Source organism: Camelus ferus, chromosome 13 (genome assembly GCF_009834535.1).
Source record: "Camelus ferus isolate YT-003-E chromosome 13, BCGSAC_Cfer_1.0, whole genome shotgun sequence".
In the NCBI taxonomy this organism is placed as follows: domain Eukaryota; kingdom Metazoa; phylum Chordata; class Mammalia; order Artiodactyla; family Camelidae; genus Camelus; species Camelus ferus.
Window position 1 is genome coordinate 38505779 of NC_045708.1, and position 243793 is coordinate 38749571.

The window sequence follows — 243793 nt, forward strand, 5'->3', positions numbered from 1 at the left end:
AGGCCCGCAGAGGTTAGCATCCTGCTCTTAGTCACACTGTCTATAAGTGGCAGAGCTGGGATCAAATCCGAGTTCCACTTGAGCCCAGAGCTAAGTTCCCAATCACATTTTCCTCTCCTGCTTCTCAGCAAGGGGGTCTTGTGAGTCTTGGGGAAGTCGTGGGCCCCCGGGACCTGCTGTTCAATTGCAGTCCCCCCAGCCCAGCTGTTTTCAAGGCATGTGGACAGGCTGAATACAAAGAGCTCCCTAGCTCAAGTCTTACACAAGGAAGAAAATCCTTAAACAAAATTCAAACCCTTTAATTTCATTTTGAAAATGAACAAAGAAGTATGCAGTCGTTTTTTTTTAAAAATGAGTACTAATAGTATATTAGAATTTAAATATACTATTTAAAAGGTAGACAGGAAAGTTATTAACAGTCGTGGTTTTAATTCAAATGTAATCTAGGAAACAGTTTTGATTTTAACTGGGATGATTTTCTTCATGCTCATTTCTTTCTTTTCATTTCTTTTTTCCCCCTCATTTCTTCATATTTTTGGTTTTGTTTTTAAATAAGTAATTAATTACGAATATAAGTAATACATGAAAATGCTAAACAATTTAAAAGTTTAAACCAGAAGCAAGTATTTTTTTCTCTACTTCTGTTAGCCATTCTCGTTTCTTTCTTCAGAGATGTCCCCTCTTTTTTCTGTCTCCTTCCAGAGGTGATTTGTACAAGCTTTTTTTTTTTTTTGGTTTAACTAAACTTTAATTTTGAGGTAATTATAGACTCACATGTAGTTGTAAGAAATAACCCAGAGAAATCTCACGTACCCTTTACCAGTTTCCCCCAATGATGCAATATTGCAACTAGAATAACTTTGTAACTTTGCTACAGTCCACTCAATTTATTCAGATTCAGTGTTACATTTACATTTGAGTTAATTTTTGTATAAGGTGTGATGATGAGGTTCACTTTTCTTTTGCCTATGGATGTCCAGTTGCTCCAGCACCATGTGTTGAAAAGGCTATCTTTCCTCCATCAAATTGTCTTTATACCTTTGTCAGAAATCAGCTGAGCCTATTTGTGTGAATCTAAGTTCTCTAATCTGCTCCATTGACCTGTTTTCTTTATTTTAAACACACAAACGATAGCATACAATCCACACTATTCTTCCACAGTTCTCTTTTCATTAACATCAGGTCAGGCCCAGCCTCCGAGCCTTTTTTGAGCCATAGTCCCCTTTGTCAGTCTGGCAAAGCCTGTGATCCCCTCTCAGAGCAGGGCTTTAAATGGATAAAATAAAACACCTAAGGTTACAGAGGAACCCGGTTATGTTTAATATACTTGTCAGAATAGAGAAATAACACTTGTGGTTTAGTAAGACACCTATTTCGTCACTAACACATTAAATAACAAAGTCTATCGGTGGATCGAGTCACTGTTAACAGTTTCTAAGCAGTGATATAACTGATATTTTGAGATACTTGCCACCACTGTAAAGTGATACGAGAAAATCTGTGATTTTTATCAGTGATCAAGTCACTGCTAATTCTGCTAGGGTTTACGGCCTGAACTCATATGGAAGGAAACGCTGAATGATAGTTAGGGGTTAGTGGAAATGAAGATGTGGTTCCCCCGCCCCCAGGGTTCTCAGAGCCCGTAATTCTCTTCAGGACTCCGGTGATGAACTTCTGCATCAGAGCTTGGAGCGCCCCCTGGCGGCATGCTCATGAAGTACTTCATTGCGCGGAGGCACCTCCGATTATGTGACCAGTGCTCTGCCACGAGACTTTTAGGTTGTTTCCAATCATTTGCTATTACTATTACTGCAACTTAATTTTTAAACGGTTTCTTCCGCTAAGGTTTTCTTTCCTTCTTCTCTTCACAGGGCCACCAAGCTGACCCCTTTGCATTCAGAGAGACCCTTTGCTGGTCACACAGACACAGCCAGTCTGCAGAGGGCATCTTAGCAGGCTCCAGCCCTCCTCTCCCTCCTTCTGGGCCCGTCCACCCTCCACACCATCAAGTCCTTTGCCCCTGCCCCTAAGCCCAGGCTGGGGATTCCACTCCAGCCCCAGTGAGCCAGCGGGGAAGGTGGGAAGGGGAGGGTTCCCCAAGCCACGCAGCATCCTGTGAGCAGATGTCCAGCTCCTCTGTGCCTTTGTGCTACGTTTAATTAACAGCAGATCGCAAGATGCTAACATTCTATCATGTCAGCTCTTGAATTTGAGCTAGCACAGGCATTGGCCTGTCAGTAATTAGCTGTTGGGTGGTGTCTTTTCTTCATCTTTTTTCTTTTTTTAATTGGAATCAGAACATCTTTCTTTCTTTCTTTCTTTCTTTCTTTCTTTCTTTCTTTCTTTCTTTCTTTCTTTCTTTCTTTCTTTCTTTCTTTCTTTCTTTCTTTCTTTCTTCCTTCCTTCCTTCCTTCCTTCCTTCCTTCCTTCCTTCCTTCCTTCCTTCCTTTTTTTTCGTGGTAGTAGATGCAGTCCATGGAACACTCTGTGGAATTGGCTGTTTTTCCACATTCATGGACAATTAATTTCCAGCTATAATCCAGTTACCCAGCAAACACTGATTTACCTGCCGACATTGTCAGCCATTTGCTGAAACGATTCCTCCTCCCACCCCCACCACTTGGGAAAACAAGAAATAATAACACGTCGTTCTGAAATGTGTGAAACATATCCAGTTTTAAAATCCTGGCCATTTCACTGTTGGCCTTTTATTAAGTCAGTGTTTTTGAACATCTGGCTTTGGATTTTTTTCGATTTACAGTGAATTCTTTTGCTAACACAGTATATTAATGTCAGTCATAGGGTGATGCCAACCACCATTTTAACATCAGCAATGGTCCGCGTTCTGTCCACAGAGCCAATAAGCATCTATTGGGTGCCTACGATGATCCAGGCCTTGTGCTGGACTCCTAGGATAAGATGGCTGTTCCCTCCCACATCCTGGCCCTAGCATCCTTATAACCTGATCTGAGCACTCACCCACATAAAACTCTTCTCTGGCTCCCCCACTGCTTAAAGGTCCAGCTCCCCAGGCTGGCCTACAGGCCGTTCACAACCCACAGTCCAGCTGACCATTCCAGAGTCTTCTATGCTTCTTTGTCCCCTTTGCACTAGAAATTTCACCAAACGCCTTGCTCACGCAACTTCTGCCTGGGCCACCCGTCCCCAGGGCCTCATCAGCGCCTCCATGGAACCTGCTCCGAGCCTCCCCAGGAAGCCTGGCCTTGTTTTCCTTTGATGCCAGGTGTGCCCTGCACTTCTCCCTCCAAGACTTTACTACAGTCACTTGCCTCTTCTGTGGGCTCATCGCCGGTAAGAATGACATCTGATTCACCCATCGAAGTCACCAGTGACAGCCTCGTGGCCAAATCCATTGATCAGTTCTCTGTCTTCTGCTCCCTTGACCTCCTGACACATTTCACACACATTTCTCTAGACTTCCGGGATGCTGATCTCCCCCGCCTGCCGCCTGCTCCCTCATCGATTGCTGCTCTCCCCCCTTCCCTGCCTACTTCCTCAGGCAGGTCCCGGACCCTCCTCTCTCCTCGTCAGTGCTCTTTCTCTGGAGTTGCTTGTCCAGCTCCACATCCTCATGCTCCATCTAGTGGCCCAGGCTCTGGCCACATGTCAGCTCTGACTACACAGCCTCTCTCCCTGCATGTCTAAAAGGTGTCCTGGCAGGAAACCGAAGTCAACCTGGAAGGTTCAAGATCAGATTAGAAAACAGTGTTCCCAGAGCGAGCGGGAGCCTGTGGAGATGAGTCTGCCATGTAGAGGCTGTGGTCAGGAAGGGATACAACTGCGGCAAAAAAAAGCCCAGGCCATAGAGGGAATTGGGTAGAAACAGCCCTACCTCACTCTCCTCCCACCCTCTGATCTCCTCTGGTACTCCCATTGGCCAAACCCAACCAGGTGCCGGAAGGCAAAGGGGCCAGGGGGTTGCCATTCACAAGGCTCTGGCTCGGCCCCTTGGGCACAGAATAGGGCAAGAGGGCAGAGAACTGGGGGGGACAGGCAGACAGAGAGTCACTATCACAGTCCACAGTTTCCCACCAACTGTCTTCAGAGGATATGCAGACATCCCTCCCCAACCTCAGTGGCTCTCCAGGTTCCAGGCACAGTTTTCTTTGCCCTGTTGTGCAGCAGAGCCCAGGTGACCCGTGGTAACAGGATCACCACTCAGGCCAGCACGGCCGTTCTTTGCCTATTGGTTCAGTAACAAGAGTGGCTCAAAGGGGCCAAAATGAAGCCCATGGCTGCATTTCCTAGTGGAAGCCCTTGAGAAATAGCACCCCTAAACCTGCTGTGCCCCAAGGCTGCTGTCGTAGTTTGGGTTTCTCAAAAATAGACCCCAAGGTGAGGGTAAGTGTAGAAGTGATTATGAAGGAGGAGCTCTTGGGGGAGACCATTTAGGGAGGGGGGACCAGAACGGGAAAGGGGCTGAAACCAGGGAGGATGCCATTCAGGTGAGCTCTCAGCCTCAGCCCGGGAGCTCTGGAGGGCACATCCTGCCTCAAAGTTATCTGGATGTGAGGCCAGACAACTGGGGTCTCACACTCCTTCATCCTCAGTCACTGGTTACAGGCTTCCCCGAGGGTGATGTAAATGCCCAGGCACCTCCAGCTGCCTGAGCCTGTGGGCCAGGCAGGCTCTGGAAGCCCAAGGGATGTTCTCTGAAAAGGACTCTGATGCGCCGGTTGGCAGCAAAAACATGCTGAACCCAGGAGGGGCCCAAACATGGAAAAAAGGAATCTGAGGGAATCTGGGCAGAGCTCCAGCGTGATCTGTTATGTTGCAGAGACGGGAAGCAAAAATTCCGTCACGTAGGTTATGGAGGTGTAACTGTGAGTGGGCTGTGGTGATGGTTGCACAACTGTGAGTATACTGAAAACCGTTGAATGGTAGGTACACTTTCAACAGGTGAGTGGTATGGCATGTGAATTATGTACAATAAAGCTGTTATTAAAAACAGGTGAGTGGGGATGCTCCTGCTGGGAGACAGCACCGTTCACTGGTCACTGATTAAGGCCCACGCCGCATCCTATGAGGCAGATCCCCTGTGTCCCAGGGTGCTAGCTCCCAGCCGGTGCTCTGACCGAGCCTTCAGCAGGCCAGTCTGCCACCCCCCCAGGCCAGCTGCTGGGGGCAAGCCCAGTGCCACATCCCTCTCCCTATTAACTGCATCTCTGGGTTGGAGGCAACATAGTGTGACACACCATGGCAACGGACAAAGCATTCTGTATGGCCACAGATGGTGGTGCTGGCAGAAGTATCCAGCAGAAAAGGCAAATCTATTTCCAGATTCCATGAAGATTAATTGATGCAGTCCTCATGATGGAAGGTAATCAACTTGCCAACATCGTGGTTTCATGAGGAGTGGTGCCATTTAGGCAGCATTGGCTAATGTGGTTGGCAGACTGGGCACTCAATGTGGGAGCAGCCAGATCAGCTTTGGTAAGGGGAAGTCCATATCGTTGAGCCTATGAAAAGCCTTCAGCCCTGCTGTTACGAGTGTTTGTGTCTTCCCCACATTCATACGTTGAAGCTCTCACCTCCAGTGTGGCTGTATTTGGATATGAGACTATTAAGGAAGTAATTAAGGTTAAATGAGGTCATAAGGGTGGGATCCTGATCCGATAGGAATAGTATTTATAAGAAGAGACGCCAGAGAGCTCCCTCTCTCTCTCTCCATGCATGCAGAGAGGTCATGTGAGCACACTGCAAGACGGCGCTGCCCACAGGCCAGGAGAAGAGACCCCAGAATGAAACCTACCTTGATGGCACCTTGGTCTTGGGCACCCCAGCCTCCAGAGCTGTGAGTGGTAGATTTTTGTTGTTTAAGCCAGCTAGTCTGTTACGGCAGCCCGAGAGACAAGACGAGATCTGCTCTCACCCTCACTTTGTTCATAAGCCCATCGAGCTGAGGAAAGAGACTACCTGACATCTGCAGAATGAGTCCTCTTGTTCCACTGGTTATTGGGGGCCTCCCCTGCAGGGGTTCCCCTCTGGTGCACATTTGCCTAGGAGGTGACTGTCTTCACACATGCCTATCTTGAGAGGTCCAGCCACATACCTACCTCCTGGTCACCAGTTTTCCAATCTTGTTCCTTCCAAAACCCTGAGCAGCCAGCTAACGCATAAACCTCTGCCCGTGGATCAGTGTAGATCCACACCTCGGGCTATCCCTCCTTTCTCTGAAGTGGGCAGCGGGTGCTGGTTGAGTCCTGCCCTTAGGAGCAGCTCCTTTCACCACTGTCTCTCAGGGCGCCGCTGAAGGGGGTTGTAATGCAGTCTCCATCCACTCTGGCTGGTAGTGACACACCACGCACAGCCATTTGTAAGTCAGGCTTCTAGTGGCTCCTCTTCTGCTAACTGGCCACAGATTCCCCAAAGGAGACGGCAGAGCCTGGCAGCAGGTTCCATGGGCATCTAAGTCAAATGTTGGCGTGATTTACTGTCGCCTCTGAACCTGCTGCAGCCCAGTGTCTTGTATGCATTTGTGCTAAATGTGGACATGCTGCTCACACTCAACTTTACGGTTAGGAGGAGCAGATAAAATCCAGTATGTTCATTTTCTATGATGGCATAACAAATCACTCCAAACTCAGTGGCTTAAAATAGCACCTGTTCATTATCTTGCAGTTTCTGGAGGTCAGAAGCTGGGTAACTGCATAATGGGCTCTCTGCTCAGGGTCTCACCAGGCTGAAATCAAGGTGTGGCCAAGCTGCAATGTCATCTGAGGCTCAGGGTTCTCTTCCAAGCTCATTCAGGTTGTTGGCAGAATTTGATTCCCTGGAGGTATAGGACTGGGGCCCCCGTCTTCTTGCTGGCTGTTGGTTGGAATCACTCTCAGCTCCTAGAGGCCACCCTCTGGTCCTAGGAATGCGGCAGCCTACCTCCTCAAAGCCAACGGGAGACTCTCTCTGCAGTCTGCTATGAGAGGGTATATGTAACGTAATCACAGGAGTAACTTCCCATCATATTTAGGCTCAAGGGGAGGGGATTCTACAGGACATGTATACCCAGTGGTGGGGCTCTTCGGCTCATTTTAGAATTCTGCCTTCACACCTGTCATACCGGGTCCCAGCAGGAAACAGCATGCTCAAATTAATATATTTTAAGGGGGCTCAATAAGGGAATTAACAAAAAGTTTTGGCAAAGAGTAGGAAACCACAAGGACAGTGCAGTCCCCAGAGAGCTCAGTTAGCACCCCTGGGGTGGCAGAGGGGTGAGGGGACAGAGCAGCTAGTGGGGCGTGCAAGGAAAGAGTCATGCAGAGAAGTCTGCTGTGATAGAGCAAGGACCTCTCTCAGGGACACCCCCCAGGAAGGGTGCTGGGAGAATAAATGCTCTGACCCCCCTCCCCTCTCCCCTCCAACCTTCTGCTGGGACTCCTCAGTGCTAAGCCCAGTCAGAAGTCAGAGGGCAAGGGAGCCTGTTGGTACATTCAGTCCACACAGGTCAGCCTCCAGGGCGCAGAGCAGGGGAGAAGACAGGGGTGGCGAGGGGGAGGCATCAGGAGGACATCCAGCCAGCACCTCAGGCCACATGGCCCTTTGGTGTCCCATGGCCGTGGGGTCCGGTCTCTCCCAGAGCCAGTAGCCAGACTGAGCTTCTTTTCTAATGCAACAGAGCTGTCAGTAGAGGAGAGCAAACTGGGCTCCCAAACCTCAGTGGTCTGCGCTGTGATTCTGTGGGGGCCATGCCAGGGACCCCACCCCACCCCAGTCTGCCCCAGTAACTCCAAGTCCTGTTGGATCTGCTGGGTCATAAGGCTGGGGCAGCAGGACGGCTTGTTCCATAGTCTGGACCAAATGCAGAGCCTGCTCTTACTTCAAGTCCATTCAAAACTGGCAGCTGTACCAGTTTCCCAGTAAACGAGTCAGAACTGCACCCCCAGGCGTTGTGTACACAACCTCCAAAACCCAAAGAGGCCCCTTCAGTGCCATGCCTGTTATAGCCATGTATTTCCTCATTCTAGAGGAAATAGCCCAGGTTCTATCTCCTCCCGCCCTCTGGTCTCCTAATGGAAGCCAGAGAGCAAAGGAGTCCAGAGAAGCTGTCCACAGAGGTCAGCCCCTCTGGACACAGAGCAGTGTGAGAAGGAATCTGTGAGTGTGAGATGCAAAGGGAGAGTAACCGGCCCCACATCTCAAACCGAACATGGAAAAACAGAGCTCTCAGCTTCATCAGCCACCGCTGACCCCAGCCCCTACATCACCTCCTGCCTGGTGGATGGCATTGGCCTCCTAACTGGGAGCCTTGCCTCCCCTCTCCTCCCCAGCTCTGACTCCATTTTCCTTAAACAACTAGAGTGATCCTTATAAAATATGGATTGAATCAGGTCGCTCCTCACCCCAAACCCTGCAGTGGCTCCCTTGTTCTTCCATTAAAACACCAACCCCTTGGCCTGGTTTCTGAGGCTCTGAATCAAATGGCCTTACCCGGGCTGGTACATGAGATACACTCATCGTTAGTTCATGCACAGCCCACTTTCATTTGCTTCCTTGTTTTTGTTTGTTTTTAACAATGTGATAAGCACCTGTGAATCCATTGCTCCAGACAAAAGCCAAGCTCTTGACAGTCTCCATCCAGCCATCTGGTCCCCAATTCTACTGTCACCTCCCCGACCCAGTGTAACCAGCCTCCCAGTGCCTCATTCACTAGCTTTCCTTTTTTTTTTTTTTTCTTTTTCATTTCATCACATCCATATGTTTTCTTAATTTTTTAAAGTTATTTTAGGGTGTAGTTTTGGGGGCTAACTTTTTTCACTGAATTTTATATTGCTCACACTTATCCACGTTGTTGTGGGCTGCAGCCCATTTGTTTTACCTGATATGTGATATTGTTGTGTGGCAGCCCAGGTTTCTCACACTGTCCCTCTTGCCGGCACTTGGTGTATGGGTTTGGCTGTGGGGAGCAGTGCTGCTGCAAACATCAATGCCCAGGCCCCTGCTGGTCTACCTGCTACCACTCTTCTCCTCACCCACTCTGGCCTCTTTGTACATACTCTGAGCTCACCCCTGCCCCAGGGCCTTTGCACCTGCTGTTTCCTCTTCCTGGAATGCTTTTGCTAGTCTGGCTCTTCTTCATCATTCCTATTTCAGTGTCATGTCACTGTCTCAGATGCCTGTCCTGGCCCGCCTGGGTCTGCAGCCCTCCCCTCCCAGGAACTATGCCCATGAGACCAAAATCTTCCTGGGGGACTCAAGAAGGGGCTGCTTTGGGTGTGGCTGGAGCACAGGGGTACAGGGGTAGGGTGAGAGATGGATCAGAGAAGTGGTTTGAGAGCAGATGTGGGAAGACCTCCAAAGTGTGTTAGGATCGGTGCCCCAGAAGAGGCCTAGTGCATCCTGGGTGCTTCCCGAGGTCTCTCAGGAGGGGCAGCTACCATATATGCTTGAATATAAGGAAAGTGGGTATTCTCCCAAATTTATCCCTCAGAAAAGAGAGGTTGCCTCATATTTGAGCCTTTCCACATTTTATGGGGCACTTGTACAATTACTTTATTTTGAAAAACCAAGTTCTGGTTAGGGAATGCACGTTAGACTGAAACAACCTCTGTGTTTTGGACACGTCTGAGGGTTACCTGTAAAACTGGTAGGCAAGAGACACGGAGAGTCTTATCACTGGCAGAGTCAGCATTCAGGGCTGTGACCGGACAACTGTGAGGGCTGCCTGGGGCCACACAGCCATGCTGTTTCCTTGGAAGGGTGGGGGGCTGCAGAGCTCAGTGGGCCCACCACCTTGTTCTTCAGAAGGGGAAACTGAGGCCTGAGGAGGTGAGTGGCTTCCCAAAGTGCAGAGCCAGGCCTAGAATGCAACGTCCCTGCTGCCTAGAGTGTTAGGCTTTTTTAGAACATTGTGCGTGGAGGACAACGTGTCAGGTACCAGGGACACAAACCTTTCTGCTTTCTTGACCTTGAAGGCAGGGATGATGTTGCTGGGGGAGCACCAGCTTTGGAGCCAGGAAATCTGAGTCCTAATTCCTGGCTTCGCCACTAACCAGCTGTGTGACCTTGGGTAAGGCTCCTCCCCTCTCTGAACCTCAGTTTCCTCCTTTGCTGAGTGGAGATGATAGCAGCAGCCTCTCCTAGGATGTTGTGAGGCTCTGGCTGCTGCAGAGTGGGGAGGAGGTTGTTCCCTGGAATGGGGGGGCCGTGATATGAAGGGGACGCTGGCAGGGGTGGGTGGAGGTCAAGGATCTGCGGAAATGAAGCTGTCGCCTCTCTCTCCAGTGGTACGAGGGCAGCGGGGTGTGAGCCTGCCTGAGGGTGTCTGCAGCGTGCAGACGAGCAGGGGCAGGAGGAGCAGGGCTGGCTGGCTGGGCCAGCTGCACTCACAGCCCTCTGCCCAGCAGGTCCAATGACTCTCACCATGGGAACATGTGTTTGCCACCACAGGCCTTGAATGCCTTATAAAACTCACAATTTGTTCAAAAGAATAAACAGCATGAAAGGGGATGCAGGAGCCTTCATCCAGGGCTGGCTGGGGGGAGGTGGGGTGGGTGGGTTGGGTCGGGGGGGGAGCTGCTCAGAGGCTGGTTTCCATTTAAACCAGATTTGGAGGCATCGGTTCTCAGCTCTGGGTCTGGGAAGTTCTGCCTCATGCTGACTGTGCTTGGCTCTGGCCTTGGCTGAAGGACACAGGGCCTCACTTTCTCCACCTGTGAAACAGGGACAACAGCAGGATTATTCCATACAGTATAGGATTAATATATGCAAATGCTTAGAACAGGGCCCAGGAATGATGAGCCATGATTCTCAGACATACGCATTCCGTGACATCCAGCAGGATCAGCACTGTGACAGAGGAAGCCTGGGGCCTTGGATAACTGGGGAGGCCTCTGAAGAGGCAGAGAGAGTTTCCCGGAGGAGGAGACACCAGTTTTCCAGATACAAATTGGGGACAGGTAGACAAATATGGGTCCTGGCAGAAAAGCAGCACATATAAAGGTTCTGAGGAACGAAAAAGGTTTTCATATTTGAGAAACTAAAAGAAATTCCCTGGTGCTGAGAGGGCCAGGGGCCAGGTCCCATGGGCTACCTTTAAAAAATGTGCCAAACCAGCCTGGGGCATCAGAGAAGGCCTCTTTAAGGGAGTGACACTCAGGCTTGAGGTTGAGGAATAAGAAGGAATTAGCATTGAGAGGAAAGGAGGGAACGGTGTTCCAGGCAGGGGGAACAGCATATGCAAAGACCTGGACACCCAAGAAAGCAAACTTGGTGGGTGGACCCGGATCAGCTGGGTGAGCAGAATGGACCAAGAGTGGACCAAAATGTGCCAAATGGATTTAAGAACAAGAGGGCATTAGAGTAAGTGTGAGGCAGGAAGGGAGAGAGACAAGTGAGTGTAAACTGGTCTTTTGAAAACTGGGCTCTGAAGGGGAGGACAGAAATAGAAAGTAGTTGGTGAGGGCATGGGGTCTCTGGGTGTGTGTGTTAAAATAAGCTGAGAACTTCTTTAAGTGCTGATGAGAAAAGAGCAGAAGAAAGAGGCTGCGGAGGGAGGAGGCAGAGGATAGGGGGTCGTTGGTAGGTTTAGGGGTCAGCTGTCACAAGAAGGCCATCTGATGGTCACAGAGAGCCATCAGTACTCCCTACTCTGGGAGTAGAAGGGGGCCTGTGTCTGGGGGTCCAGGAGGGCGGAGACAAAGGAGGTTTGCTGTGGGCTCCAGAAGAGTCTGTCACCAGCACCCAGACAGGACTGGCCTGTGGGGTCCTCAGTGTGAGCTTTGAACAGGTGGAGGGTGTGGAGCTGGGAGGGGCCCCGGGGGCAAGGAGGGGGCAGCACTGAGGCTGGATGTGAACTCCAGCTTGCCCTCAAGCTGCCCAGTGACCATCCTGGCAGTGTTGGGGGTCTGGGGCAAGAGGAGCAGCCAGGACTCAGGCTGTGGGGAGGGAGGACAGTGGAGACAGTGAGGGGAGAGGGAAGTAGCTGGGCCCTGGGCTGGGGGGTGAGAGTCGGGAACCAGCCAGTGCATGATGATGCGCCTTCCCCAGCACCTCCATGTCCGCTCCTTGGGCACGTAACACACCTTCTTGGCATCTCTAGTCCCCCTTGCTCTCCTGTGAGATGAGTGGGGGCGGTTAGTAGTCTCCAGGGTCCCTTCTGCTCTGATCTCCCCTGACAATTTGGTTTGGTTGTGTTCAGGAGCTTGTCCAAGGTTTTGCGGTGAATCCAAGGGGCATCCGGGCCTCTGGCTCTTTCCTGCACCCGGGATCACCCCCTGCAGCTGGTCAGGACCCCTGGGTCTCCTCCCACCAGCAATTCAGGCAGCAGGACTGCAAAATGCAGGTGGGGAAAAATGAGGGAGCGGCCACGAGAGGGCGCCAGGACTCAAGCCAACCAGCTGCTCCAGCACAGAGGGCTCCGTCTACCTGTATTTCGAAGGAGCTACGAGCTGCAATGAGAATTTGAAAGTTTGTCATGGGGTAGGGCTTCTCCTGTCCTGGAGAGGAGGCAGGAGCCCCGGCTCAATTCCCAGCTTTGCCAGAGACTTCAGGTATGTCCCTGCCAGTGCTCCCTGGGCCTGTTTTCCATTGGTCAGTGGTGGTGCCTTCTTCACTTGGGTGGGTGTGAGAAGTGGAGGGAGGTGGGCCCAACGGGAGCGGGCCCATCAACGCCTGTGCCTCCCCACACCCCCCTGCAGTGACTTGCGCCCTGCCCCACCCACCCACTGCCCCCGGAGGCCTCTGTTGGCGTTCTTGGTCTCGAGGCTGCCTCCTGGCTCTGTAGGGCTGGGACGTTTGCTGAGACGTTTCCACACTGGCCCGACTCTCCCAGCCCTCTGGGAAGGCAGGGCAGGAGTCCTGCCTCTGCTGGTATGGAAACTGAGGCACAAGGAATGGAATGCTTTCTAGGCCACCTGCCCAAAATGCCCACAGCAGGTGTGGCTGGGCCTTGGGCTCTGTTTCTTTCCTGCTCTTTGAGTAGCCAGGAGGCAGAAACCCCTGGGACCAGGGTTGGGGGCCACAAATAGACTCAGCAGCCCAGTAGAAGGCTGCCATGCTGGAGGAAGGGTACTGAGCCCTGGGACACAGGCTGCAAAGCTTAAAAGGCCTGAGAGGGGGCTCGGGAATCTACATTGTACCAGTGGCCCCAAGTGGCTCTGAACCAGGGGCCTGCAGATAACCTTATGGGACAGCACTCTGCAGGCGAGGGTAGCTTATCTGGGCACTGGGTTAGGTGCACCTCTGATCTCAGCAGTCACATATTCATTCCTGTCCTCGTCTGTTCAGCATTAACTGCCTCCCAGCCCAGGCAAGACACTGTGCCCAGGGCGCTCAGAGAGCCACCACACTGGGCCAGCTCCTGAGAGGCTCACAGCCTAGACGGGTGGATGCTTACCTACAGCAGACAGTGTCATGCAGCGTGACCAGTGCTGGGACCCGGAGAGCTCAAAGGAAGAGTGTTCCAGAGTGTATCAGACAGAGGAAACAGCATGACAGAGGCCTGGAAGCAAGAGGCAGTACTGAAAAGAATGAAGTCTGGCAGGAGAGGAGGGTGTGGCGGGAGGAGGACTGGGGCTCTGACACCAACGGGCCTGAGGCCTCATCAAGACCTTTGAACCTCTCACAGCCGGTCTATAGCTGTCCTTTTGCTCAAAAGCCTCCCACTGACCTGGGGGCTCCCGCTGCTGACTAACCGTGAGCCCAACCCTGGCAGCGACCCCTGCACTCCCAGAACCCCACACCTTACAGCTGAGCTGCCCCCATCTGGGAGGGCGGCTAGTGGGAGCTGAGGCTGCAAAAGTGGGGGGTGGGGATGGGGTGGAGCGGGGTGGGCGGTGGGGAGGGGTAGGCGGGGAGCATCTGATTTGTTTTAGAGCAAGAAGCTCTGGGCTGCTTTCTCAACTGCAGCATCAAAGGCTGCTTGGAAACGTGGACAGAATAAGGTAGAATATTATGGAAATTGTCTCCTCTGCTTTGTGCCCTGGGAATTTACGGTCATTGAGAAGAATTTCCCCTGGTCCCATATTTCCCCCTCTTTGAAAGTAAAGCTTTTGGATCAAATAAATACGAATTATGGTCATACGTTTCTTCTGAACTCAACTGGCTTCACCAGCCATAACATAAATGGACTGAACTTTTTACAAACTGTCCTTCCAGTGTTCGAGGGTTGAGCAGAGTTGCCTCTTGAGATTCCATGTGGTAATGTTCCAGTTTTCATCTTTCCCGTGACCATGGCTGGCAGTCATGGGTGCCCGAGAGCTGCCTGGCAGGGGGGACCCAACTCCTGTCCTATCTTGGCCATGCTAGAATCTTGGGCACCCGCTTAGACTTAGGGAGCATCAGTATCTTCACCTACCAAGAGGATTGATTATACCTACTGCTCATTCATTTTAATTTCTCTCAAAGTAATATAAACACATTTTTTCAAAAAATCAAAATAGTATCATTTGGGCTGAGAACAAAAATTGACAGTCCCCAAATTATCCCAGTCACAAAAAGCTTCAGTCCCAGTTCCACTTTCCAGAGGCAGCTACACTGAAATCCTGAAGCTCTTCCCTCTATATTCACTTCCATAGCAGTATAGTATTTTAGCTGCTGTTTCTCAACTCTTCACTGGGAGATACTTTCTGTTGGCTTCCTGGGGAGGGCGGTGATGACCTGGTTTTCTCCTGATGCTCCCACCACTTCCCTCTTCCCCAAACTCCCAGGAGTTATAGCACATAAATTTTCATTAAATAGATATTCGGGATTTTTGTTATTGTGACCATGTAAATATTTACTAATCCAAGTACTGTACTCTGACTAGTTTCTTTTTCTCATTCGTCTACTGTTTTCTGGAATTAATAATTACCTTGTTCCCTCACTTGTCTAGTTGTCTATGTTCCTATGGCTAACTCTTCCCAAATGCTCTGACAGCCACGTACACCACCTCTCTGGAGCACCGTCCCACTGCGAAGTGCATCAGAGCCTCCGGTCCATCCTCTGCGCCCTCCAGCCCTGCTGCGCAGCTGTCCGCCTGGCCTTGGCCCTGACCTCTCCTGCACTGGCTTCCTTGTTTGCAGGATCCCACGTCTTCCTCGTTCTTGGTTATTCCCTTAGTTTGGCGGAGCTTGTCCTCCAGGAACTTTTTGAAAAACAGTGGGTAGAAAATACTTTTTCCTGTAGTTCACGCCTGAAAATATCTTTATTTGACACTCATCCTTGATTATTAGTTTAGCTGGGCATAGAATTCTAGGTTGGAAATTATTTTCCTCCAGAATTTTTAAGACATGGCTCTACAGTTGCCCGTCCTCCAGTCTTGCTCTGAGGACTTTGATGACTCTCTGATTCCATCTCTTTGTATGGGGCTTTCTCGCTCTTTTTATCCTCCACTTCCTCGTTCTCTTTTTAGGATCCCTCCTTTGTCCTTCATCTTCAGAAGTTTTCAAATGACATGGTGGTGTCATTTGTGGTGAGGCTCTGTTTTCCGACTGCTGTACTGGGCTCTCTGTGAGCCATTTGGGAAATTTTTCTCATAATGCTTCTTTGATAACTTCCTTTCCTTCATTTTCTCTTTTCTCTCTTTCTGGAACTTTTATTAGTCAGATGTTGACTCCTGGGATTGATCTTCAAGCCTTCTCATTTATTTTTTCCTGCTGTCTATTTCTATATCTTTTTGCCTGCTCTCTGAGCGATTTCCTTAATGTTACCTTTCCACTTTTCTGTCCAGGGTTTCATTTCAGTTGTCTTGTTTCTTCCTTGTTTGAGTTTTGCTCTACTGGCTGGTTGTCTATTTCCTCCAGGTGTTTTTTGTCCCTGTTTATTCCTGGTGATCTTACAGGCACTAAAAAAAACGATGGGAAGCCATGTACCTGATTTCAGGATGGAGGGGCTGGGGACACAACTTGTTGGCTGTGGGCTTAATTGGGGTGATCTGGTAGCAAGTCACCTTTTTGGAGGAAGATTCTAGACCAATCACTCTATCTTCCTGTCCTGTGGGGGGCCCAGCTGCTTGGGTGTTTCTGGGTCAGGATCCTCCCTGGGTCTGTATCTCTGAAGAATGAACCTTCATCTCCTGGTCTCCTGGGAGAGGAAGGAAGTGGTAGGGGGAGGACTAGTTGCCTGGCTGTAGGGCTGGGAAGGGGGTACCAGGAAGTCCAACAGCTTCCGCACTGGCTTTCCACCAGCCCCCTTCTTTTTCGTCCACCCCTCGCCCCGACCTTCCTCAGCATCTGGTGCCTCTGAGTCCTGAGCGTTTCTGGGGCTCCGTGGGAGAACTTGTTCACGTCTGGCAGTGCCCCCTCTACGGACTTCTGCCCGGCTGTTTCAGTCTCCATGGCCCCTTCAGCCCTGTCTTCCACTGGCTCCTCTCCTGTTCCCACAGCCTTTCTTATTTCTGTCCTGTCCCCTTAATGGAGTTTTAGGAGGAGATGAGAGCTTATCAAAGCTCCCTCTTTCTCCCGTTTCACGCAGACCTTCCCTGAGTCAGGCAATCTGGGGAAGCCAGAGAAACATCATCCCATTGTAACGGTGAGTGTTTACTCCGTGCTTGCTCGGTTCCAAGAGCCCTCTCAATCCCATCATAATGTATTATCTCATGGGACTCTTGCTACCACCCTCTGAGGGCATTTGCAGATGTGCAGCTGGCCTCAGAGATGTCAGTGACTTGCCCAAGGTCACCCATTGAGACCACCCAGATTCCTCAGCCAGAGTCGGAGCCCTGGGTGGTCCTGGTGCACTGACCTCTCCAATCTCCCTCCCTCCCCACCCTACTCAGTGCTCTGCTCGGCTCACCCCTTGGTCTCTCTCCCACTTCCACACCTTTGCACAGGCTGTTCCTCTGGAGAAGGAACAAAAGGTGCTGGGAAAAATCTTGCTTGTAAGAGCAAAGACTACCCAGGCTCCCAGGGCAGCTGTAGAAGCCCCCAACTCAGCCCATCAGCCCTGGTGTCTGTAAGAGCGTGTTTCTTTGTGGTTTCTCTAGATTTTCAACCCTTTCCTTTAACCATTTTGGTTTGTATTAGAGGTTTGCTACAGCATGCACCTGGGATGTGCAATCTTCCCTGCAATTCCTTTTTTCATTCGAGGAGGGTTTTTTGTTTTGTTTTGTTTGCTTGTTTTATAATTAGTACCTAACCTGTGAGTTTTCTCTGAGGTGAGACAGCTGACCAAGCAAGGGACAGGATTCCATACTGATGAGAAATGCAGAGAAAGTGGGAAAAATAATAGATTAGTCATTTAGTGCTGCTGCCAAGACAGTCACTTAATTAGACTGCATGGATTCTGCCACCATTAAGAGGTTTATAAGGACAAATTCCACACACAGATGCTCTTTTTTTCAAAAATAATGGCCTTATTGAGATATGATTTACATACTATACAAGTCACCCATTTAAAGTGTACAATTCAATATTTTTTAGCATATTCACAGAATTGTGCAACCCTCATTATACAATTTTAGAACATTTTGATCACCCCCCACCAAAGAACCCCATACCTATTAGCAGTGACTCCCCAGAGCCCCTCAAGCTCTCATTCCAGGATGAGTACTCATCTATTTTCCATCTCTATGAATTTGCCCATTCTAGATATTTCATATAAATGGAATCATACACGTGTGGTATTTTGTGACTGGATTTCTTCACTTTTTCAAGGCTCACCCATGTTGCAGCAGTATTAATACTTTCTTTCTTTTTATGGCTGAATAATATTCCATTGCACTGATACACCACATTTTGTTTATCCATTCATCAGTTGATGGACATTCATCAGGTCGTTTCCTTTTTTTTTTTTTTGGCTGTTATGAAGAATGCTGCTATAAACATACAAGATTCACAGGATTCTGTGTGGACATGTTTTAATTTCTCCTGGGTTTTTACTCTATCTAAGAGTAGAATGACTAGATCATACGGTAACTCTGCCAAATGTTTTCCACAGCAGCTACACTATTACATTCCCACCAGCAGATATGAGGGGTCTTCTTTGTCCATATCCTCACTAATACGTGTTATTATCTGACTTTCTGATGACAGCCATCCTAGGGGGTGTGCAGTGGTATTCCGTTGTGGTTTTGATTTGCATTTCCCTGATGCCAATGATGTTGAGCACTTTTTCATGTACTTTTTGCCCATTTGTGGGTCTTCTTTGAAGCAATGTTGATTCAGATCTTTTGCCCATTTTAAAAATAGGTTATTTGTCTTTTTATTATTGAGCTGTAAAAGTTCTTTATGTATTCTAAAGTGTCTTATCCAATATATGATTTGCAAATATTTTCTCCCATTCTGTGGATTGTCTTTTCCCTTTTTTGATGATATCCTTTGAAGCACAAAATTTTTCATCTTAGTGGGGTGGGTTTCAGTTGTTATTATTGCTGTTTGTGCTTTTAAGGCCATATTTAAGAAACTATTGCCTAATCCAAGGTCATGAAGATTTATTCCTTTTTTTCCCTTGGTTTTATGGTCTTTAACTCTTTCATTTAGGTCTTTGATTTATTTTAAGTTAATTTTTTTATTTGATGTGAGGTAGGGGTCCAGCTTCATTCATTCGCATGTGGATATTCAGTTGTTTCAGCACCGTTTGTTGAAGAAACAATTCTTTGCCCATTTAATTGTTTTGGCATCCTTGTTGAAAATCAATTGATCAGAGATGTGATGCTCTCTTTTTGAGCCCTCAATTCTATTCCATTGATCTATACTCTATCATTTTGCCAGTACCGCACTGTCTTAATTACTAAAGCTTTGTAGTGAGTTTTGGAATTGGCAAGCGTGAGTCCTCCTGCTTTATTCTTCTTTCTCAGTAGTGTTTTGACAGTTCTGGGTTCCTTGAATTTCCATACGAATGTTATGAACAGACTGTCAGTTTCTGCAAAGAACCCAAGTGGATTCTGATAGGGATTGTGCTGAATCTGTAGATCGACTTGGGATGTATTGCTAGCTTGACAATATTAAGTCTCCTGACCAATGAACGTAGGCTGTCTTTCCATTTATGTAGGTCTTCTTTCATTTCTTTCTGAGTGTTTTGTAGTTTTCAGAGTGTAAGTTTTGTACTTTTATTACATTTGTTACTAAGTGTTTTATTCTTTTTATTGCTATTGTAAACATAATTTCCCCCCATAATTTCATTTTGGATTATTTATTGCAGATGCATAGAAATTCAATTCGTTTTCGTGTATTGATCTTGTATCCTGCAGCCTTGCTGGACTCATTTATTAGAATAGTTTTAGTATGGATTTCTTATGATTTTCTGTATACAAGATCATGTCATCTGCAAATAGAGATAGTTCTTTTCCAAATTGGATGCCTTTGATTTAATTTCTTTGCCCAGTTGCCCTGGCTAAAACCTCTAGCATTCTGTAGATGTTGGTTAGGTTTAATGGCTCATATTATTGTTCAAGTCTTCTGTTTCCTTGTTGATCTTCTGCCTAGTTAGTTGTTCCACGCATATGCGAAAAGGGGGCATTAAAGTCCCCAGCTATTATTGTTGAATTATCTATTTCTCCCACCAGTTCTCTCAGGTTTTGCTTCATGTATTTCGGGCTCTGCTGTTAGGAGCAATATATGTTCATAATTGTTTTAATTTCTTGATAGATTAACTTTTCATCACTATAAAATGAAACTTTTCATCACTCTTTCTCTCTATTGACATTAAAAAATTTTTATAACCTATTTTGGATAGACTTTTTTAGAAATCTTGGGGAGGGTAATAGCTTAGTGGTAGAGAGCACGTTCAGCATTCACAAGGTCCAGGGTTCAATCCCCAGTATTTCCATTTAAAAAAATAATAAAATTTTTTTAAAAAAGAAAATAAAAAAAACTTCATGACAACAACGCCTCCCACGGGCTCCTGCCAGTTCCAGAAAAGGAGAATGTCTCAGGAGCTACGTCTCGGGCTTTGTCTGCAGGTCGCTGTCTTTTCCTCTTCCCCCAGCAGGAGTTCCCAGACTCTACTTCCCTGTAAAATGAGTGGATTGGGATTCACAGCTGCTGAGATTTCTTTAGTCCTCTTTGGGTTTAAGCATTCTGTAACTAGTATTTATAATAAATATCATTTATTAAATGCTTACTGTGTATCTAGGACTTTATGTGTCTTATCTAATTTACACAACTACCAGTAAGGTACAGATCTTTGTCCTTATTTTCCAGATTAGGCAACAAAGGCTGACAAGGGCTGGAGAAAATTTAGAAACTAAGCAAGCAGAAGCAATAAACGTCACCACTGACCCCATCTCCCCAAAATAAACAGCTCTTAGCATTTGGAGGTACATCCTCCTAACTTTCTTCTAGACAGGGATATATTTTTAGAAAATTATTTTCACACCACATACACTTCCTTATTTCATGGCATCATGTTTCCAGAATATTGAGGGAAGAGTTTTCTCAAAGAGCTGAACAAAGACGAAAGAGGCTGCCTTGGCGGTGGCGAGCGCCTTGTCAGTGGGGGCTATGAGCACAGCACTGTTCACGCAGCGTGACCAGGGCTCTAGCGGGGGCTGTTTCTGAGCCCCACTGCCCCCTACCCCCACCCCGGACTGTGATGTTGTCCAGGGCTGGGACGGGCTGAGTCATCTCACTCCCCTGTGCCCAGCTCAGAGAGGACCTGGAGACGGTTTGATGAATTGATCAGCATGAGCCAAGGGACAGGAGGGAAATGAGAAACAGCTGAGTCTAAAATCTCTTTGGGCTGGATCTCTTGAGGGAAAGGAATTGTGACATAAGAAATCAAACCTATGTCCTGGCCTGGGTTCTACCCTCAGTGGCGAGTTCCTGCCTTTCCCTATGTGTAAAATGGGGGTTGAACTGATTTCCTTTCAAGCCCTTCTGAGATGGCCTTTGTGAAACTCTGGGCCTTGTTGACAGAAAGACCTGAGGACTTGGGATTCAAGACTTGTGGCCACCTCCCAAGGTGGGGCCTGACAGACATGCAGGGGTCACCAGCCAACCTGTGGGCACCCATGCAGTGGGTGGAAGGAAGACTTGAATGATGTGGCCTTTAGGGACTCCCTGTCATTGGGAGCTGAGCTGTCCCAAGAAAAACGGTCATGAAAAGAGTGACCAGCTTGGAGGGGCTGTGGGTATCCTGGAGTCCTGGCTGGGAGTTAGCCAACCTGTGAGTCCAGCATCCGCTTCTCTCCCACTGTCTAAGTGACCTGTGCTGGCCCCACTTCCCTCTGTCTTCCTTAGCTCTGAGCCCGAGGCCCCGTGTGCTCATCCAGAGCCTTTGCAGGCTGTCAACGTGTCTGTTGAGCATTCTCTATGCTCTAGTGCCGGGAGCTGCACTACTGAACAAGATGGCAAAGGCCAACTTGGAGAAAGTGGGACTCAGAGAAGAAGAGTGATCTACCTGGTCTGGCGCCTTGAGCTGGGGTACTTCTCTCTAGGTTGTTTGAAAAGTGAAGGAGTTAACATATGCCCAGGGGTTGACACACAGAAGGGGCTCAAAAAACTCCTGTTGTCATGAGCAAGGCCTTAAAGTTGAGGAGATGAAGGCAGACTCTTTCTTGGCCAATGAGAGGGAGGAGGTGGAATGGAGTGTAGATGTCTTGATCTTGGAGTGATGATCTTGCCATTGGACAGCCAGGCCCATCAGGTGGCAAGGTCACAATCTACCTCTGTTTCTGGCAACAGCAGGATTTTCTCTCCCTAATTAACAACATACTCAGGGAGATGCTAAAAGCAGTGCCTGTTCCTGGGTGTATGTCCAGTGGCCATCAAGAAGGCTACATGGAGGAAAGTCTATTTCAAGAGGACATTAAATGCATGGAGAGAAATTGAGAGAAGAGAGATTTGCAAGTGATGGGGTGCTGGGGATCTGAAACACCTTTACTGAAGCTACCTTGGATGGCTGTAAGAACGGTTGAAGCAGTTTCAAACTCTTTTTAGAAGAAAGTGATGTGTAATGAATTATTCAGTTGCTGCTCCCCTCCCCTCACCACTGTGGCTTTTCACTGTCATGCAGTACTACCATGTCTGATTCCTTATGTCTTCCTCAGCATGACCTTATGTGTAATCATAGTTTTTCATTTTTCGTTGAGGACCCTGAGGCTCAGAGAGAGCATGTGACTTGTCTAAGGCTGCACAGCCAGAATTTGAATGGAGGTCCCAGGCTCTGGGTAGACAGGCTGAGGTGTTCTGACCAGTATGGCTTCTGCACAAGACAGTCTGAAGTGATGAGAGCACTGCCCTGGAGCCCTGAGACCAGATCTACCACCAAGTAGTCATGTGTCCCCAGCCAAGTCAGGCCAGTTCCTGGGCCTCAGTTTCCCTACTTGTATCATGACTCTTAGTTTATTTATTTATTTTTATTATTTAAAAACATTTAGGGGGAGGGTAATTAGGTTTATTTATTTATTTAACGGAGGTACTGGGGATTGAACCCAGGACCCCATGCCTGCTACGTGCTCTACCACTGAGCTATGCCCTCCCCCATGACACTTAGTTTAGAGTTATGCTGAGAATGTGCAGGGCGTTTGTCTAGATGGGCAGTCTTCAAATGGAAAAAAGTAGTTACATTTATTGAGATCCTATTATGTGACTATCACCCCATTTAATCCACCCAGTAAGGGGGAGCCATCATGCCATTTTACAGAGTAGAACCCCACTCAGTGAGGTGACTTGCCCAGCACCCTAGTCTGAGCAGATCTGAGGACACCAGAATCCTGCTGTCAACGCTGCAGGCCTCACCATCTTTAGGGAGCCACAAACTTCCCAAACCTCAGTTTCTCCATCAATAAAAGTAGAATAGTGGTGCCAGTCGCCTTCCAGGCCTCTCTGGGAGCATGGAGGCACCTTGTAAAGCCAGACTCCATGGAGACGGCTGCACAACACGCAGCGCCTGCTAGGGAGGGACCGCGTCCAGGCCCCGGGGAGCCTGTGCTCCTGGCAGCCCGCCCTGCGCAGGACTGATGACTTCACCCAGCTCCCCCAGCACCGCTTTGCTTTCTAGCAGGAGACACCCACCCATGTCTCCTCTGGGGCTCAGGCCCCACCCCGCCCCTGGGCGCTGTCTCGGGTTGCCCACCATTTGGTGGTGGAGGCACGACTGACCCCAGCGAAAGCCTGGGTGAGGGCAAAGTGCCAAACTCCTGTGAAAGTGCCAGCTCGCCCAGGCACAGACCTTCCCAGACTGCATAGCAGGTCTCTTGTTCCCTTAGAGCTCTTGACTCTCCAGGAAACAGGAGAGCTGGGAGTGTTGTTCCCATTCTACAGATGAGAAAATGGAGGACCCCAGTGTGGGTCAGTGGCAGAGGCAGGCTGTAAACTGGAGTTGACTCTCAGCCTTGGGCTTTCATATCAACTGGGAATGTGCCCCTCACCCCAGGAGTTTGGGGACAGCAAAGTGCTGGGGCTCGGAGGTGGGCTGAGGGTGAGGGCTTTGCTGTCAGAAGGGCATGAGTCCAAAACCTGGTTTCTCCGTGTGTGATCCTGGGCCTTCATCTCTCTGGCCTTCAGTTTTCTCATCTGTGACATGGGGATAATAGAACCTTCTCTGCAGGGCTTGGAGATTAAACAGTTAATACGGGTAAAGAACTGATGGTGCCTGGCCTGTGGCAAGTGTAACCTCAGGACCAGCGTCCCCAGCCCCCGTGGGGCACCTGGGCTTCCTGAGGAGCTTTTCACATGTGGAAGGCCAGCTGCCCTCAGCTGATTCCACTGCTCAGAGGTGAGGTCAGCAAGTGAAGCTGTTGGAGGCTCTCAGATGGTCCTAATGTGCAGTCAACAGAGGAGACTGCTCTGCATCGAGCGTCGTGCAGACAGGTAAACTGAGTCTCTGAGCAGCAGAGTGACCCACGGGTCCTCTGGGCCCCTGTTCCTGCTGCTCTAAGACTCAGCTGCCCTCAGACAGCTCATTCCTGAGGGAGCCGCTGGGTGCACAGGCTGGTGGGGCTCTGGGCTCACTGCTGGGGACTTGCTGTGCTGTTTCAGACACAGCCTCTCCTTCTCTGGGACTTAATTTCTCCTCTTGTAAGTTACACCTATCCCTCACCTCCACACTTCAGGAGCAGAGATGGTGACTCTGTTGGGGCCAGTCTGACCTCAGAGCCTCAGTTTCCCTGTCTGGGAGGTGAGGGCATTGGTAGGGTGCTGCCCCGCCTGGAGCCTGGCTGCCCCCAGGCCTCCAAAGGCTGACAGAAGCTCAGTGCGCGGCCTGCAGCCCTGGGGCCAACATCGCCCTTTCCCCGCAGCCTCCAGACCAGGTTTAGTGTCCCGATGCATGGTCGCCTTGCTGGGGAATGTGAGGAAGTGGAGAGCAGAGGCCCCATCCTGCCTGCCCCTTCCTCATGTCCTGGGCGGGCAGCCCTGAACCTCTGAGAAAATATTTAGGCAGTGACCCAAGCCTTGGCCACCTGCTTTCCCTGCAAATGCGCAGTTAATCACCTGGACGTGCTCTGCCCTATGTCAGTCTCGGGAACAACGATGCTAGTCGCCGGCCCTGATGCTGCCTGTGTGGGTGTGAGACGGCAGCTGTCAGAGTCCTGAGTGGGCCTGAAAGGCCTTTAGAGGTTGTGCTTTTAACCACAGAAGAAAATAAATACTGAAGCACAGGACTGGGAGATTCCACTTCCGACAGAGGGGTGATCTGAGCTGATACCACACCCCTCCACCATCCGCACTCCAAACACATATAAACGCTGCATAAAATATTCCTGGGGAAAACTCCAACGAGCCACTGCCCCAGGCTTCTCCCACCAACACTCTTCTAGGCCCCCTCTCAGTCTTCCTCTGCTTCTTGGCCCCTGGACCACAGAGAATTAGGTGAGAGTGAGGGAGGAGGGATCACACACAGGAGAGTAAGGAGAGAGAGGAGAAAGCCTCCTTACCTGGAATCAGACCTTGCAGTTTAAAGAGAAAAGGAAAACCAATGATAAATGCTACAGAGGGTGTGGAGAAAAGGGAACCCTCCTACACTGTTGGTGGGAATGTAATTTGGTGCAGCCACTATGGAAAACAGTATGGAGATCCCTCAAAAGACTAAAAATAGACTTACCCTACGATCCAGCAATCCCACTCCTAGATATATATCCAGAGAAAATTCTAATTCAAAAAGGTACATGCATCCGTGTTCATAGCAGCACTGTATACAATAGCCAAGACATGGAAGCAAACTAATGTCCATCAACAGATGACTGTATAAAGGAGATATGGTGTGTCTATATAGAGAGAGACACACACAATGGAATACTACTCAGCCATAAAAGAGTGAAATAATGCCATTCGCAGTAACATGGATGGACCTAGAGATTATCACTCTAAGTGAAGTCAGGCAGAGAAAAAAATTATAATATCACTTAAATGTGGAACCAAAAAAAATGATACAAATAAACTTATTTACAAAACAGAAAGGGACTCACAGACATAGAAAACAAACTTATGGTTACCAAAGGGGAGAAAGAAGAGAGGGATAAATTGGGAATTTGGGATTAACAGATACAAGCTACTATATATAAAATAGATAAACAACAAGGTCCTACCATATAGCCAGCCCCTAGCAGGCCCACTACATTCAATATCTTGTAATAATTATAATGAAAAAGAATACGAAAAAGAATACACATATGTATAGCTGAATCACTGTGCTGTACACCAGAAACTAACACAACATTGTCAATCGACCATGTTTTAATTAATTAAATAAATAGTTAGTTAAAGAGAAAATGGAGGAAAAAGAGAAACAAAGGGAATGAACTGGGAGGAGTAGATAAAGGGAGGAAAGAGAATTGGCGGAGGAAGGAGGGAGAAAGGGGCACTGCAGAGGAATGGTGACACAGGGAGAAGGAAACGGGAGGGAGGAGAGATGAAGGCCAGAGGGACAGGGAGACGGAGGACAGAGGGCCCCGGATGGAGACACAGACCAGGCAGCTGGGGAATCCAGCCAAACTCAGCTTGGCCTGGGTAAAGGCTGGGGCTGTGGTGGCTGTCCAGAGAGGCTGGGCTGGAAGGACAGCATGGTTCCTGTCTCTGCAGGCCTGAGTGGCAGGCCTGAGCACTGTCCCTGCACCCTGGGTGCCCCCGGGCTGACTCAGCCTCATCCTCACCTGGAGGGTCTCCTCAGATGAGAAACAGCACTCCCTCCACCCGACCCTCAGCCCTCCCTGTGAGAGGGTGGGCAGCATTCATGCCTCCTGCAGCTCGGGGCAGGAATCACCGTGTGCTCTGGGATGGCGCAGACTCCTGTGGCAGAGTCGCTGGCACGTGGTCAGGGCTCAGGAGGGGCCGCAGGTCTCGGGGTTTTCTAAGCAAGGGATGAAGACAGCACTAGCTGGGAAGGGGCTCAGGTCCAGCCCCTAGCAGGCCCTGCCCAGGGGCCCCACCAGCTGCTGCACTCACCTTGGACCAGGAAGGTCCCTGCAGGCTCGGGGCATCAGGGCTGAGGGTCCCTGGAGGGTGCCGAGGAGAAGCGGAGGCTCTGAGGGGACCCCAGCAGGGGAGGGGAGTAATCATGTTGACAGCTCATGGTCGCTCAGGAAAGCTACGATTTGCCGGGCTGTACTGTGGGCCAGCTCTGGGCACCCACCTGGTCTCCAGCTCACTTGTCTGTCTTTTCTCTCTCTCTCTCCTTTGTTCCTTTTGCCTTTGTCTCCTTTTCTCCCTCTCTCTTTCTGAAACTAAATGGGATCCAACTGCCAGCTCCCTGTGTGTTCTCCTGCTCAAGACTCAGCCCTTTTCATTATTAATAGAAATATGTCCTCATTGTACAGCTTCATTCTGCTTATCTGGAGTGGATTAAGTGCTCACAATGACATGCAGTATTGATTCCTGAGCATCCCTGTTAAAGGAATTTTGCCATGTCCTAATTAGTTCCATAAAGCCAGTGGGGGATGGAACTGGGAGCAAGGGGACCCTGGGTGGGAGTCAGGCACCTTCGGTCCCCATCCCATATGCTGATGTGCTGAGTGACTTTGGGCCTGTTTCTCCCTGCTGGGGGCTTGGACTGGCCTTCCCTGGGAGGCTGGGGCTGGCAGAGGAGGTGGGAGCCAGGTCACTCTGAGTCTTCCACGGGTCAGAGGTGCGGTGGGTGAGAGCATGTGCTCTGGAGCCCGAGGCCCGGGTTTGGATCTTGGCCCTACCATCTGTGGGCTGTGCCGCGAGGGCAAGTGACTTAACATCACCGGCCCTCAGTCTCTGCGTCTGTAAGATGGGAGCTGTCAATCTGGCTCTGGCAGGAAACAGATGGTCCTCTCAGTCTGGGGCAGCTGAGGAGGGTTTAATGAAGGGACTCCATGCAAGGGTGTCAGCAGGATGTCAGGCAGACAAGGGACAATGCAGTGTCCTGACTTTCCTAAGAGTGTGAGCAATTCCAGGGCCAGTCCCTGCTTGAAAGAGAAGGATGGAGCCGTGTGAGAGGCCCTTGACCTTCAGTGGAAGACACAGCCTGCCAGGGACCCTCCCACTCTCCCTCCTGCCACGCTGGGGTCCTCACTGGCTGGAGCCAGCCAGGAGACAGTGAGAAGGGAGCACCGGAGATAGTCCCCACAGGTTGGCCCTGGACACAGAGCAGGTCAGGGAAGCACCTGGGGGTGAACAGGCATTGGTGAACTGAACTGGGAAGCACACGCAGGCCTGGTGCAGAGGGGCACTCACATGGTTACGCACCACCCCATCCTCCCTAGACTCTGGGGAGGGACCAGGCATACATCACAGGTTCTGTCCCCACCTGGCTGAGTGGCCTCTCTGAATCCCAGTCCCCTCTCTACAAAGAAGGAGTTGACTAGCGCTTTCCATCTAGCTTTGCCCAGCCAACCTGGCCACGTGGTACAAAGGGGTCTCCCTTTGACCTGGGTTTGAATCCTGGCTACTCCGCTCACCTAGAGGGGGATAAAAAGACCCTCCACAGGGCTGCTTCCAGAGTGGTGGTGGTGGTGGTGGGGAGGGCCCAGTATATAGGAGGTGTGTGGTAAACGTGACCTCTCTGGCTTTGTTTCACTTCAGCAGTGACACAGCGGGAATTCTCCTTGAGGATTTTTCTTTACCAGGTGACTTTCAAGGTGATATGGTGAGACTTGACACTGCCCACAGGCCTGGGTGGTGAGAAGGGATGCAGGCAGGGGAGGGGGGCAACCCCGTGGGAGGTGGGAGCCTTGGTGCCCTCAGAACTGGTCTCCTCGCCCCTCCCTTCTGGACCACTCAGGGTGGGTGGGGCTCTATGTACAAAGGATGCTCTCTGCAGCCCCGCCCGCCTGCAGGGACCCTGCCTCTGCCCCTTGCCTCCTGGAGGCTGTTCAGGCTCTGTCCTTGGAAGGCCTGCCCTGCCCTCCCCTGGCCTTCCCTGTTTACCCAAAGCCAGTGCCAGAATTGAAGCATATTTTTCCACCAGCTGAGGAGTCAGTGCAGAGAGCAAAGGTCTGGGTCATACTGGGATTCCAATTTCAGTCCCAGTCTTGGTCTGCTCGCCTGCCAATGGGGATGAGCCTGCCTTTCAGTGAGGTCCTGGGACCGGTGCCGGTGTCTGTTAGCACGTGGTGGGGGCCACGTGATGCCCCCACCCCCGCTGAAGGAATCGGAGGACGGAGCTGGTTTCCACACCCTGGCTCTGCTACGCACTCCTCTACCACTCTCCTGCTCTTGGCCTCTAGACTGAATTACAAAGCAGAACCAGGCCCCCAAGTCTCATTTCCAGTTTTTAATGTTTTTCTTGTAAAACCAAAAATATAAAACTGGCAGGGGAATGGAAAACAAATTCTGTACATTTTATATACACGAGGTCTGTGATTTCAAAACCATTGGGTAGAGAAAAGGAAGACACAGTCAAGGGATGTCACAGGTCACGGATCCTGACGGGCACCTCTGAGCGCCCAGCTGGGGCTCAGACGATCACTCCCGGTGAGCGCTGGACCCGCCGCAGAGCCGGCTGCTCAGGCTGGGTGCCCGGAGGCTGGGGACAGACAGTGGGTGGGCAAGGTAGCGTCCGTGGTGGAGGGCAGGCAGGTGTGGGCGGCATTCCTTCAGGTGTCTGTGTAGATGGAGGGGATGTGACTCAGGCAGTGGTCAAAGGCCCCATTGGGGAAGAAGCCACAGTCCTCGGGGCCACTGGACACGACGTCTTCAGATGGCTGCTGCGGCAGCGCTGCGGGGCACGGGGCCTCGGCCAGGGCCTCGTAGCCTGTGGGTGTCGGGGGGACAGGGTCCAGGCTGGAAAACTCAGGGGCTGTTTCTTGTCATCTTTCCCCAGCTCCCAGACCCCGCCCTCCCGCCTGGGGTCCCGCCTGGGGTCCCTCCTCACAGCGTCCCCTCAGCAGGGCCTGCGCCGAGCCCTCTGCTCCTCCAGCTAGGGGAGCTGGTAGGCGGGTGGGCAGGAAAGGGGCTTGGAAGGAGGCTCCCCTAGGCCTTGCAGCCCCAAGGCCTAGGGAGGCAGTTGAGGAGACAGGAAGCGGACAGTCCATCACCCAGTGCTGGACTGTGGGACAGAATGTGGCGGGGAGGAGAGGTCAGGGTGCAGACATCACAGCTTTTGCCCTCAGGAGCTGGCCCCCTCCTGGCAGAAGGACCCCAGCCCACCCCCACCCTTTCAGGTTTCTTTGCCTCAGTAAATATAAAATATCCAAAGAAGGGCACCAGCACTCCACTGGGCATTTACCAAAGGCTCATTTAAACTGTATCTCACTTAAGCTTCACAACAATCCTAGGAGGTGGGATTCATTATCCCATTTTACAGCTGAGAAGACAAGCTCAGAGAGGGCAAGACACTTGCCCCAGGTCACAGTAAGTGGGAGAACTGGGATCTGAACCCAGATCCATCTGGCTCTGAGACACCCGATTCTTCCATTGGACACACTGTCTCTGGGGTGGGGGCCCAAAACCTAGGATGGACCTGGTGAGGTCATTTTACCCAGTCTCAGCCCTAAGGGCTGCTGTCATGAATTCGTGTAGCCTGAGAGGTGGGTCTCGGTCCTCCTGTCTGTGTAGTGGGATCAGACCAAACTCCTCCTCAGGCCCCACGGCCCCACCTGGTTGGTCTGGATTCAGTCCTGTGAGTCTGTTCTCAGCTTGGCAGAGGAGGTGTGAGCAAAGGCGCTGGACGCTGGGCTGCCACTCAGACAGCAGAAGAGAGGGGGGGTCAAAAGAACCTCCTAACCCGGTGTACAGGCAAGGAAGCTGCCTCTCGCCTCTCCTCAGAGCTACTTATTTCAGGCCTTGCTGCCGAACCAAGAAATCCCATCTAGGGCTGGGTGGGGCCGGGAGGACGCGATGGCGAGAACCAGCAGTGCTGGGGACAGTGGCAGGTGCCTACTCGTGCACTGTGTGAGCAAACATGGAACATGCCCACCATCCCCGCACACCTGCGATCAGGCACACATCTGCCTCTGGCGCGTGTGTGTGACGTGTCCACTCACAGAGTATGTACACTGTACCCAAACACACAGCCACACACCTGCACACAAGCACGCTCATCTGAATTGGCCCAAACATGCTAATACACAACCATGCACACACACGTGTGCACACAAAGAGGGGGTCACGGGACGAGGACACACGAGTGCACAGACGGCATGAACACCAGCACAAGCACAATGTGAGCACACATGCAGACGTGAGCCCACGTGGCTGGTGAGCTCCTTACGCGCTTACAGGCTCACACTGCCTGGAGCCCACCGTGCTGGTCCTACATGCACGTGCGCACACAGACGTGCCCCGCAAACACATGCAGAAAGAAGACACGTGCAGACCCGGGAGTGTGTGTGTGAGCAGGAGCACATGGGCCCACACAGATGACCACAGGTTTGTGTGTGCCGGCTGTGGTGCGGCCTCATTGCTTGTCCCCGGTCCTTATCTCTCCCCACAGCTGCACACATCCAGAGCTACCCAAGCGGCCTCTGGGGCAGGGTCTGAGGCTCCCTGTTGTCTGGTACCCCACCATCCTGCCTGGGCCTTGTAGCTTCAGCTAGATCTGGGCCCTGAGGTGTAGGGTGGGCTTGGCTTGGGGAATTCTTTAATTAATTAATAGTTTGCTTTTTATTGAAGTAATAAACCATAATGGCTTGGGGAATTCTGGTACCACCCATCTGGTGCCTCCGCTCTGACCAGACCTGGCCCTGTGGCCTGAGCCTGATTTCACTCGGGTCGTGCACAGGCCTCCCCTCTCACTGGACTTCTCCACCTCATCCGGGGGCATTACCTGCGGAAGGCCCAGGGCCCTGAAGGGTTCATAGATGCAGCCTAAGGAACAAGCACAACCTCTAGACTCTGTCCCTTCCTAGCAGTGTGGCCTCTGTGGGCCTCGGTTTCCTCATCTGTTAAATGGGGATCAGTATTTGTCTCATTCCCCACTGTATCCCCAGGGTCTACAACTGGGCCTGGCACACAGTAGTTGCTCAATAAGTATTTAAAGGGAAACATCAGCTAGACTGGGAGCTCCTAGTCTGGTTCTCCTCTGTGAGTGTGGAAGGAACACCGACGCTGGGGTCAGGCGGGCTGCAAATCCTAACTCTGCAGGGTCCTGAGCCTTTAGCCCCTCCTCTGTAAAGTGGGGACGACCCTACCTCATCAGACTGTCCTAAGGCTGCGGGACAATATGTACAAAGCACATATTGGCCTTGGTGGGCACTCAGGGAGAGGAGGCATGCAGGTGGGCTTACCTGTGGCAGCTAAAGGGGCACTGAGGCTGTGGTAGCCATTGGGCCGCAGGGGGTTGAAACCATGGGCCTCCCCGGCTAGTCCATCCCCGCAGGCTGCCTGCTCGGCCGATCGGTAGCAGTCACCATAGGGGAAGCAGTTCTGGATGGAGTGGAAGCTGCCCTGGTAGCCTGCAGAGGGAGGCGGCAAGAGCTGCATTCAGAGCGGGAACGTGCCGGGGGCAGGGAGGGGACCGTCCCGGCTGTGCCGCTCAGTTCCCTCCACTGGGCCGTTGGCATGGTGGGGTGCATGAGAGAAGAGAGCCCCAGGGTGGAGAAGGTGCTGAGAGCCTAGTCCCCTTTCCCAGCTGTGCCCTGTCCTGGAGGAGGTTGGGCGAGGTGGTCTCACGTGGTCGACAGTGCTTGGAGGGAAGGGACCGTGGGCCCTCAACCCTCCTCCACTCAAGATACCCCATCACTCACTGTTCCTCCAAGTGGCAGGCCATTCCCACCCTAGCCCCGCCCGACGCTGTTCCCTTTGACGCCTTGTGATGGAACAAACTCTTCCTTACTCCTCAGGACTAATTTCCTCCAGGAAGTGCCCCCCACTAGGCATGTTAGGTCACCCGTCTCTCAGCTTCTCCCAGTGCCCACCATCATTCCAAGTGGAGACCAGGAGAGCAGGGCAGGGTCCCCTTACTCTTGGGAAGCCTGAGTGGGGGTCAGCAGGTGTATGTAGAGAGGGCCCCTCGGCGAGAGCTTACCTTGTGGGCTGGGCAGCGGCTGGGGTGGAGGGCTCTGGAAGGGCGGGTAGGGCGGCTTGCTGGGGAGGGTGGGGAAGGCCTGGCCCCCAGGAGAATGGCTCTGGGAGGAAGGTGGCAGTGGCGGTGGCCCAAGCCCCTTCAGTGGGCTGACCATGGGCGGGAGGAGGCCTGGTCCCAACCTGGAGAGAGCAGGGATGGCCATCAGCAGGAGGGGCCAGAGGTGTGACTGCCACTGCTTGTTCCCCTCCAGCAACAGAAAGCTCACTAGCTGACCTGCTCTAACGTACAACAACGCAGTTAGAAGACAAAGCTTTTATTTCTGATTAAGTTCAAACAGTAATTAAAATTTTAAGTCCTATAAGCTTTAGAGTCCAGAGGAACCCAGTAAAGAAAAACTTCTATCCCATATTTAGGACTGACAGTCAGCAAGGACCACTGGTTATAAGCACGACCTTTGGAGTCAACAGAACTGTGTTTAAAACCCCATCTGCTCTCACTGGCCATGTCACTTTGGGCAAAATGCTAAGGTCTCCGAGCCTTGGTTTCCTCACAGGGTTGCTGTGTTCTCCACGTGGCAACGCTACTGCAACTCTTACCCAGGCCCAAATACCAGCTACCCCCGCTGGGTCTGTGCACCCTAAGTGTGTGTGCCGCCCCCACCATCTGCAGGATGAGCCCAGGAACGGCCCCACTGAAAGCCGGGGGAGCTCCCTAGGAGAACACCCCACAGCACTAACCGCCACCGTTCACTCACGGAGTCTCTGTCTTGCCCCAGGCCCCATGAGAGATGTTCACAGATCAGAGACGTTGCCCAGGTTAGTCCCAGCCATACTGCACTGACCTCATGGGCTATGGTGAGAGTAAAATTAAGTAAAGCAATGTGGACAAAGCACCCAATATGATGTCAGATGCATTCTTAGCTACTAAGAGAATCATCATCATCATTATCAAGAAGGGAAGGAAAACTAGCAGTTAGGTCTGATGTCTAAGTTGGCCTTTATTCCCCTGCACAGTGTGCTTTTAGGGACCTTCTGTCTCCATCTCTTGCCATCTCTCCTCCACTTGCACACATCCTGTGATGGGGGACTCACCACCTCCCTTCATACAAGCCTGAAGGGGCACAGCCTGGAGCCCGTGCTCCCTGGAAGCTCATGTTCTGAAACGAGCCTGCAGCACTGCGAGCCGTGCAGTCACCCTGGACCAGGCTGAGCCAGAGTGGGCCATCTAACCAGACTGCACGTCACTGGACACCAAGTTCCTTCCTCATGATGCCTTCCTGAGCCTCTGAGGTCTATTCACAGAAACAAAAATAACCCTGGGGTCAGGGAGACATGGGGGCTTTTGGGATGGGGCTGAAGGCTCACGTCTGTGACGCATTTATGTGCATTAAAGAGAGAGGGAGAGTGAGGGCTCAGAGTCTTTCTTTTCTTGTTTGTATCAATGGATATGTTGGACCATCCATGTTAGGATACCCTACAAACTCAACGTCACAGCTACCGGTGGCCTTTTCAGGCTGGGCTTACTACCCTCACCACCCCTCTAAGACACGAGGAGGTGTTCAAGACACAACAGCGCCTCTCTCTGAGGGAAGCAGGACTGTCTCAAAATGGGGAAAGGAGACTTGGGGAGAGGTTGGAGGGCTTCACGTCTGCAGCTCTGCAGGGTCCCCATCCGGTCCCTCTAACCTGGGCGTCCTGTTGTCACTGCCCCTGTGATGACACCGCACTGTCATCAGTCCTACGTCTGGGACCCCCGCCACTGTGAGTGCGCTGAAGACAGCAGGAGGGGCTCTCTGTGCCAGGTCCTTGGTCCCTGCCAGCATCTACAATACACTGGAGGTACACGCCAGCCTTCTTAAGTTAATGAACTGAATCCCATCAAGGGTCCACGAATTATCATTATCATCACTGTTAATATTTTTAGAGACCTGTCTCACTGGGCCATCAGGTGGGTCTACAACTATGCTCTATAAACTGTGGAGGGCTGTGCACAAGCCATGTGTCCTCATAACCCGTTCTCCTGGCTGAGGCTGGGCCCAGGCATGGCCAGAGGGTGGGCCCTCCTCCTTCGAGCCTGCTGCATGGTCCCTGCCGGTCTTATGGCCACCCCATCCTGGCACCCACACCCCAGCTCTTCCCTGACTTCCTATCCGTCCCTCCCCTGGGAGCCCCTGCAGGGCAGGGCCTGGCCCCACCCTCTCAGTCACTCCATGCTCAGCACCAGGCCTGGCACACCGCAGACAGCTGATAAATACTAACAAATGGGTTTCTGAATCACTCAGCTACAAAACCCAGAGATTAACAGCACTGCAGACTTAAGGAGAACCAGATCTGATGGGGAAAAAACATGCATTTTCAAAGTTTGTTTTTCCTGTCTCTAACCTGCCATAAATTCACATTTGCCACCTTCACAGCCAGTGAAATTAAACAGAACACGACTCTCCACAGCAGACGTGAAGGCTGAGATTCTGCTGCTCTACCTGACGCTTTAAAAGGAGAAAAGCTCATCTGGAGCTCCTCTTCTGAGTCATGCAAATGATCCCTAAATCAAATATTTTTGCTTCAATTGGAACCTATAAAAATTAATATAAAACCTCACTGGCCTGGCAGACTAGGGCTTCATACCTTGCACAGGGCCAGGGAGAAAAAAAACCACCCTTTTGGGAGTCTTCTCTGAGCCAGGGTAAATAAATTTGGTCATGAAGTCAGGCCCTCTTAGCATATTTTTGAGTGAATCAGATAATCCTGTCAAGCTATTTAACGTCCCAGCAAACCACCGGGGAGCCGCGAGTGGCCTTCCCTGTTGACTTTGGCAGGAAGGGGAGGCTGAAGGCCTCCCCCCACCCTTCCTTGCCTCTTCTCAGCGGCTAAGAAAAGAAACCCATTCAAGCTGGGCCTGGGCCTGGTGTCAGGCATGAGAGCCCTTCTCGGGAACCCCGGGGGAGCCTGGGCGCCTGGCTGGTGGGGACGGCTCACGCCCTCGCTCCTGCAGGCGCGGGTGGCCAGTGGGGCTGGGGGTCCCGTCTTGGTCTTGTCATCACTCTGCTTCTCGCGGCAGGAATTCTTGACGGGCACTTATGTAGGCGGCAGGCAGGTGATGAATGAGGCGGAGCAGAGTGCACAGGCCTGCGTGGGGAAAGGCCTCTGTGGTTTATTTTTCTTTGGTCAGAGATGTTTTTGGGCTGGCTGGTGGGTGAGCAGGTGGCCTGAGGCGGTGGGTGCATGGGTGTGGGGGGCAGGGGGCTAGGTATACGGGACCTGTACCGGGTGACATGTACAACGTCAGGCACATGTAGCTGATCCTCACCCCTTCCTAGAGGAGGGTATTTTCATGCCCGTTTAACAGAAGAGGAAACTGAGGCCCGGGGAAGGGTTGGTTTTCCGGGTCCCACTTTGCACCTCATCAGGTGTCCTCTCTGTAGCTCTAGCTCCACTCACAACCAGTCTTCCCCGCTCCAGGAACACCCAGGGCACACCCTGCATACCCAGGGCCCGTCCAGCTTATTCATGTCACTAACGCCTTCTGGGCGTTCTTCATCCCTCCCTGCCAGCACTGGCTCAGGCTGCCAGCCACCCACCCCGGATCCTGCAGTCCAGCCCCACACTGCAGGCTGTGTATTCTCAACCCTAAACCTGACCTGCTCACCCTTCAGAGTCCTGTCACAGGTCCTGTGATCTGGCCCTGGTGACCTCTCTCCTGAGCTTGTCACCCCACATGAAGGTTCAGGTTTCCCAGAGCACACCAAGCTCTCACCATGCCTGCCTACGCTCTGGCTGCTCCTTCCACGCAATCTCTCCAATCAGCCAACTCCTACTTAACCTTGGAGGCCTGGCTTAACACCACCTCCAAGAAGCCTTCCTTGACAGCGTCCCCTAGCGCACTGGGTTCTTCTCTGAGCTTGCACATCCCCTTCCTTGAAGTGCTTCCTTCCCTGAGGGCACTTGCTCCGTGGTCAATCCCTGCAGGTCTGTCACAGTGAGCTTCATTCACCAGGGCTGAGGTCATCAGTGGTCCCAGCACTGGGCCCAGGGCCCTGCCCACATCAGGGACTCAATAATTGGACATCAAATGAATGGATGAGTGAGTAGCAGGAGGAGCCCAGTCAGGAGTCCTGGACAACAAGTTTGGTGATGAACTCAGGCTGGCAGCCCCAGGCACAGGCAGGCCAAGGCCAATGCTACTGCCCTGAGGAGGAAGGGCAGGGGGAGAGGGAAGGCGCTGGGGCCAGGCCTTGGGGGACAAGTTTGATCAAGTCCTGTTGACGGTAAGCAAAAGTGGCAGGGAGGGCAGGCGGTGGGGCTGCGAGGCCTCCCTCTGCCCGTTTGCAAGGGAAACAGACTTCCGAAGCATTAGGGCCCAGCAATTAGCACATTCGCCCTTTCCAGCCAATTAAGTGGTCACAAGGGGAACCACATGGAATGCAGGAGGAGGCCCCCCTCCCTGCAGTGATCCTGCAGCAAGGGCTCCTGGACAGCCCCAGCAGGCCGGGCAATGGTCACAGCCACAGTAGCCAGAAGTGGGGGCGAGGCCCCGGTGGGCATCTCTGGAGTGGGCAGTGGGCAGCCTGCTCACCAAATACATGGTGCAAACCAAAGAGCAGTCAGAGTGAGGCGCCCAAGGAGGCCTGGGTGTGGCAGCCCAGAATGCAGGGTCAGGTGAGGATAAAGCATCTTCCCAGGGCCGCCCGGACAGGGGAGGAGAGGGCGCAGGAGGCAAGGCATCAAGAAGCCCAGGTGCTAATATCATCCACATGGTAGGGTTACTATGAGGCACTGATGAAACTGTGCTCAGCGAGTGTTTGGTACACAGCACAGTACACTGTCAGTGCCGCATAATGTTGGCTATTTTTATTATCAGTAACAACCATTCAGTGTGTGGGGCACCTGCCCTCACCTGCCGCCCATGCAGGTGCCCACTTGCTATCCTGGAGGAGGACTGGCTTGCTGTACGTACCCATCCCTGGTGCTCTCAGCCGTGGGTAGAGGGGACAGATGGTGGTGGGAACTGGTGGTGGCATCCAGTGGGTGGTGTCTGGAAGGGACATCGTGCAGAGGGGGCAGGATGCCTGATGCCAGCCCATTATGGGGGGTGATGGAGCCAGGATACACGCCTGCAGGGAAGCAAAGAAATATCACTGGGCTTCAGCCACTCGCTAGACATGGCTGTGGATGCCCCAGGAGCTGTGTGCCTGCTTATGGAGAGAGAAAGACAAGAAGGGAAACCAGTGAGGCTGTATTCATAGGTTAGGAGTCCTAAAGGGGGAGACGATGGCCCCACTTTGCTCTGTTCATGCCGTGGCTGCTGGGCTGTGTTCAGGGCCGAGGTCTATGCAGAGAGCAGAGGTGGGCTGACGAGGGGCGTCAGAGGCCTGCAGTGGTCAGGCTGTGTGTGTGTGTGTGTGTGTGTGTGTTTACTGAGGCGAGGGTTGAATGCAGCAGGAGGGCTCAAATCCCTATTCTGGGAAAGAAGGGGCTCGCTCTGCATAGCTCCAGGAGGAGACAGAGACCTTGGGGTGAAGAGAAGCTTGAGAGAAGCAGACTCTAGCTCAGGGCTCAGAGCCGCTGCCGGGTAACAGGCTACCTTTGAGGAAATGAGCTGCCTATCCCCAGAGACATGCAAGCAGAGCCTGGATGTCCGCTGTGAGGGGTTCCAAAGAAAGGACGACTGTGCAAGCTGGCCTGGGAGACTCAGAAGGGATGCCATGGATGATCGTGTAGGCTGTACACTGCACAAGGGTCCTGACTGAGGAGAGGAGTTACCATGCTCTAGTCTTAGATTCTAAACCTCGAGAAGACACCTACAGGGTGACATCACCTTTTATCACCTTTTACTCCCAAGGGTCTTACCCTTGTTAAGAAAACAGGTGGACTAATGAGTCCAATGGGGACACTAGGTCAGTCAGATGTTGCTCCAGGGGCCCAATGGCGGGTCTGAGAGTAGTTACTGAGGTCAGTGCTTCCTTCACCAAGGAACCCCAATTAGAGGCGAGAATGAACTCCTACTCTGGGACTGGAGCCTGCGAGGGTCACAGCAAGGGTGGCAAATTTTTGATGTTCTTTATTTTATGGGGAAAAAATGAAGCCAATTTTGTATCCCCTCTTTAATCTGGCTATGTTGATTTGAATTTTAATAGAAACTCACATCATTTTCCCCGAAATCAACTCAAGTTGATGCCCTGGGAGGACTCCGTGGACCCCAGAGCCGCACCCAGAGCTGCACTGACACACTGCCCATTCTGACTGGTCAGCTGCTGTGCTCTGAGCATCACCCTAGTTATTATGAACCCAGACCCAACGCTCTTATCACCTCATAAGGACCATCTGAGAATACACCACGCTCTTTTCCTGGATGTGGTAAAGGAGGAACTTTTACCTTCTCAGGTGGTTGGGTTTCCAAGGCTAGCTCATCCTAGGCTGGCCCTTCTGGCCCAGGCTGCAATTCAGGGAGCTACTACCAGGAAATTGAGCAGGGATGGGGCAGGGATTGCAAGCTCAATGCCATAGGTGGCACAACTGGGAGTAAAATAAGTGAAATGGCAGGGGTTGCAATAGGGAGCAGTGGGGACTGTGGCACTACACAGTTTGTAGACCAAACAGTTTGCAACCCCTGGCCTAGAGTTAGAGCGACAAACATCCTATGGATGGGTTACATTAGGTGAAATTCTACTCTTACAATAACTGTGAATAATAGCTAATTAAGAATACACTATATGCCAAGCTCTTTTCCCACACTATCTAGTTTAAGCACGTCAACAACCGTCAACAGGGGGGATAAAATGATCCCATTTTAAGATGAAGAAACTAAGTCTTAAGAACTTCAATGATTCATCAAAAATCACGCAATGGGCAGCTATCAGGCCTTCCAAGTAACACCAGTGATACCAAGAGAAAATCCACTTAAAGCCAGGCCCAGGAAATGGCCAGGGGCTGCAGCTCAGGCTGTGGCCTGGATGTCTGGCTGTGGGCCTCTGCCCAGGCTTCACTGCGGGCTGGCTGTGAGACCCAGGCTCTGAATGGGCTCTTGAGAGCCCTCTGCCTCCTGCCCTAGTCCTTCCCCTTCCCTGTCTCGGGGACCTCTGCTCACATCCATCTGCTGCCTCCCTCAGCCACACACCCCTCCTGGCGTGGGCAGGGAGGCAATGGAGGGGACTTCTGTGGCGGGAGCCTGGCTCAGCACTGCTCATGGTTTGCTCCACTCACCACTCTCCATAGCACCTCCTCACCTGCCATCTTGAACCAATTTGGGGGCCTGACAGCTAGGAAGGCCTAGAATCCTGGTAAATCCTGCTCCCTCTCCCTCAGCCGTGCTGGCCTCATGCTTTTCACGTCCTCACTGCTGCCCAACATGTCACCTGGGTCAGCTGAAGGAGGCCTGCCAGATATGCTCCTGAAGAGAGCCGGTCTTTCCGGGCGAGAGACCAGCTGGCGGGAGCCTCCTCCAGTCAGATGACGAAGTTCAATGTTGTCCTCACCCCTCTGTTCTGGACTCTTCTGTCCACACTCGTTGAATCTGTCCCATTTTCTCCTGCCTTTGCCCTGCCCTGGTCCAGGTCCCTGTGTGTACAGCCCCCTAAGGATGAACACGTGGTGGGCGACTCGGTGTGCGAACCAGGCACGTTGAACACGTGAACAGATGGTGGGCGGGAACAAGGGAACCACTGCCTCTTGAGGAGCAGCGGGAGCGGGGCCGCCCTGGGGCCTGCCTGGCCTCTCCCCAGGATGCACTACTTCGGGCTGTAAATCAGCGTCATCAATCATCAGCCGTGAGCGCTTAACCTCTGGCCCTAACATCTGTTCCCAACCATGCCTCAGGCGTCTGCGGTAGGGTCTGCAGAACCTGGCAGCTGAATCCCAGGGGGACCTAGGACTCCTGGGTTTGCCTGGTGGGTCCTTCTTCTCCCCACTGCGCTGGAAGCAGCTGGAGGACAGGGACCAGCACAGAGCCTGGCACACAGCAGGTGCGCAGTACGGTGAGGTGTGGCACTGGCGGTTTGGTTAAGGACACAGCCTACAGCCAGACAGCCGGGGTTCAGACCTGCCTCTGCCATTTACTGGTTGTGGAGCCTCAGCAAAAAGTCACTTAAGTGCTCAAGGCCTCCATTTCCTCATCTGGAAAAGAGCACACTCACACGCACTTTATGAGGCTGACGAGAGGATTATGCCAGTTCACACGTACACGTGTAGTCCCTAGAACAGCTCCTGGTCAGTGAATGTTGGCTGTAGTGTTACTATGAGACAGATGAGTAAATAGTGACTCTTCTCCTTCACCATGAGCAACAATGATATGATAAAATTCCTCGTCACACCGGGTTTATACAAGTGATCACAATCACATCTGTTGTCACAGCAGGTCTGGGGTGGGGGAGAAACTGAGGCTCAAGGCAGGGGAGACACCACTCACTGTCAGAGCAGGCCTGCGCAGGCCTGGTATCGCCTGCCCCTCCCGCCCGTGACACTGCCTCAGTGACTTCATTCCTCATCTGTAGCCCGGGCTCACTGGGGATTGAATGAGATGATGTTTGTCAAGTGACTGGCCCAAACCGGTGTTCAAGAGATGGTTACTACTGGACCTGGCCCCTCTCCCCGGGACAAGCCCTGGGCTGGTATCTGGGAGATCAGGCTCCCAACCTGGATCTGTTGCTGACTTTTCGGATGGCCTTGGGTCAGTCCTTTTCCTGCCCAGACCTGAGTCCTCCAAGGATAAGAATGATGCGGCTGCAGGACCTCTGTCCCAGGGCAGCCTTTGCTCATCAGTCAAAGCCTTTCTTCCTGTTGAGCCTCAGAATCCTTCTCAACACAAGAGCTCCAGACACAAGAGCTGGGACTTGAGATGCAAACCTCATCCCTAGGCTGAGTCTCCCTAGGGTCCCTTCTCATTCTACTATTTCAGCAACTCTGATCCTGTGAGAGGCAGCCCATGGCAGAGGGGCCCCCTAGCTGGAGAGAGGTGGGTGTGGTCCCTCCTCCATGGGCCCATCCTGCTGGGATGTCCTCGCCCTTGTGAATCTGTTTGAGCACAGGCCCTAGAGAAAGGCAAGACACCTTCTCTTCCTGAGGCGGTTTAGTTAAGTGTTTTGACACAGTTTTAAATCTGCTACAGTTTTAAATCTGCTGCAGCTTTAACGTTGAGGGGAAAGAATTTTTTAAAAAACTAGAAAATAAAAAATGTTTAAAATGGTTGGAGTAATTCAAGAAATCCCGGAGGGTGGGAAGAACTTTCTGCTCTGATACTGTGGTTTCTTTGGGGGATAGGGTAGGGGCATAACACAAGTATTGTCAGCTGGAATCCACAGGACACACTACCCTTTTCTGGGCTGGATTCCCAAGCAGCCAGGAATCCCTGCTGGGGCCTGAGACCTGCTCCGTGGCCCGCGTCTGCTGGGAGGGACAGGCAGGCTGCCTCAGCTGGACCAAAGGCTCTGAGCGTCCAGATGGATGGGCTACAGGGTCCCAGGAGTTTGGGAGCAGGCGGGGGGCCCCATCTTATGATGAGCTGGAAGCAATTATGGCCAAGTTGCCCACCTTCTTGGAGTCTCAGTTTTCTCCACTGAAGCAAGGAGTCATGGTGGGGAGTACATGGGACTTTAAGTTAAGTTCCAGACTTGAACCCTGACATAGGTCATAGTGTAGGAGCTGTCTTAGTGAAGGGGAAGAGAGGGGAGGGGAGGCCGGCAAGGTGTGTACAGTGGCTTGGAGACAAGAGGGAACATGGGGTGTTCAGAGAACTGCATCCAATGTGCCAAGGTTGGGGCAGGAGGCCTGGGAGGAGAGCCTAGGCCCTGCGACGAGGTCTGGGAGATGAGGCTGAGAGGAGCTGGGGCTTCATTTCATGGCAATGGGGAGCCACAGAAGAGTGTGGAGGAATGTACACCTGGTCAGATGAGCTGCAGAGGCAATAAAGCCCCAAGTGGGGGGGTTACTTCCAGGAAGTGGTGCCCACATGGCCCCTGGTGCCCACAGAGCATGGCTGTCCTCCCACAGGGCTGGGTACCAGAAGGCACCATTCTGGGCTGGGCGCCTGGCCCTGTCCCCCCGCCTGCATACCTGGGAGCAGCTCCTGGCCCAGGGCGCGGCCACCCTTCCCGTCGCTGGCAGCCAGCTGTGTGGACGCGTGGAGCTGCTGCAGGGCCAGACACTCGGTCAGGACGTCGGCCTCGGCGTCGGGGCCTGTGTGCAGCTGGGGAGCGAGCAGAGGGAGAGAGGGTGTTAGCACAAGACCGCCTGTCCACGGGTGACCCCCAGCTGAAGGGATGGGGCAGGAAGGACAGTGGCCCCAGGACACGACCTCTCGCCTCTCTGCACCTCAATTTCCTCATCTGTAAAATGGAGCTAACTGGGTACATGGCTGAGCAGCAGATGTGAGACTGAACAGGCTGGGATTTTAATAGGGAGAGTGTGGCTATGAGAGACAGGGAGAGCTGTCAGACCGAGGGAAGGAGGTGGGGTAGGAGTTTGATGGAAGCTTCCCAGACTGAGAGTCTAGGGACCAAGAAGTCCCCAGTGAGCCAAAGTCCACTGGGAGTCAGGGGAGGGGGGTTCCCGAGTCTCCCAGGAAGGGGTCTTGCCTCACATCCCTGCCAGGCCTGCTGCTGGGTCACTGGCTGGGAGTGCCCACAGGAGGCACGGCCCCAGCACAGATGCTGAGGGGGCATCACAGTGTAGCAGCTGGGGCCTCCCAGGTGGCTGGAGGTCTGTGAGCAACATTCTCGGGGCTACCATGGGGTGACTGACACCGTGGGAGTAAGATACAGCAAGCCCGCTGTGAGTGTCTTTCCTTCCTCCCTTCCCACCAACATCTTTTTTCCTTCCTTGCACAAGGTGCAGCAGAAATAGTCCAGGGCTGGGGACAGAAGACCTGGGTTCAAATCCCACTCCACTTCTTCTTACTCCCTGTGTGACACTGGACAAAGGACCTCTCTGGCCCTCCCTTCACCTGCCTGTAATTAGCAACACTAACCAGCTCTCACACCAGACTGCTATTGAGGAGTGATAAGAGGAGGGGCATGGATGCTTGATGAAGGTGCTGTGTCAAGGGCTGGCTCACTCCTCTGGCCGAGTCCCCTAAAGTCACATGACAGCGGGCTTGCTGGGTCAATACTTGGCCTTGAGGTTGTTGGCTAAAAGCAAGCTGGGGCTGGCAAGTCTTTGATCAATAACCCTCAACTGTTTCTAAGGACAGACTTGAGTGTGACACCTCAGAACATCTTCACATCTCCAGATGGGGCCAGACTGGCATAGGGAGGGGCTGACTGGGGCCCTCGGGCACTGTGGGGGTCATTTAACTGGATGGGAAGGGCCCCTTCTCCCAGGGTAATCCCAAAGCCTGACTATCAGAGTACTAAAGATTGACTTATCCAAACCTTCATTTTATCTGGGACAAAACTGACCCAGAGAAGGCAACAGCCTTGTCCCATATCACACAGCAGCTGGGAGTCAGCCCTGAGGGTTTTTCCACCCTCCCAGGCTATCAGAGCCAACACCCAGGCTTGGGGAAGGCCTGCCCAGCCTCCCGATGGGCTCTCGGCTCCCTGACCCAGCAGCTGTTTTCCATGTAAATTAAGTTTCTGGCAAAAGAGGGCCAAGGCATGTTCTTGCAGACCGCAATGTCGATCGGATTAGGAGCAGCAGGAGAGGAGAATTAAGGAAGAAAAGCATTTCTAATTCTCTCTGAAACGCATCAGGGCTGCCAAGGAGCTGTCATAATACAAGGGTCGCTCTACGCAGAAAGATACATCATCCCCGATGGCTCTTAATGGATGCTTATTGTTGGGAAGTTTGCAGATCTGCGGCCCCAGGTCCCTGGGGCTCGGTGCGAGCCAAGCAAGGGGCCTGGGAAAACCAGGGCAGGATTCTGGTCCTTGGGCACCAGTCTGCTTGGGACAGAAGGCTCCCTGGCATGGGGCCTGGGCCATTCCCTGTCGCTGCCCAGGCCCCTCAACCTGAGAGCAGTGGAGGGAGCTCAGGCCCTGGAAGAAGATGGGTCAGGATGGGACTCTGGCTCTGTCACTCCCACCCTTTGTTAACTCTACGAGCCTCAGTTTCCACATCTCTAAAACGGGGTGAAAACTGCTCCATTCCCCATTCCTAGGGTTACAGTGAGGACTAGATGAGACATAGTCTGTGAAGCACTTCCTTCTCAGGGTGAACAGGATGTGGTGTGTTCCCTGGCGAGCTTACGGCACGCCCTCTGATCATGTTCCCTCTCTGCTCCACTGCCTCCAGTGGCTCCCACTGCCACCAGCAGCTCCCACTGCCTACACGATAAAGACCAGAGTCTTGAGCTGGGCTGTCCCCTCTCCACTGTCTTTCGCACTGAGGCCTGCTTGCCTCTCGCTCTCCATCTTTGCATACCCCCACTCCCTGGACCATAGCAGTCTGCATTCCCCAGCCTCTAGGCCTTTGTCTGCTTCATTCCCGCTGTGTCCACACTTCTTAGAATAGTGCTTGGAAAACAGTAGGTGCTCCACAAATCTTGCTGAACAAATTAATGAGCTTTTCCTCTCTGTCCTCCTCTGTCATACTGATGTCCCCAGATGGGCCCCTGGTGTTTCTCTTCCTCCTCAAACCTCCCTGGCACTCAGGCACCCCTGCTCCCATGGCCCCAATGGCCCTCGGGAGATGTGGGTTAAACCCAACAGGTAGGTTCTGCTCTCAGTTGCAGTCCCATCCCTCCTGCTGCGCTGGGTCCCTCAGCGGCTCACACGCCCCTGTCTAAGACAGTATCTGCTGCTTCCCCTGCAAACCTGCTTCTTTTTTAGATTCTCTGTCCTGCTGAAGAGGATCACCATCCATCCTGCCCCCAAAGTCTGACACTGGTGTTCCTTCTGCCAGTACCCCTGCCCAGCCGAGCAGTCATTAGACCCAGTCCCTCTCCCGCCACCTACCCTAAGTGGGGGCCCACTGTCTCTCCTGCTCCCAAGCAGTGGCCCCTCTGCCTTGAATTTTCTTCCAACCACCTCAATTCATTCACCACACAGCCCCTAGAGCTATCATTCAGGGTAACACGTCCCTCCTCTGCTTACAACCCCTTGATGATGGCACCCCCTGACGTCAGAACAGCCTCAGACTCAACAGGGGTTCAGCTGTCCTGTCACCCCGCCCTCCACTCTGTGCCTCGCTGCTCAGCCCTGAGACAGGCAGAGTGTCCACTGGTCCCCACACAGTGTTTCAAGCTTCAGTCGCTTTCTGGGGCACTGTCTTCACCTGCCCAACACTTACTCCTTCTTCAGGACTTAATGACAACATGCACCCACTTCCATTCTACACTTTGACTATGCGCCGAGTACTGTTCTAAACCCTTGACATGCATTTACTCATTTAATCCTCACGACAACAACCCTTTAAAGCGAGTCCTCTATTGCCCCCCCCGACAGAGGAACATGAACAAAGGAGTCAAGACATGTGCCCAAGGCCATGGGGCTCACTGCGGTGGGCCTGCAGTGCCCCCACCAGCCAGCCGCATGTCATTTTTCCCACCACCTTCTCATTCCCACCCTGGCAGGCTGAGCGCCTTCCCTCTGCCCAGACTATTCTCTGCATATTTCTACTGCAGTCTTTGCCATATTGTACCCAATTATCCGAACAGTAGCTTCGCCTCTTCTACCTTAAATGTGCTCAGAATACTTCTATGAGCCTACAGCTGGGCAAGATCATCTCACGCAAAGCCTGTTTCATAATGAAGTGTTGGCTAGCTCATGTAATGTACTTTATACCGTAGTGCAGGGGAGGAACAGGACAGCTGTCTGGGAACAGAATGGCTGTTAGTGTATCAGTTGTTCACCCTTGGGGCTGTTTTGTGGTCGTGCAGCTGACTCTGCCCCTACCCAGCATCACCAGGGAGGGTCTACCGCACATCGAGAGCCTGGAAAATGATCAACATTAAAAATTCGAAGTATGGATTTTGCTGAATTTGTTTTGCTTTCACACCATTGTAAAGGCGAACCATCGTAAGTCGAACCACCCACTGGGGACAGTCTTGACACTCAGGGGCTGGTGGGAGGCAGATAGAGGAGGAGAGACAGTGGCATCCTCAGGTGTGGAAGGCTGAATGCATGCAAGGGGTGTGGCTTGTACCTGTCTTGATGTTGGATGGGAGGCCAGGGGGCCAGGGGGCGTCTGCCGAGATGGGCCTGGGACAGAGCCGCTTACCTTCTTACGCACCTGCTGCTCTTTGGCTGAATGGGCCTTCACGTGCTTGCGGAGGGAGCTGGGGTCTGTGTAGCGCTTGGAGCAGCCAGGGATCTGGCAGGCGTAAGGCTTCTGTAACGTCAGAGGGCAGAGGTGGGGGTGAGTGAGGGGCCACCCGCCAGGCCCAAGCTCCCACTGTGTGGCCTGCAGTGTGGAGGACGACTGGACTGAAGGCCGGCTGCAGGCTCCTGCCCTGTCTCCCTTCCCACCCCTGACCAGGCGGGGTCTGACCCAGCCAGGCCTGCCCATGGATGAGGGGAAGGTGCCTGGTAGCGAAGGAGGGGGTTTGTGTCTCTATTCTACCCTCATGCTGGGACCTCAGGTAAGTCACAGCCCCCAGGCCCCACCAGTCTCACTTTTCTCCTCTGCAAAATGGGGCCAACTGAGTTTGAAGGATTCTCCCAGCAGTGACACTGGCCCTAAGAAAAGTACACCCTTTGTGGCCCCCAGCTGCAGAGAAGCAACAAGTGGATCAAGAGTAAAGTGAGGTGGTTGCCTCGGAGAGGAGGAGGGGAGAGGGGAAGAGAGGGAGACAGCACGAGGTGAGGGGGACACAAACATGGGGACGAGCTGGAGTAGGGCAGGGACCCAGGCTGGGAGCAACTGACCAAATCTTGCAATGGGTCCAAAGTCCCCAGACTAGTCCCCAGGCCACAAGAATCTCAGGTCCTCAAGCTGACAATCACGGGAGGCCAGAGGGGAACTGGATGTCAGACGCAGCCCCAGGGAGGCTGGGCGTCTGTGCTTTTTGTGTTCTTTCCCCTCGGGGCCCCCAATCACTCACCCAGAACATATCCTTGCCCACCGCCTCCCCTGGTTCCTGCCCGGACCACACCCCACTCTCTGTACTTCCAATCTCCCCTCATACTCATAGCCAGAGGGCCTTTTTCCCAGGCCTGGCCATGCTCGTACCTTCTAAGATACAGACTCCCTGGTGCCCTCAGATACAGGGAGTCTCTGGGTGCTGAAGGCCCTTTCTGACTTGGGCCCTGCCTGAGTCCTCAGCCCTCCTCCTGCCCCTGTGCCACCCGCCCAGGCCTCGTCACCTCCTCTCCAACTGCTCCTCGGGTCTTCTTCCCTCTGGCAGCGCTGTCCGCCTGCGCTGCTGGGTCTGTTGAGTGGTGAGTTTTTCTCAGGGGAGGGTCCCTCTGATTCATCTCAGGTCCCAGGGACTGGCCCAGGACAGGGGCTCTGTGGCTCTAACTGAATTCTGAGCACCCCGTAGATGCCTTCATAAACCTGGCTTGAAGACTCCAGCTGCTACCGGGGCTTGAAACCCCTGAGGCTCCCTTTTGGAATACATCTAGTGGTTCTGATTTCTCAGGGCCCTCTGGCCTCCAGCGACTGCAGGGGATGTGGCAGAGGGATGTCTGGAGGTGACGCGTGTGTCCCTGTCAGACACGCCCACTAGAACTGATCCCAAACCTCAAGGTGAGTCAGCCCTGCTGGACCTCGAAGAGGGCAGATGGGAAGAAAAAAGAGATGGCCATACCTTGGTGCTGCCTCGGAGAGCTGCCAGGTTAAAGAAACGGAGGAGAGCAAAAAGAGAGACAGAGCAGTGAGAGGCTGGCCTTGCTGAAAGGAAAGTGTGGGCGGGAGGGGGGAAGGCAGGCCTCAGACTTGCCCCCACACAACCACACGGAGACACAGACACACACACACACAGGACCCCTCTCTCATGCACCTGACCCCCACCAACACACACACACACGTGCACGCACACACACACACACACACACACACTTTTTCTCTCTCATGGGCCCTGCCCTGTCCTGTCCCAGTCCCTGTCCCTTGGGGACGCTGATACAAATCCGCACGCTTTTGTCAAAAAGCAAACAGAACTCCATGTGTGCAGGCGCACTTGCCTGGAAAGAGGGCATAAAGCTCATCTCTGTGTTTGTTTTTCCAGGGCCTGACGTGTGCAGAACATTCCTCCGGCCCGGCTCCCCCATGAGCCCTCAGGAAACCCTGTGGCTGTCCCAAGCAGCAGCCAAGCCTCAGGCCTAGAGTCACTGCACCGGCTCCAAAGCCTTGTTAATAGCCGGACACTCATGGCCGTGCTGTGAGGATGGAGTGCCTCACAGAGCCCTCCAGGTCCGTGCTCAAGAACAGCTCTTCACCTCCAAGCCCTCCTGATGTTCAGGCACTGTGCTCAGCACCTGCCACCCATGATCTACTTTCAGTCTCACACTCGTCTGGTGAGAAGCATCCCCACTTTGCAGATGAGGAAATTGAGGCTGATGCTTTGCCCAAGATCTCACAGTGAGGAAGAGTGTATTTGCCACTCTGTGAGGGTTCCCCCAGTCTTCTGCAGCCCTGAACCTTCCAGTGAAGTGGGCAACGGAGAGATTATCACCTCCCACCTTCCCTATAAGGAAGCTGAGGCCAGGGCAGTCTGTGGCCATCAGGACTCGAACCCCACATGGAGAGTGTGGGACACGACAGGATCTGGTCAGCATTTGGTCAGCGGTCACAGGCCAGGAAAGGAGGGACTCAAGTTTGCTGTGAAGACCCTGTGTTGGGCCCCCACCCCATCCATCGCTTCAGCTGATGCCCCCTTTCCTCTCTTGCGAGGTAGGTGTCTGAGGAAACTGAGGCCCAGAGAGGGCTGGGTGGTGCTCCTTGGACCTCGGGATCAGGTGAAGGGCTGGGCTGGAACCCAGGCTGGTTCTCTCCAGTCTGTCCCACCACTTTCGTGCCCATGGAGAGAATCCCACGTTCTCTGGTGCCAGAGGGGAGCTGAGGACACGACTGGGTCCCCTCTGCAAAACAAGGCCCAGCCTGTACGGCGCTGACCCGGTGGGCCTGAGCTCTGGGTGCTGGGAAAGCAGCCTAGCCATGCGGGGCCGCCTGTGGTGTTTCCATGGGGCTGGTGCGAGCCAGGCCTGGTCTTGGCGGCTGCACCTCCCAGGCTTCACCCGGACCTTCTGGGGAGATGCAGGCCTGAGATAACCCTATGGGCTCATTCTGGGCCTGACCTGACCCAGCCCTCAGAGTTCTGTTCACACACCAAGTGGGGGCCAGAGGCCTGTTGCTCTGGGGCTGGGTCCAGGAAATGCAATAAAAAGCAAGGAAGGGGGTAAGTCAGAGTAGGTGACCCCGAGATGCCTGGTGGGACATCCCCCAAGGCTTTGGGGAGGGTGCAGAGAGGCCTGGTGCTGTCGCAGCTGCCTAGTGGCCTCTGGGAGATGTAAACAGGGTGCTGGGGCACAAATCGTACCCCCAAGACCAGGACCCGGTGCCAAGGGCCCCGAGGGCTAGGCACGTGAGGAGGTAAGAAGTCAGAGGGATTCGTTAGCATGCCTCCTCATTTCATGTGCCCGACCCCGTGGCAGTGAAGCCTGAGAAGGGAGGGATGGGGACAGGGGGCAGGCTCAGGGTAGGGGCAGGGCTCTTCCCTCCTACTCTGTCCCCTCAGCTCTTCACTTCCCTAGGTGGCTGACACACCTGCAAGGGCACTGGACTTGGACTCGCGCAGACTGGGTTTCTGTCCCAGCTCCGCCACTTCCCGGCTGTGTGACAGTAAATGACTTCATCTCTCTGAGTCTGTTTCTGTATTTGCCCAACAGGGATAGGCTCCCACCTTGTGGTCTGTCACCAGGATTAAACTGGGGGAAGGTGTGTATGGTATTAGGGGAGAGGGGAGATGTGCAGAACCTTCTGCCCAGGGCCTGGCCTGGCCCCAAAACATGAATTCCCTGATATTTCTGCTATCCCCCTCCCTCACCTTTTTTGGGTGTTGGTTTTCCCATCTATGAAACCCCAGAGGGCCTCCAGCTCTGACCTCTGTTGTTTTTGTGGCCCTCCTGTTTCCTCATCTGTATGTCTGTGTACTAGACAGACTGGACTGGACAGATACTCAGGTCTCTCAGCACGCCCACCGCAGAGTTCCCCAAACATTTGCACAAAGAGCAGAGACACAGGCTGGGGGCCCACATGAGGATCTGGCTACAGACGAATCTCCTGTTGCACATGCAGGTTGGGGTTCTCCCAGGCTGAGTGCATCTCCTCACATAGGCGCTGTGACACTTGTGTGAGGCCCAGCTCTGAGTCAGCTCTGCCGGGTTTTCCAGCTGAGTGGGCAGTGAACCTCCCAGGACCCTGCTTTCCTCACCTGTCAAATGGGCTAGTGAGCCCCTGACTGGCAGGGTCAGTATGAGATTGTGGGAGACGATGTTGTAGGAAGCGCTCTGTTAATCGCTGAGGTCTGCATGCACAAGAGAGGACCCTTGTACTGACACTGTGACAGAGTTGTGTGTTATCACACTGTCTGACACAAACAAGGGAAAGAAGGTGGACACATAGGTATCTGGGGCCCAGGTCACTATTCCAGAGGCCAGGAGTTGGGCCCTGCTCACCTCAACTGCTCACCCACCGTCACCTTTCTCCACGGAGTGGGTGGGTGGAATGAGCAGGGAGGACCTGCTCTGGGGTGACTGACAGGCCCGGGGAGAGGATGCAGGATGGCGAGCCCACCCTCTCAGTGGGGATGTGCCTGGGCCAGCATCCCTGGGCTAAAACAGTAGTTCTCAACTAGGGGAGAGTTTAATACCTCCTCCCCAGGATTCCTGGCCATGTTGAAAGACCTTTTTGGTTGTCATAACTGGCAAGTGGGACATGGCTCCTATCTAGTGACTAGAGGCCAGGGATACTGCTAGACATCCTATAATGACAGTACTTTCCTCTCCCCACAATCATCCTGTCCAAAACGTCAACAGGGCTTGAGGATGAAGTCAGGGTTTCTGCGCGGGGCCGGCTGCCACCCTGCATTAGACAGGTGGGGGTAGTGTGCACGTCCTCCACCCACCACCCTCAGCCTCTGCCCTGGGCCCTACCGTGTCCAGGTGGGTGCGCTGGTGCTTGGCGCGGTCGCTGGAATTGCTGAAGGCCTTCTGACAGCCTGGGTGCTGGCACAGGTACGGCTTCTCGCCCGTGTGGCTCCGCAGGTGGATCTTGAGGTTCTCCAGTCGCGAGAAGGCCTTGCTGCAGCCTTCAAACTGCAGGAGAGGCCGGTGAGGGGTGCTCTGCAGCCCCTGGAAGGCCCACCACACAGCCTGGAAGTGGGCCCTAGCATCCTCTGCCCCCTCCCCCCCCGGTCCTGCCCAAGGCCTCCAGGTGTCCCCAGTTCAGCTCCCCATGAAGTGCTCAGGACCCAGACTCTATCTGGGAAGGCCTGATGTGTCCAGAACAAATGCACTCTTGACTTAGCAATCGCCCCTAGGGCTGAAGAAAAAAGTGGTCTTTTCATCTCTGGATCTGGATGGATCTGCCCCCCAGTGGCATCTGAAAATGACGTGCTGCCCTAACAGCAGCACAGCCCTGAGTGCACAAGATGCAGGGACACATCCAGTGCAGACAGCCCTGGATTTGGAACCCAAGACCTGGATCTGAGTTAGGCTCTGTCCCAGTGACGTTTGTGCAGTGCCCTTGACTTCTCTGTGCCTTGTATCCTTGCCTAGAAACTTGAGACTGTGTGGTCACCACTCAGGGCTAATATGAAGGCCCCCAAGGCGTAGGACACTGACTGTCAAAGGGCTCTGCCCACCTGGAATACAAGTATTGATGCTGACTGCTGTCAGAGCAATGACCACATTTGTAAACTCAGTGTCTTTGATTTATCATTTGGCTGTTTATCTGGGCAGTGGGCATGTGGTGGGTACAGCATAGACATGTGACTGATGCCCCTGATCCCGGCAGCCTCTGCCCAGCTCTGCCCTCTCTCCCCAGAATCCTCTAAGTTCAAACTCCCCCCTCCCTTCTCTACACAGCTACCTGAGGAGGCGCTGATGAAGGAATGGGACCGCACTGTTCCCACCTAAAGCCCTGAGGGCCTGGCTTTCAAACACCCAGCCCTCCACACCTTCCAGCCCCTCTTGACTCCCCACCAGAGATCCACAACAGCAAGGGTCTGCAAGGCAGTTTCAAGCCTTTGTTCACACAAGGCACTCAGCAAGGAATGCCCTATCTCGTACAGTCCACCCAATCCCCCTTCAGCCTCCAGAGCCCAGCCTGAATGCTGGCAGGCAGAGCATTCCCTGGTTCCGGTGTGGCTGGCTACTCCTTCCTGTTTCTCCCCGCTGTCTGGCCACCATTCCCACGGTGCTCGCCACGGGCGGGAGGAGGAACTGACACCGGCCCCACCTGCTCCGTCCGTCCTGGCGTGCTGCTGCGTGTTTCACCACACAACAACCGTGAAATGCGTGGCCTCACTGTCCCCACCTCAGAGACAGACGCTTCCTGGGGTGACCACAGGGCTGGAACAGGATGCAGACCACATCTAGCACCAAAGCCCAGGTGACTGCCATGCCTGCTGCCTTCCAGGGCAGGTGGGCAGGCGGAGGTGACCCTCGAGGAAGAAGAGATCAGAGGAGACCAGGCTCCCTCTCCTGAGCCATGGGTTCCATCCCCCAGGCCAGGGCAGACGTGATGACCCAGAGACAACACCGGTCGGGGGCAGGCTCCCTCTGCACCTCTCCCTTAAAGGCCTGGCCACAACTGCAGGCCGTGCTCTGCTGGGACTGGTCCAAGGCAAGCTGCCCACAGCTGGATTTTAGAAACTGTTCCGCTTCCTATTTCCAGATGTTGTGCCTTTTCTGTGCATTAAAACCAGAAGGAAATCCTGTTTAGGGAGTAAATAGGCCACAAGCGGCAACCCCCACCCCTTCTCCCTCCTGCATGGCTTTGTGCCAAGTTCACTAAAGTGAGGCGGAGCAGCGGCTGAAGAGCAGGCTGCCCCTGGGCCCCCAGCCAATCCCTTTGTTCCTCTCTGGCCGAGCCGCAAGGGTGGACATCTGAGGCGGGAGGCAATAACTCCTCGCGTGCTGCGTGATGTTCCTGACTTTGGGGGGCGGTCTGCCGGACTCCAGGGGTCCGTCTATCCTCTCCTCCCCACCAGGGTCTGTGCGCCTGTCTAGCCAACCCTCCGTCTCAGCGCAGTTGTTCCCACCCCCAGCCTTTGGGCTGTGCCCCTCCTGGGACACTTTCCTTTCCAACTCACTGACAATGCCATTCAGACATGTTTCAGAAGTCCAGGATCTGCAGCTTGGTGTTCACGGTCTTCCAACACGGCCCGACGCCTCTCCTGTCTGCATACACCCCACACGCTATGCCGTGTGGGAGTGATCAGCCCTAAACACGTAGGGGCCTTTCGTGCCCCCAGGCCTGCTTGCTGGGGCTGTTCCCTTGAAGGGACGCCTTTCCTTCCTTCGCTCACTAAGCAGACATCTACTCGTGGTGCTCAAGCACTACCTCCTCTGAGAAGCCTTTCCCAACACCCCCCCAGCTGCTCAGTCACACCCTGAGCTTGCAGCAAGAAGGTTTTCACTGCACATCCATTGCCCTGTCTTCATGTCTTCTTGAGAGTAGGGCTGGTATCTCATTCATGGAACAAAGGGTAGGTTAGAACTGTGATGCAATGGTGGTGAGAATAGGGGTGCTGGGGCCTAGGGGTGTACACATCTCCCTCCAATGTTCAATGAGGTACCCCATACCTGTGCAGGTGCCCTGCGCCCATCCTGCCCGCCCCCACCCCACGGGAACTTCCCTGAGCTGAGTCTCAGGCTGGGGTATAATAAGCAGCTGTCCAGGGCATCATGATGGGAGAACCGTCCCTCTAGGTAGAACCAGAGGTAGCAGCAGGTGGAGAAGGGGTGCTGCCCCATCAGGACAGGTCTGGGATGAGGATGCTGCAGGCACTCCCAGCAGAGCAATGCCCCTATCAGGGCCAGCATCCCAGACATGCCAAGGCCTTGAGGTCCCCCCCTTCACCAACCACACAGATGGGCTAACAGAGGCAGAGAGAAGAGGGCAGGGACGCTCATGGGTTCAGCTCCTGTGTGCTCACTCTGCTAGGCCTGGTACTGTCACTAGTGTGACCCAGCATCCTCTCCATGCCCTCAGGGCAAATATTCCTCCCCTGCTGTCGGGAGCTGAGGCCTGGGGGAAGCCAGCACAGTGGTTGCAGACATGGACCCTGGCGTGGGACGACCAGCTCTGTGTCTAGTCTGTTCCACTTCTGAGTGATCTGAGATGAGTCCCTTCAGCTCTTTGAGCCTCAGTCTCCTCATCTGTAAAGCTGGGTGAGTTCTACCAACCATGGGTAGGGGAGGTGGTTGCAAGGATTTCACAGTAAATGCTCAACATCGTCATTGTAGCTAGCATTTAAGATCACAGAGCGGGTAAGTAGCAGAGAGGCATTCTGCCTGGGGTGGCAAGTCCCTGGCCTGCTGCCCCTCTGCAGAGTTGGAAGAGGGTGTGTGTGCGATGTCCTACTCGGCGTGGTGGGCTCCCATGCCCCACCATGTCCCGTTTCTCCTTCTCACTCCTTAACCCCTCACCTCACTACCCATCTTCTTCCTCCAGCCTGATATCCACGCTAACCCACCCAACACACCCTGGGCTCTCCAGCCCTTGGCTCAGGCACATAAAGGAGGTGTCAGCCTGGGCATGTCTCGAAGGGCAGGTGCCTCAGCATCTCTTTTAATGGGGAGCTACCCTAGGGCTGTCCTGGCTCCACCTCTGAGGAGTAGGCACCCTGTTCAGGTCTGCTCCCCCTCCAACCCCACCACCTTTACCCTGGAGAGCCAGGACTGAGCAGGGTGGTGGACATAGAAATCCTCACCCTGGTATTCTGGCTGGTGTGACCTGGCCCCTGGCAGTGGCTTGGTGGTCTCTGCCCCCTCTAACTCTCACACCCACACTGTTGCATTTCAGCGTAAGAGTGGCCTGGGTGCAAATCCACACTTCCCAACTGGATGACCTTGGGCAAGTTCATTTAACTTCCTGGAGCCCATATTCCTTCACTGTAAATGGAGACATCACCTGGGCACATGGTGAGTGGGTGCTCCTGTGAACCACAAAGCACATGCAGCATCTGTGGCCCAGGACCCTGATGCCAACCGTGCCTACCCAGAGAATTACCAGGCACCTCTTACTCAGGATGATTTTGAAACACACCAGCTCACATAATGAAACACAACAGATTTATCTGGCCAGAAGCAAAGGCTCGCATGCCACGGGCAACAGAGAGAGTTGCTACTGTGGGTAAGGGGTACACAGGGGAGAAGGAACAGAAGGGACATCTAACAGTCTAGAAAAATGTAAGAATGGGTGTTAGGTTTTTCTTATTTACTTAGCATGGAAAAACATTAAAGTACGTACTGAGATGAAACTGGGGTGAATTCACAATGATGTAAGTGACTGGGTGACACCCTCTCAGTCACCTATTAGGGGCTGGGTGCTGTGTGTGTTTCATTTAATTATGACAGCACACTATTCTAGTGAGGCTCCATCCAAGCCCCACTCTGCAGAGGAGGAAAATGAGGCTCAGAAAGCTGACATCACAGGCTCCAGGCCACACAGCCAGTAAGGGCAGAGCTGGGATCTGATCTCAGGTCTGGCTGATGTGCAAGTCTGTCTGTATGTGTCCCTAACTGCTTTGGCCACTGCCTCAGGGACCCCTACACAAAGCACCAAAACCAGGCTATGGCACTTGGGAGCTATTACCGTGATTTCCAGCTGGGCTCACATCCTGGGTTCCTTCCCAGGCAAAGCCAGGCCCAGCCCTGGATGCAGAGCTGATGCTGGGAAAGGGAGGCGCCCTCCTCTCCCCTGGCGCCTCTGAAAGGAGATGCCACCACATAGACAGAAAAGCCGAGGCGATTCAGTGGAGAAGAGCGAGGCTGGCTGAGGCACGGAGTGCAGAGCCTTGAAAGGCCCAGTTCCCACATGTGGGGCATGTTACAGAAGAAGACTCAAATAACGGGGGAAAATACCCCGGGAACCGTGAAGCCGTAGACCATCTGGAGTTTTATAGTAACAGGCAGGGGAAAAGCAGAACCTAATTGAAAAAAGTCCACTGCAATCCATTACCGCTGCATGCAGCTCACAGAACCAAGGGCAGGAGATGAAAGATGGAGAGGAGCCGTCCCAGGAGCTGCGGAGGGGGCACCAAGCCCGAGGGCTCCTCAAACTCTGGCTGAGGGGCGGGGAGAGGGCACTGGGTCTGACGTCACAATCCAAAGGGCTGGGCTCACCTCACTCAGTAAGCTGCCCTCTCTGAGCCTTCCCTGCATGTGTGAAAGGGCTAAGTGAGGTCATTCTGGGCAGCCCCGGAATGGAGCCAGCTACTGCTGGGCACGCCTGTTCTCCTGCTCTGGGCCCTGAGGAAGGATCGGGCGCCCTGTTTTACACACGAGGTGTGGGACACTGCCACAAGCCAAAGGCCACGAAGCCAGGCAGACAGAAGTTTGTGCTGGGGCCCCACCACCAACAGCCATGTGCTCCAGCAAGTCTCGTGCCATCTCTACCTTCATCTTTCTCCTCTCTAAAATGGGGCCAGCGAAAACGGCTGCTAGAAATAAACAGGAGGACGCGCCCACCACAGGACCTGGCGCACAGCGGGTACCTAAGGAACGTCAAGTTTCCTCCCTGCAGCTGACGTGGTCCAGGGAGGAGGGAGGCCCCTTTTCTCATGCTCTGGCTAAGGATCTGGACACAAAGGGCAAGGAGGAGGTTTGGGGGAACAGGGCACATGGGCAGGGACAGGGGAGGAAATGCCTCCAGTTTTGGCATTTGACAGTGACTTGCTTCTAAACAAACACATTTCTGGTTTAAGGGTAAAATATATTGGGTTACAACAGTCTGGCAGGCCATTCGGGGATCAACTTCTCATTTTTGTACAAACTTTTACCCTACTTTACAACAATGACTTGGATGGGAGAGCTGCACGGTGCCAGATCCTTCTCTAAGATGTCAAATAATTCTGGGTTTGGCCAGCTTGAAAGGCCAGTCAGTTGGGAGCTGAGGTCCACTCCTCATCCCACACCCGGGGAAGGGGACTGTGCCCTGCAGTTACTGTTCTCTGAACCCCATGGGGTTTTCCACAGGGAAATCCTCAGAGCCTCGTGCTTCATGGGCCCCTAGGGGTAGGTGGAGGCAGGAAGGGGAGGGACAGATGTGGAGAGTCCTGGGAGGTGAGGCTGGAGGGCGCCAGCCTGGACTGTGCTCTGTGAGGCTGCGAGGGTCTGGTCCAGCTGCGGTACCCAGTGCCATCTGAGTGAATGAATGAATGGGCAGACAGGAGCAGGAGGGAGACTATGGCCATAACAGCAGCTGTCTCTCTGTGCACCGGGACTGGGCTAAACGCTCCCCAAACACCATCTCCCAGTCCCATTAGGCCAGCACAACAAGCCCCCTTGTTACAGAAGCAGAAATCGAGGCCTGGGGAGTTTATGTGAGAGAGACCCTAAGCTTAGGACTGACAGAGCCTGGGTTTGCCTCCAGCGCCCTCTGTGCCTGGGCCCTCTCCTGTCCTAGGCAGCCAGGCCCGAGAGGCACCAGGAGATCCAAAGCCAGCATGGGGATCTCTCTGCAGCTCTTGGCTCTCCAGGCCTTCACAACCATCTAGAGAAGCTGGCGGGCCAAGGGAGGGGTGGGGGCGCACAAAAGGCAGAGGGAGACTGGGCCAGGGGGCCTCCCTCCCCCTGCTCGTCAGATTGTGCCTGCCCTTGAGAGGAGATCTTCAAAGCTGGTGGGGTGGAGCTGTAGACCCCTGGTTTCTTCCTCATTAGGACTGCACTGGAGGCTCTGGGCTGGGCCCTTCTCCAGCAGGAAGTCCCCTTTCTGGGTGAAAAACGGATTCCTGTTCCTATCCAGCGAGGGCCAAAAGGGCTAGGCCATCTTTCCAGAGTTTGTGGAGCTCCCCAGAGTAGGAGTGGATGGTAGGGTTGAGTCAGCTCCCAGGGAGACAGTTGGGATGCAGGGAGCATCCTGTGCTTAGCTGTGGCACACTGTTTGAGGTGTGGAGAGAGGCTCGGCCAGGGGCCAGGGCCCAGCAAAAGGTACACTGAACAGAACGGCTGACACACACACACACCAAGCCACCAGCCACCAACCCAGAAATGTAGACACACACACACACACACACACACACACACACATACACACACACACACACATTCTGACACCTCTCCTGCCATCCGAGGCACACGTCAAAGACACAGAGCTGAGGACACCAACACACAGCACTGACACACACACACCTCCCACGCAGGGACTCGTGCCACAGACACAAAGGCCAGCACACACATACACTCACACATATACCCAAGAACACCCAAGCCCCAGACCCCACCACAGGCACAAACATACAAACTCCTCGGACTCCAGATACACTGACACGCAGCCCCACACACAGCACGAGCCAAAAGTGGCTCACATATCAGAACACAGATGGCCTCGTGGTGGTTTGTGGATGCACAGGGAGAGACACTCACCCGGAGGCAACATCCAGCAAAGGCTTCCAAGAAGTCAGTGGACAAAGACATCCTCACACCAACATCTCGACACCCATCACAGCCAGATGTACGGATGGTCATGCTCCCACAAGTCTCCACAAGGCTCCAGGCAGCCCAGGGAGCAGTGCTGAGGCTGCATGTGGGAAGAGCCGCTTAGCAACTGTACCTCCTGACTTTCCCGTGGCAGCTGGACCGGCTTGGCTTTGGGGAGGATACACATGGCCGGAGAGAACATGACAGGGCCACAGGTCACCTCTAGCCCAGTGCGCACGCCCCCTCCCAGCTCCAGCCACAGGCCTTTGCCCATGCAATGTCCTCTGCCTGTCCAGCCCTCCCTGCCCTTCCAGGCTTAGCTCAAGCCTCAGCCCTCTTCCCCGCTTATGCCAGGGCTTCCCTAATCCTCCCTGTTCCTGCCCGTCGCTGAGTGCCCGGGACCTCGTTCTGCCTGATCACCACCTTGGTGCTGAGGCCAGGACTGCCTGTCTCTCACTGCTCGCCCTCCGTGCAAGCACCGCACACTCCCAGGGCCTTTCTGGTGCCTGCCTGGCCTCTAGGAGCTCACCCCCAGGACGGGAGAGCCACTCTGTCTCCACAGCCGAATGAGAAGCAGAAGCACCTGGTCTATTTGCTGAGACGACACCTTTCTAGGTGGGTCAACATCCTTCTAGGTGGGTCAACATCTGCTCCTAAGACCTGGGGGTGAGGCAGGTGAGCGCTGCTCCAGGAGAAGGGAGAGGGGCTGTGGTGAACGAAAAGGTTCTCTCTGGCCCCAACCCTCCCCCAAATAAGCTAGTGCCTACAGCCGGGGCAGGACATCTCCCCACACCAGCACAGCCTGGGGCTCAGGTCCAATTCCTTCTCTTCCTGGCCCCTGTGAGCCTCAGTGTGCTCCCCACAAAATGGGGTGACACTTTTGGCCCCAGAAACCTATTATGGACATCAGGGTGTGGCTGTGGTACAGGGCACAGGACAGGTGCTCATAAAATGTGAGTCCTCCTTTAGGTTCCTCTCCTGAATTCCAAGAAGAAACAGCAGGGGATGGGTCTATGATGTGAAAAACATTAAAGTCTGAAGGCCCAATTCCAGCCCTGGCTCTGTCACAGGTAATGTGTGACCTTAAACCAGTCACTTTCCTTCCTTGGGCTTAACTACGCCAGGGCCACCTACCCAGGACTGGTGAGTGCACAGGTGGCAGCTGCATTAATTAATGGGCCCACTCCATTCTGGGGTTACCTGGGGAGAAAGGAGATCCAAAACAGTCCACCCACTGCCTGAAAAAAACCTCACGTGGGGTCAGCAGGACTCCTGGCACAGGTACAACATGCAAAGTTCCCGCCTGGGACTGTTGGCAGGGGGGGAGCAACCTGTCCCGTGTGCACCTGGGGCTCAGATCCTACCAGGAACGTGCCATGAGGCTCTAGGTCCTTTGGGAGGGTGGAGGGCTGGGCCAGGCCACTGGTGTGTGTCGCTCTGAGGTATCAGGGGCTCATGGAGGTCATGGCGGGGGTGTGGAGTCACGGATCCTACTGGAAAGGAGGTGAGCGATTCCCAGGTGCTCAGGAACAGAGCCAGGTGACTGCATGTTTATTGGGGCTGCTTGGAAGGTGCAAGATGGTTCCTAAATCACCTTCAGGGACATCCAACGAGTCTCAATTAGGTTGGACCTGACACCTGGGGCCCAGTGGGATAGATGGGCCAGCTGACCTGCCTCAGCATTGTCACCACTCTCCCACCCAGCTGCCCACATGGATCCACTGTGTGGCCCTGTGATGGCAACTTAGGCCCACACCCTGAACAGGGCCATGTGGCCCTACATCGCATGCTCCTACCACTGATCGAACCCAGTGCCTAGATTCACAAATAACGATGGATGGAAGGAACGGTGACAGCCCGGCTCTCATACTGCAGCTGTGAAGGAAGGTCAATTGCCATTAGGAACCAATTACACAAACAAAAAAAAACCCAAATGATATTCAAGCTATGGAAGGGATGAGAAGCTGGGAAGAGAAAGGGGCTAACCTTTCCAGTGGTCAAGTGCCTCAGTCTGTAGAACACCTCTCCTCCTTGGTCCCACCAGCATCACAGCAACCCCAAGAGAGGCAGGACCAGGGCTCGCAGGCTCACTCTGGGGCTCCTCAGCAGTTGGGAACCACTGCTGCTGTCACCCAACCCCCAACTGCCCCACTGTGTGGGGGACATCCAGCTGTAAGCTGGGCACCTGGTCAGTTCAGCCACAGAGAAGTCCCCTGGGCCAGATGTCCTAGGAAAGTCCCTTTCCCTGCTGGGCCTCAGTTCACATCTGTCAAATGGGTATGTAACACAGGCACATACCCTACCCAAGTGTCTCAGGGAGGAGATAACTTAGCAGACAGCAGAAAAGACAGGAGTGAGTTCCCGGCTTTTGGGTTTCAAAATCCCAGGCCTTGGGGCCAAACAGAAAGAACTCTGGGGACCGAGATGAGTCATGCACAGTTAATATTTCAAATGATTTTCTTCCATAAACCCATCTGAGAGTGCCCAGCACAGGGTCTGGCACACAGTGGGCTTGCGTGAATATCTGTTAATGAATGAAGGAAGGAAGCAACTAACGAGCCTTGAGGGAATCGTGGGGCAGGGCAGGAGCCCCCCAAATTAGTGGAGGCCAGGAGAGGCTTAGTGGGGAGGAAGAGCAAAGCTTCCTGTGTTCCCACCCCTGGAAGATGCTCCGGCTAGGAAAGGGACACTGGAGGGGAAGAAGGACATGGGAGGTGGCAGGGTTCCCTCAAAGTGGGGAGGCTCAGAGCTCTGCCCTTTCACTCCGGGGCCAGGCTCCAGCATGCTGCCAGCACCCATAGCTAGGCTGTGGGACCTGAGGCAGGGCTCCTCCCTGGCGGGGCCAAGGGCAGGGCTCTGGCTATCTCAGGAGGTCCCTACCCAGCATGAGGGTGGAGATGTTGAGTCCGAGCTGGCCCAGGGGCAGCCTTTCAGATGGACAGACATAGGTGGGCTCTGGTCAAAGATGGGGTGAGATGCTAGATGGCTCAGCAGGTGCCAGCATGAGAAATAACTCTGAGGATCCCTTGATTCAGTGTAAGCCCCCGGCACCTCACAACTGAGATGCAACTAAGAGAAAAGATGGGCAATGCTCTGTGAACTACCTGAGATTTGCTACCTAGCATTATGGAGGGAGTTCTACCTAGCAGAACAGGGAGGGAGTTCAAGGAAAAATTTAAGTTAAATTTTTTTCTGTTGCACTCATTTGTGAACTTTAGGTTCAGACCTGACATAGATTTGCAGATACTAACTACTGTATATAAAATAGATAAACTAGTTTCTACTGTATAGCACAGGCAACCATATTCAATATCTTGTAGTATTTATAGCGAAAAAGAATATTTGTGTGTGTGTGTGTGTATGGCGGAAACATTATGCTGTACACCAGAAATTGACGCAACATTATAAACTGACTATACTTCAATTAAAAACAAACAAAAAAATAAAATAGAGATCATTGTCTGTCCCCCTCACAGGGATGTGGAAAAGGCAGAAGGGAGGAAAACCGACCCTGAAGGGTGTACCTCCGAGTCAGCGGGGGCAGCATCCTTTCTGTGCACTGCTGTCTGTGCTCATCAGGGCACCCGGGACAGAGGGTGATCCTTCACCCTCTTTCCCAAACAGCATGGCCCAGGGCACCCAGGGAGCAGAGGCGGCAGCAGGACTGAACCCAGGGCTGTCTGGTGTCAAAGCCCTGTCCCTGTCCTCACATTGCAGTCAACAAAAAGCCGAGTGTTCTGTAGATTTATGAAACACTAGGCCATGGGGAAGAAATGACTAGAAACGAAGAATTAAATGTTTCACATCACCAGAAAATAACAATATTAGCAAGCACAGCCACCACACCACTTAAGATCCCCTGAAAATGTTTACTTCTTTAAAACTCAAATTCTCCAGCTGGAGAGACAACACAGGTTAGAAAGCTCTGGAAGGCTCTGCGCTTCCCACCACTCACCTGCACCTGGAGGGGGAGAGGAGGGGTCTGAAAGGGAAGTGTGCCTTCTGCTGGGCCAGGCAGGCATCCCACTCTCATGGGAACCTTCTGTCCCTCGAGCAAGGGAGAAATACCCTGTGGTCGCCACACGGAAGAACGAGCAAGTAAACTGAAAAAAATTACAACCATATGATAAAGCAGGAAGGGGTCCTTATGGAGGAACACGCTGCGAGGCACTTCGCTGAGAACCAAGGGGGTGGCAGGAGGGGCGTCCCAGGGAGCTGGGCCCCGCCCAGATGCCTGGCTGTGCAGTCCGGCTCAGGCGGGACACCTGGAACTCATTAGCATTATGTCAGGAATAATGTAAAATTAAAACATTTAGCTCTGGCTTCTAAAATTAAGGAGGACAAAAAGAGAAGGATGCCATTGTGCTGAGCCACTCAGCTATGACTTGGGCACCAATAATTTACAGAGAAAAAAAATCACTGCCTTGCACTTGGGCCCAGCCGGGCCCTTGAGCTGCCAGCGGGAGCTGAGGACTGAGAGCAGAGTCTGCAGCTCTGTCCTGGGGGAAGGACGTTGGGAGCCTGGGTGGGGCTGGTGCCCAGGCACAGGTGAGGCCTTCTCCCCACGGCAGTAGTGCCAGATATATGCCAGTCCTGCCACTGTCCTCACTAGCTTTCTGTCTCCATCCTGGCCAGCGCCCCCAAATCCACCATCTCCCTGTAGCCAGAAGGACTCCTAAATTGTAAGCCTGACCCCATCATTGCTCAAAACTCACTGATGGCTCCCTACTGCTTTCAGGATACAACCCAAGGCCCTCAGCCTGGCATTTTCAGCCTCCCATCATCTGCATCTGGGGGCCTTCCAGTTGTGGCTGGCTCCCCAAGCTCCCTTCTCCCTCTCTAGTCTCCACTAACACTGACTACTTGGGCTCTTGGAACGTTATACCTCTGTACTTTCGCATATGCTGTTTCCTCAGCCTGGAGTTCCCTCGGGTGCCTGGGCTCAGCTCCAATGGTGGTTCCTCTGCAGAGGCTCTGGGCTCTGGGGCAGATACTGGGCCAGACTCCTCTCTGGGTCCACCTTGGACCAGGGGTAAAAGGAAGCTGGCTGGGCTGGGCTGCGTGGGGACCTGAGATTCACACAATGTCAGGACTGGCTTGGAGGCCCCTTGGAGGCCCCCATGTTACAGGTGGGGACATTGCAACAGCCCAGAGAGGGCATGGCTGCCCTGAATCCTTAGGGCATGCTCATTCTGGACTACTCTGAAGTCATTCAGGCCCAAGTTCAAATCCTGACTCTGCTCCCACTCTGTGACGGGCGCAAACCACCTAACCTCTCTGAGGCTCAGCAACTTTGCTGTCATTGTGAGGATGGAAACGATGGGGCCGTGGAGCGTCAGCCCAGGCGCTGCTCCAACACCACCCACTGCCACCAGTGGCCCCAGTGCAGACAGAGAAACTGAGGTCCGAGGACAGGGAGTCAGTAACAGGATGGAGATGAAGGCTCCTGGCTCCAGGAGGCAATCTGGGCAGAGTTCACAAAGCCTGACTTGTCTAGGAGCAGAAGAGAGCAGACTGGCTCTTCATTCATTTCTTCACTCAGTCGTTCACTCGGCTAAGTGCACATAGCTAAGTGTCCAAAATGCACTTTGGTGAAGGAAGCAAGCTACCAAACAGCAAGTCTCGTGTGATGCCGTCCTAGTAAAGAGTATGATCATCACATACGCAGAGGGAAGTCTGAAAAAACACTCTTGACATGTTGAACAGTGGTTATTTACGAGGGCTCTAGTTAGGGGTAACTTTTCCTTTTTTCTTTATACTTTACTCTCCACTTTCTACCTGATACATTATACTCTTGCTTTATATTTTATACTACTTTGTTTTTGTTAAAGTTTTTTTTAAAGTCACAGTGGCCAGTATGGTACTTCCATAGACAGGTTAGGTTGCAGAACTAGACTTCTTTCTTAATTCTGCATGTGGCTTTGGGTGAGCTGTCCTGCACAACAGGACCTGGGGGTGCTCACACCTTCAATGTGGAGCCAGAAAAGATCTGAGTCAGGGCTGGACCTGACACTTGCTCCTGTCCTATGTGATGTGGGTGAAGGACTTCCCTCTGAACTCAGTTTCCACATAAATACAACATGATGACCTCCAGAGGGGATCTGAGGATCAAGGAAGATGTGGATGGCAACCAACTTTCAAAACAGCTGGGGACACAGCCCATGATGACAGCTGTGTGCCTGCATCAGGAGCCCAGGCCACCCCATGGGATGCACAGAGGGCTGCCTCCTCCCTGGGAGACATCGCCAAGCTGTTTCACACTTGGTGACCAGCGATGACTGAGGAGTCTCAGGAGATGGAGTGGCCGGCTCAGGTAAACAGTGGACACAAATGAGCTCACTCCTAGAGCAGAGGATACACTGGCAGGTCCAAGCCACAGGACTGCATGGGGGGCGGCAAGGCTGAATTTCACTTCCCTGCATCAGGGAGGAGTGAACGCTCCTTCAACACCCTTTTCTGCAGCCTCAGCCGAATGTCTGGGGATACGTCTTTGAGCCATCTGGATGGGCTGCGGGCTTGGGAGCAGGCAGTACTGGGTTGCTGACTGGCTCCTGCCCTCAGGCATGTTACTGAGCCTCTTTGGTCCAGAGTTGTCTTCTGGAAAACAGTTAACATTCATCCCTTGTAGGTTTATTGTAAGCGCTGAATGAGATAAGAGACTGCATGGGATCTACTATTCCTTACGCCTGCATGTGAACCAATAATTATCTTGAAATTAAAAGTTTAATGTCTAAAATCTATTAAGTTATGTAAAAAAGCCCAAGTGCTCACCAGGCGATTAATAGATAAATGATAATGGTACATCTATACAAGTGAATAGTATTCAGCCATAAAAATGGAATGAAATACTGATACATTCTACAACATGGATAAACTCAGAAAACATTATGGTGAGTGAAAGAAGCCAGACAGAAAATACCAAACACCACATGTTGTGTGATTCCATTTATATGAAACGCCCAGAATACGCAAATCCATAGAGACAGAAAGTAGATAAGTGGCTGCCAGGGGCTGGGTGGAGGCAAGGATGTCAGTGACTGCTAACAGTACAGGGTTTCCTTTCTGGGTGACGAAAACGTTCTGGAATTAGATAGTGACAATGGCTTCACAATGTTGTAAACATCTTCAACACACTGATTTGTACACTTTAAAAGGATGAATCTTATGGTGAGTTATATCTCAATAAAACTTCAAAATATTGAAAAAGAGAGAGATGGCAGGGTCTTCCTCCTCTGGGTATGGACAGCCTCCTGCACCCCCAGCACTATTGCATGCTAGGGATGGGTGTCATTCTCCACGCAGCCTGCACTGATGTGCCTCTGCTCCTGTCACCTTCTACTCAGAGTATCCTTCTCCTGCCACTTCACCAGGCAAAATCCTGCTCATCCCACAAGCTTCAACTCATATGCTACCTCTTCCAGGGAGCTTTCCTTGATTCCCTTACTATTAGGGCTAGGTTCCCCTGGGGTCCCACAGCCCTATCCTTCCCTCGTCACAGCCTCTAGGACTCAGGATTGTAACTGTCAGTCTCATGTCCCTCTCTTTTCCCACTGGGGGTGTGAGTCATACACAGGATGGTGCTGGTCCCACCAACTGGCCTCTCACCCAAGGCCCAGCAGTGGCCTGTACTCATAGCAGGGGCTTGGGGCATGTTCGCTGACTGAAACAATCTGCTCAATCTAGGTTAGCCATCTGTGTCCTATCCCACCTTTAGGTAAAGAGAGAAAGGCTCTTTTTAAAATCACAGGTCTGATTGGAAGGGGTGTTAGACTAAATCTACCCCTTTTACAGATGTGGAGACTGAGGCTGGGGAAAGAGAAGAGACTGGCTTAAGGCTGCCCAGCAAGTCAGTGGTGAAACTAAGACAGGGAGCCTGGACTGCAGACTTCCAGCCCAGTGCTCCCTGACCTTTGGCCTTGGGGCTACCCTCCTCCTCACATCCAGAAAAAAGGCAGTAGCTCCAGGCTCAACATGGGCTGGAGGTGGTAACAACAGTGGGTCCTCCTCTGAGGCCCCTCCATCTCCTGCTGCATCCACTGAGAACTAGCTCTTGGCTCCTGGGACCCGGGCTCTACTCCACCTCCACCACCTGCTCCTGCCTTTAACGGATGGAAGGTGTTGCTTATCTCTGTGGGGTCCCATTTCTCAGGCCCTGATCCCCAACCCTGGACACACCCTGCCCCCAGAACTTCACCCACAGCAGAGCCCTCCACTGGGCCCAGCAGGCCCACGCAAGCTGAGATCCTAAGGGCCCTGCTTAGAGTGTATTTGCTAACCGCATGCAGCACGATGAGTTTTCATCATCTTTGGAACGACTGTACATTCTGGAACACAAACTCGGTGAACCGGGCTCAGACTGGGTCTGACAAATTCTATTTGTCCGCCTTTCCCTTTGTGTGAGCCAAGCCGGGCTGCCAGGGATCACCAGGGCAGAATGATGGTAATTTCTCATCAGAAATGTGCTTCATAAAGTCCATTTCCATTTTCTTCAAGGAGCCAGGAGCAGCACAGAGAGCTCCGACTTGAAACTTTGTGAGGGAGCAGCAGGGAGGATTTTTTTTTTTAATAAATCTATGCTTATTGTGTTTTTCCATGTTTTCGGCAACAAGCATATAAAACTCTTACAAATAGTTATTTTTAAAAGCTCCAATCCAGGAGCATGGGATATCTTTCCTTCATCAATGGTTTATAGTTTTCCATGTATAAGTCTTTCACCTCCTTGGTTAGATTTATTCCTAGGTATTTTATTACTTTGGGTGCTATTTTAAAAGGGACTGTTCCTTTACTTTCTGTTTCTGTTAATTCGTCGTTAGTGTAAAGAAATGCAACTGATTTTTGAACATTAATCTTGTAACCTGCTACCCTGCTGAATTCTTCGATTAGTTCTAGTAGTTTTTGTGTGGACCTTTTAGGGTTTTCTATATAAAAACTCAAGGACAGAATCCTCCTGCTGGCCTGTCTCTCTCGTTGCTTCTTTGCATGGGGGTGGTTTGAGCTGAATGTGGACTGAATCTCTCCCCTCCAGCTGCTGAGCTCTAACTGGACCCTGGGCCAGCTTGTTTATCCTTCTCAACAGCTCCCCGTTTAAAGACAACTCCTGCCCAAGGCCACCGCAGAGTCCCTGGCGGACCTGAATGCAAAAATGCACTTCCCCTTTCCCAGTGTACCACCTCCCCTCTCTGGGCCTCACTCAACCATCTGTAAGATACAAGGTGGCAGGGCGGGGACTGAAGATGATGTCACAGGTCCCTCTGGCTCTGGCATGTCACACCTTGTGTGCACCTGAAGGCGGGGCTAAGGGCTGAGTCCAAGGGCCTCCCTGCTCACACAAACATTGGACTTCGACCTTTGCAACAAAAGGCCCCGTCTCTGCACATCCCTAATGGGGAAACTGGGGTCTGCGTGCAGCACTGAGTGTTTATCTGCCAGACCTTTAGTGTGCTGCCATTGGTACTGCCATGTCCATCGTGAGGGGTGTGTGTGGGGAGACTCTCATGGCAGTAAGGGGAAGGGGAGGAGGGCCACACACGACATGTGGACACCTGCTCTGGGCCACACACTTAAACCCACGACTTCCACTCAATCTGTGACAGCGTTCAACTTGTGACAACACCGTCAGGCAAATGCTATCCCAGCTCAGGCTCCCACACATGGCCACACTGCCTTTCACCGCAACCACAACTCTGGGTCTGGCTTTCGGGGACAGGCCTATAGGAGTCTGGAAGTTGCTGACCTGCTCTGGCAAGGTGAGGATTAGCCTCTGCCCTGTGAAAGCAAACCAGGAGGAATGTCGTGGGTGGGCCAGGTTTCCTGGTTAATGTGTGTCTGCTTCCTGCGGTCTTCTGTGAGCCTTTAGTAAAGTCTTTTTTTTTTTTTTTAACAGCTCTGTTAAGATGTAGTTCACATAACCATAAAATCAATCCATTTGAAGTACACAATTCAGTGGTTTTGAAGTATATTCACAGACTTGTGCAACTATTACCACAATTTTAGAACATTTTCATCACCCCAAAAAGGAACCCTATACCTATTAGCAGTCATTCCTTCCTCTCTGTAACCCCTGGCAACCACTAATCTACCTTCCATTTCTGTAGCTTTGCCTATTTTGGACATTTCATGTAAGTAGAATCACACAATATGTGGTCTTTTGTGACTGGCTTCTTTTGCTCATATAATGTTTTCATGGTTCATTCATGTCATAGCATGTGTCAGAGCTCCATTCTTTTTTGTGGCTAAGTAATATTCCCTTATATGGACGCACCACACTTATTCATCAGTTGATGGACACTGAGGTTGTTTCCACTTTTTGACTATCATGAATAATGCTGCTATGAACATCCATGTTCAAGGTTTTGTGAAGACCTATGCTTTCTTTTATTTGGGGTATATATCCAGGAGCAGATTTGTTAGATCATATGGTAATTCTACATTTAACTGTCTAAGGAACTGCCAGACTGGTTCCCAAAGCAGCTGTACCATTCTGCATTCCCATCATCAGGGTATGAGGGTTCCAATCTGTCCATGTCCTTGTCAGCACATGTTATTACCCATCTTTTTCATTAAAGCCATCCAAGTGGGTGTGAAACAGTATCTCACTATGGTTCTGATTTGCAGCTTCCTGATGGCAAATGATGCTGAGTGTCTCTTCATGTGCTTTTGGCCATCCATGTATCTTCTTTGGAGAAATGTCTATTCAAGTCCTTTGCCCATTTTTTACTCAGGTTATTTATCTTTTTTATTATTGAATTGTAGGAGTTCTTAACATATGCTGGGTGCAAGACCCTTATCAGAAACATGATTGCAAAAGTAAAGTCATTTTGGAGCTAAACAAAGAACAGCTAACATTTATTGAGGGCTTACTGTGTGCTGGGCCCTGTTGCAAGCGCTTTACATGTAGTAAGCATTTTAATTCCCGCAACAAGTCTTTATTGTTATTGTTGGTATTATCCCCATATTACAGATGAGTAAACAGAGTCACAGATCAGTATCCTACTCACGTCACCCATCAAGGAAGGGGCAAAGCGGAAGCTCTGGGGCTTTAAGGGAAGGTTATGGCCCACCCTTTGGCCATGGCACCAACTGCGAAGTGGTGCCTCACTGGACTGATATGGGGCAGAGCAGCAAGGGACCCCTAAAGGAGGACTCAACTCTGGGACAGGAGCCAGGGCCACCAGGCTGAGCCCACCTCCAAGGTTTTCTGTCTCCTTCGCCAACCTTGGGGAACCTGGGTTCAATTTAATTCAGGAAGGATTCTGTTTCCTTTAGCAGTGCCTGCTCAAATTGGGTGAAGACTGCAGACTTTGGCTCAGGAACTGACCCACTGCAAATCATGGGTGATGTTTTCAGCCATTAGCATCGGAGGGAGCCCAAGCCCAGCCCATTAACACATTAGCAAGTGAGCTTCCCTGGCTTTTCTCAGCAGTAGGCCTGGGCAGGAAAGAGGTGTTGCGGGGGTTGGGGGGGATGACACAGGGCTCAGAGGGGAGAAAGTCTTGCCCCAGGGGCTGGATGGCTAGCTGTGCCTGTGCACAGAAGAGCCAGGTTCCAGTGCCCTTTGACATCTTGGTTCTGGGTACCCACCCAGGCTGGAGATCAGACAAGCTTTATGCAAGAAGATGGTTAATGAAACATTCCTGTAACAAAATATGAATAGTGGAAGAAAAGGAACAACCTAGAGATCCAACAATAGGAGAAAAGCTGAGTAAACGACCGCAACGCTCACGATGGACTAAAGGCGCCTGTGAAAAACAGTGACAATGGTGGGCCTGGAATCACAGGAAATTGCTCAGCCAGCGTTACATTTATCAGTGCTCGTTATTGTTAAGAATCCTCTCAACAACCGCATTGGGAACCTGAGGCACAGAGATGTAAGGAAGCTCTGAGATGAGGCCCACACTGGTCCATGACTCGGACCCTGCTCACTCTAAAATCCCTGTAATGAATTTGAAATCACTCCTGTTGAGCACTTCCTACGTGCCAGACATTGTACTAAGCACCATGTCATACATGGACAGGAACAGGACCAAAGAAAACATTCCACTGTGGTGGTTTGAGTCATCTGTTCTTTTTGGTTTTGCAAAATTTCTAGCCTATGATTATGTCACACTTGCACAAAGAAATTCAAAACACCCGCCTCTCGAGGATGCAGTGAAGCCTCTGGACTTCACGAGGCAGTGCTTTGGGAACTGTGGTGATCCACCTATACTTGGCACCCTGTCCCCATGTCCCCAGGTCCCCAGGATGGAGGCTTTCACAGCTGGCGGAGAAGCCCAGGGCGGGGAGGAGGAGCCTCAGGCCTCTTTCTCCCTCCCCTCTAGTCTGGTGTCCTCATCTGTCAAACAGGGTAACAACCTCTGCCCTGCTGCCTCCCTGGGTGCTGGGAGGATGCCAGGTCAAACAGTCGCTCTACTGCAGGCGGCTCAGGGCCCTGGAGGACCGACACAAAGCCTCATGAAGGGGTGCCCTTCTCAGGGACCCTGTGAGTACCTGAGAGCACTGCTGGCAGTACTGTCCCTACTAGGGCCTCGTCCATTTGTGAGCCCTGCAGTCACGCCTGCTCCACCTCTTCTGCCCTCTACCTGCAGAATCAAGTCTCCGTTCCTTGGCCTGACACTCAAAGTCCCCGCGTCACACCCACGCCTCTCTTCCTACTGCTCTCCCTCCCCCTTCGCACTATTGCTTTCTCTGGATGCACAGGGTGATCTGTTTCCTGGTCCTTCTGCCTAGGAAGTCCGCCAGCACCAGTGCTCTCCTCACCACTCCACTCCAGGCCCTGCTCAGTCTCACTCCCAGATGCCCCCTCCAACGCCTTACATGGACCCCGACTTCAGGGGGAAGAAGTGAGGGCTACAGGCTTCTTGGGTTCAAATCCTAGCCTGGGCTGGGCCAGGAGACTCATCTCTCCCAGTCAGCGTGAGCTCTGCTTCCACACCCTACACCCAACACACACACACACACTCAATGCACATCCAACATCCCACCACACACCTAAATACACATACACAAACCCAGCGCCAACATACATTCCCTTACCTAATACACACGCACACAGCAGATTCTCAAATACACTCCTCCAAACATGTGCGCCTTGACCACACGCACACCCAACACAGTCAATGCCCAATGTAACGCCATACACCGGACACACACACACATTGCATGTACGACACACATCCACTCAACCACAGTCTCAAACCACTCCCCTCAGTGTAACCACAACCCCCAAACTCAAACTCCAACCCGTACCCCACACATACATACACACACTCACTCAGCCTAGCCACCCACACATACACGCACATCTACTGGAGGAGTGTGAGAGTGTGTTACATGTGTGTTGGGTGTGGTACTGGGTGTCTGGGTATGCTGTGGGTGTTGATGTGTAGGGCACAAGGGTGTGCAATGGGTATATGCAACATCCTCCCCAACCACATCCTCCCCAACCACATCCTCAATATGCACGTACCTAACTGCTAAACACCCCCATCCCACACCAATCCCCCCACATCCAACTCCAATCCCAAGCATGAGCTCTACAACCATACACATTCAGTCACGCTGCAAACAACCAGAGTACACTCCACGCAGACCTACTCACACAAACACACATACTCAGGTATAGCCAACTACACACATACAAACTCTCACAGACCCCTTGCCCACGCCCAAGGATGGAACCCCGGGGCTCTCCCCATCTGCTCCCCAGACCTCATCATACACCCTAACCCTAAACTTCCATGTGTGAAGAGCAGTCCGCACGGGGGTGGAACCAGGCAAGGACCCCGTGAGCCTACACGCCAGCCCCGTGCACGTGCCGGCTTGGTGCGGAGGGACCCAAGTGTCGGGGACGGGCAGCCCCACCTGGCCTTCCTTCTCAGGTCCCTGGCCTTGTTCCTGCCTGCTCCGGGGGTTTATTCTTCCCTTGCTCATTGATGATTAAAATACTTTTAAGCCGATCACAAAGATTGTTGTCTTTGTCCTCTTTTCTTTTTTCTAAAATCCCAAACCAACAGATGCGTTTGGGGACCCTCTGATTTTCCTCCAGGGTGATTTACGTGACCACAACCAGTTCTTGCGGAAGAAAAGCAAACATTTCCATGGCCTAATAGAAACATCCCCTCTGCTGTCCATCCTCTCAGCCCACTCAGCTCATTCCCTCCTGCTGGGAGGCCAGGGGCCGGGGAAGGATCTGGCTGGACCATGGGCCACAGCCCCACGTGAGACTACCTCTGTGAGAGTTTTCTATTTTTATTTTTATCATCAACTCTCAAGGAGGGAGTCGGGCAGATGTAGACAAACTACCTCAGCTACAGAATAGGAGACTCCCATTTATTTAATCAGCCCCTTTAAATAGTTAACCCTGGAGAAGGGGTAGGTACTAGTGTTGTTTCCATTTCACATATGAAGAAACTGAGCTTAGAGGTAGTAAGTAACTCGTTAAGTCCTCAGTGGGTGTCAGGCCCCAATCAAGGCAAAACGGGACTGGTATACCAGCTGATTGCACAGCTGAAGCAAGGGACCGCTAACCTTCTCTGCCCTTCTTAAGACACTGGCTGGTCTGGCAGCTACAGCCAACCCCACCCCTGGAAGGCTTGGTGAACACAGATTGTGCTTCAGATCTGGGATACACCAGGAAAGCACAGCCAGGGCTGGAGGGACCTGTGGGGTTACCTCATCCACCTTCCCCCAGGATAGGAATCTACTCCATGGCCCCCTGCCAGGGACCATCCCCTTTGGCTAACACATCTGCTGAGATGGTGCCCCTACCTGAGGCAGCCTTTACGTAACCATCCACTACCTCTCCAACCAACCGTGAGCCATCTATCCACAAACTCACCTATCCAATGTTGAGTGCCTACAAAATGCTGGGTACTATTCTAGCTGGTGGGGACACAGTAGTGAACAAGACACACATGGCTTCTGCCCTTGTGCAGGTTAACATGCTAGTGGGGTGACACCGATACTGGCAAAGCAGGTAAATAAATAATGTCAGATCATGTGATTGCTATGAGAAAAAGCACTTGGCCTAGTGATGGGAAGGATGTGTCCAGGGTAAGCCTCTCTGAAGAGGTGGCATCTAACTTGAGATTTCAAGAATGAAGGAGCCAGGCACACTAAGCTTTAGGGACAAAGAATCCCAGGTAGGAGGAAAAGCCAGTGCAAAGGCCCAGAGGTAGGAAAAGAGGTAGAGTAAGGAGGCCAGTGTGGCTGGAGTAGGGTGGGCAAGGGAAAGGGTGGCCAGAGAGGTCCAGAGAAGCAGGTGGACATGGCTTGTTGGCCAGAACAAGAGTGTGGCCAGTGTTCTAGCAGACAGGGATTCCTGAGATGGAGTAGCATCACCCTCTCTGGGTGGCCCTAAAGAGAAAAGAGGACACTGGGCCTACCCTAAGTCTGGCTCAAGGACCCCGTCAGTGCTGCCTCCCAGCACAGAGAACACTATCAGGCACCCATAAGGCCATAAGAGTCTGTCTTGCATTCCTGGACATAACATCTCACCTTTGGTTACCTGCCTGTATGGGACCTTCACATTTGCAGACCCATCTGAGCATCCTCCAAACAAGGGAGGGAGGGGCAGTCATGACAACTTCTTTTCGACAGATGAGGAAACTGAGGCACAAAGAAGCAGAACTATCATCTGAGGTCACACAATGAGTAGGATGTAAATCTGTATGTATCCCAAAGAAAGGACCCCTTTGGAGGACCCCAACAACCCAACCACAGCACTGTGGGGTAACCCTTGGATAACTTGGATAACTGAGGTAGTGGCAGACACTAGGGGCCAGGCACAGTGCCAGGCTATTTACATAAATTAGCTTATAAAATTAGTAAGCCAAAGCTCAGAGACGGTAAGTGACCTGCCTAAGGTCACGCAGCAAATCTGAAGAGGAGTCAGGACTTAACTCAAGTCTGGCACCATAGGACTAATTAAGCAGTTCATTAGTTCAGGCAAGTTTCTTCTGCTGTTGATTTGGATTCAGGTTTGAGTCTGTTGGTGACAGGGACACTGGGGAAGGGAGGGTGTAGGTAAGGAGGCAGCGACACAGGCCCTGCCAATCCTGACCTATTACCAGGCTGCAGTGGCCAGCTGTGAGAAGCTGCGGGACACTCCAGCAGAACTGAAGGGGCCTGGATGAGGGCGTGCAGGTGAGCATGTGCGTGCATGTGGGCACCAAGTCACCCCATCCCAGTGGGATTGGCTATGCTGTCCAGCTTCAGGACTGTCTGAGCAATGAAAGCCCTCAACTCTGAAACAAGGCATGCTGGGAAGCTGCACTCAGTCAAAAGAATATACTCTCAGGCTCTCAGGGAGGAGAGCACTACACTGTAGACCATATTCATCCACCACTCACAGCCAGTGTGACCACCTCCGGGACAGCAGCCTGGAGCCCAGGGTGGTGTGTACCCAGCACAGGAGGAGTGCAGGGCCAGTGCCACAGACTCGCTCACCTCCTAAACCCCAGGGCTGGGACTGGAAACAGGGTATATCTGTTCGGCACACTTGTGCCTTATTTGCCAGACACCCTGGATATTACACTTTATATCAAGTCCCCAGAACGGCTCCAGTGGCAGGTGTTATCATCATGGTCCCCATTTTACAGATGAACAAACTGACGCACACAGCATTATGGAACATGCCCCATTCACTCAGATGGAAAGCACTGTCTGCCTTCTGTATCCACAGGGGTTCTGTACCTGTGGATTCAACCAACTGCACATCTGTGGTGTGGAACCCACGGATACAGAAGGTCTACTGCACTAGGCCATTTTATATAAAGACTTGAGAATCCACAGACTGGTATCTATGGGGGTTTGGGGGGGGGCCCCTATGACAGGAATGACTGTAGTAGCAACTAGGATTTGACTCAGGCAGCCTGGCAGGAGAGAGAGGTTTAGAAGTCTGAGCACTTGGTGACCAACTAGATGTAGGGAAGGAGGAAACATCCAGAAAGCCCCTTGGGGTTGTGGAGGAATAGGGTGGGGGTGGCAGCTGGTACCCAGATACAGAGCAACCACACTCCATGGCTAAGGATGGGAAGGACCGACCCTCTCAGCCCATCAGGTGGGCCTTGAAATAGACACAGGGTAGATCACATGGTACCATCCAGCAGCTTCCATGAAGTATCTTGTCACTCCAATAACATTTCTGAATACCTCTCCTAATTTACTTCCTGTAAAATCAGAAGGACTAGGTAAATATATATCTTTTTTTAAATGAAGCACGTTATAGTACCTAGATGGTTTTTATCAAGTTCTTTCCAGTCTCTTGCAAATTTCTGATTTCTAAATAATTCCTTATCCATTCCATATGCCCTTCTGAAGTCATTGTTAACAGAACAGCAGAAAACACATAAATAATCTGCCCTTTCGCATGAGCTTATGGTTGACTCCAGTTACTGCCAATCAAACATCCTTAGGAGAGCCCCAAATCAAAGCAGGATGGAACCACTGATTAGATGGGGAATGGGGCTCTGGATAGTAAGGGATGGGGCCAGCAGGGGCTGCAGCACAGGCCTGCAGTGGGCACTGCTTGTCAGGCTGGAAGGGTGCACTGTCAAATGCACAAGATGAGTAAGCAATGTGATGGGAGCCCGGGCTTCGGACGTGTAGGGCGGGGAGGCAGAGGGACACCCTTGTCCTCAGGGTCAAGACCAATCGTCTTAACGTGGCATAAGGGTCTGGTTCTCAGCCCCATGTGAGTCTCTCCTTTTGCTAATCCTCCCACAGCATGCCCAGCTCCAGCCCATCTCAGCCCCCTGCAGCTGACCACCCTGACAGGCACACGAGAGAGCTCTGTCTGTCTGTCTGTCTGTCTCTCTCACACACGCGCGCACACACACACAGACGCGCGCGCCCCTTTGCCCCACCATTCCCTCTCCTGGAACAGCCATTTTCCTCCTTTGGCTAACACCTCCTTATCCTTCAAGGTTCTACTCAAGTGGTTCCTCCTCTAGGAAGCCCTCCTTGACTTCCCAGGCCAGGTTCCCACAGCCAAATTCTCAGTCCTGGACACTCAGCAATACGAAGGATTTTAAACCAGACTTTGCTGTAGGCAGGGACCACTTCCTCAATGGACATACAGCAAATCCAACACAAAGCTGGGGAAGCTCACAGCCCATCAGGGAAGCCAGACAAAGGAATGCTAGCTCTGCTCAGTGCCTAGGGAGTGGCTGTGTCTCAGTATGAAGGGAGCAGAAGGACCCCATAGGTCACCAGGCCCACTCCTGCTCGGTGATTGAATTCCCTGGCATTACCCAGCCTATTCCCTACCTCAGTGATGGGAGCTCACACCCTACTTGCAGGGAAGGGGTTCCACCTATGGACAGTTCTGATCAGGAGAAACTTGTCCACATGCTGACTTGATATCATCTTCCCTCCAATACGGATCAGTCGGCCCTCCCCCACCCCGTGAGGGCAGAAGTTGCAGTGAGGAGGATGGGGTGGGGCACAGAGGAGACTGGAGACAAGGTCTGGTTGGCTTAAGAACACACCAGCATACCTGGCTTTATCATGCCTTCACCAAGTACTGTTGAGGGCCTGCTATGAGTCCAGCACTGTGCTAGGCACTGGGGCAGTCATACACATAGTAGGTGCTTTAAGAAGACCTTGGCCACAGCCTGCTCAGTAGAATGCTCAGATTCAGCCCATGATGCTGATGAGTCTTTGGGCTCACTCCAGGGTGGAGCATCCACCCAGCCCGTGACTCCAGGCCCTGCTGCCTGAAGGACCACAGGCAACAGACCACACTCTGCTGCCTGTCCTTGCTCTGGCTCCTGCCCCTACTTGGCAGCCAGGCAGGGTATCAGGGAAGGGATTTTTGTTTATTTCAGGAACTCTAAGGTACAGGTCATTACTGAGCATCTACCGTGTGCCAGGAACTGTGACGGGTTCTCCACAGCTGGTACCCAGTTTGATTCCCACAAAGTGGTGTCTGTTATTCAAGTCCTATCTTGCCACACTAGTTAAGTTACAGATGAAGAGATTTAGGATCAGAGAGGCTAGACCACTTGTCCAAGGTCACACAGCAAGGAATGGAGAGCCAGGATTGAAGCCAGGTCCTTCCTTCCAATAATCTCCTAGGGTCACTTTAACATGCAGCTAGGCCACAGGGGCCCCGGCCTTGCAGGTAAGCTGAGCAGCAGGGAAGTAAATGTATTTATAAATGGTGCATGAATTTACAAGCCTCCAGCTATAATTTCATCATAACCCAGGCCCTGGAAAGTCTGCATAATCCTGAAAGGCGCTGGGTTTCAGCTAAAAGAGGGCTGTGACTGCTAATTGGAGCCTTGGCCTATGCTGTAAATCAGACCAAAGTGTGGGCACCTAAATGCAATCTTTTTTCAAACACGCACTGTATGTCTTTACATTATTGTTGGCCAACCAGGGCCTTAAATAGTTTCTGTGTGACCGAGTTCATAAATCTGCCCTCACTGCATGGCTGGCAAATGCTGCTGGAGAGGAGACCATGCTCCCAAGGTAAACAGTTGGCTGGCAGCTGCTTCCAGGCTTGCCCAAAACTAGAGCAACGGGCCTGGGGTGGGGGCCCAGCCCACTCTTGCGAAGCCTCAGAACATGCTGGGCTTGGCAGAGGTTGAAGGGAGCCAATGGGCCCAGCAGTCTATGGAGCTGTCACCCCAAGATGTGGGGCCAAAGGAGCTCAGGCCCATGGGAGCCAGAGTGTTCCAGTTAGGTGGAACAGGCCAGCAAACAGAGCACGTTTAGAGGCCAGCCAGGGAAACTGGAGGGAACTCACCCTCACCACAAACCTACAGCATGCAAATCTCTCCACACTCCTGGGAGGGTGGCTTGCCTAGCCCCATTTTAGAGGTTGGGAGACTGAGGCTCATAGAGGTTATGCCATTTATCCACAGAGCCAGCAAGTTGGAGAAGCCACAGTTTGGATCCAGGGCTGCTTGGTTCCAAAGCCATTTTCCATGTTACACATGAGGAAAGGACTTGGGGCAGGCAGGTAACAGAGATCCTATTTACCAAACCAAAAATCTATCCATCAGGAATGACAAATACAAGTGTTGTTATGAGGGCAATGCAACAGAGCATCTGAATGTGGGATGACGCCAGAACATGACACCAGGGGATGGAGTGAGCTTCCCAGAGATGAACCAGAGGCTTAAAAAGATGCTGTAGGTGGGGTTCATGCACAGTGCTGTAGAGAAGAACCACTGTTCATCCCTGCCATCAGCTACTGCTGTGTGCCGGGCCCCTGCCAGGTGACAAAGAGCCAAGAAGAATCAGTGCCTGCCTTCAAGCAGCTCTGACACTCAAGGAGCTAAGTGGTAAACAGAACACAGGGCACCTAGAATTCTACTGCACACAGAAATGAGACACAGAAGGAACTAGGGACATCAGAGAAGGACAACCCTTCCAGGGAAACAGCTGGGACCACACCTCGGTGGTGACTCATGATTCATGGAAACACTCCTGCACACATATCGCACCCCTCTGCTCAGAGATGAGCAGGCTGAGATCCTGCGGCCAGCACCCCAGATCACGAGCTGAGCTGGCTCGAGATCAGCCAGCAAGAACCTGTCAGAGCCACAACCCTACCCCTTCTCCTGAGTCCCAGCCCCTCACTGCACCACACGACCCCTCAACCAATAGGCAGGCATCCCACCTGACTCCCACTCCCTCAGACCTGTTATACCCACAGGGATGTTCATTTCTTTCTCCTCCAACAATGTAACAATAGTGATAGCAGTAACAGTGAGGCAGGTGAACCTTAACCACTTGAAATCTCAATTTTCTCCCAAAGGTGATTGGCAGAACCAGATCTGTTGGAGGGTTAAATAAAATATGCATGTAAAGCACTCAGCATTGTAAAAGATCAACAAAATATCAATAGCTAATTCTTAAACTAACACGTGTACAGGTGCTTTGCCATTTGTGAGTTCCTATGATTCTTGAAAAACTTGTAGGGTAGTTGTTGTTACTAGTGTTATTATTACTACTGGTGACCATTTTACAGATGAGGAAACTGAGGTTTTGCTTCCGGGTCCCTTCCACTGCAAAATAACCAGATTATGCATAGTTTTTGCTGAGTTGCTTGTATCCTAGAAGGTAAGGAAGCTCTCAGAGGCTTGGGGAGAAGCAAAAGGAAGAAGTCATGAGCTAAAACTAGACAAGTGAGGGTCAGGGCTGCTCTGAAGCAGGTGCTGACATCAGGACTACAGCAAAGTGTGAGGGCTTGGGGACCCGAGCAGGGTTCAGGGCGACCTGGTTCTGAGTGCTCCTGGCTCCTGGGTTTCCTCTAGGGAGGAAAGCATTGTTCATCTCAGGCCTCTGGAGCACCCAGAGACAAAGATACCCATGGCTTCGCACTGAAAATTACCCAGCACACAAGGGGACCAGAAGAGGGAGAACCTGGAGAAACAAAGAACCACAAAATTAGGCACCCCTCAATCCAGGATTTCAAAATTTAGAACTCTCAGACCTAGAATACAAATGATTATGGGTGAAATGTTTACCCATAAATAAAGGATGGAATCACAAAATACAGCCAAGTAATAAGAGACTATCAAAAATAACCAGTGAGATTTGAAAAGGAAGAAACAATTTCTAGACATTAAAAATGTAATTGTTAAAATAAATTTTTTAAAACCAAAATGGGTAAAACAGCAGATTAGACACAGCTGAGCTGGAAAAGCTGAAGAAATTCCAGGGAATTTAGATCAGAGAGACAAACAGCTGGAAAATAAGAGATTTGGGGGCCAGAGTTAAAAGGCACAGTATACCCTTACCAAAGTCTCAAAAGCAAAGAAGAAAAAGTGGAAAAGAGGGAATATTTGAAAAGATAATGGCTGAGAATTTTCAAGAGCTACAAGGAGGAAAAAAATAAAGAAATTCACACTTACTTACAGGGTAATGAGAATTCAGAGTACCAAAGTAGAAGGCCTTAACATAGAAAATAATGGAGAGAAAAAACAGACAACCCACAAAAGAATGACAATTACATCAATAGTCATCTCTACAACAAAATGGAGGCCAGAGGCAGTGAAATAATTATTTTTAAAGTACTGACAGAAAATAACTGCCAACCTAGAATGGGTACTTCAAAAACTATCTTTCAAAATGAGGGTGAAAGAAAAGACATTTTCAGATAAACAAATGAGACAGATTTATTTGAGGAAGTTCTAAAGGATGAACTTTGAGAAGAAAGAAAATGATTTCAGAAGGAAGGTCTAAGATACACAAGACTGATCAAGGGCAAATATGCAGAGCTAAACAAACACTGTTTTATAAGACAACAATGCTCTCTAACTGTGGAGTTGAGACAAGGACAGAACTGGAACACTGCACAACAGCAGTAACAAGTTTGGATGCAGTGATTAGAGATGGTTTTCTAAGGTTCTTGTTAGACGTCTAGAGTGTATAACTTCCAAACCAGTAGAGAGGGCTAAAAGTAATGATAATAAAAAAAAATTCTCTTAATCTATCAAAAAAGCAAAATATACAACAGCAAAAACTAGGCCAAAACAAACAAATAAAAAAGAAGCATAGAAATAGCCATAGAAAGCAAAATGTAAGATATCAGAAACATGTCCAAATATGTTAATAATCATAATAACTGAAAATGGACTAAACTTGAGAACACATCAGAATGAACTAAAGAAACAAAATAAACCACATTTCCCACTTTTTCTCCCATTGTAATTTGCTGCAATCTACCACTGTAATTTGCTAATTACAGTAAACACACCTAGAGCTTAAGGACGTGAAAAAGTTGAAAGTTAAAGGACAGAAAAAGATATACTACATAAATGCTATCCAAAACAAAGCTGGTATAGCCATATTGATATTAGATAAAGTAGAATTTAAACCCAAAAATATTAGGGATGGAGTTATCTAATGATAAAAGTTTTAAACTTCTAGGAACCTAATGATGTTGCAAATAATGATAGAAATGCAAAGCCTACCATCTTGGTGGGAGATTTCAACACTTTTAATTATTAACAGGTCAAATAAAAAAGTTAGTAAAGTTATAGAAATTTTGAATAATACAAGACTTTTGATCTATTGAACACAAGCAGAGCATACGCATTTTCCTCAAGCACATGGAACATTTACAAAAAACTGTCATAACTGCAGTCATAATGGGTGATATCATATAAATAAATGTTCTCCAACTAGAGTAAAATTAAATTACAAGTCAATAACAAAAAGGGAAATATATTTCCCTATGTTTGGAAAATCAAAGACTTACTGGGTCAATCAAAGCATCATAATGAATATTTAAAATACTTACTTAGAACTGAACAATAATGCCAGTCCTGCATATAAAAAACTCTGAGATGCAGAAAAAGTAACATTAAAAACTTATTTTGCAAATAATTATACTAGTAAAAGAGAAGGTCTGAAAATTAAAGTGCTCGGCAATCCATTTTAGAAATTAGAAAAGGGATAGCAAAATAAACTAAAAAAATAAAAGGAAGAAGATAATAAATAAAAAAGCAGAAAAGAATAAAATAGAAAACAAGGATACAATAGAGAGAACCAACAAAGCCAGCAATTAGTTCTTGGAACAAGTAATAACAGAGACAAACCTCTGGTGAAATGAATTAAGAAAAAAAGAGAAGGCACACAAAAGGCATAATATTCGGGATAAAAAGGGAGACATAACTACAGATCCAGCAAAGATTTAAAAAATAAAAGAGAACACTATAACCAATTTTATGCCAATAAATTTGAAAACATATACAAAATGGACAAATTCCTAGGGGTAGGGGAACTGACTTCAGAAGAAATAAAAAGTCTTAATTAGAACTATTAAGTTCTATGACAACTAAGATAATTGAAACAGCAGTTTAAAATCCTCCCACAAAGATAACACCAGACTCAGTTTTATAAGCAAGTTTTACCAAACATTCAAAGAACATATAATTCCAATCTTACAGAAATTCATCAAGATAGAAAAAAGAGGACTACTCCTCAACTCAGTCCATGAGGCCAATAAAATCCTGATACCAAAGTCAAATGAGAAAAACATGTGAAAGGAGAACTATAGGCAAACATCACTCGGTTAATAAAGATTTAAAATTTTTGAATTAAGTGATAGAAAGAAAACACATCATAATCAAGTTGAATGAATTCTAAGAATGTAAGATTGATTTAACATGGGAAAAATCTATAAATTTAGCTCACCATATTTACAAACTGAAGTAAACTATATGTATGATAACCTCAATAGAGTAAATAGATTTAAAAAGACCACTGATAAAATTCAATGCTCATATATTCTGAAATTCTTCACAAATTAGGAATAAAAAGGAATGTCTTTAACAAAACAAGGATATCCCCTCCCACCACTCCTTTTCAACATCATTCTGGAAGTCTGAGCTAATGCAGTAAGACAAGAAAAGGAAATAAAATAAATATAGACTAGGAAGGAAGAAATAAAACTATCTTTTTTTTTTACAGACGACATGGCTGTCTATGTAGAAAATCCAAAAGAATTAATGAAAAGTATTGGAACTAAGAAGTGATTATAGCAAAGTTGTAGTGTGTAAGGTTAACATACTAAAGTCAATCACTTTCTTATATGCAAGCATAAAACAAATGGAATTGAAATTAAAAACACAATAGAATTTATATTAGCACCCCCCATCCCAGAATGAAATACTTAGGCATAAATCTAAATATGTACAAGATCTATATTGAGGAAAACTACAAAAGCATGATGAAAGAAATCAAAGAACTAAATAAATTGAGAGATATTCCATGTTTATGGATAAGAAGACAATAATGTCAAGAAGCCAGTTCTTCCCAACTTAATAGATTGAACACAATCCCAGTCTAAATTCCAGCAACTTATTTTGTGGATATTCATAAACCTATTCTAAAGTTTATACAGTGGGGCAAAATACTCATAACAACCAACACAATATTGAAGGAGAATAACAAAGTTGGAGAACTGACACGACCTGACTTGAAGACTAGCTCTAAATATAGTAATCAAGACAATGTAGTATTGGTGAAAGAACAGACAAAATAGATCAGTAGAACAGAACAGACAGTCCAGAAATATACCCCCATAAATCTAATCATCTGATCTTTGACAAAGGAGAAAAGGTAATAAATACAATGGCAAAAAGACAGTCTTTTCAAGAAACGATGTTGAAACAACTAGACATCCACTTGCAATAATATAAAATCCAGACACAGATCTTACATCCTTCACAAAAATTAACTCTAAGTGGATCATAGATCTAAACATAAAATGCAACACTATAGAACTCCCAAGAATATAACATAGACAATCTTGGTGACCTTGCATTTGGCAATGATTTTTAGATACAACACCAAAGGCATGATCCATGAAAGAAATAACTGATAAATTGGACGTCACTAAAATTTAAAACTTCTGCCCTGCAAAAGACATTGTCAAGAGTATGAGAAGACAAGTCACAGACTGAGAGAAAATACTTGCAAAAGACATATCTGACAAAGGACTATTACCCTGGTTAAAAATGGGCAAAAGATCTAAACAGAGACCTCACCAGAAGAGATACACAGATGGCAAATAAGCATATGAAAAGATGCTCCACACCTTATGTCATTAGGGAATTGCAAGTTAAAACAATAATGGACACCACTACATATCTATTGGAATGGCTAAAATCCAAAACACTGACAACACCAAATGCTGGAGAGGATGTGGAGTAACGGGAACACTAATTCACTGCGGATAAAAATGCAAAATGGCACAGCCACTTTGGAAGACATTTTGACAGCTTCTTACAAAACTGATAAATATACTCTTACCATATGATCCAGAAATTTTGCTCCTGGTACTTATTCAAATGAGTTGAAAACTTATGTATACACAAAACCATGCACATGTAGAGACAAACTACACAGAATAGATGAACAATAAGGTCTTACTGTATAGCACAGGGAACTATATTCAATAATTTGCAATAACCTATAATAAGAAAGAATATGAGAAATAATATATATGTATAACTGAATCACTATGCTGTATATCAGCAAATAACATAACATTGTAAATCAACTATACATCAATTAAAAAAAAAATGCACATGGATGTTTTCGGAAACCTTATTCGTATCTCCCCAGACTTAGAAGCAACCAAGATGTCCTTCAGTAGATAAATGGGTAAACTGTGGATAAAATATTATTCAATTCTAAAAAGAAATGAGTTATCAAGCCATGAAAAGACATGGAGGAAACTAAAATGCATATGACTAAGTAGAAGAGGCCAATCTGAAAAGGCTATACATTGTATGATTCCAACTGTATGACATTCTAGAAAAGGAAAAATTATGAAAATCAGTGGTTGCTTGGGGTTAGGAGGTGGGGAGGGATAAACAGGCATAGCAGAGAATATTTAGGGCAGTGAAACTATTCTGTCTGATACTACAATGGTGGATATATGTCATTATACATTTTTTAAACTTACAAATGTACAATACCAAGAGTAAACTTCAGTGTGAACTATGAACTTGGAGGGATAAGGTGAATCAGCATAGATTCACTGGTTGTAACAAATGTACCACTCTAGTCCAGGATGCTGATAGTGGGGGAGGCTGTGGGTGAGAGTGGTGAACAAGGTGGGGACCCTCTGCAGTTTCCACTCAATTTTTTTGTGAATGTAAAACTGCCCTAAAAATAAAACTTTTTAAAAAAAGGAATGGCTTTTATCTGATAGAAGGTAATTACAGAAATCCTTTAGGAAGCATTATACGTAATGGTAAAACATTAGAAAACTTTTAAATCAGCAGCAAGAAAAGAATGGCCACCACCGTTGTTTCTTTTCAAAGAGATAGAAGTATGAAGATTGAAAAGGAAGAAATAAAATCATCATTATTCACATATATGAGAGTCTGTACAGAAATCCCCAAAGAATCTACATAAAAATTAATAGAACTAATAAGAGAATGTGTTAAGATAGCTGGGTATAAAATAAATACACTCAAAGCAATTGTATTTCTATTCTTCAGGAACAAACAAAAAAGATAATGTAAAAAGAGATATAATTCACACTAGCAACAAAAAAAGAAGCCTATGAATAAATACTTAAGAGAAATATATGCAATATGCGTATGGAGAAACATATAAAATCTTGCAGAAAATCATTAACAAAGAATATGTTTATAGACAGGAAGAATAAACATCATTTCTCCCAATTGATCTCTAAAGTAAATGCAATTCCAATAAAAAAAAGTCATGTTTTTGAAATTTTAAAGTTGATTCTAAAACACACTTGGAAGAGTAAAGTTCCAAGAACAGCCAAAGAACGCTTGAAAAAGACTGGAGTGGCAGTGGGGGGTGGACTTTCCTATTAGATATTAGCAAAGATTTCTTACAAAACTATGGTAATTAAAATAGTGTAATACTGGTACAGGGTTGAAAAAAATGACTAATGAAACACCAGAAACAGATTTATAAATGTACAGAAACTGACATATGATAGGGTGGTACTGCACATCATTGGAGAAAGGATGGGCAGTTTGATGAACAGCTACCTAGATGGAAAAAAAATTAAACTGGGTCCCTAACCTCACATCATACACTCTAACTCCAATGTCTTAAAACCTTAAATGAAAGTAAAACTTTGAAAACTTAAAAATAAATCCTCCCACTAGGATACAACAGAGTTTACTTGTGACATCAAGGTAGAGAAGGATTCATTTTAAGAATAGATGTAAACAATTCAAGGAAAGACTGATCAATTCACTTGTTAAAATTAAGACCTTCTATTCAACAAACACACCATCAAGAAAGAGAAAATGTGAGTCACCAACTAGCAGAAAATATCAAGAATTCCTATAAATAAATCAGAAAAAGACTAACCAATAGAAAAATAGGCAAAGGATATTCAAGGCATTTCACAGAAGAGGAAACATTAACAGCCTACCAATGATCACGTGGTGCATAACCTCATTAGCAATCAGCTACATGAAAATTAAGACCACCACCACTTCACGCCCACCAGACTGACAAAGTTCTGAAATACTTTTGAGGCTATGGAACAACAGAATTTCTATTTACCGTGAGTGGGAGGTAAACTGGTACAACCACTTCTGAAAACCATTTGGTGCCATTCTCACATTTTCTCAGAAATGCCATTTCTAGGCACACACTCTACAGACACTCTCCCATTTGTCTGAAAAGACACATAAGGAGAACTGTTCACAGCAGCACTGTGAACTAACAGAAAACGGAAACCCAAATGTCCATCAACAAGAAAATGATTCAAGCTTGGATTATTCACACAATATAATGCACAGTAGTGAGAATGCATGATTTACAGCTACACACAATAATATGGATACAATCAAACATAATACTAAGCGAAAATATGGCAAAGACCACATATAGTATGGGACTATTTTTATAACGCTTCAAACCAAGCAAAACTAAATAATACATTGTTTATAGATATATATATGTGATGAAACCAGGTTAAGAAAAGCAGAGAATGCTGAACAGAAAATGATTGTGGTTCCAGAAATTCATGTTCATTTTGCTATGCTTTATTATTTACACATACTTGCATGTATTCTTTTCAATGTACCAAATACACAATTTTCAAAAATGTAAACATGAGTCAGGGCTCTGGGGCTAAACAGTGCTAGTCCAAATCCTGGTGTCTCTACTTCCTAATGTGTAATCTCCTTGGCAAATCTCCTCCCTTTCTGAAGTTTTTGTTTCCTTGTCTATAAAATAGGTAAAGTGACACCTCCCTCCTGGGGTGTTGGGAGTCAATCCTAACTTAGCACAGTATCATATATTAAGCACTAAGTAAGGGTTTGCCATTTTGATTATGACTCTTAATAACAATAATAATAAACATTGGCAGTGGCAGGGCAGAGACCCAGGCCACCCCCATCTCCCCACCTAGCACTCCTTCTGTGCTGCCCTTTCCACCTGGTGTCCCCAGACCCCCACGGGCTGCAGCAGGGTGACTCTTTCCCATCTTGTCAGAGGAGCAACTGATCCAGGCAGCACCATGGCCAAGAGCCCATGCAATCAGGGGACGTTTACATTTCTGGTGGATTAAAATCCTCAGCCAGCACTGTGGTGGCCTCCGGGCCTTAGTGATTAATAACCTGGCCTAGTGCTAAGAGCTCTCAGAGGATGGCTGGCAGGGAATAGGCAGGATGGCACAGGCACCTCTTGGATGCACATGAGCTCTAGGGACAGAAACGAGCCTCTTCTAGGACCTGGCCAGCACCATCGCCTGGAGCAGGGGCAAGGGAAGGGGGCCAGCAGCTCAAGTCCTCCTGCTTAGGGATGCCGGTCCCACTCTGAGCTGTGCCTCTGCTTGCCGCAGGGACCTAGGCAAGCTGCTTCATCACTTGGGCTTCCATCTCTCATTTGCGAAACAGCACCTGACCCAAGCATGTTGCTTAGAACAGTGCCCAGCAGTGGAAGGGCTCCATCACTGTAGCTACTGCTATTCCTTTGGGGACCCAGTCTCAAGGGTGACCATTAGTTTGTGGGTCCTGGAACTCAGCCCGGATTATGTTTGACTCAGGGCCCAGACCAAGGCCTGAGAAAGGACAAGAAGCTTCAGGGACTGTTGCTGAGTTAAACTGCCAAGTGGCAGGCCAGCCTCTGCTCCCACACTTCCCTCCACTAGGGGAGCTTCCTGCCTGCTACTGAGTCCTTCCTGGTACTAAGCTGAGTCCGCTTCCTGACAGCTCTGAGTTTTGCAAATGTGGGAAGGACAGCGGGGAGGAGAAGCTCCCCCAACTCCCTTTGTACCCCCTCTCCAGGGCCCGAATCCAGCTGCCTTTCTCAGTGGTACTTCTGCTGGCACCCTGACCAGGAGGAATGACACCTTCCTCAGGCTCGTAGGACCCCCATGCACAGACACATGCTGTGTGGACACACAGAGAGAGATGCAGACACACACAGCAGATACGCACAAACCAACCCACTCACAGGAACACACGGAACACCCTGACCCCTGGAGACACATCCAACAATACAAACATGCCCATAAATAAGAACACGCATGCCTGTGAGTACACCGCCCCCACAAGCACATGAAGATACAGTGATAGGCACCCAGAGCCAGGAAAACACCCTGAAACACAGGCCCTCAGAACCCCAGAAACTGGGGAGCCAGGGTCAGAGCCCGCTAGGGAAGGAAGGCTCCGTGCTTTCCTAGAAATGGAATTGATTTACCCTGAACACGTCCCTGTGGGCAGCTCAGGCTGATGCTGGAGACCACAGGTCTCCCCCTGGTTTCTCAGCAAGCCTGGCATCTGAGGGGCTTTTTAAGAGACGGCATAAACAGACATTCAGGGCCTAATCTCTTCTCTATTCCATGGCATACAAATTCCATGCACAAACTGTAGGACAATGACAATTAGAGCAGCAATTGCCTTGGGCCAATTTTAACTGGTGCCAACAGAGACCCCACTGCTCCCCACACCATCCCCGCAGCCTGCTCCAGGGGCTCCAGACAGCGGGACGCTGTGATCCCGGACAGGGCCTCTTCCACCCCGAGACCATCTGCACTTCTGACCTCTACTTTTGTGTTCTGGCTCTGAGTTGCTTTGAGGTGTGTGAGACCCTGGCGGAGCATAGCTCTGAGCCTCAGTTTCCTCAGATGTCGCTGGGCCTTTGGTAAGCTTCCCCTGCAACTTCTGCACCCGGACTGCCTTTCTCCCAGTTCCCATTCACCTCTCCCATTCACCCCAGCAGGTTACCCATTGCCAGCATATTCCAAGGACCCAATCAGATGGTTGAGTGAATGAATGAACCCCCTCCCCACCCTGGAAGACAGGAATCGTTACCACCACTCGTGTTAGACCCTCCCTCCCAGTCTCCCCTGGGAGACCACTGTACACAAATCCTCCTCTCAGGGTCTGCTTCTGGGACACCCACCTAAGTACCATTTTACAGATGAGGAGATGGAAGCTTCAGAAAGGTAAAGTAACTCTCTCAATGTCACACAGCACAGCTGCTCTTGAGAGTTAGTTCTGGGGAGGCAACCCCCTGACTCCTCTGGCTGGGAGGCTGGCGAGGTCCCGATGTTTGCTGGTCCCTAGTATGTACGGGTAAAGGAAGCAGCCCTACTTTGCCCTTGTGTCCAAGCCACAGTCATGGTTCCAGCCGTACCATTAACAAGGGGCACTGGGATCCCCGCCTAGCCGTGGGGTCTAGATGTGAATACGTTTAAGAGGAGGCCCAAGTTCAGCCAGGGTTTGACCACAGGCCGGCTGGAGGGGGGACATCCAGTCAGCCCAAAGCTCAGGCTCCTTCAGAGGGACCTTCTCCACAAATGGTGCAATCAGTCCAGGGGCAGAGCCGTGGCCCCCTGGGGACCTGACGTCTTGTCAGGGGCCCTCACTGGACACCCTGGCCCAGCAAAGAAGATTCTTGGGCCAAGTTGGAAAACTGCTTGCAAGCACACTGCTCTCCAGCAGCCTATATAAATCTGGAGGAAAGGGGTTATTGAGTCCTGGGAAACTGCAACCAAAGACACTAACTCTGTTCTTGGAAAAGCCTCTAGAATTAAGTCATTAGCTGTTAATTAACACAAGTGGCACAGAGATTTTAGTTGATGGCATGAACATGTGCATGCTGGCCCCCAAGAGGCACAGGAAACACACATACATCTATATTCACATGCACCTCATGCCCCTCCTGCTCCAACCCACCCTTGGGTTTCTGCTGCTCTGTGGACAGGGCTCGAGCTCCTCCATCTGACATACAAGGTCCTCTGTTAGCAGCCCAGGTCACCTCTCCATCACTCCATCACTGAGCCATTCCCAGCTCTCACCTCCAGGCCTTTTCTTACACTGTTCCCTCTCCTTGGGACACTCTTCTCATCCCCTTCCACCTAGATAACTCTTACCCAGCTTTTCTCTGGAGGCCTCCCCACTCTAGATTAAATCCTCTCCTCTGAGTTCCCATTGATTTTCCTCGAGGTGGTCTATCATGGGGTTTAACTCAGATTCCAAGTCTGCCCCACCTCTAGACGGTGAGCATCTCCAGAGCAGGACAAAGCAGAGCACAGAGCAGCCTCTCCTGAATTCTCTCTCAGATCCAATCGTTTCTGTAGCTGCAGGTGTGCTGATCTGACTGGCTGCCCAGTTTCCCAATATTAAAGAATCCTTAGGGTAGAAAGTGAAAGTGTGAACAGGAAGGACCTTTATGCCTCCCACAAAGGAGGGGGAAATCCTCAGCAAGCTGGACAGTGGGATGCCCTCCTCAGCTCTGGCCCTAGAATGAGAGGCAGCCCAGAGGCCAAGGATCCTGGCATGATGTCTGGACAGTCTGTTGTCCCTGGAGAAGCAGGTCTAGGTTCCCCGCCTCTAGGACTCTGGGGTCCTGGGATCCTCCCTGTCCCCAAAGTCTGCTCCTTTTTCCTTAGATAAGCGGTCTGAGGTCACAAGGGTCTGCCAACAAGTTCTTGGTCGGGGGGAGGGAGGGGATGCAGGGCTCATTATGGCCAGAGCTGGTTTCTGCTGCTTGTAAGTAAGTAGCCTGGCAGGTGGCTGTTTCTCTCCTCTGCCACCTCCCCGACCCAGGCTTCACCATCTCATCTCCTGGCCCACACTAGTGCCCTTTCTCACCTCCTCCATGGTGCTATTCTGCTCCCCTAGCCCTAGGCTGACAGCTTCTCCTCCCACTGGGCCCCATCACCCCCTTAGCACTCCTCAAGGCATGTGTCTCAGTGTTACCCTCTTCTGTTTAGGGCCTACAGAGTCCACTAGGCTACGAACCTCTTGAGCAAGGGGCTGAATCTGCCCAAGTAATAGACTGAACCGTGAAGACTGTAGAGAGAGGCCCGCTTGCCACAGAAGTCAGGTCCCGCTGTGTGATTGGGGTCAATTACTTAGATTCTCTGAGTCCCAGATTCCTCATCTGTAAAGTGAGAATGCCAAACCTCAGAGGGCTACTGTCAGACAGACTGACAGTATGACACAGACTACAGAGCACAGAGAAGTTACCTTCATTGCCAGTATCTACTTGGCCCTGGCTTTTCTCAAAGAACATTAGCAAAGTTATTTGTGAAAACAAGATCGATAGCTTTGCTTAGTGACTCTGTGTAATCGTCAGTGATCTGCACAGCCCTCCTCCAGTGATCAGCTCGCGTGACTCTCACCAAGGCCGCATAAAGACCTGCGATCCAGACAAAACTGGCCCCTGCCCACACGCTGGCTGCTCTGCTCCCTTTCCCAAATGGTAAGAATTCTACAATTCAGCAACTTGCCTTCTTTGCCTTGGCTTCCAGGAATCCCTAGTAAATACCAGCTTCGATCACAATAACTAAGTGAACTTATTAGGGTTTTCATGTCTTTATGTCCTTCTCTGTAATCTATGTCAGTTTAACTACATGCACATCTTTTGTTGTAAACCAGAGTTCTTAATGAAAGACAAGAACTCAACGACGAGGAATAAAATGGCCTAGAACAGGAGGGGACAGAGTAGAACATCACAGCAGGATTTTCTGGTGTTTCCTCCACGTATCTGTCTTCACAGAGGATGAAACTGAAGCCTAGAGGAGGGGATACGGAAGGCGAGGCCTGGATTGAACCTCAAGTGCTCCCAGCCTTTGCAGGCCTTGCTACAGGCTGCCTTGTCCACTAGGCACAGCACACAAAGTACACAGTGTCCACAATACTTTTAGGGACACATGAACACGTTGTAATTTAATTTAAAATCAGAAGAAAAAAGGAACTTCTTTTAGGTCAAAGAAAAAGTTTTAATACATAATATTAATATGCTGTCTTTAAGCCAATGCCATCATAAAATGAAATTTTTAATATTTTTTATGGAGGAAGAGGCTGAAGCCAGAAGTGCTGGGGTCGGCGAGTGTTGTGACAAGGCCCTGCTGGCTTTACCCATCTCACCCACGAGTCTGGGAAACTCCTACCTCCCACCTGCTGGCTTCCTGGGGGCCCAGGCCTTCTCATGCTTCCGTCTCAGACAGGATCCAAAAGGGAGCATTTCCACAAAGATTCCAGTGGGAAGTGGGGCCTTGCCAGGTGAATCTAATTTATACCCTGCAGTAAGCACCTCAGACAGCTCTTGAAAGGCTGAAACCACTGTCTGGTTGCAGGAGGGGGAACCCTTGACTGATTTTGCCAACCAGTTGTCAGGATGAAGTTCTTGGGTTCACAATGTGGAGACAATTAAAGGGCTGGTGCTTTGAAGGCACGAGCCGCGAACATCCTGACAGAGGTGTTGACTGCAAGCAGCAGGCCCTCTGCTCCTCTCTCCTCAGGACCACACCTCGACATCCCCCAGCCAAGGAGCTGGACTTACTGTGGGGGCAGCAGGAGGAGGGAGCAGAGCCAGCCCGACAAACACCATCACATCTGGGGCACAAGCAGCAACAGAACTCAAAGGAGAGGGGTGACATGGGGATAGCCTGCCCTGGGTATCACCATTAACCCGCTGTGTGACCCCAGGAATCACCACTGACCTGCTGTGTGCCCCTTTGCTGGTCACCCTGCCTTACCAGGTCCCTTCTTGTCCTCACTGGGAAGATGGGGCAATGGTGCCAAAAATATAAGGTTGTCGTGGTGATGATATGGGGTGATGAGCAGATGAGGCAAGATTATCATTTCCACTAAACAGAAAAGGAAACTGAGACCAGAACAAGGGAATAGCTTGCCCAGCCAAGGTCATGGTGAATATGGGATCAGAACTGGATCCCAGAAGACTTGAAGGCAGGACCCAGTTCTTCCTGAGGAGTTGTTATGCTTTCAGGCTTCCCTGGATTCAAATCCCGACTCCCATTCCTGCTGGCTGTGGGACCTCCCCACATGCTCTCTTCTGCCTGGTGTTTGTTGTCATGGACCGCAGAGGACTCCACCCTGAACTGGTTCTCTCACCTGTGTTCAGGGAAGGAGCCCCAGGCAGCTGCCCCCCAACCCCTCCTTTCCTTTGACCCCCACATGCCTCCCCAACCTGTGAGGTCACTGGCTCCCTGCACACAGAAGCCAGGGAAGTGGGGCACAAGTATGCCTCGGGCTCCTGGTGCTCACTCCCAATATAGCAACACCTATCCCAGCCCCTGGTGTAGGTTAAGTGGAAGGGCCCATGCGAAACCCAGATTACGTTTGATTGTTTTTGAGAAGTTGCAGTAACTAAGATGCCTTGTCAGGGGTCCTCTAGACTGAGCTCAATGAAAACAGGGAGCGAGCAGCTCATGCTTGATTACAGAAAATAGCGCTGACACAGAGGGTATCCTGGAGCAGCAGGCCAGAGATGGGAATCCCAGTACTTAATGTCCCTCAGCCTCAGTCTCCTCATCCATAAAATGGGACAGTAATGACATCAAAAGACTCATCAAGAAAATAGAGGCCGACAGGCTTTATCTGCTATCTGGAGGAGAGCACATTCCCAACAAACGCAACTTCCCCTCTCTCCTCCCACTTTAAAGTAGCTGCTTTGGGGCAGTTTAATCATTTCCCCTGTTGCATTCTTGGTTGTAATAGTCTTTTTGTTGTCAATTAACGCAAAATTGTACTCTCGCTCTACCTCTGGGTCCATGGTCATAAAGAGAGGATCTGTGGAGACTGAATTAATGATGAACAGCTGCAGCAGCAGCAGCTAATTACAGAGCATCCACTATGCGGAAGGCTTGACTGTAAATTTCTCTGCAAGCCCCAGAAACAGCGTGGGAACCTGGACAGGAATTCTTCCTCTCTGGGCCTCAGTTTCCAAATCCACAAACAGGATTGAACCAGATGGCTTCTAGCTCTTGGCTGGGTCTGACATTCCATGAGCTGGAAGACTTGGGGTGCAGACTTTCCTTTACCCTGATACTACAAATCAAGGAGGGAGGGAAGTCAGGGTTGGGGGTGAGGCAGAAGGAGGGAGCCAACATGTGCTGAGCACCAACTGTGCACTGGGCACTGTGCTGGGCTCTCTGGACACACTACCTGTCTAGCCCAACCCAGAAATGCCTCTCCGACAGCAATCCATGCAATCCTCACCACAGCCCTGTGAGTGTGTTGCAAAATCCCTTCCCAGCACACCCCATCACTTCTGCTCCACTGAGTCAGACTCTCCTCTCAGTCACATTTAGCAAATAGTTGTCAATCACACGATGTGTGTCAGAAACTGTCTGAGACCCTGGAGATGCAACAAGGAACAAAACATAAAAAGTTCTAGATAGACTTCACGGAGCTTAGTGGAGTGAACAGATCACAGGTAAACACACAATGCTGGGTAGCATGAGAGGCAGAGTGGCTGAAGGTACTACTTTAGACAGGTGGTCACGGAAGGCCTCCTGGAGGAGGTGACATGGACCTCTATGAAAGCCTTCATGGGCCTGAGTGAAGGGAGACGGGGTTGGAGCAAGAGCATTCTGGGCAGAGGGAAGAGCCATGCAGAGAGTCTGAGGTAGGAATTAACTTGGTATGTGTGAGCCAAGGAGGAACCAGGAGCTAGTGCGGCTGGAGCAGAGCAAGAGAGAAAAGCACGGAAGGAACTGAGGTCAGAGAGCTCAGCAGGGACCCATACCTGCCCCTTCCTTGTCCATCTCCTTCTTCTCCCCTGGGCCCTGCCAGAAATGCAGAAAGATAACTGTCTGAGTTCAAAGGATCTTAAGGATCCTGGAGTCAAAGCCTTCTATTTTGTAGAGAAAACTGAGGCCCCAAAGAGGCCTGGTGACTTTCCTAGAGCCACAAGGCAGTCTTATGCAGAGCTGGGGAGGGAAACGAGCTCTAACCCCTGGCGCACACGGTCTCTGCCCAGACTGGCTGAGTCAGGGTCAAGAAACTCAAGGACTTGGAACTGATCAAAGTTCACACATGCCAAGAAACTGAGGCCCAAGGCCAGGTGGCTGTGTGTGCATGAAGAAGGTGAGGGGTGGGGACAGGCACAGGGGCTGCAGACTTGTGCTGGCGCTCATCCGAGTGGGCCTTCGCACAAGTCAGGCTTCCTCCAGGCTTAACACCTACAGCCACCTATCACCATGCTCTTCTAACGCACACGAGGAGCTGTGATGTCTGAAACCCACCGCTGGTTACAGTCTCCCTGGAGCCTGAGGGGCAGGGCTGCCTGAACCCGATCCGGCCAGGAGGGAAGGTGATTCTGACACTTGTGGACTGCATAAGCCACCAGCCATCTGCCCTGCGTGACCTCCAGTGGGCCATCCTCCAGCCCTGGGCCTCAGGCCCCCATCTGTCAAAGGTGCTTGCAGGGCTTGGGAGCAGCATCAGACAAGATGCCCTTGAAGGTTCTTCCCCAGTGCAAACACAACACAAGCCAGAGTCCTCCAGAATTTGGGAGGCAGCGATGGTACAGATGGAGGCAATGTATGTCAGCTCTCATCCGGGGCCTGGCACATAGTAGGTACTCAAGAGATAGCGACTCTGCACAGCGGAAAGGGCTGGGAGGCAAAGGGATCTGAGCTTTAGTTCTTTTTCTCTGTGATCTCAATGAGCCAAACCCTCTCTACAGACCTGTTTCCACATCGGCAAGAGTGCAAACAGAGGCTTTAGGATTTGTGGCCTCCAGGAACCATCTCCTCTTGTCCTGGATGGCTGGGGAGAGGAATGGGAGGAGGCAGAGGGGGATGGGAGAGGAGAGAGATCTTGAGGAAGTACTAGATGCACAGCAGACTCAACCTTTCTTGACTTCCAATTGCGATCATGTTCACTGACAACTAAACCTGGGCAGAAATGACCCCATAGGACAAACTGACTCCCCAAATGAGGGGCTCAGCAGATTCCAGGAAACAAAGATTTGTGGCTAAATAGGGGTGCAGAAGGCAACTGTGGGCAGTAGGGAGACGACAGAGCAGGGAGCCAGGGGCAGGAGGTGGATTCCCAGACGTGACACCTGGCCAGGCAGCTTCTACTCTGTGGATTTCGGTGCGCCTGTCATAAACCAGGGATCCTGCCGCTGCCCTGTGCGTTCCCTGAGCACGGGAACTACCCAACAAAACTCCGCACCCCGGGGCCCGGTCATGCCCTGGGAAGCTACACATGTTCCTTTCAGCTCAAAAATCCTATGCTTTCTGACTCAGTAAAACAAAGAGGCTGGTGGGTGGTCCATCAGCCGAACACTCACTGGGTGCTCGCCTTCCTCCGTGCCCAGCAGAGACCTCCCGGGCTTGCCCCAAGGAATGCAGAACCCAAAGAGGCCCCCAGCCCACCTGTCCTACTTCCAGGAAATGCACAGCCCAGGACTCCCGTGCATGACTGCTCTCTGGGCCTTATGCCCCCAGCAGGGCAGACTTAGCAAGCGAGGCTGAGGAGGTGCCATGTGGACGAGGCAAGAGCAGGCTGCTCTCCATCAGGCGGCCACTTTCCAGCCATTTGGAAATCGCCACTTGCAAAGCTGTGGAGTCTCAGTGATGGGCTCTCATTTTATCATTACCCACGTCAGAAGAATGCATCTTGAGGAGGCAGCACTGCACGAGTCAGCGCCGTAATCACTTACAGACCGCAGAGGCCCCAGTCCTGGCAGCAGAGGAAGATTTATTGTGGGGATGGACGGAAAACAAAGAACAGTTGTGCAAACTTTACGGAGCTACATTATGGGAAATGCCTTTCCCGTTTCCCACTGGTAAATGTGCTGAACGCTGCTTCCAAAGGCCGACTGAGCTCCGTTTAACCAATCAGGTGCAGACACTGCCCGGCATGGCTCGCTGGGCTGAGCCAGCCTGTCTGTGGTGCCCAGGCCCTGGCTGGCAGCCAGGCCCTGCTGTCGGCTCTGGTGGGAAGAAGGCCTCCTTCCTGGACCTCTACGTCCTCATCTGCCTGCTTGCGTCAGGGGGACCTGCTGCTCCCCTTCAGATGTACCTGCCACACCACCAACATTCTAAATGTTAATGCTGATTGTGTTACTCTCTTGCTCAAAACCCTTCCACCACTCTCTCCCTTGCCCTCAGGGTACAGCCTAAGCTCCTCATATTGGACTTCGACACTCTTAAAGGTCCAACTCCATGTCTGCTCCCAGCCCCCATGCACAGAACGCACTCCAACCATAAGAGGACACCTATGCTCCCCGCAAGTGTCAAGACTGTCACGTCTTTTGTATGTACTGTTCCCTTTCCTTTAAATGCCTTTCCTCGTGGTCTGCCCCTGGAAAGCTCCTAACCTCCCTTCAAAGCCTAGCTCTCATGACATCCTGGGGAAGTCTTCTCCGCCCTCTGTGTCTCTGCAGCATGTGGTTAATTTCCTCGCCATCAGACCATTCCTCATTTGATGCCGTACCCCCTGCTTCTAGCATCGAACCTGGCACAGCATGGGTATCAAAAAAGCCGAGCTAAAAAACTGGGGGAAGACAACACAGCTGAGCCCAAGATACCCTTGTGAGGAAGGGAACAGGCAAGCCCAGTGTCCAGAGTCTTGGAGCGTCCGAGGAGACTGAGGCCATAGAGGTGTGGTGTGGCCCATCACCCACTTAACAGACGAGGCCAGGACGCTGAGGGCCGTCACTGTAGCAGTCCAAGGGAGGCGCGTGAAGTCGGCTCAGATGACCCATCTGCCATCCAGTGGAGACAGAGCCTATTAACGCTCGTGAAGTTTACCATTTCCAGGATGTCCCTCTTAGAAAACATGTTCTGGACGCTTTCTTCGAGTCACTGTTGATTTTATCTGACTTTTTCATTCCAATAAAATCAAAAGCTTTTTCTCCTTTTCTTAGTTTAAATTCAATTCAGAGGGTTGTTTTTTTTATCCTTAATTTTTTTCATATTCCATAAAGCAGTGTTGAGTTCACAAAACTTGGCCAGTGTTCCTGTACCCTCGAGTTTAGTGCTCTTAGGAATTCTCATGTCTACGAGAGCTCGGGTTTGATGACTCAGAAAAAAAAAAAAAAAAAGGGGGAACAAGGACTCCTGTTTTCAAGCATGGAGTATTTTGCCAGGCATGAGGTAAGTGCTCCATATACATGATCTCATTTAATTCTCACAACACTCTCCCTTTTACACAGACAGGAAACTGAGGCTCAAAGACCACGTGACCTGTTTGAGGTCTCATGGCTGGTTAAGGGGCAGAGCGAGGATTTGAACCCTAGTAGTTATCCTATGTATTTACCCATTGGTCCACCCTGGCTCACCAATTCTTGGCTCAGAATTTAAACGAGATGGGGGGCGGGGAGTCAGGGAGGGAGAGGAGGTAGGGCCGGGGATGGGGAGGCGAACAGGAGTAGAGTGGGTAGGGGTGGATGGGAGGGGGTGGGGGATGGAGTAAGGTCGGCTGTGGAGCAGGGAAGGAGGAGGCCAGGAGAGCTGTAGAAAGAGGCCAAAAGGCCAAGAACTGCATTTTGGGAGCATGTGACTAGAAAGTTGTGTGCCTGATGGGAAACCCACCTGGGAGGAATGCGCCCTTGAGGGTGACTGTGTATTCCGGGCCCAGTTATAGGCAGGAGTGCTGGACTAGGAGTCAGGCATTCAACTTTGATCCCCTCTGCAGGGCACTCTGCAGTTTGTGGAGCACAGAAACTCTTCTGGGGTGAGCACCACAAGCCCAATTTCACAGATGCATAAATGGAGGCTTAGAAGTGAAGTGACTTATTCAAGGTTGCACAGCCAGTGAGCAGCAGAGCTGGGAGGAGTCTCTATCTCCATCTCTCCCCACTTCCTCTGGCTTTTCCTTTCCCAGCAAGTCATTTCTGTCTGGGGCCTCAGTTTCTCCTCTGTACAGTGAAGAGAGGGGATCCTCAGGGCTCTGAGTTAATCACAAAGCTGAAGTTTACAGAGTCTCTCCTTATGAAGATCCCTGTGTTTGATTTTTTTTAAACTAGGGAAGAGAGGAAGGCATTCAGTGTAAGCAAAGATCTGTGAAGCTGAAACCTTGGCTTCAAGAGGGGAAAGGGCATTAGCATTTGTTGGGCCCCCAGGGAACACAGAGTGTTAGGCATTAATCCCATTTCACAGTTCAGAAAACTGAGGCTCAGCACGGCCAAGTGACCCATCCGAGGTCACACAGCCCATCCATGGCAGAGCTGGGACTTACAACAACCTTTTCTGTTCCTCTGGGGACACTCTTGACTACATGGCCACTATGCATTTCAGACTCTCCTTTTTCTCCTTTCCTAATGCAGACTACCCAGGGCAGTCAGAACCATTTGTTGGGCACTTACTGTGTGCCAGGCACTGCACAAGCATCTGGGATATGGTACCTCATCAAAGCCTCACCATAGTCCTATTCCTTCTGCTTTACAGGTGAGGCTTGCTTTAGAGGCTTACTATCAAAATGTATGGAGGTTCCTTAAAAAACTAAAAATAGAGTTACCATATGATCCAGCAATCCCACTCCTGGGCATATATCCAGAAAAGATGAAAACTCTAATTCAAAAAGATACATATATCCCAATGTTCATTGCAGCACTATTTCCAATAGCCAAGACACAAAAGCAACCTAAATGTCTATCAACAGATGACTGGATAAAGAAGATGTGGTATATGTATAGATATATATACAATGGGATATTACTAAGCCATAAAAAAGAATGAAATTTTTGCAGCAACATGGATGGACCTGGAGATTATCATACTAAGGGAAGTAAGTCAGAGTAAGACAAATATCATATGATATCACTTAAATGTGGAATCTAAAAAAAAAAAAACATAGAAAGGAACTTATTTACAAAACAGAACTATACTCACCTACATAGAAAACAGACTCATGGTTACCAAAGAGGGAAGGGAAGGGGAGAGATAAATTTGGAGTTTGGGATTAACAGGTACACATTACTACATATAAAATAGGTAAACAACAAAGACCTACAATATAGCACAGGGAACTATATTCAATATCTCGTAATAACCTATTTCAGAAAATAATCTGAAAAATAATACATATTTAATGTATATATATGTATAATTGAATCACTTTGCTGTACACCTGAAACACAGTAAATCAACTACACTTCAATAAAAAAAGAAAAGTTAAAAAGAAAACAGAGGCTTGCAGAAGTCAAGCTACTTGCACACAATCACAGGCTGATTGGTGGCAAAGCCAGGTTTCAAGTTAAGGCTTTCCTGCAGGAAAACTTCACGCACCAGATTAGTGGGTGAACATGACCATCTTTAAGGTCCCTCTAATCTTGCGACTTCACAGGAAACTGCTCTGGAAGATAGTGTCCAGGCAAATTCACATAGCCTCGGAACAGAGAGGTCAGATGGCCACCAGGGCAGAGCCTTTGTACCAGGGGGTAGGCTCAACTCCTTTGCTTCCAAGGCAACGCCAGGTGTCAAATGGCATGTGGTCCCCAAGACACTCGTCCACACCAGGAATACGATTATAAATGGAGCAACATGTGCTGGGAGAGCAGGAGGCATGGAGAAAGGGGGCACTGAGGAGGGGACACTGGACTGGGCTGTGCAGGATGGTTAGGAGTTTGTTGGGCCAGAAAAGGCAGTCTAGACATAGGTACCAGCAAAAGCCAAGGCCCAGAGGAGGGAAAGAAGCTGGAATGCGGACTCACTAGGAATTCGGGAGGGGAGGAAGCTTCAGGGCAGGGAGGAACAAAGTAGAATAGACATCCCAGGCCTACTGTTAACTCACTGGGTGATGCTGGGCTACTGAGGCCCCCTCTCTGGCCTTCACCTTACCCATCTAACCATGAGTAGAAACAAGAACTGACATGGTCCCAGTAGGCGTTGTTAATGAGGGCACATCTGGATGCCAACTTGATGGCTGCCTTTGCCCAGAAAGGTTTTCCTACCCAGACCCTCTCCACCCCCTGCAAGAAGAACAAGGTAAGGCTCAGGCCCCCATTTCCAAAGTGGGTGGACTTGGCGAGCTGAGCTGGTTGGACCAGCTTGGCCTCTCTGGGCTCATGCACAGCAGAATCCTCCACGGCAGGGGGGTTTAAACCATGTTCCATTTTACAGCTTTTTAACCTCATCAGAAACCCTAGCCTCCAGAAAGGAAGATATTGTTTTCAAGTGACTTACTTATTTTAAAGAAGGTGAAATGTCTTATTTTTCATCCCACAGTGCTCTCCTCTCTAATACAGAACAAAAGACCCATCATGTTAGCAGGGCAGGGGACCTGCAGGCTCTCAAGGTGATGGGGCGCTGGCCTGGGAAACCTAGTTAAAGCAGACATCAATCCGTTTCCCTGCTTCACCAGGGCTCTGAGAGCCCAGACTGGCTTTGATTCCCTTCTATGACCCCATAGCCCACCAGGGCCTAGCACACAGGAGGCACGTTTGCTCAGTGTCAGCTTGCCGAATGAGTTTCAGATCTGGATGTTCTCTCGACATTTGTAAGCAGACTGATGATTCTCTGCCTGGGAGGTGGCTTGGGGTCATGGCTAGCACACAGTCTCAAATTTGACCCCATGATGCAGTTGGGGCCTGAACTTCGGCATGAACTGGACTATCCTTCCCTCATCTGTAAAATGGGGATAATTCCAGTCTCCAGAAATGTTCTAAGCACTGAAATCATGCATGAGTGGAAGCCCTAAATACTGAAAAACACCCAGTGAGTATTTCAGTAATGTTCCTGTACCCCTTGACTGACTTGGACGAGGTTATGCAGTCAGGCTCAGACCCTCAGCTCCTGGCTCCCCTCCCTCCCTCCGTCCTCCAGCAATAAGATCACAAGATTCAAGGGTAGCATCCCTCCCACGGCACCAGAAGTCTAGCATCACACCATGTCTCTGGACCCCAAGCTCCCAGCACTAGGGCAGGCACACAGGGGAGCCTGCCCCTCGGGTAAGGGAAGTGCTTCAGGGAAGGATGCTTCCCTCATTTGAGGGTCACTTTCCCACAGTGTAATGTTCCCCAGCTTTTGGTTACCAGTCCCTTCAGGAAACCCCCTGCTCGCTGAAGCTGCCCCATTTCCTGTGTGATCCTGGCTCCCCATCTTCTCAGGGTCTGTCTTCCCCATGCCCCTTCCATACATGATGAGGATGGACTGGTAAACCAGCCTGAAACAGACATTTCTAACTCCCTAGTAATCCCTGGGATGAGTCTGAGATGTTGGGATGAGTCAGCAGTGTCAGCTGGCCTAGGAATACGTGCAACCCACGAGGCTGGTCTCAGGACATGGGTTTGGGGGAAGAAGTAGATGCCCCGGACCCCACCCACTATGATATGAGAAGCACAGAGGACTGTATTCTGCTGAAAGGAGAACCTGGGCAAAGGCTGCTAGGTGGAGGGCAGCATGGCCCGTGGGATGGTCCAGGCAGCTGCACCAGGTGATACAGAGCAGGCCACTGCATCTGTGAACGTCAGTTTCTTCTTCTGGGCATGGTAATCCATGGCTAGGCATAGTTTGTCTCCAAATGCCTTAGGTCTCTTCTCCCTCAGGACTTCCCATGAGATACAATCCCAAGACCCCTGGTCAAGCCTCTCTGATGTATGTCCCTGGTCTCAGGTCCACTGGTACCTGGGATAGACTGCAGAGGTGTAGGGGATGGGGACCAGTGGCCAGTGTGGCTGCAGCTGCCAGAGGAACCCAGACAGGAAGGATGTAAGTAGCCTCGAGGCTCCAGCTGTGCATCAGGACTGAGCCAGCAGGGACAAGAGCCTCCTCCCTGTGCCTCTGCCCCAACTCCTCTCCTAGCTTCAGTCACACTGAACAGACACCATCTGACACCGAGCAGGTGCTCTGCATCGCTGGCAGACACCTGACAAGGCCACCAGCATGAGTGACAGCCCTGCCCACCTCACCAACAGCAGAGGTCAAGTCCAGGCTCTACTAACTAACTGGCTCTTTTGAGCCTCAGGGTCCTCATTTGTAAAACAGCCATAAATGATCTTGTCCTAATTCATAGTTACTGGATGAATCTCCTAAGATGATCAGTGTAAAGAGTGTGACTGGGAAGAAGAGAATTAACTAAGCACTTCCTTAAATCATCTCCTTTAACCTTTATAACAACAGTCCAAAAAGGCAGGTACTATGATTGCCCCATTTTACAGTCGAGTATGCTATTGCTCAGAGAGGCTAAGCCACCTGCCTGAGGTCACACAGCTGGTAGGTGGCAGGGCCCCAGGTCAGTGTAACTCACTCTAGGGCTTTCACGTGTCTTTCACACAAACCTTCCATGCTGTGCTCACAGCTTTGGTCAAGCTCATCACAAAAGTCAGGGGTTGCTGTCATGATTATTTCATAAAACCCAGGGATATGAGTTTTCCTTTTTCACTCAGCCTGTCTTTTTCTCAACGTGGGGAAAAGCAAACTCACAGTCTGCTAATTTCTGCAGTCTCAGACAATCAGAATTCCAACTGTCTGGGAGAGCCAACCTAAGAAAGCAAGAAATTAATCTTTTCAAAGTTAACGTCTTCGAGGCGTCGCGTCAGTATTTGGGTTGGACGTAACCTTGCTATCGTAACGCAGATGAAACCCCCAATTTAATAAGGCTAAGACAACTCCGACAACGTAAGAAACATAACAGGATATTGCAAAGAGATTAGGGAGCTTCCTCTGGATGGCGTGGACGGGCCGTGGAGAGGGCAGGGTGGGAGGCGGTGCAGTTCACCCCGGGGGGCCAGCAAGGCGAGTCCCAGTCCCCAGCTTGGCCCGAACGGCCTGGGCAGAGGAGAGCTGGGCTCCTCGAAGCTCGTCCAGGCCGGCCTGGTGTGGGAGCAGAGGCTCCGCAGGCTAAATGCGAACCAGCTGCGAAGACGGGAGCGTTACAGTTGGACGGGGCGGGAAAGGCTTACCTCATGAAAGAACTGTGGAAACGGCTGCTGGAAAGATAATAAAAGGATTAACTGCTATTTTAGTGGGCCATTTACTCTTCAATCAAAGTGTCTCATCTATTTCCTGTTCTCCAGAGACTCCGGGTCCAAAATTCCTTTGTCTATTACAGCACATGGTAGCAGAGGCCTGTCATGAGAAATTAATAATTTTACAGGGAAGGGAGATTTTACTTATCTGGGTGCGGGCTAGGGCCCGCCCCTTCCCCTGGGTTACCTACTGCGCCAGCCTCACAGGAAGGGGAAGCATGCCCACGGCCGGCAAGGCGGAGCTCACAGATCTCTGCTACCATCTCCAGAGGACAGCACGGTAGTGCCCCAGGACCCCCGAGAATAATCAGTTTAACAGGAGATGATATACACAAACAAGAGCATCAGTTTAGAAAGCGGTGGGTTCAACTCCCACTCCAATGGTTACTAGCTGGGTAACCTTGGGCAAGTTATTTTTATTGTTGTTCCTATTATTACTATCATGAGTATGAGCCTCTATTGTTACTGTTGTTGTTATTTGTCTCTAACTAGCTGTGTGACCTGGAACAAATTATGAATGTCTCTGAGCCTTAGTTTCCTCATCTGCAAAGTGGTGATTAATAGTATCTGCCCCATAGGGTTGTTACGAGGACCACATGCAGCATGAGGACCACAGGACTAACAGCCCCCCAACACAGTCAGCACTCATGAGCTACTTGCTGTAATTACTACCCCAATCCTAAACCCCCAAAGAGGCAAGATGAAGTGTTCTCATAGTAGCAAGTGGAAGGCCAGCTGGACCCTGTTGAGTCTTTGTTTCTTCATCTGTAAAAACCGTGTTTTACAAGACTCTTATAAAGATTAAATGCAACCACAGGCGAGTACAGACATGGCTTGAACATCACCTCCTCCATGAAGCCTTGCTAGGCCTCTTCTCTCTGGGCCGAGGCAAACTCCATCCCAGACCCTGTCACTGGTCTCCACACCCATCTTCCACCCATCCCTAACTGTGACTGCCCCCAGGCAAAGACTTCGGCAGGTCCAGGTCTGGGTCCCTAGAGCCAAGCATGAGCCAGGCATGAGCCAGGCATGAGCCAGGTGTAAGCCAGTGTCCTGTGGACTCTGCTGAACCAAAGAGATCCTGGCAGGCTGGCCCAGGAGAAGAAACCCTACAGAGAGATCCCGAGACTGCTCTGAGTGATCTGAGCCTCTCTGACCCCTCAGTGGGCCTCCATTTCTCAACCAGGAAAATGGGCAGGGAAGGTCCAGATCACCTCCAAGGTTCCTCATGCCTAACACAGAAATTCCAGGATGCTGTGATTCCACATGGGAGCCCGAGTGCTAGAAGGCCACCAAGCACACCATGCCGGTGTTCAGGCCAGGCGGTCTTCATGAGGGCTCCACAGACACTAGTGGGGTCACCCCAGGAGAGAGGATGTAAAGGAGAACTACAGCTCAGCGGCTGTCCACAGCAGGATCTCAGAGAGAGGTGGGACCCGTCTGTCCAGGAGTCTTGCCCTATAATGTCTGCTGGGCATCAACTCCTAGACAAGTCATGTGTCAACACCCCAAGTGAACTGGGGCATCACCAGGGACTGGCCCAGCCACCAGCTCTCCCTCCAGCACAGCCTTGGCCCAAAGGCACATGATACAGCTCACCTTCTCAGCCTGCTCACTCTAGCCTCTCCCCATGACACCGGCACACCAGCCACAGGATCCATCGTGCTTCCTTTCTTTGGCAGAGGCTGTTCCCTGCCCCTCACTTGTCTATAAAGTGAATTCCTTCTCATCCTCAAGACTCAGCCTCCTTAAAGCTGAATAAGCTGGTTCAGTGGGTGCCCAGCTTACAGCTCCACAAGCAGATGGGCCCCATGGGCCAACAGCTGGTCCCAGGAGGGTGGAGTTGATGCTGCTGGTTGCTGATATTTCCTGCCCCCTCCCCGGCCCTGCAAACACTGCTCTGGGCTTTGAGCAGAACAGAGGTGTACCTCTCCCCCAGCTGCACCCCTCCCCAGCCTGAGTTCTCCATGAGGCAGGGCCCATTGACAGTGGTAAGACATGAGTGTAGAACTCTTCCTTGGCTCTGACACTGGCCCTGCAGACCAGACACGCTGCTTCCTTCCTCTGACTTACCCGTGCTATCCAGGGCCTTATCAGCTAATGTCTGGCCCTACCCCAAGGACTGCCCTGGGGACCCGCAGCTCTCAAGTCAGATGCCTGTGAGGACTCAGTGCTCCCTGGAGGAAACCAAGCCTGTGGCTGCCCCCAGAAGGCCCAGGGAGCCTCCCTGGGAAGGACTTCAGATGAAGATCCAGCACTAGGGGAAAGTATGTGCCCCATGACTCACTTGGCCATCAGCACTGGGACACTCAGCTTCTGTATGTAAGAGAGAAGGCTGGCTGAGCCCCTCTGACTCAGAGCACGTGTCACCACCTGAATGAGTGTGTGCGACACCAGGCCATGGAGGGTGGAGGATGGGGCACCTGGCAAGTCCGAGGTGCCCTCTGCCGAGGTTCCCAGTTACAGGGCACTGACCCTTGTGACCAGTGGCCACATCTACAGCATTGGTCCTTCCTTCGTCAAGTACAGGGGATCCCAGCCAGCCCCCGGTGAGGAGCCCAGGCAGACCTCTCCCAGGGCAGCAAGGTGGGGGCCGCTCTGCCTGGGCAGCGGGGGAACTCACCATGCACTTGTTGGGCTTCTCGCCTGAGTGCACCCTCATGTGGATGAGCAGCTTGTAGCGGGCGTTGAAGGGCTTGTAGCGGCGCACACAGCCTGCCCAGAAGCAGGTGAAGTCCTCGCCCTTGCGCTGGTCGATGTGGCTCTTCTCGATGTGCCGCACCAGCTCCTCCTGCTGCTCATAGGCTGCACAGCAGTCCACCCAACGGCACGCCTGCCGCCCGGCCACCACCCTGCCCGCCAAGCCCAGCCCCAGGCCTCCAAGGCTGGGGCCAGGCGGCAACTGAGACAGGGGGTAGGGGGGCGGCAGGCCCTGCTGGTGAGGCCCGAAGAGCTCTGAGAACTCGTCCGCAGGCTCCTGCTTCAGGAAGCCGGCCTTCCGGCAGGTGTCCAATTGCAAACTACCCTCGTGGCTCTCGGTGGATGCAGGGGTGGGCCGGGCACGTTTGGGAGGAACCCCCAGGTCTCCCGGCAGAGGGGGGCTCCGGAGTCCGTTGACACAGGTGACCAGAGCTGTCTGGGAGGAGCGGATGATGGAGGTGACATCGGAGGAGGCGCACGGTGAGGCAGAGATGGAGGAGGTGGGAGGTAGGCCCAGGAGGCAGCAGCGCTTCAGGCCACCCTCGGCGAGGTGGGCCTCAGGTTGGGGGCCCAGGCCAGAGCTGGGTTCACTGCCCAGAAGGTAACAGGAAGGTGCAGGGGTGGCAAGGCCTCGGCCCGGGAGGTCCAGGTCCGTGTGCAGGCCCGTGGCGGGCGGGGCCCGGCAGTGGGCGGACAGGGGCGCACGAGATTCTGTCATGGCCCGGTAGTCGGGCAGGGACTCCTGCTTGATGTGCTGTGTGGCCGGAAGGCTGCCGTTCACATATGTGGCCTGGGGCCTGGGCGACCTGGAAGACAGTGCCAGAGAGGTCGTGAGAGGATGGGCAGTCCACAGTGGGGAGGCCCAGGCAGGGGAAAGCGGGGAGTCTGAGGACAGAGGGGTGGAGAAGCCCAGAGCAGGAAAGAGAGGCTGAGGGCTGGCAGCAGAGAGACCAGGACTCTGGGCAACTCTGGTTGTCTGGGCAGAAGAAGAGTGTGAAGGGAAAAGAAGAGAGCGAGGAAGAGGAGGGGGCTGGGGAGAGGTTCGAGAGAGTGGGAGGTCTGAAAACATGAATGTGCCCAGGAGAACGCCAGCAAGGAGCACAGGTCATCCTTTTGCCAAATCCAGACCAGCCTCTCCAGCCCAAGCGCCATCCACCCTGCCTCCAAGGCCTCCCTGGGTCTGCCCTGCCCCTCTCCCCATGACCTTCCAGTGAACTGTGAAGGAAGAAGGCTGAGGATGGCTCTTTGAGGGATACCAAGTCCATTTTGCTTTAAACTCTGCTTACTTGTCCCTTCAATCTTGTAATTTTTCTTAATTTCTAAAAAAGTTAACTTTGCTATGTTTTACCCCAAGCAATCTGTCTTTTCCACTATGAACATCAGTGGGTGGGGGTTTGAATCACAGTCACAGGGGGGCATCCTAGGAATAACTGAGAAAAAGCTTCTTGGTGTGGCAGGGGGGGCGGGGGAAGGTGTCCCAGGATTTCAAACCCAGACACCGTGAGTGCACAATATGCATCTCTCGGGGAAGCCATGGCCAGGCAGGCCAGGCGAGGCAGCAAGAGACCTGGGTTTGAGGCCACACTCAGCCACTCCTGGCCATGCAAACCTTGGCAAGGTGCTTTGGGCCATTCTCTGCACCTCAACATCTAATGGTTTGCCTCCTGAGGGTGGGGATGGTGTGATGGGCAGAGCCCGGATCCCCAGGATGCTGTCATCACCACACATGTGGCACATGCCTTCCTAAAGGGGCCTCTCCCAAATGAGGGACAAGTAAGTGCAGGTAGAGATACCAGGGCCTGCTGGTCACCAGAGTACTCTGAGAAGAGGAGAGGCCAGCAAGGTGACACTGAACTCAGGGTCAGAGAAGCCCTAATGGCTGACTGAGCAGAACAAAAAGCCTGCTTATGAGCCCAAAGTCTGACGAAGACACCCCATGCATCCAAAAACCTCTCCCCATCTGAGCCTCAGTTTCTTCACCTGTGAAATGAGGACTAACCCTCCCGACTCAGAGGCGGGCGACCAGGATCAAGGGAGGAAACAGATGCTATGACAGCCCTCTGGAAAGAGGAGGCCAGGTGAGTGGTGCCAACACCACTGCCGTGATCACCACCGCTGTCCTGAGGCTCTCTGCAGCAGGGCTTTTGGGGCCATCCCCTGTCCCTCTGCTTTCAGTGTGGCCCTGCAGCCCCAGCCCCTCCCTCTCAGGCTCCCTGCAGAAATTGTGGCATCCTCAGCTCCAGCCGTGAGGTGGAGGGGAGGGGACAGGACAGGGGAGAAGCAAAGTTAGAGCCCAGAGCCCTCAGAGAGCATAGGCTCCAACCGCATCACTACCGAGAGGGCGCATGGCTTGCCCGCAGTCACAAGGAGCAAACCAGCGACAGGGTTGGAACCAGAACCCAGGCACCCCATCTCCCTCCCAGGTGTGTGCAGTTCTCATGTGCAGAAACCTGGAGTTTTGCCTGGATAGGAGTCTGGGGAAGGGGCTCTTCTGTTTGGTTTTCAGCTACACTTGAACAGTTCTCCACCTCACTCACCAGAGACCTTTCTTCCCTCCCAGGAACTCTGCTGCCCAGAGTGCGGTCACGGGGTAGAATCGGAAGGAGCAAATGCATCGCCCCACCTCCAGGGTGGGGGCGCTGGGCCCACCATCGCCAGCAGCGAGCTCCAAGTAGCTTCTAGATCTGATTTTAAGTTATGATTTTGAGGAGCTTAAAAAGAAATAAAAGCACAGCTGCTCCTTGCAAGGTCGTGCTCCTGACCTGGTGGAGGTGGGCACAGGCAGGGGAGGGCAGCCAGGTAAGCGTCTATTTGGAGCAATCGCTTTAAAACTAGTGTCAGGTTAAAGCACCAATACCAGGAGAAGAGAGCAGCTGTGTGTTCTGCGATGGAGCTACCTGAATAATCACCAGCAAGACCCTGGATGGCATCCAGTGGGGAGGGGGCAGCTCAGGCCTTAGTGTCCCCTGGCTCGGGATGCCAGCTGTCTCTGTGAGGCCAGGCAGTGGTTCTGGCCCTGCTCTGTCGTGGAGCCCTGTGTGCCTTGGGCCATCCCCATCACATCTCTAGAAACTGTGAGCTTAGATTCCTGGACAGAGTGAACCACTCCAGGCGCTTTCCCAGACCAGTCTCATGAATCCTAGCAGTACAACAATTTGCGGTATCTGCTGAATGCATATGGCCAAGTTCTTCCAGGGAGAGACCACCATCTGTTTCACACTGATGAAAACTGAAGCAACTGGCCCGAGCCCTCAAAGGCTGGTAGCGCTAGAGCAGGAATCTGAACTTGGATCTGGCTGAATCACAGGGAGCAGCAAGAACGGGGAGGCTCTGAACACAAGGCGATCCAGTGGGAAGGGGAAGGCACAGGATCCGACTGGGTGTGGGATGGGGGCTGAGACAGACCCTCTTTGTCTTTAGGAAACGGAGGGAGTTTGGAAGAGCCAGATCAGTAGTAGAGGTGGCAGCAACTCAGACTGATGCTGGCATAGGGTTCTGGGTATAGACTCTCCTGTGCCCTAACTGTCAAAATGACATTCAAAATGACAAAGGATATTTCTGATCGTCTCTACCCAAAAAAACACCCAATTGCTTAGCTTTCATAGCTTCTACCCTGAGATAGAAAGAATTTCACTGGAGAAACTGGATGCTGCCAGGGAAGCCTCAGTAAATAATCAAGCAGATACATGCATTTGACTATTACCAAACAATGACAACTCAGAGTCCTTACTCCTTGTTACACACGTACTTGTATCCCCTTAAAGCCTATAGGTTGAAGCCCTAACCCCAGTGTGACTGGATTTGGAGGTAGGGCCTTTAGGGAGGTAATTAAGGTTAAGTGAGGTCATAGGGTGGGTGGGACCCTAATCCAATAGGACTGGTGTCCTTTCAAGAAGAGGAAAAGATACCCAGTGGTGTGCACACAGAGAAGGGACCACGTGAGGACACAGAGAGAAGGAGCCGTCTACGAGCCAAGGAGAGCGGTCTCAAGGAGAATGCAAACTTGCAGATGCCTTGATCTCTTCTAGCCTCCAGTACTATGAGGACATAAATGTCTGTTGTTTAAGTCACCCAGTCTGAGGTGTTTTGTTACGGCAGCTTGAGCAGACTGATAACACTCCTATAAATCAGAAGTCTCAGTAATATCAAAGAGGGTCATGGGGAGTCCACATTCTCAAAGAAAAACTGTTGAACGTGGGAAGAATAAGTATCCTGCTAATTAGTAATATCTCCAGCTGTGGGGCTCCCGCTGGAAAGTAAACTCCATCAGGGAGATCTCTGCTTCCTTCACCAAGGCACCCACCCCGGCACCAACCACTGTGCCTGGCACAGAGTCGGTGCCTGATAAATGACTGGAAAGGGAATGAATAGCAAATACGCAACTGGGCCAGTTTTTAGAATCTCTGGTCTGTGAAACAGCCTCTAGACCTGCAGCCCCAGGCAACAGGTGAGAGCCCTGGGGCCAAGTGGGTGGGTGCAGAGGCCGGTCTGTGGCTGGGCAAACCAGGGCACAGAGGCACGTCTGGGACCCAGGGAGAAGCCACAAGAGGCAGAGTTCAGCTCATATGCAATCTGACAGAACATCTGTCCAGAGGTGGATGTCACCGGAAATGTGCAAGCACTGACTGATGGTTACCTGGCAGAGCTGTGTGGGACAACGGCTTCCTGGGGCAGGAGACACCTGTGGGGAAGAACCCCTCTTTGCTCCAGGAGCCATTCAGGGCTTGACACTACAGTGTGTATGAACCCTGAGCTGGGTTTTCCCTCTCCAAGCTCTTCCCTATCCTCTGAATCTTCCTCTTCTGAAATGACTGATTCTCTGTAACAGCCAGACACACCTCAGTAAAACCATTTGTCTCTCATGAGGCCTGCAGTGCTGCGGTGTGGAGTCTAGACCAGGCAGTCATCCATGTGCTACTGGGCTCTGCCTGGTCTCTGGCCCTCCCGTGCCTCAGTTTCCCTATGTGTCCCACAAGTCAGGTAGACCAGGTGAGGTGTAGAGGCCCCCTAAGTCCCTGGGCTCCCGGAGCATCCACAGAAGGCAGCTGATGCGTGGGAACGAAGCACATACCTGCTGGGGTGGGGGAAATGCAGCAGCCTCTCACAGGCTAGGGGGTGGCTCCGTGGCGGTGGGCTTCCTGCAGGGAGAAACAGGCCCTGGCGGCAGGTGGGGCCAGGGCCCTCCGCAAGGTCCAGGTCCAGCAGGCTCTTCTCCGAGCCTGGGGTGCAGAGGCCGTAGCTCCCATTCACTACGAAGAGAAAGACAGGAAGAGGAGATGAGGTGAGTGGGGACGGTCTGCAGAGGGCATAGGCAGAGGGCAGTCACTGGGGTACCATGTGGGACAGAGCTCCACTGAGCAACACTAACTGAACCCCTGCTGCGTCCGAGGCCACGGGAACACCTATTAATTTCCATAATCACCAGCGCGATCAGTAATAAAACCCCCAATTCTCAGATGCAGATGCTGAGCTCTAGTGGGTAAATGACCTTCACACAAACACAGAGCACTCCGACAGACCAGACACTATCCCAGGTGTGGGACACATGGTGAGTGAGACACATAAACTCCTATCTCTTGGAGCTTGCGATCTATGACCCTCACACCGACCACCTAACACTCATTTGACAAGGTGCACGGCCTTGCCTAGGGCTGGCTGCCCAGCAGGCTGGGTGAATGTTACTGACGTCTGGAGGTCAAGGAGCAGGTGCTCACTAAACAGCATTTTTTCTTGTTATCTCTGAAGCTCAACCCACGTTGTTTTCCAAACTGCGTTACCCCCATAAAAACACAGTCCACAGTCATTCACATCTCTGCGTCCTCCACGACCTTTCACAGGCTAACTGCCATATGTGCCTACCATAAGCAGATGTGCCTCAGTTAGTCTTGAAATCTGCACAAAGCCCTTAAAAACAACATAAAGTATAATAAAAATGTTAGGCATGATGGGTATAAGCTACGTGCCCTCTCTGGGCCTCAGTTTTCTCATCTACAGTGTGATGAGAAAACTAACTTCTTCGGCTTTCTGTCCAATCACTTGGCAGGGTTATGCTAAGGAGGAAAGGGCATGGGCTTTGGGGCCTGATGAGCTGAAGTGAGCCCTTCTGCCCCCCACCAAGTCTGTGACTCTAGCAAGTCCCTCCTTGAGGCCCACACTCCCCGAGGCCGGTCCCCGTGTGAACCACGGACAGCCACGCCGGTTCTCCAGAGATGCTGCGAAGTTCTGAGAGCTGAGGTGCAGAGCCCCCAGCACAGTGCAGGCACCTAGCCAGCAGTGCACCGGAGTGGAAATCACTCTTATTGTCAAATGGCACTTTGAAAAGTGTAAAGTGTCCCATGGATGTAATAAAACATTAAGAGGCCTAAGGATTGTCCGCTTCAGGGCTGATCGTGAGCCGGTGTCGGCTCTCTTCTCATCTTAATGGTTTACCTTGCTCAGCGTGAGAACAAGGACAACAGAAGTGCCCTTTGCTGAGCAGTACGTGCCGGCCCCGACTCCACTGTCTCATCGGAGCCTCCCACTGCCCTTGCAGGGAGAGAGAAGCATTATCCTCACTGTACAGAGGAGAAAGCCGAGGCTCAGGAGGGCTAAACTACTTGCTCAAGATCACACAGCTAGTAAAAGTTTGGCCTGGATTTCTGGCTCAGGTCATTCAGACCCAAACCCCATGTCTTAATCTCTATGTAATTAAAAAGTGGCCTCTTAGAGAGACAGAAGCCCAACCTCATCCTCCAGGATCCAGCTCCCCTAACCCTAACTCTAGCCCCCTCCCCCAACCCCAGGCAGCATCTTCACAGAAGGCCATGCAGCGCTAAGCCTCCTTGTGCCCAAAGCTCTGGACAGGCACCAGGCGTTCACCTGCCGAGCACTGCAGTCTGCACACGAGGCTGCAATGCTCTCAAGGTCCTAGGGCAAGTGACAAGTCTCCAGACAAGTGTCCCTCTGGTCACCCTCCCAGGCCAAGCACTGGGCCAGTGTCCTGCTGTGAGGAACACTGGCTCCCACTGGCTTTGGCTGCTGCTTGGCCAGCCCCTCATAAGCTTATTTTTTAATAACTTGGTTGTTTTTTAATTAAAAAGAAATCCCCGGTAACAAATATGAATGGTCTGAGTTAATGAGAGCAGGCTGCTGCTCATTTAAGTCTGTCTCTGCTTGGCGGTCTCTGCCTTTTTCAAATCGCTTCTGCTTGAGATTTTACTGTCCCACTGAGGCAAACCCTGGGACTGGGCCTCAGCAAACTGTGGCTAATTTTATGACCATTAATAGCATTTGGAGCAAAGAGAGCTTAATTATCATATGGGGCTGTCCTGTCAGGGTCTTTCTCCCAGAGTCTGTGGGTCAGGGAGGCGGCTCCAAGTTTCTTCTAAGGACCCACCAGGCCCGCTGGGGACCCCTGGGTTACCTACCCCTCCTTCACATAGGAGGAGGCGAGGAGAGATGGAAGGCAGAGCCCCGTAAAGGCACAGGGGAGCCCAGCATGTATCAAGCTCTGTTCATCAAGCCTGACCTATTCGATCACCAGGCACATTTGATTCTTTTAAGTGTCCATCCCTGTGAGGCAGTTCATTACAGCCATTTTCCAGATGAGAAAAGTTGAGGTGTGGAGAAATTAGGTGCCTCCCGCCAGGCTCTAAGGTCCATAAGAGGCAGGGACACAATTCAAACCCAGATCTCCCAGACTTCAAAGCCCAAGTCTCATCCTGCTGCTTCTCAGCCAACTGACGAACATCCAGGGACCTCCAAGCAAGCATCCCCACCCTTGACTCCAGTGAAGATCATGTTAGGGAGCCTGCGGGGCTCCATTGTCTCAATGACTCCTAAACTTTGGTCTTTAAAAAACAACCCTGCCAGGTGGTAAGACCACTCCATCTCAGGCAAGCACTCGAAGGCTCAGAGAAGATTAGGGGGTTACCCAAGGTCACACACAGAGTAAGGGGCTGGGTTGAGATGCAAACCCCATCACCTCCGGGGGAAGAAACAATCATTACTGGACAAATGATTGGAGCCTATTGGTGGCTTCTCCGCTGGACACAGTAAGAGGTTTTCCTACAATAAATAGGCAGTTTTGGGAGGGAAGGAGGAAAGAGTCCTTCAGGTCACAGTTTGGCACTGCCCAGGGCTTCAAGACCACTCAAGCCCTCATCTTGTGTGAACCTCACAGCATCCTGATGAAAGCACTGGCCTCCCCACCTCACAGACGGACATGAGCACCAGAGCTGGCCAGTGGCCACCCAAGGTCACATGGCAATTGCTGGTCTAGCCAGGGCAGAACCCAGGTCTCCCCAGACCCATGCCAGACCCTGCCCTGGGCCACCTGCTTTCTCCGAGACTGGAAATTAAACCAGCAGCTGTGTCCCAGAGATGCTGTCACCACTGGAAAGATGTGGCTACTGTCACTCTGCAACCCCAGGCCCTCCCATTGCCTTCCTGCCTGTTGGCATTTTGCCTCCCTGTCCCCAAGGGTGTCACAGGATCCACCCTTGCTTACTCTCTGTCTCCAAGGAGCAAGAATAGAGACTTCCTCTGGGGAGGCAGGGAAGTGAGAGGGGCTCTGCTGCCCTGAGGCAGGCTGGGGGTGCCCTGGGAAGAGGTCTGCACCCAGCAGCCATGTCTCCCTCTGTGCCACATGGAGCCAAGAGCAGACCTTGGACCTAGCTCTTCCCACATAAATGAAGCTTATTTAGAGGCTGGGAGGGTGAAATGGTCCTCTGTTCATTTTCACAAATTGGTGAGAAAACTGAGAATGTTGGGGTTGGGACTGACTGGCCATCTATTTCATTAACAGATGAAAAAACTGAGGCTCAGAGAAGGAAAGGTACTGCCTTGGTCACATAGTAAATCTGTAGCAGAACCTGGACTGGCACCCCTGGGGCAAGAGTTTGGTTTAGTTTCCTCTTCAAGCCTCAGTTTTCTCATCTTTAAACTAGGGTTAACTCCTCACAAGGCTGTGGTGACAATTAAGTGAGATTATGAACACAATGCATTTGGCGTGGGGCCTAGCTCACATAAGCATTTGAAAAGTGATGGTAATGATAATTCCTTCTTCTATGGACCCTCGGGTTCAGGATGGGGTCGGAAGGCAGGGTCCTGTTATGAGAAGTATTCTATCCCCAGGAAGGTCAGGTCAGATGACCCTGAGGTCAGACTCAGAAAGACAAGCCCCAAGGTTTAGAGGTCACCAACTATAGGACTGGTCAACCTGAATGAGGTCACAGCCAGCAAATCTAAAGCAAACGGGCTCCAGTTACACACCACAGAGCTGTGCAAATTACCGTAATGACTTGGCTAGAAAGTGGTACCACATATAAGGTGACTCCCCACAAGAATTTTAATTTACACTGAAAACTGCCAAGTCTGTATGAGAGGGACAATGATGTATTCATTCAGCATCCCAGCTGCTGCCTCCTTGCTGTCCCAGGAGCAGCCAGTGGCCAAGTCAAGGAAGGCCTACATGACAACAGTTCCTCATTCATGGACAAGCAGACTTCTAGTGCCCACTAGGTGCCAAGCTGGTGACGGGGTTCTGCAGTTTACAGTCCACAGGTTGTTTCACAGCCATTACCTATGAGCTTCGCTACAATACTCAGAAGTTGGCTGGGCAGGCTCAGAGGAGGCAAGCAGTTTGCCAAGGTCACACAGCAACTGTAGGGCTCAGACAACAGACTTTCTCTGTAACAGTCAAGACAGTATGTATTTTAAGCTTTGTAGGTCATACAATGTCAGCCACAAGTACTTGACTCTGTTGTTATACTGTGGAAAGCAACCACGGACAATGTGTAAATAGGTGATTGCACTGTGTTCCAACAAAACCTTATTGAGAAAAAAGCTTACTGGTTCTTGGGCTGTAACACGCCAACCCCAATCTAATGCAGGTGTTAGACATGAGCTTTGCAGTTAGAAAGACTTTCTTGCATTCGTAAAACGTGGAGAATTTTACAGCTGGCGCTGATGACGTGAAAACCATTGTCAGCTCTGACTGCAGGGCCGGCCCCTGGTAGGTGGAGGTACCCCCGGCCTGGCTTGGGGGCCCTCACAGCCCGGGCTCACCTCGGCCGTACACTCGCAATCCCACGACGCTTTGTTGCTGCACTGCACATGCCCTTGCCCTCCAGTCAGGGCGCCTGACATCTCCCAGGCCCCTCTGGGCCCTCAGAGTTCAGCAGAAGTGCAACTCCTTCTGGAATGTTCCATGGTCCCCCCTGCCCTCCCCAAGCTCCCCTACCTCTGCAGACAGCAGTCCCTGAGAATAGCTGCCAATTAGGGTGCATCTGCGAAATACTCAACACGTTTGATCTCTAAATCTCCACATCACCACCACAAGGTGGGGACTGTAACACTCCGCACTGCCACCCTGATGCTGTGCTGTTAGAGCCTTGCTTCCTCAAGAATCTGTGAAATCCTTCAGGACAAGGGTCTTGGAGCTCCAGAGTTGCTGAAAGCAGTGCATCCTAAGACATGATCTTGTCCAACTTACTTTACATACAGAAGAGAAAACAGGGGTCTGGATGGGGGAGAGGCTGGTCCTACTCACAGAGCAAGCAAGTTCTCACGACACCTGGGGTCCATCGGGGATATTCCCCTTACTCCTAGCACACGGTTAGACCCGCAGTAGGTGCTTAGAAACACTGGGAAGGGGGGCAGGAATGACTGTCCAAATTCACTTTTGTGGCTACTATATGTCAGACACTGACTTAGGGAAACAGAACAAGCTTTTGTCACTCACACACACACACACACACACACACACACACCCCTAGGTTGAAGCCTTAGCTCCACCAATAACTTTCTGGCTGCTTGACCCTAGATGAGCTACCTTACTCTTTTGAGCCACAGTTCCTTCATCTGTAAAATGGGGATAAGAATCTCAGCTCCAGGGGGTGGCTGTGAGAATTAAATGGGTAAGACATGCAGAGGTGTGGTACCTGGTACAGTCAGCACTTTAGTAAAGTTCCCTCTCCTGCTTTCATGATAGGCAGGGGACACAGTCACAGCCTCCCTGGGGTGACATGCCTCCAGCAACAGTAGCTTACTTTCTGAGGCAGTGACACCAGTGGCCACAGAAGGCAGCCTCAGGTTAACAGGGTTTTGAGTCTCAGCCTGGGCTCTCCAGGCCCCCCTCTCTGAGCCTCAGCTTTCCCCTCTGAGTAGTGGGAGTGCCAGGCCCAAGCAGGAGGGGCACTAGAGACCCCAGAAAGCTGGGGACACTGGGCCCAGGGAGGGTGAGTGCTGGGCCTCTAAGGACACTCGGCAAAGGCTGAACCTGTCACGTCTGCACTCCAGGGCCCCTTCTGCCTTGGTGCTGCCCCGTCATGCCCTCTCTTCCCTCCTCACCAAACCCAAAGGCCCGGCAACCAGCAGGAAGTGAGGGCTTCCGAAAGAGGAGAAGCAGGAGGACAGCCAAACTTTTTCTCCAGTCTCCACAGCCCGGCGGGGTGGGCTGCTCGGCCTGGAGCTGTCTTGGGGTGTCACAGGCTCCATCAGGGGGCCTGTAACCTAGGCAGGGCCTCTGGAGCTACAGAGCCTGATGCTCAAGGCCTCACGCCGGGCTTATGGCCTCCCCTTTAAAGCTAAGCCAGATTTACAGGGACTCAGGCCAGTAAAATCTGAGCAGGCTCACCTTGGGACGGCGTCGCAGAGAACGAGCCTGCAGGTCTGTCGCATCCAGGGCCAGGAAATGAGTAGCCCAAGGTTGGTTACACACTTGGGTGCAGGTATGTAAGTATATAAGCACATGTATGGGCCAAGTTTCCCTGCACATTCTCTTACTGCTACCTAATTAGCACCTATTGTTGTAGAAAAAAATTAGAAAATGTACCAAGGCAACAATTAGAAAAGATACCACATACAAAGCTACAAACCAGAGAGCCACAGCAGACACACAGGATGGCAGATAAACCTCTGCGGTGTTTCCCTAAGCACCTATATATTTTTTGAGAGAAATAAGGCTGATATTATTTTCTTGTACTCTACTTTTTTCATTAGGTAACATATCATGAATAGTTAAGTTTATGGAGTGCCCGTTATGTGCCTGGCACAGTACTAGGCTCTTTACATGCCAGAACTACTAACGCCATTTTCGAGGAAGAGTAAGTGGCCTGCCCAAGGTCATGCAGCTGGTGAATGGTGGAATTAAGATGCAAGCCCAGCTCTCTCAGCCTGGGAAGGCAGTGCTGACCAGACATGACTTCACACCATTAAGGGAGTCAATGCAGCTGATTACTTCCCCATTCTATTAGTCTGCTTGGGCTGCCATAACAAAATACCATATCCTGGGTGACTTAAACAACAGAAGTGTATTTTCTTACAGTTCTGGAGTCTGGAAGTCCATGATCAAGGTTCCTGCCGATTTGGTTTCTGGTGAGGGCTCTCTTCCCGGCTTAAAGAGAGCCACCTTCTCACTGAGTCCCTCCTACGGCCTTTCCTTACTGCATACATGGAGAGAGACAGAGAGCATGCACATGCTCTGGTATCTCTTCTCATAAGGACACTAATCCTATTGGATCAGGGCCCCACCCTTATGACCTCATTTAACCTTAATTTCTCCCTTAGAGGCCCCGTCTCCAAATACATCCACTCTGGAGGTTGGGGCTTCAACATATGAATTTGGGGAGGGACACAAACATCCAGTCCATAACAACTAGTATTTGTTCCCTCCTTTATTGTCCCTCCCAGGGTCTCGTATTTCCATTGTCTATCAATGGGGCTTGAGAAGGAGACATGGGAGAGCATAGCAGATGAGAGTGCCAATTCTGGAGCCTAACTGACTAGGTTTGAATCCTGGTTTTGCCATTTATTAGTTGTGACCTTGTCTAAGTCAAGTGACTTAACTGCTCTATGCCACAGTTTATGAAGTTAAAATGGGTTCATATACCACATGTAAAGTACCCAGAAGAGTACACCTGGCACACAGTAGGCATTCTGTTAGTGTCTGCTCTCATTGTTGTTCTTATTAACTATATTCCAGGGCAGGCTGCAGAAGTCTGAACCGATCAGCATGGTCTCATCTCCCCAGCCCACAATGCCACAGTGATGGTCTCAGAGAGCTATGTAATGCAAGTTGGTTTAATTAGACAGAGGCCTGGAACTTCCGTTTGACACTGGGGAAAGAGCAGCCTCCACTCCCCTACATGCAAAACTGTCCATTGTGGAAAATTAGCAGACAGTACTTCTGCCCGTTATCTATCTTTCTGGGGCAACAATGTATGTTAGACATTTTCACCACGTTTTATAACTCTCTTATGCTCTTTTCTGAATTTTCCATCCTTTTTTAACTTTCATGCTTCAGCTAGATATTGCCTACTAAACTATTTTCCAATTTATGAATCTTTTCTTTAACTGCATCTAATCTATTAAATCCACCTTTTGAGTTCTTAGATTTTTTTGTACTTTTTAGTTTAAATTTTTCCATTTGATTAATTTTTATAGCTTTCAGATACCTGTTGAAATTCTTTATTTGGTAATCTATCTCCTTGAACACAGTAATCACAGTTATTTTATTTTTTCCTTTTTTTAAAAAAATGGCAGAGTGGGGATTGAACCCAGGACCTTGTGCATGCTAAGCATACGGTTTACCACTAAACTATACCCCCACCCCATCACAGTTATTTTAGATTCTGTGCCCAAAAAACCTAATATGTGAACCACCTGTGAGTCTGTTTTTGTCATGTTTTTCCCCCTCTTGGTCCTGCCTCCTGGTATCTCTGGTAATTTCTGACTGAATGTGCAACATTGTGTATGAAATTTCTACAGGCTCCAGATGATGTCTTCCTCCAGAGAGAATTTTCTTCTGCTTTTCAAAGGCAGCTAAAAGAGAGGAAGATCATCTTTATCCAGTCCAGAATTTCACTGTTTTGAAGCTCGGCTTTAGGCTTGGTGAAAGTTACTCTCCTTCTCCTAGGATGCGGCCCTTCAGGGGCCCCAGCTGGGAGCTTGGGATGCCAGGGCTCCTCCTCCCTGGTTGACACTGAACTTCATAAGCTCCCAGAACTTGAGGCTGTTGAAAGTTTTGCTTAGTTCCTCAGCCTCTTAACTGCCGTGCTGTTGAACTCTCAGCCACATAGCCCATGCCGCTTAAGAACCAACAAATATCTTGGAAGGAAAAGTAATACTGAACATTCAGCTCACTTTCTGTCACTTTCTACCTCCATGGAATTTTGGCCCCTCAAGATCTGCCTATCTTGGCGGCCCTAAACTCCAGTTTTTGTATCTCTAGCACTTTAAGACTGCAGAAAGCCCTGTTCAGCTCTCCAACTCCTCATCCTACACTTGCAATCTGGCAAATGCCTGAGAGGAAGAAGTGTTCCACAGTCAGATTCACCTCAGCATATTTCCCTTCTCTACAGGGTGTTGATCCCTCAAGTCCTGGCCATCTTGGTAGTTCTTTGATACTTTCAAACAGTTGGATTTTACATTTTATTCTGAGGGAAGGTTAGTCTGATACAAGCCTATTTGCTATAAACAGATTCAAAAAGCCCCTTCCAACATATAATTTTAATGATTGCATAGTGTTCCATACACGTTTGTACATACTTTAATCTATCCTCCATAGTTAGGATTAAGATTCTTTAAAAAGATTAAAACTAGAAACAATCATGAAATGAATGTCCTTATAGACTTGTCTTCATGTCCATCCATATTTACAGTCTTAGAATAAATTCCTAGATGTGAGATTGCTGAGTCAAAGGACATGAAAAATCTTCAAGAATTCTGCTATGCACTGTTCAAACTGCTCTCCAAAAGGAATATATCAATTTGTCAGCAGTACAGGAAAGCACCTGTTTCCTTGCATTCTCACTACTCTGGGTATTCTCATTTTTTTTTAATCGGTTAATGTAGCAATTCAGGGTCATTTATAATTGAAAAGAATATAATAGAAAAGAGAGAGCCTGCATATCCAATAATACAAAAATGGTTACATAAACTACAGTAAAGTTACTCAGCAGAAATTTTATGTAGCTATTAAACATAATAAAATCCCACCATAATGCAATAAATGTGGTCCAAAAACTTCAATTCCTTAAAAATGCAGAGCTCTGTTATCCTACAGTTAAGTTTAAAATGCTAGTTTTTTGGTTTTTCCAGTTAATATGTGGGAAAAAAATGTTTTCATTTATTAGACATGTCAGAAACAGTCCACTTATCACAAAGTACACACTACACAAGGAACTGAGTAAGCCTCTCAAATGCTCATGACACAATCACTTCCTAAACCCACCAAACTTCAGAGACGAGAAGCACTCTTTCTGTACAGAGGGTGGACAGAGGACAGGAGCAACTGCCAATGGCCAATTGTGTTTTATATGAAGCCATCTAATCACAAGGCATCTCATCATGGATTTTACTGCATTTACTAAAGGTTTTAATTACAAGGGAAAATATTTGTAAGAATTATCTGAAATGAAAAAGAAGATTCCAGGGGGAGGGTATAGCTTAGTGGTAGAATGTGTGCTTAGCGTGCACAAGGTCCTGGGTTCAATCCCCAGTACCTCCTTCAAAAAATAAACAAATAAAACTAACTACCTCCCCCCACAAAATTAAAAAAAAAAAAGAAAAGAAGATTCAAAATTCCATACACATAAAAATAACTTGAACAGTAAATAAGATGAAAAATAAATCAAACACTTATAATGCATTCATTCATCTAAGATATGTATATTGAATGTCTACTCTGGGCCAGAACCAGGCACCTGGCACAGGAATGCAGTGATGAACAAGAAAGGAAAATCTCTTTTTTCATGGTGTTTGCATTCTGATTAGAGAGAAGACAATTTCAAAAGTAAACTACATAAATATATATCAAGTAGGGATAAATGTGAATTACAGTAAAGGTAAGAAGCTAGAAATTGTGGAGAAATGGGGACAATCAGGGCAGGGCTCTGAGGGGCTGACATCTGCATAGAGGCCTGAGTGAGGGAAGGAGGGAGCCATGGGGACACCTGGGGGAAGAGCATTCACACAGAGGGAGCAGCAGGTACAAAGGCCCTGAGGTAGGAGTGTTCTCCAGGGTAGGAACACAAGAAGGCCAGGTGTGGCTGGAGCCTAGCGAGCAAAGGTAAGAGAAGCAGGTGATGAGGAAGCCGGGCCTGACTGGTAGGGTCTTGAGGGTCCTGGGGAGGCTCTGGGTTTTATATGATGTAGCAAGAAGCCTGGAGAGCGAGAGCAGGAGCCACCAGACTTAATGGTGTGGAAGGATATCTGAGTTTTGTATTGAAAAGACTTGAGAATTAGAAGAGTAGCTGCAGGGAGAGTGGTGGCTTTATCATAGGAGTGCTTTTGAAAACCTCCATTCTTTTTTGGGGCGAGTACATCATTATTCTGATTTCTGATTGTAATGGTGGTAACATGACAAAACTCACAGAACTGTTCACACACACGCACTCTTAGTGAATTCTACTGTACGTAAGCGTTAAAATATTTTAAAATCTCTGTATTACTTATTTCAAAATATTTCATGTTTTTTCAGTAATTTTAAAAAGCTGGGCCAAAATCCATCCTTGAGAAGAGACCAAAGACAGAGCTGAGATAGACTGCTCCCCCTAACTCGGCACAGACCATCCTCCAGCACACACGTCTGTGAACAGGCCCCTGCCCTCCCAGCCCACCGCCAGCAATTCCAGGGTGGGAGAGTGTGGGTACTCCCAGATGCTGGCCCAGAGGACCCCTGGAACCCTTTCTCTTAAAGGCTTGCAGAAGAGGACAGCCCTAAGAAGACAGCTGCCTTCACATAAGGTAAGACAGCTGACAGGAGGAGGTGCAGCCCAGCGAGTCCTCAGGACCCAGAGTCCTCTCCTCGGGCTGGGTCTGCTGGAGCCTCTGACCTCTCCCCGCTTGCCTCTCCAAGACTGCAACAGGCAGTCTCCTAGCCTCCTCCTCCTCTCAGGTCCTTCCCTGGAAAGGTGGCACCCACACTAGGTATAATTGATTGCTAGAGTCCTCAGGCGCGCGCGCACACACACACACACACACACAACCAGGTTCCAGGTTCAGTAAGGAGAAAGCAAAGCAGAAGCAGAAGAATGCACGGGAAGTATTTAGCATATTTAACTATTTCCCAGGGGTGGGGCTAAGGTGGTCTAGCAAAAAATCTCTGATATTCCTTAAAATTCTCAGATTCCGTATTTCATCACACTGAGCTATTATGGCTCCAAAATTTAAGATTAGGGATTTCCATGCATCTGGGATTCTAAAATTCCATGATTCTCTCATTCTGAGATGATGTAATTTTTTAAAGCTAAGCATTTAAATTACTGTGCTTCTAAGATTCTATGATGTTATGGATCAGACATAAGAAGATTCTCTGATTTTGAGGCTGCAAAACCCCATGCTTCTCAGCTCGGAAGGCCTACCACTTCCTAGGGTGCCTTGAACCCCACATGAGCCCCTGCCTGGCCCAAATCATCAGGGAGTAATAGTTATGGTCACCAAAAACCCTTTGTTTTTGTCCAAGCCCAAAACAGCCAGGAAAGTAATGGGATGACAAGAAATCCAGAGGAAATGGCTGTTGAAATCTATAAAATCTTCTCAAAGACAAACATATTCCATCTGTGATTTTTCAGTAAATACATGACCATAATGTTTATTTCAGGCATATATTTATTTCATGTTTGGCCTTCTTTTTGACTCCCTCCCCTTAAATCAAGCTAATTTGTTAACTCCTGTGTCCATGTCATTTTTTTTCCTTCTAACCAACAAAATGTCCCCCCAAACTGCTAAAAATTATGTAAAACAAGAAGGAAGACATAAAGGCAATGGGGAGAAATAAATGCCCAGCTCCAGGCAGCTGCGGGTGGGTCAGGGCATGTGAGATGCCAGCACCTTAAAGTCCCTCCCTCCATCTCAGGTCTCTTGGGGAAGGATCAGTTATTCTGAGAAGATACCACCAACTTGTGGAAGACGCCTGGACCTTCAGGAAAGGATACATTCAGAGATGCAGCACAGAGCAGACAGTGGGAACAGTTCCCTGTACCTCAGAAAGGCTCAGAGTTTCTAGACTCTTGGGAAAGGCTGGCAAAGTCTACTGAAGAAGTCATAGAAGTAGCTTTGGTTTCTGAAAAACCCCCTCTCCTGGGCCCCAGAGCTGAAACCACTCAGCTCCCAGGGCCCCTCCTCCATGAAGCCCTCCCTGACCAGTCATATCCCACAAGGCTTTCTTCTCTTCCCCCCTGCCATCCCTGAGGACCTCCAGCCAGTGCTCCAGTCTATACCCTCACCCACCAGGGTACGAGGCGCCCTCCCTCAGCCATCACTGTAACAGGGGTTCTCAGAGTGGAGATTCCACCCCAGGGAGCACACTGAAAATCACTGGGGGTGGACATTTGGTGTCACAATGACTGGGAGTCACTGTCATTTAGTGCGGAGGAGCCAGGGATGGCCAACTCACTGCTAAGGGTGGGTCAGCCTCACACTAACTACCTGAATATGTTGCCAGATACTCAAAATATCTGTAAACAAGCAACTTGGGCATCTAAGTCGGGAACACAGCCCCATTTTGCACATAAACACAAAGTACTTTTTTCATGATTTTAACATACACTGAATTTTCCAGGAATGGAACTACCATGTGCATGGAGGAAAGACTGTACTGTGTTTTGTTTGGAACTTGACCAACTGTTCACCATTTCAGAGAATCACGTCACCCTCAGTCACTCTGCTTGTGACATGTGCGTATCTGCAGCCATCAGGTCCGGTCAGGGATGCAATGCACAGGTGCGAGGGACTGATGCTTCCATGGGGAGCATACATTACTTAGGAGTTTCTTCCCTTTCATTTCTTCCTTATGATACAATCAAAACACGATATGGGATTTTTAAGGACTATGGTGCTGGCGAGTTTCATTCTCTATGAATTTCATTTCCGGAGAGTAAAGGAGGTAGTACAATGAAGGCCCTGTTAGGAAACGGAAGCACTGAGAGCCACTGACCAGGCCGACTCCTGGTTTTCCAGATGGGAAAAGGGAGGTCTCCTCCAAAGGCACACAGTGAGGGGCGTACAGGAGGGTCGCAGGCAGGTGACTCTCCCAGGCCTGGGAGCAGAGACTGGGGCTTGAGACCTTGGGGCCAAGCCCACCTCCCCGCCTCCTCCACCCCCCACCTTCCCCTTCACCTGCTGTATCTCCTGACTCAGCCCCTTCCTCTCCCTCAGTCCCCATCCCCCGCACTTAACAGCTCTCAGTCCCTTTCCTCCCCAGCTTCACCGTCTGCACCCCAGTTCAAACCACCACCAACTTTCACCACTCCACTGAGGCCAGGGTTATTTTTCCAAAGCACAAGCAACCATCCGGTCTTCCCCCTGCTCCTAACCCTCCATGGCTCCCACTATTCACAAGATACCCTCTGACAGCCTAAGGCAGGCAAATCAGACCCTCTACCTCCTGTTTGTTCCCATCGTCCAACCCCTCTCCTGCTGGTTCCCAACACACCGGCAGCCTCCAGCTGTGCCCAGCTGCTCACAGCTCCCCAGACCTGCCCTTGCCATCCCCCCACTGAGCACCCTTCACTACTCCCTCTGCGCTACCTCAGCCCCGTGTGTCCCTCGATCAGAGCTCTCCTCGCACTGTGTGTGGCTCACGTGTAAGTGTGTCAAATGACAGTTTGAAGGACAAATGCAGAGAAGACTGCGTCAGGGTAGAGCTGAGCAAGGCTTGAGTGACACTCGAACCTCTGCTGCTGGGAAAGAGAGACCCAGAAGGAGACAGAAGCCTTTTCTCTAAGACACAGGCCCCTGGTGAGGGGCGGGGGGCGGCCAGACTGCAGACCCCACTCCAGCCATCAAGGCTTTACTGGCTGAAACCCACTGATTTCCCTGGAGAGGTGGGGAGTGGAAACATAAGGAATATTTCCAAAAACATGTTTGCGGGAACATGAAGCAGCATCCAGCAGTGTTTTCACTCCAAACAAGAGCAGGTCTCAGAGAGCGGCGGAGAGACTGCAGGTTCAGTCTTCAGACGGGACAGCCCGGCCCATGCAGGACCACACTGCCCTGACTCCTGAGGCTGCAAGGGAGGGTGTCCATGAAGACACAGCTGATGGGGCAGCCCATTCGGGAACACACCATCAACATGTGTTGCAGAGGTTAGAAAGCCTGCCCACAAGGTCACATTTCACCTCCATGAGGAGGGAGCCAGGTTCGCATCCAAAAGAAACCAATCAGTGCTCGTGTGTTTGGTCCAGTATCCCCCGCACTCAGTCCTGACTTTCTTCTTATACTTCAGGTCAAGAGTTTGGGGAAAGGCCCCCCACAGGAAGGGAAGCAGAGCCCAGCATTCTAGGCTTCCCAGAGGACTCACTGCAACCTCTGGCCTCAGCTTCCTTTGCTGTAAAACAAAGGAAGTGGACTGGAGGTGCCTCTAAATGTCTCTTCTAGCCCCAGAGAGCCATCATGAATCCCATCAAGAGGCCTTAGGACCCAGAGAGTGGACTGGTCTTGAAGAAGACCCTGACTTCTCCCTCCTCAGGACCCCAGCATTTGGGGCCCCTCACTACCTGACAGGCCTGCCATTTCCCAAAGGAATGTAAATCTTCCTCTGGAATGGGCTGAAGACAATACCTACCCACCTTTACCCTGAGCTCCTATGTGTGCCAGACCTGCACACTGAGACAAAGAGATGAGCTAAACACTGGTACCTCCCTCGGGAGCTCACAGTCCGATGAGCAACATGGACCCTTAAATAGAAAGAAGACTCTGGGATGATCAATGCCAGTACTGAAATCCTGCTGCTCTTCCCCTCAGTAAGGACGAGGAAACATACCTGCCTTCCCTTATCCTTCCTCCAGCATCATCACTGCCTCCATGAAGCCTCCTTTGATTCTGCCACCCTCTCTTCATGTGGCTGGCTGCTCCCTGAACTCTGGGGATCACTCCCCCATAGCCCTCACCATGTGATGTAAGTGTTGTGTCCACACTTTGGAGGACAGAGTACTGTGCTAAATGTTTCATCCAAGCCTCTCAGCAGTCTTGCTAGATAGACCAATTAGCCCTTTTTACAGATGAGGAAACTGAAGCCCAGGAAGGTGAAATGACTTCTCCTGAATTAACACACCTAGAAAGAAACAGACCTGGGTTTCAATCCCAAGGCTGGTGATTCCAGACTGCAGTCCTCAGCCAGGGGGACAGAGATCATCCCACATCTCACCCACAGAGCTACCCATAGGCCCAGGGAGGCCATTCCCCAGGGGGAAGTGCACACACACTGAGGAATATCCCTCCATCATTCTATTGCAAGATGCCAGGGCTAACATGGCCCTGAAAGACAATCTAATCTCAGCCTCCCATTTTACATAAAAGGGAAACTGAGGCCCACAGAGAGCAAGGGGCTTGTCCAAATTTATACCCCTGTGGCCAAGTCAGGACCAGACCCAGTTCTCTGGAGCCTCCATCAGGCATTCACTCCATGGTACCTCTCTGTTACCTTTTAAAGGCAGCTGGAGAGGGTAACACTCTCCACATCCTGGCAGAGATGGGACCTTTATAGGGACAACTTGGTTGACGACTGTATCTTAAAGCTTCTTCCATAAGCTCTGCCAGGCAAGGGTCAATCGAGAGATAAGAAAACTGAGTCTGGGAGGTGATGAGGGCTGTACCCAGACTCAAGCCAGTCTGTCTGGGGTAAAGCCCTGGCCGTCTCCAGGATGCAGGGCTGCTGGCCTCCACGACGTGGTACTTCATGTGCCCACAGATGAGCTCATCAGTCCTTACTGAGGCCCGTGGCTAGCACTGACCTGCATTCCTCATGCCAGCTCAGTGCCTAGCATCTTTTCCTCAGACCAGCCGTGACGTCACAGTACACCATCCTAACGGATGTGTCTGGTTAAAGGATGGGGTGAATAGAAAACAGGCCGGAAGGCCTCCTGGGCTCAGGGCATGATTTCCCCAAAGCCCTCCTGCTTTCTTCTCCCTCATCTCATTGCCAGGTTTCGCCGGGTGAGCTGTGGCAGCTCACTGCCAGGCGTGGGGACCCCGTCAGCGGGCCGGCCATGAATGAGTGCAGTGTTTAGGACCAGTCAACAAGATGGATGTTGTTTCGTTTCGGCTCCGCACACCGTAAACATTCTGTGGCAGACGCAGCTCCAGGTGGCTCGCTGGCTCGCACTCGGCAGCTGGGCCAGCCTGCAAAGGCCCATTAACATGGACATAAACAAGGAGGGGTGGGGGATGGAAGGCGGGAGGCCACTGGGGTCTGTCCCACTTTCAGAGACCAGAACACAAAGGCAGAAATCCAGGAGCCAGGCTGGAGGCAGAGGCAGCCAGGTGGAGAGGAACGAGGACCCGCCTGGTTCCAGTCCTCGCGCTGAAACCAACACTGTGTGACCTTCATTTTGACAAAACTCACACCTTCTCCAGGACTCAGTCTTTTCACCTGGAGAAACAGGAAAGGGGTCCCCTTTCGGCTGCAAATTCTTGATGAAGGAGCTGACTGCACCAGCAGCTACTTGAAGACAAGGACTATATCCAATCCATTTGGGCCCAGTGGTTAATAGCGTGGGATTTAGGGACAGACAACTTACCTGGTCTGAAACCCGACTTTGCCATTCACCCACTGGTGTGCTCTTGGCCAGGGAACCTAACCCCTCTGAGCCTCCTTTATCTGTAAAATGCAAATAGTCACACTGGTTGCACAGGCCTGTGGGTGAGAGTCAAATGAGACAACGCCCACGGGTGCTTCACTCAGCCCAGCATTCAGTCAATAAAGGCCACTCTCATTCTGTTATGACTTGCGTGCCCCAAATCTTACACAGCCTTGCCCAGAGCAGACCCTCAGGATGAAGCAGGTAGCCAAGGCTGGGGGATGACCAGGTCTTCTGGATTCTCTCCTCCAGGTCCAAGATAATCTCTGGATCCCTGACCAAGTGCTCAGCCTGCCAGGCGCCCATGTGGGCCTCACAGCCTGGCCCCAGAAATCAAGCCCCAGGCCCGTGTGGGAGGCAGTCCAACTTGACGAATATCAGTTCTCAAGTGCCAGTTGGCCGAAAATCCATGTGTCAAATGACCAATTCATCAAAAGCCAATTAGCCACAAATTACTTCGCCAAGTGGCTACATTCCCAAATTACCCAAGCAGTTACCCAAAACTTATTTATTTTAACCATCTATAAAGATGACATCCATTTGTGTTGGAGAAGATGGTTTTAGTTTTAGTTAATAAGTTTTCATTTTGTGCTTCGAGCAGCATTTGAAAAAATATTAAGCTGGTCAGAATCACAGATCATGGGTTGGTTTAAGTCCTGTTATTTAGTATTTACTACACAGTGTATTTTGTTATCAGTGATCAAATTGTCAATGTTTCACACAGGAAATCTTGAAGTCACACTGTGCAGTAGGTTGAATGGTGGCTCCTGAAAAGGCAGGTCCATGTCAAATCTCTGGAACCTGGGAATGTGACCTTATTTGGAAAACAGATGTTTGCAGAGGTATTGAAGTTAAGGACATCGAGATGAGGAGATTATCCTGGTGGGGCTTAAATCCAATGAGAAGTGTCCAGACGAGAAAAGACACAGGAGGAGACAACATGACCATGGGGACAGAGACTAGGGCCACGTGGCCACAAGTCACAGAATGCCAACAGCCACCAGAAGCTGGAATAGGCAAAGAACACATTCTCCCCTCCAGCCTCTGGGGCCCACACCTCGATGCCAGACTCCTCCACAACTGTGAGCCAATAAACTGCTGCTGTGTTTCTAAGCACCAAGTTGTGGTAATTTGTTACTGCAGCCTCAGGAAACGAGTGCACATTTCTTGTGTCATTATTTAATGCCATTTTCTATTTTGCCTACTTTTATCTTTTTCTTGGTAGCGGGGGATTCTCTTGCTAATTTCTCAAGAAACTTAACTTTAGTTTGTCTGTTTCTAGAAATTAACACACATGGTGATAGGACTGTTTATGCTATTCTTAGTTTATTACTTTATGTATTTTGTAGCATTTTTTTATGGTTTACAAACTTCTTTTGCTCTTCCTTTACAGTTTCATATTTATGGTTAGAGAGTATCAAGTTTGACATCTATGCTTTCCTTAAAAAATTAATGAATCAAATCCAGCAATATATAAAAAGGATATTTCATCAAGTGAGGTTTATCCTCAGAATGCAAGGTTCTAGATTAATCAACATAACTCACTAAATCAAAAGCATAAAGGAGAGGAGCCTTATGATCAGCTCAACTGATGCAGGAAAAGCAACACTCATTCATCATAAAAATTCTCAGCACGCTAAGAAGAGAAAAGAATTTCCTCAATGTAATAAAGTACATCAGTGATAAACTATAGCTAACATCATGCTTCATGGTGGAAAACTGAATGCTTTTTCCTAAGACTGGGAATAAAGTCAGAATGTCCATACTCACTACTCCTATTCAACACCTTAGAGGTCCTGGCTAGTGCAATTAGAGAAGGAAAGATGGCATGAAAATAGGAAAAGTAGAAGCATAACTCTATTCTCAGATGACATGACTGTTTACATGGAAATTCCTAAGAGATCTCCAAAAACAAAAACACAGAAAGAATAAATTAATTTAGCAATGTCACAGGATAAAAGATTAACATATAAAAATCAATTATAATTCCACATACTAGAGGAATTAATGAGGAAATAGAATTTAAAAAGTAATCCTACATACAATAACATAAAAATATTCTTAGGATCAAAGTTAAAGAAGGTTGTGTAAGATCTTTACACTGAAAATTATGAACACTGCTAAGAGAAAGTAAAGACCTAAATTAATGGGGAGAAATACTATGTTCATGGATGGAAGATTCAATATTGTTAAGATGTCAATTCTACCCGAGTTGATCTATACATTTAATGTCACCCCAATCAAAGTTCCAGATGGCTTTTTGGCAAAACTTGACTACTTAATTCTGAAATATACACTAAAATATTAAGGTCCTAAATAGCCAAAACAATGTTGAAAGTGAAGAACAAAGTTGGGGGACTCACACTATTTGATTCAAGACTTTCTATAAAGCTACAGTCATCAGGACAGTGTGGTGTTGGCATAAAAATAGACCCATACACATAGATCAATGGAACAAACAGAAAACCCACAAATAACCCACACTAATATGGTCAATTGATTTTTCCCGAAGGTGCCAAGACAAATGAGGGAAAGAAGTCTCTTCAACAAATGTTGATAAAACGATTGGATAACTATGGAAAAGATGAACTTTGATCTTTATCTCACACTACACAAAAATTAATTCACAATGCACGATCAACCTAAACGTAAAGCTAAAACTATAAAATGTCTATAAGAGGACACACCTTGAGACAGGTCTCTTAGAACACAAGAAACAGGAAATATAAAAGAAAAAGTTGACAAACTGGAGTTACTCAAAATTTAAAATCTTTGTTCTTTGAAAAACACCATTTAGAAAATGAAAAGGGAAGGCAGAGAATGGGAGCAAATATTCCCTATACATATATCTAACAACACTTGTATCCTGAATATATAAAGAACTCTCACAACTCAATAACAAAAGGACTAACACCCTAACTGAAAAATGGACAAAGGACCTGAATAGACTTCTCAAAAGAAGATGTGCACATAGGAAGATCCAAAGATGCTCTACATCTTTAGTCATCAGGAAATTAAAATAAAACCAGAGGTCTATAGCAACACTGGCTTGTTGGAACATGGGCAACTGGACACCCACTGAAGGGCTGATGATCACTGCTGTAACAGAGGGCTGTCTTCTCACTGGCCAGTTCTGAAGAGAAAACAAAATGCAAGTCTGGCTTCTGGCTGCTCTGGGTCTGGATGATATACTTGGCTTCATTGGTAGGGATCTCCTTTCCTTTCTTCCGAGCAGGAAGAAGTCAGAAAAACCTTCTTGAGGAAATGACTCTTGAGCTAAATGCTGAAAAATAAATTTCCAAGGACACAGGGCAAGAAGAGCATCAAAAGTGCAAGGATCAGCATCCAGCAAGAGACATGCAAGAGCAGGAGGTATTGGGAGCTTTCAGGATTCCAGAGCTGGGACGAGGAAGCCCAGGAAGTAAGACAAGCAGGGGCTGGGGCAGGGGGGCCTGGTGGGCCGCTCCGCCAACCTTGAACTTTATCCCCTATCATGATGGAGTCATAGATCCTATCACTTAGCCCAGGTCTGAACCAAATCCCAATATGCAAACTGTACTATCCATTCATTCTTCACTGAATCAGTATTCATTCAACAAACACTACACCCCTACTGTTGGCATTCTTGTCCCCAGTCTAGAGAGCATCCCGCATCCCCAGCCCTGGCTCTTTCTCTGGCTATACAGTGACTCTAGAGTGGGTTCCTACTATGTGCCAGGAGCTGCGCCCAAAGCTACAAGAGCAAAATCTTATTTAAACCTCATGCTTTCTCCATTTTACAGATAAAGAAATGAGAGGCTCAGAGAAGAGACTGATTCATACCTCGGCCTGATTCCCAAACCCCCATTTAGATTGATCCATCCGTGCAGAAACAGTGCCCAAGTACAGGCTGCAGTCAGGCCCTAAGAGTGGCACAGGGTCCAGGTGTTCACAGTGCTGCCTTGAGGAACTCACACCTGTCCGCCCTTGACTGCCTCTCCCAGCAGAGGTGGAGCCACTACCCTTATAGAGGCAGGGGCCAGCCCCCAGGTGCCCAGGCTGAGTGACCTTGGAGCTGTAGGGAGGGCACTGACTTGGTCTCACTGACCACCCTCTCCAGCCACTCATGACGAGAGATGCTCTGTCCCTTTGCCTCCTGGTGGAACCACCAGGCCCAGAGTGGGGGAAGCTCTCGGGAATGAGAGGACAGGGCATGGTGCCATGGTCCAGCCTCCTCCACTCCAAGCCCACGTCTCTCATTGGTGTGACCAGATCCCAGCCAAACACTGAAGTTCCCAGTCCTACAGCTAGTGGGGTTACTAGTCTGGCTAGAAGCAAGTCAAACAAACCGTAGACACAACTCATAACTTCCCCAGGAAGCAGCTCCCCATGCCTCTCTCTGGAGCCCCTGCCAAGTCTGTCCTCCACAGCCAGGCAGTCACAGGCTCTGCGCACTGCCACTGCACCCCAGGAACCCCCATTCCTGCTCCAAACTCTCTTCAGTGGCCCCCATTCCCCAGGCCCAATGGTCCCTAGTCTGCATCCAGAGGATCCTTGCCTGAGCTAAGTTCTCTGCCTCTTATCAGCCCCTCACTGCTCTCCTCCAGCCAGACTTAATGCTGTGGACTGAAGGTCTGCATGCCCTAAATTCACATGTTGAAACCCTACCCACAGTGTGATATTAGAGCTGGGGCCTTTGGGAGGTGATTAGGGTTAGATGGAATCTTGAGGGTAGAGCCCTCAGGAATGGGATCAGTGCCCTTTAAAGAGCCACGAGAGAGCATGCTTTCCCCCGCCCTCCCATGCATGAGAACACAGTGAGAAGGTGGCCATCCATGAACCAGGAAATGGGTCCTCAGCAGACACTGAACTTGCCGGCACCCTGACCTCAGGCTTCCCAGCCTCCCGAACTGTGAGAAACAAATGTTTGCTGTATTTTTGTTAGAGCAGCCTGATCTAAGGTTTGTCCTCAAGCACACCTCAGGAGCTTTGCTTTTCTAGTCTCTCTGGCCTCTCCTCTTCCAGGTCTGTGCAGCTCCTTGTTTCCACTCATGTCTCAGAGCAAAAGCCACCTCATCTGGGAGGCCTTCCCTGACACTCTGGGAGCCTCACCCTCACACCCTCCACTTTGACATCTTTGTAGCAGTCATCATTATTTAAAAGCATCTTGTTTATTTGCTCGTGTATTTATTTCCTGCTCTCTGAGGGCACGGACTTGATCTGTTTTGAGCACCACCTAGATCTGAGAATAAGAGGAATTCAACAACTATCTGTCACATACATGAATCCCACAAAGCCCAGACGAAATGATGCCGCCTCAGTGCAACCTTCCTGGTCCCCTTCGCTCGGATCCCTCAGAGGCTCAGACCTCACCATCCCCTCCCTCATCTCCCACCCCCACCCCCATGCCCAAAGGCAGGGCCGTGGCTAATTCATCTCTGCATCTGGCACCCAATACAGGGACCAGTACGCTGAATGAACGCATTTTCACTGAATAAATAAATGAATGCAATTCAACTTCCCACCTGCGAAAAATGTGGAAGAGCTTTGTAAACTATAGAGTGTGGTGGGCACTCATGCGTGCACGTACACACACACACTCTCCAGGGCCTGACAGGTCACAGGGTCTTACCACATGTCTGCTGGACCAAATTCTAGGCAGTCCTGCCTCTGCGCTAACTCCAGGCCACAACTACAGCCACTCACGGGCACTGTGCAACCCAGACCACAGGTGGCATGAGTCGGACAACTCATTATCTGAGTGGCCAGGAGGCAGAGGTTAAGCAAAGCACAGAGCTGAGTGCTCCATAGTCACAGAGGGGGTGCAGGGAGCCGCCTGTACATGTGAGCAGCAGATGGTCAGCCCCAGCCGATCGGGAGGGTTCTGTTTCAGTGACAATTCATTTTCAGTAATTATCCCTCTCTCCATTAAAGTCACCTAAGGCAGCCCTTGTGGGCACAGCAGACCTCTTCCCTGGGAGAACTTTCAAGTTATTTGCACTTTTGGAGATGCGTAGAATTAAAAGCAGATGTGCCAAATTGAGCCTCCTGCTTGCTGCTCCGTCGCTGACTTTTTTTCCTGCTGGCCCACTGCAAATGTTTTTAAAATGGGACCACAGTACTAGACATGTCAAACAGCTGAATTCAAGGTAGAGGAGGCTGCCAGTAGAGAAGACGGATGAAATTTAAAATCCCTTTCGACAGATTAACTAGAGACACTTTGAAGCCATAAATCATGCAGACAGTCTAGAAGAAGCTAATAATGGATTTCGGTTTTATTCGTATATTTATTATCTCGAAGAGATAGCAGAACGCTGGGCCAACCCTCCTGGCTGGGAAATCCACTGGGACTTCCTATGGCTGATTACCAACCAGAGAGGAGGTGGGACAGGAAGGGAGGAGGGACATAAGAACTGGCATTAGTTATGTGCCTGCTGTGGACCAGGAACTGAGCTTGACATGACTTGTTTTGTTTAAGCCAACCATGTGAAGAAGACAATACTGACCCCATTTTATGGATGAGGACTGTAAGCTGCTCCAATGCGACTTGCTCCAAGCCACATAGCCTGGCCTCCCTGACTCTAAAGCTCTGCTCCTTTCAACTAACAGAATGTAGGAAGACAGACAGCCCAACGTGAGAGAAAGACAGACACGGAGGGCGTGAGCTCCTGCAGCCTAAGGGGCCAGTGCCCCAGGTGATCTGTGCCCTTTTCCACAGCTGGTCCTTCAGCCGTGCTGTGTCCTCTGACTGGGGTACCTTCAGTGGTCACTTCCGGAGCTCACGATCATGCCAGGTCCTGGCTTGGGTCTCTTCCCTCAAGAGCCCTGACTTACAGCATTTTTGTATTTGTCTTATTTATTCCCAGATACCTTGCCTTAAATAAATATGAACTTATCCATCCCTGTATCCTCCCTTGGCCACCCAGGAGCTGCTCAGTGCTGTTTTTATCATTCCCTGATGTTCCAGCACCCTGAACACCAGTATAACATCTACCAAGGCAGGGGGATGGCCAGGGCAAGAAGCCAATATTCATGGAGCACCTCACACATTTTTGGTGCCCACTGTGTACCAGCACCAGGAATAGAGTCATAAACCAGACACAGTGTCCACATGGAGCTTACACCTTAGTATTGGGCACTTCATATACCAATTTACCCTACTGACCCAAGGGGAGGGATAATTACCCCCACCCACCAGACAAGGAACCTGAGGCTCAGAAGGTGAAACAACTTGGCCACATCAAGTGGCACATGTACCAGGCTACCCGCTGCCACACCACTCCCCTGCCACGGACCTTCCGTGCACCACCAAAGCCCTGCCCTGCTCGCCAACTTAGCAGGTCTAAGCGCAGTCAAGTGTGTGTTGAGCATCAGGCAGCCAGGGGTGCAGAGTGCAGGGTGGGTCTTGGGGAGGGAAGGAAATGTGAGCTATCTTGATTGTGGTGGTGGTTCCATGGGTGTCTACATCCATCAAAATTCATCAAATTGTACATCTGAAATATGTGTAGTTTACTGTACAACAATTATACCACAATAAAGATGTTAAAATAAAAAGTGCAGGATGCGGGGGACAGGATGGATTTAATGACCAAAGGCTCAAATACAGGGACAAACAACACCCTGAGAGGTCAGAAGGGACGGCCCTCGGGGAAGGCTCTCAGGGCAGAGGACAGAGTCCCGGCTCGCAATGGGCCCCAAACTCTGTGGCACATCAGAATCACCTGGGGGACTTTCGAAAAATATATCTGGGCCCTGCCTTAGATAAAGCAAATGAGAATCTCGAGGCACGTGGTCCGGGAAGCTGTCCTTTCACGAGTGCCCCAGTGGATCCTGCTGAGCCGACCCGCGGCCAGCCTGGGGCCAGCCCCACCTAGTGTCTGACCACCAACTTCAAAAGAAAGTCTCCGGCTTTGGCCTGGCCCATTCAAAGCCCTTCACAGCCTGGCTCCAAACCACCTCTCTGGTCTGATCTGCCATGACTGCACACACGTAAACACACACTCATCATATAGTCACACAGTCCAGGACTAGCAGCTATTCACCATTCCCCTGATAAACCCTGAGTGTGCACCAGCCCGTGCTGGTGCTTCATACTCTTCTTCGTACTCTTCATACTCTTCCCTCTCCTGAAATGCCTTTCTACCCACTTCCACCAGGGGAACTCATTCCTACTTACCCTTCAAGGCCCAGCTCAAGTGTTTCCTCCTTGAAGCCCTCCTAGATCTCCTCTGTGCTTCACAGCCCCATGCAGTAGCCCCCACTAGGCCCCAGCCGTCCCCACCGCTGGCTGGCTGGCTGGCTTCTTGGGGCCTCTCTCCAGTTCTCCCTCCAGCCTGACTTCCTGGCCCAGCACCTGGCTCAGAACTGTGCCCTGGAAACGAACGCAGCATGAAGGGGCCTCGGAGAACAGGCTGTGACCCAGAAATAAAGAGGGGAAGGGGAGGCATCGCTGGGCTCCTTGTTCCACTGTCCCAACCCCGCTGCAGACACACTGGCCCCCTCGTGCAGACCTCACTTCCCGTGAGAGGCCTCCCCTGCTCCATCCGCCCCCGACCCCACTGCCCCGGCCCCATCACTCACCAGCCCCTCATCCCCTCCTCTTCCTTCTCAGCTCACACCATTACCCACACAGCACCCTAGCTGCTCACTGTCTGTCTGCCCCATCTGAACACAAGCTGCACGAGGGCAGGACTCTCTCTGGACTCAGTATCTGCTAAATCAAGTGGTTTCTGGAGAGCCTTCCTGATCATTCCTGCACGCACAGGCCTTGAGACAGTCAACCTAGACCGTTCAATATGTGAGCCCTGGGTTTTCCCTTCCTATCCTACTGGACATGTTCATCTGTGGTGAATTTTAAGGGGAAAAAATCTTCAAAAATTGTTTTAAATTCCATAACCCTATCTGTCAGATAGCTTAGATTTTTAGAATTGTGATAAAATACGTAAAACATAAAATTCACCATCTTAACCATTGTTAAGTGTGCAGTTCAGAGTTATTAAATACATTCACACTGTTGTGCAGCCATCACCACCACCCAGCCCCGTAACTTTTTTCATCTTATAAATCTGAAAACTCTGTACTTATTAAACAATAACTCCCCCTTATCCTGTCCCCCAGCCCCTGGCCACCGCATCCTATTTCTTTCTCTATGATTCTGACTACTCTATAAGTACCTCATATAAGTAGAGTCATACAGTATCTATCTTTTTGTGACTGGCTCATTTCACTTAGTATAATATCCTCAAGGTTCATCCATATTGTAGCATGTGTCAGAATTTCCTTCCTGTTTAAGGCTGCATAATATTCCATTGTATGTATGTACTGCATTTTGGTAATCCACACTTGGGTTGCTTCCTCAGACTGCTTAGGTTTTAAATCTTTCATTTTCTTTACTACATCTATGTGTGTGACTGTATCTGTGCATATATACATACACACATATTTAACATCTTACTACATATTGACATTTGTTTAGTATTTGTTACACTAGATATCAAATCATGAGCATTTTTTTCTCTTGTCACTAAGGAGTCCTCCAAAGCCCCTTTGAGTGGCTGCAGTCGTATTTCACCATGGGATTCACCATAACTTATTTAGTTATTCTGTTGTTAGACATTTAGGTTGTTTCCAGTTTTTTGCGATTATAAATAATGCTGTGATGAGCACCCTTGAACATAAATCACTGTCTGCAACACTTCCTCGGGACAACTTCCAAGAAGAGGAATTCCTGGGTCAAAGGGATTGAATATTTTCCAGGCTCATAGAACATACGGTCAAATTTGCCCTCCAGAAATGCTGTCCCCATTTACACCCCCACCAGTGACTGGTGAGAGGGCCAGTGCCATTGCACATTGCAGCAACAAGCAATAGGGTTTCCTTTATCTTCGCTAATTTGCAAGACTGAAATCAGACTTCATTTTTATTTGGCTTTTATTACTAGTGGGGACAAATATTTGAACATACTTTTTGGCTCTCCATATTTCTTTTGTCAAATGCCTGTTCCTATCCTTTCTCCATTTTTCTTACTCTTTTGGGAGAGTTTTTCTTAGGTATTAAATATATCAGGCTTACATATTTTCTCATTTTGCTTATTGCCTTTTATTATTGTTTATAAATTTTTACACATAAAAATGTTCTAAATTTTCACGTAGTCTAATCCAACAGTCTTTAGCTGAGATCACTTCCATGGGCTTTAAGTAAAGCTAGTCCTTTTCCAACCAGACATAAGATAAATATTTCCCTATAATACCTTCTAATTTTTTGTGTGGTTTCATTTTTCACACTTAACTCCTTAATCCATCTGGAATGTATTTTGCAGGATAATGTAGGTGAGGATTTAACTTTATTTTTTTCCCCAAATAGTTAACCAATTGTCCCCATCTGTGTTATTTTTTTCCAGATCCTTATGGCAGAGTTTCTACCATCTCCCTTAGTAGCACCACAGCGTAATAATCACAAATATCATATGTTTCACTTACACTTTACAAAGTATTATTCATTTATCATTCATTCATCACGTTTCTGTTGAGCGCCTGCTATGCACTAGGGACTATTCTAAGTGCTGGGAATCTAGCAGTGAATAAAACAGATAATAATCTCTGCTCTCATGGAGCACACCTTCCAAAGGGGGATGTAAAATAAAATAAGTAAATGATACAGAATGGAAGTGATAATGAGAAAAATGAAACAGGAAGAGGGATAGAGAGTATCTGAGAGAAGGATGCACTTCTACATAAGATGCTCAGGCAAGGTCTCACTGAGAAGTGTCACTCAGATAAAGACCTGATGCAGCTGAGGGACTGAGCCATGTGGATGTCTGGCTGCAGAGGGAGGACATCCAGGCAAGGGAAACAGCCAGTGCCAAGGCCCTGAGGCAGCAAGAGACCTAACACATTCCAGGATTAGCAAGAAGCCAGCATGACTAGAGTGGAGTAAGCCTGGGGGCACAAAGGAGGAACTGAGGCCAGAGGAACAAGGGTGTGTGTGTGTGTATGTGTGTATCATGTAGGGCCTCCCAGGCCTTTGTGCAGATCTTGCTTTACCCCCACATCTGGCTGAGATGAGGAATTTGGATGAATTTTAAGCAGAAGAGCAATGTCGCTAATGTTTTAACAAACACAGAGTCTGTCAACCTCAGCGCTGCTGACATTTGAGACCGGATAATTCTCTGCTCTGGGAGGCTGCCCTGTGCACTGCAGGATGTTTAGCAGCATCCCCAGTAGTTCACAATCGTGCACTTGCATGCACACTACACATACACACACACCCAGCTGTGACAATTAAAAATGTCATTGCCAAATGCTCCCTGGGGGGCAACACACCCCTAGTTGAGAACCCCTACTTTAACAGGACCACTCTGGCCGTCATGCTGATGGGGCAAAGGCAGAGACAGAGAACCCAATGAAGAGGCTACTGCAATCAATTAGTCTGAGGTGATGGTGGCTTCAACCAGGGTGGTGAGAAGTGGCTGGATTCCTGATACACTAGGAGTGTAGAGGCACCAGGATTTACTGACAGATCAGCTGTGGAGAGCGAAAGAAAGGGAAGAGTCAAGGACGACACCAGGTGTTGATCCTGAAGCTCTACAAGGACAGAGCTGCCATTTACCAAGATGATGAGAGGAGAAGGGCCAAGTCTGGGGAGATTGTCAAGAGCTCAGTTTCAGTCATGGACGTTTGAGACACGTAATAGACATGCCAGCTGGGGACACTGAAGAGCAACTGGATTGACAAGTCTGCAGCTTAGCATCCAGATCAGGGCCCAAGACATAACTTGAGACCAACAGCAGGTTGATGGTGTTTGAAACGTAGTGAGACGGGATGAGCCCACCAAGGGACGGAAGCATCAACAGAAAAGCAAGCAGTCCGAAGAAAACTCCAGGTCCAGATGGCTTTTCCAGTGACTTCTACCCCACATTCAAGGAAGTTCTAATCTTATACTCAATCTTCCAGGAACTAGAAGAAGAGGGAATATTCCATAATTCATTGTACAAGGCTAGGAAAACCCTGATATCAAACCTCAAAACAGACAGTATGAAAAAAAGGAAAAGCCCAAGTTAATTTTATTCATGGACATAGATGGGGAAATTCTAAATAAAATATTAACAAATTGAATCCAGCAGCACATAAATGGGAAAACCACATGATGACCAGGTATATCTAAGGAATTCAAAGTTGGTTTATCATTTCATGTTATTCACCACATTAATAGATTTAAAACCAAAACAATGTGAGCATCTCAGTAACTGCAGAAAAAGTATTTGATAAAATTCAACATCTATTCATGATTTTAAAAGAAAACTGCTAGCCAATCTGGAAAAGCAAGGAACTTCCTTAATATGGTAAAGAGTATTTACAAAAAGCTAACCATAAATTTCAGTTAGTGGTAAGATGCTTAAAGACCTCCCGTTGAAGCAGATGAGGGTGCCCTCCATCCTTGACTTCCATCCTCCATCCTCCATTCCTACTACATTACACGGTGTATTCTATATAATAATTTGATATACTCTGGAGGTCCCAGCCAAAATGAAAAGGCAAGAAAAATAAATTAAAAGGCTTAGGATATATGAATACAGCTGACATCCACACCCAGGTCTCTCTGATCCTAGCCCACACAGAGCACTCCCACCCAGTGTTTTGGTGTTTGGTTTTGGGGGGTTTTGTTTTTGTTTTTTTCTTTATGCCAAAGCAGCTGCTTTGCACGGCCTTCTGCTGGGGGCACTGGGGACATAAAGAGGCACAAGAAGACCCCACTCCTCCCTGGTGAGCTGACAATGGCCACAAAGAGCAGTGGGAGCAAGAAGGTGCCTGACCCAGCCTGATCCAGTAAGATCAGGAGAGGCTTCCAGGAGGAGGCAGCTTCTAAACTGAGTTACAGAATATGAGTGGGTGTTAGTGTCTGAGCACTCACCATGTGTCAACCATGGATGGACAGACATGTGCCAAACACGCAGAGAAGAGACAGAGATTCTAAAATAGGACATGTGTGAGCAGAGGACGTGGGCATGAAAGAACGTGGAGTTTCGGGGGGCCTGGCGGGAGGACCCAATGCCAGGACACTGACTGACATGCACGGGAAAAGCTGGCCCCTATGTGCCGGACCCCAGAGGTTGGATGTTATCCTGAGCGCGGGAGAGAGTCAGGATCCAGTTTAGCTTAGAGAGATCACTCTGGTGGGTGTGGAGAAGGATCCATGACCATGGTGGTAACCGTAGTGCTATGTTCAAGGCAGGGCCCAACCCACAAGAGGCAGTGTACGTGGGAAGGGACCAGGAGGGGCATCTCTAGGGAAAGGGGGTTCCTTGTTTCTTTTCATTTTGATTGATAATAACTACAGGCCTGCTTGGTGATGGACACCAAAATCCAAAGGCAAGAATGCCCGCCAGCTCGTTAACCATCACAGCAACTATGCTGGGCACTGGTTGCAGGAAGGAAAAACTGAGCAAAGCAGATATTGGCCCAGAAGGACAGATTTCGTCCAGGTCAGCTCAGGCCCAGTTGGTCAGGAGTCTAGGTCCCTCCCTCAGCTGACAAATGAGGCTGAGACCTGCACAGGGTTAATCAGGGGCCACTGCAGAGTCAGAGTCTAGAAGTGGCCATGCCAGCCCTGAACCTGGCCTGTCCCCCTCTTTCCCCAGCCCAGCTGCCTCCCAACCCCAGCAGGCCGCTGAGCCAGCACAGAGCAATGGCACAGACCGGGCAGTCTGGGAGCAGGGGGTCCTGTGTCCACGTCCCAACAGCACTCCATCGCATGGCCCTGGCCAGCTCCCCTCACTGCCGCCTTGGGCCAGATGGCAATCAGTAAGTTCCTTTCCACCCCTAAAATTTCACACACCCAGAGGCCAACAGAGGGACAAACAGACGGAGCCAATGGACATAAAATCAGGGGTGAGCATGGAGGGAGTGGGCAGGGAGGGAGTGGGCATGGAGGGAGTGGGCAGGGAGGGAGTGGGCAGGGAGGCAACTGGGAGCAGTGGGGCCTGACCAGGCAGCTAGAAAACAGAGGCAGCAAGACCTCTTCGGTCTTGGGGAGGGGGCTGCTGGGGTCGGGGGCTGCCTTGACTTATCAGAAGAGCTCAGGCAAGTCACGCCCCCACCCTTGGGGCCCAGACTTCCTCATCCACAAACCGGGGACAGGGGTTAAAGGGCGGAGGGAGTGAGCTGGACCAGCTGCTTTGAAGGCCTTTCAACTTCGCACTGACAGCACAAGCCTGAATATCAAAGGACTGAAATGGATCTGCCACTGGGAACTGTGTGACTTTGAGCACATCCTTAGTCTCTCTAACCTCAGTTTCCTCATCTGTAAAATAGGGACAGTAACACCCCCCGAGTAGGGTGTTCTAGAGACTGAACTACACTGGGTGACGCAGAGGAGCCACCCGACGATGACCGCGCTCTCCAGCGTGACCCAGAGGGAGGGTATGGTCTGCGGGCTCCCCAGGCCCCCGCTGCCTCTCGAAGCTGCACCAGGCCTGCTGCGCCTGCCAGGCTGCTGGGGGAGGCTCTCAGCCACTGCCGGGCCTCTTCGCCTCATTCAGAGGCGTTTTCTTCGGTCCTGGTGGGCTTCTCTACTTCCCGCTCCCCTCGGCCCACAAGGTGGCAACTGTGAGAAGCCTGTCCCTCTCCTCTGGGCTGGCAGGAGGCATCCTATAAATCAATCAATAAATTCCAAGCAGATGCGCACAAGCTGTTTTGGTTGGAACCCTGACTCTTTCCTACCGTTGCCGTGAAACCAGACTCTCTCAGGTGATTCACAATTTGACGGGGCCGGGCCTGGATCCACCAGAGGGTGACGATAATATTTTCTTTCCTGTCTTACCTCGGAGACAGGGTGGGGTTTTTTTCCAGCCCTCTCTCCTGGGCCGACAGCAAACCCAGGTTTACTCAGCGCATATTTATAGACCCTCGGGCTCGGGGGAGCCAGTAACAAGGACGGCCACTCTGCGGTGCGGCGTCCCGGTGTGCAGACGCCTTCCCCCACAGGACTCTGTTTTCCTCCAGTGCTCCACGAGGCTCTGCCTGAGGAAACCAGCAGGGGGTGGCTGTGGCTCTGCTCCTGACGGTCCTGGGTTCAAGCTCCATGTCTGACACTTCGCTGAGCTTCAGTTTATATTGTTGTTTTGTAAACAACTTTACAAATTGTAGTAAGGTGAGATTTAAATGAAAATAATATACATGAATAGCTTACCCAGGACCCAGCACATCTTAGATATTCAACAGATTGTCACTATTAGTATGAATAATATTCTGAGTGCTCAGGGAAGGGACACGCTGGCTCTGACAAGGTCAAAGTGTCGACCTTGTCATACTATGTCACACACTATGTCATAGAGTGGAGTCCAGCCGCCAGCTCCAGCCAGTTCTACTGGACTGCCTGACCCCTCCTCCTGCACAGGGGGCACCAGGGCAGCCAGTCAAGGAGAAGAAAAGGAAAGGAAGCTACAGCATAGTGCATGCCTGTGTGCTGGCCCCGTCCCAGGAAGCAGGGATGTGACACCCAGATGTCGGAGAAGCGGTGCCTGCCCAGCACCAATCAGCCGGTTCCCCGGGCGGCCAGGCAAACACCAGCTCCCTTTATGAACAATGCCCAGCAAGAGGGGGAAATATCTGAGCCTGCATCTAGAACAAGTTAATGATTCAACTGCTTTTTGTTGTAACCAAATAGAAGGAATATAAAAAGGCCATGCATCTGGTTTAAAAACAGGCCAGTTCCTTCACACCATTTCTAGCTAAAATCCTGACCTGCCCCTCTGGTGGTCTCAGCTTTTCATCTGAAGGCAGGATTTCTGCGGTCCCCAGGTCCCTGCCCTTCTGCGGGGCCTCTACCTGAGCCTGCCTGTCGGATGCTGTGTGTGGGATCTAACCACCACAGCAGTTTACCAAGCACCTGCTATGTGTGGGCAGCAGGCTGAGCACTTACCTGGGTTATCTGTCTGTCTGTCTCCTCCCCACAGCCCTACGAGGTGGTGAGTACCAGCACTGGGCCCACTACACAGAGGAGGAAGGTTAGCAGGCAGAAAAGTTAAGTAACTGACCTAAAATCATCAAAGAGGTCAAGGCAGGATTTCAAACCCAGGCAGTTTGTCCCCTGAGCCACTCTGCTGTCCCTACTATCTTCCCCTACACACACACACACACAACTATGCTGCTGAGGCAGCTCCCAGAGTCTAGGCTTGGCTGAGATTCATAGCAGGACTGTGACCTTATAATCTCTGAGCCTCAGTTTCCCCATCTGTAAAATGGGAATAACACCTACCTCCATAGGGTTGTCCTAGAGATTAAACTATACTAGATGACATACAGTTGCAGAGATGAATCAGACATTGACTCCCTGCCCTTGGGAGTTAATGGGACAGCCGAACACAGGTGAATTATGACAAGATGCAGGCAGCACAGGTCTCATCCTGGCCCTCGAGGCCATCCTCAGTCTGGCCTCTGCCCATCTCTCACTGTTACCTGCTCTCAGTACAGCTACTCCCAACCTCCCACAGAGCAGCCTGGCTCTTTGCTAACTCTAGGCCTCTGCTCTCTGGACCCCTTCTGCCCAAAATATCTTTCCTCACTCATTTCCTTGGCAAACTCCTACTCATCCTTCAGGACTCAGTTTAGCAGCCACCTCCTCCAGGAAGCCTTTTCTGACTACTAGAAGTTAGGCTGGTGCTTCTTCTGGCTCTGGCTGCTCCTGGCCTCTCTCAATCTCAGCTCTGCTCCCTGCTGGTTGACACAGCTGCTACGTGCTCTCCTCTACTAGGCTCTGGGCTCTTCCAGGGCTAACATTGTGTCTGTTCACCTGGGGTCTCTAGCAGAGGGGCTGGCCCAGAGCAGGTGTTCAGTGGCAGAAATAAGTCAGTATCTCAACAGATGGATGAGGCAGGTATGGTGGCCGGACACCTCCCTGAAGACCCGGCTCTGCGCCTCTCCCACTGGGAAGTCCTCTCTGTGCCCTGACAGCATTCTGTCCATCACCTCCCTTACGCTTCTCCTTTAGGACACCTGTACTGACCCATTCTTTGGGCTGGGCTCAGGGAACACGGAGATGAACCAGAGGGGCTCAGGAGGGACTGCAGCTCATAGGTGAAAGTGTCACACTGGGTTCCCCCAGCAACCACCAGGACCAGGAGGGTGGGGGTTGTGACATCCCAGGGGCCACCTGCTTAGCCACCATGGCAGGGCCAAGTCAGGCAGGCAGGCTGGGCTGCCAGAGCTGACTCCACAAAGAGATAAAAGCCTGGGAAACAAGAACACGCAAAGGAGGGCAAGGAAAAGGGAGAAGGAAAAAAATAATAAAAAAGGGTTCTTTCGGTATTTGTTTTCAAAGCCACTGACGAAAACCAGATTTGAAATTTGGGGGAAAAAAGGGATTTGGGCCTTTCAAATTCCACTCTCCACTAATTGACTGCAGTTTCCTTTGAAAGAGCCCCCAGCTTTTCTGAACAATCAGCGGCCCAGCTGGGACTCGACAACCAGCGGCATCCAGGCCTCCTGGCTCCAGAGGGTCGCTGTGACTGTGTGAGCTTTGGACAAACAGACAATGGGGCACTGGGACCCTCAAAATGAACACTCAGAGCCAGACCCTGTGTGCCATGGAAAGTCATCAGGCCAGGACTCAAACCCATGTCTCTCTGACCCCAGTGCCTGTCATTCTGCCGTTTTGATGCCTGCCTCTCAAGGTGCTTATGGCTTATCAGAGGCAATAGGGAGCCACAGCAGGTTCAAGCACAAGACTCCTGGAGGGTAGGTTTTCTAAGTGGAGAAGGAAACTGCCAGATCCAACATCCTCAGGGCTCTGAGAATGAAATCTGTCCCGGCAGTAGGCGCCCACCCCATCACACACATCCCCAGCGCCATCCCCCACCCCCACTCAGCCAGAGGAACTGTTCATGTTCTCTATTCTCCTCTGCCCGACAGAGTCAGAAATGCCTCTCAACTCAAGCCCTGTTAATTCGCCTGCCTGTCTCCTTGCCTGACCTGGGAGCATTTGGCCAACTGCTCTTTGGCGGGGGGCAGCTCAGAAACAAATACCCCTACTCCCATCTTGCACTTGGAGAAATCCAAACCCAAACGCCCCAGAATCCCAGCACGCCAGCCCTGGGAAAATCCAGGGGCCTCACCTGATGGCAGCTCAGACCATAAACCCCTCCGGTGTGACACTCTCTGACTCACGTCTCACACAAAGGTCCAGAGGGGCAGGAGGACTTGACACACAGTCAATCACAGAGTTGGCAGGATCTCAACCCAGACCTGGCTATGAACCCTGCTGCCTTTCCCCTGGTTCAGCCCATCTATCTAGACAAAGAGCCTAACTTGCCTTCCTGAGCCATTATCCCCAAAGGATCTATGAGCAGCAAAACCATAACATCCTGGAAATGTCAGTTTTCCTTCCATGAATGAAAAGGGCCAACAGCCTTCAGCAGAAGCTGGCTTCCAGCTTTCACATATGCTAATCCCTCTGCCTGGAAAGCCCTCCCTCTCAGAGAACTCACTCTCTTACTAGGAGGTTTGCTCCAGTGCTCGCCTCCTCCAGGATGTGCTCCTTGACCCTTCTCCTGTGCTCCTGTGCTGTCCTTGCTGTCCTCTCTCTGGTGCCCTGTTCTGCAGTGTGGAACAGCTCTGCCCATCTGCTGATGCCCACGCACCAGCTCCTCTAGGGCAGGAATGTCCCAGTGCCCACAGTAGAAGCTGCCGTGTTGTCTGCGGAATGAGGAAGGCAGAGAGCGGCAGTGGAGCCCAAGCACTCCAGGAAGGGCCCTGGGTGCAAATCCTGACTCCATCACCCACCAACTATGTGACCTTGTGAAACATACTTCCCCTCTCTGGGCCTTGGGCACCTCACCTGAAAAAATACGAGTGACAAAGTCTGCCCTAAGGGGTTGTCACACAGATAAAATGAGCTGAGGGTATGAAGGCACTTCATGAATTATGGAGCTTTAAACAGATAAGGACAGTGGGAGGGGCAGTGATGACGAGGGGGCAATGGGGACAGGCAACCTCAGTGGTGGAGTGAGGGTGATGTTCCTAACATGTCCTCCTGACACATGTCCACCTCTCCTCCAGCCTCTTGGGAAAGAACAGTCAGCCTGCCTATCTGTGCTGGAAGGAAAGGGGGAGGTTAATAAGTACTGAGCACTTGCTCTGTGCTGGGAACTGTCACAGACAGCACCTCAGTCTCACGCTTAGGGCAATCCCATCCCAGAGCCTGTCCTTTCTGTGCCTCCCACCCTAGGCTGAGTCTAAAGCTCTCCTTGACCAAGTGTCCACCCTACCCTCAGGTGCTGCCAGGCATATAGCCTCACCCAGGCCTGCTCCTGCTGACCTCAGGGGCCCAGCGGACCCAGAGCCCCTCGGGCCAGGCCATACCCACCCTGATGACTCCCCAGGCAGTGTGCCGCCCTGCTTCTGTTCCCCATTACGAGCAAGGATCAGTGTCTATCAAATAAATCAGGCTTATGAAATCTGATGAACAAAGATTCTAACGGTGGGATGCTGTAATTATAAACATCAGCAGCTAAGCAATCTGCGATTAGGGGAGCCACCTGGCTTTGATAGGGGGGACGAGTGGCAGAGCAGCTCAGTTTAGATTGTTCCAGACACTGCAGGCAGGAGGAGCCGGGGTCCTCTGCTCCAACCTGCCAGCACACTGCTGGGGAGCTTCAGGTTGCTTCATGGCACATGAGGCCGTCTACCACCAGACCCGGCCAACTTCTCCAAACCCCGCCTTTGCAGTACTCCACTGGAACTGGGACTTCTCACCGCTATCCACATACACCACACCTTTTCACATTTCCAGCCCTTTGCAAAGATTATCTATGTGCCAATGAAGTCCCATCCATCCTGTAACACCCAGCTTAAATGCCACCTCCTCCAGGAAGCCTTCTGAGCATCCCACTCAGTAAAGCATTCCCTCCCCTTGCTATAAAACTTGTCTCTCCAGCCTCACATGAGCTAAGCTCCATCTTTTCTCTTGTCTTTGCGCATGCCATTCCCTCTGCCTTCCCTCTGCAGCTATAACTCCAACTCACCTTTCTTGTCTCAGATTAGACATCATCTCTTCTGGGAAGCCCTCCGCGATCTGCTGCCAGGCTGCCTTGGGTGCTGCCTGGCCCCCCAGCTCCCTATACTTGCTCCTCAACCCATGCTGTAATAGTCAGTTTGCATGTTTGTGGCCTGTCCTGACCTAGAAGCTCTCTGTCCCTAGTGTCCAGCAAAGACCTGGAGCCCAGTAGGTGCTCAGAGAATGTATGCTGAAGAACTGTGTTCACTTGCTATCCCACAGCCAAGGGGCAGGACACACTGAGACCCACAGACTGTGGTCTGAGTCCCCTGAATCCTGTCGTCTCAGACTGACAAGACCCAGCTCCTAGTGACTGAACAAATGAAACCACCAAGGGCTGCCAGGACCCAAGAGCAGAGAGCTTCATATGGAAGGAATCAAGAGGACTGAGGAATAAAGTATCAGTTGGAAAAGACACTTTATTATCCAGATCATAAACCTGATTTACACTCAGGTTTCTTCTTTTCAGAAGCTCTGTAAAGTTTTACCTTTGCCCCAGCAAGCCTTGAGAACAAACCTTCAGAGCAACAGGAAACTGCCCATTATGACTGGGGAGGAGAAGGGGGCTCCCAGAGGCTCCTGCCCTCCCCATAACCCTGTAGGTCAAGTCACTTGAACCAAGGGCAATGGATGGGGCCCAGCTGGGGGCCCAGAAACCTGGGTTCTAGTACAGACTTTGCCATGCACAGGGGTGTGGCTTTACAAGCCACACCCTGGTCTGGGCCTCAGTCTCCCCATCTGTACAATGGCGACAGGGACGGAGGAGGTTAGCCAGATCTACCACTGACCTTCAAGGGCGCGGCATAACACGGCAGCTGTGGGTTCGATTCTTACCAGCCTTGTGGCTTGGACACTTCGCACATTTCTAACATGAAGGGACTGTGTCAGGACGGCACCTACCAAAGGCTGCCATGAGCACTATGGGGTAATGTTGGAGAAGGGTGTAGACCAGCGTGAGCCCCTTCTTTCTGCTCCCAGGGGTCTTCTCCCACCACCCTCAGCTGGCAGATGCTGACAAGTGGAAACGAGGCCCTTCCAAAGCCGCTGTCCAAATTCATCCCTCCAGCAAGCCAGGAGGGACATGGTGCTACCTCCACATTAGAGAGGAAGGAAATGGCGCCTGAGAGGGGCCTTAACCTGCCTGTAATTCCATGAGCTGGGGCCCAGCCCTGGACCCCCAGTGTCAAGCCCAGTGTTCTTTCCCTGATAGAGAATGCTCTAGGCCAACTTGTTTTGCACAGGGGCAAAGTGGAGGAGGGGGCAAGGATTCATCTTAGGGTCAACTCAATATATTGGAAGATGTGCCTAGAAGACACCATTTATTCAGCTGACTTGTCTCTGTTTCTGTCCCACCCCAGCCCAATCACTAGCTCCCACTGCAGTCAGGCTGCCTGGACACCCTTCCCTGCAGAGCGCTGGGCCGCCCCCCTCACTCTACTGAGGCCTACGCTCAGAGGCCACCGCCCCAGAGTCTGGCCCTGTGCACCTGAAACAGCACCCCTACCCTCTCAGTCCCCAGCCTCTCACCCTGCCTTTTTTATAAATCACCATATGTCACCCTCAGGCACAATATCCTTTTTCTTTTCTTCAACAAATATTTACTGAGTACCCATGATGTACCAAAAGCTGCTGTGTATGTTTGGGAAATGATGGTGAACCAAACAAACAGCCCTACCCTCCGGGAGCTTACATACCAGAAGGCACATTATAAATAATAAACAAGATAAACACACTAAAGGTATATAGGCTGTTAGAATGTGAAGTTATTTGGAAAAAAAAATTGAGCAAAGTAGTAAGATCAGGCATGACTGTGTGGGATGAGAGGGCATTTTAAACAGGGTGTTGAGGTGGACACAATGGAGAAAGGGAGGAGTTGACCCAGCAGTTACCTGGCAGAAGGGCGTGCCACGCCAAGGGAACAGACAGTGCAGAGGCCCTGAGGAGGGAGTGTGGTTGGCTGGAGTGAAGATGTAAGGAGAGAAGTAAACGATGTTGTGGTCAGAGGGGTCCCGGGCCCAGGGTCACACTGCAGGCCACCGTGAGGACTCAGGCTCCTGCTCTGAGTGAAATGGGGAGTCACTTCATAACAGCATGTGTCAATAGCAGAGAAGAGACAGAGCTGACTCAGACAGGATCACTCAGGCTGCTGTGTTGAGGGCAGACTGTCTCGCTTGTTTGTCAGTTTATTGTTTGTCTCCTCCACAAAAATATGAGATCCGTGAGGGCAGCACCTGACCTTAATTGGTCACCATCATCTCCTCAGTGCCCAGGCAAGGCTTGGAGCATACAGCGGCTCAGTAAATGTCTGTGAAATGACTGACTGACCAGACAAACAAACAAGCACTCCAGCCACACCTGCCTCCGGCTACTCCTCACATGTGCCAAATGCACTCTGGCCTCAAGGCCTTTGCACTCACTGTGCACTCTCCCTGGAACACTCTTCCCCAGATAGCTTTATGGTTTATTCCCACAATTTGGATCTTTACTCAAATGTCACATGAACACTGAGGCCTTTCCTGGACATGCTATCTAAGAGGGGTGTGCCAAGTACCCCTCTCCAACACCTCTCTCTTCCCTGTTCATTTTTTCTCTGTTGCACTTGTTACCAAATGACATACTGCGTAGTTTCCTTTATTACTGTCTATCTCCATCCATTAGAAAATGGGCTGCTGGGAGACAGAGACTTTTTTTCTATTTTACTCACTGATTGATGCCCAGTGTCTAGGACAGTTGCTAACACATAGCAGGAGCCCAAGAAATGCTTGCTGAATGAGTGAGTGATTCCTCTTGCCTGCTCCCTTGTCCACCCTCAGTGAGCAGAGTGCCCAGCCAGGGCAACAGGAGATGGTGAGGACCCCTCTGTCCAACAGCAAGACCCCCCATTAACCAATGGCCCGGAGGCAGAGGCCAGAGCAGAAGGGCTGTACCATTCCGTGGCAAGTTGTTTCATAAAGTTATCTCATGGTAACCACACAAGCTAAGTGTCCTCATTTCTGCTTTACTCAAGAGGAAAAACTGAAGCTCAGAGTAGCTAAGCAACTTTCCCAGAATCATAGAATTTAGGAGATGGCAGAGCTGGGATTAGAACCCAAGTCTATTTGAGCCTTCCAGTTCCTATTCAATCCAAGTTTTAATTACCTGCCAGGTCTTGCCTGACCCGGTGCTTGGTCCTGAGGAATGCAGCAGTGAACAAGCAGGCTGAGGGAGAGGTAAAGAGTATTTCATGCAGGGAACAGCAAGTGTAAAGGCCCAGAGGTGAGTGCTTCACTCTGGATGGACACCTATTAAGAGAAGGCTGAAACAGGAGGTAGGAGTTAGATGACCCAAGGCCTTCTTCATGAGTTAGGAAGCTGGGACCACAAGGAAACTCAAGTCAAGACTGGAAAACAATCCAAATACTGGAAACAACCTGAATACGGACCAACTGGAGTGGTTAATAACCGTGGTATATTCATTCAATGGAACATTACACAGCAGTGAAAATGAATTGACTAGAGGCACCTGCAATGACATGATGCTGATTTAAAAAGTGACTCTCAGAATATAGAATAAAGTTTGAATTCAACTAAAACTAAATAATATATTATTTAGGCACACATATGTATGTGATAAGAACTTTTTTTGGATAAAACTCTGTTAAAGAAGAAGAATAAACAAAATTGCTTCAGGCAGGGATGAAGGAAATAAAATATATAAGAATTAAAATAAAGAAATAAAAGTGCTATTCACAGAGGACAAAAAGAATCTAGAAACAAATGATCAACATTCATAAGTGAACTTGACAAGATCAGTACACACAGGGTGAATACTCAAAAATCAATTGTGTGTCTATCTGCAATAAGCAGGAAAGGAAATTTTTTAGATAGTATTTACAATAACATCAAAAACATCAAACAGCTATGGAAAAAAACTAACATAATATGTGCAAGACCTCCACACAGAAAACTACAAAACATCATTGAGAGAAATTAAGGCTTAAGAGGAAATATCACACTCATGCATCAAAAGATCCCAAACATAAATTTGGAAATTCTAAATTTATCTTCCCCAATTTATCTAGAGTCAATGCAATCTAAATCAAACTCCCAGCAGGTTCTTTTTGTGTGTGGAAATCACCAAGCTGATTTTAAAATTTATTTTAAAGTCCAGTCAAGAACAGCCAGGGTAATCTTGAAGAACAAAGTGGAGGACCTTCCACGACTAGATATCAAGCTTCACTGTAAAACTGTAGCAATTGAGACTGTGATTGGCACAAAGATTAACAAACAGACCAATGGAAAAGAGACAATGCAGAAACAGACCCACTTGCAGAACTGATGTGCAGCAAAGGAGAGTGGAGAAAGGACAGGGCATTTGATAAAAGCTGCTGACTCAATCGGATTTCTATACTTAAAAAATGTAACTTGACCGCTACCACACACTATACACAAAAATAAAATCCAGATGGATTATAGCTCTAAAGACAAGGTGTAAAGCAGCTAAACTTCAAGAAGAAAATACAGGAGGTTATTTTCACAATTTGAGGTAGGCAAAGATTTCTTAACTAGGACTTAATAAGCACTAACCATAATAATAATGATTGAAATGAATAAGAATATGAAGATATGTGCAGCCCAATGTTCATAGCAGCACTACATACAATAGCCAAGACATGGAAACAACCTAAATGTCCACTGACAGATGACTGGATAAAGAAGATGTGGTATATTTATACGATGGAATACTACTCATCCATAAAAAAGAATAAAATAATGCCATTTGCAGCAACATGGATGGACTTAGAGATCATCATTCCAAGTGAAGTAAGCCAGAAAGAGAAAGAAAAATACCATATGATATCACTCATATGTGGAATCTAAAAAAAAAAGAAAAGAAAAAAAGTACCCTATGAACTCATCTACAAAATAGAAACAGACTCGCAGACATAGTAAACAATCTTATGGTTACCAGGGAAAGGGGGTGGGAAGGGATAAATTTGGGAGTTTGAGATTTACAATGTTGGCCACTATATATAAAAATAGATTTTTAAAAAGTTTCTTCTGTATAGCACAGGGAACTACATTCAATATCTTGTAATAACCTTTAAGGAAAAAGAATATGAAAACAAATATTATGTGTATGCATAACTGGGACATTGTGATGCACACCAGAAACTGACACATTGTAACTGACTATATTTCAATTTTTAAAAATCCTTAAAAAAAAAAACCCATTGCTAAATTAGACTGTTTTAAAATGAAGAGCCTCTATTCATTGAAAGGCACCATGAGGGGAGGGTATAGCTCAGTGGTAGAGCACGTGCCTAGCAAGCACAAGGTCCTGGGTTCAATCTCCAGTATCTCTGTTAAAAATAAGTACGTAAATAAAAATCCAATTACCTCCCCCACCAAAATAAAAAAATAATCATAAACAAGTAAATCTTAAAAAAAGAAACTCTTACAATAAACAAACAAAAAAAAAAGAAAGAAAGGTACGACGAAGAGACAAAAAGGACAAGCAGATTGGGAAAAACATTTGTAGCCCACCTGACTAATAGAGGGCTTAGATCCAGAATAAAGATCTTCTACACATAAAACAGCAAATAATCTTCCCCTCAAAATGTTTTAAGGACAGCGGGAAGGTATAGCTGAGGGGCAGAGCACACGGTTAGCATGCATGAGGTCCTGGGTTCAATCCCCAGTACCTCCGTTAAAAAATTAAAAATAAAAAAAGAGTAAACCTAATTACCTTCCCCCTAAAAAAAGCTTAAAATAATAATAGTTATACTAAATTTAAAAAGTAAAATAAATTTTAAGGACATGAATAGGCTTCACAAAAGAGAATAGTCAATGGTCAAAAAAACATATGAAGTACCAGGACTATGACACTTCTTAAAAGATAAAAAACACAAATGTTTTAGATTATCTTAGAGATGATCATACTAAGTGAAGCAAGTCAGACAGAGAAGGACAAATAGTATATGATATCACATGGATGGAATCTAAAAAAAAGGAAAGAAATGAACTTATTTACAAAACAGGAACAGACTCACAGACACAGAAAACAAACTTACGGTTACCAAAGGGTAAAGGATGGGTTGGGATAAATTAGGAGTTTGGGATTAACGAATACACACTACTATATATAAAATAGATAAACAGCAAAGTCCTACTGTAGAGCACAGGGAATCATATTTAATATCTTGTAGTAACCTACAATGAAAAATAATCTAAAAAATAATACACACACACACACACACACACACACACATATATATATATATATAACTGAAACACTTTGCTGTACACCAGAAACTAACACAACATGGTAAATCAAAGATACTTCAATTAAAAAAGTGAATAAATAAATTTAAAAAAACATATGAAATAGTGCTTAATATAATTTGTCATAAGGAAAATGCAAATCAAAGCCACAGTAAGATAACACCACACCCATCAGAATGGCTAAAATTGAAAAGACAGGCAACACTAAGTGTTAGCCAGGGTGATAAGCACTGGGAACTCTCTTTGCTGGCGGTAGAGTTAAAATGGTGCGGTCACTTTGGAAAACCCTACAGCATCACGTACTAAGAGTGAACACAACTGAACCCTACAGCTCAGCAATTCCATTCCAGGAACACACACAACAGAAGAGCAAATGCAGATGCATCATAACACAGGTACACCTGTATCCATAGTAATGTTAGTCACAAACCAGAAACAATCCAAATTTTCACCGGCACTGGAAGAGATCAATAACCTCTAATACTGCACATCAGTGAAAATCAATAAACCAGAGCTACACAACAACATGAGCAGATTTCAGAAATGTGTTGTTGGGACAAAGAAGCCAGACACAAGAGCCTATGTATGCTATGACCCCAGCTACATAAAGTTCCCAACCAAGCAAAAAAAAACCAGGCTGCAGTGCTGGGAGGCAGCCTGTGGTCACCCGGGGCAGGAGGTGCTGGGAGGAGGTGTGAGCGGGCTCTCTGGGGTGACAGTGATATTCTATTTCCTGACCTATGTAATTACTGATCTCCCAGTTATGTCCTTATTGTGACTGATAGTCATCAAACTGTACACATGATTTGTGCACTTTTCTATAGAGAAGATTTACTTCAATATAAACAAAATTAAAATAGAACTGCAGGAACAAAATTCAGTAAAGTGATGACCTCCAGTCTGAAGGGAAACCAGAAAGGGGAGAGCACAGAAGTAAAGGTATTTTCTTATTAGTGGTCAAATGAGGGGGGAGGGTAGAGGAGGAGGAGAGGGAGGGGGAGGGAGAGAAGTGGCCACATGAATGCACCGAAGATGACAGTGACACAAACTAACAATGGCACTTAATCCAATTCTATGCATTTAAGATTAAAAACATATAAATACATAAAAGGACCACACTCCAGGAAGAGATTACTGGAATCAGAACACACCACCTATTTCATGGGATCATGAGACAAATAAGTGGTGTCATGCTCTGTTAAAGCTAGGATAAAACGAATATTTTTTTGATTTGTATTCAGCATCTAGAACAAGGCAGATGTCCAATAAACAATGACTGAATGAACAGACAGACGTTCTCTTAAAATAATTAAGTCCTGGGGATGTAATGTACAGCATGGTGACTACAGTTGATACTGTATTATATATTTGAAAGTTGCTAAGAGAGTAGATCTTAAAAGTTCTTACCACAAGAAAAAGAATCTGTAACTATGGGAGGTGATGACGTTAACTAAACTTATTGTGGTGATCATTTTGCAATATATACCTGTATCAAATCATCATGTTGTACACCTTAAACTTACACAATGTTATATGGCAGCTGTATCTCAGTAAAACTGGAAAAAAGAGATGGATGAACAAACAAATAGGTAAAGCAGGACCTGACCCTCAACGTTTGTCTCCCCTGGTCCATCCACCAGCATCCTCTCCCCATGCTTATGGTTTTTTTTGGCTGGCACTGGCTTAAAGAGTGCAGCCTCCACTCAAACCCCCTGGCCACCCTTTCCCCAGCATCGCACACTGGCCCAGCAAGCCCTGCATGTTGGGCCAAATAAGGTAACAATTTCCTTTCAGCCCTATGGCGTTTCTCAAATGTTAGTCCATTTTTTCACAGCGTGAAAGACCCAGAGTCTTTTTTAACAGTCCAGTCCTGGGATGGATCTGTCACCACGACAGTAAAAAATAAAAATTAAAAAAAAGAAAAAAGTTTAAGTGCATCGTGTGCTTATAATAAATAGTTTGCACAAAATTATTCATTCCACATATGGGCAGAGCGAGGCCTTTAATGTGCATATTGTTTGTGGAGAGCCCATAACCCAGGCTGTTACTGGGCAGAATGTGGAAGTCGTTTTCTACTATTAAACAAGGGAAACAAGGTTCTCATTTTAAAATTAATTCAATGAAAACTATTAAGCAGTTGGCCGTGAATGCCTCAGTATTTTTTCCAAACTGATACTAATAAGGGCTCCTGCTCCTAGCCCTGCCTAAACAAAAACACAAAATTAACCACATAATTTCCAAGAACACTTTCCCAGTGGTGTTGTTGCTATTCTGAAACACATAACCCAGAGTAGGCAGATCCACCCAGAACCAAGACCCATGTCCCCGTGACGCTGTCTTCGGGTGGTCTGGGTGGGGCAGCGGCCTCGTGGGTGCCACGGGGCTGGTGGACAGAGTGCTGGTCTCTCTTTGTTCAACCCTCTGTGACTGCGTGGGGCACACGAGGTCCTGGGCTATCCCGGAGTACTAAGGGGTGGATGAGACAAACACAAGTCCCCAAGGCCTCTCCAGGGACACGCGGTCAGAGCAAGTGTTGACAGTGCACCCACTGCAGGACAGCTGGTGACTGGGGAAGACTGCAGGACCGGAAGTCAGACAGACACAGATTAAATCTCAACTGTGCCACACCCTAGCTCCATGGTCTCAGTGTCTTCACCTGTAAAACCGGGCTGTTTTATGAACCTGACAGGTCCTTGTCCTTGTTCAAAAAGAATCCAGCACACACTTGGAATGCCACTGGGGGTCTTCTGATGTGGGGCCATCTCACGCCTTCTGAGCCAACTCTGTGCAGAGGATGCAAAGACTAGAATTGGTGGCTGCTCCCGGTGGAGAGCCAGGTCATTGAAGCAGGAGGCATGGCGTGCTGTGGGAGCTCAGGGGCAGGGAGGCTGGGATCGGAGGCCCAGGAGTGAGTCCCACATGTGCCATTCCTGAGGGGCTGTCCTCAGCTGCTGGCCACTCGGACCAGTGCTGGCCAGGAAAGGGGGTGGCAGGATGACAAGCCAGGATGACACTACCAAGGACCCTCTGGGAGCCCCAAACCCACCTGGGGTGGGTGGTTTACATGTGCATGTCCCCCAGGCCCTGTGACCATCAGCCACCAGACAGCAAGGACAGTGTCTGACTCATCTCTGAGTCCTCAGTGCCAGGCTGGGAACAGACCAAAACTCACTGAAGGTTTTCAATGAGCCCCTCAAAGACATCTTCCACAGGCGTCCTGCGGTTCAGGAGGGAGGGCATCCTGGGTGGAAGCACTGATTCTTGTGAAATACACACCTCCCATGTTGCCTCTCTTAAAACTGAGGTGTTGCAGAGGGGCCCAGATTCTGGGACGAGTCCGAGGAGACATGAGGACCAGCTAAGGTCTCCAAAAAGAAGGAGGGGGCATCATCGAGCCCACATCCTCCACATCCTCCACCTCCACATCCTCACTTGTAAGTGAGGCAGCAATCCTATCTCCCAGGGCTGCCAAGAGGATCAGTGACCTAACAGAAGGGAACGAGGAGTGCTGGACACACGCGGGGCTCACTGCCTCTCTTTTCAGCTGTCTGTCTCCATCTCCCAAGAGATTCTGACTGTGCACCTACTGTGGGCAAGGCTCTGTGGCCAGGTGGATGAGTCCAGGCTGGAGGTCAGCCTGGAGGTGAGCATGGGTTCTGAACATCGCCAAGGCTAGAAGAGGGGAGAGGAAGAAAAGGCGGCTGTGGACACGGTCCTGCCTCGAATGGGAGCTTAGTAAACATTGGACTGATGGACAGATGGAAGGATGGACATATGGCTGAGGACGAAGAAATGAACGAAGGAATGAGCAGGACTCAAACCTCTAGTTTTTGGTCCCTCCTACTCCCATGGAGGCAGTTTGCTGTGCCCTGTCCCCCAAAACCCACACCGAGACCCACATTCTTCCGGTCACCCTATGGAAAGGCCTGTAGACGGCGTGCATCATGGCCTGAAGACCCTGCCCACGTGTCTGCCTCCCACTGTGTCCCTATTTGTCTCTCTCTGGACATCTCTCTGTTCTTTCTGTCTCTGGCTTTTTCTGTCCCATTCTGCTTTTCTCAGTAAGTGGGTATCTTTCTCCATTTTTTTCGGTGTCTGCCTCTCTTTTTGGCTTCTCTCTCTCTCTCTTCTCTTCCCTTTTCTTCTCACCTTCCCTCTGCCCCACTGCCCATCTGTCTTCCCAATTCCCCTGTGAAACCCCAGCTTCCAGCCGGCACAGGTGTGTCTGCAGATGTTTTATCCAGGGAGACACTGCTTGTAAGCAGTGAGAGAGGATAAGGGTGAGGCAGACATCCCTGTTGAAAGGGGGCATGACTTGAAGCCCTGGGTCACAAGCAGGGGGACACCGGCATCCCTGCCATGCCCCACCCTATCAGTGCATCCCACCACCTCCCACCCCTGGCTCTCCCTTGGCCCAGCCCTCCTGGCTACCAGCAGCAGGCGAGGAGGACAGAGAATACCTAAAGCAAAGGTCCCCACCTGGATCAAGTCCTAATGAGACCATTGGGCTTAGTTTTCACTAAGGGGCTCCCAGCCAAAGTACTGCCACCCTGACCAGAAGCAGGGGGATCTTTCTGTGAGGGACATCACCAAATCCCACCTGGCTTGCGGCTGAGACCAAGAGATGCAGGAGCCCTCAGCACAACAGTCAAGACAACGCTGGTCACCTGCACACATGGGCCAGAACTTCACAATTTCCAAGGTTCTGACACCTATCCATCCACTCGACAAGATACTTACTAAGGACTGCTCTGTGCCAGGCACAGTTCTGGGTCCTGAACCTAGACAGAATGGGAGCAAGGTGGACAAAAGCCTCTGCCCACGTAGAACAGACATTCTAGTGGAGGATACGGACCACAAGCAACACAGGTAATCAGAGCACAGAGGAGGGTGATGCTGGAGGTGCCATCACTGTGAGAGGAGCCTTTTTGGGGGGCTAGAGTATCCCCAGCTTGGTTTTGATCACAATAAATCTGGGGAGCTGCCTGGCAACCATGTAGAGATGCAGGAAAGGCGGCTAGAGGTATACGTCTGAGCTCCAGGGGAAGGGCTGGGCTGGGCATACGCATTCGGGAGTCATCAACACATGGATGTTCTTCAAAGCCACAGCCTGGATGAGATCACGGAGAAAGAGAAAAAGGTCAGAGAGATGAGTTGGACCCAGGGAAGGGGCCAGAAGAAGCAGAGGGGTGGGAGATCAGGAGAGGAGGGCAGTGGGCACTAGTACATGCTGCTGATGGCAGAGGGACTGAGAGATGACGGTGGCCTGGGCAACACTGAGGCCGCTGGGACCTCTATGGGAGCAGCTTCAGCTCACTTGTGGACATGACAGCCGAGCTCAGGCCCAGGGAGAACAGAAGAGAAACAGGTCAAAAAAGCACAGCTGACTCTTGTAAGGAACTTTGCTCTAAAGGAAAGAATCACGGTGGTATCTGAAGAGGGAAGTGGGTCGAGAGGCTTGTTTTGCTCTGTAAGACGGCAGAAATAACAGCTTGCTTATGTGGGGGTGGGAATGACTCAGCAGAAAGGAAGAGCTGACGCTGCAGGAGCAGGGGGACTGCTGGGGCCGCGTCCTTGAGCAGGTGAGGGGCACCTAGCGTGTGGTCCCTTTGACACCCACACTCCCTGCAGGCTGGCGGGCAGGGGGCCTGTCCTCATTTTTCAGATGAGGACACTGAGGCTGAAAACAGCTAACCTGCACTTCCCCAACAGTCACCCTGGAATTTCCTTCCTTCCTCACCTGCCCCCTGCCTAAAAACCTCCTCTACCCGCCACCCTGGCCCAGGCGGGGCAGGAATCTGCATTTTGGCCTCCTCGTTGGAAGTTTCTCCTGCACACTAAAGTATGACAATCAGTGCTCTAGGCCAGTAGTTGTCAAACTTTTTTTTTAAATCATGTATCCCTATCAGGATAAAATGTATTCATTCATTTCTAAATCATAGACAAAAACTACTATTCACATACATATTATCAAAAGCACCCTACCGTGTGCTAGGTATGCAGCCTTGGGTAAGTTACCCAAGTAACCTCTCTGCACCTCAGTTTCCTATCCATAAAATGGGAGATAATGAGCCCCACCTCATATGGTGGCTGTGAAGACCACATGAGTTAAAAACACATGCAGTGCTCAGAGCAGTGCCTGACACACAGGATCATCATCATTTCACCAAAAATGTCATAAATATAAATCACATTCAAATATTTCTCCCCTACCCCATAGATGGTGCCCCACCTTAGCGGTCACTGGTCCACACCGTCAGGTCCCCAGGGACAAGGATCATGTGTTTAGTCATCCCTTTATTTCCAATGCCTTGCAGAGGGCCCGGCACACACCAAATGGCAATAAACTGTTGCTGGAATAAAGACCCACCATTGTTGAGGCCTGACCGTGAGCCATACGTCACTTAATCCCTGCAACAACCACTGAGGTGGAGATCAATATTCCATTTACAATGGGAGAGACTGAGGCTCCGAAGGGTAAAGTGATTGGTCTAAGGTCACACAGCAAGTTACAGCAGAGCAGGGCCCACAATGGGACGCCTGGATGCCTAGTGCCCTGGCTTGTAGTGCCCTGTCCCCATCAAAAGGAGTGCAGCCAGAAAACACCACAAGGTCTAGCTGCTGGGGGGGCCAAGGTTGGCTCTCAGCTTGAATGTCCCTATCCCCAGCAGAAGAGGAAGGATTCACTGGGCAAATGCACACACCCCTCACAATGAGCAGAAGCACCGAGGACTACGGAGCCTGGGTGTAGGCAGCAAAGGCCGGAGCAGGCAGAGACCCTAACCTGGCAGCCCCACCCCCCAGAGCTGAGCCTGGCCTGAGCCAGAGACGCATCGCTGCCATTTGGGAATCCGCACCTTCCCTTCACCTCACATCTCCCTCCCGGCCAAGCTGTGGATCAGCCTGTGAGGCTGCATTAACGGATTTCTGAAATGTCACCAAGAACAAAGCTCCCCTTTCTGCCAGCCCCTAGTATTTACAAGCAAGCACAAATCTGTGAGAAAATTCAATTGAACGCAGATGGCAGGAAATTCCTCTAAAATGACAGTGGCCAAATTCAAACCACAAGACATGAAAATAACCCAACATACTAGACATGAAGAACATATCTTATAGACTTCTCCTCGTGCGATTTGCAATCTGTGATTGATTACCAAGAAGACAGACTGCAGATTTATTGGACTTCTGTAGAACACGGATTCCATTTGCAACAATTAAACCTTCCGTGGTTGAGAACGGGGTCGGAGGGGGCTGGAGGGAGATGGTGAAGTTAAGGAATGCGGTGTGAGGCTGATAAAGGCTGATGTTAGCACCCATCAGGCTGGGCTTCGGGTACCGGCTGTCTGGGCGTGCTGGTGCATCCGAAACCCAGGCACGGGTCATTGCGTTGGAGGTCCAGCTTGTGGCAATGGGTTGGGGACAGAGGTGTGTTGACAGGCTTCCAAAGGGACGAGTATTTGCAAATCTGCTGACCCTCTGGGTACACGTGGCCAGACTAGAGGGATCCTTACACTGGCAGTGGTCCTGGAGGTGCTAAGGGGAGAGAGGACAATAGAATCAGTGAGCTGAGAGAGAGTAATACTGTTTCTCCCCATGCCTTGGACAAAACAGGCATCACTAATAGATCACATCATCTCTTTCCTGCTCAGCTCAGAATCCTGCTCAACACAGTTCTCCGGGCAGCACAAGCAAGTGAGCAAAGCTGGAGTAAGTGGAAAGCTGTTGGCCAGCCCTGGGCTCCAGCACTGGGGGGTCTCGGGGCATGTGCTGGGCCTGGAGCACGGGTGGTGTGCTCAGGCACTGAAGCAAACAGGTGTGCTTTAAACTCTTAATAATCTTGATATATGCTAGTAAGCTCCAGGCTCAAGTGTGTACGATGGTTCAGTAGTTGAGGTGTATGTTAATAGGTCAGAGGTTCAAATCTGTGCTACAGATTTAAGTTTCTTTGTCAAGTGGCTGACACCCAGCATCTGTAGGATTCCACCTCCCAGTCCTCAGAGGAGCTCAAATCTCTCTCTCCGAGGGAGACGGGGGAGGGAGGTTGCATGTGGATTAAAGACAGCAAAACTCTCCGACAGTCCTCCCACTGAGGGGTGGGGCTGTGTCCCCTCTCTGAATCTGGGCTGGCTCGTGCTTGCCCTGACAAATGGAGCATGGAAGTGATGCTGGGTCTGTTTGTGGGCCTGACTTTCTAAGGACTGGCGGCTTCCCTCATGATCTCCTGGAGCCCTAAACCGCCATAGAAGAGGTCTGACCTCCCCTGCTGGAGGCACCCCATGGAGACTGCATGGAGAGACACAAGAGCCTAGCTGAGCCCAGCCTCCTAGCCACACTCAGCCATGTGCCAGCATATGATCAGTCTCTTCTGGACGCTCTAATCAGACCAGCTGCCAACTGAATACCACTGAAGTGATCCCAGTCTGATGTCAGGTGGAGCAGAAGGATCACCTAGAAAAGCCCTGCCCCAAACCCCCACCCCACAAAACTGTGAGGCATAGTGAAATGTCTGGTGATTTAAACCACTAAGTTTTAGGGTAGTTCATGTGAGTCATCCATCTTCACCCGCGTCCTCCCCATCCTCACTGTTCTCTCCGTTTCATCCTTCTCCTCATCACCTCAGCCTGGACAATTACCCTGGCCTGGCCTCCCAGCTTCCCATCTGGTCCCCTACTAGCCAGATCCCTCTGGCTCCAATGACCTGGCTAAGCTGAGGCCCTGATCATGTCCACCCTTTCTGCTGCTGGTGCTCAAAGCCCACACCTGGCCCATCACTCCCCTCCCCACCTCTAGGCTTGCCGTTCCCCAGATGAAGCACACTCTCGAAAGGCCCCGTGCTGTTGCACAAGCTGTTCCCTCTGCCTAATGCCTGCTCCCTGTAGTCTCCGGGCAAACATTCATCCTCCAGTGCCCAGCTCAAATTCAGGGCATTTGTTGGCTCCCTCTAGGATTCTTCAGCCTTCACTATCCTGTAGTGTTATTATCCACTTAACATTCATTATAAAGCTTGAGAACAGGAAGAAGCTCTTGGGTTTTTGTCTGCTCAGGGTTAACATGGCACCTGGCATAGAGTCCAACAGAGTTTTTATTGAATAAGTTAATAAATGCATGATGCAGGAAGTTCAGTACACGTCCCAGTCCCAACCTGTCTACAGGATAGGAAAACATGGCAAGTTGAATTCCAACAAAGGAGTCCAACAAGCAGCACAGCAGAGATAATGGTTTAAGTCAAAGACGGGAGAGGCCACTGGGGCCCAACAGCCAGAGGGGGCTTCCTGGAAGAGAAGGACCATGCGGGTGTCCTTGTTCCTCCTTCCGGAGCTCCCCCAGAGAGTCATCTGGACTGAGGCTGCCCCTGCCATTCCCACTGGCTGCACTCGCCTGACCGTACCATGGGCTCTGCTCACGTGCCCCCCTCACTGCTGCATCCACAGTGCCCAGCCAGGGGAGTTGGGGACAAGCTGACCACTATCGTAACTGGGTTGCCGGTCTCTCCTCCCTTCAGAGACAGGGACCAGCACGGGGCCCCACCCAGAGCAAGCATGAAGAGGCTAGCTGTTGAAAGGAATGAGGGGGAGGTTAGGGAGGCACTGTGGGAGGAGGGAGGACAGAGAAACCTGGGGACATACCAAGGAGCCACGGGGTGCTGACCTGCAAGCCTGAAGTTTTCCCTCTGTGACCTGGGACAGTGGCAGGTTAGTGCATAGTGCCTGGCACAGAGCAGTGATGCCCGTTAAACAGGGGATCACTGGGGGATGATCCCGGGCCTTGAGGGCCGCTTGGTGCTCTGACCCTGGCAAAGGCCTCTGGAAGAAGAAGGCCCAGAAGAGGGAAGGAAACATTTCTAAAGCAGGAGCCAAGTGCCAGGCCCCAGGCTTGGCTGTCACACTCGGACAGGGAGCACTGGAAGAGGGAAACCAGGGCAACGGGCAGCAGAGAAACACTCGGATGGCTTGGTTCCACATGAAGGAGAGCTGTCCAGCACTGGGATGGGCTGACAAGACAGGTAGTGAGCCGCCCATCACAAGATGTTTGGCAACTGGGTATTCTCTTAGGATAGAGAAGGTCAGGGCTGGAGAGTCTTTCAATCTTCCTCATTATGCACATGGAGAAGCTCGGAGGCTTGCTCAAGCTTACACAGTGAGTTAATATCAGAGCTAGACTGGCTCCTTACTCTCAGTCAAGACACCACTCCACACAGACCCTCCTCAGCCAGCGCAGAGCCACTGATGCCTCTGAGGGGGCCTACAGGCAAACTCCTCCCCCAGACACCCCCCAGGCCCCTTCCCACTGATGCCGAATCCTAACCCCAGGGCTCTGCCTGCAGCACCGAGAAGGCTGTGCCAGCCTGGGAAAGCTATTCAGTTACTCTGGGCCTCAGTTTGCTCATCTGCAAAATGGAAATAGTAATAGGTCCCACCACAAAGCGTTTGTATGAGGATTAACAAGAAGAGATAAAAAGCACCCAGTACAGGCCCACTATGTTGCAAAGGTTCAATAAATGTCAATTGTTTACTTTTTTTTAACCATTTGAGGCACTGGAACAGCAAGGACCCAGTCCGCTCCCTTCCTGCTGAGTGGCCTTAGGAAGGCCTCTTTCCCTCTCTGAGTCTCTTTGCCTCGTCGAAAGTCAGCAGCCTGGGTAAGTGATCGCAAAAGTCCTGGCCAGCTCAAAAGTTCTTCACGTCTCTTTTAGGTTTTCCCAGACATTCTCTGAGCTGGGGAGCCATTTCATTAGTGCAGGAGAAGCCTGGCCCCTTCTCCAGACACCCCAGGTGGAGGAACATCCGAAGGGCATTAGGGCCTTCCTTAGGAGGCCAGGGAGCCACTGCCTTGTTCCTATCTTCCAGACCTCCGGCAACTCTCTCTTGGCTCACTTCAAATGCACCTCTGCCCCCGCCCAATGCCTCTGTCACCAGTCATCCCCCCTTCACAGGTCATCCTCCCTTCGCAGGAAGGAAGGGGCTGGTTTCTCATGAATGCGGGAAGAGCTAACATTTATTCAGCACCTACTCTGGGCCATGTTAGGCACCAGGCCTGTCACCTCTGTAATTTCACCTAATTGCCACAGTCACTCCAGGATGGGGATAGCACACTCCATTTGTACCTGAGGAAGTCAGCTCAGAGAGGGGAAGTGACTGGCCCCTGATCACACTGACCCTGGTCACACCAGCAGGAAAGAGACTGGACCTCAAGCACACATTCTGCCTTCAGGTACCTTCCTGGGACCCCAGGCTGAGTAAGGAGAGGGAGAGAGCTTAGACACAGTCTCCGTGAATCTGACCTCTGGCCTGGCATGGGGAAGTGGGGAGGGCTTGTGCTGGCCTGGAGTGGGGCAGGGAGAGGGGCAGCAAGCGTGGCCCTAGGAGCTGCATGCAGATTCGGACCCCTGAGCTGAGCCAGCCTAGACATTCCTCCCTCTCATCTTCTCATCTGGCTGGTTGGGGGAGGTGGGCGCTGTCTGTGATGCTCAGGTTTACAGGAATGTGTGCCCCCAGGGCTCAGTGGAGAGAATCGACTACAAAGAGAGCAGTCCACCGGCAAGCCCAAGCTGGGCAGGGTGGACCACAGCTGGCAGCCACAGCGGGATTCCCTGGGGAGGCGGCCCCTGGGGAGTGGGGGCTGAATGTGCATTGGCAGACCGGTGTCTGAATGTCTTATGACCTGTCCATTGAGTGGCCGTGGGCAGTACCCTTCCACAGGTGGTAGGATTGAGCAAGGAGATATATGTGTATGTTTGCATACATGTATGAATATTTCAGTGCTACCTGGCTCATAGAACACAATCAGGAGAGGTGCAAAGTGAGAAATGTTAACAGTTCTTGGGAATCAGGGACAAAGGCTGAGGTCCCTGCCTGTTGGAAAGATAAGAAAGCAAATGGTTGGTGACAGAAAGATGCCTGAGGACTGCAGAAGCCCAGAAAAGGCCCGTCACCCAGTCAGGGAAGTCAGAGAAGGCCTCCTGAAGAGGAGGGGTTGGTATTTGTGCTGCGCAGGAGGATGGGGGTGAGGAGACTGAGGGCAGAGAGGCAAAGGAACGGCTAAAGAGGCAGGCCAGGCCCACCATGATGGCTTGTTTGCTCAGCTATGCATTTGGACTTTTTCCTGAAACAAAATTCCCAGAAAAGCCTAATCTGCTTTTATCAAAAACAATCCCGCAACACTGAAAACTCCCCAAATGCCTGGTCCTCTGAGCTCCCTCAGACTACACACAGGCCACACAGTTGCAGGGCCCTTAAAGAGGAGGGGCTGGAGAGGACATGACTGAGCTTCTGGGCCCCAGAGGGACCTTAAAGACCTTCTGATTCAAGAAGACCTAGGGTTCTGACTTGTCAGGGCCAAGCAGAGCTGAGACCCCCAGACGCCCAACCCAAGGCTCCTTCTCACTCCACTCCCCACGTGGTCTCGGTTCTGACCCCTCTCTAGGGCAGCCCCAGGATGTGCCCTAATGGGGGACAAGATAGGCAGGGACAGTGAGACAGACACAACACAAAGATGAGGACCATGCTGGGGGGAGCCTGGATATCATCTGGTCATCTGAAAGGTCATTCAGCCAGGGCTGCACATCAGACCAAACCAAACCTTGTTGCAGACAAACCTCCTGTCCTGATATCTCAACCAGGCTGTGCACTGCCAGATCAGCTAGAACCAGTGGGAGGGATGGAGAACCATGGGTTGGGGGACAGACCTCTGCTCAATTCAGGTAGTGAGCTTCCTGTCCCTGGAGGTATGTAATCAAGTGGCTAAGCTGCTGCTACAGAAGGGATGCCTGCCCTGTATGGAAGGCTCAACTGAAAATAAAGACCCCATAAATCCCCCATTCTACCACGTTAAGTCCTAGCGTCACAAACTGGGACACCTCAAGCAAGTCACTGGGATTCTCGGGCCCTCAGACTTCCTTGTCAAACAAGATGTTCAATTCCTGGTTGACAAGCCTTCTGAGGAGCCATAGTGAGGGCCCAAGTTGAGCTTGGACGTGAGGGCGCTTGACAAAGCACAAAGCACTATAAAAATGTGCAGCGTTATTATCATTTGAAACAGACTTTCAGAGGAGTGGGCCCCTCAGGACCTGAGAGAAATGCATCCTTTCCTTCTATTGGAACCATGTGTTCCCAATGAGGTAATGGAGGAGAAAGCACTTTGTAAAATGTAAATCCCCACGCAAATGGTAGTTGTTATCATTGCCATTATCCTGATGATGATGGTGGTGGTGGTGGTGATGATCGCTGTTCTCCCATCTCCTGCCGCGGAGACCGTAAGCGGCCAAAACCGAATCAACCCACAGGTCCTGAAGGCAGACCTGTCACCTGTGGAGCCATCAGACTCCTGGTTTGGAAGTGGCTGAGAAGCAGTTTCTGACAGGCCTGGCCAACCCTAGAAGGGCCTCCGCATCTCCATGGGATGCCCCACAGGTACCCTGGATTCAGCTAGGCTCCCAACCACGCCATCCCCAACCTGCTCCTCCTTTCCCACCTCCAGATACCCAGGCCGCATCCTAGATGTCTCCCTTTGCCCCAGTCCCCCATCTGATCAGCCACCAATAGTAATGACAGCTAATGTTTACCGAGCGCCACATAGGTGCGAAGACTCCTCCAAGCCTATCTCCCTGAACCCATAAAGAAAAGACTGTTAACACCCCCATTTTATAGATGAGGCAACTGAGGCACAGGAAGGTAAGTGACCTGCCCGAGGTCACAGAGCTGGTAAATACTGGGGCCAAGGTTTGGACGCAGGCAACGTGCAGCCAACAAACTGCCTCTTCCATCTTCTGAATGTCTCTCACATCTCCACTCTGCTCCGTCGCCACTGCCACCGCCCTAGTCCAGGCCACCAGCACCTCTCATCTCAGCCCATGTGACCACTAGTATGCCACACCCAGGGTGAGTAACTCAAGGGCTTGGACCTGTCTGGTTCTTTCCTAGGCTTCTAAATCCTGGCACAGGACTGGTCCCAAAGCATCAGTGAGCCAGCATCAGCGAGCCCTGAATACACTGAACCAAGCCAAACCCATTCAGGAGGCCCGAGGGCTACTGAGGCTAATGCGGGGGCTGCAGGAAGCAAGTGGATGGCTCGTGGGTGCCAGGTATGGGCGGAGTGCTTTCTGTGCCTCATCCCATTTCATACACGTGAGGACCCCTCCAGGTACAACTGTGCCACTGGACAGATCCAAGTGCCTTCTGCTCTATCAGCTGGACTGCAGAGGTGAGCGATGGGCAGGATTTCAGATGGGAGATGAGGCTGACCTCTGAGCCCCCACCTCACCACCCTTCACTGTGCTGAGCCTCAGTTTCCTTGTCTGTCCCATGGGGCGAGCACCCCTTCTCGGCAGGGTGATCGGGCAGCTGGAGGAGTGAACATCAGTGAACGGCCGGCACAGCTCTGGTACGTAGCTGGAGCTGGAGAAATGCTGGCTGACCACACTCTACGGAGGTCTCTCTCAGGGGAGGGTGCCTGGAGCCAGGGGTCAGAAGGACAAAACGTTCTGGGCTAAGCAGTGGCTCTCTCTGGGCCAGCGGCCGGGCGGCCCCAGACACTGCCCTTTACAAGAAGCCATGATTTATGAGCTCAGGTCGGAGGAAAAGCCTCCTCTGATGTGGCTCCAGACACCTATCAAAGGATCCGGGAGAGCAGCACAAGACTAATCCGGGTGGCCCCATCCCAGGTCGGCCCTCCCTTCCCACTCACTTCCCTTTTGCCTTCTCCTGTATAACTGATTGGGAAGCCAGCAGGGAACCCAGCTCAGACAAGGAGGGGCAACCCAGAGTGTGCCCTTCACCAAGTTGAGCCCCAGCCAGCCAGAGTCTGAAATAACCTAATGGAGTCCACCAGGTTTCCATTCCAGGGGAGAGCCCAGCTCAGTGGAGATTCTGGTGTGCAGCCAGTGGAAGGTTCTGAGCAGAGAAGTGACATCACTGAGCTTATGTCAGAACAGGATTCTGGCTACAGGGAGTCCAGGGTGAAAGAAGGGGCACCAGAGGGGAGCTAACTACAATAATCCAGGAGAGAATGATGGTGGTGTAGGCCAGGATGATGGGAGGGAAAGGACAGGATGCAAAGGATCAGATTCTGCCTATGTGGTCAAGGTAGACCCAACAAGATTTGAGGATGAATTTGATGTAGGATGAGGGAGAGAGAAGGGGGCTCCAAGGCTTTTGGTCTGAGCAACTAGCAGGAAAATAGGGGAGGCTGGGGTGTTATCAGGAGCTCAGCTCTGGATGTGCTAAGTCTGAGCCATCTATAAGACATCCATTTGAAAAATGAGGTAGTCTGGCGTTCAGGGGCAAGGTCCAAGCTGGATGTATAAATGTGGGATTCACCCGATGCTATTCAAAGCCATGGGCGTGGAGGAGATCACCAAGGGAGCAAACGCAGGCAGAGACGAGAAGCCTGGAGCACAAGAACATTTCTACGCCAGGAGCAAAGGTGAGTGAGGAGCTGCCAGGGAAAGAGAAGGAGAGTCAGGAGGTGTCCTGGAAGCAGACGAAGACATTGTTTCAAGGAGGAGGGAGTGAGCAGCTGTGTCAGATGTTGCAGAAAGGTCCACTAGGATGAGGCATCAGAACCAACCCTTGGATCCAGCAACGTGGCGGCACAAAAACAAAAGAGACACAGGGAGGGCTAACTAGAGTGCCATGGTCACACAGCCGGGCTCTGAGGCTGGGTGAGCTGGCCGGAGGGACTCCGGTCTCACGCACGCTGCTCTGCTCTGCATTCCTGTGATGTACGCACGGCCACCCGCTTACTGAGCACCTGCCGTGCGCCAGGGCTAGCGCTTCACAAACACCACCCAGACAGCACTGCATCTCCCTCCGCTGGCTGCAGGTCAGGTGCGAGCTCCCTTCCTCACAAATCAGGAAACCTGGGCCTGGAGTTGGCCAGAGGTGAGACCAGCATTTTGAACCCAGGCCAGGGTGCCTCCGATGCCTGTGCCCTTAACTGACAGCTTCCTGGATGGCATTTCAGGTCCCAATGGATCAGACACTGTTCAGACAGGGACTGGGCCAAACACTCTGACTTGGGGGCTCTAAATCCCACTGGTTGACAGAGTCCAAACACGGTGGGCAGCTCTTGGGGTCCCTACAGTCTGGCCTGCCTCCTCTCCAGGTTTACCTCTGTCCTGCCTCCCACCCCACTGCAGTCATTCCTGGGGAGCCAAATACTGGTCTGGCAGACTTAAAGCCCAGCACAGACAGGCTGGGAGTCCAGGCAAGCCACTGGATAGTAACAATAATCATGTACACTGCCCCTCATCCCACCCCCATGTCCTCTACAGTGCTTTACCAAATCCCTTCCCCGCTGCTAATCTTGGGCCAGGCTGGGAAGCCAAAGGGCTGGGGTGACTCTGCCTCCCTCTCAGTGCCTCCATCATGATGGCCCTGCCTCCACCGACGGGCTTACCCTGCCCCGGAGCCAGGGACCAGCCCTCTCCCAGGAGGTGGCTCCGTTTTGCCTTGATTCTCGGAACACATCACCTCCTTTCACGCACCTGGTGAACGTTTAGTGTGCGGCTCACCCCCATATGACTTCATCTGTTCATTCTCTTCGAGGAACCTCCTTCTTCTGGTGTCTGAGCCTTGAGGCTCGGTTTCTCACTGAGCAAATGTGGATAATGATAATGTACACTTCTCAGTGCTATATCAAGTATAAAAGAGATTAAAAGTGCTAGAAGCACTTTGGGAATGGTAAAGCACTGTTCATCTGTGTGTGCCACCCCTGTGAGCCCAGCGGCACCAGCCCATGCATAACACCATTCTGTCCTCTCCAGATGTGACGCTCATCAACCCACAACTCTCCCTAAACATGAGCGCCCTGATGGCCAGGATCCCATGCAAAACACCTCTCTGGCCCTTGCTGCTGCACAGCCACTGCAGTGTTCATACTGCTGCCACGGCTCTGGAGGGAGGCCTCGTTACTCCCATGCTACAGATGAAAAAACTGAGGCCCACATCAGGGCAGTGCATCCCTGGGGCCACCCAGCCACCTGTGAGTGGAGCTCTGCTGTGGTTAAGGCCCCGTCATCTCTCCTGGCCCCTGGTCTTGCTGGTCTGGCCCGGTGATCCGTTCTCAATCCTGATACCCAAGCAAAGCTTCAAAACAGCTTCTCACCTGTCTTTTCCAGATTCACAAGCCTCCAGTGGTTCTTTACCGTCCTTGGGTAAAAATCTAACTCATCACCATGGCCGCCGTGGCCCCACCGAGCTCTGTGGCCTCATCTCCCTCCACTTCCACCTCTTCCCTGTCTGCACCTGCATCACAGTGTCCTGTCCACAGGGTCACACAGAGAAACAACAATCCAGTCCACTGATTAAACTCTTTTCAGTCACAGTAAGTTTCTCAGCCTCAGAACTCCCAGTATTCTGGGCCAGAGAATTCATAGCTATGGGGTCTGTGCATTGTAGGATGTTAAGTGCCACCTGAAAGCTAGCATCCAGTCTGCACCCCCTCTGTTACCCACCCCGCACTTCTGAAAGGTAGGCTACCCTTTACACAGTGTTTCTGTATCCACCGTCTCCTTTGACCCTCTCACACCCTCTGAGACACCCCACGTTGTAGATGAGGAAACTGAGGCACAGATCAGCAAAGTGAACTGTCCAGGGCCACAAAGCTGTTCAGGGGAAGAACCAGGACTCAGCCTGGATATTCTCCCAGATGGTCTTCAGCTAAAACTAGCCCTCCTTGCTCAGTGCTTCCAGAGCCATTCATCTGGCCTCCTCTTGTTTGCTCCCAACAGCCTTGAATGTGTCCTCTCTGCCTGGACCTGTGCGCGAGTCCTTACTGTCCTGGAGGAGCTCTAGGTGAGAGGCATGGACAGAGAACTGAACTGAAGTGTCATGGGGGCTACAATGGAGGACCCACAGGGATGGGTGGAGTGCGAGCAGGGCTCCAAGTTCTCCTCCCTGGGGGCACCCCTCTGTATACCCAGCTACCAACACAGGACCTGGATCCCAGCAGGTGCTCAGTAAGGGGCAGATGGGAGAAAGGGAGAAAGGAAAGACAAAGGGAGGGAGGGAAGATTGTTTCCTATCAGGTAAGACTGGGTGATGACTGATTCCCCCCAAACACATACCTGGGCCGGGCTGGGCACTAACTAGTCACTCATCTCACAGGTAGTTCCTGAGCATCTACTTGGTGTCCAGCAGCGTGCTGGTGCAGGATGTACCGTGGAAAACAACCCCGGGCTTCCCTCCGTCCCGGCCCCTCCCACCACAGGTCACTGCCTGGTAAGTATCTGCTCCATGTAGACTGAGAGCTCCTGGAGAGCAGAGGCTGGGGTCTACCCCCTCCCTGGGCCCCACACCCAGCACTCAGCACCAGGCTGACCCTGAGGGACCGTTTGCTGGTGGAACTGAACAAACGGCGCCTCCTAGGATTGGGTGAGGGGTCCCGCCTTGGCCAGCCCACCTTGCAGCCTAGCAGTGCTGTTTCGTCAAACTAGCGCAGACACCAGGACAACACGTGGAGCTGACTGGTCTGGCTTTTTATCTGCTTGTATCTAAGGGACCCAAAGCATAAAACCACAGCAGCTCAGCAGCCGTAGCTGTAGCCCAGGTGGGAATCCTACTTCTGGACGGGACCTCTCTCTGGATCTGACACTCACCCAGCTCTGACCCAGGAGGCTCAGCTGACAAGAACTGAGCTCCCCCAGCCCAAACCCACACCTCCAGTGAGGGGAGGGGCATCCCAAGTCACACCACGGACCAGAGGAATAACTCAGGTGGCCTGAGGCTTTTCAAATGAGGCAACAACACTTCAGACTATAAATCCCCCAAAACACTCCTCCCCAAAGCTGCAATGCGATGCCTCCTTCTCCCTCCCCGCACCTCCTTATCTCAAACCAAAAGGACCGTAACTAGGGAGTCAGTGTGATTTATCCCCACCAGGAACACGTCTGACAGTGAAAGGGGGCTCTTTTAATAATTACACTAGGATGAGAAGTGTAATACTGGGCAAACTCTACAAGTGCCTTGGGCCCAGATGTAAAAAATGGGAGAACGCGTCTCATTTGGAACTAGTTATTGCTAGAGTGTTATCCGTGAAGCGTTAAAAAAAAAAAAAAACTAACAGAACAGGAAGATAGAAACCTGTCTTAATAGCAGAAGTAGAAGGTTTTGAGGGATGGAGATGTTTGTGTACACTGAATTCACAAGTTGAGATCTCAAGCTGCATTTCCTGGAAATGTTCAGGTGTAAAACTCTCCTCCCAGGCCCAGCTAGTCAGCTGGGATCCCCAGCTCAGCTCCTGGCAGCAAATTCTAAAAGCAGCTTGGGTACCCTACTTTCTGAGAAGGATACCCAGGGCTGACAGCCCCAGGGATGTGGTTCCCGGATAAGAGGGCTTGCTGGCCTCCAATGCCTGAGGTCTCACAGAGCAGAATCAGCATCACTCAATATAAGAATCGTCTTGAAAGTAGAGAGCTCCCTATCACTAGGAGTATTCAGGGCAGACCGGAAACCTTCCATCAGGAATTTTTTAGAGAGACAGGCTGGTGAATTTCATGTATGCTGTGGGAAATGGAACTTTGATTTACTGAGCACCATTTTAAATATATATTATTTCATGGAATCTTCATAGTACAGATGAGGAAACCGAGGCTTAGGAAGGTAAAATGGTTTGCTCAAGCTCTCAAAGATGGCTGAGGTAGGGCAGAAATTCAAACCCAGATCTGCCCAACTCCAAAGCTCCTTCCCCTCACTCCTGACCTGCAAGTTCTTAAATATTTCCTTCATTATCAAGAATAGACTCTGAGTCTTCATTCAGACTTCCCCCTACTGTGGGATGAGGAAATTCTCAACATCTCCATCTGTGGCACAGGGAACACAGCAGGTCCTGGCCAAGCTGGCAGTGGTCCATCTCCAGGGGAGGCCAAGGCCGGTGGGGTCAAGCCCTGCCTCCAGGCAGCCCTGAAGCCATCCTGCCTAGCCATTCCCACTACTGCAGGTGCTAAAATGGATCAGATCCCTAGGGCACATCCTAAGCATTCCCAGGGCCTCTGTGTGTGTCTGAGAGTGGAACTAGGAAGCAGTGTGGGGCAGTGGACAGAACACTGGATGAGGAATCAGGAGGAAGTCTGGCCTCCATCACCCTGGGCAAGACACTCCATCTTTCTGAGCCCTGCTTTCCTTTGTGCAAAATGGAACCATTCCATCCACCTGGCCCAAATCAGAGCTGCATGCAGTTCTGCCTGCAACACCCCCCTCACTCTCCTGTCTGTGAACTCCTACACATCCTTCAAGGCCCAGCCAATGTCACCTACTCTGTGAAGCCTTCCCTGATGACCTCCTGTCCCTGGGCCCAAAGTGAGTTACTCTGTTCCTCTCTAGTACTCAGAACATCCCCTATCCTTGGACTATTTATGTCACTGTGGGCCTTGGAGCAGGTGCTGTGTGCCTCCGACTGCAGTCTGGTGAGCTGCATTGACAAGGCCTCTCTGCCAGCCCAAAAGCATTCTGCCAGCAGCATTCGCAGATCTCTGTGAAGTCTTCCTGCAGCCTCTGAGAGCAGATTGTCTTCCTGCTCCTCTCACCACACCCCTCTCGCCCACAAGCCTCTATTTTCTCTCTCCTTCCTATGCCCCCCAGTACCTAGCTCAGGGCTGGGCACATAATAGGACCATGCCTCCCCAAATGGATTTGTGCTCAGCAGCTGAGCGCCCTGGAGCTGCTGTGGCCTTACCCTTCCTCTCCGCAGGGACTGGTCGCCTGGCTCTCGGCCACTCCTCACCCCACCCACCAGGCTGAGGCAGTGCAGGGCCCTTCCCCAGGCCCAGCCTGGCCAGACTGCCCCCAGGTCTTTGCCCAGCCAGGTCACTCCAGTTCGGGTGCATTATTTTCTGAGCTGGCGAGCACGTCATGTTCCCCACAATCTCATGCCTATAAAGGCCAGAGAGGCGCCAGTGGTCATGGAAGCCTCGTTCCAGTCTGGGTCCCCATGAGGCCCCCTCCATCTCCCTGAGCCCATGCTCAGTTTAGGAACCTAAGTGTTAATGTCTTTAATCTCCTGTCCACACCGGTCCCCACACAATTTTTTTTATTAGTGGAACACTGAAGTAGTTTAGAGATATAGTGGTAATAAAATTACTCTGAAAGGGCCTGGATTAACATTAAGGCCACTTGCCCAGGGAAAACCCAGCCCCAGATACAAGGGAAAAACAAAATAAATCCATGTCTCCAGTTAGACTGTGTTGAGAAAATGAGCCAAAAGGGTTTTATAGAGAGGCAGCACAGTGCAGGGGAGACCTGGCTTTAGGCCTTGACTCTTTGTTTATCAATCATGTGGTCTTAGGAAAGTCACCTTCTCCAGGAAGCCTTCCCTGATCCTCTCCCTACCCTTCACTGGCCCCTGGCTATGGGCACCTCCAACTTCCTTCCAGTTAGGGACACTCAGCTCAGGGCCTGGGGTAGAGAAGCACCGAGTGGGTTTCTGTTGGATGGGCAGATGGATAGATGGATAGAACAAAAGAACAAAGTTCAACTCTCTGGGGCCTATTTTTCATCTTGAGAAGAAGAATTAAGCCTCCCTCCACTATACCCTTAATGCCAAGCACAATGCCTGGTACAAGGTAGATGCTAATGGCTGAATGAAGGCAGGAATGAATGGAAACCTGAGTGGCCCGGCTCCTCAGGGCAGTGGTGAGGATCAGGTGAGATGGGGCTGAAAACACTGCAAATGCCCATGTGAGGGTGGTTTGGACTGGGGCTACCCAAAGTGTGGGCCACAGTCCAGTGGTAGCATCGCTTGGGAACATGCTAGAAATGCAAATTCCCAGGCCTCACCCCGACCTACTGAAACAGATTCTCTAGGGATGGGGCCCAGGAATCTGGATCTTAACAAGCCTGTCAGCTGATTTTTCTGCACAAGAAGGTTTGAGAAACACTGGTTTCCATCATAGGTCCAAGTTACTCAAGTTCTCTTCCACCCCTGAAATATAAAGACAATACATGTGAATGTGCTCAGGAGAGCTGCAGGCACACTGCTGTCACTGAATGCCGACATCGACATCGGGAGGCCCTGGGAGGGACACAGGCGCAGCAGACACAGCCCATCTTGCTGTCTGGAGTTCGTTCTCCAGAGCTCAGGCTCGGGATAAAGGCATGTTATACCCGAGGCAGGTGTACTGACATGCTCAGCTATATGGCTAAGGTCACGTGAGTGAAACCTCACAGCTGACCCACAGGCTCGTGGGATTGAGCCGAAGCTGCCCCCATAAAGGATGCTAGGAACCTACAGGAACCTGCAAAGTCCATCTTCTACCAGAAGGAAACTGAGGCCAGAGAGAGGCAAGACTGGCCTGAGGTCACTGGCCGGGACACAGGCTTCTAGGGAGATCTGCAGAAGATTTCAAGCAAAATGTCCACTACAGGACCCCTCATTCATCTCTGCCCAAGAGCAGTGGAGACAGGCTGCCTGCACACAATAGGGGCCAACTCAGTACTCCCAGTTCGCTCCTGGCCGGGAACCTTACATGGGCTGACAATCAAGGTGAGGAGCCCTAGTGTTTCACTTAGCGACAGTCGGTTCTCTTTGGCCTCCTGCTTTGCTGGACTGGGGTTAAAGGTGGGGGTCCCAATAACTCCAGCAACCTGGAATTCCTCCTCAAAGCAGCCTCTTTTCCCAACTCCGATTCTTAAACTCACATTCATTCATTGAGTCATTCGAATATCATTCTCTGAGCACCTTCTGTGTCCCAAGCTCCACGTAGATGGCTTTAATCCCAGCAAGGACAAGAAAATCATTCATGTGGGATTATTATTGTCCTTTTAGAGATGAGGCTCAGAGAGGTTACACGATCTGCCTGTGGTTGCACAGCATGAGAGATGCAGAGTAGGTCCTAAGTAGGTGACACCAAAGCTCATGCTCTGCCCATGTTCTTGCTGCTTCCTTGAACTGCATTTGTGCCTGGCTTAACCCCATATTAAGTTCCAGGTCAGGCAAGTCACAGCCTCATCTGAGTGAGCCTAGATGCCCCAAAGCCAGCGGGGAAAATATCACTCATCTCCCGGATCTGTCTGGAGAAATCTAATCAGAAGATGAGAACAAGGAGATGTACAAACAAGCGGAGCCCTTGCCTGGTCACCTCTCACCGCTGGCTGCAAGGCGCAGCCACAGGTAAGGGACATCTCCTCATTCCAACAGAGGGTTCGAGCTGCGCAACTAGGCACACTGCAACAAAGCCCGCACTTGAACCCTGGTCTTCTGGCTCCTGGGCCAGGGCCCCTTCCATCAGGGCTCACTGGCCTGTCATCTCTTCTCCAAACCTCCACCCACAACCAGTCCCTGGCACAGGGCCCTCCCACCCTGCCCCATTCCACCTCCTCTCCCTACCTGGCCCTGAGAGTCCAGCCTGGAGCCAGCAGCCACAGGACCCAGTCCAAGAACCCCCAGACAAAAGCAGAAGGGGAAAAAGAGGCACAGTTAAGATGTAAAACTTCTTGAACAGACGTTCTTTTATTGTAAGGGGGAAACTGTAGACTTGGTTCACAGCTCAAGGAAAAAAAATTAATCCTTGGGTTCGGTTTCGGATTCAGCACATTAGCACCATTTGCTCCGGTTTAGGCTTTGAGGTTTTGGTCAAGTCTGTGGGAAGCAACAATTGGGGATACCTCATTCCACAGGCCCCAAGACGTCAGCCTTAACGGCTCCACTGGAGGGACAGGGAAAAAGACAAAACCATTCAGGCAGGAGTGCTGGTTCTCCTTAAAGCTCAGAGAGTAGTCAGTCCAGGCCTGGATTAAGAAGCATCCTCCTCGCCCAGCTCCATCTCCTCCTCCAGCCAGGCTGAGTGCTGGACCAGCCCCCTGACCACTAGCAGAAGAGCCCAGCATCACCCCCTCCCCAACAAGCTGGCATAGCCACTCAGCTTGGAACTCAGAGCCTGAGCGTCCCAGCTACAAGCCTTCAGCCCACCCTGGTCTTCCCAATGATCCTTCCACCTCCCTGCTGCACTGGGGCCCCTGCGAGCAGGTCCCATGCCAAGCACAGGCCCTCAGTCAGAAGTCACCCTGGGTGACCCACTAGGCTTGTCATAGACACGTTCTTTAAGGAAAATCAGGCTGAAATAAGCAAGGTACCCAGTCCTTCTCCAACCCTTGGGCTGAGCCTTCCAGTTCCAATGTTTGTGTCCTGGGGCTGGAAGCGCCATCCATTCCTACCTCCCCCAGAGTACCCTGTAGCACCCTCTAGGGCCTGACCATGGCTGTATCCCCGTCCTCAGCCTCACTGAAGAGCAAGAGCTTTAATAACCACTTGAAGTCATTAAACTTTCTCTCTCACTCCTGCCTCATACCAGAAGGCACATGGGCTTTGGACAAACATGCCTCCAAATCCCACTTACCAGTCATGCAAACTTGAGCAGGCCCTCTGGCCTCCCTGAGCCTTATCTGCAAAATGCAAACATCAGTAATACCTATTTTGGATGGACCTAGAGATTACCATATTAAGTGAAGTAAGTTAGACAGAGAAAAGACAAATATCATGTAATATCACTTACATGTGGAAATCTAAAAAATAAAACTGACATAAATGAACTTATTTATGAAACAGAAATTGACTCAGACATAGAAAGCAAAACTATGGTTACCAAAGGGGAAAGTAGAGGTTTGGGGATAAATTAGGAGTCAGGGATTAACACGTACACATCACTATACATAAAATAGGTAAACAAGGACTTATTGTATAGCACAGGGAACTGTATCCAAAATCTTGTAATAAAAGATAACGGAAGAATCTAGAAAAGAATAGATACATATATATACAACTAAATCACTCTGCTGTACACCTGAAACACAACATTGTAAATTAACTGTACTTCAATTTTAAAAATGGTTTTAAAAAATGCCTATTTTGCAGGGTCTCAATATCAATAATACCTATCTTGCTCATCGGGTGGTGAGCGACCCCATGATTCCCGACTGTGCTCCCCACCAGGCCAGGCCCTGGAGGCACTCGGCCACCCCTTCCCAGGAATCCACACCACATACCAGCACTACACCCCGCGGGGGCGCGTCTGTCATCAGGAATCCTGCTGCAGAGTTGTCTTCAGAACACTTAATGATTACACCAAGCGAAGCAACTGGCACATAGTAGGTGCCCAAGACACCCCAGTTCTCCCTCCTCCCATCCCCACTCCCAAGGCACAGTTCCTTGTTTGTCCCTATGAGGACAGAGCACACCGCTACCCACAGCTCCTAATCACAAACACACGCTGGGGTTCAACAAGCTTCCCGCTGGGGCTGACAGCTCCATCACCAGGGTGCAGCGTGTGGATGAGCTGTCCTGGGAGCTGCTGATTGCTGAAACTGCTTTTCACCAATGAACAAGACTGGTGGCCCCGCAGTCTCCTTCCTCGCAGGACATGCGGTCGTCCCTGTCTCCCAGGTGAGAAAACGAGGGCACAAAGCAGCCAAGTGACTCGCCAAAGTCTCACAAAGTCTCAGAGCCCGCGGCGGCCGAGCTGGGGCTGGGCTTCAGGCACTGGCTCCAAGCTGGCGGTGGAGAAACACCCCACCAGCGACAGCCCGGCCTCACCAACACCTCAGCGTGTTCCCAGAAGTTCCGCTCCCCGGCCTGGCCGTCCAACGCGTGACGGCCGACCAGAGGAAAAACAGCCCAGTTTAGAAGGCAATAAAAATGTGTTTTTTCTTGCTAAACAAATTAGTTTACATCTGGTGATGTACAAATAAATAGAGGGGCCTCGGCCAGGCCCAGACCAGACATCTCCCAGGGCCTGGGCCCCGCTCTGACTGGATCTGGCCCCCGGGCGCCACATAGAGGACCCTCACTTCTCACTGGTTCTCACGCCATCCCTGGGGTCTGCTACACCCCTCACTGTCTCTGCCTCTGTGGTCACCTCACGAACCGCCCAGTCCTTCTCCCCCTGCCCCAGAGGAGGAGCAAGGCCTCCGATGGTTGCTCCTACCTCCCTCCTGTAAGGTTTGGGGCCTCAGTCTTCTCATGTGTAAAATGGGGATCATGATGTCTTCCTGGAAGAGCTGCCGTGAGAACTAAAGCACCTGATGTCCCCACCATAGTGCCTGGCACTTAGGAAACGGCCCCAAATGTGGGACTCCACACTGTCCCCCGGCACTGGCCAGTCCTCAGGAAACATGCTGGCTGTGGACAGCCGGAAGCTCAACCAAATCTGTCCTCCTACAGTCCTCATTCCTGACTGTGCTCCCCACCAGACCAGGCCCTGGAGATGGTCAGCCACCCTTTCCTCGGGATCCACACCACGTACCAGCACTACACCCAAAGGGAGCCCGTCTGTCCTCAGGAACCTTGCTGCAGAGTTGTCTTCAAAGCACAAAGACCGCCCTTCAGTTCTGGCAGCTAGCAGGCTGCTCCCCCCACCACAGGGAAGAAGAAACTGAGATCTGGCGAGGTGCGATTGTTTGCCCAGCATCATGCAGAAAGCCTGGTCTCTAGACTCCCAGCCCCTAGTATTTTCCAGTTCACATCAGTGAGAAAGAGCTGGTACCTGCCACCTTCAGCTGTGATGGGCAGGTCACTGCAGGACGCACTGATGGCACATCAGCCCACAGCCTGTCCAAGCGCTAACACCCCCACCAGTGCCCAGTACCCTTGAGACCTAATGGCTCCTGCTGCCAGAGCCCCTCCTTTAAACGGAACGCCACTGAGGGTGTGATGCTCCACCCCTGGTGCGATCAGCAGGGACACAGACAGGACCAGCTGGGGGCGCAGCAGGTGTGAAGCCTCTGGGCCTGGGGACGCGAGTCCCGCCCTCTCTGGACCTCAGTCTCCTTAACTGTAAAAGGAGAGCACAGGACAGGATGACCCCCGGGGCCCCATCCTGGCCAGAAACTCTGACTTACTTGGACCCAACTCTCTACCCCACTTCGGCTATAAAGTGGGGTGTGTCTGTGGTCCTGGTAATGAGTGTGAGCCTACCACCAAGCCTGGCTGCTCCTTCCCTGGTGATCTCTCCTAAGCCTGGGAGGTCATCCCCCACCTCCTTGTATTCCTCCCACAAACCCAGGTCCAAAGCTGGCCTCTTGGCTACTGCTGCCCCTTGAGCTCTTAGATACAGCGGGTGATCTGGGAGGGATCACCACACTTTATCTCCCACCACTACTTCCAGGTAACCTGGGCCCCTGGTGGGAAGGGGATCGGGTCCACCAGGAGGGGGGAGGGAGGCAGCAGCTACGAATGCCTCCAGCAGCAGCTGGATGACTGTGGGAGCTGGGCCTGCAATTAAAATAAACCCCCAAACAGCCTTAAAATAACTACAAGGCATTTCAAGAAGATTGTATTGTTGAATTTACTGTTTGTTTACTGAGACAATCTGAGTTGGGTTTCAGATGAAAGTAGGAGGGAGACCAGATGTGAGGCTGAACGTCTGACCTGCAGCATCTGCTGCCCCGGCAGGAGCCCTGGCATGCTTGGGGAGAAGGGGCCGCCCAGAGTAAGACAGTGAAGACCCAGAGACCCAGACTCCTGCCCCAAACCGCAGGCTCTCCAGCCTTTCCCATCCAGGGCCCAGAAAGCCAGCGTTCTACTTCCATTTGTCAACTTCCCCACTGACGCAGACGGCTACTTATAGGCGAAGTGTCCCAGAAAGAAGTCTGGCCTTCAGAATCACAGAGATGCAAGTTCAAATGCCAGCTGTGCAAGCCTGGACAAGTCACTGTGCTGCCCTGAGCTGATCTCCTCCGCCATAAAGTACACGCCCACTCCCTGCACTTCTGTGTGAGGAGGGAACTAGAGGAGGTCTGGAAAAGCCCTGGCCCAGAGCTGGCCACCGGGGCTCCGTGCCGGCATCGCCAGCCCACTCACTTCTCTACCCCTCCCTCCAGCTTGTCCATCTTTTCTTGTAAAGAGGGACACCCAGGATGCCCACCTGAAGCAGCCTGGCCACATTCTGTGAACTCCTCAAAGTCAGGTACAGGTCAGACTCTCTCTCCATCCAGGAGACTGGGGATGTCCCCAGTCCCAGCCCAGACCTGGACACAGAGCCATGGCCCCAGATATCTGTTGCATGCAGAAGGGAGAAGGCAGAGAGGGAGGGAGCTTCCACTCACTCCAGGAAGGGTCTGACAGGCACAGATGGTCCATCAGGTCTCAGTTAATAGCTTTTAAATCTTCTCATATCAGTTAGAACATTTGTCCTTAATGTCCTCACAAGGAAAGGCAAGGAGAGAGATCTCCATCACGTAGATGCCATCACAGGAACACTGAGGCCCAAGACAGATTAGGAAAACTTACTTCCCTGTCCATGAATCCCTGTTCTTTGGCAAGACATGGCCTCTATCTGTGTCATGAGCACTGGCACCAGTACCAGACTGGGACACTGCAGGGGAAGGGGACAGCCACAGACCTCTGCTACTGACAGGGCTGTGTCACACTGGGCAAGATACTTAACCTCTCTGAGTCTCAGGTTCCTTCTTACTAAATAGACATAATAAAAACCCCTCACTTCCTGAGCAGTAAATAAAATAATGGAAGAAAGGGTATTCTGTGAACTGTAAACAGCATAGAAGCCTGAGGGGTTATAATCAGAGATGGTTTCAAAACTCACATGGTCAGGAAACAAATCAATCCTATTTGGGGAAGGGTTAGATATAGGCAAGTGTGTGTCATGCTCCGATATACTGAGTGAATGAAAAAAACAAGTGATATTCCCAAATCAAAGTTGTTCAGACCATCTGAATGTGTGCTAAGACTAATCCACCGTAATAATTAAGCAGTAGGAAAAAAACATCAAATCCAATCCCACTGCTGTTTAAATGAGCAGGGTGAGACGTCTGAAGACTTGGAATTGAGGGTGGGCAAGAGCCTTACCCCTTACCATACCCAAGGCGAACTTCTCCAAAAGAGGGCACACAGGTTCACCACCATCTGACACTTCCGCCCTGCAGCAGACGTTGGCCCCATCATCCTAACCCTGGACACAGCTGGGTAAACGATTCCTGGGCCTTGGGCCCGACTGCTCTGATACCATCTGCTGGTGTCAGAGGGAGGCGTGCAGGCCCCTCTTCCCCAGCCTTGGTTCCATGCAAGCCTCAAGTCTCCTAAATTAAGTCAAAAAGGAAAACTAAAGCACTCATCCAGCTGCCCTGGGATCTACACTTACACCGGGAGAGCAGGGCTTCCTGCTGAGTTCGTGGCTGTAGGAAGGTGTGTGAAGGGACGAGGATGGGCATGTGGCATGCTCTGTATTAGAACCAGGAACGCAGCCTGGGGCAAAGACCATTGAAGCAGAGCTGCATGGCCTCGTCGCCTCTTGTTTGGGCTGTTGCGACAGCCTCTTTACTGCTCCAGAGATGATGCCAAGTCAGGTGGAATACGCTGGTCAGAGCTGAGGAGGGGCCTGGATGTCACCTGGACCCAAAAAGAGACTTGGGAGAATTCCTGTAAAACCGTGAGCAAATAGGACAGAAATGGATGCCGCCAGCCTGGACCAACGTCTCCAATAAAAAGCAGCCAAGAAAGAGAATATGCACATTCTCTCTGCTGACCAAGTGAGGGGCTGGACTTCCTGAAACGTCCAGAGCTCCGGAAGGCTGACTGCTTTTTGAGGACTACCAAGGAGGAGTGGGCAGAAGGGCCTGGGCCCACCAGTCACCACTGTCCCACGAACGTGTGGAGTGCCTGCTCTGCTCCAGACATAGCCCTGCTCTGGCTCTGGGGGAGCTTACGATGGACACCCCACCTTCTCCTAAACAGCTCAGAGGCTAAGAGATGTGCCCCAGGTCACATGGCTGGTAGGTGGCAGAGCTGGGACTCAAAATTGTTTTCTGATCTCCCATCATCCCCTTCCGTGGAGCCACAAGCACTCAGTCAGCTGTCTGTTCCTTCTCTCAGGGACCTTCCCTGACTGTTCCCCCCTGACCCTGCTGGCCCCCACCACACACAGACACACACATGCACACACACTCCTGTGCTGAGTTTATTCTACACTAACTTAAACCACTTTGTCGGCTACTTTGCAAGTGTTCTTAATCTTTCAACTAATTCATCGGCTCTTGGAGAATAAAGGAAATTTGAAATTGCTAGGCTGCCTGCAATAAACTCTTGGCATCTGGCCGGCGGGGGCCATTCCAGGCAGATCCGGCACCAACCCTGCACAGATGCTTCCTGTTGTAAAGGTGGGGAGCCTCTCTCCTTCGCCACAGCCCCTTCAACGACCCTGATGGGGGTACCCACTCTGCAGCCGTTCATTCTCTTCTTGAGCTGTGCAGCTAATAGTCACCAGCAGAGCTGACACCTGGCGGCGGGCCCTGGGCTGGGCCAGGGGATGAGAAGTGAGTCAGGCACAAGTCCCCGAGTCCCTGCACGAGGGGCTCATAGTCTACTCTGGACGGCCCAGGCCTACACACCTCTCACCCTGTAGATGTGACTCAAATAAACTGCATGTAATCAAAACAGGGCCTTCCTCTGCAGGTTACCTTTCAACATGTGTCCCCATAAGGAATGGTGGGGCACAAGCGGATGCCAAGGGCCTGGGCGGTGACCCCGAGTGCTGGTGCCGCAGGTTGGTAACTTTTCACCTGGGTGGATTTGGCATCACTTATTAGAATACATCCACTCCTGTGAACTGATTCTTCATAAGTAATAACTGCAGAGCCAGGGAGGGCAGGCAAGGAGGAAACAAGTTAGGAGAGGCCCTTTTATCAATGGTTAATCTATGAGGTCTTTTACCAAAAAAAAAAAAAAAAAAAGAAGTGCAGCAGTAATGCATTAAATCATACTATCGAAGAGTAGGAAGGGTCCTCAAAGATCATTTCAGACAACCCTGCCATTTTACAGATGGAGAGACTGAGGCCCAGAAAAGAGAAGGGGATACCTAAGGCCTCACAGAGAAGCAGGGCCAGGACCTGGGCAGGAAGCCAGGTGTAGTGTCCAACAGAAAGGCTAAACCTAGCTTCATTAGTCCAGACTGCCCCTGCCTCCCGGGGAGAGGTCCTCATGGCTGGAGGAGGATGTTGGCCGACCCAAAGAAACTCACAGCTAGTGAGCTTCCCAGCAAAGTGCCACAATGAGGTAGAGTTGTTACAGGGAGGGTCCCTGGAAACTTGGACCACCTTGAGACCCAGGCCAGCTCCACTGACGCCTCTTCCTCTCCTCCCAAAGGTCCCAGATACCCTGCCCGTCTTTCCTTTGAACTTATATTCAACAAGTATTTTTTCTGGGCCTACCATGTGCCAGACACTGTGGACATACTGAGGAGCTAAACAGATGCCCCTGCCTTGAGCTTTAGTACCTAAGGGCTAAAGTAACCAAAAAATCACACAAAAACAAATACAGAATAAACTCTGTTAGTGGCATGAAGGGTGTGGACAGAGAGTGATGAGAACACAGGAGAGAAGTCAAGGAAGGCTTCCCTGCAGAAGTGGCATTTAAACAGAGGCATAAATCATGAACAAGTATTAAGTAAGTAAAGGCTGCAGCAGAGGAAAGGAGAACATTCCAGGTCATGGGAACAGCCTGTGCAAAGCCCTGAGGCAGAGGGAATCGTGCTTTGGAGGGGAAAGAAAGAGAGCTAGTGTGGCTGGAGTACAGACAATGAGGGGCCAGCAACAGAGAAATGAAGTCACTGGGGCAGTCGAGCCAGATCTCACAGGACCCTGTGGGCCAAAGGGCGAAACGTAGATGCTGTTCTGAAAACAGTAGCAAACTAGTAAAGCCTTAGGCAAGTTGAGGGTACACGACAGGATCACATCTGTGTTATAAAAGGTCACCCTGACTACGGAGTGGGAAACGGCCTAGAGGGGAGACATAGAGCACAGCTGGGAGGTCACTGAGTTGGAAAGGCTTGGACTGGGGTGGTGACAATGGAGATGGAGACATGTGGACACACTCAAGAGAGACCCAGGAGGTTATGACAACAGAGCTTGCAAGTAGGGAGTGGGGAGCTGCCATCAAGAATTCCAAGGTGTTGGTGGTGGTACCCTGCACTGACCAGGGACACAAGGTGAGGATCAGATGCACTCAGTCCAGGCACGTGGAATCTTGGGTCCCACTTCCTCACTCCCCGACCTGCACTGCTGGTGTACGCCACTAACGCCTCTGAGCATAAGTGTGGGGCCTCTCCTGAGCATTTATACCCATTAAATCCCTTACGACAGTCCTCACACCTGGGGGATGTGGCTATCACCCAGGCAGGAAGTCTCCAGTGCCTGAGCCCCTCACCAAAGACTCCCTTTCAGTGAGCTGTGGTACCCAGTGACTGAGAGCAGAAACCATGGGTCAAGCCCCGGGTTCAAGCCCCCGTTCTGCTTCTCATTTCCAGCACGACCCTAGGTGTATTACTCTACCTCTGTGGGCCCCATCTGTGAAATGAGGATATGATGGTACCACCTGCCACAGAGAATCCCCATGTTGATCAAATGAGAGTATCGTACAAGTCAGCCAGCACCGTGTCTGCCTCATAGTGCACAAAGGATGTCCATCATCCTGGCCAGAGCAAATCTTCGTTTCCAGCACTAGCAGAAGGCCTGGCCCAGGGCAGCTGTGTGGAGCAAAGGAACGCCCCAGGTGCCCAGTAATGCCTGTCCAGTGATGAGTGTTATGGTCCTGAAGTGGGTACACAGTGTGGGGGTGGGGCAGGGGTGCTCGAGCATACACAGGTAGTCATTGCCGGGGCTGCTGCGGGAGAGATTCGGGCAGTGGGAGAGCCTGGGTTAGGAGGAGGAGGGCTTTGTACTGTCCTTTCCAGGCCTAAGCTCCAGTGACCCTCCCCACCCACCAGCCTGCCGGAGCAAGGACAATTTTATGGAGATCAGTTTCTTAATCAACCTTATTCTGCTGGGGCTTAGATCTGAATCCTTTCCCCAAATTGGACATTTATGGGGCTGGAGGAGGGACAGACGAGCAGAATGGATGAAGTGTCCACATTCCAGCTCGGAGGTTAAGGGCTTTTGTGTTCCTTCCTTCTAAACCCCAAACGTTTCCAGCCAGGCCTGGGGGCATCCATGTCTCCCTCGGATGGGCGTCCCCCCTCCCAGACCTCTGTAGTCCAGCTCCTCCTCCCATCTCCGGGGGGAGCCAGGCTGCCTGAACTCAGAGCATCCCCAGGGCTCACACAGTAGACGGCACACTGTAGGTGTAGGTTTGTGGAGTGTGCAAACCGAGCTCAGCCTGATTTCAGGCTAGTGCAGCCATGCTCCCTCTTACTCCTAGGCTGAAGTGGCCTTTCTGTGATCAGGACCAGCCCAGGCCCCTGCACAGGGACCAGTACAGGTAAGCCTCACTTGGCACCGCGAGGTGAAGCAGCTACTGGAGGTCAGATCCACCAAGAGAGCTGGTTGTGCAGAGGGATCCCATTCTGACTGCAGAAGAAACTCAGGTGTCTCCTGAAACACAGTTTCTGTCACTACCCCAAATCAAGAATCTTCAGAGGCTTCTCAATGTCTAGACGGTCAAGCCCATGCTCCTCAAATCAATAACCACATTCCCCTTTTCCCTTCCAGGGCATCTCCTTCACACACTCAAGCACAGCAGAGCCAACAGCCTGTCCTCGGCGGGGCAGCAGGTGAGGGAGCTCCTGAGGATGCCACCCCATGAGCACTTCTCAGAAGTCCTGGACGACGCCCACCGCAGGCCAGCCAAGCTGCCCTTGCTTTGCTCTCCTCTAGCTGTGTGGTTTCAGGGACTTGGCTCCACCCAGATCAGTGAACACAGCCTGACATCTGCTCGGTGCCTGGTCCCAAGCTGGACACATGGGACATAGAGAGGCATGTTGCCATCGAGGGATTCACGGTCAGGAGGATATGGGGGGGCACACATGGACACAGATGATGACAACCCTGAGTGATGGGGGTTGTGGGGACCCAGAGGCGACACCCGACCTGGGCTGTGGGTCGGGGAAGGCTTCCTGGAGGAGGTGCGAGCAAGTTGTCCTGGAGGGAAACATTAGACAGACGAGGGTGAGGGAGGCATTCAAAATAGCAGGAAGGTCAGGAGCAAGCTCACCGAAGACAGCACGGTGAGTGCTCTGCCAACACCAGCAGTCCCCAGGCAGAGGCTGCGGGAGGAGACAGGCCACAGAGAGGGGGACTTGCACCCGTGCCCCTGCCACCTTCACTCCCCTCAGGCCCGCGGACATACCATTCCTTGTGGCCGCCCCGCCGCGGAGCGCTGCGCCCCCAGAGCGCCGTGGTGTCTGCGCTGCCGGTGCGATCTGTTATTATCCCCCGTCAGTGCTGCCGGCCTGTGTACATTCCTCGGTAATGAGTCTGACCCTCCTCAGCCATGTTTAATCAGAGCCTAATCGACCCCGGCTTTGATCTGCTTCATTTTCTGCAAAAACCCCAGTACCTGATTTTTACAATCTGATTAGCAGGGCTGGCTCTCCGAAGCCAAAATTACCCAGAGTTGCAGAGATCCCTGCTGAGTTCTTTGTGTTTTTCCCCTCTCTTCCAACAAGTTATTTCCTGAGACAACTGTCACTTCCCCACTTGCCCGGGACTGTCTCCCTCACCCCAATCTTTCACATGCAGTCAGTCACCAAGTCCCAAATAGCAGGCCCTTGTCCATCCCCCCGTCTCCGCTGGCTTCGGCCTCGGCCATGGTTATCAGAGTTATCCTGGTCTGGACCTCCTGCCCCTGCCTCGCCCCTCCAACCCACACCACAGCCAGATCTGATCAGAGCCACTGATGTCCCCATCCGTCTTGCCTCAGGAACCGCTCCCTGCTGACCCCTCCAGCCTGATCTGTGACCTCCCACCCATCTCATCCACAGGCTCTGTCAGAAACACGCCCTCCCCTACACTGGACCCTTCATCTAGTCCACATCTCCCTATCGTTCACACACCCTGTTCAGGCTCACTCCTGCACCAGGCTGCTGGCTGTCTCCTCTCCGGTCCCGGGTCCCAGGGGCTTCCCTCTGCCTCCCAGCCGCCTCACCTACTGTCACTGTTTCCTCCATTTCTCCCACCAGACTGTGAGCCCCTCCAGGCAGGGTCTGTCTCCTAGTCTCCACTGTTTCCCTGGGAACTAGAGCAATGCTGGACATGCAACCAGGAACTCACGAAATCCTCACTGAATGAATGAATGGAGATCCTGTTACGGTGGCAGCGCACTGGTGGTCAAAGCCTGGCTCCTTCTTACCCATCAGTTCCACAGAGCACACTTCTCCCCTCCCCGGCTCAGCCCCATTCTATTTTCCACCAGCTCTAATGCCTCCCAGACAGAGGACACTGTTGTCATCTACAGTGCTGTCTCTTTCTTCCAAAGGGGAAAAGAAGAGCAGATGGGAAGGGAGCAAGACCCCTCACAAGCAGAGGCAAATGGTCATGCGTGGTCCCGGCCAGACCCTCAGCTGGATGCACAAGGCACAGACGGACCCGGCCCTCTTCTTCTCCCTGGGAAGCTCAAAGCCTGCTGGGGAACGAGAGAGGGGAGCAGATAAATGAGCATACGGGGTGAAGAGTGCTTGCACCTAGTCACAGTAACTGACTGCCTGAAAGAGATGGGAAGGAGTCAAAGGGGGAATGTCTGAGCTGGGTCTTGAGCAACAAACAGGAGCTCTCCAGGCAAGGAAAGGCCCAAAAGCATGAGAGCACATGGTGTGTTCCGAGGATGGAAAAAGTTCAGGGTGGCCAGAATGGAGTAGGGGTGAAGCAGTGAGCTTACCGGGGCTGGATCATGAAGAGTCTTGGGGAGGCTGGACCAGGTCCTGCAGGATCACTGATTCTTTCACAAATTGAACTTCCTGACGGAGCTGAGCCCTTCCCTTGCCTTGATGTGCAAAGGATCCCAGAACTGTGCATAGGAGGCCCCTGAGACCTATTCCAATGCCAGGACTTTTCCTATGGGGGCACAGGCTCAGAGAAGCCAAGTGACTTAGCTGGGGTCACACTGCCTGTGAGGGGCAGAGCCTGGGCTGGAAGTCAGCATTTCCAGAATTAAGGGAAGATGTTCACGGGGTGGAGGCAGATGAGTAAGGGGAGGTGAGAGCCGGACCCAGAGCCAGGCAGGAAAGCTGGACTTGGAAGGGAAGCTAGGCTCACCTCTTCTACAGACGTGGGAGGGAAATGGGCCCAGCTTGCATCACCTTTCACGCCTCCAAGCCCACTCACCTGCTCTCTCAGACATGGCAGAAGGAAAGAAAGTGAGGTCTCCTGAGGTCTTCCCATGGGGTTCTTTCACTAATTACTTAGCCCCAGCCATTATAAGGAGACTCTGAGGCAACATCTACCACCTGGTGCAATCATCCAGCCCCGCTTTTACCAAAATTCACAGCACTAAGCCCCTGTGTGAACCTTTGCATGGTTTCATCCTCCCAGGAACACCTCGTGGGAGACACCACTACAACCCTGTTACCTGCACCCCAATCACAGGCCAAGCAACTTCCCAAAGGTCGCCCAGCTGGAGTGTATGTTTGTTTATTCTCTTCCTCAATCCATAAAGTTTGCTCAACAAATAGTGGATCCACCCAAATAAGAAGTAACATCACTGGACTAAAGCCCCACTTCCCACCACCAGCCCAAGGGTCTTTCTTACACCATCTGGCCACCTCCTCTGCATGGTGAGCACAGTGAGGCAGAGATGCTGGCTACAGGTGAGGAAACAGTCACAGAGGTGAACTAGACCACCTTGGACCGCACAGCCTGATCTCGAGCCTGGAGGACCCCAGCCTCCCCCCGCTTCCTTGTGCCATTAGGACCACTGTCAAGGCTGAGGGACTGGGAGCCATCCCACTGGGACCAGAGTGTCCCCACTGCCAGATAAGCAGCGTTTCCTGCACAGCCAGCTTGGCCCTATGTGTGGCAGGAGGCGCCCGCCCCGCCCTAGTTCACAGGGAGCCCCTCATCAGACTCTCATTAGGCTCTGTTTTCTCTGCAAACATCTCCACGGGCCCGGCGCCCCTCCTGTGCCCAGGAATGCGACCATGGGCTCATGGGGGATAAATCTGTCTGAGTCTGTATTTTGATTAGTCCCTACAACACGTGCTCTGCGCTCTTAGCAAGGGGAAGGTGGGGAAGAGGGAAGAGGTGGGAGGGGAGAAGGCTCTCTTGCTGAAGCCAGGGAGCCAGGCACCAGGGACTGCTGTGTGGCCCCCAGTCTTCCTCCCATGTGTGCTCTCCCTCCTATTACCACTGCTAAAGCCCTTTTCATTCTTTAACACCCAGTGTAAATGCACCCTCCTCCATGAAGTCTTCCCAGGTTCACCCCAACTGGGGATGACACCTTTCTTCCCCGTGCTTCCTCCCTGGTCTGACGCTTGCTTTCCCCACAAGACCATAAGCTCCTCAAGAGCAGGCCCTCAGCACCCTAAGCGTCATGTTCCACAGTGAAGAAAACCGTGCTCATGAGAAAGTCAATAAATAAATGTTCTCACGCTGACAGGTTTCACATTATTACTGAATGGTGGGGAATTCACTTGATGAGCACCCTGAGGACTCCAGAGGGGCACCTGCTGGCAGAGCTTTCGAAGGCCCAGGAATTGGGCAGATGTGGCACCAGCCACACCCCCAGGTCAGGGGCCAACTCTATGCCAGGCATCGACGGAGGACAAAACAGAGTCATGGTAATTCTATAAAAGGCAGCACTGCCTTTGGCTCTAACACCACTCTGTGCGTAACTGAGCACTTCCTCTCAGTTGTTTGCTTATCTCCACAGACACCACCCCTGTGAGATGAGGGAGGTTAAGATACCATCTCAAAGTCACAGTTTATCCATTCCTTGAATCACTCATTCAACGCAGCGAAATGGAAAGTCAGATACAGAGGAAGGAGAGGGGGTGGTGGGAGTACCAAGGGGCCACCACCCCAGTTAGAGGGAAGGCAGGCTCAGGGAAGTCTCCGCATAGGTGACATAGGAATGGAATTTTGAGAAGCATGTAGGAAATAAGCAAAAACACAGAAAAGGGCAGCCCAGGCAGAGGGAACAGCCCAGTCAGAGGGAACAGCCCAGGCAGAGGGAACAGCCCAGGCAAAGGGAACAGCATAGGCAAAGGCACAGCGATCTGAGGAAAGAGCACATGATTCAGCGTGGCTGGAGTAAAGACAGCAACACAGACAAGGCAGAGTGTGGCAGGTGCAGTGTGGCAGTTGCAGTGTGCCAGGCCATTCCTCATCCCCAGGGGAGGGGGCAGAAGGAGCATCCTGCAGAGTCAGGCCAGGCCAGGAGGTGTGGACATTAGCAGGAGCAAGGGACGGATGGCGGGCTCCTGTCTCTCCAGGCATCCAATCTCTTCTGAAATGAAGTGTTCTTGTGCCCTGCACTGGGCCTGGCTCCCTCTGGGTGCCCTGGCCCTAAGTCACCCTGTGTGGTCATTATCTCACACCAGGCTGCCTGACCCCTCAGCTATGAGCTTCCCAAGACAGGCCTGGATCTGGTTTGTCTCTGAGTCCCCAACACTTTGAGCAGTGGCCAGAAGGGACAGAGAACAGGAATCAAACAGTGTCAGGGCCAGCTGAGGCCTGAACCATGTGTTGTAATAAAGACGTCAGGCAGGTGAGCCTCATCCACTCAGCCCCCACTCAATACCACAGCAGAGCACCTCCAGGGACAGAGGCAGGGATGGGCTGTGTCTGTCCTCTCACCACCCCGGACTCCAGTTCCCCCAACAGCACCATGATGGGGAAGGGGTGTTATCCAAGGCCCTCTGCAGGTCTGTGATGCAGGACACGGCTGGGACAGCTTCGGCAGGTCTCATGTGGTCTCCTGCCAGAATCAGACATCAAATACCCTCTGCCTGAACAGACATGCCAAAACCTGGGACGGAGGAAGGACCCTTTAACAGAGTAAGCTTGTCTTAGGCTCAGCTTCTACATCTTGAAAGGAACATGGTAAAACTAGTGAGAGACGGCAGAGCAGCTCACATTGTACAGCAGTGTTCCGTGTGCCTAGGCTGTCTCTTTTCCCTTTTCACTCGGTGAGGCAGCAGGACAGGGATGATTAACCCCTTTTTACAGCTAAGGAAATGAGTCAGAAGGCAGCACACTCAGCCTCGGCCTTAACAGGCAGAGATGGCAAGAGAGGGCATTCCGGCAGAGGGACTGGTGTCAGCAGGGACACTGGTGACAGTGCACAGGCTGTCCCAGTGTGTAGCTGGAGCAAGAATAATAAAAACCAGGTGCCACTCTGGCCACACTGCATGAATTTAGACATTTCATTCTTATGACAACTCCCTGAGGTGGGTATAATTATTCCCCCTTTTTACAGATGAAGAAACACAAAGATGAAGTACTTTTCCCCAGGATGCCCAGCTAGCAGGGGCAAGAGCGAGAACGATGCACATCCAGGCTCCAGATGCCTCCTGAAAAGAACGGGAGCCTGTGAAAGGGCTCTATTCAGCTCCTCGCCCTTAATTCATATTTGATGAGCAAACAAGTGGATGCATGAATGGAGAGTCTCGGCGTCACTCCCCACCTGTAACCTTAGCTCCCCGCCCTGCAGCCCCCCTCACTGGGTGGGACCACTTACCTCCCCCAGCACAGCGCACTCACCCCTGCTTAGGCTCTGAGACCCAACCAGTCGCCAGGGAGGATTTTAAGAGACCCAGAGTGAGGCGCTCAGGGTGGCTTACTGGTCCTGCTCTGACCTCGGCCCCATCTCTCTGGGAAAGGCCACTGTGCCCTCACCATCCATGCCATCGTCAGGCTGGCTCTGGTCTTGCCTCCACCCCCTAGCTGTGCACCCCTGCTTCTGCCCCCTCAGTCCGATTTCCTGGTCGACCCCCTCTGCAGTCCCCATCCAGCTTGTGGATCCCCACATACCCTCAGTTTCACCATTTCTCACAACCAACTTCTAATCAAAGCTCTCTAAGAACTGACTCTCACCCACTCAGGCCAGGGTCCCTCACCTCCACCCAGACCGGGCCCACCCTCTCCATCCCTCCACCTGGAGTCCCTGGGCCCAGGCTTAGCCCCTCTCAATACCTGCTGCCTGTTACATCACTCCCTCTACCCACCATGGGAGCTGGAGGTGGACCTAAATCAGCATTCCTCAAGTCTGGCCTTTGCCTCTGTCCACAGAATCTTATTTAAAATGCAGATTTCTGATCCACCCTGGACTCCATGAGTCAGAACCACCAAGAAAGAAGCCTGGGAAGACCCCTGGGCCCAGGGTCCCAAATGCACACAAGCTCAGAGGAGCTGAGGGACCTGCTCACCCACACCCCATCTCCCTGAACTCCCTCCTCCCTCACCCCTCCACTCCCACACCTCCCACCTCCCCTCTAGCTTTTCCACTGGTCACTCCCTGCAGCCGACTCAGCCAGGATCAAACCATGCATGAGCCAAGTTCCAGGTGTGCTTAGAAAGGGTCCTTTATGTTGGCACAGCCCCACCTTATCGAACTTCCAGTTTCTCCAAATGGCCTCTATATTCCCCTCATGGTCAATCCCAACCTCCCTTTTCCCGGCACCCCAATCCAGAGCCACATCCACCAGCATGACCAGGTTCCGCGTTCAAACCAGCCCCACCCGACGTCTGCATCCCTGAAGGCAGAGATGATTTCTATTCTGATGATTCTAGTCTCACACATATGAGGGTGAGAGGGTGGGGAGATTTCCATCTCACACAACCTGACCTGGGGACACTATTTGGAAGCCCCAGGCCTGGTCTGCAGCCTAGCCTACAATCCTGCCCTCCTCAATACCTCACCTCCTCCAACTGCCTCCTGTTTTCTTAGCACAAACTTTCTTTTTCTTTTCATCTAAGCTCTCTTTTCCCCTCAACTAAAGAGGAAAGGATTTGAAAAGTTATTTTTTTAATGCCATAAAACAAGTCCCTTTTTGAGCTAACCACACCTCATAATGAGGCTTAAACCCACTGCCAGATTAATCATGCCAGAGCCCAGCTCTCTGTCACACCCTTGCTCAAAAACCCTCCATGGCTCTCCATTGCCTGAAGGATAAAAGTACTCGGCACAACCATAAAATAGCAAGTGGGATCCAATGTACTTGGGATGTGTGTGGAAAGAATAGAGTAATAATGTGAAGAATGCAACAATAACAATAAAAATATAATCTAACAATTATTGAGCACTTACTACGTGCTCCACACGTATTACAACATCTTACTTCCATTACCTCACAGGGTTATAATAACGCGCACAACAAGGCTGCCAGGTGGGTGCTATTACTGTCCACGCTTTAGGGTTAGAGGTCGCAGTGAGGAACAGGGCTGAGAGGGGAAGTTCGAGAAATCCAGGCCATCGCAGTTGCAGCCTTCTTTTTCCCCACTGGGTGGGAAGCATACACTGGCCTGGGAAACCCTGCAGGCCCAGGTCTCTGGATAGACACTGCCACCCTGAGAAAACCCCCAGCTCTTCCTGGAACCCACCGCTGCATTCCTGTGTTCTAGCCAGAGATGCCCAATCTTTGCCGGCTGCACTGACCCATTTGTCAGCCTGGCCCTAGATTGTCCCCCCAGGGGTCTGTCCTCCCCAGAAAACAGCTCGAGAGCCAGGCTCTGACTTCCACATTCACCCCGATTCTTTTAAGAGAAGACAGGTGCACAGCACTTCACAGTGTACAAACCGCTTCATCTGGACCTCACATCAACCCAGGGAGATGAGCAGGGTACAGTATGAGGCCATTACCCAGACAAGGAAATAACTGTGCCGCTCAGAATGTTCCAGGCGCTGTTTAATAATTTAATCCTCCCTCTGAGATTACCATTATCCCCCTTTACAGATAAGAAAACTGAGGCACAGAGAAGGGAAGTGGCTTACATAGCCTCATGTCAAATTAGTGGCATCAATGACCAGACAGGCCTTGAACCAGGTCTCCCTGCGCAGTCAGTGCCTGGAGGCCACCAGCACAGCCAAATGAACCTCAAAGGCCAGAGGAGTCTGATGTATCTCCCTGCTGCTATTGACCATCCAAAACCTACTGGACACCAAACGCGTGTGGCAGGCCTCTGGCCAACCACTTAGGCTGGTTTTCACCAGCCCCCACGGCGGGAAGCCAGAACCACTAAGTCTGATTCTGGTGTGTTCACCCAGAGCCCCCAACCCCATGCTGGTCCCCCAGCACCTCAGCCAAAGCCGCCCACCCCTCCCCCCAGCCTCTCATCCCCACCCACTGGTCCAAGTTTCCATTCCCTCAGCAGCATGAGCTCAGTGGGAAGGCAATCTGATTACAAGCAGTCCCGGCCTCAGGGTCGCCAAGGGTGTGGGTGCCATCCAGGGCATTACGCAGGCGCTGGGGGGAGACAGCACAGGGAGCCTTGGACTTGGAGGCGAGGCTCCACCGCCATCACAGTGGGCAGCTTCCTGAGCCTGAGGTTTCCAAACTTTATCACTGTGGTCTTACCTAACTCTCCAATGGCTATGTGGCTCAATGTGACCATGGACGTGAACGTGCTTTGGAAAACAGACAATACAGTTCAAACACGAGGGGACTAACAGTTTTATTCAACTGGACAAGCTTTCCCTGAGTGTCCCAGGCCCAATGAAGGGCAATGAGGACCCAGGGAGGAACAAACACAGTCCCAGCCCCCATGATCTACTGCCTGGTCAGGGAGATGGACAGTGAACAGGTGATCACCACACAGGTGGGTCAGAGCTGTGCAAAGGGATGCTCAGGGACCTGCAGGGGCCCCGAGAAGGAGCCCAAACCCAGCCTGGGGGTCAAGGAAGGTCTCCTCAGGTCTTGAAATGAGTTTTAAAAGACCAACAGGAGCTAGTCAAATAAAGCAGGAGGCAAGAGCCCTCTAGGCAGAGAGAAGGGAGTAGGGGAAAGTGCGGACACAGAGGGAGTAGGGTGCTTTCAGGGTAAGGAGAGCTGGGGCTGGAGGAGGAGGTGACAGATAGATGACATAGCAAAGGACGTGGCACACAGTAGGCGCCTGTCCCCACACTCCCTCATGGACTCAGGTCCAAGCTTAGGACTCCAAACTCCCTTTCTGCAAGCCGGCCCTCCCTGGCCTGGACCCCATCTGCCTTCCCTTCTCCGTGGGTAGGGACCCAGTGTTCCAAAAGAGCCCCACTGACCTGATCTTCTGGGCTCCAAACTGGCACCAGCCATTAATTAAGATCATGCCGAGGAGAGACTGGTGAGGCAGGAGCACCACCCAGGGAGAAAGCCCAGGCTGGACAGATGCTGCAGGACCCCGTCTCTGCCTTGTAATGGCTGTGTGACCTTGGGCAAGTTGCTCCGGGGCTCAGACCCCAGATTTGCGGTAAAAGGAGTCAGTGTGGACAAGATGACACAAGGCTTCAGCATTGTCCTGCATGCACCATTAAGTGTTCAAGAGAGGGAGCTAAATTCTCACTGTCCTAGTAAACTGAGGTTGTCTCCCAAACTCCGGGCCAGAGGGTTACTGGATGAGCATGAAATGCTGTGCGGGCAACAGCCCTGCTGCAGAGGGCAGCCGCGGTCGTGGGGCAGGGACAGGGCGAGGGCAGCCTCAGTGGAAGGCAGTTCAGGGCCGTTCTGCGAAAATTACTGGCTCTCTCTCATACCCTACAGGACAGAGCAGGGCCAGGGGGCGAGTGGTTCCTAAAGTCAGTGAAAATGTGACAACCCACATTAGGTCCATATCTGTTTAAAAAGCCTGCTATGTGGTCTGCAGGGGTCAGTGGGACACAGGAAAGCCCCAGGCTATGTTGCCCTCTGCTAGACTTCAGCCACATCCCCAGCGAGGTGACCTCCCACCTGTAAAGCATGAGTTAGAAGCCCTCAAGGTCACAAAAAGTCCACCGAGATGTGTGCAGAACAAGAAGGGTAGGTGAAGGGTGGGGGAGCAGGGTGAGGGAGGGAGTAGAGATCAAGGAGAGGTCCATCAGGGCTGGCTGAATGGACACCTTCCAGACAGAAAGTGGCCACCAAGGTAGGGTGACAGCCAACAAAGGTCGTCTCCCCTAGCAAGCTCATTCTTCCTGGTCCCTCAGAACTCCCTCTGGCACCTGCATAGGAAGCCTTCCCCTGTCCCCCAGCCAGGACGAGGTCCCACCTGGCCACTCTGCACATCATTGGGGTGACTTGCCGGTCTTCACCATCCAGCTGGGAGCTCCCTGAGGGCAGGAAGCCTGTCTAAGGCTGGCATGGAGCCTGCATCAGGGAGTAAACCGCCCAGCACAGTGGAGGGATCGGGCTGAGCCAGGGCCACTGCCCTGTGTGTGGGGTGTGGGGTTGGAACTGGGCCTTTGAGCAGGGCTCCCATAGGCAAGAGCTTGGAGCCTGGAGTCAGAACAGAGGAGGGGAAGCAGCCTAGAGAAGCCTGTGGTCCTGGGGCCCATTAACTGGCACTTATTGAGCACCTACTGAATACTAGGGTATTCTGTTCACATACAGTGCCTCATTTAGCTGTAGCAACTACCCCAGAGATGAAAACTTCCCATCTGTAAAATGGGAGATGAAGCAATGCAGCCAAGTTCACCCATCTTAAGAGAGTCTCAGGTCTGACTTAGGATCCTTTCCTCAGCCCCCCTTGACCTCTGTACCTGGTATCAGCAGACAGAAGGAGGGCCAAACCCACTATCAGGAGGCTGCACTCCAAGTACAGAGATGCCTGAAATGCAAGACTCCCCAGGGCTACTTGGATCCCAGCAGTAACCCTCGCTTTACAAGGTGGGACCATTCTGAGGGTTTTCCTCCCCTCAGGGAGCCGGCAAGCTCCAAGTGGCTAATGCTGTGCTCTGCAGAGGGTTGAGTTTAATAAAACTAGAAGCAGCTAATGGCTAACAATAAAAAATAATATTTTTCCTTCAAGCAATTAAATTGTAATATAGAGCTCACTAATTCCTTCCTGTTCTTTCCCATGGGATCTCAGATCAAGCACCAGGAGAAATAAATTATGTGTCGCTATTCCCCACTTAAAACCTAAGTTTTAAAGAATCTGTGGGAGAAAAACTGCCTCCTTCATTAAGGCAGAAATCTCTGAGGATTTTTATGATGGTTTCATTACAAGTTACTTTTCTGCAAATGCAAGACCCACGACCCACCCCCATCTTAAAGACTGATTAACTCACCTCTTGCCCCTTCTCCAAAGAACCACAGTGCATAAAAATGAAGGGTAGCGGAGCACAGCTAGAAGCTCTCCATAGCTCCCTGTGTCCACAGGGAAACAAAACTCCCCTCCCTGCCTCCCCATCTTGTCCTGGCACACAAGGCCCTCCTACCCTATTTCTCTCTGTTCTGAACTCATTGCTGCTCCTCACACATGCCCTCTGCTCTCCCACCTCTGTGCCTCTGCCCACACTGAGAGTGCTGCCTGAATTCCCTTCCCACCAATGCTCCATTCCCGAGCTGGAGCAGGCGGTCCCCTCTTGGAACTCCTGCAGCATTCTGTCTTGTCAAGACCTTCTTTTGGCCTTGGGTGACAGCCTCCTGGGAGAGCCACCTTGGACTAGGAACAGAACACCTTCAACATGGCATCACCATGCAACTGACTCATCTCTGTACGCCCCTCCACTGTGCCTAGCATGGTGCCCAGGATTTTATTGGAGGTGCATGCTGATCCACTGTGTGAATTAATAAATGAACTTAGTAACCACTGAGGCCCATTTCCCTCAAGACCAGGAAGGGAACTGGGAGGAGGCAGCACAAGGACCCTCTGGACACTAACCAGGTAGTGGGAGGGACAGTCACACAGATACAACCCTAAGAATAATGCAATGACTGGCTCTCTAAGCAAAGTAGGGGAAAGACACCACCTGAAATCCCTCAATGTCTCCCTGGCCTACCAGGTAGTTTGGACTCCCTTACCTTGGCATTCAAGGCCCTTTGTGAGCAGGTTACCAGCCTCATCACCCTATTTCCCACTTCTTAATCTAGTCACCTTACACATGCAATTGCTCCCCACCACTCTGCCTAAGAAATTCCTGTTCATCCTTCAAAACACAGTTCACTGTCGCCTCCCTGATCCCTCCCTCCTCTGGGTGGGCCAGTGTCTGTTCTTGAGCTGCCTCCACCCGGGCTGTGAGCATTCCCAAGATAGGCTCAGAGGATCGAATCCACTCAAAGCAAAGGGCTCGCTCCTACAAAGGGCTCAGTGAGCATCAGTGGAGCTGAACTAAACAGAAACTCGGAGGAAGAAAGAGGAACAGTTCTGCTGGAAGGACCTACCCATCCTCCATGCGAATGTTTACTTAGCATTATTCTGTGCCAGACATGTTTTTTCTCCCCCTTATATATATATATATATAATATATATATTTTTTTTATTGAAGTATAGTCAGTTTACAATGTTTTGTCAATTTCTGGTGTACAGCACAATACTTCAGTCATACAGGAACACATATATATTCGTTTTCATATTCTTTTTCACCAGATTTACTAGTAATTTACTACCAGATATTGCATATAGTTCCCATGCTATACAGTATGAACTTGCTGTTTATGTATTTTATGTATATTACAGACAGTGTTCTAAATGCTTTGCCAGTATCATCTCACTTCATCCTAACAACAACCTATGAGATAGATGCTACTACTGTTATTTCACAGATGAGGGAGTGGAGGTGTAAAGAGATTAAGAAACTTGCTGAGGTCACAGAGCCCATCAGAGGCGGATCTGGGTTCAGAGGCAGTGCTTCTAACCACTGCAGCCAATACCTCTCTGAAATACAAGATCTGGTGGGGCCAGATCAGAGTTATTGTAGCAACCAAATCCCTTACCCCTTATGTTTGAAACCCTCCCTGTCTCCACATCCGTTTTCTGACGTCTGCCCTCCTCTGCCCCGGAGAGGCCTTCTACGCTGCCCAGGCCGACATTCCGAGGACTCCCCACCACACCCACTCCATAGCCCCAGACCAGACAGCAAACAAACAGGACACGATTAAAGAACCAAGCAGAAAATCCCATAAACTCTCCCAGGAGCACGCCCCTCCCGCCTGCCCCGGTGTGGGATGTCTGAGTTGGGGAACGACCTCAGCCCGCAGCTCTGAAGACAAGTGCGACGACGGGCGAGGGCCCCATGGGACGCACTCCAGAAGATGACGGGGAAGGAGTTCCAGACGGTGCTTTTCCACCCGAAGACTTCCGAGTCCCTGATGCCACAGAGCAGGAACAGGAGCCAACTCGGCTAGTGCTTCAAGGTCTCCTCGGCTCCCCGAAGGCAGCTTTTGGCCTGAGCCTGTGAGGTTTCCCCGTTACCCAGGGCTCTCCTCCACTCAGGGTCTGACAATGCCAAGCGGCAAGGTCACGAGCTGTCTGCAGGCCGTCCTCCACCCCAAGTCCTGTGCAGGCACCACTGCCTCTGGGCACCAGCCCCACTTCCCCTCCACCTGGCTCCCCATTCAGTGACAAGACACTGTGAGCCACAAAGACCAAACCACTGTCCAGTCGCTGCCACCTGGACACAGGTAGACAGATGCTGCCGCCAAAACAGTCCCTTCCTGAAAGCACAACATCGAGAGCTTCCCAGCCAGGAGTGCCCGCCAGACCTGCTGTCATCACGGGGCTGCTCATATTCCCTCCCCTGTTTCTCTGCCAGGCTCCATTCCCTGAACGCCCAGCCCCTTCCACAGGCACGCCATCTCACAGTTTACGAGCCCTTCGACCTCAATGATCTCATTGGATTCCTGCCATAGCCCTGCGTGGGCAGCGTCCTGATCTCTTTCTACTAGAGGAGGAGGTGACAACACTTCAGAGTCAAGTGACTCACCCAAGGTCCCACAACTGCTAACGACCATCACAGTCATAAATGGAGCCACCTAAGAGTAATGGCAGTTGTGCTTGCCACAAGCCTCGTGCTCCACATTTTACACCCGTTATTGTTTTTAGTGCCTTGTTGTGGTCTACTCGGGCTGCCGTAACATAATGCCATAGACTGGGTGGCTTAAACAACAAATGTTTATTTCTTACCATCTGGAGGCTGGAAGTCTGAGATCAGGGTGGCACGGGGTCAGTTTCTAGTGAGGGCTCTCTTCCTGGTTTGTAGATGGCCACCTTCTCGATGTGTCCTCATATGTCAGAGAGAGAGAGAGACAGAGCTCTCTGGTGTCTATTCCTATAAAAGCACTAATCCCATCATGAACCCCATTCTCATGAATTAGGTTTAGATGAGGCCCCATCTAAATACATCACACTGGGAGGTGGGGTGCTTAGGGCTTCAACATATGAATTGGAGAGGGGCATTATTCAGTCCATAGCATGCCTACTACAACCTGTGTTTACTAAAGAGGACACTGAAGCACAGAAAGGTTGAGTCATCTGCAAAAGTTCACTCAGCCAGAGAAGAGCTAGGATTCCAATCTAGGCCTCCCTGACCTAGAGCCGGGACTCTGAGCTGGGCAGCCTCTGTCAGGTGATGGCAGAGCCCAGCTACATGCTCACCCAGAGCCTCGGCCCCACCACTGTCCTACGCTACCCCAAACGTTCTGGAACACAGACAGTGCACAAGGCACTTGACCTGGAGGAACTGACGCACAATGGAGAACTCAGGTGCTCCTGCTCTCAATACTTATCCCAGGCTACCACCGTCCTCGTCTCCCCCTTACAACAGGCTTACACCACTGATCCTGTCCTCCTCATTTTCAGGTTAGGAAACTGAGGCCCAGAGGAAGGGGTGGGAATGGGAAAATGCAAGGCTCAGCGGCTCCAAAGCTGTGGTTTCTTCCCAAGATATCATCTATGAAGTGTTTACTTCTCGGCCCAGACAGCCTGCCAAGGGGGAAGGGGATGGAGAGCCCGCTGAGCAATGGCTTGGCTGCACCAGGTGTTACTGCCCAGAGCACACAGCGAGATGTGTCCTTAGAGGAGGGGGACGGGTCAGATCAGGGAGGAGTTCTGCTTTTCTTATTTGTTTTTTAAAAATTGAGATGTAATCTTTCTTTTTTTTAAAGTGTTACTAAAACTTTTAAAGTATACTCTTGATGGTTTTAGTATATTTGCACACTCACCACTTTTATCTAACTCCAGCACATTTTCATCAACCCCAAAAGAAACGCATACCTGCTAGCTGTCACTCCCTGTTTTTCACTCCCTTCAGCCCCTGGCAACCACTAACCTACTTTCTATCTCTAGAGATTTGCCTATTGTGGGCATTTCCTATAAATGGAATCATACAGTGTGGGGTCTTCTGTGTCTGGCTCCTTTCACTGAGCATAACGTTTTCAAGGTTCATCCATGTTGTAGCATAATCAGCACTACATACTTGTGGCTTGATCTCTCCATCAGTAAAACAGGATTGATAACACCTGCTTTATTCCTGCCACAACTCTGTTACAGTGGGGGAATAATATTCTATTGAGCAGATAGGTGACATTTTGTTCATCCACCCATCAGCTGATGGGCATTTTGGGTTGTTTCTATTTTTTGGCTATGATGACATTGCTATTAATATCTGCATACAAGTTTTGTCTAGATGTATGTTTTCTGCCTCCTAAGTCAAAAAAGACAAGGCTGGGAACACACTTTGGAAACTAAAGGACTGCACCACCATTAGCAATTAATTACTTTACCAGAAAACCCAGCTTCCTCTGCAGTCAGCCCAGTGCCCTGGCCCTGGACATAATGCCCAGCAAACAGTTGGCATTTAACAAATGTTTATAGGAAGCAGGCAGGCTTCACGCATTTTTCCGCCCCTGCATTTGCTCCCAGAGTTGACTTCTACCTCAAATCTCTTTCCATCAAGGCCAGCAGGGTGTTACACGGTCAAGATAGGACAGGCGCTAGACCCCTGTCCTGGCTCCAAGGTCGGTGCTCCTCCCCTTGCCAGGCGGCCTCCCCAGGAGGATACCAAGGCTCTTTCCTCACCTGTAAAAGGGGGTGATAACAGCACCTGCTTCATAGGGTTATGGTGAAGATTAAGTGAGTGAACACAAAGAAAGAGCTTAGAACAGGGCCAGGCACAGGATGAATGTACAGCACCCGTCAGCACAAGGGAGCTTTCCCCTGCACTTGCCCTCTCTGCCCTGCCAAAGTGTGGGGAGCACAGACCCGAGGCCTGCGGGGGGGCGGGTGGCAGGGCTTCCCGGCTAGGGCAGGAGCAGGAGAGAGAGAGGCTGACCCCAAGCCACAAGGCAGTGGGCCAGCTTTCTGCTCACCCGCCCACCCTGAGTCACACTCACCGTCCAGGACCAGGGCGCCCCTGCTGGCAACCCCAGGTAGCAGCGTGCAAGGGTGGGGGCTGTTCTCCACTCGGCTGTCTGCCCTGAATGATTAATAAGGAACAATTGTGTCAGCAAGGGACCGTCTGCCTTGGAACGTCAGCCACAGAAGATTCTGGCCATGTTCTCTGCGTGGCCATAAAACCCTAAGCAAAGAGCCAGCCCTGACCAGTCTGCTAAAGCCCTCCCACAGCCCTGGGGATCCTGTCCTCAGAAGCCCAGCCTGCCCGCAGGGCTTATGGGGGGAGGAGCACCGGAGACCACGACAGCGAGGCTGAGGGCTCAAGTCTTTCAGCAGACCGTCTCTCGCTTTGAAGTCTGCCGGACCCAGAAGGGAACTCCTGCTCTGCCACTCTCCAGCACGGGAAGATGACTTCGCCTGCCAGCCTCAGCCACATTCAACGCAAAAGGCAATCCCAACCCTCCTGGCAGGGTCCTTGTGGCAGCTGATGTTATTGTGCACTGACCCTGTGCCCTCCTCTGTTCTGAGCTCTTTCTGCATACTAGCTCACTTTACCTTCACCACCACCCTAGGAAGTGGACACCATTAGGATCCCCATTTACAGAGGACACAAGACAGAGAGGTGTTTGAGAGACATGTATGCAAGGTGCCTGGTACAGGCTCTGGCATCCAGAGCTGCTCAAAGCATAAGTCCTCACTCCTCGAGTGGATGGCGGCAGGGTTTGGAGTCCCTGAAAGTAATAGCACAGCCCTCGTCCCAAAGAGGCCACAGAGTCAACTGGTCCCCACACAGCCCGCAAAACAAACTTCCCGGCCCTGGGGTGCCCAGAGACAGGGGAGGTTCTGTGGATTCTGCCTGTGCAGGCGGAAGGCTTTCCAGTTCCCCACTTTAAAACAGGGTGCTGGATGGGCCAATCTCTGCCACAGACCCTTCGTGGCCTCCAGATTCTGTAACCATGGCCAGGGAGATGCAGGGCACGAAAGTACTCTGGATCCCTCCAAACCGCACACGTTTAAGCCTCTTAGATTTTCCAATTTTAATCAAGCCTACCCCAGAGCAACATTCTTCAATAAGGGGGGATTTGTTTAGCTTGTTCTGAGAATCAGCATTACCTACTGAAGAAACAAAACCCTTCTCCCCTGGTCCCACTTGTGCATTTAAGACCGTACGTGGCCTTCAAAAGTCCTTCTCTCTCCACTTATTAAAAATGTCTACTCGTGCCAGAGGGTGCAGAACACGGAGCCTTCTCCCAGGATCAACGTGCTCACCTTGTGTAACAACTCCTTTAACTGCATCCTACCTGCTCACTGTTGTCAGCACTACTTTTGAGCCACTGTAACAAAGTTGTAGCAGGAATAAAGCAGGTATTACCAATCCTGTTTTACTGATGGAGAGATCAAAGCACAGAGAGGATAAGTAACTTGCCCAACGACACACAGAGCTAGCAGTAGAGTTGTTCCCCTGTTGGTACCCAGAGCTTTTAATTCAGTGGACTCTCCATCTTTCACTCAGCCTCACCAGCCTAAGCCGGGATGAGGGGGTGGGGAGAGGAAGGGGATGGGAGGGAGAGGGGGAAGGGGGGCTCCCATTTAGGATAGAGGGAACTAGAGGAGCTTCCGGCTTAACGCATCACTCCAACTCTGGGAGTCCAGGGTCTCTCCAAGAATGGAGCATTGGGGTGGGGATAGAGCAGGCCTGTCCTGCAGTGGGACAGACCTCAGCTTAGCTTCTGGTTCTGTGAGACTTGGTAGCCCCCAAATCTTGAGCAGGTCACTTCCCTCCCAGAAATGCCTCATAATGAGAGAGATGACAGCCACCCCAGTTGAGCGCTGCAAGGTTAAAGGAGGCGATGCTCTGTGAAACCTTCCAGGTGAAGCATGATCATTGCTATTATTTTATATATAGGGTCTGCCGTTTTCCAAGTGCTTCCATAGGCACTTCTCATAGGAGGCAGAAAAGGGACTGCTTTCCCCATTTTGCAGATAAGTAAAGGGAGGCCAGGGGAGGGGGAATGAGGAGGGGGAGCTTGGACTCACACCTGCTCCCTGCACACACCTAATAGGGCACGGGGCAATAAACGAAGGAGGCTTTGGCTCCTGAGGACCCTTCCTAGGCCCCGTGCTGCCTCCTGGGAAGATCTGGCAGATTCTAACCTGGTGTCGGCCTCAGTCCAGAACCTTCACATCTACTATGGTATCGGACTCCCTAACAACTATCTATCATATAAGGACACCGAGGCCCAGAGGGAGAAAGCTACTTGCCCAAGACACCCAGCTGGCAAGTGGCAAGGCCAGAAGGTGAGTCCAAGTTGGCTGCTTCCAGAGCCAGCCTCACCACAACCCCAGATTCCCTCCTTAGACCTGCATCTCTATGAAAATGAGATGTACAATCTCCAGGGAAATGGCAGATAATGATCCATAAGGACTTACACAGAGAGGAAGTCAACGTTTTCAAAAGTGAGCTTTTCTATTATGAGATGTGGAGGGGGCTGGCATCCTTCCTTCTCTCCTCTGTCCTACAAAGCAGCTAAGCTAGTTAGAGGTCCTAAAAAGAAATTTTAAATATAAAAATATCCAATCTTGTTCTCCTTAGCTCTCAGATCACCTGCCGCCAGGTATTCAGAAAAGGAAAAAAAAAAAGTGAGTGTTCTGGCTGTGCTCAGTCCCATGGGTCGGCAGCACCCTCTGACCCTATCCTTCTGAAGCAACAGGAGGCAGAAGTAGGGAGGGAGCAGGAGGGAGGGCGAGAGAAGGATGGGGTGGGGTAGGGAAAGCCTTCCATCCCAAGCTGTTTCCACTTTTTATATTTACCCAAATCCTTTAATTGACCTCCATGGAAAGACTCCCGATTAGGCTAATCCTGCCTACCGAGCTTTCCCATTAATGCTCCTGGGAAGTCTCAGGAAGGCCAAGGGAATACCCCACGTCCCAGTGCAGGAGTCAGCAGGCAGGACCTTGCTGGCCATCTGCTGCCCAGCACAGCCCCATCGGAGCAGCCTGGACAGCACTAGGAAAGGCTGTGGAACCTGAAGGCCTGGGTTCCAGCTGCAGTCTCCTACTGGCAGTGACCTTGGCAAGTTAGCCTCTGTGCACCTCCATTCAAGTGACAATAACACTGGCTCATGTACTATGGAGCACAGACAGTAATGGTATTATTCACCCCATTTTATGGGTGAAGCAATGGTATTATTCACCCCATTTTATGGTGACAGTGAATGGCAGAGCCAGGATCTGAAAGCAGTCCCAACGGGCTGCAGACAACACTCTCAACCCCGTGCCATTCAGATGCCCCTTCAGCAAGGTGACAACCTCAGAGTTGCTGCGAGGTTCAGCTAGACTCTGCAGGAAACCACTTCTGAGACAGAGCCTGGCACACAGTAGGTGCTCCTAGAAGGAGCGTTCTTTCTCTTCCCTCTTCCCCAGGCAGTTGAGAGCAAGAGGGGCTCCTCATATCCATTTTTTCAGACCTCTATGCAGTCTAGCTCCCTAGCTGGAAGTCACTACAAACAGGTTCCACCCTACCAAAGGGACTGCCTGCCACCTTCCGCATTTCCTGCAGCCAGCTGAGGGGGCGACTCCACCATCCAGGCCCCATCAGGGACTGCCTCCTTCTCTCTGAACCTGGCCTTTCAAAGGGGCTTTCATTTATAGGGCTTTAATGTCTCACATGATTTAATCGGAAACACGTGCCTTGTAAATATCATCTGTCATGTTCCATTAGGTTCACAGGGAAAAGTACAAGTCAATAAACAAAGGTTGCAGCATAAATCTACCTTGAACACATAATACCTCAAATAAGAAAATCAAAACATGTGTGGCCTCTGACCTATGGAGTTTCATGAGCGGGAACTCTGGGTATAGTCAGGAACATTTCTAAATGTTCATAATTAATAGGGAGGCTGGAGCTGGTCCTGTGCAGAAGGCAAGTGCATGCAGCACCCTTCAACAAAAGAATCTGCGTCTGCAGCACCTGCTAAATCACAAAGCATTCCTAGTTGGACCAAAAACTGGCCATCTCCACTGCAAAAGACTGAGAGCCCACGAAGCTTCTTTTTTTAAAGGAAGGAATGTTTCTCCCCATTTTCTTCATACAGAAGATGCAGGAGAGAAAGATAGGATACCTTCCCTCTTCCCTTTCAATCCCCTTCCTCCCTGGCATTCTCCCAGGCTGTTTAGAGATCCCTGAAATGGAGACGGTGGAAAGAGGATGAGGCCTGGGGAGTCAAAGAACCTTGGGTTCGAGTCCCAGCTCTGATATTTAGGACCGAGTGGCTGCTGCCAGCGTCTTGTCTGACCCTCATCTAATACAAAAGCAGTTAATTACAATATGTTCTGTTCCAGTGTTCCTGCTATTAAATGCATCAAAACCATTTATTAACTTTTTCCTCAAAAAGAAACGAAAAAGTCATCTTTGATGAGGTACTGGACAAAGACAGGGCTCATGTACCCCTAACACATGCCCTACTCAGGACTGGTGCTTCCAGACACACACGTCCATCCACTCCCCCGACTGAGGCTTTCCCCAGAGCTTTGAAAGGAAAGCAAAAGCTTAAGGCAGCTTGATAGAGTAGGAAGACTCAGTTTTCTCATCTGCAAAATGGGGATAGCACCTCCTCCCTCACAAGATTGTTACAAGGCTTATTACTCAAGATGGTATATTCAACAATGCCACCATAAAACATGTCTCTCCTACTAATTAAATTCATAGATCCCAGAGTCATGGTCTAAAAGACTGAACAGCTCATCTCATCCCAACTCTTAATTTTGTGGTTCTGGGCTGGGGGCTCAGAGTGGATGAGGCACTGGCTTTACCCAGCAAGTTTAGAGAGGCCAAGGCTGGATCCGGGAATCGATGGCACTGAGGATTATGTGGCACCTTGTCTGCATATTTCAGCGGGTCCCACAGTACTGTGGCCTCCTAGGCTGAACCTGGCCTCCCTTCCCTGGGAAGTCCTCCCCCGCCACGCCTCTGACCGCCTGGAATCCCTGCTGTACAGATGCACTCCAGTTTGGAACACAGCACACATATGCACAGAGCCTGGGAGTTGTATCTTTGCCCAGACTTGTCTCTCTGCCAACTAGACTAGAAACTCCCCCGGGGAGCCTCGCCCACACCCGGCACACAGAGGCACTCACTTCATTCATTCACTATCTGCCTCCCTGACTAGAATGCAAACTCCACAAGGTCAAGGATTGTCTGTCTTATTCACCACAGTATCCCAAGCGTGCAGAAAAGTGTCAGGTACACAGCAGGCACTCAATAACTACTGAATACGTGGATTTGTTAAAGAAATGAAAGGATGATCCCTGTCTTGAGCTTCCATGTATTACAAAATGTCAGAGCTGGAAGGGACTTTAAAATCAAACCCCAGGAACTCCACTGACCCAGGACATATACCAGACTAGTACTCCAGAATCTAACATAGGGCTCATACATACATACTGGGGTCTTGGAAATATATTTGTTGATGGTATGAAGGTGAATAGTTGGGTGGCTAAGTGGGGAGCAGGATAGTTGGTTCTTCCTGACAGTTAGATGGCTTCATGGTTGGTTATACAGATGGGTGGGTGAGTAGTAGGTGGGGGAACAGATGGTTAGATGGATGGACACATGAATGGTAAATGGATAAATGGACATGTAGGTGGAAGGGAAAAGAAAGACGGAAGGGAAAGACGCATTCAGATTTACTGTCTGATCTGATTCATCTTTAAAGGAAGGTCAAGAAGTTTATAGTCTCCTTGATGTCAAAGACAGAAAGCCACACCTACCTCCAATGAATCCTCACAGAGGCAATTCTGATTCACCTCATGTAAAACACTGATGAGTGATCATACAGGGAGGCATGAAGATGGATGTGGGGCTGGGTGGGCAAAAGAACAGTGGATATCTGAAAGTCTTCATGTCAGGGCAATGGTGGCTGGGCAGATGCAGAGGCACCTGGGAGTACCCAGAGATGTACACAAGGATAGGAGGGGAGTATGTGGACAGAAGAACAGGGAGTTTGGACAGGGGACGTACAAGGCACAGAGATTTATATCTATGTCGCCATTTTCCTGGGATGGCATACTGCCCACACCCCTCCATCCAGCCCTAAAGGAGTGGGGAAGCTCTGACATCCACTCTGCAAACCCCCACCGGGACAAGCCATTCATCTCAGAGGAGGGCACCTTCTTGCTGAAGCTCCAGAGCTCTGGGTGCTGCCCTCTGCTCACCCAAGCCCCCTAAACCATGCCTCTCCTCCAGCAGGCGCTCTGAATCATAGTCCACGGTAAGGTGTCGTCCCGACCAGACTATAAACGAAATAAACAGCCACGCAGCCTTTTGCATTTCGCACATTTGGGTTGTGTGTGGCCAAGAGGCTATGGACTCTCACTGCAAGTGGCAGGAACCCCGGGAAGCTGTGAGCTACGGCGGCCCTGGTCATACAACATTTCAAGTCCTCTAGCGTGCTTTATCTCGTTTCATCTTCACAAGCCTCCAAGGCAAAATGAAGAAACCAAAGTTCCGAGAGGTGAAAGGCACTTGCCCAAGGTCGTACAGTGAGAGGACCGTCCCACTGACTCCAAGTCCCATGCTCTGTTGCTGAAACTTGCCTTCGAGGCTCTGTTAACACTCCTTGTGGGGACAACACCACCTATATCACGGGGAGAGTGAGAGAGCCTAAACAAGCTCTCCACCATTAGCGAACGCCTAGAACAGTCCCTCCCACCCTTCCCCTGCCGGGTCCGGGAAGAACTGCCTGAGCTGGTCCTGCAGGGCCTGTCCCCGGCGCTGTGAAGCCCGACACAGTGCCAGTCATGCTCGTGCAAATGTGGTGCCTCCCCACAGACCCCCAGCACATGTGGGAAGCCGGTGCCAGGCACCCTCCCACGCATGTGAATGTTCCTAAACAGAGTAATTAGAGTGGTGTTTAGGTAACTTTTACACAGGCCCCCTAATCAGAATCACATGTGGGATGGAGTCAGCGATGGTGGCTGAGCTAGAGGAGGCTGGTCAGCCTCCTCCCCCTGCACAACTGCCACCTCTTCCGCCTTCCCCTAAGCCGTGTTTCCCTGACTACACACGCCCCCCCACCTCCCACCCCAAGACCAAAACTACCCACACCCTATTACAGGCCCACAGGAAAACACTGTGGGACCAGAGCCAAGCCACTCACCGGTAGTTCTGCAATCACAGCATGACGTACACAAAGCCAGACTCAGAATGGACCTTAAAGACCCTCCACTAGAACGCAACAGGTGAGGAAACTAAGAGAAGACTTGCTCACCCAAGGCTACCCAAGGAATTACTGGTGTGATCTTCCCCAAAACCAGGTGTGACCAGGTCCTTCCCCTGCTCAAAAACCTCCCATGACTTCCTGTCACTCTAAGGATAAAGCTCGAGTCTTTCTGCCTACCCTCCAGGTGGGCAGAGCAGTGGGCCCTGGAATCCACATCTCAGTTCAGAGCCCCGCTCTGTCCCTGACCTCTCAGAGCCTTAGTTTCCTGTGTGTTAAATGCAGCCCACAATAGGGAAGTGAACTATTTCATTAACCCAGTGGGAAGCACTTAGTTCCATACCTGGCCTGCAGTGTGACCTTGATAAGTAGCAGTCATTCCACAAGCAAACACATTCCTAAAAGAGCACCAGCTGTAGAATCCAGTCTGAAAACCATGATTTTCAGTCCCATCCTTCCTCTTATTTGCTGTGTGATCTTAAACTAGTTACTTGGTGTCTCTGGGCTTCAGTTTCCCCACCCATCTCTTGAGAAGACAGGACCTGATGGATGATCTCTAAAGGTCTATGCTGATACACTGGCCTGTGGATCTGGGGTCCGGCAGGTCCTGGGAAGTAGCAATCACGGCCCCAGCCCCATCCTCATCTTTAGTGGATTATTTAAGACCCAGCACAACTTGAGTCCATTTTCCATTTTCAGTTTCATTCTGGCCACTTTCAGCCAATCTCCTGCAACACCTAATTCCTCCCCAGTGCCCAACACACTGGGCTGTCTCTCACCAGGCCTTTACACAGTCTTGGCTGGCACGGTGCTTCCTCAGTTTTGATGTGCGAATGAATCACCGGGAATCCTGTTAGAAAGGAGATTCTGGTTCAGCAGGTCTGGGGTGGGGCTGAGAGCCTGCATTTCTAAGCTCCAAGGTGATACTGATGCTGCTGGTCTACAAATCACACTTTGAATTGCAAGGGCCTAGAATGCCTCTCCCTCCTCACCCTTCAAGGCCTGGCTCAAGCAACCCCTCCGCTGAGACGCCTGCACCTGCAGCAGGAGTCATAAAGCCCATGCAGACCTCCTGTGTGTGGACTGATGATCAGCACCCAGCGATGCTCACAACAAGAAGCTTCCCCACCCATGTCCCAGCAAGGCCCCTGGGAGGGCAGGGCATGTCCCCGTGCCCAGCACAGGATTTGCACAGGGGGAGGAGCAAGGGCAATCTTCAACTGAGTAAGATTGTGGGTGGTAGGGTTGTTCCCAGATCTGCCCACAGGGGCTGGTTTCTAGGTGGTTCAGATGCAGAGAAGAGCCCCCACTGGCCATGGACCACGACACAGATTCTTTTTTAACAAAACCACCAAAGGAGCACTTGTCAGAAACAGCAGGTAACCGGGAACCTAAATGTGAATATGGACCCAGAAAGGCAGAGAAGGAAAAAACACAGGCGGTGAGCCAGAGAGAAGTGGATAGAAAGACACAGAAGGATCCAGAGGGAAAGAAAAGGAAAGTCAACGTGGAGACAGTATAAAGGGAGATGCCAAAAAGGAGGGAAATAGAATTGAAAACAGAAAGAAGAGGGGACCACGTATAGAGAGAGACAAAGAGACCACATGCTCAAGAGCAAGAGAGACGGAGAGGAGAGAGGTGGGAAGCAGAGAATTCTGAAAGGAGGGGCAGGGCGGCCCCTAAGACTGTAGCCAGCTCATTCTGGAAGACACGAATCCACAGGGTATACAGCAGCTTCTCACCAAAGGACGCCTGGTCCCCTGAGGGCTTCGGCCTCTTCACACCAGGATGGGCTTTGGGGCATGTGTCTGGACCTGGCAAGTCCCAGGACTCCCCATTTCCCTCTACCTCCCCAACCCATCCCCCACCCTCCCCCATAAAGTTACTAAATGAAGAAAGAAACTGGAAACAGCAATTTGGATTTTTTTTTTTTTTTTTTGGTCTAAAGACAAAGTCCAAAACTAGTAGGAAACTGAGCTAAGCCCAACAAAACAGAGGCATCACAAGCTCCACAAATGGTCAGCAAGTCACTCATCTCTGAGACTCAGCTTCTTTAGGGGCAAAATCACCAGTAGCCTCACAAGAGTGTTGAAAAATTAAACAAGTTATGTAAACTTAAGCAGAGCCCCCTGCTACAGCACACAGTCAGTGCTTCATAAATGGTCACTGCATTTGAAGTGCAGAATGGAATACACAAATATTCTCTTTATTAGATTTTTTTTAAAGCCCTTTCCTACCCTGTTTCTCCTCTGAGCCTCACAGAAGCCTGGGCATGCATTATTGCCCCATTTCACAGAAGAGAAAACTAAGAGATCTTACACCACAGCCCCAGTGCTCAAGACAGTATGAGAATTCAGGTCCACAATGGCCCCCCACCTTTTCTACTCTATCAGCTGCAGGTAGCATCAAAACTAAGGCCCGCAATACTACCCAAAGCAATCTACAGATTTAATGCGATCCCTATCAAATTACCCATGACATTTTTCACATAACTAGAACAAATAATCCTTAAGTTTATATGGAATCACAAAAGACTCAGAATTGCAAAAGCAATACTTAGGAAAAATAACAAAGCTGGAGACATAACCCTCCCAGACTTCAGACAATACTACAAAGATACAGTAATCAAAACAGCATGGTATTGGCACGACACCAGATATACGAATCAATGGAACAGAATAGAGAGCTCAGAAATAAATCCACACTCCTATGGTCAATTAATCTTTGAGAAATGAAGCAAGAACATACAATGGAGAAAAGTCTCTTCAGCAAGTGGTGTCAGGAAAGCTTGACCGCTGTGTGTAAATCAATGAAGTCAGAACACTCCCTCACACCATACACAAAAATAAACTCAAAATGGCTTAAAGACTTAAACATAAGACAGGACACCATAAATCTCCTAGAAGAGAACATAGGCAAAACACTCTCTGACATAAATTGTAGCAATGTTTTCCTAGGTCAGTCTCCCAAGGCAACAGAAATAAAAGCAAAAAATAAACAAACAGGACCTAATCAAACTTATGAGCTTTTGTACAGCAAAGGAAACCATAAACAAAACAAAAAGACAATCTACGGAATGGGAGAAATTATTTGCAAACCATGTGACTGACAAGGGCTTCATTTCCAGAATACACAAATAGCTCAACCCAATAACAGAAAAAACAAACAACCCAATCAAAAAAATGGGCAGAAGACCTAAACAGACATTTCTCCAAAGGAGACATACAAATGGTCAATAGGCATATGAAAACATGCTCAACATCGCTAATTATCAGAGAAATGCAAATCGAAACTACAATGAGGTATCACCTCACAGTGGTCAGAATGGCCATCATTAAAAAGTTCACAAGCAATAAATGCTGTAGAGGGTTGTAGAAAAGGGAACCCTCCTACATTGTTGGTGAGAATGTAGTTTGGTGCAGCCACTTTGGAAAACAGTATGGAGGTTCCTTAAAAAACTGAACACATAGTTACCATATGATCCAGAAACCCCACTCCTGGGCATGTATCCAGAGAAAACTTTAAATTGAAAAGATACATGCACCCAGTGTTCAGAGCAGCACTATTTTCAAAAGCCAAGACATAAAAGCAACCTAGATTTCCATCAACAGATGACTGGATAAAGAAAATGTGTGTGTGTGTGTGTGTGTGTGTGTGTGTGCGCGCGCGCGCGTGTGTGTGAATACTACTCAGCCATAAAAAAAGAATGAAATAATACCATTTGCAAGAACAGGGATGAATCTAGAGATCATACTATGTGAAGTCAGTCAGAAAGAGAAAGACAAATACCATTTGATACAACCTACATGTGGATTCTAAAAAGTAATACAAATGAACTAATTTACAAAACAGAGAAAGAGACTCAGACATAAAAAACAAGTTTACGGTTACCAGGGGGAAAGCGGAGGGGAGGGATAAATGAGGAGTTTGGGATTAGCAGATACAAACTACTATATATAAAATGAACAACAAGGTCCTACTGTCTAGCACAGGGAACTATATTCAATATCTTACAATAATCTATAATGAAAAAGAATACATGTATGTATAACTGAATCACTATGCTGTACACCAGAAACTAACACAGCATTGTAAATCAACTATGCTTAAATTAAAAAACAAAAAACAAACAAACAAACAAAAACCTAAGGCCTATACAAGATAAACACGAAATGCATTTTTTTCCTACAAGAAGTGACCAAGCCTCTACGGAAGCTGTCCCAGGCCCCGTGCAGAGATGGGCCCAGAGGTGGATGAAGTGTGGCCCTGCCTCCCTGGGAGACGAACATCACAGCGTGACCACTGCCAAGATGGACAGGAGTGATGGGAGGGCACCCCAATTGCCTGTTCTAGGCCCTGTGAGGTCCCTGCTTCTCCTGCAGTTTTCATTCTTGACAGTCAAGGATGACTGTGACCAAGAAAACATTGAGTCACAACAAGCGCTCAGATGAAAATCCAAGAGTAAAATAACCCAAAGGAACTGGGTGGTCAGGGAAGGCCTCTTTGAGAGGTGACCCTAAAGGAGACACCTGCATCCATTCACCGTGCGAAGATGAGCTAGAAAAGCAAGCCAGGCAGAGGGAACAGGCCGTGCAAAGGCCCTAATGAGAGGACAAGCTTACTGTGCTCCACGGACAGGAGGGTCCATGTGGCAGAGTGCAGTGAGGGAGGCAAGGAGCGCTGCAGAGGATGAGGACCGACATCACAACAGCCTCAGAAGCCAGGACAGGAGAACAGAAAATGGAAGGAGTGCTTTCAGCAGAGAAGTGTTGTGGTACGATTTACATGCTAAGTCATGTACTTAGCACTGGACTACAGAGAGGTGAGGGTGGCAGCAGGGAGCCCAATGAGGTGACTCCTGCAACTCCCAGGAGAGGGCTGCCGGGGAGTGGGCTGGACCCGGTGGTGGAGGCGCAGGGCTGAGCCCGGAGCCCAGCGACACCAGAACTTGGGCACTGCAGGTGGAGAACCGACAAGGGCAGTGAAAAGGGGTGGCCAGAGCAGGGAGGAGGCCGGGGAGAACCAGGAGCAGTCACTGCCCTGATGCTGCGGTGCAGGTGCTGAGATGGAGACAGACATCCGGCCACGCGGAGGCCCCGGGGACCCCAAGCCTGGAGGTGACGGAAGAATGGCTGAAAACCGAGGCAACTCCTTGAGGAAGTTTCAGCCTCAGCAGAAGCAGAGAAGTGGAGCTGGAGCAGGAGCAGGAGGCGGCCTGAGCTCAAGGAAGCAGTGTGGGCTCTGAGTTTTAGGCTGAAAGGTTCTGGAGCAGTTTGTACGCTCCCTCTAGAGAGGGAGACTCACGCTGCAGGTGAGGGAACCACAGAAGCGAAGTCTCCCAGGAAAAAAGAGAGAAGGGAGGACAAGAACATGTGAGGACAGTGTAGCCTCGACAGGAGCCAGGGCCCCGCGAGCACACCTGGGAGGAGCGGGAGGAGGGCTGCGGGGAGGCTGGACCGCTCAGCACCCTGTTTCCTCCAGCGCCATCCAGCAGGGAGGCTGTTTGCAAGAAGTGAGCCTAAGGACAGACTCTAAGCCAAGCAAGGAGGGCAGCGAGCACACCAGGGGCCGTGGGCAGTGAAAAGGCCACAGGGTTAGCAGAAGAGAGGTCTTCACAAGGTCAGGTCATTGTCACCAGCATGTGAGGAAAGCCCCAACCTGAAAGAATGAGACCAAACAACAACAAATGGAAATCCACAAGCAGAAAACAGGAACATGGAATAGGAGAAAAGGTGGTTTAAAATCCTACAATCTCCGCAGAGAGGTATGATAGCATATCGCATCCATAACCAGAGACAAAATGCACGAAAAGGAACCGTGAGAGACCCTGAAAGTGCTTCTGCAAACTAAAAATCACTAAAAGTTTTAAATAAGATGGGAAAGTCAAAGAAATCCTCAGCAAACAGATCAAAAAGACAAAGAGCCAGATGGTAAAGAAAGGTAAGGAAATCAGAGGATCTATACAGAAAGCAAAACATGCAGTTAGTGGGATTTCCAGGCAAAGACAACAGAGGAAGGGTATGGGAAAATTGTCCAACGACTGATACATAAAAATGACTGGAACTGAAGGTCCTGGATCTCCAAAAACAAAGGGCTCACCAGGTACCTGGGCCAATTAATGGGGAAAAAAACCCACATGAAGGCACATCAGTGGAAAATTTCAGAACATCAGGGATGAAGAGGATAACCTGAAAGCTTCTAGAAAATAGACTAGGGGAGAGATGGGGAGAACCTACGTGAACTTTCAGGAATCAGCGTGCCACTGACTTAGCAGCAGCAGTGAGCAGAACTGGGAGACAATGGGAAACTATCATCAAAATTCTTAGCAGGATCAGCTCTGAAGGCAGACAGCCTGAGTCCAAACCCTGGCCCTGCCACTTACTAGCTGTGTTGACCATGGCCAAGTTACTTACCCTCAGTTTCCTCACCTGTAAAATGGGAATAATAATAGTCTAACACCTACTTCAATGGATTGCTGTATGAATTAATTGAAGTAGAGCACTTAGAACTATGCCTGGCACATGGCAATAAGCACTTAACAGGTTAGTCTTCTTATTAAAGTTCTCCAGCCAAGCTACTAGTCAGGAATGAGACACTTTTCAGACAAACACCCTTACTTACCTTTCTTACAAAGTCATTGGAGGATGGGCTCCAGCAAACTATGGGGTTAAACCAAGAAAAAGGAAAACACAATGCAAAGGACATTTGCCCTTTCTTTTGGGTGCTCAGAATCTGAACACCTTTCTTCTACTGGGAAAATTACTCACCTTATAAAGTTAAAAAATTCCACTCTACACCAACATACACACACACACACTGAAAATGCACACAGGAGCTGAAAATTTCAGACCCCTCACAGACTTTGTATTTGCTCAATGTCACACTATCACAACCACACTGTAAAACAGTAGTCCCCCAAACTCCTTCCCTAATTTTTTCCCAAAGTACGTACCTTCACTTTGGTAAACTCTGTATTTAATTTGTTTATTTGATCATTGTATCTTCTGCCCTCTAAAATGTAAGTGCAGAAACTATTGCCTGTTTGCTTATTTTCCCAGGATCTACAAGAGTGCCTAGCTCACAGCAGATGCTTAATAGAAATTTGTGGAGTGAAGAAATGATGTGTTTTCCCAGCCTCCCTTGCAGCCGAGGCACGGGCACATGACCTTCGTTCTGCCAATTAGAAGCATCCACTTGAGGGATGGCTCAAATCCATCTGCAGTGACAAAAACAAGGGGTCAACGACAGCCGGTGACCAGGGACAGTGGCTCTGCCGCCAATCTCTGGCACCCACTGTTTTCACTGCACAGCTCTGTGGCAGGATTTAGGGTAAGGTTCTTGGGGATGTAGCTTCCAAAGCTTACTAAGAAATTCTGAGAGCCACCCAGCATCCTTTTAATAAAATCTCTTCTGCTTAAACCAGCCAGAGTATATAATACAAATGTGGGGCAGGAGTGAGGGACTCCAACATCGGAGAGCATCAGTGAGAAGTCCCAGGAGGCCAGCTGTGCGGAAGTGCTCCCTGCTTCTCCAGGGTGCAGGAGAAATGGACCTAAGATAACCTGCCGCATTTGAGCATTCAGGGAAGTATGATGGACAGATGTTTGACAAAACTGGAATATTTGTTTGTTATTTTGTTTGACAAAATTGATAGAATATTTGGGGGGAAATGGTAATAGATACATAAATACACAACTAAGCAAATGAGAAAAAGAGGTCTTATTTAACCCCAGGAAAACAAAATGTTGTACCCCAAAGGAAAAGTTCCCACAGCGTGTGACTTAATTCAACATCCTGTTTCAAATGTAACCAACTATGCTGAAAAAGTAGACTCCAGAGGGTGCTACAGAAACAATTTCTAATTCCAACCCCCTGGCCACCCCACCCCCACCGGGTCTTTTAAAATCCAATCTGCAGACTTGTTCCCCATCCCTATGCCCCACCCCTGTGAAATCTCCAGAAGTTCCCTTAACTCTTTGGATCATTCTTAGGTCATAAAACATCTTCCAGACACTTTTAGTCCCAAGAACAGTCTCAGTTTAGTAATTAAGATGTCCTGTCCAGATTAATAATCTCAACTCTGAGCTTCATTTATAGTCAAGCTCCTCCCCTCCCCAACTCCACCCTGCCTCCAGCCCTGAGCAGGGTGGAGGGGCGGTGTCGCCATTGCCCTTACTCTGTCTACTGGAGTAGCAGGAAGGGGCTCCCTTGCTGGGTACAGTGGGGGCTCTCTGGACTTGGATGTTCAGTGTCCACTCATGTGGGTTCCCGGGAGAAATCTGCTGTTTGGGAGACACCCTCCACCCCACTGTGTCCCATGGGAAACATCCAGTCTCTCTCACCTCTGTCTGGCAAGATGCCCTTGTGGGCAGGGTGGGTCAGTCTGAAAATGACCACCAGCCAGAACCCCTGGAACACAACCCTCTGCCCATGATAACAATCATGCAGCCGCCTCTCTTCTCTCTGCCACATGGCAGCCACTCCAACCACAGCTTTCATCTTCAAGACCTTCAGGCACAGATAAACACAACATTCCTCCAACTATGGGGCTGTGCCCTGCCCTCTGAGGGAGCCTCTCAGAGCCCCTCTCATTCGAGTCTTGGTGAGGAGAAAGCAATCATCCCCTCCCTGCCCGCCTGGCATGGGGGAGGAAGTGTCACGACTTTCTCAACAACTCTCTCCAAGGAAATCCTCTCTCTCTCTCCTCTTCCATCTCAACCCTTTTACACCCTCAAGGTGTGTGCCGAGTAAGGATCTCAAAACCAGAGTTTAGTTTAGGTACCTGAAGTCCCCCTTTAGAAGCCAGTAAAGTCCCACTTTAGAAGGTAGCAGCCAATGCCTATTGTCAACACCTACTGTCTTGGGCTCAGCCAGAACCAAGCCAGCAAAGTCCTGGCAGTGGCATCCTGCTACACCCAGCCCCACCGGTGCAGCCAGAGCAGAAGCGAGGGGAGGGCCAGTGCGAGTGGGATAAGAACTGGGTGGAGGGCGGTTCAGAGAGCTAAACCCTCACCCATCATACAAGAAGCCAGCAGACAGGGAGTACAGCTGATCCAGAAACAGCAGCATAAATCCCACACAGAGGCTGCGCAGCCTGGTGGTTAAGGCTTTGCCACTCACCAGCTGTGTAACCTTGGACAAGTCACTTCCCTCCTCTGGGTCTGTTTCTTCCTCTGAAAATCGGAGATAATAACAGTAACTCCTTCATAGAGTTGTTGGGAGAATCAAAGGAATTGCACTTGTAATGTGCTTAGAGCATGACTGGACCGTGACAATAAGCACCATTTTAGCCATTATTGTTTTTATTTTCGTCACTGAAGAAAATACCGGAAAATGACAACTAGTTGAAGGCAGGGCCACTGTGTTGCTCAAGCCCACGGAGCACCATCCACATAGATGGGGATCAGCGGAGCCCCCTGGAGGTGGGCACCCCAGCAGCCCTGGCTGAAGGCAGCTGCCTCTCAGGCGTGTGACAGTGAAAGCAAGGGGACTGACTCTCTTTAAAATCTCACGGTATTAGATTGATTTTTAAAACTACGTACAGCATTATTTTGCTGAAAACAAAAATTTATTTTTAGAATTTTGTTTTGTTTTAAATATCAATTTTATTTATTTATTTTGGGGGGGTAATTAGGTTTATTTATTTAATGGAGGTACTAAGGATTGAACCCAGGACCCTGTGGCCCCATGCATGCACACTCTACCATTGTGCTATACCCTCCTCCCCTATTTTTAGAAATGTTAATAAAACAAGCTCCCAAAAGAGTAATAATAGCAAACAACAGGACTTGGCAAAAGACAAAAAGAAAAGCAATGAAGGAAATGACGAAGGAAAATACTGAAAAGAAGATTACATAAAAAATTTTTATTTTTATTTCAAACTCATCATAAATACCTTGTTTCGACAGTGGACTCAAAAAATATTAGCAACAAATATGATGAACAAAATGTTACCAGTCTTAACTTACTGAGCACTTTAAAATACGTAAAGTTTTAAATTTTATAAGTAAAATATTCAGACCCCAACATAGGAGCTATGAACACACAGTATATGTTCCACTACACTAAAAATCAAATAAATGTAAAAGGAAACGATAACCAGATGTCAGTGCCACTTTCCAATTAGGAAATTACTTTGGAAACACGGGTGAAGATGCAGAAGAGTAAGTTCTCTATGACTCTGCCTGCAATTGTGAAAATTCATGCAACCTTCTAAAAAGCTATTTGGTAATATGTGAGTCAAATGTTACTAGCCTCTGCCCAGTGATTTGCAATTCTGGGAATCTATCCTAAGAAAACAATTAGAGATGCAAACGAAGATTACTGCATAAAGATAGGCACTGCAGCATTATCTATGCTAAGGGGAAAGGTGAAAAATCCTAAGCATCATGCACATGCAAGTAATATATATACATATTTGTATGTGCATCCGTTATCTCTGAGAGGCTAGACAAAAATGGGGCAGGGGGCGTTACTAGTTGCCTCCAGCAAAGGGAACAAGGAAACTGGGGACAGGAGGAAAAGAGAAGAGGAGGGCTCTTCCTAAGAGCCCTTTTTGGGCCTTCTGAATTTTGATTTATTTATTTGCTTATTTTGTTGGGGGAGGGTAATTAGGTTTATTTATTTCTTTATTTTTAGAGGAGGTACTGGGGGTTGAACCCAGGACCTTGTGCATGCTAAGCATGCACTCTACCATTTGAGCTATACCCTCCCTCTGGGTTCTTCTGAATTTTGAACCATTTTCATGTAACGCCTATTCAAAATAACTTAACAAATTTAATAAAATGTGATACATTTTTGAATGTTTATAGAGAATTTTAACAGCATGGAAAGGTTTATTATGTTAGAATGGTAAGTTTAAAAATATGTACACAGACTTCATTATGATCTTAATGATAACAAAAAATATTAATCTACAGATAAGCATAGAAAAAAGACTGAAAATATACTAAAATGTAAGTGGTAGTCATTGCTGGGGGTGAGATTATGAGCAAATATTATTTCCATCTTTAAAGGCTTTTATAGTTCCCAAATTTTCTACAGTAAGTATATACGACTGACATCAGCAGGAAAAATAAAGGTTATTAAATTAAACGATCTTTAAAGGGTCAGCCACTTACCAAAGAAGGATTAGGAATAAGATCAAGTAATTTGGAGAAAGTCAGGAACCCATCGTGTCTAAGCGGCTATGCAGGATCCCATCTGTAAAGCTCTGAGCGTGATTCCAGCTGCAGAGATGTGCCCGCATGAACCATCTGCCCTCTCTGGGCTGCTTGCTGGGAGAATCAGCACAACACACCCATTAGGATCTGGCCATTCAAAGGCCCCCTTTCCAGGAAGCCTAGCTTGTGAGCTCTCTGCATCCCCAGCAGAAGCCAGAACTGGTAACCAGCGTGCTGGCCCCACCTCCAAGCTGGTATGTCCATCTGCTGCCCTCTCGACAGTATGTTCCCCAAAGCAGAGGCCAAGCTTGCATTAAGCCTGCTTCTCCAGGGCCTAATAGAGAGCCTGGCCTACAATAGGGCTCCAGGAAACGTTTGCCAAACAAATGAATAAATTAAGGAATGGTATTCTAGACTAGCACTGTCCAATCGAATTTTGTGTGGTAATGGAAATGTTCTATATTTGCTGCCCAATATGGTAATCACTAGTCTCATGGGTCTACTGAGCACTGAAATGTGGCTAGTAGATGGAGGAGCTCATTTTTTTATTTTACTGTATTGTAATTAATTTAAATTTACATAGCTGTAAGTTCTTCCAATAAGAACACTTACATCACAGGGTAACTGTAAGATTACACAAGATGATCCATTAAAAAAAAAAAAAGTTGATCTAGAGTCTTGCAGTGCTTGACAGATGACCACTGCCAGATATTGAAAATGAGGGGGAGGAGGAAGAGGAGGAGGGCCTCTAGCAGTCCCTGAGCCCCCACCTATTTGGCCAATATCACACAATGGGAATTTACCTGTCTCCATCACTCCCTTGCAAAGAGATCTGCTGTATTCTGAGTGTACAGCAGCCAGAGCCATTGAGAGAATGAAAGACTGGGGTAAGTGAAAAGGGACAGGTGTGGGGCTGGCACAGGAGAGACTCCAAAGATGTTGCAAAACAAAAACTCTGGACTTTTTATTGCCAGAGACAGGGAGAGAGGGTTTTCCCTCCCAAGAGGAAAGCTTAGACAAGCGGGAATTGACAAAAGGTTCAGGAAAAGGGCTGGCAAAAGTGTCCCCAAGCCCAGGCTGTGTAACCTGCATGGGCTCCCCAAACTGTGCCCTGAAGAAGGATGCGCTACACACCTGTGTTCCTGCCCGACCTCAGAGGCCCAGCAGTCAGCACTACCACATTCCCTGCCCCCGGACCTCACTGATTCTCACCCTAGCCTTGCTAGAGAAGCTACATATTTCCATTTTACAAGCTGGCAAACCAAGGCTCCATGAGATTGTCCAAGGTCACAACGTTCAGACTGGCTGGAGTTTAGGAGTCTGCTTAGGACAGTGAGCCAGGTGATGAGGTGGTGAAGTGAGGTCTGGGGGCCCAGCCAGGCTGGGAGGGAAACTGCAGACACTCACCCACTGCCCCCCCCTGCCCCTCCCTCCTCGCTGACTGCGAACTCCATGCAGGGGAGGGCTCTGTCTCTTTGCCCACCACAGTGTCCCAGGGCTCAACCCAATTCCTGGGACACAGTAGCCATTCAACACATATTGATGAATGAACCAATCAACAACCAAACCCAGATGCAGCCCTTCCGTTTTCAGGATACTCCGCCACATGCCATCCCATATGCTCCTGACAACTGACCGGGCAGAGATCACTGTCCAAGGCTGGGACATGGAAAGCCACTTTGGGTTGCTGTCCTAAAAATATGCATGAGGAACTCAGCAGGAGGCCACACCTTGACTGCAGAAGGACAGATTAATTCTGCTGGGGTCCTGCGTTCATTCTCTTCCCTGGTCTTCCCACACTCCCTCTGCAAATCAGAAAAGTGTTCATTATAGACCCTGCTCCAAGGAGCCCACAGTTTCATCGGGAAGGGAGCATCTATAATACCTGACTGTTCAATGGGAGAAAAGTGACAAAAGGCAGTGGAAGATGAAGGAGGGAAATGGTTGGAGGAGGCAGTTTCTTGACCATGACGAATGGGGAAGATTGGACCCAAGGCCAACAGGAAGAGTTCGAGAGGACCTGAGGAAGCCCCAGAGAGGTGGCAAGGTGTGAGAAAGGGTAGGGTCTTGGAGTCAGGCCTCCAGCTGCCACGTACCAGCTCTAGAACCTTAAGCAGGTCATTTAGCCTCTGTGGGTCTCAGTTTTTCTCATCTGTAAAGTGGGGATGATGACACTCATCTCCTAAGAAATGAATGGCTTCTGCTCATAGCAGGGCTCAACAAATGGCAGTCATCACAGTGCCGCAGAGACCTGCAAGCACGGGGACGTAGGAACAGAACAGGAATGGCATCGGGAGATGAGGAAGTAGAATCCACGTAATTCAGCTGGATAGTAGAGTCTGAATGCAACTTCCAACCCAGTAACCCAGGGATGGGGGAGGGAGGTCTGAGCTTCCTGACCCACCCCATAAACACCTCCCTCCTGCCAGACACCAGAGCCACCACAGGTGAGTGTGTCGGACTGACCCCAGGACCTGTCAGAGTTGCACTGAAGCAGCCCACACCCACCTGAGCAAGGGAGGTAGACAGCTCCTAATCTTCCCCCAACCCTCAGTGAAGCCATGATACCAGCCACTCAGACCTGTGTCCTCCAGTGCTGGGATTATGACCCACTCTCTATAACTCCAAATTCCTTATTCTTTTTTGGAGGAAAGTAATTAGGTTTACTCGTTTATTTTTTTAATGAAGGTACGGGGGATTGAATCCAGGACCTCGTGCATGCTAAGCACACACTCTATCACTGAGTTATATATACCCTACCCCTACTCCCCAAAGTCCTTATTCTTTAATTTCTCCAGAAAAAGAAAAAAGAAGAAAACAAAACAAAACAAAACAAAACACCAGAGGTAAGGGGATGGGGTACTGCAGTGGAGGGGAGAAACAGCATCAGACCAAGTCAGGCTTGGGGACCTAGGCCCAGCTCTGTCACTCGGGAAGAGCAGTAACAACAGCTCACCTTGTCACATACCTACTATGTGCCAGCCCCAGAGCTAGGTGCTTGAGAGACTTTTCACCTGAATCCCCACATCAATTCCATGAGATAGGCGTTGTCTTCATTTTACAAATGAGGAGAACTGGAGCTCAGAGTCCAATAAACTTTCCCAAGGTCCAGCAAATCGTATAGTCAGGATCTGAACCCAGTTCTGACTCCAAAAGCCACTTTTGCACAAGCAACATGGCCTCTCTGACTCTTAGTCTTCCCATCGGTTCATAAGGGGATTGAACAAATAATAATGATTTGGGCAGAGCATTACAGTTTACAAAACTCAAACCACAAAGGTACCCAGAGAGGGGCCAGGAAGTCAACAAAATCCCCCCAGGGGCCTATCTAAGCCTATCCTGGAATGGAGATCTGGGGTGTATACACCAATCTCTACCCCAGCAGGGATGTCAAGAGCGGGCTCCTGGCTCTCATTTCCAAGGTGGTTCTTTTTCTTTTTTTTTTAATTGAAGTATAATCAGTTATAATGTGTCAATTTCTGGTGTACAGCATAATGTCTCAGTCATGCATATACATACATATATTCATTTTCATATTCTTTTTCATTAAAGGTATGACAAACTATTGAATATAGTTCTCTGTGCCATACAGAAGAAATTTGTTTTTTATCTATTTTTATATATAGTGGTTAACATTTGCGAATCTCAAACAAGAAATCTGGGTCAGATATGTTGTAACCACCAATATCTGCTCTTTAAACCACAAGATGACACATTAAAGCAGCTAGGACTTTGCCTAGAAGGGAGGGCAGGTGTGTCACTAAGAGTTCCCACGATCTGGGCCAGTGGTTCCAGGACAGCCATCAGGCCACCAGCTCCTCCATCTGGCCCATTGCCTGGCAGCGGCCAAGAAAGGTCTGTGATAAATGAAGCCGATTCCTCCCAAAAAGGAGAGGAATGGGAGGCCCAGAGAGGTGAGAAGGCTTGCCCAATGTCAAGTCAGAGCAGGGCAGACCATGTTGTGAAGAGTCCCAAGATGGTGTGGGAAAGAGAAAAGGGCTCTGCACGTGAGAACTCCTTGTGCATTTACTGGAGTCCCACATGTGCTGAGAGCTTACTGTGGGTTCCATCTTGTAAGAAAAACAAAGACCTAAAACTCAGCTTCTCCCTTCCAGACTACAAGCTCCTAGAGGGTAGAAACTGGGTTGGACTCCATTCTCAACCTTCCTTGACACCCACTTTGAGCCAGGCCCTGAGCTAGGCACATGGGGTGCAGAAATAATGAGACACTGCCCCACCCTCAAGGACACATAAGTAAACGGAAAATTGTCAGAGTGTGACCTGTGCTACAGCAAAAGGATAAGGGTTGTGGGTGCCAGAGCTCTAGCATAACCGGAAGAGGTGGCACCTGAGCTGGGTCTTAAGAATAAGTAGGAGTCAGGTTGGTGAAAAGGAAGAGGAGGAAGGCCCTTCGAAGAGGTTCTGTTTACCAAACATTTACATGGTAGCAATGACAATAATAATCTCAACTTTAACTGAGCATCTTACCATGTGCCAATCTCTATATTTAAGCACTTACACGTATATTAACTCATTTCATCCCTGTAACAGCCTTTTGAGACCATTACTATTATTATCCCCATTTTAAAGATAAGAATATGGAGGCCCAAAGAACCTAATAACTTGCCCAAGATCCCCAAGTTAGTACCCAGAACCAGAATTCAAACCTAGTGGTCCAGTACCATGCCTACGGCCTCAATTAGCACCCTATATGCTTCTCAGATACATACATTGTGCCAGATCTGGTACTGGATGCAAGGGTACGAAGATGAATATTTGAGTATTAACTATTTTACATTCCAAAAATGATTTAAGGAGGCACAAAATTGAATAAAAAGAAGCTCAGAGTGTGTAATGACAGAAGGACAAGTAAAGAGAAAATTCCAGGTCTGAAGCCGCATACGGAGAAGTCCTGCACTGTTAAAGGACAAGCAAACAGGCACCCAGAAGAGATGGAACTGGACCGGCCACGATGCCTTGAATGCCAAATCAAGGGGCTCGTATTTTTTCCACCAGTCGCCGATCTACAAGCCAAGCTGTAATTTCAGGAGAGAGCTTTAAAGCATGTACCAAAGATTGTCTGTAGAACAAATCAATGTCTCTACGATATATGAGTGGTTGATAAAATACAAATCTATTTTAAAGATCTCTGAAAAGCCCTAGGTATCTTCTCCACCAACAGATACTACAAATATAACCACTATCATGTGGACAAGGGATAGAAATTTTTGTCCTTGTATTATGAAAACTCGGTTACCTCTGCTGTCAGGGATGGGAAGTAACAAAAAGGTTTTAAACAAGGAATTCTTTGGATTCTGGGTCTGGGATTTTTGCCCTCAACCCACTCTATACCCCCACCTCTCCAGCTGGAAATCAACCATCTGAAGGCCCAAGGATGAGCCTAGCCCAGCGAGAAGCTCCAATGCAGAGATATTCTCACAAAGAGAGCTACGTAAGTACAAATGACTGTTTGATCAATCATTGGGCCTCAGCGTGGGATTTGGTTAGAATTAAAGCCATCTGGTGGGGGTGGGGGGGAGGTGGATGGGGGAGGAGACAAGCAGGCGGGAAAATGTCCCACCCCCTCCCCCAAAAAGCATTGTTAAAATATAACAGGGGGAAAAACAGTAAAGCCTCTGCTGTTATTTCAGCCTAAGCCACTTAATCCTTCAGCACATAAAGCAACTTATTTTATGACCTTTTCCCTTTAAAAAGTAAATCAGAAGACGCTGCCTTGAATTCAGATATCTCTGAAACACACTACTCATCCCTCCCAGTGAAATATCCTGTTTCATAAACCTTCTTCGAGATACTTGAAACTGCAGATCACTAAATGCCTAGCTTTAGGCATCTGACATTCCAGAGAATTAATATTTAAACTTATTATAGGAAAAAAGAATTGAGTTTGGTTGAAGCATGAAATATTTAATAGTGTCTCCAAATTAGAAACCCTATTTTGTTTCGCACTGGAAATGCCAACGTTATTACCTGGGCTTTGCACTCAAATAAGATAAAATGCAAAGGCGGTCTTGAGATTAAACACACAATTACGGCTGTTTTCTCCAGAGAGAAGGGGAGCGAGACAGGTTTGGGGAGTGGAAGCGATTGAGTTTCATTTTTACGATACACTTAAAATTATATTATCATTCTCTGCCTTGAGGGTTGGATTTGAGAGGGCTGAAGCTACTTAACCACCGAAAACTGTGTCAAGATCGGTGAATCCACAGAGGCCTATTCACCAGCTCGGGGAAACCTTCTACGTCTCGGAATGGGCCCGCTGCTGGGCGAAACCCGGGAACTTTCTTTTCTCGCTAGGACAAAAGTATTAAGTGGTTTGGGATAAAAATTAAGCTTCAATTGACACAGTGGATCCTGGCAGCCTCTGCTGGCACGTGTAATTTATTTACAGGGTTGGAAAGTCGGCAAAATACATCATCAACTCTTACACAAACTTCTACTAGGTATTAAATACCCAAGCCTCAGAGAAGTAATTCATATAGTCCAGCAACGTTCCAAAATAAACCCAATCTCCAGCCCTCCAGAGAGCTTAAAACAGCAAGTGGGATCTGTATTTTTAAAGTTGGGTTTAAAATATTCCCTGGCTTCTTGTTAAAGCCTTATTTGCCATCTAACCTGTTATTTAAAAACAAAAACAACAATATCTAAAAGTGATCTGGTTGCTAAAAAGACACAAATAGGAAGAGGCTGGGCCACCGTGCAATCAGGCCATCCCTGAGACTTATTCCTACTCTCCCTTTCAGCCCCAGTGTCAATATCCAAAGGCAAAGAAGCCTTGGGCAATAAAGACTCCTACAATTTCAACTTTAGAAGCAGTATGATCCCTCGAGGCTGCGCACACTCACGCACATTCTCCCGCGTGCAAGCCCACAGACACAACCTTCCAGAGGGGGTTGTATGGCTCATTCATCATTTGACACAAAAAATTCATTTCCCACAAACTCTCAAGTCCGCTCTTATCCCTGGCCTGTTCTCTCTCCCAAGGCTTTCTTCATCCCACCAAGCATTTAATAAGAAATAATTATTTAATAGATCCTGAGCCATCATGCCCAGTGAAGCATGCATTCTACACACCAGGCATGGTGGGATCATGAGGAATTCTCTTCAAACAGATGTCTTCAAAAGCTGTGGAAAGGAGACAGCAGCCGGAGACTGGGCAAGGAATCCCCCCAAACTGCCTGAGGCTCAAATACGGACTTGAACCTGTAACCTGTGGAAGGGCAGGGCAGGGGGTGCCGCTGCTTCTGAGAAGGGGCTGCTTTTAGGGGGGCCCTCCATAGTCCTAGAGAGGCCTTGCCCGAGGACCCCATCTCACAACTGGGAACCAGTGTCCTTCCCCCTAATTTCTGCAGCAGAGTAATGGGCAGAGCCCTAACAGAGACAGAGTCTCCCCTTAAAAATCACACTTTGGCCTGTTAGCTGAGACTCAGAAGGCTGCTCCGGGGACTGGTTGTCTGGACCAACCTGTGGCCTTCTGCTGCCTCCCCCATGGTTCAGGGCACACTCTTCAGCCACAGTGACCCCTTGCCACTGCTTGGGTTTTAAAGACAGTCTAAAGCACAGGCTTTACAGTCAGACAGAGCTAGGTTCAAATTCCAGGCCCAACAACCTACCACCTATACAGTGAGTTGCTGTGAATTAAATAGCGAGCTCATTATTTGGACATATCACTTAACCTTTCCAAGTCTCATTTCCCCCCTCTGTAAAATTAGAATAATACCTTCCTTCCTCAGAGGGTTATTGGGCATCAAATGCAATCACGGCAATAGAGCAGCAAAGAGTAGGTGCTCGATAAAGGTTAGCTGACCTCCCTCCCTCTTCTGGTTCCTTCTGTGGTCAGCTTCAGGGGTCAAGAGTTCCAAGGAGAGATCAAGTCCAGAAACTGACCTCTTTCCATACCCTAGATCCTTCCCAACCATTCCAGCCGAGTTCATGTGGAATCCTGGAGCATCAAAGCAGAAGGGACAATGCATCATCCCATCGAACTGCTTCCCATTTTACAGATGAGGAAAACGAGACTCAAATCCAAGGGCATGGCCAACGTGCACTGAGGCTGTACAATGGCGCATGTGTTTGCTCCAGACAGGCCCAACCATAACCACCAAATAAATTCAGGCCATACAGGAAATGCATTATTCAGTGAGCGGACTGAAGGTCTCCTCTCAGCGCATCTGACTCAAATGCTGACTTTAAAACACAGCTCGTAATGCTAACACAATCCTCCTCGATCCACCGGAAACCTTCTGAAGGAATAACCCTTTGGAGTTCAGTGGAAGACGGGGAAAAGAAGAAAACAGATGCTTCAAGGGACTTTAAACTCAAAGACCACTGGGTTAGGGTGGTATTTTCTCCACCCCACCCCACCCCAGGCCTCTGTTTTCTTTCAGTTTGTTATAAATAAGGCTTTAGGAGACCAAAGCAGCCACAAAACTCACTCCCCACTCCTTTCTGCTTTCCTTAACTCAGTAACTCAGCTATCAGTCCCGGACTTTGCTTCTAATGCTGAAAGCGTTTTTTTTTTTTTCCCCTCATTGTAAACTATTAATTCGGGCAACGGCTGTTGATAAACAAGAAGTCCGTTTTTAAACTGCTAGAATCATTAGCACAGGAAAGGCGAGCAGCACAAATATTTCAGGAGTTTGCTCTTTTTTCCTGGCCCTGGTATTACAGCTGGGCTTTCTGCATGTTGCAGTTGAATTTTTCAAAGCCCATGGCAGAACTTGTTTCATTTCTTCTCCCTCTTGAATCGAATGTCTTTGTTTCTTTAATTGCAAAAATAAACTACCCCCTACTAAAAGAAACAACACAAGTCTCTAAGTCCAAACTAAATGCAACTAAAATCTGTATTAGGAAAAAAAATTAGCAAACCACTCATTATAATTTAACTTTCAATAATCATCATATACATAAGGTACGGTTGTATCTCCACATCAGCTTCAAAACAAGGACTATTTTTGCAGGAAAAAACTGAGAAAAGGAAGGGAAATGATCCTCTCTATGCAAAATCCATGTTAGCGACAGTCGCTGGTCAATTTACAAATAAAGTTGGTATTTGTTTGTTGTTGTTGTTTTTTTTTTTCTAATTCTTTCCAAAAGAAGGATTGAAAACCCTATTTCAAACTTTAGTTTCTCCCCTTTTCTAGGATGCTGGCCAAACTCCACAAAATAAAACCAAAGAAAATGATGATAATTATGGAACATTCAGAACAAAGAATATATTTTTTTAAATGATTCATTGTGCACTTATGCCCGTAATGGGATTTTAACGCACTATAAAAATAAGTGTGCCGGCTCACTTAGCTTCTCACGCAAATGTAGCACAGGGAGATGAGTAACTCAAAGATGGGGAGAGTTTTTGTTTTTGTTTTTTTCAGAAGTATGAAGGAAAACCACGGCATATAAAGTAACCTATATTTTTTAATCACAGACAGAGCAACACAGTTTATCCATATGACTGCACAGCTAAGACAGTCCTGAGACCTCAGCCCAGCTGGGCACGACAGGTAAGCGACTCAAACAACTCAGCCTACATGAAGCTACGATGTCATGCGATGGTCCCTTTCCATTTTGCACGCCAAGTCTTAGCAGCTTCTACAGAGCTTGGGACGCAGGAAGTGAAGAGAAGTTCTAGCTACACAAGACTGTTAGGGAATCTTTGGGAATAATATTTCCACTACATGTCTATAGAAGATTTGTCAGATACATAATTCTTAAAACTGTAGACGCAACATGTTGCTATCTCATCTGTGTCCTCACACACATACATGCTTCTCTTTGTCTCACTGAGCCTGACATTTGGCCAGCAGGTTTTTCTCCCCCTTATTTGAAACCTCAAGCACTGAAAAAATTTGGATCTGATTATTTCCGGATCACAGGACCAGCACTTTAAAATGGATGAAATGCAAGCAAATTGCCCACTAGAGCCGGAGGGGGTAGATGCTTTCAAAATAACTCATACCTTTCTATTACGGATGCGCTAGGCCCTCCAAGGCCTCCCCAGAATATCACGGTGGCATCTGATTCAAATGAAGAAACTCTACCAGGTAATGTCACCAAAACCGTCCTGTCTTACTCTCCACCACCACCAGCCCCTAATGCCCCTACACACAATCTACAATAGCTTTCTTTTTTGTTTTCCTTTTTAAGCAAAAAATATATATATGCTAGCTTCTTTTTTTAAAAGTTGCAAGATTGACTACTTTTTAGCATTTATTGCCACGTGTTGACGGTTGTTTACTGATGGCAGAGTCCAAATTTGTTATTATTATCAGCCTCCTTTTTATTGCCAGGACGTATCCCATCTCAGCACACGGTGAAAAGGGCCCAGTGAGTCGCTGAGAATTAAATAGTGAGCTCATTATCTGGTTTGGTCTGGAAGCAGCAATTCTGGTCAAATGGAATCATCTGGTAAACTAAGCTGTTTCCTAACGATGGCACAGAGGCTAGTGACCAACTGTTGAAGATTTGACACAGAAGAAATACTAAAAGCAAAAATATGTTAGATTTTCTGAGAATGTTCAGGAGACCATCATGAACTCCAGCTCTCAGCTGCCAACACACACACGGTTCAAAGTACAAGTCGTGGACCCAGAATCAAAATTTGGAACAGGAAGCCTTAGAAGCTGCAACTTACTGTCTGTAGCTTCGAGCACATCCTTGAACTTTAATGCCTTCATCTATAAAATGGGAATCACAGTAATAAGGGCCAGTAGCTGCCCGGTAATTTACAGACTGCAAAGCGCTTCTCCATCTGTCCCCTCAGAACAGCTCACAAGGTAGGCAGAGCTCAGCTGGAGTGGGGGCAGATGAGGGAATGTGCGGGGACACACACTGAAAACTGCAAAGCACTGTGCACAGAGGATGAGCATCACTGGGACATCGCCACAAAGCTGACCGGCTCCATCAAGCCCAGATGTTTACCTTCTTTCTTTGTCAGGACTTTCAAAAGCAGAACATCGAGTGTTTAATAATAAGAAAGAAAAAAATGCAGCATCTGGTAATTTGGCCTTTTTAGCTGTTTGGAATCTAGATAAACGGGACTCTGCCATAAACAGATTGTGATTCTTATTGTAAATGATGACAACGTTAGTCCATGACGTTGCACCGTTCCCAGTGCCTCCTAATTCTAGAGCTGGAAACACAGAGGACCCCAACATTACAGATCGCTGCTGGATTCAAGAGCTTACTCCCTTCCTCGGCTTAGGGTCTGCCCGAAGCAGAAGGCAGATCACCTGAAACCTGATTCCAAACCAAGCAATATTGTCTTCTCTCCGGTCACTGGGCAGCAGTGGCCACAAAAGACCTGAAGCTTGGCTCCTCTCAGCTTCCCCTGGCTAGTGCACCAGAGTTAAAGTGCTTAAAGTCAACATTTAAAAAAATCAAATCTCTCTCCCTCCGCACACTACGCTCTTTATCTCAAGTATCACTGACCCTAACATGGTGCCCTGCAGTGACCCCTTCTACCTTTCACGTTTATGAAGCATTCTTACAACAATAGTTTCATTTTCCCTTGGGAGGTAAGCATTATTACCACTCGTGCAAATAAAAAACCAGAGGTTGATAAAGTTAAACACATTACAAAAGTAATCCCCAAAATAACCAGGCACTGACACGGCCCTTTCACACTCCAACGCTAACTCTCTCCTCAGTCTTTCCAAGTAAGCCTCACGGTAGATTTACAAATGAGGAAACTAAGGCTCAAAGAGTGAAATAAATTTCCTCAGGTCCCACAGATCCTAGGTGGCAGAGTCTTGCAATTTCCAGCACAGTTAATAAATATTTTTCAATTGGTTTTCTTATCTGTCTGTTTCCAATAAGCCTGAGACTTAAGCTAGACACCAAACATTCAAAGGGTTACAAAGTCTAGGAAATATTTGGGTGGGAATAGGGGAAGTAAGAAGGTTTCCTTTATGGCCTTTTTAAGAAGGCTGCCCAGCTCTGGTTTTGTCTCAGACCACTGGGGGGCCTGACTGTGGGGAAGAATTTGCCTAGAGGGACAGAGCCCAGGTCCATCAGCAATGGGCTGGCCAGAGACCCACACCCAGCAGGCTTCAGTTTCCTCATCTTTTAAATGGGTGTGACAAATCCTACCCCAACAGCCACATTGGAGGCTGTGAAGAAAAGTTAGAAGCCTCTTACAAAAAGCTTAGTCAGTACAACCATCTTAAGGCACAAAGAAAGAGGTGCTTCCTCCCATTCTTTTATCCTCCTCTGCCCTTTCCAAATACAATCCTGATTGAAAGACCTCATATTTCAGACATTGGGTGTTTATGGATAAAAATAATTGGGATCTGGGGGAATGGAAGTAGGAAGGTGGTACACAGAGCAATCTAGATGAAAAGTCTCTAACCACCGCTTGGAACAAAGGCTGTGTTTGGCAAAGTCATTCACTAGGTCTGCAGAGAACTGGATCTTCAGTTGACAGCTATTTTTTTTAAATAGAAAATGTTTCAGGAGGGTATCTGTTTAAGGGAGAATTGTTTATGGAGGGGGGCAAGCGAGGGAGCTCAGGGCAGCAAATATTATTCATGTCTTACTGCACAGCCATCCTCTCTCCCTAGTAAATGAGAACCTTGCGTGTGTGTTCCAGCAATAATACTCTAAAGGCATTTTTTCTATATCTGTCCTTTAAAAAGAAAACCTCTACCTCTTGGACAAGAGACTGACATTTAAAACAACTAGACAATGCTCTCCTACAAAGTCAGGTGTTTTCATTAAAAAGAAAAAAAACTGCATTTATTTCATTTGACCAGTCTTTGAATTGAGGAGTTGTTCCTCCCCCTCCCCCAGAAGGAGTTCTCATCTCTAAAAGCAAGCCGCCCTACCTTTTCTAAGTTGCTGCAGCTAATTGATGCTAAAGCAGTGAAGCTTACAGAGCCATAAAACAAACATTTTGTCCTCCTTAATAATCAGCTGGAAATAGAACCAAGAGATCCCAAATACTAAAATAATAAAATCCCAAAGCTTTAGTTTCTCCCAGGAGAAAGAAGGCGACACAGTACTTCAACAATTTCCCCAATTTCTGGTTAATTATCTGTCAGCGTGAAACTTATAAATAATGGCTCAATAATAATTAACTGCGATGAGAAGAGCATGTTCATGAGAATCCAGCCTCATAGCTGACTTTGACCCATTAATTACACTGCAGCCTGTACCTTACACCCAAGAGCCTCACTGGATAGAGGAAGGGTACTGCAAACCAACTTTTGACCAAAGACTATCCTTCTGAAGCATCAAGTACAGAACAGCCATTGTTAAAGTCAGGACTTGACTCAGGCTAGATTATAGATTCATAAAACGTTCCATCAGGAATCCAGAAATCATCTGGTATAATTAATTCCTTACTTGACAGATGGGGAAACTGAGGTCCCAAGAGGGGAGGGTCTTGCTGAAGTCTTCTGGTTTTTGTTACTGAGGGAGACTGGAATACTTCAAAGTATGCCTTTTGTAGGCTCAGAGATAGACATACTCGAGTTGCTACTCACCCTAATTTATAATAGGATTTTGACAAGTTTCACACAACTTTTATCAGAAACATACAGAAGCAAAATTATGTAATCTGAGCTTTCTATACACACATCTCCCCTAAAATAGGCTTACTGAGTTTAAATTAGATGCTTCCTTAACAGTCATGGTTTCAGAATGACCAGCGAGTCGCAAACAACTAGAGAGAAACTGATGAACTCAGGACAAAGTTCTACCAAGTTCCTGGGAGGATTCTGACAAAGGCCTGCGATGGAAACGTCAGGCAGCTCGAGTCCCTCCACACACGCCGCCAGGCACGTTGGCGGGGGCAGACTTACCCTTCCCGGCGGCGGCGGCGGCGGAGGCCTTGGACGGACCGTAGTCTCGGGGGCTCCGGGGCCGAAGGAGGTCGTGGGCGCGCGGTGGCGCGGGAGGCCGGGGCAGCAAGTCACGCGGACCTCCATCCCCGCACCCCCCGCCGCTCACGGTGACCCTGAAGGCCATGTGCGGGCCAAGGCCAGCGGGCCCCCGGATGGGACCAGGAGCGCCGGGGGCCTCCTTTGGCCTCTTGTCTGAGTGCGCCTCGGCCACCTCGCAGTGCATGGCGCCGGGGCGGGGCGCACCGTTGGAGGTCGCTCAGGGTTCCTGGGGAGGGGAGAAAGCACAAGCGCGTCAGAACGAGCGGAGCGGTCCCCTTCTAGTCCCGGGGCCGAGATTTGAGCAGGTCACCATCCTCGGTTTACTCGTCGTCTCTAAAACGGGTTAGCGCCACCACACTCCCCTAACCTGAGAAACCTACCTGATCCACGTAAAAGCCCCTTCCAGGGCGCAGGAGCGGCTGGCACGTCTTTCCCTGGCTTGTGGAAGACTCGGCCACCCAATCAGCCTCCACCGCCCTCTTTGGACGAATGGGGAAACTGAGGCCCCGAGAAGAGAGAGCGCCTGTGCGCGTCACCCAGTGAGAGACGGAGAGTGCAGCAACCAGAGATTCCTCGGGCAGGGCTCTGGCGAAGCCGCAGAGACTGCTCCGGTCGGGTCACGGGCTGCACGCCTCACCTCGTGGGCGCTGTGAGAACCAGTTGCGCACAGGGACCGCGGACTGCGCACACACGGGCCAGGGCGCAGACCCTCTTTGATTCCCCACCCCCCACCCCCCAAGCCCTGAAAGTGGGAGTCGGAGGATGGACGCTCACTCGTGCGACTCCAACCCATTACAGGCACTAAGACACGCACACTCCCACGCGCAGTTGAGAAAATGAACCAATCGCGCGTGCAAACTCGCACAAAGTCAGTAGCCCATGCACGTCAGCTTCCACGCACACCACGCACGCTGCAAATGCACACTTGGGGACACGGCGTGTCACACATACTACCCTCATTCACCCGCTCAGACTCTCAGCAACACTAACAGCCGCAGTCTCATACTCCACATGCGCGCGCGCTGGGTGCCCTCCACAGAGCCTCGGGCCTTCCATCACCCCTCCTGGAAAAGGGCCCCGGGCCCCCAGTCTCTCTTTTCCCCTCGCGTTGCCCGCACCATCCCAAAACTCCTCAATTACAACGTCCCTGGGACACCAGCCTCGGATGTCGGGCCGGGCGACCGCCCCCTTCCCGGCTGCCGGCCGAACCCCATCTCACCTCTCCCCGGCTCACCTCGTTCGGACCGCTGCAACTCGCTCGCGGGGCGCAAGGCTCCGCGCGCCTCCACTGGCGCCGCAGCCCCCACAGCCGCCGCGTCCAGCGGGGCGGCACCCCGGGGCGGGGGCGGGGCCGAGGCCTACCTGACAGCCGCTCCAGCCACTGGCTCGCTGCGGCCGCCCCGCCGAGGCCAATCGCGGCGCGAGGGAGGGGCCTCCGCGCCTTGGGGTCGGGGCCAGCCGGGCGCTAGGCTGGGCTGAGGGTTTGACAGGCGGCGGCCGGTGGCAGCCGGCGGTGCTCCGTGCTGCCCGGTCCCCCTCCGCGGCTGCCGATCATGGCGGGGCGGCTGCCGCGGGCGGGAGAGCCTGGGCACGGTCTCCGGGGCTGGGCCGGCCAGGGTAGCGGAGCCCACTGGGTGTCAGGAGAGCCGACCCCAACCTGGCTCTTCTTTCCCAGTGGCCTTTACCAGTGGCTGAGGTAGGACCCTTCCTCTGTCAGGTTCAGTTTTCTCCCCGTCAGATGGGACCAGACAATCCTGCTAACGTGGAGGCAGTGGATGTGAAAGTGCTTTCAAATTTTCCTGCAGAATCCAACCCGCTCACTCCGGAGCTCCCACACATTTCACAGCGGTCTGCAGCGAAGTTGGGCCCCGAACCCAGAGCTTTCGAATCACTTTTCTTATGTTTTTGCAGTGTTTTTCACCGAAAAGAAACCAGGCTAGAGGGTCTCATTCCTAAGTTAAAAGACAAACAAAAATAGATACTTGGATCGCAACTAAAAAATAATCCAATTGAATCTGTGAATCTGTCTGGGGTTAGGGTCCCAACACCCCAATTTTTCGCTACCTCCCACAAGATCCCTACAGCCCTGGGGGCTGAGACCCACTCCTCCAAGTTCCTCCAGGGTCTGGATCCTGTTCCCCTGTATTCTGAGCTCCCCTCACAGACAGCAGTGTCCCAGCGAGCTCTGCCCAATGGACGAAGAACAAGACTTCTGGGAGACTGGAAACGGTAGCTCAGTTTCCTTCCATGAGCCTCAGTTTACTCCAGTGTAAAATGGGGCTATTCACCCAGGCCAGGCCTATCTTCCAAGGCTATTGGAGGCCCCAGCCAGGCCCTTAAGATGGTCCCTGCATTTCGTGTTGGCCTGCGCCACTCTACACTGTTGGCTGGTGAACTGGGCCCACTCCGAGGGCCCTGCCTGGCTCCCCAGTCTGTAGAGAGGGGTCTGGTCTCTTTGACCTTGGTCTCTAATTGAAAAATGTATGTGGAGCCCCTCCCTACTACACAGTAGGCAAGGTCTCACAACACAGGGTAAGAGACCTCAAGCAGCATCCTCGGATTCTTGGAAAACCAGGATTTTAGAATTACAGAATCCTAAAATCTGATTTCCTATCATTGATTAAATATAGCATCTTCCAGTTAGAGAGCCATCATGGTGAGAAGGACCTGGAGATTTAGTTAGACCCACCCCTACGTTCAGAGGTGAGAGGATGTGACTGGCCCACAGTGGCAGAGCCGGCCCTGGAATCCAGGCTTCCTGACTCCCAGTCCAGTGCTCTTCTTCCTATACCAGCCATCATGCCCCTAATAGGTACAGGATGTCAGCCAACCCCACCCATTACACACAGGCCAAGGGCAATGGGCTGCATAGGGCATCACAAGGGTCTTGCCTCCATCCAGGGGTTTGGACTGGAGATTACTGCTGCTTTTATGGCAGGAGGGTAAGAGGTAAAAAAGAGTAGGAGTAGCTCACCAACCCGTCCAGTGCACCACCAAGTGATCCTCCCTCATCCCCTCACTCTTCTGTAGGGGTATAAGCATATATTTAGCAAATGCTTGAGCCAAAAATAGACATCTCGAAGTTTAGGGTCTCCTGTGTCCTGGAGACATGAGGAAGGAGAAGGAATAGAGGTAATGGCTGTTTCACTGCTTCCCCTACCTCCATTTCTTGCTGCAAAAGAAGAATTAACATTCACTGGTGAACTGACTAGGTGCCGTGTACTATGGCTGACAGTCTCCATAGGTAATTTCATTTAATCCTGACAACTCTGAGAAAAAGAGGTTATCCTTCCCATTTTATAGGTGAGAGAATAAAAGCTCAAAAGTAAGTGAGTTACCAAAGTTCTCACAATCAAAAGTGCTGCCTCCCATATATCTACAGCCAACTGATTTTTGATATGAGCACCAAAACCACTCACTGAGGAAAGAATAGTCTCTTCAACAAATGGTGCTATGACAACTGGATATCTACATGCAAAAGAATAAAGTTGGACCCCTATCTCAAACCATATACAAAAAGCGGCTCAAAATGGATCAATATCCTAATATAGGAGCTGAAACCATAAAACATTTAGAAGAAAACATAGGGGTAATCTTTGTGACCTTGGATTTGGCAATGGATTCTTAGATGTGACACCAAAAACACAAGCATCAAAAGAAAAATTAAATTGGACTTCATCAAAATTAAAACCTTTTGTGCATCAAAGGACATTATGAGGATAGTGAAAAGACAACCTATAGAATGGGAGAAAAATATTTGCAAATCATACAACTGAGAAGACTCTAGTATCTAGAATATATAAAGAACTCTTACAATTCAACAACAACGAAAAACCCAATCCAAAAAATGGGCAAAGGGCTTGAATAGATACCTCAGCAAAGAAGATATACAAATACAAATGGCCAACAAGTACATACATGAAAAGATGCTCAACATTATTAGTCACTAGGGAATGCAAATCAGAACCACAGTGAGATGTCACTTCATACTAATTAGGATGTCTACAATTTAAAAATTAAAAACAAAAATAACAGAAATAACAAGTGTTGGCAAAGATGTAGAGAAAGTGGAACCCTCATACATTGCTGGTGGGAATGTAAAATGGTTCGGCCATTGTGGAAAACAGTTTGACAATTCTTCAAAAAAAGTTAAACATGGAATTACCATATGATCCAGCAATTCTACTTCTAGATATACACCCAAAAAAAACACTGTTGTAGAAACAATCCAATATTCATCAATGGATGAGTGTATAAACACATTGTGAATATATATATTCATAAAACAAGAAATGAAGTACTGAAAAATGCTACAATGTGGATAAACCTCAATAACATTATGCTAAGTGAAGGAAGCCAGACATAAAAGGTCACTTATTGGATGGTTCCACATATGTGAAATATCCAGAATAGGAAAATCCATAGAGACAGAAAGCAGATTAGTGGTTGACAGGGGTTGGGGGGCGGGACCAATGCAGAGTATCTGCTTAATGGGTATGGGTATATATTTCCTTCTGAGGTAATGAAGAAATGTTGAAACTGGGTAGAAGTGGTGGTTTACTAACTACATTGTGAATGTACTAAATGCCACTGAATTGTTCACTTTTATATGGCTAATTTATGTTATATGAATTTCACTGAAATTAAAAATTTTAATTGAATTGAAATTAAAAAATTGCCCACCGGAATTTAAAGCCTGGGCTTTCTTCATGCATTTCAGGACTTTCGTTAGGGGCAGTCCACAAGGGCTTCTACAATGGTTGTAGCTCTAGCACGATCAAGCTGAGGGACATGAGAGGTCACCATCCCAGGTTCTTGATACTACACCTGTCAAATAAAGGTGAAAACACCTGGCCCACCAGAGCTTCCGTGGAGACTCAATGAGAAGGTGGAAAAAGATAAAATCAACCAGAAAATGAAAAGTGATGATGATGATGATTAATGAAATACCCAACTTACTTCTCCTACCATTTCTAGAATTTGTCTTATAACTTGAAGATGCTCTTTTAAAAACCAAATAAAACAAACCCTGGAGAATCCCAATGTGAAACACAGTCACAAAGGGCCAGTGAGGATGTTTTACATAAAAACTCACATATGATTAGAGAATAAAAACCACTTAAACTAGGAATAGGAAAAAAAAACTTCCTTAACTAGGTAAGGGCATCAACAAAAACAACAGAACAAAACCTACAGCTAACATCACACATATACAGAGCCTGAATGCTTTCCCTCTAAGATCAAGAACATGGTAAGGGTATCTAACTTCAGTATTCCTATTCAACACTGTACTAGAAGTCCCAGCAAATGCAGTAAGGCAAGAAAAAATAAATAGAAAGGTGTACAAGCTGGAAAGGAAAAAATAAAACTGTTGACAGGCAACATGATCATCTATGCAGAAAATTTCATGGAATCTACTAAAATAAAAAAGCTCCTAGAACTAATAAATGAGTTTATTGAGATTGCAAGATATACTTTAATTTAAAAAAATCCATTGTATTTATATATACTAGCAATAAACAATTAGAAATGAAGTTTTTAAATGTCATTTAAAATAGCACTGAAAAATTATATACTTAGATATTAATCTAACAAAACATGTGCAGAATCTATATGCTGAAAACCACA

At 50.2% G+C, this 243793-nt stretch overlaps 1 protein-coding gene across 6 annotated transcripts; it reads right to left on the reverse strand.

Moving 5' to 3' along the window:
* Window positions 1–28542: 28542 nt before the first annotated feature.
* Window positions 28543–239502, reverse strand: GLIS1 (GLIS family zinc finger 1). 6 transcript variants are annotated; one of them, XM_032494319.1, is made up of 11 exons: window positions 239400–239502; window positions 238085–238391; window positions 112179–112356; window positions 107031–107913; window positions 51266–51427; window positions 46392–46502; window positions 42288–42420; window positions 37198–37354; window positions 32245–32423; window positions 31505–31672; window positions 28543–29031 (listed from the first exon to the last, which is right to left on the reverse strand). In XM_032494319.1, exons 2-11 carry the CDS (start codon window positions 238347–238349, stop codon window positions 28874–28876), a joined length of 2394 nt encoding a protein of 797 aa, XP_032350210.1. In that variant the 5' UTR covers window positions 238350–238391; window positions 239400–239502; the 3' UTR covers window positions 28543–28873. The 6 variants fall into 6 exon arrangements, with proteins under 6 accessions (XP_032350210.1, XP_032350209.1, XP_032350211.1 ...); XM_032494318.1 differs by having other exon boundaries at window positions 46404–46502; window positions 51266–51463; XM_032494320.1 differs by having other exon boundaries at window positions 28543–28881; window positions 51266–51463.
* Window positions 239503–243793: the final 4291 nt, after the last annotated feature.

Bases quoted from the DNA above. Each gene is read 5' to 3' on its own strand.
- GLIS1 (XM_032494315.1), bottom strand. From the start codon at position 238,349: ATGCACTGCGAGGTGGCCGAGGCGCACTCAGACAAGAGGCCAAAGGAG. The intron at 42,421-46,391 runs GTAAGCGGCTCT...CTCGCTCCCCAG, and splicing joins AGCAGCAGGTGCGTAAGAAG to CTGCACACAGGCCCCGACGC. The intron at 29,032-31,504 runs GTAAGCCCACCT...CGACACCCACAG, and splicing joins TGCCCCTTTAGCTGCCACAG to GCTACGAGGCCCTGGCCGAG.